Genomic DNA, 267,450 nt, shown 5'->3' with positions numbered 1-267,450 from the left:
GGCATAGCATTTATTCACCTAATGTGGGTTACGTTTTCTTTACAGTTCATGCATAGGGATACCTTTTCTTCTGTTGACCAAGGTCAAACATTACATCTTAAACTTCAATATTAAGCAGTAAACTAAAAACCTTGTTTTCCTTAATCATATTGGTCGCCGGTCGGAAGGCAGAGATCAATGCAGAATTGTATATAGAGTAGGGAAATTAACTTACCCTTCAAAATTTAGTAACCACTATTGCATTGCATCATAATGTATATATGTACAGTATTAGAAGCAACTACAAGATTGGGACAGGACGTATTCCATTCCTTTGCCTGTATGATTCTTACAACACTTAACAAAATTGACACATGGTGTCAAGTTTCCCATTGATTCTTTCCAATGTAAGAGACGCACATCTGCGGCTACATTGTCAAGGTTCCCACCAAAAGTGCGCACCTATGCAGCTAACATTGTCTGAGTTAAGCCTCCTTTTCGGATCAACACTCAACCCTGCTCCTCGTACTGCATTACTAGGTTAAGTCATTTGCGGAACACTAAAATTGGTCTGTTGAATCCAGTTTTGCTGCCCGAGACGCTGGAAGTGACATTCTCCACTGTTTTAAATCCAATCTGTAATCGTATGTTAAATGTCAGGTATACCAGGATCTCAACCAAATAGTTAGGGAAAATGCCCTAAAAATTATTGCCACTTCATCCTGAATTTGAACTATAAGAAGATTGTAACATACCTTGTCCAGAAGTAAGTCTTGAAAATATTCCGGATGGAACTTAAGATTTTTATAATTGGTTCTGGTTGTCTGCACAATGGGACAAAATATTCTTTAGGCCTAATTTTAGTAAAGCAACGAAATTTCAAGTCATATAGTACTTAATCGAAAAACTTTCTGACTTATTAACTGATTTAGTAGTGATTAAATAGCTGTGAACTCAGAGCTGCAAAGAAAAAGGTTACCTCAGAAACTTTGTAATTATTTTCATATGACTTCCAAGGTTGAGGTTCCAACACAAAAATTCCACCCTGCTCACAAGAAGAAGAATTCCTCAAACTTTTTGCCCAAGGCCATCTTGTAACAAGGGAATGCTATAAATGAAGATTACTTGAACTAAAATTCCATGGTTAGTTGATAGCAGACAAGAAAAGAAGAACGGGTGGAAATGAATGGTAGAGCAACAGTTATAACAATTACCGGATGAAGTAGCCTCCAAACCTTTGTAAATAATGTAATCAATCCATCATCACCCCAATTCAAATGAATCCATTTTGTTACACTCAAACTGTATTTCAGGAGAGAAATAAATATTACAAGCAAGCAACACAGTAAGGCTAAGTAAAATTGAACAAGCAAATGAGAGCTTGTAAATTGCATATGAAAAGGCAAGCACCATGACGCAATTTTTCTCCCAAAATATATTAATAGAAACCCACTACAACTTCAATCTATAAGATAGGGGAAAGCAAGTCACTTTCACTAGAGTTCAATTATTACAGGCAGACTTAAAAAAACCAGGGTAACAATAATGGCTTTTCCTAAATATTTGTACGGCCAGTGGGGATTCCACCAATTGTCTCACAATAGGTTCTTGTTCTTAGCGTCTTACTATTTGGTGGTTATGGATAGACATACTTGGTTACAGCTTCTTAGACTTAGGAAAAGGAAAAAAAATCTGAAATTTCAAAACTCAATGGTATTCCGATGACTTAGATAATTTGGAGCTGTTTGTCTCTGACAGCGATCTGATTAGCAATCTATAATTTATGTTGTTCTCGTTCCGTAATCTCGTTCAGTTACTGAAAAGTTCTAGTAAAAAAAATTTATGAGAAAGGTTATGGTCAAATTTAAGGAATATAATTCAACTTTTTATCTTATATAATAGTTGAAAGCCTGCACACATCATAGCAAGTTTCCACATGCTTTTCCTAATAGGACTGAAACAAACATATTATATTAGAATAACCAAGAACAAGGAGGAGCTTACCAAATAATGGTATCATAATGCTTCTTTGGTGGATCACGAGTATTAACAAAATCTTCTTTTTGGAAAGATACTATATCAAGTAGATTTTTCTCCTCAGCACAACAATTCATTGGGATCTCCTTCATCTCTTCCTTTAATGAACCTTTGATACTGCGCTCTGAACCATTTGCACCCTCCAACTTAGAAGCCTTTCCGGGCACCTTTCTAGCATCCTCCATTTTCAAAAATTTCCTGATGTGCCAGTATGCATCCTGAATTCGATCTGGAAGATAATGAAACCTACATTATCTATGACTACCAAAATAAAATAAAAACACAAAAAAGCAACCCATGATGCCTAAAACGGTCATCACATCAACATTCTACCTGTTTACAGATTGGAGAACTAAACTCAATACTACTAACAGAGTTCATATTAACCCAATTAGGCTGAACTTAAGTTGCCAAATTGACTACGATTTGGGCTAATTACATAAATATTAGTGTAAAAGCTGAGTCTGATCACACACACAGAGCGAAAGATGCCAAACTCTGCATCCCAACCCAATGAAGTTTTCATTCTTTTCAAATGGGCATCCGTTGTGGTCTTTATAAATTATAAGCTCAAACTATGCCATAATGCCAGATATCACATAAAAAGACACATCACCTGAACCATGTCTTTCAAGTTCAAGTTCAAGGTGTCAGGCACCCACATGACATGTTACTGCATGGTCCAACATAAATTAAGTACCTAGGGAATATTGCACTAGTAAGCTAAGAATAACTTGTAGAGATATGTAAAATGAATAGCATGCATATACATATATGTGGATGTTCATGCATGTATGTGTATGTGTTAGCATGCGATACTGTGCATGAGAGATAATATCATAATTCTACATCCTAAATCTCATGCCAACAAGAGCTTAGAAAACATTATACATTATATCAACAATTCGAACTATATTTAACAGATAGAAGAAAGCCTTATATTTCAACTTCTGTGTAATTTCACAAACATATATGAGATCATGATTAGAATCTTACTGGCATCGATGTCAACTCCAAGAATGCTCTGGCAGCAGAATTTTTTGGCTGTATATAAGTACATAAACATGTTAATACCACTGTGAGAACCACATACAAAAATAAAGTATCTCAACGACAAATACAAAAAGGCCTAACTAGACAAAACCAAGAAATTCACTACATGTACCCTGACTGGGACTATGGAATTATATAAGCATTGATTACTTTCATTTGTTTAGGAAAAGACGAGGAGACAAAAAGCATAATCAGAAGACTGGTAAAATAAAATTTCAAATATGATTTTAACTGAGAAGTAAGTACCAATTTGAATGGTCATAATTCCAGAATTGCAGCCAATGTCGAGACAATCCTTGCCTTGGAACCATTCCTTCTTGAAAACCTTCAATCTAGGATCTTCCTCCAGTTCTTGACCAATCTAAAATATCATATGAAGGCAATAAGATTTCACATTGTTGTAGAGAGAGAGAGAGAGAGAGAGAGAGAGAGAGAGAGAGAGAGAGAGAGCATTGAGACTGTTATAAAATTACAGACTGAAGAATGGCCGAAACTATAACTTATCAGTGACTTTTATAAATTGATTATCTCAAATACTTTGGGTCACAATGAATAATAAATCATGGGCAAGACTTAGCTCAAGATACCTTTCCAGAAAATGTCCAAATAATATGCATAAACTCAATCCAACGACCCAGAAGCTTAAAACATGCACTGCATTTAAAATCCGGAACACAGCCCCAGTAACTTCAAATTAAATGCCATGTTTCAATCAAACTTACAAAAGCACCTACTTGGGTGCCCGCAAATTCAATCAAACACTAACCCCACATATCTACTTAAAAGAAAAAGAAAACAAGAAGGTCGCATTTTTAGTTATTGACTAGCCAAAGCTTTCTGGAAAACCAAGTAGAGCAATAAGAATATTCAAAAAGGAAAAAAGTGGCAGGTAGGGGATTAATTACTCGATAGCCGTAGTAGTGTTTGTAGTTTCCATAAGGGCAAATCTCTTTGCGCTTCTTACTTTTGTTCTGTACATGTTGTTGTTCGCGTTCCTCTCCGCCCTTCTTCTCTTTCTGTTTGCTGCACATGGCGGAATCTTCTGGCATTTTTTAGAAGAAGCTCTGTAAAAGTTCAGAGCTTTGGTTTGGTGGAACGAGAAATAGGGAATGAACAGCTTAGCTGAGTTGCTTTTCTACGATGGTTTAGGGTTTTAATATGAACAGCTTTAAAATGTTTGGGTTTAATTGCTTTTTAAAATATATTAATATTTAAATTATATAGCCGTGCGGCTATACTCTTTCTTCGAATATTTTAAGAGTTTAGCCGCCCGGCTGTACCGTTAAAATATATTACTATTTTACAGTACAGCCATTCGGTAATACTATTTCGAATATTTTAAACGTATAGCCGCGCGGCTGTACTCTTCAAATATATTAATATTAAATAGGATAGCCGGCCGGCTATACTATTTAAGTATTTTAAGAGTATAGCCGAACGGCTGTACGTTTCAAATATATAGTATTTAAATAGTATAGCCGTATCTACGAAAATTTTAAAAGTATAGCCACTCGGCTATACGTTTAAAATATTCGTTGGTTACCATTTTAAGCAATTTTCCTTTTTTAATCAAATACTATTTCTAATGTTTAATTGACGAATATGAAATATATGGTAAAGTCCATATCAAACATCATCTTTCCCTTTTTTTTTTTTTACAAGCCGTCTTGGCTAAGTGGTCTAACTCAATTTCACAATATCATCTTCCCTTTATTTTGTATTATGATTTATATATTTTTAATTTTTTTTACTGAAAGGTTCTCTCACTCACTGATCTGAGAAATCTTCCAGCAAAACTAACATTGCAAATGGCTACACCAAGATGTTTTGAGAGGATATCTTCCCAAAGAAACAGATGAATGACCCAAACAATAATTAAATATATAAAGTCAAACTAATTAAGAACAAAGATTCAAAGCTAATCATCGTTCTATTGTTTTCCGTTTTCTTTTGATAATGACTGCAAAGCTAAACGTGTGATAAATATTAAATACTTGTTACAATGGTTATTCGAAGCTAATTATAATTTTATCTACAAAATGGGATGTAATACATTCTTTCAAGAGAACAGCTTCTTAGAATCGATCATCTTGGCCCGAAATTTCGCTTTCAATATCACAAGCTTGGGTATCGTAAGCACCTCTTATAACTCACTCCAATTCCTTGAGGAAATCAACATTGTCCACAAAAACCTGCAAAATGAAAAAAGATGTATGAGACCTTGTAAATCAAGAGGGAGGGGGGCAACAACCCAGCAACCAACTTTTGGCATGCCATAACTAAAGTTCGGTCCATTTAAACATCATGCAAGTAGCAAACAGGTTCTCCACATAAATCCCATAAGCCTTGCAGCATTTTTTAAAAGTTTACTTTATATGCACTTTAAGTACCTACACAGATAGATGTTTATGGAAGTGTTGAATGCATCTTGAGAGCCATATAAAAGGCCAATCAGGTAATTCAACGCAATTAGCATGAAGGCGTGAACCATACCGACTTCCAACCGTCAGGGTCCAAGCAAGCAGTGATCTTTGTGTTGATACCAGGTAATGGCCCAGGTTCCCGGGTAATCTTGCCCCCGCAGAGTTTAATTGCTTCAGCAGTTTTATAGACGTCATCTGTGCCTACAGCTATCTGTTGAGAAAAAAAGAAACAATTCTACAAAATTAGTCAAGAAAAAATGGTCGCACAAGAACAGAGATAATTTTTCATGTAGTATAGCAAAGAGATTAACACAAAATAGTATTTTCACAACATGCAAAACTGAAAGCAATCATGCATGCTAGCGTAGGCAAAACCTTTTACAACAGAGAGAGGGAACACAGTCAAAAGAAGAGGAAGGGGGAAATCCTGGTTTTACCTGAGCATAAGCATTTCCTTTGTCGTATTCGGTGACCCCATAATTGTATGTCAACTCCAGAACAGCATTTTTGTCTTCAGGGCCATAACCCAGGATTGCTATAGTATACTAAAAGTAGCAAGCACAAGATTATGTCATTGAGGTGTAGTGTACTAGAAGACAAAAGGTATAGGATTTTTGTGCTACTATTGTACACTAGAAGTAATGAGCACAAGGTTATGTCATTAAGGTAGACACTAAATAAGCTATTCCTACATTTAGGGACCATGGTGACATGATCAAAAGCTCAAATCTATAAAACTATATGTTAGAAAAGATTATATTCTCTCATCATGCCTCAATCTAGAATCTCATGTTAATATCTCATCATATTTAAATCTCTCTTTGGATGAAATAGGGGTCAAAACAATTAACCAGGCATTCCAATCTGGATCCTGGTTCCAACAATTCTTGTACAATACTTCAGTGTAGAGAAAATAAAAGGCAATATATTGATCTAGAGAAAAATTGCAAAATTACCTTGTACTCAGGATTATCTCTTTTGCGAAGAAGCTCCATGCCAAAAGCCTAGGTCATGAAAAGGAAACAAGGATTAAGAACTAAAAGTAAATGACTTCCAAAACATATTAGCAGTGCACGGGGTAAGAAAACAGCATATTGTGCCAAAACAACTCTCACCTTCTCGTAAAAAGTTATGGAACGATCAAGATCACCCACACGAAGCATAACTTGACATAAGGGCTCAGGGGTAGGCCCTCTTTCCAAAAGTTCAAACTTATAACCATCAGGATCTTCAACAAACGCGATTACTGTATTGCCACCTTTGACTGGACCAGGTTCTCGTGTTACCTTGCCACCCTTAGCTTTTACGAGTTCCACAGTCTTGGCAACCTAACCACAAGAACACATAAGTTAAATCATAGAAGGTGTCCATTAAGAACAGACAATCCAGAACAGTCTACAAAACTAGTAACCACATGATAAAACAAAATTGTCATAAAAGGAGTACTGCATGCTTAAAAACAAAATATAACAGAAAAACAGTGACTTACATCGTCAACAGCAATACCAAAATGACCAAATGCAGTTCCAATATCATACTTGTCAACTCCATAATCTGGAAGTTCCATTAAATCAAAAAGAACATCAGTAGTATGAATTTACTTTGCAGGACGAGTTCTTATGGAAGAAATTCACAGCAGGTCTTTAGTAAGTTCCAATGCTTTAGATTTTGGGAATATTTGATGAAAACTAGTTGGATGCCTTACTGTAAGTGAGTTCAATAACAAAGTGGGAATCCTCTGGCCCGTATCCGAGAAAAGCATTGGTGTATCTTTCCTCTGGTATGTCACGTTTCCGCAACAATTTCATTCCCAGGCACTCTGTGTAGAATCTGCATGCACAACAAATTTCTATGCTTGAATTCTACGTTTTGTCTCATTGTAATCATGCAAATACACCATAATATATCAGAACAACAGGATATTCCATTTGCAGTGAACAGACATACTTTATGGTTCTGTCCAAATCCCCAACGCGGTAAACAACATGGAGCAGCCTCCTCTTGTCCTGTTTGACCCACTCTAGGACATTTTCCGGGGTAGCCGTTGTGCCTGCTTGCGCGGCATTCCCAGCAGCAGCCACCCCTATTGTTTTACCATCTCCTCTCAACAGCTTAGAAGCTTTCAGACCGAAAGACTCTGACTGTGGCAAAGCTGGTAGACAACTCAACGTCAAAAAGCAAGTCTAAAATTACAAAACCATCTCATACAATAAATACAATCACATTGTCAATGCCGTAAACTGATGTAAATCACAAACATAATCCCCGTTCTAATTCAATTCAACTTATACATTGCTTCCACAAATTCAACAATGAATTCTTAACTATGTACGAAAATTTCAATCTATTACTGCGATACAAGTATCAATTGTGCATGATTACAACCAAATTAACAGCCTCAAAATCCCAATTCAGCATAAAATCGATGAATTCAGCTAAAAGCAAATAGATTTAGGGTTTAAGAGAAAAGGGTAGCAGCAAGGCAAAGGCTTTATTTACCACTAGCGAGGTGAAAGCAAGCGAGTCTCCGAGGAGTGAAGGAAGCGAGAGAAAGGCCCAAGCGAGAAGCCCCGGCGAACCTCAACGTAGATAGCGAGGGTCTGATTGAGGACGCCATGGGTATTATCCCCACCATCTCTATCTTCTCTCTCTGTCCTCTCTGTCTCTGTCTCTGAGGCTGTGAGTCACTGGCTCAACTGGCTCTGATATAAAATTTTCTTTTTTTCTTTTTCTGTTTTTTTGTTTTGGGAAGGGAATGAGAATGAGAACGAGAATAAAGGAAGGGAGGAAGGAAAGGGCTCGTGCCTGCCTTTGCCTGATGGAGTGAAGTGAGAGGAGAAGTATTTTTATTTTCTTCATTTTTATCTCTTTTTTTACAATTTACAATTTACAATTTTCTTATTCGATTGGATTTGGATTTGGATTTTAGGAGATCCAATCCAACGATGGTGGACGGACGAGGTTTTGCCGCTGTGGGCCCATGTCTTTTTTTGTTGGTTGAAGTGGGCCCGAGTCTGAGCTTCTGTTTGTTTGTTTTCAAATTGGGCCTTCTGGGTCGGACTCTGAGCTTCTGTTTGTTTTGAAGTTGGGCCACTACATAATAGCCCCATTGCTAAATTTATAGGGAAAACGCCACCGTTCTGGGAACTTGCAAGTGTGATTATATAAGAGGAGTTTGGTTTTTATACAAACTTTACAAGTCTAAAGTGAATAAAAAAATAATAATTTCAAAAGGCGATAGAAATTTATTAGATGAATAGGAAAAAATAATACAAATAATTTTATAACCCCTTTCTACAACTATAGTTTCCCCGAATCTAATCCAAAGATATCAAGGACAAAACTAGCTACTAACCATCATGACTCTCCAAAGAGATTAAGAACCCTCAGTAAACTCAAGTAAGGTTCAGTAATTACGAGAGAGCAAAAAAAAAACACAAAAAACTCATACAGTTTCTAAACTTTATTGACCAAACAAACCAATACTAAAAATCTAAAACAACGCCAACCAAAAAGAAGAACAAACGCCGTTAATCTTACTCTGAAATATGATATATATAGTGCCACTTAGTCACTCCATATCCCCAACACACCAATCAACAATAGATCTATCATGACCGACCAAACAATAACACCTCAAAGAGAATCCTAGCAAGATCCGCCAAAGGAATACCATATCATTATAGATTCGCAAAAAGTCTAAGAACATCGAGAATCCAGGGGAACACCCCCGTGTTTACAAGTCTAGAGTGAATTAAAAGTTGCATTTTGAGTATTTGACTCCACTAGCTTTTTAAGCTACAAATTCCATACGTGGCATGCACTCCTACGTTTAGATGTGTATGTCATGAAAATGGCCTGAGGACAAAAGCAATATGTAACGTGTACTCAGTCGCAAAAAATGAAACTTTGAAAGTAGGAAGATGCTTAATATAGGTCAATTTTTTCATCTTTTACTTGACGTGCAGGTCGATTTTGTTGAGTAATTGATGTATCTTTCGATTACAATTTAGATGCAATATTAGGGTGAGCTAATAACTAGAAGTTTGGTGTTTTGCAGTGGAGAAAAATTTCGCTGTAACATGAATAGTAATAGTTTGTTATTTTTGACTAATAATATTATGTCACGTGAAAGTATTATCACGCATATCATAACGTTATTAACTGAGAATAACAAAATAATACTATCATGTTTCACGAAAGTCTTTTTCTTAGCGGTGGCCATAAAGTTTAGGGTTGGGATTGTGGGGTGGGGGATGTCTAAAGCTGATTTGACTTGCGGATAACATCATATATAGTTACTCTATAAATGGAAATGGAGGACATTGAGTCATAAACCCAAAAAGCAGAAAAGAAAAGTCTCCATAAATTTTAATTACTCAATCTTACTGAATAAATAAAGAATTTGTTGATAAGAAGTTTATGGGGATAAATTCCTAACTCTTCTGTTAAACTTGCTTTATTTTATTCCACTTTATTCAACCTTATCATAGCATAAATTCTTAACTCTTTTACCAAGTTAAGATATGATTTTACGCCAAAAAAACAAATAGAGATTCTGCAACAATTTTTTAGAGGCAAAGAAATATTTTGATAATTGGATTTCTTTTTATTTTTTTTCAATGATTGGATTTCTCTCATTGAAATTATTATTATTATTATTATTATTAATATGACAATTACTAAAAGTTCTTTGTAAGTCTGCTGATTCATCCTTTTTGTACTTGTCCATTCTTTATATTTATTTCTAAAAGATTTATAAAAATAAACAAAATATCTTTCAAGGCCACAACTGCACATTACCCTTTTTATCTTGTGGGGTGTGGTGTTCCACCATTTCCCCCACACACAAGAGTTTGATCACAACTCTCAAAAGTTAGAACTCAAAAGCGGAGGCGGCGTTTGACATTTAACTTTTAAGGGGTTGTTTGGCACGACGGATTATTATGGACTGGACTAAATTCTGATATTGTCTCGGATTAGCTTGGATTGCCCTAAGTTGGATTAAGTACTGACATACAATTGGTGTTGCGTCGAACTAAGAAGCTGGATTGTAAAAATAATGAAGACCTATATTTGGTGCTGTATCAGACTAAAAAATAATTCTTATAATATTTAAATTTAATTGGGGGTTTTGACCTAAAAGATAAATAAATGCTACAAAGAAACCCAATTCAAAGATTTATAACAATATCTGGCCAAAAAAAGAAAAAGATTTAAAACAATAATAAAAAGAAAATAAATAAAATTCTGTATTTTTTATGAAGAATAAAATTATGATATTTATTTTTTGGCTTCTCAAGATTAATCTTAGTTGGTCAAAACATTGTTAAAGGAGCTAAGCTCACTCTATATATTTCTAGGTTTTTCAGGTACCAATCAAAACAATAATTAAAAATTATATATATATATATATATATATATATATATATATATATACAGAAATTCTCTTATGCTGACATCCGGACGTTATTATCGTGCGGACGCCGTGTATTTTGTACTACCTCTCTCTGTTTTCCTGCCTGTTTACAATAGGATCCGCACGATACTAACGTGCGGACATCCGGATAAGAGAATAACTATATATATATATATATATATATATATATATATATATATATATATATATGTATGTATGTATGTATATATGTATAATTTTTGTATATTTGACTTTTGACTTCAAACTGACAAGTATAATTTGACAAGGTAAAAATTGCTTGCGATAAGGAAATTATCACATCATGAATTATTAAACTTGTTTCAATATCAAAAAAATATCAAACATTTGTAAATTACTATAGTTTGATTTTCCAAATGCAATATCAAAATAATTATTGTAATATTTTAATGATTTTTAGCTATAGAAAAAATTAAATGTTGCAAAAAAAAAAAAAAAAACAAACCCCATTCAAAGATCTAAAACAATAATTAAAAGAAAACAAATAAAATTCGGATATTTATTTTAAAGTGAGGCGTCGGACTCACGTGTTCTATTTAGTGAGCGTACTATTTAGCGAACCACTTTTTAGGCTCATTGTATTAGATGAGCGAGTGAGGCTTTTTTTTTTTATACTATTGGACTATACAGTCTCATTTAAGTTAGTCTCGTCTCTTACCAAACAAGGGTTTCAAGTGCTATTTAACCCAGTTTAGTCCATTGAGGTGTACCAAACATGGCCTAAAATGTGTAATTTACAAGGTTACGGATAAAACATTGTAAGGGCTTTTTTTCTTCCAGCAGCAAGTAGGCTGGACTGATGAAGTTGTCCCCTTTGTTTGAGTTCGAAAATTAAGCCCCAAAATGCTTCGAAAGGGCAGCAAAGCCTTAGGAAGTATTTTGGTTATCTTCTCCAACAAAAACAACAGCAAGTTACAGATAATTTCTTCACACTCACAGATGAACTTTTGGGCTTGGCATGAGGGGCATGTGGCATGAGAGCAAAATTACCACGGGTTTAGCACTTTGGGAAAGAGAAAGTTCGTGGGTTCCTATGAAGGTTAGAGGTTCTAATGGAAGAGAGGAGAGGTTCTAAGGAGGAGAGTTTTTGGTGATTTTCGTAGCTTATGGTAGCTTGACAGTGACTCTGTCAGAGCTGTAGCAATCTGCCAAAGCAGGGGAGATGGGGGAAATGGGCTAGCAAAGCACGAACATTTGCTGGGTTTGCAAGAGAGAAAGCTTGCTCTTTGAAGGTTGTGGGTTGTGTTTGTTGGGTAGGAGAGGCCCCATTTTATAGCTGCGGGAAACTATCCTTTCCCAAGAAACCCTAGTGGTTTCTTTCCAATTTGGCCCCTTCCTTTCTCCTCTCCTCCCTTGACTTCCCTATCTCAGTGAAATTGGCTCTATCTATTTGCACGAAATTAGGGATTTTGGGAGCTCAAGGCCTCATTTTCCCGCAGCAGCTTCAGTGGGAGACTCCCACTTTCAGCTATTTTTCTTCTTCTTTCATTCCTTATTCCATGACTAGATCTGATGAGGGAAAGGAAGTGGATATACATGCTGGTCCAAAGGGTGCTTCTGGCAGCTCGCAGGCTAATACTCCTTGGTTCCTTGAATGTTTCTTGCTTGGAACTTGCTCCCAGCAGCCACTCACGTGTAGATTTCCAACGTTCCTTTGTGGTTTTGTCTCCAAACTGAGTGTTAGGGCTTGAGCTGGTTTTATCCTAATTATATTGGCTTTTGGGACAACCACATGATCTATCCAATGGATGTGATGGCTTTGTCAAAGGTTGGGCTTTTTGGTTAGTTTGTTCTAATTGGATCAATGGGCTTATTTTGGCTAGTTTATTCTAATTGGGTCAATGAGCTTATTTTGGTTGAGGCAATGGTCCATCTCCTTTCTTGTGCTTACCCATGTTTGGGCCTAAGAAAATGGGCTTGAGTCCCGAGGCCCCCAAGTGACCCGAGACTTCCATTTCTCGACCCATCGATGGGCCCCATGATAACTTGTTACCATCCATACCACAACCCACTCAAGCAAGCCCCGGGCATTTGAGTGGCTTGAGCCCACTTAAGCTTGTAGCGTGACATGTTGCTTATTTACTTGGCATGGCATGTGTGCAAGCGCGTATGACGAACTGTCGTGTGCCCTAATCGGGCTTCTCCTCGGTAAGGTATTGCATTGGGTCGAGAATTTATTTGGGCCGAACCGTGGATTTTTTTTGGGCCTCAACAAACATCAAAATGCACAAGGGGGCTTGTAGCTTCGTGGATAAGAGTATTGAGCTCTACACATGATGTTTTAGGTTCAATTTCCCCATCTTTTAATATATCTTGTATTAAAATAAAATAAAAAACATTTATATGGTTGAATATTAAAATGGATCATAAAATGATTAAAAAAACTTACACGTTGAAGTTAATGTAAATAACATAATTTGCAACTATACCCACAATGTGATAGAAAGTATAATGTGCCATATGATTTAGAATCATTATTAGCATGAAATCAAGTGGACAAGATGCATTATTGGTACAAAATTGTTGCCTTGGTTGATAATGAATGAATTCCCATTTAGCCAAAAACAAAAACAAAAAAACAAAAGAAGAAAGAAAGAAAAGAAAAAAAAGTTAATCAAGGTGCAAGGGCATGCCTCCTTTTGAAGTGAAGGACCACTAGGGAAAGTTTATTATGTGATTGTTGAGTGAACGTGGGTGGCTTTCTCATTCAATCAATCAAGTATTGAAGATCAGTCATGCACACACACTTTGGTAAAAGCATACTTGAATTGAATTATTGCATGGGAAAAGAAAATAAAGTGTGACAAGGGGATGCATTTTGCGAAGTCGTTTTCATGTACCACTTATATAATTATATGATTATTTTAGGTTTACCTTCAATTCATTCTCTTTTTAGTTTATATTTGTTTTTTTTTGGTAGAGAGTAGGGGTAAAGCCCAATATAAACACTAACTAATAACAATTTTGGATATAGAAACCCTACACAATTAATTGAAAATTAACTGGTTGACAACAACGTGGGACGTTTATATTTGTTTTTCCTTGATCTTTATGGTTTCATAAATACAAAGTGAAAAATTAACTATTATTATGCATATGGACACGAGTAAGTATTAAAAAAGGTGGTGATGATCCTTGGATTAAAGTGGTGAGTTAAAATATTAGTAAATTTTCAAAATTTAAGGAAAGGATTTAAAATTCTCAAAGAGTCAAAGCATTGGAGTTGACTTTTTCTCAAAGTACCTAAAATCTACCAAATGAAGGTTTTGCAAATTTAAAGGAATGCTGGAATTTCTATAGATGAAAAGAACTAATTCCCAAAAAATGAATTTAGATCCAAAATTGCCATATTTGATATTTTTCCTATAAAGGTAAAAGTAGAGTACGACCCGTCACAGACTTGCAGCGCGTGGCTTGAGCAATGTCCACAAAAGCTGAGAGAGTACACATGCACAGACCAACACTGACACGAAGGCCTAATCCCTAATCCACAAAACCACGTGACCCCACCACACTCTGTCCCCACGCGCCTCCCCGATCCCAAACTCATAACCCAAACCCAAAGCAAGGCACCTGCTCTCTCTCTCTCTCTCTGCCAAACCACACTCAGGTAGTTCTACATTTCTCATTTGAGCCATTTCTGTCGTCTCTGTTAAAAGGAAGAAACAACAAAACGAAACGCTTCTGGGCTTCATCTGCAACCCAAGTCTCTGTTTTTTACTTCCTTCAAATTAATTTTCACGATTCAGAAGTGTATTTGAATCCACTGGTACTCTACTGCTCCTTCACCAATCTTACCATTGTTATATTAGTTTAATTTTTATTGTGTTTTTGTTATTTTATTGCGGTTTTTTTCCTGCCCCTGTAACGGTTCTGAGCCACAGTAGATCAAAAACGTCACTTTCCAATTTGCTGTGCCATATCTAACAGTTTGAATATCATAAAAGCTTTAGAATTCTTGTGGGTCAGTTCCTTTCATTCTCTAAAACTGTAATTTTCTGAGCAGCTGTGGAAGATAAAGTTGTAGCCAAATCTCATTTGCTATCCTGTATTTTCCAAAAGAATAAACATCGACAGCTCTGTCTCAGAGCTTGAGAATTAAGCCAAGGAGTGTGTTTATTGGAATTGAAAGTCTTGGGTTCGGTTCTTCGAGTTCAAAGAAGCAGAGCAACCACAGTGATTGAGCTCGTTTCAACTTGAAGCTAATGAATCTTCAGGTAAATTTGGCATTTGGGTCGGTTTCAATTTATAATTTTGAGTGATGGGTTGCGTGTATTCGAGGGCTTGTATTGGAGAGATTTGCGCTCCAAGAGAAGCCAGAATCAAAGAGAGCCAAAATGTGAGGAACACTGAGATCCCAGTGTGCTCTCCCACCTCGTCCAATGGCGAAGTAGCTGAACTTCGAGACCAATTCAACCAATCAAGCTTAGCCGGGGATGCTGAGGTGGGCATCACAAGGCTCTCTAGGGTTTCATCCCAGTTTCTACCTCCAAATGGGTCAAGAACTGTCAACATTCCATCAGGGAACTTCGAATTACGGTACTCGTATTTATCTCAGCGAGGGTATTACCCTGATGCTCTTGATAAGGCAAACCAAGATAGCTTTTGCATCCACAGTCCATTTGGGACAAACCCAGATGACCATTTCTTTGGGGTCTTTGATGGTCATGGAGAATTCGGAGCTCAGTGTTCACAGTTTGTGAAAAGGAAGTTGTGTGAGAATTTGCTCAGGAATAGTAAGTTTCAAGTGGATGCTGTTGAGGCATGCCATGCTGCGTTTCTTGCAACCAATTCTCAGATGCACGCTGATAGTTTGGATGATAGTATGAGTGGAACAACTGCAATTACAGTTTTGGTACGAGGTAGGACAATATGCATTGCGAATTCGGGTGATTCAAGAGCTGTTATAGCAGAGAGGAGAGGGAATGATATTGTGGCCGTGGACCTTTCAATTGATCAAACCCCATTTAGAGTGGATGAGCTTGAACGGGTTAAGCTTTGTGGTGCAAGAGTTCTTACGTTGGATCAGATTGAAGGGCTGAAGAATCCAGACGTGCAGTGTTGGGGCACTGAAGAAAGTGATGATGGTGATCCACCCAGGCTGTGGGTGCCAAATGGAATGTATCCTGGGACGGCTTTTACAAGGAGTATTGGCGATTCGATTGCTGAGACAATTGGGGTTGTTGCCAACCCTGAAATTGTGGTTTTAGAGCTTACACAAAATCATCCTTTCTTTATTCTTGCTAGTGATGGAGTTTTTGAGTTCCTTTCTAGCCAAGCTGTGGTTGATATGGTAAGGTATCCTGCTCTCACTTTGTTGCAATTCAAGTGTAGAATTGTCAAGAGTTATTTATCTCTGCTTCATTGAATGTTTATAATTTCGTGTGATACCTTATTGGGCACAGTGAGTTTAGTTTAGTTTTTTGTTATCCTGATTTTCCACCTTTTATATTCTAGTTATCCTGATTCTGTTACTATATTTACAGGTTGCAAAATTTAAGGATCCCCGTGATGCTTGTGCTGCAATTGTAGCAGAATCTTATAAACTCTGGCTGCAGTATGAAACTCGTACAGATGATATTACAGTGATAGTTGTGCATGTAAATGGGCTGACTGATGTAAGAGGATTTATGTATTTAATGTTGAAAGCGCATTGGCTTCATGAAAATCTTATTTATTTCTCAAATGTAGTCGATTAATGACGACTTTTTCTTGTAGACTTCTGTTGGTCAATCAGTAATTCCTGCGGTTGCTTTACGACCACCTGTTCCTCAAGTTGTAGAGGTTACAGGATCAGAATCTCCTTCGACTATTGGCTGGAACTCTAGGAACCAGCGCACAAGACATGATTTATCAAGGGCACGTCTCCGTGTGATTGAGAGTTCTCTAGAAAATGGGCAAATTTGGGTTCCTCCACCTCCAGCCCACAGAAAGACTTGGGAGGAAGAAGTATACTTTATTTCGTAACTCTTTTGCTTTCTGTTTGTCATAATTTTGTATGAAACACAAGAAATTGTACAAATTTCTATAGGCATGAGTTCTTACGTTGAACCTTTGTTCGTGCTAAACAGGCACAAATTGAGCGGGCTTTGCACGACCATTTTCTCTTCAGAAAACTTACTGATTCTCAGTGTCATGTGTTATTGGATTGCATGGAAAGGGTTGAGGTCCAACCCGGGGATGTTGTTGTTAGACAGGTTACTTTTCGTCTTTATGTGTTATTGGATTGCATGCAAAAGATTGGATATATTTATTAAACTATCAATTCATGTGTGATTCAATGCTTTGACAACATCAGGATGGTGAATTTATACAAAATGAAGAGAAATAACAAATACAACCTTGTTAAGTGACCTGGGGGGCTCAAATAAATTTGATTTTTAAATTAATGATCAATAGGGTTGCAATATTGGTTTAATTATCTGAGGTTTCATTCACAATGCTGATCCATTGCAAAAACAGCACTTGTAAAAAATGGAGAAGTTAAAATGTTGCAATCTGCATGAATTTATTACCTGTAACAATTGTTGTATTTTGCAGGGTGGTGAAGGTGACTGCTTTTATGTTGTTGGCAGTGGAGAATTTGAGGTGTTGGCAACCCAGGTCTTAAATATATCCTTGTTCTGCTTGAATTAATTTGGAGATTAATTCATGAGGACCCACAGTTTTTGTGTTGACTGTTATACAATCATGGCAGGAAGAAAAGAATGGAGAGGTTCCGAGGGTTCTGCAGCACTATACAGCTGATAAACTGTCATCCTTTGGAGAGCTAGCACTAATGTGAGTTATTTATTTCCACCTTATTTTTTATCTGTTGGTGCAGATGATTCTACTATCATAGTTTCTGTGAGCTGACTATATAGCTTAACTCTTGGAATGCACAAATTGAACCTAAATTGAACTGTTTATACCTGTACATCTATGGATTGGAAATTTTCTTTTGATTTGTCATTGCTTCGAAAATGGGAAGCATAGTCCTGAAACATGTTAGATCCATTTTGTTTTGGCTTTTCTTGATCTGTTTGTGTCCTCTTGTAGGGCATAATAGATTGGTGATTTCTAATTCCTGTTTACTTGATTTTGGGATATATGATACTACAGGTATAACAAACCACTCCAGGCCTCTGTTCGTGCTGTGACCAGTGGAACTCTTTGGGCTTTGAAACGAGAAGACTTCCGCGGAATTTTAATGTCAGAGTTTTCTAACTTGTCATATTTGAAGTTGCTTCGGTCAGTGGATCTTCTATCAAGGCTGACAATCTTACAGCTGAGCCATATTGCTGATTCTCTTTCTGAGGTTTCCTTCTCAGAAGGGCAGACAATAGTCAGTGGGGTATGTTTACTTTTGTTAAGAATATCATTTACTCTGTATTCCTTTATCTTATGTGTACTTCATATTTATCTGCAGAATGAAGGCCTAGTTGGGTTGTACATCATACAGAAGGGAAAAGTGAGGATTACTTTTGATGCAAACTCAGTTAGTAGTCCTGTTGTCTCTAGTCTCAATTCTGAGAATAAAAAAGAGGATGATAATCCTCAGAGCAGTAAAGAGCTCTCAGTGGAGAAGACGGAGGGAAGCTACTTTGGTGAATGGGTACTTCTTGGCGAACATATTGATTTGTTTAGTGCAGTTGCTATGGGCGATGTCGTTTGTGCTGTTTTAACAAAGGAAAAGTTTGATTCAGTTGTTGGCCCTTTGACAAAGCTTTCTCAGGATGATCAGAAGTATGTTGCATTCTACGGAATCTCAGTTCATAATTTTTAATCAATCTACCATTTTGAAATCCACGGTTAACTTTGGAGCTCTTAATGACATGTCACGATTTTTAAAATTCTTTTTTTTTAATGACTGTTTCATATGTCTGATGCTGTTGGTTGTTGTCACTATTCAGGTCAAGTGATTATTCTTCTGAAGTTTCAAAGGAATCTGTCAAGAATATTGATATTTCTACTCTAACTAAAGTTGAGCTGTCTGATTTGGTATGGAGTACAGTGCCCTGCTTGTTGTTGTGTTCCCAAAGATAAATTCCTAATTGAGTTATCTTCTCATTTATTGATACTATATATTCTACTGTCTAGGAGTGGAGAACAAGTTTATATTGCACTGACTGCAGCGAGATTGGACTTGTACTTTTAAAAGATTCAGGTTGGTTTGTTGTTATTATAGTTTTTTAATGTAATTTTTAATATTTGGTTTTATTTAGGTAGTTTGGGCTTCTACTTGATGATTTCTGTTCATGTTAAAGTGGGCTTTCCTCTCTTTTCTGTTTCTCGGGAGGAGGGGGAAATGAAATGGTTGAAGTATCAATTGTTAGAGCAAAAAAACAAAAAAAGAAAAGAAGAAGTTGATCACATATATTGCATGGAGTGGGGCGGATATTAGATCCAATATCAGAAAATTTTGAGGAGAATTTATATATGCTGCATATTTTGAGAAGTTGATTACATATACTGAATGGAGTGGGGCGGATCTATATTACATAGCATGGAGTTGATTACACCTTATTAGATGCAATCTTTTGAGAAGAATTTATTTCTTTTTAGAACAGTATACATAACCTGATCGAAATGCTTCTTTCTTGTTCTGATTGCCTATCAGGAAATTTTCTTAGTTTGAAAAGGTTTTCAAAGCAGAAGGTCAGGAGGCTAGGAAAGGAAGCACAAGTGTTAAAAGAGAAGGATCTAATCAAGAGTATGAGCTCTTCAGCTTGTGTGCCACAGTTTCTGTGCACTTGTGTTGATCAGACACATGCAGGCTTACTGCTAAATACTTGCCTTGCTTGTCCATTGGCCTCAATACTTCGCACTCCCCTTGATGAACCATCTACCCAGTTTTGTGCAGCCTCTCTAGTTGCTGCTTTGGAAGATCTCCACAAGGTCCAATTTCTGGAAATAGCTTATTTTCTTTCCCCTTGTTTTTTCACTCCTGTTGTTCTGACTGTCTCTGTAACATGTTACTTTTTCTACATCTCTCATTTTTTTTTTCGTTTTGAAATTTGACTTTCAGAATGACGTTCTCTACAGAGGCTTGTCTCCTGATGTTCTATTGTTGGACCAAACAGGACATTTACAGGTTGGTGTTCAGTTTTTCGTTCTAAATAGTGTTCATAGGATCTCAACGGATCTTGGAAATAGAGGAAGGGGGAAAACGTTGATTAAATTATGACTAATTACTATTTTTTGCTGTATTGTAGCTAGTAGACTTCAGGTTTGGGAAGAAGTTATCTGGCCAAAGAACATATACAATTTGTGGAATGGCAGACTTTTTGGCTCCAGAGATAGTCCAGGGAAAAGGCCATGGTTTCCCAGCTGACTGGTAATACAGTAACTTCGGTGGTACATGCCTTGTATATCCTAAACCTAAATATTCTGTAGATAACTGGATATTTAGTTTTTGAGGAAAATGTGAGAAATTATTGTATAAAAAGTAAATCTATTCAGTATCTGATAGCATGGAGGCATTGAGAGCTTGGGAAATTAGGGAAATGCTCGATAGAAATATTCATAGAATTACAAAAATTTATATTAGACTTAAATGTTATTGGAAGAATATATGCTGCCAGACCTTAGTGTAATTGTGAGATTTATGAGAATATATGCTCAACAGAAATTATTGAAGGCTTAGGATTCAGACTCTAAGTTGTATATTTGTGGTTGTTTTCTTTCTTCTATTTTATGCTATTTTATTTTATTATTGTCTTCACAGTATTGTTTTGAGACCCTTTGCAGTCCTGAATTTGTTTGCAAATTTTCAGGTGGGCATTGGGAGTCTTGATATATTTCATGCTACGGGGTGAAATGCCATTTGGGTCATGGAGAGAAAGTGAGCTTGATACATTTGCAAAGATTGCAAAGGGACAGCTAAGTATCCCGCAAACTTTTAGTCCTGAAGTTGTTGATCTCATCACTAAGGTATTGCACGAATCGTTTAATCATTTCTCTGTCTCTCCCTTTCTGATAAGGAAATTTCATATGCGTACTTTTAATTTTAATAATATGTTCAGTTACTTGACGTTGATGAAGACACAAGACTGGGAGGCCAAGGTTATGATTCTGTCAAAAGGCATCCCTGGTTTGACGGTATTGATTGGAAAGGGATAAGAGACTGTAGTTTTCCCGTTCCTCATGAGATCACCTCTCGTATAACTCAACATTTGGAAAGTCACTCGGAGGACTGTTCTTCTGTTCCTCTAGCTTCTCCGTCTCGAAATGCAGAAGAACTTGACAATCCTGAATGGTTTGATGACTGGTAGTAGGATGAAAAATACAGGATTTTCCACCTTTGTAAACAATTTTGCAGGTGGACTTTCTTTGCTGCTGTGAGATTTGACTCACACCTTTGCTGAACAACAAGAACCCACTGAGGACATACAAAATCAATCGAGGAAAGAAATGCAGGAGTTACAAGCCTGAGACTGAGCCTGAAACTCACTTATGGTCCCGTTATATTTTACCCAATTATATATAGTAGCATTAGAAGAGTATATATATCTTGTGACAAGCTGCTGCTAATTAGCCTTTTGACTAGTTCAGTGGAGAGGTCGGCTCATAGATTTTTCTCTTCCTTTTTCTTTTGATTTTGGTGAATCTCCCTCCACTGTAAATACATATATGTGAAGATGAATAGGGGCTCCTTCCTTGATGATATTATACCTTTCCACTCTACTTCTGTAATAGCAGCTACAGAAATTTGATTGACTTAGCCAAGTGGCTACTCGAGTTTCTATCATCCGTTATTCTTATCGTTTACTATTCAAACTCTCTTGTACCATTTTCTTTTATGTTGTAAATACTTGAGCTCTGGTTTATGGAAATCCTTACTGATTGGTCTCCAGCAAAATTTATATCTTCCTCTCACATCTTCTCTAATGATTTGCTTGTTCAATTTGCTTTTGACATTGCTAGGGTCATATTCTTTGTCAATTATTGCATAGTTTCAGTGCAGGCCTATTCCTAATAATAAGTTAGTTTGGTCAACCAAATTATATTTGCCTACATTCATAGGAGGCCCAGCGAAGTGGTCCCAAGCCCTCAATGTGGAGCTAATGCTGCTTGCTTACCAAATCCAACTTTCAAACCCTTAGCTGTAATCTTTCTTTCCACTCTGTCCATGAACTTGCTTCAATGGTGCAAGTGCCACTTGGAGCTCCACATGGAACCAACATTTTGCAGTGAAGGAAATCTGCAATTTATTATTAAAAGGAGCTGCCAAATGTTGGTCTGCAACAATCATCAAGAAAATTTCCTCACTTCAAAATGGGTTAACTTTTATTATGTTTTTTTTATAATTAGTTTTAAAATTTTGCCAAATTTGCTTAATATTTATTATTATTATTTTAGTACAAGTAATAGTCTAAACTAGAAAGAAGAGAGATTTCGCGTACACACAACTATGATGCCGTTGGGCTAGACCCATTGGCTTATACTTTCCTTGATATGTTTTACAAATTATATAATGACATGGAGAAGAGAGAACCTACTCCACATAATAATTTAATCCAAGTACTATAACAACCATCATAATAAATCTTAAACTAATGAACGAATTAGACACGAACAACATTAGATCGAGTCAACTACCATTATTTTTTTAACAAAAATTGCAGAAAAATATATATAAAAATATTAATTATGGGGTATCTAGCCAACTTGTAACTTGTAAGGACAAAAAAAATATAAAAACAAAACAAATAATTAATTTACATAAACATGCAAAGTTAATTCATGGATGGTTTCCTTGAAGACAGATAAAGCAGGCTCAGCTCTTACGTCAATACCACAGCGGTGATAAATTATAATATTACAACTCTTACGCTAGCGGCTTAGATAGGTTTGGAAATTTTTTATGTCAAGATTCCGGTGATTGACTTATAAAAAAAAAAGATAACAGACCGATGAAAGTTTTATTTCGATGGTTTCAAAGAGCATGATCCTCCTATTTTTAAATTATTATGCATGACATATTCCTACAGGTAATTAGATAGCTATGTTTTAAAATATGGTAAATAATTTAGCTTTAAAATGTGGGAACTGTAAATTTATAAATCTGTCAAGTCAACTGCAGATAAATTTAATGCTAGTTAGGTATACATTGCCCATTTCCTAACATAACTTGAAGCTTTAGGAGTCTACTGGTTTTCCTATAATTTCTTCATGATTTCATCATGGATATAAAGATATTCCAAGAATTAATCGTTAAAAAATGAGGGAAAATTAGAATGAGTTATTTTCATGAAGCCAAATTGGCAATCACTTTCTGTGACCAAAGTTCCTTCCTTTCTTGGCAAAGAAGAAAGCAAACAGCAATGTATCATTACATTGATTCAAGAAGTTGGTATTTGAAATTTGATAAGAAAGATATTATCCTTAAGAATTCAAAATGCTCACTAAGGAATTCATAAATGAAACAGTGTTCAATTCAAAGTGTGTGTCTGTTCCTCTTGCACTTATAAACAAAAACCACCTAAAACTTATGAAACTTAAAGCTTCCATTGATCCATGTTACACATCTAAAGGCTGTTGAGGCCTTTTCTCTCTGTTGGCAAACCACTGGACTGTTCTTCTGGCAATTGGCAACCAAAGCCTCCTCCTCCTTTCCTCTTTCACATTGTTTTCAAGCAAAGAAGGCTCCCTGGTCCTGTTCTTAAAACCCAAATTCCCAAATCTTGAAAGAGCAGTGATTTCTGACATTGATCTTTTCTCACCTGGATTCATAGAACTTGAGGCATCAGCTGAAGTTGCTATGCTATCTGATGCAGAAGGTAAAATTGGGTTTGAAGCTGAACTGTTTTTGTTCATTGTAATCACTTTGTTCTCAAACAATCTTTTCATCCCCATCTCCTCCCTAATCTTCATAATCTCCTCATTTCCTGTTGTTTCCGCAGTTGAAAACTTCACATCAGTAAAATGTGCGGAAGAGAATCTGCTGCTTGACATTGTGTTAAGCATCTCTGAGTTCAGGAACATGAGGTCAGAGGAGCTCACATTGCTCCATCTGTTCTTAAACTCAAAGTCAGATACAACAATTTTGTGTTTGTGCTTGTGCAGGATTTTCTGACCCTCCTCTGTCTCATCACCAGCTTCTTCTTGGATTAACATTTCCTCTTCCTTATCAACAACCTTTCCGGATTTTCGAAAGCTGCCTCCTATGCTGAATCTTGAAGAACCACGATGCTCTTCCTCTCTCTGAACAAAGAGCTCTATGTTCGAGTCTTGTCGATGCTCTGATTGGTTATTCCACAAGAACCTCATGCTATTTGAGTAGGTAATGAATGTTAGGTCCTCAGAACTAACCTTGTGCCTGCACAGAGGACAGCTTGAGTGCTTTTCCAGCCAGTGATCAATGCAGCTAATGTGAAAAGCATGTTTGCATTTGGGCAGCAATCTGAGAACTTCAATATCTTCGAATTTTGACAGGCAGACTGAACATTCAAGACCTTCCTTTGACCCTTTAAGAGAGGAGAATCTGAAAAAAGGAAGTGCCTCAATCACTGTCTTGTCAATACCGGAAAATCGAGAGCTTGTGCTGATAAGTCTTGTTCCCGTGTGATTGTTTCCATAAACAGGAGCTTCTCTATGGCAGTGTTTAGCATAGACAAGGAGAGTAAAAGTTAGTGCAAACATGATAGAGAGAACACCAATAACCATATGAACACCTGGTTGATAACTAGATTGTTCCTCATTAGTATCTGTGCTGCTGCCTAAGGATTGTGCTTCAACATGGAAGACTACACAATTGAGAAGTAAAACAATCAAGCTTGAGTGAAACATTGGAAGATTGAAATCTTGGAACTGACCCAAAATTTTAATCATCCTAAGAAGCATTCTGTAAAGACAAAAAGAAATTATAATACATATATAGATATATGTTTGTGGGAGAACTTGAAGTTTAGGGGAAAAGGGTGAGGATGGGTTTGCTATGCATGGACTTTTTAATGTCTCTTCCTCAATAAATATAAATAATAAAAAAAATAGTTTTTTTGGTTTCTTCTGGGGTTGTTCTTGTGTGTTCCATCCCAATTTGATAAATCATTTTTATACTGCGGCGTGGTAAGGTAATTTATACTTAAGAAGTGATGAAGAGGTGAGAGAGGATTTATTGCATGTAGACAATACATGGCTTCTTATGGTAGGCGATAGGCGTTTCTTGCGTAATCATCCTACATTATAATAATATAAGCAGCAGCTGCCGTATGACATCAATCATGTTAAGATAAACCATATTAAACTAATGCTTTCATATATACCAAGTACACAAAGTGAAACCTGGTTAAAGAAATTGAAAATTTTGGTTATGAGGTTTTCACAGGTAATTTCTCCCCCTTATGTTTCAGTTTGATAATTGGATTGCTTTGTCTTTTCAGAATTTTAGTAATGACTTGCTGTCGCCTATGTTCCTTTCTTGGCAAAGAGGAAAGCAAACAACAACATACAATTAGATTGATTAAAGAAGTTGGTTTTTGGAATTTGATAAGAAAATTCTATTGACATGTATAGCTATTGGCCAAAGAATTCATAAAAAAAACAGTTTTCAAAGTGTGTGTGTGTGTCTGTTCCTCTTGAATTTTTAAGCAAACTGCCTAAAATCTATGAACTTTAATGCTTCCATGAAAAGAACATTCCACATTCTAGGGAAGCATTGATCCATATTATACATCTAAAGGCTGTTGAGTCCTTTTCTCTCTGTTGGCAAACCACTGGACTGTTCTTCGGGCAATCGGCAACCAAAGCCGCCTCATTCTTTCCTCCTTCACATTGTTTTCAAGCAGAGAAGGCTCCTTATTCCTGTACTTAAAACCCAAATTCCCAAATCTTGAAAGAGCAGTGATTTCTGACATTGATCTTTTCTCACCTTGATTCATAGTCCTTGAGGCATGAGCTGAAGTTGCTATGTAATCTGATGTGGAAGGAAAAGTTGGGCTTGAAGCTGAAGCATTTTTGTTCATTGTACTAACTTTATTCTCAAACAATCTTTTCATCTCCATCTCCTCCCTAATCTTCATAATCTCCTCATTTCCCGTTGCTGTTGCAGGCTCATGATTTAAATGTGCGGAAGAGAATCTATTGCTTGACATTGTGTTAAGCATCTCAGAATTTAGGAACATGAGGTCAGAGGAACTCACATTGCTCCATCTGTTCTTAAACTCAAGATCAGACACAACAATTTTGTGTTTGTGCTTGTGCAGGATTTTCTGATCCTCCCTTGACATATCAGGAACTTCTTCTTGGATTAGCAATTCCTCTTCTTTATCAACAGCCTTTTCAGTTTTCCGAAAGCTGCTTCCTATGCTGAACCTTGAAGAACTGCGGCAATCTTCCTCTCTCTGAACAAAGAGCTCTATGTTCGAGTCTTGTCGATGTTCTGATTGGCTATTCCACAAGACCCTCATGCTATCTGAGTAGGTAATGAACGTTAGGTCCTCAGAACCAATTCTGTGCCTGCACAGAGGACAGCTTGAGTGCTTTTCCAGCCAGTGATCAATGCAGCTAATGTGAAAAGCATGTTTGCATTTGGGCAGCAATCTGAGAACTTCAATATCTTCAAATTTGGATAGGCAGACTGCACATTCAAGACCTTCCTTTGACCCTCTAAGAGAGGAGAATCTGAAAAAAGGAAGTGCCTCAATCACTGTCTTGTCAATACCGGAAAATCTAGAGCTTGTGCTGATAACTCCTGTTCTTTGGTGATTGTTGCCACCAACATAAGCTCTTCCATGGCAGAACTTGGCATAGACAAGGAGAACAAAAGTTAACGCAAACATGATAGCGAGAATACCAATAACCACAGCAACACTTGGTTCAAAATTGGACTGTTCATCAGAAGGAAAATTTGGCCCTGAGGTTTGTGCTTCAACATGGAAGACCACACAGCCGAGAATCGAAATAATCAAGCTTGAATGAAACATTGGAAAGTTGAAAATTTGAAACTGGCCCAGAATTCTAATCATCTTTTGAAAGCATTCTGTAAAGGAAAAAAAGAACTGTATGTACATATATATACATATATGCAGATATGAGTTTGTAAAGAAGTCAGAAAATTTAGGGGAAAAGGGTAGGATTGGTTTGCTATACATGGACTTTTTAAAGTCTCTTCCTCAAAGGGTATATATCAATCTGGTTTGTGACTTGTCAGTTTTGTTGGATTCTTCTTGTATGTCCTGATTTGTTAAATCGTTTTCATATTGCAATATATTAAGGCTTAGACTTCAGAAGTGAAGACAACGTGGGGAGAGGAGGAATTGGATGTGGACAAATATTGCTTCTTATGGTAGGCTGTAGGCTTTTCTTGCGTAATCATCCCACATTGTAATATAAGCATCACCTACCACATTGCATCAATCATGTTAAGGTAAAACCTCAAAGAACATTATGAGCTTTTCGCAGGTAATCTGCCCCCGCTATGTTTCTGTTTCTGTTTGTATTGGATTTGCTTCGTCTTCTCAGAGTTTTAGTAATGAGACTACTTTTTTGTGATTTGAGTACATTTGGAGAGCTTAGCTTATCAAATATCAAGCTTTTTAATGGGAAATGAGAGTTGCTTAATTGTGATTTGACTAAATTAAGAGAGCTTATGAAAACCATCAAGGCTCTTAATGAGAGACAAATGAAAGTCAAAGCCGTATAAGCCGCATGCATTAGGTGCTGCTTAGCATTGCTCAGAAAGTCAAGGATTATAGGTTATGGTGATCTCACTGCTTAGGACATCAATTAGGCATGAAAATTAACTCAGCTAAACCACTTGTGTTTTCTACATGCAACCTTGAACTGGTTTGAATTTGATGACCAGTTCATTGAAAAAAAGAAAAGAAAAAGAAAATTCAGATTGGTTTTGCTCTCTGTTCAATAAAACTGAAACTAAATATTTTTTTTAAATAACATGTAGCATTCAGAATTTCAACTTGCTGCTTTCTTTATTTTTCAATGCTTTGCCGACCCTGTCAAAGACTCAAAGTAATCTTTTTAATTTAAGCATGTCCATAAAAACAGCATTTGCTAATGTCGTAGACCTAGAAGCAAGGGAAACGCCCTGTCATCCCTAGTAAATTTGTTGTAAGCAGGCACATCATTTTATTATTTATTATTATTATTTTTTCCAAAGAATACAATTTTCCAGATACTGATTTGGGAAACCAAGCTGTATGAAACAAAACACAAACACAACAAATCCGCCAGTGTTCCAAAGAAGGCACGTGGAGGATGGTGGGGCAGTAGGCAAGTCCAATAGTTATTGGACACAAGCAACGAATATTTGTTTAGTTTAGGATTGACTCTAAACCTATGAACTTTCCATCTGTTTAATCTAAAACCAGAAATTCAAATGATTTGCACAAGTTCTCCCCTATGAAGACACACTGCTACAAATTTTCCAATACATAGAGCTTAAAACTCAGAAATTCCATGATCTGTTGTAAAGATCGTCTTCAAGTTTAAAAGGAATTTATAAGTAAAGACACCTTGCTCAAGAACTACTAGGGTAGAACTGAAATATCTTGCCTTAAATATCACAAAGGAATAATGATGGAATATTATTACATACACCTGCAAATACTAGATTCCAGCAGATGAGGGAACTGTAGAAGAAGGCTATTACTACACAAGTACAGAGATAAGTTAAAGATACCTAAACATCGCCAGGTTTTCCTGACCACTTATCGATATTTATTAGTTTGGTTAAACATACTGCACACATGGTACAGAATCAGCTCTGTGCAGAGGCCGCAGGATTGCCATTTGGAAACGTCGCCATACCAGTGCCACTTTCGGGATTAGAAGGTTCTTCGCTTGCATGACGAACAAACTCTTCGGGGGACATGTGCAAACTATGGCAAGCACAAACTATCCTGATTTGGTTTGCCCCATATCTGTAAGTAACACCAGAAATTGTCCTGCCGTTCGGGCCTGGACCTTTGGTAGAAACCCATGGCAGATTTGGGCGGGAACCAGATCCCCCAAATTTTATGTCTGCAGCAATACCTGGTTTTATAGCTGAAAAATCAAGAGAGAAGTCCTCTGCCGTTGAGCGGTCAGGTGCTTCTTTTATCCTGAGGTTCGTGCTGCTTACTTTCATGTCTTCTTCTGCCTGAGAAGAGGAGCCCTCTTCAGTGACATTCTGTTTGCCATCGCCTCTGCCACGTTCTAAAATCCTCCCATCATATTGTGCTACGTCAGATGAATTATGTGAAATTACTTGCATCCCAGCTGCGTCAATACAAGAAGGGTGAGAAAGAAACAGAGGGGTCTTCTTCATCTACTGAAGCAATACTATGAGTTTCAGCACTAAAAAGATCAGTAGAATCAGAAACTTGTACAAGAACAATAGAAAGGCAATTTTTTTTTTTTAAATTATAAATTTTTTTATAAATCAAGTACCAAAGGTAAGGCAAAGCTTGAGAAGAATAAAATTAGAGGCGGTTCCCATGGTTTCTTAAGAAAAATACATGCATTGATGTAGATCTGTTTGCAGGAATCATAGACACGAGTCTCATCTCCAACCTTCCATTACCATGTCACTCGTTCACAAAGCCTTCAACACATTAAATAAAAACAAGTAATCCCAGTTCGAACCGTTTTCAGAGTTCAAGTCGTGGACCTTGCATTAGGCAGGGTACAAGGCAGTGACAGACAGTAAACTGGTCAAGATCAGCAATTCAACCATGAGCTGTTCATTTTCAGCATGCACAAAGGACACCTAGAATTTCCAATACATAAATATAGTTACCTGAGCTTGGTGGATTTCTGCCAGCATAGGAAGGATGGAATTGTTGAGTGTGAGGAACCAAACCCCAAGAATTATCCTTATCCAACATTGGGAGCTGGACTGGTGAATAGCCAAACAAAACTGGCAAGTTTCCAGGATTCACAGGTTGAGTCCCTGATCGCTCACTAGTCACAGTAGGCATAACCTGCATCATTCCATGCATCGGATGGCCCGATGTGCTGGTGGCACCAACAGAGCTAGACTCCTTCATAGGAAGAGAGTAAGGCATGTTCATCATGTTTACTGATTGCACTGAGAATGGACTACCATATGCCACGTTCCCAAGCTTATTTTCAGCTATATTAAACCTCTTCTGCCCATTTAGGTCCACAGCACTTGATTCAGCAAACCGGCGAACCTCCTTCTGAGCTTCGGAAGAGTCACCGGATCCAACAAATCGCTTAGATCCCTCATCATGTTGGGAAATCAGCACCGAGGATGAACCCTCCACTTCAGAATCTGCCACGTCTTCATTTTCAGCAGTTGAGCCATCCTCTGTTATGGAAATGTGTGATGTTCTCGTCTTGTCATGCATATCAGTGTAATGAGTTTCTCTCTCCTGCTTCTTTTGATGGTTCATCTCGTCGAACAAACTCTTACGTTTGTTTCCAGCCTCTGACCGTTTTTCCTCTTCTAATTCATCAGACTTGTTATTGTTGGCAACCCAGACCCCTCTCCCGTTCAAGTTGATTGATGCATCTGCATCAACACTGGCCTTGGAAAGGTCATTAAAGAAGTTTTCCTTAGGTTTCACTGAATCACTTCTTTGAGAGCTACTACTTGAGTCTTGTTTCTGAGCCCCACCATGAAGAAAGTCCTTAAAATCATCCACTAGTTTGCTGCCTCTATCACCTTCTTCTGCTTTAGTATTCGAGGGAGCACCACTTTTACCCTTGAATTTTGCAGATGATCCACCACAAGATAGACCCAAGCTAAGCTCAAGTCCATTTTCATCCTCCATTTGTTTCAGAAAGAAAATGAAGAATATCAGTTGAGGTCAAGAATAATCCCTTCCAGTTGTCTATTCTTTTCAGACTAAATCCCCAACACCATCGACACCAACACAAAGAGCGACCAGTCTGAAAAGTGATGCCTGCAAGAACAATGAATGTTAAATGCCTCACTTCCATGCATAACAAGGACACAGAGATGAGACAAAGTCATGGTAATCATGCATGGCTTGGCTATTAAAAAAATATCAATGTATAACTAAACATCTCTTGCTTAGGCATGAATGTAAGCACTGCTTACAATAATTACATTGGGGGCCATCATTTGGTTTAGTGGGGCTACAACACACACAATGGATTTTGCAAGTGTTTTAGTTTAGATCATTAGCCAGACAATTAGGTCCAAACTTCAAAGTAGTAAAGAAAAATCACTGATGTTACGCAAATACAAGAGCCTTAAAGAGGTTCCCCTAGTCAACATTTTCCACCCAACTCCTAAAATAGTGATTTCAGTCATATCTATAATCAGCCATTCATTTTAATCAGCTATAATCAATCTTGCACTTGCAGCGACAATTCTTATTAGTGGAGGCATACTATACAGAAGCAAGATATGCCTTAAACAAACACCAGCCCATTCTAGTGTATAAAAAGAACAATTCTGAGAGACTTTCATGATTAAATAGATCCGAGATCTTAGACTATCTAGTAATGAGTACAGTGGGAAAGAAAAACCCACAATTTCAAACCTCAAATTATTACTGATCTCAAAAGATAAAATCCATGCAACTGAACCTAACTATATATACAGTTCGGTTTTGAGCCAAAGATTTCCACTTGCTGGAAACAAAAAGAATAAAGAGCATAAGACCCAGACTTTTGTTAAGTCTAATATCCCTCCATTTGCTTAGCAACCAAACAAGGGCACCCACCCAGATCTGCTCCTCACCGGATTATCCCATTCTTTAACTAAATATATAATAAAAAATCGACAAAATTCAAAGCTATGAACTTTCAACAATAAAAAATGCAGAATTTAAACAACGTAGAGTCAGATAAGATGGAAAATTAACTGATTAATGAGATTCGATCTAATAAAATATCGATTTCCCAGATATTTCACAAGCATAAAAGGAAATCAATGAAATAAAACAGATTTAATCAGCCTAGCTGAAAATTTTCCATAAAACATACCAACATATAAGAAGGGACACATATTAGGTGAGACAAAGGGATACCTGAGTTCGAAGAGAAATGAGGAAACCCTAAATCCAGCTGCTTGGTCCAGAGAACAGTGAGGGGGAGAGAAAACAAGTGAAATTTGGTACAGAGAGTATGGTATAGTGGTAGAAAAATGATGGAGTTCAATCAAACCCACCTCTTTCTCTTTTTTATTTTTCCATTTTTCTATTTTCTGACCGCACGTGAATATCATGCGCTTTTTTTTTATAGCAAAATTTTAATTAAAGTTATGGATTGAAATTGTACAAGCAAGTTATCGAGTCAATTATTTATTTGCATTGGTAATTGTTACAAGAATTTCAATCTCCTCCTCAACAACATCTTATCTCTCTGAAAATGACATTAAGGGGTTAATTCAAAGCTTACAAATTATTCAAATAAAGCACGTCTACTAAGGGTGGAGCTAGCATTATATGATGGGGGTGGGCCAACTATAATGTACTCATTTCCATCTTATAACACGTGAATATAATGGAGTGTTAATAAATAAGGGGAGGCTAAGGCGACTCTTGACTTTGGAGTAGCTTCGTCATTGAAGCTAACATAGTTGTTGATGATCTGACGACTATTCATCATAACAAACGTAATATTTGTATATGGTTTACTAACTTTCTGTTGTTTTAAAGCTTATGAGTATTAGGATCCTTAGAGGATGTTCCTTACAATTTTATTTCTTAGTATACAACCCAAAAAGAAAAAAAGAATATCCGCAAAAGTGGCTGCATATGTCCTCAACTGCAAAAGGACTAATTGACAATTTGACCATAGTTTTCAAATAAGACAACAGATTGTGGGGTCAATTGGTGAATAAGGTTAAATAGCTAATCCCGTTTTTGTCCTACTGCATTACCAGTTACAGAACGAGTGTTAGAGAAGGGTGTATTATTGGATTCTCACTTTTTTTTGCCCTTTTTTCCCTCAGAGAAACACAACTTCATTTTCTAAGTTCTCACGTGTGGTTCCAAAAACAAAATAAATCACACGTGTTTGAACAGATTGCGCCAAAATGCTCGAGCAAAGCGCGCCCTTTTCTTCTTCCTCTTCTTCTCCCTCCCTCCCTCTCTGTCGATTGCCGTGTATTCGAGCTGGAGCATCCACATCCGACCCGAAAATCGTCTACAAGGACTAGATCCTCGCGCGGGTCGGATCCAGAGCCTGCTCCGATTTGTCTTAAATTCCAGTATGTGAATGTCTAGTTACTCTCAAGTTATCTTTCATTTTGACATTTGACATTTTATCCCTCTTTTTCTTCTAATATTATCAGCACATATCCATACAAAATTAGTCTAGAATACCTTAAAGGTGATCTCTTTACAGAATTTTCTGCAACCTTGAGCTGTTTGCAGCAATACCCTTATTGGGTAATGTTGGCTTTGATCTCTTACATGCTACAGTAAACTAATTATCTGCATACATGTTTCATGAGATTGGGTAATGTTGGCTTTGATCTCTTACATGCTACAGTAAACTATTCACTGGAATTTCTGCATATATGTTTCATGAGATTCTTTCTTAATTTGCCTTAGCACTGGAAAGCAATAGGGACAATTTAATGAATGAAAAGATTGAACTTTTTAAGCTAGCAAGAAGTTCTGATCATCAGTACACTAGTCTGCATTATGAAGCAGAAACTGGGGAAATAGGAACATTAATTGATGAAACCAAAAGCAATTTCCTGAACCATCATTCCTATTGCTTATCCAACCTAAACAAATGTCATTGATTTGGTACACCCTTTCATGCTGGCATGTTGCAATCCCATATCTAACTACGACTTCTGTTTATCCTTTCGTGATTACCTGGTTGGCAACCTTCTCCAAGTGATGACAAAGCAAAGGCTGTCAGGTCGGACCTTCCGGAACGCCCAGAATGTGAGAGAATGTTGGCCCCCTTCCAGGCCATGACGTTGATACAAACGTCTCCATTTTGGACCAAAAAGGAAATAGCGACAGCGGCGGCGTTTGAACTGCATAGGGTACTCTTCACCAGCAATGTCATACACTGTGACCTGGATGCCTTCTTCAGGAACTTCATTAGCCTTCAACAGTGGCAAGATGTGCCTTTTCACGTCTTCTTTGCTAATGGTCAGCGAACTTGAGCCCAATGCCACATCAGTGCCTGACAACTGCTTCTCAAAAGGCTCGCTGCACCTTCCGATCAAGTTTTGGAGGCTTCGGGGGACTGGAGGGGCATAGCCTCCGTAGAACGAACCTTGTTCCATTTGTTGTGGTTGTTCAGGCACGTGCAGAGCTGCAATGGCTTCTTGGGCTGCATGTTCTTGAAATTGAGTCCAGTGTTGGAGGCTTGTTGGGACTGGTGGGAGGCCAAATGAGACATAGCCTCTGTAGGACGAACTTTGTTCTAGTTGTTGTGATTGTGCAGCCATCCCTTGTGCTGCTGCAATGGCTTCTTGGTCATGTTGGGCTGCATGTTCTTGAAATTGACCAAACTCTTGGAGGCTTGGGAGAGAACCAGGTACATAGAGTGAAGTCTGTCCTGGTTGTTGTGATTGTGCGGCCATGCCTTGGAGGCTTGCGATTGATGAGGTACAAGAAGGGACATAGTTGTTGATTCCAGAGGAGGAGCCTTGTTCTAGTTGTTCACGTTCTTGAAACTGAATTACGTCTCGGGGGCTTTGGACTGGCAGGAGATGCGGAGAGACAGGGTTGAAGGAAACTTGTGCTACTTGCTGTGGTTGTTCTTCTGGAGCAATGACGTCAACTTTAGTTTCTTGCATTTGCTGATCAGGAACAGATTCTTCTTGCATTTCCTGATCAAGAAGAAATTCTTCTAGCATATGCAATGCTTCTTGCGCATTTTCTGCAGGTTCATTATTTCCTTCCAACTCGTCATTGGAGGATTCATAATCCAAAAGCATGTGCTTTATATAGGAAATAACTGCTGGAAATTCATCTGGGGGGCCTTCATTATGATCATCAGCCATGGCTGCTGGTGTTGTTTTCTTTCACAGTGGTTCTTCTGATCGCAAGAGAAAAGTGTTTTTTGGGAGATTAATTTGGTTGAAGAAAGATGGGAAATGGAAGGTACTCGCTCTTTCTCTTTCTGCACTGAATTTTATAGACGGTTAGAGATCAGATGTTTATGGATGGAACCCTTTTTCTTCTTTCTTTTTTTTTTCCTTGATAATGGAGCTCGAATTACTTATTAGTCTCTGGACTAAATCTGTTATAACTAACAACCAACTGTTAACACCCTAATATACTTTGACTGAAGGAAGCTATTACTGACTTGTAAATTTAACCATCTTGCTGGGTAAAATTATCAAGTAAATGTTATTGTGTTGCAAAATATTGCAGGACAATATTCATAGCTGATGATTTATTTGCATTGCTACTTAAGGACATTAAATTGATGAAACCAAAACCAATATCCAACATGGTTGTCGCAAGGTTAAATACTAAATGTCGTTTTTGTCCTGCTACAATGTAGCAGCTACATGAAAAGACGAGTTAGCAGGCAGGGGTATTATTGGCTTCTCAAGGTTTTTTTTTTTTTTTTTTCCCCTGACAGAAACACAACTTCATTTTTGTTTTAACAGTATGCGCCAAAATCATAAACTCTGCTGGAGCAAAGCGCGCCCTTTTTCTTCTTCCTCTTCTTCACCCTTCCACTCTGTCGATTGCCAAGGACTGTCTCCACCTCCAAAGAGCTGGAGCATCCACATCCAACCTGAAATCGTCTAAAAGTACTAGTTGCTCGAGCGGGTCGGATCCAGAGCCTGCTCCGATTTGTCTTAAATTCCAGTATGTCAATGTCTAGTTACTCTTAAGTTATCTTTAATTCTCTCTCTCTCTCTCTCTCTCTCTCTCTCTCTCTCTCAATAATATCACATATCCATACAAATTGCATAAAAAAGGTCTAGAATACCTAAAATTTGATCTCGTTATAGAATTTTCTGCAAAATTGAGCTGTTTGCAGTATTACCCTTATTGCAAAATTGATCTCTTTACATGCTACAGTAAACTTGTGAGGACACTTTTTATTTATTTATATGTTTCATGCGATTTTGGTTGATTTACAATATAGATAGCTAAAGAAAATAGTGTACCTGGTTTTCAGACCAGGGTTATAGACAGAGCGGTCTAATTAGAGCATTCAATATTTCAGCAAACAAAAATTTCTGCACTGTTAAAAAAGAGCTACCCTGCTACACTTAATTTGCCATGACAACTAGTACAAGTAAAACTAAGATTCTTTCTTTCTACATCCTTAACAAAAATTCACAGCTGCGTTAGTACTGGAAAACAATAGGGACAATTTAAAAAAATGAAAAGATTGAACCCCTTTAAGCTAGCAAGGACTGATCATCATCAGTACTCTGCATTATGAAGCAGAAACTGTGAAAATGCTATCAAATCCTACTAAAATGGGGGGATAATATGCCCAAAAATTCATAATACTCATACCAAAATGGACATTATGCCCAAAACATCAGAAATATGAAGAGGAACTCCTAAAGCAAACCTCCACTAACATTAATGGCAGTCCACAATCTCAATTCTGCCTTCTTTGTCTTCTTTTCTTGATGGTTTCGAACACAGGCAACCTTCGTGAATGGATTGCGAAGCAGAGGCCTCCATTGTTGACATGGCGGAAAACCCACAATGTCAGAAAATCCTGCGTCTCAACCAGTCCGAGATCATGACAGAAAGTTTTCCAGCCTTGACTAAGGACATAAAGATAGGTGCCCCAAGTCGTGAACTTCATTGGGTACTCGTTGCCATCCATGTCATAAGTTGTCACATCGATGCCTTCATTAGGGTTTTCACCTTTTCTCAATACTGGTTTGATGTGATTGTCAACGTATTCTTTGTTCAAGCAGAGCCTGGGAGTTTTACTCACATCACTGGGTGTTAGCTGTTTCTCAAAAGGCTTGCTGCAATCTTGGATTAAGTTTTCTAGGCTTGTGATGGGTGGCAAATCAGGAGGGGCATAGTGTCCATAGAACAAACCTCCTCCTTCTTCTTGTTCAAATTGCAGTTCTCTTCGTCCTTGTGCAGCACCATTAGTGGCTTCAGATTCTTGGATTCGTAGCGCCTTTTGCTTACTTCCGCTGGGTGAGTTTAACTCAATTCCAGAAAGAATTTTGCTCTTCATGTGCTCCAACTTTCTCGCTGTTTCGTAATCCAAAATTGTATGCTTTAAATATAGAAGATCATGAGCACCTTTGATACTGTCCGTCATCTCTTTGTCTTCATAACCGGGGTCTTCACGGTCTTGCGGTTGATCAGGCATGTCATGTGCTGCCATGACTGCAGGTTCTTGAAACCGAGTTGAGCGTTGGAGGCTTGCAACTGCAGGTTCTTGAAACACAGTTGAGCGTTGGAGGCTTGCAACTGCAGGTTCTTGTGCAACGATGGCTTCAACTTCAGTGCCTTGCAAGGTTGCTGCTGCCAATTCTTCTTGCGCATTTTCTGCAGGCTCATTATTTCCTTCCAACTCGTCATTGGAGGATTCAGAATTGGAAAAGGCTGCTGCAAATTCATTTGGGGGGTCATCATTATGATCATCAGCCATTATGCTTCTTCTGATCGCAAGAGAAAAGTGTTTCTTTGGGAGATTATATTAACTTGGTTGAAGAGAAATGGGAAATGGAAGGTACTTGCTCTCTCTCTCTCTCTCTCTCTCTTTCTCCACTGGGTTTTATAAACAGTTAAAGAGATCGATGTTTCTTTTATGGAAATCTTTTTCTTCTTTTTCTTTTTTGCTTGATAATGGAGCCCAAATTACATATTAGTCTCTGGACTAAATCTGTTATAACTAACAAACAAGTCTTAACAACCAACTGTTAACAACCTATATATTTTGACTGAAGGAGACTATTACTGACTTGTAAATTTAACCATCTTGCTGGGTTAAAATATATTAATTATAGTAAACATAAGTCAATTTGAGTTTTAGGCTCTTGGAACATACGAACAATAATGAAAACCAAAAGCAATATATCTTTTTAAAAAATATATATATATTATTTATTCCCATACCAATATTCACATCTTAAATTTGGCCATATATATATATTCATCTCAAAAGTCATTCCTATCACCAATCAAATGCTATCAAATCCTAATAACCCTAATGCCCGAAAATTCATAATACTCCTAGCAAAATGGACATTATGCCCCAAAAAAAAAAAAAAACAGAAATATGAAGACAAACTCCTAAATCAAACCTCCATTAATATTAATGGTAATTCTGCCTTACCGGTCTTTTTTTCTTGATGGTTTCGAACACCGGCAACCTTCTTGAATGGATTGCGAAGCAGAGGCCTCCATTGTCGACATGGCGAAAAACCCATAAGGTCACAAAATCCTGGTTCTCAACCAGTCCAAGATCATTACAGAAAGTTTTCCAGCCTCCAGTGAGAACATGAATCTTGGTGGCCCAAATCTTGAACACCATTGGATACTCGTTGCCAGCCATGTCATAAGTTGTCACATCGATGCCTTCATTAAGGTTTTCACCGTTTCTCAACAATGGCATGATGTTATTTTCGACATCTTCTTTGTTCATGGAGAGCCTGCATTGGTTATCTTTCACATCACTGCTTGTTAGCTGTTTCTCAAAAGGCTTACTGCAATCTTGGATTAAGTTTTGTAGGCTTGGGATTGGTGGCAAATCAGGAGGGGTATAGTTTCCATAGAACAAACCTCCTCTTTCTTCTTGTTGAAATTGCAGTTCTCTAGGTAAGCTTCGTCCTCGTGCAGCACCATTAGTGGATTCTCGGGCTTGCGGGGCTTCAGGTTCCTGGATTCGTAGTGCTTTTCGCTTACTTCTGCTGCGTGAGTTTAACTCAATTCCAGAAAGAATTTTGCTCTTCATGTGCTCCAAATTTCTCGCTGTTTCGGGATTCAAGATTGTACGCTTTAAATGTAGAAGAAGACAAGCACCCTCCTCGGTGCTGCTTGTCATCTTTCCGTCTCCATAACCGGGGTCTTCACGGTCTTCTCGACTAGCCATGTCTGCCCTATAGCTCTCTCCAAATATATCGTACTTTTTCTTAGGATTCTCGAGAGAAAAGAAAAAAGAAAAAGTTTTCAATTGCTGAAGGCTTCCGCTAGTTGTTAATGTTGGGGACAAGAGAAGGGGGAAAATATATAGAGGGTTGCGGAGCAAACAAACGATTAGGGTATTTGGTGTGTCTTCTTGATTGGCAAGTAATAATTGTGAGTAAGAATCCGAATCCATTTTGGCAAAGGTGTTAGAGTCTTACAAAACTTCTGTTACAGTTGATATGAGTGTCATGATGTAGGGTACAGGGGGGACTATTTTGATTCCAATAAGTAATTAAGTTAAGGATGGCTACATATTTTTAATCTCGGTTGTTGGATTGTATCCATTAGATGTGTTAGTAGATTTAATATGCAACATACATGCAATCCAACGGTCGAAATTAGAAATATGTAACCAATCCTTAACATAAAATATTAGAAAAATTAGTGCACATCGTTAACAAAAACTTATATTATTAACATTTATCAATCTGTTTTGATAGGTGATTTTAAGTTAAGGATGTTTGTACATATTTCTAATCTCGGCCGTTGAATTGTATCCATTAGATGTGTTAGTAGATTTAATATGCAACATACATGCAATCCAACGGCCGAAATTAGAAATATGTAACCAATCATTAACATAAAATATTAGAAAAATTAATATACATAGTTAACAAAAACTTATATTATTAACATTTTATGAAGATAAAGTTTCACTTTCATATTAGGCCTATGTCATATGAAACTTAATTGATTTTAAATCACAAGCTAATAATTATATGACTTTTTAAAAATGTTAAATCTCATTTTTTTTTTCGTTAGCATATGTGTACATAAGCGGAGATGTGTTTGCTTGATAATGGAGCCCAAATTACTTATTAGTCTTTGGACTTACAGATTAAGTATTATTAACAACCAACTGTTAACAACCTATATACTTTGACTGACGGAGACTATTACCGACTTGTAAATTTAACCATCTTGCTGGGGTAAAATATATTAATTACAGTAAACGTAAGTCAATTTGAGTTTTAGGCTCTTGGAACATACGAACAATAATGAAAACTAAAAGCAATATATCTTTTTTTAATATATATTATTTATTCCTATACCAATATTCACATCTTAAATTTGGCCATATATATATATATATATATATATATATTCTTCTCAAAAGTCATTCCTATCACCACTCAAATGCTATCAAATCCTAATAATCCTAATGCCCGAAAATTCATAGTACTCTGCAAAATGGACATTATTATGCCCAAAAACAAAAACAAAAAAAACAGAAATATAAAGACAAACTCCTAAAGCAAACCTCCATTAATATTAATGGTAATTCTGCCTTATCGGTCTTTTTTTCTTGATGGTTTCGAACACCGGCAACCTTCTTGAATGGATTGCGAAGCAGAGGCCTCCATTGTCGACATGGCGAAAAACCCACAGGGTGACAAAATCCTGGTTCTCAACCAGTCCAAGATCTTTACAGAAAGTTTTCCAGCCTCCAGTGAGGACATGAATCTTGGTGGCCCAAATCTTGAACACCATTGGGTACTCGTTGCCAGCCATGTCATAAGTTGTCACATCGATGCCTTCATTAAGGTTTTCACCGTTTCTCAACAATGGCATGATGTTATTTTCGACATCTTCTTTGTTCATGGAGAGCCTGCATTGGTCATCTTTCACATCACTGCGTCTTAGCTGTTTCTCAAAAGGCTTACTGCAATCTTGGATTAAGTTTTGTAGGCTTGGGATTGGTGGCAAATCAGGAGGGGTATAGTTTCCATAGAATAAACCTCCTCCTTCTTGTTGTTGAAATTGCAGTTCTCTAGGCAAGATTCGTCCTTTTGCAGCACCATTAGTGGATTCTCGGGCTCGCGGGGCTTCAGGTTTTTGGATTCGTAGTGCTTTTCGCTTACTTCTGCTGGGTGAGTTTAACTCAATTCCAGAAAGAATTTTTCTCTTCATGTGCTTCAAATCTCTGGCTGTTTCGGGATTCAAGACTGTATGCTTTAAAAATAGAAGAAGATAAGCACCCTCAGTCCCATTCGTCATCTCTCCGTCTCCACAACCGGGCTCTTCACCGTCTTCTAGACTAGTCATGCCTGGCCTGTTGCTCTCTCCCTCATTGGTCAACATCCTACTTTTTTCAGGATTTTCGAGAGAAAAGAAAAGAAAAGAAAAAAAAAAGAGGCTTTCTAGGCAGATTTGCGGAAGGCTCCCGCTAGTTGTTAAAGCTGGGGACAAGAGAAGGGGAAAAAGAAATAAAATAGGGTTGCGAAGGAACCAAACGATTAGAGTATTTGAGTTGTTTACTTGGCCTTCAAGTAATAAATGTGATCGTGACCAATGAGAAGGTGTTAGAGTCTTACGATAGTTTTGGCAGTTTTTGATCATGACCAATAAGAAGGCGGTGGAGTCTTACAAAAGTTCTGTTACAGTTGATATGAGAGTGAGGATGTGGGGTACAGGGGGGACTGTTTTGATCAAATCTCCCGTTTTGATATTGCATAGGATTCTAGTCCTTTTTAATCTCCAATGGTGGGCTGCTTGAAAATGCCCTAGGCCTCATTTCGTTGGTGGGTCCCTTAGTTATTTCAACAAAATTAAAGCCCAGAAAGGGTAACCAGGCCCAAAGAGGAATACAGCGGAAAGACTAGAATGAGGAGGTTGAGTGAGGATGCCCACCCAGTAGGCATCACACAATTAAAAAAGCCCAAATAACAAAGTATTTTGCTAGCCGGTGGGCGAAATACGACTGTTTAGATGCCGTTGTGGGCTCTGCATACATCAATAGTAAAAAATTACCTATATATGTTTGTCAACGACTGACCGTAGCATGACTCACCCAAAATTTCGCTAAAGGGACAACAGTCTTTGATGGTTATTTTTTGGGTTGTTATGAGAAGTTGCCAACTGCATAGATGGTTCACATAATTTGAGGTTAGAGGTGAAGCTTCGATCCCTTCCACCATTGTAAGAAAAAGCAGAAAACAAAAAGACCATTGGGAATTTGGGAATATTAGGAATTGCATGTTATTACAATTCACCATTTGGCAAATATTATTTTACCAAATTGGATAACGGCTTGCGCTTCTAGTTCGTGCCGGCGAAAAGTATACTCAGACTTTTGGTCCTTCATCTTCTTCTTCCTTATCCAAATAGTTGTAGGGTTGAAATTTAAAACGAATAGCTGTTACTCTTCCTTACAAGTTTCAAAAGGTTTTCAACAAAATATTGGATGGATAATCTCGAAATTCACTCTTCCCTGTCATGCGGATTCCCACAGAAACCACTCAGTTAAAGGAAAATCTTCATGTCTTCTTCTATAACAAATATTCTACCAGTTTACCATTTTAATCTTTTTTTATCTTTTTTCTTTTGTCCATTATAGTTTACTTCACAAATTATTTATTTATTAAATTGAATTAATATAATCAGTTAATCATAATAACTTGTAGCGTCAAGTGCTGGGGAGTTTAGGTCAACTGGACAAAATGCATGACGAGTCCATGACCTACTTGGGTTTTCGGTATGAGGAAACAGCCAGCCATTAGAGTTGAATTCAAGATACAATGTAATAATAAAAAAAATATTAAAGTTGAGTTATTTATGAATAATACAGCTAGTCCATGCTGGTCCTTTTCTTACTTTTTCTACTTGTTTTGTATTATGTGTAGAAATTTAAAAAAAAAAGAAAAAAAGATAACAGATACAGAACACTGATATTTTTTTTTTTCCATTTGATACAAATATATATATATATATATATATATATATATATATATATATAAATTTGAGCTGATTTTCAGTCTAATCTAATTGGGTTGGTTGGTTGACTCCAGCTCTCTGTAACTTCCTCTGTGTATATATACTTGTACCCTTTCCTCTCTCTCCCTCATAGTGCACCATCATTCCCTTCTGTAAGTCAGTAGTTTTAAGGTTATAACAGACCTATTGGAGAAGGGGAGAGAGAGAGAGAGAGAGAGAGAGAGGCAGAGGCACAAACAGAGAGGGTGAGAAAAACAGATTTTAGGAGAATGGCAGGAGGATTTGGAGGTGATGGGGTGCTATCAGAAAGGGCTCATCAATATGAGTATAGGATTACTGGGTATTTCATCTTTGCTTGCATTGTTGCAGCCCTTGGAGGCTCTCTCTTTGGCTATGATCTGGGTGTTTCAGGTCAGTCTTTTTTTTCCTCACTGGTTTATAATTTAAAAGCTGAAAATTAGATTCTTTTTTGTATCTGGGTGTCTGTGATTCATGGATATCAGCATATCCTGTGAAGCAGGCTTGTTAGACTGATGATTTTCTTGATAAAGTTGAAGCCTGCTTTATATTGAAGGACCAATACTATCATACTAATATCATGATCATTACCATGTTTTCACAGAAGTAATTTGAGAGGTTGGAGGAATATGAAAGGGTGTGAAATTTGAAACTTTGAAGTTTTTCAACTACAGAATGAAAACCCAATTGTTTAGTTTTTCATAGAAAAAAAAAATACAGGAAATGATGGTTGAAAGCTTTGTCTGTGTTCAGAAAAGCATATTATGATGCTTTAAGGAATTCTCAATCCTAAATTCTGCATTTCTTCAAAGTAATTAATGGGGCAGATTTTTTATTCCTGTACTGTTCATTTCCAAATACTTGTTAAATTCTTTCAATGCAATACCTTGGGTGCAACATACCATCAGTGATGTGCTGCCTCACCTAACAAAATAAACATACCTTTTCTGTGATTTCCTTATCCACAAAAATGGACAGAAGCCTTCATAGATAAAAAAGTTTCTATGATTTTAGATAAGACATTGAATGCATACCTGCCATCTGCAACAATCAGATTCCATAATGCTTAAGATTTTTGTTTTTCGTATGAAAAAGAATGTTACCCTTCAAGGTTTAAGGGAAGGAAAATGGGATTATATGCTACTGTAGGGAAGAGGCCTCTTTTGGCATATAATTCCACAATCAAGATAAAGAATGTTACTTTTGATGCTAAATTTCAGGTGGGGTGACTTCCATGGATGATTTCTTGAAGGAATTCTTCCCGAAAATTTACAGAAGGAAGCAACTGCACCTCAATGAGACAGATTACTGTAAATATGATAACCAAATTCTGACACTCTTTACATCGTCCCTGTACTTTGCGGGACTCATTTCTACATTTGGAGCTTCCCATGTTACCAGAAACAAAGGCAGGAAAGCCAGCATTCTTGTTGGAGCAGTCAGCTTCTTTATAGGAGCAGTCCTGAATGCTGCTGCAAAAAACATTGCAATGCTGATCATTGGTCGCATATTTCTTGGTGTTGGCATTGGATTTGGAAACCAAGTAAGCCTAATGCTCTCCACCGAAGAAAATTAACAGCATCTTTCTGATTTACTAACAACTTTCTTTGACTATAATCCAGGCAGTTCCCTTGTATCTCTCGGAAATGGCTCCTGCGAAAATTCGAGGAGCAGTTAACCAACTTTTTCAGCTGACAACCTGCTTAGGCATCCTCATAGCTAACTTGATAAACTATGGAACCGATAAAATCCATCCATGGGGTTGGAGATTGTCTCTTGGTTTAGCTACAGTCCCAGCAACTCTTATGTTTGTTGGGGGCCTTTTTCTTCCTGAGACCCCAAATAGTCTTGTAGAGCAAGGCAGATTGGAAGAAGCAAGAAAAGTACTGGAGAGAGTGAGAGGCACCACAAAAGTTGATGCTGAGTTTGCTGACCTGGTTGATGCCAGCAATACAGCTCGAACCATCAAACACCCGTTCAGGAATCTACTTGCACGAAAAAATCGTCCCCAATTGGTGATAGGAGCCTTGGGAATTCCTGCATTCCAACAGCTCACCGGCATGAACTCAATCCTCTTCTATGCACCCGTCATATTTCAGAGCTTGGGATTTGGCTCAGGGGCAGCTCTATATTCATCTGTCATTACTAGTGGAGCGCTTGTTCTCGCTGCATTCATTTCAATGGCTTTAGTTGATAAGTTTGGCAGAAGAGCTTTCTTCTTAGAAGCTGGAACTGAGATGATATGCTGCTTGGTAAATGCACATTTAAGCAGACTAAGAAACTCTCACTTTAGTTACCAGAATGCCTACAATATATTCTATTGCATATACTCACTACGATTTTGTTTTTTCAATCTATGCAGGTTGCTGTGGCCATAACTCTAGCCCTGAAGTTTGGACAAGGAGAAGTCCTCCCAAAAGGAATTGGGATCTTCCTTGTTATTGTCATTTTCATATTTGTTTTGGCTTATGGAAGGTCTTGGGGTCCTTTGGGGTGGTTAGTTCCAAGTGAGCTATTTCCCTTGGAAACAAGATCAGCTGGACAGAGTGTGGTGGTCTGTGTCAATCTCCTCTTCACAGCTCTGATAGCACAGTGCTTCCTCGCGTCGCTATGCCATCTTCAATATGGGATTTTTCTGCTGTTTGCAGGCTTGATAATGATTATGAGCAGCTTCATCTTCTTCCTCTTGCCAGAAACAAAGCAGGTGCCCATAGAAGAAATATATCTTCTCTTTCAGAAACACTGGTTTTGGAAAAGAGTAGTAGGAGATGGGGAGCAAGTTGGACCCAATGGGAAGCCAGGAGCACAAGTCTAAAATCTCTAGCTAACACAAAAAGAAAACATTGTTCAGATTTCTTATTCATAGTTTGTTTCCTGAATGCAGTACTATAAATAATTGAGAATTAGTTTCAACAATTTCAAAAGTTCAAAGAATTAATATCATTTAGGTCCTGGATAAGTCGCCAAATTTAGAACCAAAATGGCCTGGAAATGTCATATCTGCATGGCAGACAACCTCCATTTTCATATTAACTACACATCTCCCTGGATATATGTTTATCCTGTTTGTTCTTGTCATGGCAATAACATTCCAAACAAGCATCTGAGTTCCACTGAAAATTAGAAGACAGCATAAAAATTTCTGACTAGAAGTTTCTTTTTCTTTGTTTTTTTTTATTTTTTTTATTTTTTAATTTTTTTTGTCAGATAGAAACTTTATTAGATAAACTTTAAATTTTGCTGACAGCATCACCAGATACGTTTTGGTTTGTCACTAACAAACGATGTGGCATTTATCCAAAGAATACAGGATAACCTTGTTATAAATAATTGCATTTTCATCTGACTTTTTGTAGCACTAAATATTTTAGAAATCCAATTATTAAATATCGTAAAAGAAATTTTTTCAACTTTTTCCTTCAGTATGGAACCAACTTTCCGTTGAAAATCAAGTCCACCGACTTAGTTGAATACAATTATTATTTTGAATTATAAAAATATACAGTGGTCAGATGTTCATCGTCCTTATCTAAATGGATATGTTCAAATTTCCTCTTTCTCCCCTCTTATATAATTTATTTAATATTTTTCTGACCAAAAAAAATTTTAAGTTAATATTTCTTTCCTAATCGGTATCAGTGACCCGACATATATTTATTTGTATGGAAACTACATTAAATACAACCCACAATTAAATAATTATGGTCAATGATAACATAATAATGTACACAAAATTAGATCTATTGGCCCGGATAACCAAAGCATTGTCAGAATTGACAAAAATTGGGATGTCAAATGGAAGCCAAATTTGTACCACCAAAAACTGTGCATGGCATTCATAATCCCATCTCAGAAAGTTCATGCTAGTAGCTTAGCAAGTTCATCAACTCTCAAACTTCCCTGTGGTACAACATTATCTAGACTTTCCCCAAAATCCCTTGTTCTTTTAACTTTAGTATCCTTCTTCTGAATCTTCTCACTTCCTCTCTTCACAGGAACTGTTATCTCTTTCACTTCTGAAACACTGGTTTCTTGCTTCATAACCTTTACTCTCTTCTGAACTGCTACTTTCTTAGGTCGATGATGCTTGAACACAGGGCCAGGGGGAGCAGACTGCGCCAAGGCAACTGCCCTTTGAAAAATAATGTCGGCATCCAAGGCCGAATCATCTAAAATAAGTGCACTCCCACTCCCAACAGCTTCGTTCAAAAGTAACAGCACGTTCTCCATACAAGGTCCACTCGACCTTGCTGGCTCACTCAGATTTTCTGAGCCTACTGAAGCACATTGTGGGTTCTCATTACTTCTCGGACCCCCCATGACTGTAGTTGGTGATGCTTCATCAGCAGCACAGCCTGTATTATCCAATATGCGCTCAATTCCAGATGGATCCAATATAGCTTTTGATTCATCATCTTCAACATCTGAAATGGTTTCAGTTACATGGGTCCCTCCAACAGCTGAAACCCTATCAACTGAAGCACATGGCTCAACATATTGTGAAGGAGATAGATCCTCACTTCCCTCTGCACCCACAACTTCAGAACCAATAGAGGGTGTGCTTGTATTGAGTATTTCAAGACTTGCATCCTTGATTGAAACTGCAGAAGCGCATGATGTTGATTCTTCCTGGCCTTCCAAGGGAGGTGCAATAGAAGTTGAATCATCAACGTCAGATCCTTTGACTTCCTTGAGATTATTCTCTGGATTTGGAAGAGAGGACTTCCATTCCCGACCTCTCCACATAAGAATGTGCTCAAGTTCAAATGAAATTAGCACGCAAGGGACAAGATCCTGCATTCACATAGTTAAGAGAATTTCTTAGCATGCTTTGCTATGAAAATTATCATGACAAGAGAAATGTTCTCTTAAAGAAAGATACTAAATATAGCAGACCTTTAGTTTAGCACCTATTTTCCGGTAGTCACTCCCATTCATCCCTGTACAATTTATTCGCACTAATTCACACTCTTCAAAGGCCTCTCCGACATTTTTTGCCAACTCAGAGTATACTCCATTTTTCCCTGTTAAAAACAAACTCACCATTATGAGTTTACTTGAGGGCAAAATTGAAACATTCTTATTGCCATTCTAAAGATTACATTAGGCATAAGCATATGGTACCTAGCTTGCATATTGGTATCAGATTCTGTCCCTTCTTGCGCATTTCAGTTGCTTCTTCTAGTGTTAGACCCTCAGGAGCCCGTTGAACCAGTCTAGGATACACAGGAGTGATAGGTCTCCAAAGCATGAGAGGAAACTGCGGACGAGTTTTGTAGTTGTAGTTTCTGCCTCGGAAAAGGTATATCACCCCACCTTTTCTGTAAATGATTTTCCCTCCAGTTTTTTCCTGTCAAACAATATAATCCAATAATAATTAACTCAAATGACAAACAAACCAAATCTCAAACAACCTGACATTCATTGGTAATCTTATATTTGTAAAATAGCGAGTCATAGTTTGGCTGTTACTCAAACTACTTTGTTATCATGCCATATATACTTCAAAAAGCAATGCTAAGATGCATGCATGAAATCAAAAGTGACAAGCATATTCAGCAAGAAGAACCAACCTCTATTTGCTCGCACACGTTGTCCATGTCGACTGTACACACTCCTTTGCATTTTATCTTGCACACTCTCCGGCGCTTCCAGTGAGCATGTATGTTATCCAACATGTTGTGGGTGAAACCATCTCTACCTAAAAAGCCAAATGAATAGAATCATAAAATAAAAAAACTCATAAGCTTAGTTTGCAAAGTTGAAAACTTGAGGCTACAAATATCTTGCATTTTGAAGTTCTAAATCTAAAACTCACATCATCTACCACCCCAATTGAAATTAAAACTGCCTCCAATTTCACAATCTCACCAAGAATGAATCAAAATTCCAAATGAATTCACAATCTCACCAAGAATGAAACAAAATTCCAAATGAAAGAAAACAAATAAAGGCTATAAAGACAAATGAAGAAGATTATATACCCATATTCAACTGCCTCCTGGTTTTGATACACCCTTTAACCAACTCCTTAACCTCCTCAGGCGTCAGTGGGTCACCCAATATCTCCTCCCTAGACTTTACATACTTTGGACCCGACCCGGGTAAGTACGGACCAGGGGACTGCACCGGCTTAACCCCCTTCTTATGCGGTGGTGGCAGCTGGAACGAGTCGAATTCCTTCAATTTCTTCTTGCTCGGCGGCAAAGGGGCCCGACCCGTCCACGGCCGGGCCATCGTGGTGGGCCCGAATGGCGCATACGCCGGTTCTCGGAGCTTAAGGGGCTTCACCTTAGGAGTCTCAGTGTAGCTGTACTTGAATTCAAATGGGGCTCCGTCGATGACGTACGAAAGGCCATCATCGCCGACGGAAATGTTGGCTTTTCTGTCAACTGTTGGACCTTTATCTTTTGGGATTTTCGAGAGCTTTGTGGGTCTAATAATTCGGCGAAATGCGGGGTGCGATTCGTTAGGGTTAGGGTTTTTAGAGTATTTGGATTTTTTGCCCGGGATGGAAGGGCTCGAGGGAAACGAAGGTGTGCCTATGGATTTGAATGTTTCACTCGTGGTGGTGGTGTCAGTGGCAGAGTCGTAAATAGTGGCAATTCTGGTGGCGGAGTCGAAGCGGCGCTCGCGGCGGATATCGCCCTCGATTTCTTGCTGGGCCCTCCGCCGCTGGTTAAATTCCTCGGCGTTGGCGTTGTTCCACCGCGCGAACCGGACCTCTGTGGGCGGGCGGTTCGGGGTGGGGTTGTGGTTCGGGTTCAGGTTCAATAGTGGTGCGAAAATTGGGCAGGAAGTGGGCAAATTTAGCGCCATTTACTGGGAAAGTAGGATTTGGGATCCTCAAATTGAAAGCCAAAGCTTACAACATAAAGAAGAAAAGAGGCATTTTGCTGGGTTTAGATGCAAACCAGTTAAACGACGTCGCAGAGGCAGAGCAGTTGATAGTAGGGGTTTTCAAGTTTGAGTTTTGCAGAGGGAGGAGGGGAAGAGAGAGAGAGGTTTAAGGTTAGCTTGGCGCTAACTGCCAACGGCCTAGTGTCAAGTCCCTTCGAAGCGACGTCGTTAGCTAAACAAAAACAACGACATGCCGTCTTTACCTTCAGAAGACTCAGATGAGTTGGATCCTCACCCCCCGGACATTGTAGACGACATGACACATGTCGTAGGTCAATCTCTGCCTGCACACTGTGTTCTGCTCTTTGCTATGTTTTTTACTACTTATGTATGTAAAACGCATGAATGACGAAAGGATGGCTTCACCGTAATACTATGAAACAGAAAGGTCATTTTAGCAAGTACCTGCTTGCTGCTTCCGCTTCCAAAGTTGGAGTTTTCTAGGATTATAGTAAGTTGGCATTGGCAAAGTAGTCGTAGCAGTTTCAGCTGCAGAACCCATGAACCGACACTTGACCAAAGCCTGAAGAGATCTCTTCTGGGCTCGCACATTCAAGGTACTCCATAGAAAGATTGATTCTTTACCTCATTTGATCTTGTAAAGTCTTAAAATTATGGGTTTTTTTTTTTAAAATTTGAATATATTGGGTAGGTTCCTTATAAAATCACAATCTTTCCTGTTTTAGATTTGGCGAAATTTCCATTTACAAATTACAATGTAATTTCTTTCAGATATTGAAGTGTTGTTAAAAACAAGTGCTTGACTGTGCAATTTCTGTGATATGGATATTGCTGGCAACATTGAAATCCGGAGACTGCTGTTGATAATCGGTGGGGTGGTTGTTTTTGTAGTTGTATCTCAGTGTTTTGAGCTTCCTTCTGGTAAAAAGTTTTACTTTTCACCTGCCGATAAGGGTTCAACTTCAACATCCACAGTTTTTGCCAATGTTAGCAGCTCAAACAACTCAAAGCCTAGCAAGTCTAATGTTGGTGTTGTAGTGGGTCTAGTGGTTAATGATACTGATGTTTCAGATTTAGCACGAGATGATGACAGTAATTCACACAAGGAGCTCATGTTGGAGAAGAATTTAACCCTTGATGAGAATTTTCCGGAGGGGACGGATAGAAATGCAGATGATATTTCTGTTCAGGAAAAGACTCTCGATTTTAGAAATGCTTCCTTACAGAAGACTGATAAAACAGATGAAAGTTACAAGGCAGACAATGGACCTAAAACAAGCTCTGGTTTAACTGTGAGTGAAGGTAGAAATGAAGCTGGTATTGTGCCAGTTGTATCGCAAGGAATCTCTACAGAGAGTCCGGAAACCTTAAATGCAGATTCAAAGGGCAATGTGAAACAAACTACAGAAACCCAAATTGAGCATCAGAAGACTGAGCTAAGGCAACCTGTTCCAGTCACCTTGAATGACAATTCTACAATGACTAGTATTTCCATACTAAAGAAGTGGAATCCACGACCGACATCACTATCCCAGATGAATGCATTATTGCTTCGAATTCCTGTTTCTTCTCCTTCAATGGTACGAATTTAAATTTGAGGTTCCAATTTGGGCAACAAGGAATGAGTTAAAGTTTCTGGATGCTCACTTGTACTTTTATTTGCACTAGAGCCCATGGCGGTATTCTACACGTGATCGTGAACTTCAAACTGCAAAACTGGAGATTGAGAATGCTCCCATCATAAGGAACAATCCAGGACTTAGTGCTTCTGTTTTCCGAAATCTTTCCAAATTTATAAGGTAAGCCCGTTTTGTTTAGATACCTAATCTGTCCACTATGTATATGCATGTATAAAATGCTTTATTTTCATTTTCTTTTAGTGGTTGCTTGTACTGCTTCAGTTATGTCTATGTTTTTACTTTCAATTTGGGACTTATCAATATCTACAGATTCTCTTCGTGCTTTCAGAGATACATGAGCATCCTCTATTTAGATATGGAATTGTGAATATTGCTCTGATTCCATGTTGCCTTGTTTGTCTCTTCAAGGAGTTGAAAGTTTGAAATGTAGACTTCTTTGTGGAAACCCATCACAAATTTTATCTTGATATTTCATATGTATTCTATTGCAGGAGTTATGACTTGATGGATCACATGCTTAAAGTTTATATCTACAAGGAAGGTGAGAAGCCTGTATTCCATCAGCCTTTGATGAGAGGAATTTATGCCTCAGAAGGGTGGTTTATGAAACTAGTTGAGGGGAATAAAAAATTTGTTGTGAGGGACCCGAAAAAAGCCCATTTATTCTATTTACCCTTTGATTCGCATATGCTAAGGTTGACCCTTTCTGGACAAAATGTCAAAAATGGTAAGAAGGTCCTAGAGAAATACTTGAAGAGCTATGTTGGGTTAATTGCAAGAAAGTATTCTTTCTGGAACAGAACGGAAGGAGCAGATCATTTTCTTGTTGCTTGTCATGACTGGGTATGGTTCTCATGCATCAATCTACTTTTAATGTCATAGTTTCAGAGTCACCAATCTTTCTCTTCTCTTTCAAAGTTGATGAGTTCCTGTGGAGTAGAAGTCCTACTCAGCACCATGAGCATTATTTGTTGTTAGTCTAGAATAACTATTAATCCAGGAGCTGTGCTTCCTGAATTATGGATTACAACTAGATGGATGTTGGTGAAGTATGGTTTTTTCCTGTTAGTTTGGGTGATAATGATGCGGTTTTCTCCTATATGTTTCTACCTTTTGCCTTTTCAAGGGGAAAATGGACACTATCAGTCATATTGAACTGCATTATACCATCCTCTATCAAAGCCTTTATCTAATACAGCCTTGTCATATGGAATTTCAGGCCCCAAAACTCACAAGACAGTGCATGAAGAATTGCATCAGAAGTCTTTGCAATGCCAATGTTGGTAGAGACTTCAAAATTGGCAAGGACACCAGTCTACCTGTTACATATATACGTTCTGTTGAGAACCCTTTGCAGGATCTTGGAGGAAAACCTGCTTCAGAAAGATCTATTCTTGCCTTCTTCGCTGGGGGCATGCATGGATATCTCCGACCAATTCTACTACACTACTGGGAGAACAAAGAACCTGACATGAAAATCTTTGGCCCAATGCCACATGATATTGAAAGCAAAAGAATTTACAGGGAATACATGAAGAGCAGCAAGTATTGCATATGTGCCAGGGGTTACGAGGTTCACACACCCCGAGTAATTGAGGCCATATTCTATGAGTGTGTGCCAGTCATCATATCAGATAACTACATGCCTCCTTTCTTTGAGGTATTTAATTGGGAGGCATTTGCAGTTTTTGTACAAGAGAAGGATATCCCTAATTTGAGAGGCATTCTGCTTTCAATCCCAGAAGAGAAGTACCTTACGATGATGTCGAATGTAAGGATGGTGCAACAACATTTCTTTTGGCACAAGAAACCCGTGAAGTATGATTTATTTCATATGATACTTCATTCAGTTTGGTACAATAGAGTTCTTCAGATAAGAACCAGATGAAAATGCAAGATTTTCAGGTTCTCTGGTACTAAAAAAGAAGACTGGTGGCTGCAAACTAAAGGTTGCTGTAAACAAGCAGTAAAGAAAGAGAGATCTAGAAACCAGACTCTCTTCCGATGATTTCTTGCCCCTGAAATTGAGAATGAAGCTGACAGAGAGGTTTGTTCAAGTACAAGGAAATTCTAGCTTAGTGGGGATAGTGTATGTAAATGGCCAATTGTGTCAAAATATTCAACAGAAGAAGAAAAAAGTAACTACAGATTGTGTTTTTGCTTCTTATGAGCTTGAAGTAGTGTTCACATAATAGAAATTGTTCTACCTGTGGATTATATGTAGATTGATCTGACAATAAGAGATTATACAAATACAACCGGCTCATTAAAAAAAATTCATATTTATGGTAGGCCTTTGTCTTAAAGAAAAGTTTGTAACACTAAATATAGAGACCACCCAAAAAGGATAAATAAAAATGATGCTGATGGGGTCCGTACGAAATCATTTTGTCTACTTTTTACTTATTTAGTATTTCTACTTCTAGTGGAGCACCAGACCAGAGGATGCCAAAATATTAGTTAATGCTCAACACTGAACAGTGGCAGTCGTGTAAATTGAGTAACAACTAATAACCAAAGTGTACTTTCACTTTTATAGTGGTCCTTTTAAGCCAACAAAAGAAAAGATAATGAATACATTAAGTAAGCCAGATGGCATCAAGGCAGAGTGAGGACAAAAACCAATGAATGTCAGCAAAAAAAAAAATATTGAATGCTTGTCGGTCTCTGAGCAGTGTGACAGTAAAATTGATATTTTATTTCAGGAAAATTATTTTAAATCAATAATTGGATGAGATTGAAGAGTGAGATGCTCTTCCTTCTTTAAACGCACTGTCAAAGGACCAGACTTGGAAAAGCCGTCTTCTTTACTTCCCCAAAACAAAGAAAAGCCGTGTTCTTTGCAAAAGGTTTCTTATTTCCTTTTTTGGGTTATACTCATACATGCTGAACTGCTCAGTTTTGGGCTTTTCTGTTTGGCTTCAAAGGAAATTCAGCCTCAAGTTTTGTACTTTCCAGTACTCAGGTCAGTCGTGATCTTTCATTTCTCGGGAACCAAACAAGAATAGAGCATTTCTTGTTGCTAATGCCTCCAGAATGTTAGTGTTTCTCAGTCACTCTGGTAAGGCTTTGATTCATAAACTAGACTAGAATGCCTGCCAATGTAAATGACATTGCTAGGCGGGTCTAGGCGGTTCTAGGCGGGTCTAGGCGGGTCTAGGCGGCGCTAGGCGGGTCTTGGTGCCAGGGTGGGTCTGGTTCTTTAGGGTTTAGGGTCTGGGTGCCAGGGTGTGTCTGGTTCTTTTATTTTGTTCTTTAAGCCTACTGCCTAGCGATTTTTCGAACTTATGCACCGCAGGGCGGGTCTAGGCGGCGCTGGGAGGTCGGGTTCTTTTCTTTTTTTCTTTTAAAGGGTAATACCGTTCTGTGCTATTAGCTTCCTGCAATATCAAATCTTTGAAGACTTGAGTATGCTTTAAAAAAACTGAGGTCAGACAATTAATCCAGTTTTCATGAGAAAACATCCTGAGCCCATCTAAGTGAACTGAATGATTAATTGTAATATTTAATCTTTTTCACCTCCTTCCCTTTCTAATTACAAGTGTTTATCAGAAGTAGGACTTACTGTAACTGTTTTGCATTTCTCAAATCTCAATCTAGTCATCTTCATTGTTAGATTGGTGATGTTGCTTCATCTTGATGTAGGTTGACACTACCATTACACGGTTTACAATTTGCTTGGAGATTGGCAATTTCTTGTTGGAGAAGTTCTGTCGTGTACGTTAGATGTGCTCATCTTCGAATTTGCAGGTAGAAGAAGTATATTTCAATTATGCAACTGATGGACTCGTATTCGATAGAGTCTATGAATAGTTTCTTTTAGTTTTAGTTCAGATTGGATTCTGTTTTACTCAATGCAAATAATTCATTGCTTTTAATTACAAGTCATTGTTTCATTCTTTTAGGTTCTCATGGTTGAGCTTCATTTTTGCATTTGTCAGCCTGGCATCTCGAGTACAGAAAACATTGTTACATTATTGATGATGAGGCTTAATTAATGTGTGTATAACTATTAAGTTGAGCCAGCCAGCCAGCTTTCATTTTGTTTTTTGGTAATTAAATTAAGGATTTTGCTATCATGTTTATATGATGTGAGTGAGGTGATTTTGAATTGTTGTTTCAGTTTTTTCACTGTAACAAAGTTAGCCTTATTGGTGCTCTCTGCTCTCTAACTGTTCATGAACTTCACTATTTGTTTTGGTCTCTACCCCGATTACATGTTAACAATTCCAAATATTAATGCTTCAAATTCTTGTATTTGTTTTTCCAATGTGTGATTCTGGGTTGTCTATAGTGCCTATCTGATTGTAATTTGTATGTATAATTTTATCATTGCGGGAACTTCATGCAGGACTTGGCAAGTATTAGGGTCTGGTATGAAGTACTCATTTCAATTTCCTAAGATATGCCATGTAGAAACCCGGAGATGGCTTTTTCTTCTAGGGGTAGTGGCTGTTACTTACTTATCGTTTCAGTCATTGTTGCTTCCCTATGGAAATGCTCTTCGGTCTCTGTTGCCTCATAATGAGGTTCAAGAACAATTCAAAGGTAGTGGCGTCCTCTCTATTCATTCTTCTGCCAAGTCTGTGATGGTCCGCAATCCTCTTACGGTACATTCTTCTTCAGATTTTATTGATGTTTCAATGTTTGGTGGGGTGGAGAAAGCTGCTGGTAACTCTGGTCTTGGAGGAGAAATTGGACATGGTCATGGACCGATTGGGAAGGATGTACATAAGGAAATTGATTTACTATTAGAAGAAAAAGGGATAGATAATACTTTTGCAAATACCATGCATAGAAATGTTGATCACGATTTTCCGTCTGAGAATGTGGTAGACACAATTGAAAGTCTAGCATTGGTCAGCATTGAAAATCAAGAAAATGGTTCTGTTCAGGATAAGGCTAATGTGGCTAAGTATGGCTTCCCTTTGGAGCGGATTGTGTTACCAAACTATGAAACTTCTACTGAGAATACTTTGAAAGAAAATTCAAATCTGACAGCAAAAAAATCTGATGGTGTCAAGACTGGTTTTCCATCCTCTCCACTCATTTTACCTGCAGCAGCTTCGTTGGCAACTGTGATCAATGCTTCTGTTGGTTCTACTTCCTTCAAAAGTGATGTTGCGACTTCAAAAAATGGTTCTGTGGTGATGAAAAATCCTGGGAGGAAGAAGATGAAGAGTGAATTGCCACCAAAGTCAATAACATCAATATATGAGATGAATCATATACTATTGCGGCACCGTGCGTCCTCACGTTCATTGGTATAAATATTTCTGTTGCCAACCTAATCATCCCTTAATCAGTTTATGTAGGGGTTCCGAACTTCTTCTATTTTGTTGCAGAGACCACGATGGTCCTCTGTACGTGACCAGGATATCCTAGCTGTAAAGTCACAGATCGAGCATCCTCCTGTTGCAATAAATGATCGAGAACTTTATGCCCCTCTCTTTCGAAATGTTTCTATGTTTAGAAGGTAATTGGAATTAAAATAGGAGTTGATTTGATTTTAATCCAACATTGAAGCCTAATTTGCCATTATCAAGTGATGTTCTTTTTTCTTTTTTAACAAGAAAGTGATTCTTTTTAAAGTAATAGTTGTTCCATTATCAGGAGTTACGAACTTATGGAACGCACACTGAAAATCTATATCTACAAGGATGGAAACAAGCCCATCTTCCATCAACCAATACTCAAGGGGTTATATGCTTCAGAAGGATGGTTCATGAAACTGATGCAGGGATATAAGCGCTTTGTTGTGAAGGATCCACGAAAGGCGCATCTGTTTTATATGCCATTTAGTTCACGGATGCTAGAGTACACTCTATATGTACGTAACTCTCACAACCGTACAAACCTACGCCAATTTTTGAAGGAATATTCCGAAAAAATTGCAGCAAAGTATCCTTACTGGAACAGAACTGGTGGAGCAGATCATTTTCTTGTTGCTTGCCATGACTGGGTATGCTCTCCAAGCATCTTTCCTTGTCCTTGATTTTGCTTGGGTGACTAATGTCTTCTTTGTTATTTTGATAAGATACAAAGAGAGTAGAATTGGATTCCAAATGGTTTTGAGATTCATGACCTAAGCATTCACTTTCAAATGAATCTTATCATATCGGCCCATGTGAATACCAAATCTAGTGAGGAGGTTGTTTAAACCGACCAAAGGACCATTTTCAAAAGTGGAACACCATATGTTCTGTCCATAAATGTGTGCTAGTTTGAGCCCATAATGACTGCAATTTCCTACATGTGTGTGTGTGTGTCTTTCTGTTTGCATGTATTCTTAATATGAAAGGTTGGCTTTTATAGGCTCCATATGAAACAAGGCACCATATGGAACGTTGCATCAAAGCCCTCTGCAATGCTGATGTAACTGGCGGCTTTAAAATTGGAAGGGATGTGTCTCTTCCCGAAACATATGTTCGTTCTGCGAGAAATCCTCTTAGAGATCTTGGAGGCAAACCCCCTTCTCAGAGGCAGATTCTTGCCTTTTATGCTGGAAATGTGCATGGCTATTTACGTCCAATTCTGCTAGAGCACTGGAAGGACAAAGACCCTGATATGAAGATCTTTGGTCCAATGCCTCCTGGTGTTGCAAGCAAAATGAATTACATCCAACATATGAAGAGCAGCAAATACTGTATCTGCCCCAAGGGTTACGAGGTCAACAGCCCACGAGTGGTCGAAGCAATATTTTATGAGTGCGTCCCTGTGATCATATCCGATAATTTTGTTCCGCCATTTTTCGAGGTTTTGGATTGGGGTGCATTCTCTGTAATTCTTGCAGAGAAAGACATTCCAAACTTAAAAGAGATACTGCTTTCAATACCAGAAGAGAAGTATCTTCAGATGCAGCTAGGGGTCAGGAAGGTTCAAAAGCATTTTCTCTGGCATGCTAAGCCGCTTAAGTATGATCTCTTCCACATGACTCTTCACTCAATTTGGTACAACAGAGTTTTTCAGATAAAACTCCGGTAAGGTTGCTTAAGCATGGTCAAATGTTAAGAGCAGACAGCAGAGGTGGAAATGTAAATGCTACCCCTAAAATAGAAATGGGGCTACTTTTTCTCTCTGTGAAGTTGTAGAAATAGTTTCTGTTAGAAATTTTAGCCCATGAAATAACTGCAGGTAAAGCTTCTGTACTATTTTCAGTTTTCACCTTGTAAATGGTAATTACATATTTCCCTTTTGCCATTTTTTTGTAAATGATTTCATCTTGACCCCCAACGCTCATAACTGTTACCTGTTACTACCAGCCAGAAAAAACTCACAAACTCACACCTAAAAGCTATCTTTTTGTGAAATTGGCTAAAATAGCCCTCTTTCACAACTTCTATTTTAAATAGCTCCCTTTGCATTAAAGAGGCTCTATAGGGACAACAAAGAGAGAAGCGGAGCCACAAGGTGTGGTGCGATTGGCAAATTGCCACATCGAGTTGGCAAGCTACCTGTTGCGTCAATGGCCAGGGGTTCAAAACCTGTTGGAAGCACTTTGTGGCCAGGAGCAAGCTGAATCCCGAGCAGGAATTCATCCCATCCTTTGGGTGTGGGGACACCTGGTAGTATTTGCCACCCAAAAAAGAAGAGAAGCGGAGCCACCTCGTAGTATTTGCCACCCAAAAAAAAAAGAGAAGCGGAGCCACACGCATGTCCCCCCCCCCCCAAAAAAAATTCTCATGAACTCGAAGGTTTTATTAACTTAAAACTTGAAATCAGTATGTAATTTCATGTCTTTTTCAGCTTTTGGCCCCTCCAATATTTAGACTCTAGTTCCGCCACTTATAGGGACAACAAAGATACATCGTAAAGATCAAGGGCTATTATAGAATAAAATTTGTGAAAAACGGCTATTTTCTTTTGGCCAAGTGGTTGGTGTCTGACGAACTCACTGCTCGACTAACCTATATATATATATAAAATATTTGCACAAGGAGGATACTTTTTTAAAAAGCTCTTTATTATGAATGAATTATTTTACTTGAACAAATAAGCATTAACATAGAGTCTAGTAGGCAGCGTTCGTGTAATAAACCTGTCTTCTCTGGTAAGATCGGGAAAACTATAGATTACATGGGGTAGCTTAGCGATAATGGGATTTAACGTAAAAGTTTTTTTTTTTTCCTCTTGTTTTTTAGATAATAGATACCCACGGGCCACGAGCACGAAATTTATGAAGGGTTTCTAATTGTGCAAAAGATATTTATAGAGAAAAGAATTGTGTGGCTGATAGGTTAGCGGCCTCTTTTGGCTGATGATGTAGCTTTAGTTGTTTGTTTGTGGCGCTTCTTCATCTGCAAACAGTTCTCCTACCTATCCACTTCTGATCCAAGTGATTGTGTGAATCGATTTCGGTGATATACGAAACTGAGCTGACTAAGCGCGCCAAAAAATCCCTTTAAAAGAAGCTACAATGAACTTTCACACCTGTAATTCAAGGTTTGAAAATATATACATGTACAAAGAGGTTTCACACTTAAACCAAAAGTTCCCCCAAGGAAGCATTTGACATATTTAAAATGAGGTTTAATATCATTGTGTCCCACTATAAATTGTATTTCAATAATCCGAATCATCTAGTTTTAGATATTTTCTCAAAGATTATCTCTATAAAAAATCACTTAAATTTGAAATCACTCAATTAGATCATTGTTATTACAGTCTTTTCTTGAAACACCGTGTGTGAAAACCCCATTCTCAAATACTGCTTGTATAAATAAAAAGAAAAAAAGAAAAAAAGAAAAAGTGACGATGACTTGCTATCCTAATAAATTTCATGGTTGAAGGAAAGGTTTAAGTCTCGCCAAAGAAGGGAAAGGTTTAAGAAATTTCGCATCGTGTACATAATGAAATGATGAAGCGCTTCCTTGGGAACTTTTGGTTTCCATTTATATATATATATATCATTTCCTCTCTTATATCTACAACGTCCCTAAACCCTAAACCCTATATATCATTTTCATTTCCTCTCTTATATCTACATCCCATCTACAAACTACAGTACTGCCCTCAACTTTTGGCCTTGATTCCTTTGTTGTTCATTTCTTTATTCCGTGTCCTTAAACTCACTCAGTGTTTGAGTGAAGAAGATATCTCCTCATCAGTGCTGATGCTGAAACGCCAGAAGCGGAAATGGCGGTTGGCTCTGACAGCTATATACTGTACCAGGGCTCTTGCTTCACTGTATAAGGAAGTAGTACACGACAAAAATGCCCCATTACTGCGTTCCCGCTCTTACAAAGCCATTGACATGGAACCCAACAAAGAAGAAGACGAGAAGAAATTGCTTGCTATTGATCAGAAAATGCTTGCTAATACTATTGATATTGTGAAGGAAAACAACCCTGACCATTTCATGAGTCAACTTGGACGTTTTAAAGAATTGGCTGCAGCAAAAGGGTTTCTGAGTTTTGTCTTTGAAGCATTCAAGGATGCCGCAATATTGATATTTCTGTTAAGCGCACTACTCACTCTATTGTTTGGTATCAAATTGCATGGCTTGAAAGATGGGTGGTACGACGGTGGCGGTATCATTTTCGCTGTCCTTTTTGTTGTTATCGTCTCTGCTGTTTCCAACTTTAAGCTTTCCCCAAGGGCAAGCCTCCCTGGTTTCGATGAGAATCTGACAACTGTACAAACACGCCTGAACAAGCTGACTTCTTGTATTGGGAAGGTTGGTTTGGCAGTGGATCTACTTGTTCTAGCGGTTTATGTGATTCATTATTTCACAGGAAACAGCAGGGACAAGTACGGCGACGTGATGAATAATGTTGTGGCTATTGTAGCTGCGGTGATCACAACTGTTGTGGTAGCAGTTCCTGAAGGTTTGCCTCTGGCTTCTACTTTGACTACCCTAGCTAATTATTCAATGCATAAAACCATGATGAATGATAATGTTTTGGTGCGGAAACTATCTGCTTGTGAGACAATGGGGTTAGCCACCACAATCTGCACAGACAGACGAGGCACTCTTACTTTGAATGAGATGAAGGTTATTGAGTACTGGCTAGGTAATGAAGCAATCACACAAGAGACAAATCTCTCAGAGATAGCACCGACCATTCTCCAATTGCTCCAACAAGCTGTTGGTTTAAGCACAACGGGCAGTCCAACTGATCAGAAAGCAATTCTTTCTTGGGCCGTGTTTGATTTGGGTATGAACAATATGGATGAATTGAAACAAGGCTGCATGATAATCCAGGAAGAAACCTTGGATTCACATAAAAATAGGAGCGGTGTTTTGATGAGGAGAAACAGCGAAAAGGCTATTCAAACCCACTGGAATGGAGATGCTGAGACAATACTCTCCATGTGCTCAAATTATTATGATAAAACTGGGACAGCAAAAGCCATAAATGATGAAGAAAGAATGCATTTTGGGTCAATTGTTCAGAAGATGCTAGCTAAAGGCATGCGGTGCATTGCATTTGCCCACAAAAAACTTCAACAAGAGAATGGCCAGGAGGAGGATGTTCCTCATGAGAAGCTTGAAGAAGGTGGACTAACTTTGTTAGGTCTTGTGGGTTTAAAGCATTTATGCAGGCCAGGGGTCACAACAGAAGTAGATGCTTGCGGAGCTGCTGGAGTGGTCGTTAAGATGATAACCGGTGATGATGTGGACACAGCAAGAGCTATAGCTGCTGATTGTGGGATACTTGATGATCAGGATTTGGATCAGAATGGTGACGCCGTAGTAGAAGGGGAACAATTCAGAAGTTACTCAACCGAAGAGAGGATGGAAAAGGTTGATAAGATTCACGTAATTGCAAGATCGACACCATTTGACAAGCTTCTGATGGTGCAATGCCTCAAGGAAAAAGGTCACGTTGTTGTGGTCACAGGAGATGGCACCAATGATGATGCACTGGCCCTAAAGGAAGCAGATGTTGGGATTTCAATGGGGGTCCAACTTAGCAATGAAGTTGAGAAGGTGAGCTCAGATATTGTCATCTTAGATGGTACCTTCACCTCTGTGGTGGAAGTTATGAGATGGGGAAGGTGTGTGCATGCCAACATTCAAAAATTCCTTCAGTTCCAGCTCACAATCAGTGCCGCTGCGCTTGTTGTCAACTTTATTGCTGCTGTTTTTTCTGGTAAAGTTGTATTGACAGCATTCCAGTTGCTGTGGGTGAACCTGATCATAACGAATACATTGGGAGCTTTGGCTTTGGCCACAGAACAACCATCTAATCATCTTATGGAAAAGCAACCCGTGGCTCGAAAATCGCCACTCATAACCAGATTCATGTGGAGAAACCTCATTGCTCAGGCCTTGTATCAAGTCACCATCTTGCTTACTCTACAGTTTAAGGGAAGATCCATCTTTGGTGTGGATGAAAAGGTCAACAGCACCCTTATCTTCAATACTTTTGTTCTTTTCCAAGTCTTCAATCAGTTTAATGCAAGGGAAATGGAGAAGAAGAACATATTTAAGGGGTTACTCAAGAACAAGATGTTCTTAGGGACAATTGGTATTTCCATAATTCTTCAACTGGTGATGGTGGAATGTCTGAAGAGGTTTGCTACTACTGAGAGGCTTGATTGTGTGCAATGGAGTGCTTGCCTTGGCATTGCTGCTTTGTCATGGCTGATTGGTTGGATTGTTAAGTACATTCCAGTTCCTGCATAACTGGTTCAAAGCCAAGAGCTTCTTCATCTATATTATATATATATATAGAGTCAAATTCCACTTATGCAAATCCGGTTGATGAATTGGATTAAGTGATGATATAATTGGTTTAGAAATTAAGACAACTTTGATTTGTCTACTTTTTGTTTTCATATTGACCCTTATTAAATGTATTGGCTTTTATTTTATGTTGAGTTTTTTTTTTTTCTGTTTTCCATTTTAAGGAAGAATGTTAGTTGCTAGCATTCCTTACTGCCCAGCCCCAGACCCAAGGCCCCAAAAATTTATCCAGGTACCCAACCCCCTGCCATACCCCGAGATTATCATCTTGACCATCGTATATCAAGTGGGCTAGCACTTATATTCTTTTATTCATCGTGTCAACTAAATCCAAGACAATGTCATTTTCATCTCGATCAATCAAAGAGCTTTCCTACTTATATGAGCCAAATTCATGTCATCGTGCTCTTTGACTTGCCTGGGTGTGTTCCCATGAAAGATAGATGTTGCCCTCTCTTGAAATTAAGTATAAATGAAGCCAAGGTGGCGGGTTTCTTTTGTATTTTTGTATTTGTTATTTTTCTTTTATTAGTTGCATACTGGAATCAATATGTGACAACATTTCTTTGATTATGGTTGAAGATGGTTACTTATTAAAATTACATTTGTTTCACAATTAAATATATTCGTTTTGGTCATTTTATATTAGGGTAAATTAGTAATTCAATCAATAATTTTATAATAGGGTGTATTCAGTTAATTTTAGGATTCGTATCAACGTCTCTAATTGGTGAGCCCCATACCCTTCACTCTCTTACTGTTTTGTTTTCAACATACACCAGAATTGCACTACGTGTACTTCTTGCCTCCAATCCAATGTTACCCCCACACAGTCACTGCTTTCAAGGCTCATAATCTGTTTTCACAGTATGGTGTCACTGTCATTTAAAGAAAATTTAAGATTTAAGATTTCTCTCTCAAATGTTTTTCTACCCTCCTTTTTTTGCCAAAGAATTTCTTTAAGGTTTGATTCAAGAGGGTTCTTTTGTTTTTCCTTATAAAAACTTTGGTCATTAGCGATAATATAATTCATTTTTGCAGTTACGTCCTTGCCTCCCTGGCTGCTGTTAAAGATGAGAAAAAACTTGTATATCATAGGGATATCCCTATTTTGCTATCCCGAACTAATCACGTTTCATCACGGCGATAAGGATTTCACATGACAGAGCATGATTAGATGAGAGTAGCAAAACAATATTATCTTCATGATGCAAGTTCTTCTCGTTAAAGAGACTTATGATGGGGCCAAGGCAGAGATTGGAAATCTTTGAAAAAAAGGGCAACTTGATAAAGATCATCTATTGCACCATTTCATCCCACGCTCCAATCATGCTCCCTTTTCAGCTTCTAAAATCGGGAGACTTTTAAAAGCTCCTAAATCTGAGGAGAGAAAAAGGGCTCATAATGACTCGCTACAATTAAATGCTACTATATTTTATTAATATTTTAAACATTTATTTAATTATGTCTTTAATTTTATTAATTTTTATTCATTTTATTTAATGATAATCAACATCAACGGATGGCATGGCCAATCAATCTATAAACGAAGAGTTACTCAATCAGCCAACAAAAAAAGGGAACGATCTCGCAACTTCACAACGAAAGAAGACAATCTCCTTGTATCAGATTGGATGCGGTACAAGGAAATGAGCAAAAAAGTGGAACATATTGGAAGAGAATTTGGGAATACTTCCATGAATACAAAAGCTTTGTGAGTGATCGGACTGCCAATTCTTTAATGCACCGTTGGTCAACAATTCAACTTGCTGTGAATAAGTTTTGTGGATGGTATGCTCAAATTGAACAAAGACAGCAAAGTGGTCTCAATGAACAAGATAAGGTAACATTATATGTGAAATTATATATATATTGTTTCATTTTATAATTCAGTTACTTTTTTTTATTTTTTATTTTTATACTTTTGCAGATCTTACAAGCCAAAGAAATGTATGAGAAAATAGTTGGTCAATCATTCACATTTCTATATCATTTCCTGCTGTAAATCGGATTGTATTCATGCCTACATCATTTTCTACCCTAAGTAAACTTTCTGTATTTATATAAATAGGGACTTTGTGTAATTTGTTCAATACAAGGAAATATATTCTCTACAAGACTCTGAGTTTGGCAGCCCTGGCATGGACATGCACACAAGAAAAGGCATAAACCTTTCTGTTCTTTAACCTTTCTGTTCTTGCTCAGTCATCCCCTGAGACAATGCATAAACCTTCAAGTTCAGATGTAGATCCACAAAGCATTGGGAAAGTAGTCATTCCATTCGAAACTCGCTGATTCGGGCAGGTGAAGAAATTTCTATGCTATGTGATTCATCCCTAAATTTTGAGCTAGTTAATATACTTGTATGTTTCTATTCTTTCAATAAATTAATGTAATGGGAACTAACCCACTTTCGTTCCAGTTGATTATAACTTTCAAAAAGAACAAATTTCTTAAAATTTTAATACAGAAGAAAATCTATTGCATGTGAATGAAACTCTTTGAGTTGCTTGGCAATACACTACATTAACTTAAGGAGAAAAGACATTTGATGCAAAAAGCAGATTTCTTATTAACACTTGAGATTAACTAAAGAGTAGAGAAAATAAATGAGTAATCGTGTTTGTCAACAACTTTAGAAGAAAAAAGGGATAAAACAGTCTAGACACGAACCAACCAAAGCAACCAAAATCTTTAGCTGAATTCCTCATTGTCTGATCTCGACCTTTTGCCCGGTGGTGCTGCGTTGTCTTTAAAACTTACACTACAGTTCCATCACTTCTCCAATTATCCTAAATGAGGGGAAATTGCCTCACCTTCAAATAGTACTATAACGAATTAGATGGGTTAATTCGAGTATTCCAAAACTATAAATACCTAAATATGCAGCTTCCCCTCAATAAATAAATAAATTATGGTGAGACCAGGAGAAGGGATCACACATAAGACATACATTCAAGATCATGCACATGGAAATGTCACCTTCGGGGTTGATCTGAACCTGTTGCTCCAGAAGTGGTGCTGGGCCCAGCACCATTCTCAATCGGAGGGGAAGTGCACCATCTTCCTTCTGATTCTAATGGCTCAAGTACATGCACTCCACCATCTGTAAGTCCTAATGCAAACTGATTGGGTTCAGATGGATGTACCGCAACAACGAGAGGATACACCCGCTGTTAATAGTAAAGCCGATCGGCTATACTATTTTACAAATTAAATAATTAAAACCCCTGGAAAAAAAAAAAAAAGACCCCCAGTATAGCCGTGCGGCTATACTATTTATAAATAAAAAGGGGCCCGGCTACTGCCTAGTTGCCCACGTGAAAACAGGTACAGCCGCGCGGCTATACTAATTTTTTTAAAAAATTACCCCGGTATAGCCGCGCGGCTATACTATTTTGAAACATACGCAGGGTATGGCCGAGCGGCTATACTAGTTAAAAAAGGGACCCACCTAGCAAGTAGGTGCCCACGTGTCAAAACACTTAAAGCCACACGGCTATACTTTAAATGGAAAAAAAAAATTACCGTAGTAAAGCCGCGTGACTAAACTATTTTAGTAATACAAAGTCTTTAGTAATAACCCATATGTCATTCCAATACATTCACAATCGTCCTCGGTGAGTTTTCATTTCTTGAAATCTTTTCATAATCACTTCATTATCAATAATATCAAATGTATCTTTCTCAATACATATGATCAAGCTGTCATTCATCCGTATATCTCCCATTTGGTTGCCTGATTTAGCTTTTAGGTTAGTAATTCTTTAATTAAGTTATTAAAAAAATAAGTAAAGGAAAGTTGAGAAGGGTCATATTTTAATAATAAATTATATATAAAGGGTAAATAGTAATGAATGCAGGGTTATTTATGGAATTTCAGAATGGTCAGCTGACCCTTGTGGGCCTTCATTGACTCCGCCTCTGGATGTGCAACAACAACGAGAGGATACACCCGCTGTTAAGAGTAGAGCCTCGCGGCTATACTATTTAGAGAAAAAAACCCGGTATAGCCGAGCGGCTATACTATTTATAAATAAAAAAGGCCCCGTCCAGCGGCTAGGCGCCCGCGTGTGAAAACCAGTACAGCCGCGCGGCTATACCAATTTTTAGAAAAAATACCCCGGTATAGCCGCGCGGCTTTACTATTTTGAAACGTACGCGGTGCGACTAAACTATTTTTTTAAAATAAAAAAATTACCCGGGTTTAGCCGCACGGCTATACTATTTGCAATTATCAAGTGATGCTCTTTTTAAATAAAATTATTTTAACAAGAAAGTGATTCTTTATCAGGAGTTATGAACTTATGGAACGCACACTGAAAATCTATATCGACAAGGATGGAAACAAGCCCATCTTCCATCAACCAATACTCAAGGGGTTATATGCTTCAGAGGGATGGTTCATGAAACTGATGCAGGGATATAAGCGCTTTGTTGTGAAGGATCCACGAAAGGCGCATCTGTTTTATATGCCATTTAGTTCGCGGATATAGAGTACACTCTATATGTACGTAACTCTCACAACCGCACAAACCTACGCCCATTTTTGAAGGAATATTCTGAAAAAATTGCAGCAAAGTATCCTTACTAGAGCAGAACTGGTGCAGCAGATCTTTTTCTTGTTGCTTGCCATGACTGGGTATGCTCTCCATGCATCTTTCGTTTGTATATGTCTTCTTTGTTCTTAATATGAAAGGTTGGCTTTTATAGGCTCCAAATGAAACAAGGCACCATATGGAACGTTGCATCAAAGCCCTCTGCAATGATGATGTAACTGGCGGCTTTAAAATAGGAAGGGATGTGTCTCTTCCGGAAACATATGTTCGTTCTGCGAGAAATCCTCTTAGAGATCTTGGAGGCAAACCCCCTTCTCAGAGGGAGATTCTTGCCTTTTATGCTGGAAATGTGCATGGCTATTTACGTCCAATTCTGCTAGAGCACTGGAAGGACAAAGACCATGATATGAAGATCTTTGGTCCAATGCCTCCTGGTGTTGCAATCAAAATGAACTACAGATGAAGATGTGCTTCCTCCGGTTAAAATAATTTTGGCCAACACATTCAGACACACGGGTAAGTACTGACAATATTTTTTTTTTCTTTCAAGTACAGGGTGAAGAGTTTGGAAGGTTACTTTTCATGGAGTACAGGGTGAAGATGAAGATGGCAGGAACTAACAGCTAGATCTATGCACTCCGCTAGCCCAGCCTGATTTATTCCTGCAAAACAGGTCCAAGTTAGCGCTTTTGCTTTGTAAGAAATCATAGAGTTCCCAAAGGAATGAGCAAAAATCATTACTAAATCCCATACAATGTTCACACAAGTTCTAGAATTTCTAAATACCTCCTATTATGCCACACAGTATCATATTCTACAAAAACAGCTAATCTGCATGAATCAAGCAACAACTTGCAGAAGTAATAACAAAGAATCATACTGTAATGTTATATTCAATAACAAAGAATCATACTTCGTATTTGTTTCAAGAATCAAACTAAAACCCCAAAAGTGTGTACTTTGAAACCAGAATATAAGACAAACCCAAATCAGCTCAGGCACAAGGAACCTTTCATTTGTAGAAGTAGAAAACAAACACAACCAGTTTATGGTCAACACTGAACAGTGGCAGTCGTGTAAATTGAGTAACAACTAATAACCAAAGTGTACTTCCACTTTTATAGTGGTCATTTTAATAAGCCAACAAAAAAAACTAAAAAATAATAATAAGAGAATGAAACAGTAAGTAAGCCAGATGGCTTTGCAGAGTGAAGACAAAGTGATAACAAAAAACAAAGAACGTCAGCGAAAAAATATATATTTTGAATGCTTGTCCCGATTAATAATGGCGGTCTCTGAGCAGTGTTACAGTAAAAGTGATATTTTATTTAAGGGAAAAATATTTTAATCAATAATTGGATGAGACTGAAGAGTGATGAAACACCCTTCCTTCTTTAAACAGACTTTCAAAGGAACCAAACCCAACTTGGAAAGCCGTGTTTTAACTTCCCAAAAACAAAGAAAAGCCGTGTTCTTTGCCAAAGGCTTTTTTGGATCATATTCATACATACTGTTTTTCGCAAAAAGCTTGAACTGCTCAGTTTTGGGTTTTTCTGTTTGTCTTCAAAGGAAATTCAGCCTCAAGTTTTGTACTTTCCAGTACTCAGGTCAGTCGTGATCTTTTATTTCTCAGTCACTAATGCCTCCAGAACCAAACAAGAATACCATTTCTTGTTGCTAACGCCTCCAGAATGTTAGTGTTTCTCAGTCACTCTGGTAAGGCTTTGATTCATAAACTAGACTAGAATGCCTGCCAATGTAACTGAAATTGCTAGGCGGGTCTAGGCGGCGCTAGGCGGGTCTAGGCGGTTCTAGGCAGCGCTAGGCGGGTCTAGGCGGGTCTAGGCGGCGCTAGGCGGGTCTTGGTGCCAGGGTGGGTCTGGTTCTTTAGGGTTTAGGGTCTGGGTGCCAGGGTGGGTCTGGTTCTTTTCTTTTGTTCTTTAAGCCTACTGCCTAGCGATTTTTCAAACTTATGCACTGCAGGGCGGGTCGGGTTCTTTTCTTTTTTTCTTTTAAAGGGTAATACCGTTCTGTGCTATTAGCTTCCTGCAATATCAAATCTTTGAAGACTTGAGTATGCTTTAAAAAACTGAGGTAAAGCAATTAATCTAGTTTTCATGAGAAAACATCATGAGCCAATCTAAGTGAACTGAATGATTAATTGTAATATTTAATCTTTTTCACCTCCTTCCCTTTCTAATTACAAGTGTTTATCAGAAGTAGGACTTACTGTAACTGTTTTGCATTTCTCAAATCTCAATCTAGTCATCTTCATAGTTAGATTGGTGATCTTGATGTAGGTTGACACTACCATTACACGGTTTACAATTTGCTTGGAGATTGGCAATTTCTTGTTGGAGAAGTTCTGTCGTGTACGTTAGATGTGCTCATCTTCGAATTTGCAGTTAGAAGAAGTATATTTCAATTATGCAAACTGATGGACTCGTATTCCATAGAGTCTATGAATAGTTTCTTTTAGTTTTAGTTCAGATTGGATTCTGTTTTACTCAATGCAAATAATTCTTGCTTTTAATTACAAGTCATTGTTTCATTCTTTTAGGTTCTCATGGTTGAGCTTCATTTTTGCATTTTTCAACCTGGCATCTCGAATACAGAAAACATTGCAAGGTTCATCTGACGATATTGGATGGTTGCCGCCCGCTCCTGGCGTGCCTGGTGTGGAGGATGGTACAGCAAGATTCTTGGAATTGCTTGCAGGAATAAGGTACCAAGCTAATATAATAGCTCCACTGCACTAGATGGTTGGACCTGTTAAGGAACTGTGTTCAATTTTGTTATCATATCTGTTTAATCTATTCTTGTATATTCCTATTGCTTGTATGTCATGCTATATACTTCAGGAATGGGGAGCACACATTGGCTAGCTCATTGATCCGTTTCTATGAAGTTGAACTATAAATAAACTGTCTGAATACTACATTGATCCGTTTTGGCCTGGCTACTTGTGATAAGTTACTTCTGTTAGTTACTAGTACGTTGCTTATAGCCTTAAAGGCACAGTGAAATGCACAGATATAGACTTGCACGTTCATACCTGGGAATCAGAGCCTGACGATACAAGCACGTTAAGAACATGAGAAAAGGCAAGGCCTGTTATGCTTTTTTGATGACCTTTTAGCTTGGTTTTAACCTGTGAGAGGAGCAGCCAGATTGTAAGCAATCCCATATTCCAGATATCATCACAAACTGACAAATTTAAGTTCAGTGAACAGAGACCTCATCAACCCGAACATTGTTACTGGTTTTTTGAGTACTGATGTGGTGAACTGATTTTTTGAGTACTGATGTGGTTCAATGGTTTTTTGAGGACTCTGTATTTTAATGAATTTGCAGGACTTCTATATTTCAATTGATCCATGCGTTTGGTCTTTCTATGGAGTTCTCCATTGTTGGTCTTTCTCTTGAGCTTGGATTGTTTCAATTTCTTCATAAGTTTACTTTTTTGATTGGTTATACACTACAGGGGCGCCAAAATGGAAGGACCATGAGGAAATGGAGGGAAAGAGTTCTAACAGTTGGGTTTGGTCGAAAGTTGAGTGGAATGATGAGATTATTATTTCAAAAAGCAGGCTGGGCATGTGAATTTAACTTCAGTTTTAACAGAAACTAACAGAAGGACCATTTTGATGAGTGGATGACAACTTAAAGGACTATTAGTGTCACCAAAAAACCTAAAGGACCATTCGTGATAATTTTGTAAACCTGAAGGACCATTTGTGATTAAAAAAAAAAGTCTTTCTAAATACCTCCTATTATGCCACACAGTATCATATTCTACAAAAACAGCTAGTCTACATGAATCAAGCAACAACTTGCAGAAGTAATAACCCCTAGCCAACATGAACCACAAAAGGATACTGTAATGTTTCATTCAATAACAAAGAATCATACGTCGTATTTGTTTCAAGAATCAGACTAAAACCCCAAAAGTGTGTATTTTGAAACCAGAATATAAGACGAACCCAAATCAGCAGGATGGAAGATCATCTCCGGCACAAGGAACCTTTCATTTGTCAAGTCAAATTCCTGCCCAAAAACAACAAACACCACTCAGAAGTAGAAAACAAACACAACCAGTTAATGGTCAACACTGAACAGTGGCAGTCGTGTAAATTGAATAACAACTAATAACCAAAGTGTACTTCCACTTTTATAGTGGTCATTTTAATAAGCCAACAAAAAAAAATAATAATAAGTAAGCCAGATGGCTTTGCAGAGTGAAGACAAAGTGGTAGCAAAAACCAATGAACGTCAGCGAAAAAAATATATATATTGAATGCTTGTCCCGATCGATAATGGCGGTCTCTGAGCAGTGTGACAGTAAAATTGATATTTTATTTAAGGAAAAATATTTTAATCAATAATTGGATGAGACTGAAGAGTGATGAAACGCTCTTCCTTCTTTAAACAGACTTTCAAAGGAACCAAACCCAACTTGGAAAGCCGTGTTTATACTTCCCAAAAACAAAGAAAAGCCGTGTTCTTTGCAAAAGGTTTCTTATTTCCTTTTTTGGGTCATACTCATACATACTGTTCTTTGCAAAAAGCTTGAACTGCTCAGTTTTGGGTTTTTCTGTTTGGCTTCAAAGGAAATTCAGCCTCAAGTTTTGTACTTTCCAGTACTCAGGTCAGTCGTGATCTTTCATTTCTCGAGAACCAAACAAGAATAGCATTTCTTGTTGCTAATGCCTCCAGAATGTTACTGTTTCTCAGTCACTCTGGTAAGGCATTGATTCATAAACTAGACTAGAATGCCTGCCAATTTAACTGAAATTGCTAGGCGGCGCTAGGCGGTTCTAGGCGGTTCTAGGCGGTTCTAGGCGGCGCTAGGAGGTTCTAGGCGGTTCTAGGCGGCGCTAGGCGGGTCTAGGCGGTGCTAGGTGGGTCTGGGTGCCAGGGTGGGTCTGGTTCTTTTCTTTTGTTCTTTAAGCCTACTGCCTAGCGATTTTTCAAACTTGGATGGAAGAAATATTGGTGGGTAGATTGAAAAATCTGATTCTTTTTTTTTTACTCTAATTTTCTATAGGTGTGTGCAAAGTAGATGGTGGAGTAAGCATTTTGAAGGATGGTACAGAAGCACCACTGTCTTTTTAGATTGTCTTATGCATGGCACGTCAAAAGTTTCATAGACAATGCATATTCAGTATCTTATCTTAAATTAATCAACCAGTACGCTAGATATGTCGAATAAGAGAAATGTTCAGAGGAAACAACCTACCTTAAATGTCATCATATTGAAAGTGCAAAGCATCCTTGGACAGCGTGGTTACATCCTTGGTGGAAAGTGCTATGGAAACTCAGAATCCCTCCCAAGATTCAAATTTTCTTCTGGTTGGTTTTCCAGGAAAAAAATTTGTCGAATGAACAGCGTACTCACAGGCATTTAACTGCAAATCCGGATTGTAACATCTGTGAGTGGCCTATTGAATCAACCATGCATATCCTGCGGGACTGCCCTAGAGCAAGAAGAGTGTGGAATTTATTTATTGTTAATATTCTTGACTCCTCCTTCTACCAAGCTGAGTTACACCCTTGGCTTTTAAACAACCTGTGCTCTAAGGTACAATCCTCTCAGATCCCTTGGAAAATTTTATTTGTGTTCATCTGCTGGCACATATGGAAATGGAGGAATGAGTTTATCTTTAAAAATGAAGCACCGCTACCTTATAATATGCGAGAAATAATTTTGTCTGATGCTAAGGAATGGATTAAAGCTACTGCTGCCATCCAGAATAATATTGATAGGGTGCATGTCATGCTGGCTTGGATTCCCCCTGTTTTGGGGGTGGTTAAACTAAATGTGGACGGATCCCGCAAAGAAAGTACTGGAGCTATTGGTGCTGGAGGAGTTCTCAGAGACCACCTAGGACAATGGCTTGGTGGGTTTGCTGTCAATTTGGGGAAAGGAAAAATTCTTGAAGCTGAGTTATGGGGCTTGTTTTTTGGCCTAAAGCTTGCTATGGAAAAACATGTTGATGATGTTGTTATTGAAATGGACTCAGCTATTGCTGTGAAACTCATACAGAATGCTGAGGTGGATAATTTTCATCCTACTGCTGGCCTGGTTAGTAATTGCAAGAGGATCATGAACCAGTTTAGAAGGGTTGACATTCAACATATTTATAGAGAGAGGAATTCTGTTGCAGATGGTTTAGCTACTTGGAGTCACAACCTTGACATGGGGTATTGGTACCTTGATGATAGCCCTGTTTGGATTGGCAACCTGTTGATTGATGATTCGCTGGGGGTTGCTAAGACCCGTTTGATAAATGTTGTGTAATCTGTGTGTTTTTTCCTTTGGGGTTCTTTAACCCCCTTTTCTCATCAAAAAAAAAAAAGTGCAAAGCATCAAACAGCGTCTTCAGGGTTTTGCATCGCTTATATCATTGGTCATCAATATTCAACTTAATTGCAGGTTGCCACAATTGTGGTACAGTACTAGCTGTGGCCTACAAGAAACAAACATTTTAGTAAATGGCAAGCTTAAGGATGCATAAAAAGTTACAAAATGCAACCATCTCTGTTAGGAATTCTAATACCTTAGTCGTGTTTCGTTCATTTCTTGCCATTTCCAGAGCTTGTGTACAGCATTAGATGATAATGCCAATACAAGGTTTTTCCACAACATTGCTCTTTATCCATCTACAAGGTGTAGCATGCATGATGCACAAAGAAAAGAAAACAAACAAAACATAAAATATAAACCTAAAAATTTACAGATAAATAATCTTGACTCATGTATCTCAATTTAACACTGGATATCTCAGTGTTAGAATGCCCAAGCACGTTATATAAGTATGCATATAAAGTATAAGACCATAAATAAGGTTTGCATAGCCCATCTTAGTGAATAATTAGTATTTAAATATTTAAATATATTTTATTTTTATTCAATAATATGTGAGTATTTTGTGAATAATACATGAATTTTGTGTGTATTGTTGAAAATTTTGTAAAAAAAACAAGTGTATTAAATATGAAAAATACATACGTATGTGTAAAATACTAGTATTATACATGAAAATTCTAAATTCTTTATACAGGTAATAATTCTAGAAAAGTAAAAACTCGAAATGGGACAATAGAGACACGGGTAATGGCGTAATAGTAATGGATAATGCTCTAAACTACTCGTATTGATAAACAAAAATCGGGGAAAAATAATTATGAAATAACAGATATCTATGTCAATAGTATAGCCGCGCGGCTATACTATTTATAAAAAAGAATAAAAAAAAGGACCCCAGTAACGCCGGCATACTATTTTACGAAGCCTTTTTTTTTTTAAGCCTTTAAGTAGCATGATATGTATTTCTCTTATTTAATTACTTTGATTAGTAATTATGTTTTAGTTATTATTTACTTAGTGAATATTAAAGGAAAAAAAGAAAAAGAAAAATTGAATTACTATTTATTAAGTAATATAATTCATGAAGTTAATTAAAATATTTAATACTAATTATTCACTAAATAAATAATAATTAAAATATAATTACTAATTTAACTAATTAAATCAGTCAAATATATTATTTAATTACTAAAAATAAAATTTTAAAAAATTAATTAACCTTAACATCCTAAGTTTATATTTATTTATTTTTAAAAAGACCTCTCCCGACGAAATTTCGTCGGCAGAAGTCATTAGACCTTTGCCGACGAAATTTCGTCGGCACAGGTGTTTTGTCGGGAGAAACCTAATCCGACAAGTATTTGCCGGCATAGACCTATGCCGACGAAAATTCGTCGGGAGAAGTGTTTATGTTATTTTTTTAAATTTTTTTAAAATATAAAATTAGTTTCTTTACTTCTTTTTTTTGCCAACTTCTTTAATTTAATTAATATATTATCCTTTTTAATTTAAATTCTTCTATGCAAAAACAAAAACAAAAATTTATTTATTTTCGTTTGGGTGTCTTAATTAAACTTCAATAGAGCCCAAGAGCGGCTATAGTCTTTTGTATGCATATATATATACATATATATATGTACGTACGTATTTTTCAATAATACATTCATATTCTATACACATATATTGTTTTTTAAATCGTATTGTACGTGTACATACGTATTTCTAATGCTTAATACACATATGTTTTACAAAAATTTCAGTAATTCACACAAAGTTCACGTATTATACAAATAATTCTCACATATTATTGAATACGAATAATATATGTTATAAAAATTATACCAAAATATTATATAATGGCTTATTAATATCTACTTTGGATATGTTGGAACTAGCAAATTAATATCTATAAAGTACAAACTCATGAAACTTGGAGGGTTCTCTTTTCTTTTTTTAATTTATATATTAAATAGTATAGATAGACCTTTTAGAATAGTATAGCCGTGCGTCTATACTACGATTTTTTTTTGTCCAAAAATTGTATAGTGACACGTGGCGTCTAAGGTCCTTTTAAAAAAAATTAGTACAGCCGGGCGGCTATACTCTGTGTTTTTAATTTTTAAAAAAAGAGTAGAACTGTCTTGACACGTGGCGCCTAATGATTGGGGCCCTCTTCTTTTTTATATATAAAATAGTACAGCCGCACGGCTATACTCAGTTTGTTTAATGTTTTTTAATAACGTATAGCCGCACGGCCATACTATTTTACGAAGCCTTTTTCTTTTCCTTTTTTTATTAAATTGTACGAAGCCTTTAAGTAGCATGATATGTATTTCTCTTATTTAATTACTTTGATTAGTAATTATGTTTTAGTTATTATTTACTTAGTGAATATTAAAGGAAAAAAAGAAAAAGAAAAATTGAATTACTATTTATTAAGTAATATAATTCATGAAGTTAATTAAAATATTTAATACTAATTATTCACTAAATAAATAATAATTAAAATATAATTACTAATTTAACTAATTAAATCAGTCAAATATATTATTTAATTACTAAAAATAAAATTTTAAAAAATTAATTAACCTTAACATCCTAAGTTTTTATTTATTTATTTTTAAAAAGACCTCTCCCGACGAAATTTCGTCGGCACAAGTCATTTGACCTCTGCCGACAAAATTCCGTCGGCAGAGGTGTTTTGTCGGGAGAAACCTAATCCGACAAGTATTTGCCGGCATAGACCTATGCCGACGAAAATTCGTCGGGAGAAGTGTTTATGTTATTTTTTTAAATTTTTTTAAAATATAAAATTAGTTTCTTTACTTCTTTTTTTTGGCCAACTTCTTTAATTTAATTAATATCTTATCCTTTTTAATTTAAATTCTTCTATGTAAAAACAAAAACAAAAATTAATTTATTTTCGTTTGGGTGTCTTAATTAAACTTCCCTAGAGCCCAAGAGCGGCTATAGTCTTTTGTATGCATATATATATATATATATTTACATATATATATATATGTACGTACGTATTTTTCAATAATACATTCATATTCTATACACGTATATTGTTTTTTAAGTCGTATTGTACGTGTACATACGTATTTCTAATGCTTAATACACATATATTTTACAAAAATTTCAGTAATTCACACAAAGTTCACGTATTATACAAATAATTCTCACATATTATTGAATACGAATAATATATGTTATAAAAATTATACTAAAATATTATATAATGGCTTATTAATATCTACTTTGGATATGTTGGAACTAGCAAATTAATATCTATAAAGTACAAACTCATGAAACTTGGAGGTTCTCTTTTCTTTTTTTAATTTATATATTAAATAGTATAGATAGACCTTTTAGAATAGTATAGCCGTGCGTCTATACTACGATTTTTTTTTGTCCAAAAATTGTATAGTGACACGTGGCGTCTAAGGTCCTTTTAAAAAAAAATTAGTACAGCCGAGCGGCTATACTCTGTGTTTTTAATTTTTTAAAAAAGAGTAGAACTGTCTTGACACGTGGGGCCTAATGATTGGGCCCTCTTCTTTTTTATATATAAAATAGTACAGCCGCACGGGTATACTCAGTTTGTTTAATGTTTTTTAATAACGTATAGCCGCACGGCCATACTATTTTACGAAGCCTTTTTTATTTTATTTTTTATATTAAATTTTACGAAGCCTTTAAGTAGCATGATATGTATTTCTCTGATTTAATTACATTGATTAGTAATTATGTTTTAGTTATTATTTACTTAGTGAATATTAAAGGAAAAAAAGAAAAAGAAAATTTGAATTACTATTTATTAAGTAATATAATTCATGAAGTTAATTAAAATATTTAATACTAATTATTCACTAAATAAATAATAATTAAAATATAATTACTAATTTAACTAATTAAATCAGTCAAATATATTATTTAATTACTAAAAATAAAATTTTAAAAAATTAATTAACCTTAACATCCTAAGTTTATATTTATTTATTTTTAAAAAGACCTCTCCCGACGACATTTCGTCGGCAGAAGTCATTAGACCTGTCCCGACGAAACTTCGTCGGCAGAGGTGTTTTGTCGGGAGAAACCTAATCCGACAAGAATTTGCCGGCATAGACCTATGCCGACGAAAATTCGTCGGGAGAAGTGTTTATGTTATTTTTTAAAAAAAATTTAAAATATAAAATTAGTTTCTTTACTTCATTTTTTTGGCCAACTTCTTTAATTTAATTAATATCTTATCCTTTTTAATTTAAATTCTTCTATGCAAAAACTAAAACAAAAATTAATTTATTTTCGTTTGGGTGTCTTAATTAAACTTCCCTAGAGCCCAAGACCGGCTATAGTCTTTTGTATGCATATATATATATACATATATATATATATATATATATATATATATATATATATGTACGTACGTATTTTTCAATAATACATTCATATTATATACGCGTATATTGTTTTTTAAGTCGTATTGTACATGTACATACGTATTTCTAATGCTTAATACACATATGTTTTACAAAAATTTCAGTAATTCACACAAAGTTCACGTATTATACAAATAATTCTCACATATTATTGAATACGAATAATATATGTTATAAAAATTATACTAAAATATTATATAATGGCTTATTAATATCTACTTTGGATATGTTGGAACTAGCAAATTAATATCTATAAAGTACAAACTCATGAAACTTGGAGGGTTCTCTTTTCTTTTTTTAATTTATATATTAAATAGTATAGATAGACCTTTTAGAATAGTATAGCCGTGCGTCTATACTACGATTTTTTTTTGTCCAAAAATTGTATAGTGAGTATTAAATATGAAAAATACATACGTATGTGTAAAATACTAGTATTATACATGAAAATTCTAAATTCTTTATACAGGTAATAATTCTAGAAAAGTAAAAACTCGAAATGGGACAATAGAGACACGGGTAATGGCGTAATAGTAATGGATAATGCTCTAAACTACTCGTATTGATAAACAAAAATCGGGGAAAAATAATTATGAAATAACAGATATCTATGTCAATAGTATAGCCGCGCGGCTATACTATTTATAAAAAAGAATAAAAAAAAAAGGACCCCAGTAACGCCGGGCGGCTATACGCTTTTTATATTTAAAAAAATTAATCGGAGTTTAGCCGCACGGCTATACTATTTATTGAAAAAAAAAGGTCCCAGTCTAGTGCTTAGTGTGTGTTTAAGTGTATAGCCGAGCGGCTATACTATATAAATATAATTTTACAAAGGTATAGCCGCTCGTCTGTACCCCTTAAATAGAATTGCTTGCATGAATAAGGTGCTAAGCTAATATAAGTTACTCTTGTTGAGTAATTATATTCACTTGATAGTCATCAGGAATTATTATTTTTTTCTTTCAAGTAAAATGCAGAGTTTGGAAGGTCACTTTTCATGGAGTACAGGGTGAAGATGAAGATGGCAGGAACTGACAGCTAGAACTATGCACTCCACTAGCCCAGCCTGATTCTTTCCTGCGAAACAGGTCCAAGTTAGCGCTTTTGCTTTGTAAGAAATCAGAAGTAGAAAACAAACACAACCAGTTAATGGTCAACACTGAACAGTGGCAGTCGTGTAAATTGAGTAACAACTAATAACCAAAGTGTACTTCCACTTTTATAGTGGTCATTTTAATAAGCCAACAAAAAAAACTAAAAAATAATAATAAGAGAATGAAACAGTAAGTAAGCCTGCCAGATGGCTTTGCAGAGTGAAGACAAAGTGACAGCAAAAACCAATGAACGTCAGCGAAAAAAAAAAAAATATTGAATGCCTGTCCCAATCGATAATGGCGGTCTCTGAGCAGTGTGACGAAAAATTGATATTTTATTTAAGGAAAAATATTTTAATCAATAATTGGATGAGACTGAAAAGTGATGAAGCGCTCTTCCTTCTTTAAACAGACTTTCAAGGGAACCAAACCCAACTTGGAAAGCCGTGTTTTTACTTCCCAAAAACAAAGAAAAGCCGTGTTCTTTGCAAATGGTTTCTTATTTCCTTTTTTGGGTCATACTCATACATACTGTTGTTCGCAAAAAGCTTGAACTGCTCAGTTTTGAGTTTTTCTGTTTGGCTTCAAAGGAAATTCAGCCTCAAGTTTTGTATTTTCCAGTACTCAGGTCAGTCGTGATCTTTTATTTCTCGGGAACCAAACAAGAATAGCATTTCTTGTTGCTAATGCCTCCAGAATGTTAGTGTTTCTCAGTCACTCTGGTAAGGCTTTGATTCATAAACTAGACTAGAATGCCTGCCAATGTAACTGAAATTGCTAGGCGGCGCTAGGCGGGTCTAGGCGGGGCTAGGAGGTTCTAGGCGGGTCTAGGCGGGTCTAGGCGGCGCTAGGCGGGTCTAGGCGGTGCTAGGCGGGTCTGGGTGCCAGGGTGGGTCTGGTTCTTTAGGGTTTAGGGTCTGGGTGCCAGGGTGGGTCTGGTTCTTTTCTTTTGTTCTTTAAGCCTACTGCCTAGCGATTTTTCAAACTTATGCACTGCAGGGCGGGTCGGGTTCTTTTCTTTTTTTCTTTTTTTCAAACTTATGCACTGCAAGGTTCATCTGACGATATTGGATGGTTGCCGCGTGCTCCTGGCATGCCTGGTGTGGAGGATGGTACAGCAAGATTCTTGGAATTGCTTGCAAGAATAAGGTACCGAGCTAACATAATAGCTCCACTGCACTAGATGGTTGGACCTGTTAAGGAACTGTGTTCAATTTTGTTATCATATCTGTTTAGTCTATTCTTGTATATTCCTATTGCTTGTATGTCATGCTATATACTTCAGGAATGGTGAGCACACATTGCCTAGCTCATTTGTCTATTTGCTTATTCCGGGTGAAGAAAATTTATTTTTCTCTTTGGACTTTGTTCTTCTCGCATGTTCAATCGATATTTAGCGTTGTGGCACCTATAGTTATGGGAACTTTGATTTTCCAGGCCTCTATAGCAATCACGGCCCCGTATACTTTGTTGGAACAAAGAAATTCTTTTCGAAGATGGGTCTAGCTTGCCATATTGCAAAAATTCAGAGTGACGTAATGAGTCATTACTCTGCGATCATTGCTGACTGAGTTTTGTGAAATTTGTCTTCCCTTTTCATATGTTTTCTTGTATGAAGGCATCTGTTGAGCACAATGCACGGGAACTCAAGCAATACATTGAGGAGCTTTACTGGGGATCCGGTAAGCGTGTGATGCTGCTGGGGCAAAGCAAGGAAAGGTGAGAAGCCTGTATTCCAACAAAGTATAAGCTTAATATCTCGACAAAGCTTATGCATGATACATTCATGGCTTTTTTCTTTCCTTCTTTATTTTAGCTCGCGCATGTTGTTCCATTACACAAGGATTGAGTTACCTAACAATACCAAAAAGGAGGAATATTTTATGTCATATTAACCTTTTTCTCGTGAACTTAAGCATAAGAAAAATACTTTTCTCATGAAACTAAAATATTGGATGAAAAACCTTCCCAACTATCTGTTTCAATTAGTTTTCCCAACATAAATGTTACTGCATCTGTCTCATTAGAATGCAATGGATTTTCACAACACCCAATGCTACTTCACCTTTTACATTCTATTAAAAATATTAGTTTTTCAGTCAAAAACCAAACAATAGTAATATTGTAAGCCTTGTATTGGAGGATTTTCTAATTTTGGTTGTTTGGAATCCTATGAAAAAAGGATTCAGTACTGTGCAACAAAGGTATTACTTCGCGTTTGAGGGCAACATGCTCAATGAGGAGTGGTCAATCAATGACCACGGCCTATGGAACGGGAGTACAATTTTTCTCATAGACGAGGACACATATTTTCCACAAGAAGAAGAATAAAGAAAACTAAAAAGACCCAAATGTTGTGAGATGACTAAATGGTCAGTAAATACTGTGGAGGGATAGAGAAGTATACATGTAAAAGCTATCACCAAGCCAAAATTAAAAGGTACTGTTGCACCTGAAACATGACCAAACTGGCCACTTTCTGGAGTTAAACCAAATGACTTGGTTTTGTTCATACACAGCTGAGAGTAGACTTGGATCTCCAGCAACCGAATGAGATTTTTCCAAGCCAGCCTCATGAGTTCATTCCCAACACGCCGCGTGTTTCTTCCGAGCTATCCACTTGATTGAGTTATAATTGAGACGTCGACGTCTCTACTTTGTGGGCCCCATACCCTTCACTCTCTGACTGTTTTGTTTTCAGCACACACCAGAAATGCACCACGTCTACTTCTTGCCTCCAATGTTACCCCCACACAGTCACTGCTTTCAAGGCTCATAATCTGGTTTTCACAGTATGGTGTCATTCAAAGAAAATTTAAGATTTAAGATTTCTCTCTCAAATGTTTTTCTACCCTTCTCTTTTCGCCAAAGAATTTCTTTATGGTTTCATTCAAGAGGGTTGTTTTGTTTTTCCTAATATAAACTTTGGTCATTAGCCGTATATTTCATTTTTGCAGTTACGTCCTCGCTTCCTTAGCTGCTGTTAATCTGGTTTCGACACACGTGAGGGTGATTAGATGAGGATAGCAAAATTAGTGCTATCTGGTGACATGCAATTTCCTTTAAAGAGACCTATGGTGGGGTGGGGCCAGATCAGAGATTGAAAATCTTTGAAAAAAGGCAACTGGATAACGATCATCTATTGCACCATTTCATCCCATGACTCTCTTTATCATTCGGTTGGTTCCATTCCCAACATGCACTTTTGTGTGTTCTTCTCATTCATTAAGTTCACTTGTTTATGCTTTCAAGTATGAAATTTAAACATCCTTGGAAATGGGGTCTGCAGATTTTTGTTCCTTCTCTTCTTTCCTTTACAAATTAAATTGGCTTTGCTTCTGCTGAGCCACAAGCTGTTTCTGGGTTCTGCAGATTGTCCTTCTTTGACTGTAAGTTGCTATCTGATATCTTTATTACATTTTGTTTTGATGATGAGTTACGTAAGTTCAGTGTGTTGAAAGAATTAATGGGGTTGATTTGTTGTGTTTTTCTCATCATATGATTGATTTACTCATCTGGGTTCTTATTGTTATGTACTGATTGTGTCAAAGTTTCGTCCTTTTAAGTTGTCTTGCAGTATCACCTTAATAGTTTTGTTGCATAATTCAGGATTCGAAGAATTAATGGGTGATGTCTATATTGAAAATGAAATATCTGAAATGCCTCTCGCAGTGAGTACTTTTCAACTTTACGATTGTGCATTATTGCAAATTATCTTTACTTTTTCTGTATGTTTGTTGTATCTCTTCTCTATTGTAACTTTCTTATTCTTGATCAAGATTAGCTAAGAAATTATAATTAGCTTATTGAATTTTTTTATTTCTTTTTTATGTTATCCCACATAAGGAATAAGGTTATGGGGGTTTGAAGTTTCAATTTGGCATCTTTAGTTTTGTCAGTTTGATTCAGACCTTGTGCTTGAAGATCTAATATAGGTCCTTGTATCAGGCCTATAATGACACTGTGTGGAACACAAGTCTTCTTTTTGATAGTCTGGGATTCTACTCATCGATGAATGACATTTTCACCCGTCTATGGACACTGGCTAGTTATATAAGTCGTCGATTTATTCAATTTATAGGTGAGTTCTTTCTACTATTCTTACATGTATGCACACTCATGCATCTTCTTATAATGTTATGGATGGATTTGGAAATGATGTTTTTGCAGAGGATCTTGCGGTCAGAGATGCTGATAGATACTCAGATGATTTGCTGGTCATTTCTGCTGGACAGCATTTAAGATCATTGAGACACGGCATTTGTAAATCATTTTTTGAAGGTTGTTCATCATCTTCAAAACCTTGTAACCCTGAAACCTGTGAAAGAAGAGCCTCAGAGCCTACGGAAGATACAAGATCTGAAATTGTAGAAACCAATTTCAATTATACGGATTTCCCCTTCATTTTTAAAGGGTAATACGTTTTGTGCTATTATCTTTCTGCAATATCAATCTTTGAAGACTTGAGTACGCATTAAAAAACTGAGGTCAGGCAATTAATCTAGTTTTCATGAGAAAACATCATGAGCCCATCTACTTTTAAGTGAACTGAATGATTAATTGTAATATTTAATCTTTTTCACCTCCTTCCCTTTCTAATTACAAGTGTTTATCAGAAAGTATGACTTACTGTAACTGTTTTGCATTTCTCAAATCTCAATCTAGTCATCTTCATTGTTAGATTGGCGATGTTTCTTCATCTTGATGTAGGTTGATGCTACCATTACACGGTTTACAATTTTCTTGGAGATTGGCAATTTCTTGTTGGAGAAGTTCTGTCAAGTACGTTAGATGTGCTCATCTTCAAATTTGTAGGTAAAAGAAGTATATTTCAATTATGCAAACTGATGGACTCGTATTCCATAAAGTCTACGAATTTGTTTCATTCTTTTAGGTTCTCATAGTTGAGCTTCATTTTTGCATTTGTCAGCCTGGCATCTCGAGTACAGAAAACATTGCAAGGTTCAGCGGACGATATTGGATGGTTGCTGCGCACTCCTGGCATGCCTGGTGTGGAGGATGGTACAGCAAGATTCTTGGAATTGCTTGCAGGAATAAGGTACCAAGCTAATATAATAGCTCCACTGCACTAGATGGTTGGACCTTTTAAGGAACTGTGCTCAATTTCGTTATCATATCTGTTTAGTCTATTCTTGTTTATTCCTATTGCTTGTATGTCATGCTATATACTTCAGGAATGGGGAGCACACATTGCCTAGCTCATTTGTCTATCTGCTTATTCCGGGTAAAGAAAATTTATTTTTCCCTTTGGACTTTGTTCTTCTCCCCTGTTCAATCCATATTTAGCGTTGTGGCACCTATAGTTATGGGAACTTTGATTTTCCAGGCCTCTTTAGCAATCACGGCCCCTTATACTTTGTTGGAACAAAGAAATTCTTTTCGAAGATGGGTCTAGCTTGCCATATTGCAAAAATTCACAGTGAGGTAATGAGTCATTACTCTGTGATCATTGCTGACTAAGTTTTGTGAAATTTGTCTTCCCCTTTCATATGTTTTCTTGGATGAAGGCATCTGTTGAGCACAATGCATCAAAACTCAAGCAATACATCGAGGAGCTTTACTGGGGATCCCGTAAGCGTGTGATGCTGCTGGGGCACAGCAAGGGCGGCGTTGATGCTGCAGCTGCATTGTCAATCTACTGGTGTGATTTGAAAGAAAAAGTTGCTGGTTTAGCACTGATACAGAGCCCCTATGGTGGCACTCCCTTGGCTTCTGATATTCTTCGCAAAGGCCAGATTGCAGACAAAGAAACCCGCAGGATCATGGAACTTTTAATATGCAAGCTAATTAAGGTAATAGCACCAATGCCTGAGCTTGTTGAAAGTCCTTTGTGTATGTACTAAACAAGTGGAGAATTATAATTCGTGTTTGGAAACATCTCAATTCATATTTGCATTGTAGGGTGACATTCGGGCACTGGAGGATCTTACATATGAGAAGCGAAAGGAGTTCATCATGAAGCACAAGCTGCCATATGAGCAAATTCCTCTGGTTTCCTTCCACTCTGAGGCAAGCATAGCCCTTGATGTGCTTGCCACAATGACACATATAGCACATGCCGAACTTCCCTGGCTTCCCCTACCAAATTTTGGAACTCAAGAAGAGTCAGATGAAATCGTTCAAGAGGGACGCCAGCTGCCTGTAGTGATTCCTTTATCTGCTGCAATGGCTGTGACTGCACTTCATCTACAACTCAGGTACGGGGAGAAGAGTGACGGATTGGTGATGTGCCGTGACGCTCAAGTTCCAGGTTCGGTTGTGGTCGCACCAGACAGGAAGCTTGACCATGCCTGGATGGTTTATTCCACAAGGAAAAAGAATCCTAGTGATGCTGATGCCTCAGAAATGTGTGAGGCCATTTTAACTCTGCTTGTAGAGCTTGGAAAGTTAAAAGTAAGAAGGAAAAAGCTAGGAAATTAATCCATCCAGCATACAATTTGTTTTCTTCCCATTTGTTTAATTTTGTTTGTTAAACAAAATATTCAAAAGCAATCAATTGCAGCATCTCATTCGAATGGAAGAATGAATTCATAAGGCCCAAAACAATCTGGCAGGTCCAATTAACAAAAAAAATTATGCAGAGTCCATGAACATGAACAAGCAACCTGCTAAGTCCAAGACAATAAATTCTTGTAGACTCAAGGGTCCCAACCACATGGTGTACCCGGAGCATATACAAGTAGCAACCAACTAGCCAACTACCCATAAATTCACAATAAAATTTGAACTCTAATTTCTCTCTCATATTATACGAAGAAAAAATAAAGAAGCAAAGAACCATACCCAAACAACTTGTCTGAAATTTTTTCTGCATTTTTTACGAACAATGCATGCATGAAGGTGCAACATTAAAAGTCCATGATATGTTGTCATGCCATAAGGTAGAAAAAACCTCGTTAGTTGTATATCTTTGCCCTGAGAAAATAAAAATGCAGAGCAGTGCCAAATGCCAATTCTGAAACTAAGAGAATCCAATAACTTTTTTTTAAGCATGGGTGACACATGGATTGCATGTGAATGAGATAGAAGAAGAATACAGCAACAGCATTTATATTTTTGAAGGTCAAATTCAAGAAATTATCTGTTGGCTCCACATAAATTTAATGGCTCAAATGTTGGGTCCTGCTCTGCACATTGCACAACTACTTCTCAAACGTGCACTTCAATCCACATCCATTTTTCTGGGCTCTTCAAATGGCTTGCTACTCAATCACTTCAGAGAAATGTTTGTTATTTTCCCCTCTTGCTTTTTGCATCTAGTTTACGTCGCGTTTATTTCACTCATACGTCATAGATTTATGTATGTGTGAGTAAAATATACGTAGCACAAACTAAAAAAGAAAGATAATAGAGAAAGAACAAGAAAGAAGGTAGCTAGCATTCCTCCTTGTTCTCTCGTAGCTGTAATTTCCGTTTTCTGGCAATACATGAATGGAGTTAATAGAGACTAGAGTAGATAAAAACTTCTTTCTCTTTTGTATTAAGTGATGGATAACTCTCTGGCATGCAGGTAGGCTGCTTCCAAGGAAACGGCAGCTATTAAAAACATCACACTTTCCAGCAAACTTAAGCCATTGAGCCATTAATGAGGGTATTAATTTTTGAGATATTTAGTCATATACCCATTCTTAGCACTAAAATTATAAATAAACTCTACACCATTTAATTTCTATAAAAAAAACCCAAAAAATGATAGTTCGTCCTATTGAGTGTTTTGAGTTTTTTTATGAGGTTTTGGGGTTGGGTTTGTTTTAAGAAATCAATGGCAGTTTTGTAATTTAAAAGAAGTTAAAAGTCTTTTTGTTATATTGTAAATGAACTGTGGGTGTGTTTCTAAAGTTCATTTAATATAGATTTTTTTTTATAATTTGAGCTCCTATATTTGGTATAATAATGAATCTCTCTTAATTTTTTTCCCTTGAGGCCTAAAAACCCAGAGCAAAATTTTCACTTTCTGCGCTAGAAAATTGACAGCCAAAACACATTTCAGAACCCAACAAAGAGCTGAATACAAAAGTGGCCCTAAACAGGGTCAAAGAGATATTCTTCATCAAAAGGGCCAAATGCTTGGTAAAAATCAATATCAAAGTGCAAGAAAAGCAATTATATTGTCCCCTACTTGTACGGACTGCTGAAACATTATAACATATAAATAGCATAATTCTCCATTGTTTTTGGCTAAGAAAAATAGAGCTGGCTGGCTGGCTGGCCAGATGATTTTATTAGAAGAAAACTTAGGACATGGGCTTAATTTTTCTCACCCACTTTCCCACAATGTTTTGGTTTTTGATACATTCCATGATCTAAACGTTTTGAGCAATGAAATTTCCTTGGAAACCAAATTAATTCTGTACCCCCTTAAGCTTTTACAGCAGAAAACATTTTGATTGGTGGACACTTTGCAGTGGATGGGACACGGTATGTATTGCATTACATTATTTAAGGCTTTTGAACCATGCATCAAAAGCAGATGATTAAAATGTGTGGCCATGGAAGCTAGGTGCAAACCCTAGGGGACCCAATTGATAAGCACATTCCAATTGCAAAAAGGGGAAGAAAACAAATTAAAACATTTTTTCCACACCCTGCTTTCAAGTTTGGACAGCTCAATTCAATTTTTTCTTCAACATTTTTTACTGTTTGAACTTGTGCATTGGAACTTCTTGGATCTCATGATATTGTTCATCGAAATCAATAATTGATTTGGGTCCCTTGAAGATTAAAATCGTGATTTGATTCTCATCATATTGTATAATTATGGGGTACAATTCCTTTGGAGCTATGTGGAAATGAAGAACATTGTAAAAGGGGCCTTACCTAAGGGCTCTTTAAAGAAGCCTTGGAAAGTCTATGTCTGTACTTTTTTCAGAGGAATGTAGACACATGAAAGCAAATTCATGAAGCAAGCATATGAATAGATAAATTTTAATTACACCAACATCCTCCGAAAGTTTATCGTTCGATTACAATAGAAGGGAACCGAACCTTTAACCTAGTCTACGAGTTTGATTTACAATGAAACAAATAAAACAAAAATCTATGCTAAAAAGGAGCTAAATGGATCAAAAGTTTGTTGCAGTAGGGTTGTTGCCTGAAGTTGTTTTGCAGAATTCACACCAGCTACACAGATAGCTCATGAGACCATATTGTGCTTCATAGGACTGGTCCATTGTTGCTGATAGCACAAAATGAAATTCACCATCGCTGGACTGGACCAGATTTTTTTGGTTGTAATTTCAGGCCAAATAATTGGACAATCACAAGCTTAATGCAGATAAAATAAAAGGCAGTTTTTGTCCTTATTACATTGGATTCATTTCTTCTTTTTACAATTAATAATAATAATTGCATGTCATTAAATTAATAATTTTATGCTCTCAGCAAGTCCTTTCTTGGATGAAAAAAGAATATAAAAAGTGGAAAATCTGCATTTTTATGGGGAAAACTACTTTAATTACTAGATTATATTATGTTAGGGAAACTGATGGAATCTAAATCAGCTCTTTCATTGCTGGGACCAAAAGTAATAAAAGCCCATGATCTCAATTATGAGTCCTGGCCACCCACCCTAATTTTAAGTAACCCCTTTGGTCTGGGATTGACACCTCAAGATGAAAACAAAATATTAAAAAAAACATTGCAAAGCGAAGTTAAAAAGGACACAGATGATCTGGCTATAAAAACACAATGAGACCGTACAACCCTCTGTAGAGTGTACTATAAAATGTATTTTCCTTTTCTTTTTTCTTTTTTGTTTGTCGTTTTACAAAAATTAAAAATAAAATATTCTATGATTCGGTATATAAATAAGGGAGTTGATTTTTTCACTACGCGTTTGTCCACTTATACTCCCTCCCTTTGTTGGAAATTACATGTTATAGTAAAAAAAATAGAGTATAAATGGGAAAATCGGCACTCATAAATAAACGTGAAGTAGCAGGATTGGGAAGCAACTAAGAACATAGTAAGAACTAGGAGTACTTAAGGGGCTTGCAGTGGAGCAGTCTAGCTGTTAAGATTGGTTTTGGCAATGTATGTGGGGTGTGGGGTAAATGCTGGGTTTTAATGAATCAAAGAAAAAGAAAAACATTTTGTATTTTGAAGTCTCTGGGCATTTGGTTGGTTGAAGAAGAAGAAGAAGAAGAAGAAGAAGAATAAGAAGAGTGGAGAGTGGTATTAATATTATTGCTTTGGTGGTGGGTGTAGTGAGCAGGAGGGGGTGAAAATTGGAAGGGGAAGATTTATTGACATAGTGAAGATGGGGTGGTACAGAAGAGAGACCTAACCAATCCTACTATGGAAATCCTAATTGTCCCCAGCCGGTTGTGCTGTGCTGTGCCGTGTGCCAGCTGTGTTTTGTGACCCTTAAGCCCTTAGAATATAACAGCCGTACGTACCATTTCCAATTTGTCACTCCCATTGCTTTCTGTTTCTACTGCACACCGTGTATTTTCTGCATAATAATACTGCACATGGTTTGGTTTACTTCCAATTTTATTCAATTCTTATGCCCTTTGTTAACAAGCTTGATTATTTAATTTAGATGTTAGGGTACGAGTATCAGTTTAACCAATCCTATATTAAAAACCTATAATTTAAGCATTTTACTAATTCGATTCGAACCCAAATGGCTTCTTGAACAAGCAATTATGTCAATAAATGAAATCAAAATTAAAGAAAATTGAGTATAAGTGAAATTTTTCGATCGAGATTCGAGACGAGAAGCTTATTATAAAATAGATGGTCATGGAGATTTAATGACAACGATGGGTTAAAAGGGGAAAGGCATACCAACCCTAGTGTTGTGGGGTTTTTTATTTTTTGATCTAGTGTTGTGAGGTTTTCACTTAAACAAAGAACCCCCACGTTTTCCCTCTCGCTCCTTTGATGATCTCTCTCTGTCTCTCTCTCCTCTCCTCCCTCTACTAAAACCCCTCTCCTCGCTTGGTCTTCTTTCTCAACTCAATTCATTTCCCATTCTTCTCATTTTCCCACTCTCACACGAAACAAACACGCACACTCTCCAACTCTCTTTTTATTCTCTGATTCTCTCCTTCTCCAACAAACAGACTCAGCCATATGCTACTCTGCTCTCACACTGTCTCATACTCACAAAAGCCTGCTCCTTTTTCAAGCTTCAAACGCATTCTCTTCTATTTTCAGTAACAGAGAGAAAGCAAAGCTAGAATCTTTTTCCTTTGGGTTGTTTTTAGGCTCCAAAACAACACCAAGGCCCCCTCCTCCAAACTCAACAACAATGCCTGACCCGACTAACTCGGAGACCGAGTCAAGCTTCAACCCACCCTCTTCGCCTTCCCCATCCTCATCTGGGTTTTCCCAGTCCTTGCCAAACTCGGCCCAAAACCCATTACCCGGAAGCTCCGACTCACCCGACCCGGATCAGAAACGGGCCAAGCGAGCTCGAGAAACCAGCAGCAAGCACCCGGTTTACAGAGGGGTCCGAATGCGGACCTGGGGCAAATGGGTATCCGAAATCCGCGAGCCCAGGAAGAAGAATCGGATCTGGCTCGGCACCTTCTCGACCCCGGAGATGGCCGCACGTGCCCACGACGTGGCGGCTTTGTGCATCAAAGGCAACTCGGCGATCCTCAACTTCCCCGGACTCGCCGGGTCGCTGCCCCGACCCGAATCGAACTCGCCCCGGGACATCCAAACCGCGGCTGCCAAAGCCGCTTCCATGGAGATCACGCTAAACGCACCTCCCCCACCGTCACAGTCATCATCACCGGCATTGTCACAGTCTTCGCCGTCGTCATTATCATCATCATCATCGTCATCCTCATTGGTGGGTCCCACAACAAGTAGTACAACAAGCGGGGACGTGGGAACGCCAGAGGAGCTGAGTGAGATAGTGGAGCTGCCGAGTCTGGGGACGAGTTACGAGTCGGCCGAGTCAGGGAACGAGTTCGTGTTTGTGGACTCGGTGGAGGGGTGGTTGTACCCTCCACCGTGGTGGCACAGCAGTTATTTTGAGGAGGAGTATGGGTATAATAGTATTATCAATAATATTAGGGATGATCAAACGTTAATGCCTGAGCCACCAGCAGCTGCAGAGTGTTTTGTTGATGCCTTATTGTGGCAACATTAATATCAACTCAACTGTTGCCTCTTCTTGGCTCTCTCTCTTTCTCTCTCTTCTTCATCCTGTGTGCTTTTTTTTTCTTTTTTCTAAGGGCTATATACTTTTTCTTGATCTTTTTAGTACTAGGCCATTGGTGGTTGCAGTGAGTAGTATTGGGGTAGTATTTTCTCCACTCCATTACCAAATTGTCAATGGTCCACGGTCCACCAGAGTCTACAATTCTACACACAAGCTCTCTCTCTCTGTCACTTTCTGTTCCAAATATTTCAACTTTTTTGAAGAATAAATTGCTTTGGAGTTTAGATTATGACTACTTCCCCTTTGATTGAAATCGAAGAGAAGGGGTGTTCAGTTTCCTAGATTTCCAAGACATTCTTGTAACTAGTAATTTCCTAAACCATTGAATTTATTGTAAGTGTTAATTCATGGCAAAGAGGCATTATATATTGCAGTGACATGTTTAGTTTAGTAGTAAGATCTAGTTAGGGGACTTATTGCAGTGACAATTGCGTTTCAGGCACTATGCTATAACTGGTTCCCAAAGATGCCTCTGAATCACTGACATCTATTATTTAGAGATGGGTAATTTATTATCTATTTAGACCAAAACACTAGGGTTTCCCAGGGTTGTTAGGATTTTCTTTGTCCTTTTTTCAACTTCCTTAATTGAGACTGAAAATGGTTGTTTCTTGGTGTTCATCTTAATTACCCTTGTAAGAACAAAGTTCTAACTATAGTAAACTATATTGTCCAAGTAAGTTTGTATGCTCCAGTTCTGTCGACACGGACAAAAAGAAGATTAAAAAAATCATTTAATTATGAGATTTTCCTTATTACGTTGCATACTTCTAATTATTTCATATAAGCGATATAAGCGATATAAGCGATATTGAAAGAGGGGAAACCTACTTAATATTATATATGTTGATTTAACAAAAGTTGCACATGCAGCAAAAAGAAGAGAAAATCCTAATATATCGCCTAATAGTTCCCTGCTGTCCAGCCAGATATGTGACATGAGCTCTTTGATTCCATTGCATTTGCATATACAGTATATAAAGTACAATCCTTTACATCAACACAACAAATAAGCCAATCTGAACAAGCTTATTCCATAATTACTTGACAAATAATCTATAGGGTTTGGAAGCTGTCAATTGCCATGTTCATGAATTCCCCAGTACATAAGCATCCCTAGTAGCTGAAAATCAAAGCTCACGTACTATTTTAAAAAGGGCTTTTGCTCTTGCTAACCTTTTTGTTCGCATCCTCATGGCTTTAAGCTCCAAAACTGACAAAGGAGAAGAGGATTTTGGTGAACAAAGGGAAACTTTCCATTGAATTATCAGACAGAAAATCCTAAACCCACTTGCAATCTGTTTTTCACTGCAGCTTGCTAGCTGCGTGGCTCCTCCATCTATACACAATATAATAATATATGATTAAAAATAATTGAAGTCAAACATCTCTGACCCCATTGCGAAATTTGCTTAGCTGGAAGATGTGAGAGCAAAGCAAATTAAGGACCCACTTCTTTGATTACCATCTTTGTCTTCTAACTATTATTTTTTACTTTTTATTTTTTTTAATATTGTTTTGCAAGTACTTATAATATTATTTTATGTGGCTGGAAAGTGGGAGTCCTTTTATTTAAATCTGGCTAGCTTGCAATAAGATCGAGTCCAAGAAATTCAACATCAATGGACCAATTATCTCTAACCTGACAAAAATAAGTACAATTTTCACTGTATAATCCCATAGTGATGATGGGAAAATTTACATGGACCTCCCTCCCCAAATTATTATCATCCCAATAGAATCAAACTTCTAACCTAACTTAATTCGAATGTCGTAAAACATATCTCATTATTCATCTCAATTATTATACCGAGAAGTTTAATTAAACTTACCATCAAGCTAGCTAGGGACAGAAAACGTACGTACTTTGGCATATATAGAAGGACGGAAATACACTATGGCTAGAGTGGGCTCTAGCCTAAAGCAAAGTTTGGGAAAAAAGAAATTTAATATTAATTTTTAGGCATTACACCTCATTTTTCAAAAATTAACCTAATTCATCCAAGTAAAAAATTAGCATGTCATACAAACAGATCTCCAGTTAGCTTCAAGTTTTCTCCTATAATAAAATAAATGGAATTTTATTTAGATCTTTACCCATATAAAAATTTATGGTTCCGTCCTTGCATATATGTGACAACCATATGATTTATTAGGATTGCAATGCAAATAGTGGTTGCAGTGTGCTTCAACAAAATGAAGCATCCATCTGCATTAGAATTACAAATTGATTAGGGTATTGATCTGTCCAACGTGCACTTAAATTCGAAAGTTGACCTCTGATTATCTAAGGAATTGGTTGGGTATCCCAAAACCCAGCTTAAGCATTTGGTGTGCTCGTTCATACCTGCAATTTCCCATGTTACACACATTTTTTATAATCTCCCAAAGAATGTTGCAGAGTTGGAGAGGGTGATAATGTTCACATTAACAATCAGTAAATAGATAGATTAATGTAGCTTCCAATTAGGGACTTCATCACTAACTTCGATGTAATTAATGAAGTGAATAGAATATACTGTTTCCTTTAAACACATACTTAATTTGCTTTATAAGTCAAATCATTCAACTAATCATTCTTGATTATTATTTATTAATTAATTATAAGATCATCGTACACAGATTTGTGTGCATCGTGATTCACATTAAACCAGGGTTAGCACTTAGCAATACCAAAGATGGGTAATTAATTAATAAGATCCCGTGGTACATGCTTCCATGAAACCTTCGTATGCGCTCAAAATTTGACCATGCATGTGTCCCTTGATTTATTATTCAACATGCAGTCACTACACAATAATTAACTTTGTTGTAAATACAAATTAATATTGACCCTCTAACTGATCAAATATAGTTGTTTTTAAGTACATATTATATTTGCAAATGCCGATCGTCACACTCTTACACTCAAGTTCGAGTTCTCATTTCTATAAATTAGGTTAAGATAAAGTAATGTAAACTATCGATTGTGTACTTGTACAAGTAGTGATCAAAATTAATAAGGAGGTAGACGTATCTGTGGCCCATATACATCACGAACCCATGACAAGTCCTGCATATACTAATTACTAAAAACACAATTGATGGACATTCACTCATCCAGATATTTCCACATATAAATATAAATATTATATAAATTCGAATTTGTTTATATTATTAGGCTTTCATTGATTTACATTGTGTATAGCTGTTTGTGATGAATCTAATGCATGTACCTGTTCGACGGTGGTTGGGATGATTTGATGGTACATATATTCTGGGCGCCATATCTTTCGAAAAGGCACCCCGCATTCTGTCCTACATAATATTACATATATATATATATTTCAAATATATTTGAATGCTTTCTTTTTCTTTTTCAATCCCATGCCCTTTCGTCAAGTCTTGTTTGTATTGCCAATTTGCAATTCACCAATCGGATTTTGGGGCCTATCATATCATGTCGGAGTCGGACAACAATGTTCCAGAGAGATAACTCTCCCACCCAGTTTTAATGGAATATTGGCATCGCTGCCTGTTTTTTCTAACTAAATTTTGAGTAGTGTTTTCGCCCATGAAGGTCCATAATTCATGTGATCGCATACCGACTTGATCGACTGGGATCAATATTGATCGCAATCATAAAATGGTTTATGGCACGTGAATAATTTAAATTGTATTATTCTTTATTTGAATATTTTTTAAATGATTTATGGTACGTGATTAGTCAATTGAAATCAATATTAATCGCAATCATAAAGGAGGAATTACAACCAAAGGGGACAACACGCCTAACCCCGACTCAACAAATCACATAATAGAGCATCCTAAATAAAATCATGGGGCACCACAAACCAAATAAAGCTTTCTACATTATGTAGACTGAATCGAGCACGTCAATTTGCAACTAAATTATTAAGTAGTTCATAGGTCCTGATCCTTGAGTACAATTAAATTAATTAGCTCTATTGGTCCCCAATTTTTTGGGGACCCCAGGGTTTATGTCACATTAACTTCACGGTCGCTTGTCAATTTTATCCATGCATGTCTTTTTCTTTTTTATGTCCTAATCAATCCAAGTTTTTTCAAAATCCAAAAATGGTAAAGAAATAAACAAAGAATACAAAAGCTGAAAAGGCCAAATATTGGAGTAAAGCACCACAAACACAACGTTTGGGACAGATTCTCTAGGAAGTACTTCTGCGCATAAGCGCTTTTATTATAAAAATCTTGAATTTTTATAAAAATTTAGGAAGCACTTGGGAGTGTTTCTTGAAGAAGCACATAGTAGGTGTTTATTCCAAAAGCGCTTTTATGACCCATAAAGCACTTCTAAATTTTTCTGTCAAACGCTGTCAGAAAACACTATTAAACATTTCCAAAAGCACTCCCAAACAAACCCTTGGACTAAAACCAACACACAACCTAGTATAATAATATTCCCCATTACAAAATTAAAACAAGATACAATACAAAACCAAGTACCATGTCTTTGGAAAAGCTACTTTTTAATAATTAGCTTATTTTAATTCTCTTATGAAAAGATTTTAGAAGTTCCATTATCTGACACGTGTCATCCCGCAATTAAGTCTTATGGTTGATGTGCAACTCTCCACTAAGCTTCAGATAAAGCTAAAGCTATTAATTAGAGCGATGGATGCTGGCTACTTGTCTGAGGCTGGAAAAAAACTTGCCTGCACCGGGGATAGGATCCCCCTCCAATCGTAGCCCGCCACGTGTCCAATTTTGTCAGAAAATGGACAAGTGGCGGGCTGCGATTGGAGGGGGATAGGACTGTAGCCCTATCCCCGGTGCAGGTAAGTCTCTCTCCTGAGGCTGACGGATCGCAACATGTAGCATAATTGTGTTTGTGCTCAAGTCAAGTTATAAGGTGACATTCTTTGATCGTGTTATGCTGAGATTGACTCACATCTAGCTAGAACCTAGAGGAAGAAAGCTTTATCTGTTGTCAATCGATTGTATTTAGCATGATATTAGAACAAAATACCTACGTAGAATGCCCGATATTTTTATGGGAGATTAACGATTATACCCAATATATGAGCCGAAATTATTAAAAAAAAAACCCTAAATAAAATGAACTTTAGAAACACACCCAAAGCTCATTTACAACATAACAAAAATGCTTTTAACTTAAATTACAAAACTATCATTGATTTCTTAAGACAAACCCAACCCCAAAATCTCATAAAAAAAGACCCAAAACACTCAATAGGGCATCAAAGTAATTTAATAATTAAAATTAAATTCAATAGAGTAAGTTATCATTTTTTGGGTTTGTTTATAGAAATTAAATGGTGTAGTGTTTATTTATAGTTTTAGTGATAAGAATGAGTATATAATTAAATATCTCTACTTTTATATGCTCTCACGACATCCAATACAAGATGCATGTTAACTTAGTTGTATATAAAGATCTAATTTTGATGCACTTAAGCCTTATTTGTAGTAAAACGAAATCAGGTATTTGCTCTAATGATTCAATATTTGTGTCCAGTAGACTTTTGCCGACGATGTGTTACGCTGCATGCCATCATTTAGAACAACCTTTTCAAGATTATAATATATTATTAGTTACATTGTCAAAATTAGTATGGTATGATATGAGTGATCACGACAATGAGAAGAAACAAAAAGAAAGCATGAGGAATATAATTGAGTGGCATCTTACAATAATAATCCAAAATCAGATATAATTACCTCTGCTTAGTTGTCTAATTTCCATAGATCCTTGCTTGTCACTTAGCTGTCTTTCCAGTCGAATTAAACCAGCAAATGAAGGAAAATGCAACACGCGTGCATGAGATCAATCAAGAAGATATAAAGGTTAGAATTTGATCCTTGTTTCTCTTCTCTTTCTAGTTTCTAATCAACGGAACAAAATACAAAAAGCTCATCAGATCATCAGATGATGATGAAGATCTGATAATGGGCTTGTTAATTTGATGATTACGTCCTATATTTTGATACTAAACTAATTAACTATGTCTATTTGGCCCCATGATCGATGCTGCACTTGGGCACTTCTTCCTTCTCAATGTGTTGTCGTTTCGAACCTTTGGCCCACCTCAATATGGACTGAAACATCTAAATCCTGTTTCCAAGTTAGCTTGATCATTAGCTTCTAATAAGTTTTTACTGTAAAATTAACCCCAAAATGGTAACTACAATAGGATGATAACAGCTGTCTTTGTGGGTTCATTTGACTTTCACATCCATCTTTCTATTTGTCAAAGTTAATCTACAAACAAACAGTGGACTTGAAACGTGAGCATTCAACTAAAAACTAGCCAAAATCTTTTAAACTTTTGATTTTGATCTCTTACATGAAGTATTCTCAACATGACGTGAGGATGGAGGATGGAGGAGGAGAAACACTGCCCTGTAGCACTCTTGAGTGATCAAGTATGATCAACAGTGCTACGCAAAGAAGAGAATGATATATACACCCCGTGACATGTAAATATTTCTCAGGAGGAGGAGAGGGTGCATTTAGAAATTTGGTTTTGAATGGGAATTTAGAAGTAGTGCAGCATCTTTACCAGTGTCAACCATGGGCTGTGTTTGTGCAAGCAAATGATGACAATTGACATCAATGCAAGGCCCGTATACGACATGTCAACATATACATACATAAAAGTCAGATAATCATATCGACAAAGAAGTACAACCGACCCAACTAATCATCATTACCGAGCATTACAACTGAGAAACCCAAGACATGTAAACTACACTTAAGAAATTTTAAGCAAACAGATATGGTGGTCTTGGCTTCTTAATTAGAATCAGTATTCAGTATCTATGCGAGATTACATGTACATGGCTTGAAACTTATTAGTAGCTGCATCAAATTTTAAATGGATCGCATGGGAGAATTTTCGTGTGTACCCGTAACATCACAGGGTATATTTCATTGACCACGTATTAGTATATATGTGTTTGACACCTAAAAAAAATGTACATGTGGAAGAGGTATTATAAGTAGACTTTAGACGCATTCTTTCTTTGTGTTATGCACCGTCGGCATTGGAGCCATGTTGGGTGGACGGTGGTGGTGGTGGTCCTGTGGTGGGCATGACACTGCCATGCCAATCCGTTGATGGTGGTGCAAATTAATACATGCAGATAAAGTAGTCACAAACTGACCAGTTAACAACGACTGTCGGCATTCCCAAGTCCCTGAACGAGTGAACGTGCATATCTCAGTTTGTCATTTGGACCAGTCAAAGCTCCATCCCTGCCTTAACATTTCACAAGACTTTTCAGTTCTGATTTCCCACCTCGCCTCATGGCCGCCTGAGCCTGAAAGCGAGACTGTCTTGACTCTTGGGCAATAAGAGTGAAGTACTGTTCTGTCTGTTGCGTATTGCACTGTCACGTGGTTTTTGTTATTATATGAGTAGACGATACGATACTATACGGTTGATATTTCATAAAACTTCTTTTATTTTCCAATATAAATGATATTGGAGGAGGCGAGAATTGTACATAAAATCTTAGATACAGGGAGAAAATCAAACTTAATATCTTGAGCGTGAGGATAAATACTTTTAACCACTTATTATCATCGCGTTAGCAATTTCCTTCCGCTGGTGGCCCGGGCGGCTCCTATGCAAGAGTTAATGGGAGGAAAATGGTCCATGGATGCACTAACGGGTCCCACTTCATCCTTTAGTTTGTTTGAATTATTTTTTTTTACAGCTTTGTCGTTAAAGATAGTAGCTGTCAGAAAATAATTACCGAAAGTATGGCTTCTTTGAGCTGAGCTGAGCGAGGAGGGCCAGACCAAAGGCAGTGACAAATTGACAAGGAAACATGAATAGGAGCAGCTTTTCGGATTCGTATGGATTTTTGGCCTTTTGGCCTTTTGGGATGCACCAAATCCAATCTTTTTCTCTGTCTTTTTTTTATTGGATATTCATTTTATTAGTCCCTGAACTTAGACTCGATTTGCATTTGAGTACCTCGATTTTCAAAATGGTTTCCGTGGTCCTTTAACTTCACTTTCGTTAGGACAAATGATCCAGCCGTAAATTTTGTTAACTTTTTTTGTTAAATGCAGGGGCAAAATGATATTTATATATTAAAACAAAAAAATTGATAGAAGTAACGGTGGGTCTAGTTGTCCAAACGAAACTGAAGTTAAAGAACCACATGAACCATTTTAGAAATTGAGGTACTCAAAAGCAAATCGGGTCTAAATTTGGGACTGATAAAATGATTTATTGAGTGGGGTATTGGGCCTACAAATGGTATTATTACTTATGGGCTTTGGTGGATGAATATGTGTGCCCATTTTTAGCCACATATGCTATACACCTACGTAACACGTTTTACTTGAGGGCATAATTACTTGCTGAAAATCTTATCATTTTTTGTATTATTTGATTCCTCGTCACAAAACTTGATAATATTGTTAGTAGAAATCGAAAAAAATGTGGGACCAATGTAGGAATGTGAGAGAGCATTCGCTACTAAATCATGAGTTATCGATCCGACGTCTATGTCACATCATGCATTCGTGGGCGGAACTACATACAAGGCTACGCTGAGCTGTAGCCCAAGCAGCTTTTTGAAGAAATTATTAAAAACCTATTGTAGCTCGTGTAAGGATTTTGAAGAAGAATAAAATTAAACCTATATAACCCATCAACTTGCGGTTTTACTTGTGGTTAGGGACCTTGTTTTGTGTTTTTTTTTGGCGGTTTTCCTACTATTTATATGAAGATATCATTTATATAATTTAATATATACTTTTATTCCTAAAAAATATATAGGAAATTATAAATTAAAAAAATAGCATTAGATTTTAAACTAAAACACTTAGCTAGTCAACCCGTCAAAAAATTCCAAATTCCACCTTTGAGTGCATCGGAGAATTTCTTATGTCTGTAATTGGAACAATAATAATGAGGACGAAGACCATGACGAAGGTACATAATAGTAGAAAGTGAGACATAATAATGAAAGATGCAAAGCACCGCCCTTTGTCTACTTTTTGCTGTCCTTACTGAATAACTAGGCAATGATGAGAAAACACGTACTGATGAAGGAAAGGAAAAGAAAGATCTCTGCTTTTATTTATTTATAAAATGTATAAATATGATACGTATATTGGTTGAATAGAAAGGCAATATGTTATGTCTGGTGGAGGAATAAAAAATGTGGGAAATGTTTCTATATTAATTATCATCAATTGATGGTACAAAACAAAGGGCCAGGTCTACAAAAAAAATAGATCACACCAAATCTATCTTTGTTTCCTAATGGAAAAATGATGCTGACAGCGTAACAAAAATGTTCCATTGGTCAGGCTACTTGGTTGGTGGTGGCAGTAGCCATCTTGGATACCAAAGTTCAATTTGAGACTTACAGCTCTGTGCCAAAAGGAAGAGAGAAACAAAAATCAAAGTTTTTGGTGACAAAATGAGTGATCATTTTTCTTTCTTTCGCGCGATCATAACATATCATATGATTATTGTCTTTTGACGTACGTAAATTATATAATGATAATGATATGCATCAACAATTGATAATCGTCCAACTGAAAAACGAAGAGAGCGGAGCAAACTTCTAAATTGTGGAACTTTTTCACTGAAAAGTGAAAAGGGAGGGGAGGGGGCAGGCAGATTGCTTCCTCTTTTCTTCTGGGCCGGGCTCTAAAGGTGGTGATGGGTTGACCCACCTACCATGGCGATAAATGGACCCAATAGCTTTTGTTTTTTATTTGTTCTAAATTATTGTAATTAGTTTTTTGGTCAAGATTTCTAAATTATTGTCTAGGAAGGATAAAAAGACCAAAGCAAAGCTACGTACAAGATTCTGCCGACTACACATACATACAGATTTCATGAACCAATAGGAGTCTGCCGACCTACATACAGATTCCGATGAAAACTACGTGGCAGGAGCCGTCAGATCAATGCCGTCACATCTTGCTGACCTTTATTGGGTGTATAACCGGTCGCGTTCAAAGTTTGACATTAGCTATAACCACACGTGGCACTAAAAAGTGGGGCGGTGTTGTGCCCTTATGGTGAGGAGCAGCGTAGGGACCTCAGGATTTGCGGCGTCGACAGTCGACAGTCGCACGTTCGACGCAATTCAACGCTCAACCCCACGTGTGGTCTAAACTCTTAATTCCCCCACCAACTGTTTGATAAAATGCGCCTAAATCAAACAATAATCACATCAACAATATTTCCCAAATCTGGTCTCTACGAATATCAGATCATGAAGCATCCATGTGATTTTAAGAAATTCTCGACCGAAATTGAAGGCAAAGACAAAATGAATTTTATTTTAAACTTAAAGCAATCGAGCTCACATGCAAATGGGGCTTGGCATTCTTCGTTTCCATGTCCCATAAAAAAAGACCCCTTTGAAAAATGTCTGATAGTCTCTCATCATGATTGCCCTATCTTCATTAATCTAAAATACAAAAGTTAAAGAAACTTCTGTCTAAATTTTTTTTAAAGTATTTCTTAGTCTCACTCCCTCGTTGGGCCAAAGCAAAATAAATGTCTTGGCTGTAGGTTCGGTTTGGATGACTCTCCCTTTTGTGCTGTTTAAATTGGGCTCAACGGCACTTAGAATTAGATCAACTGGATCTTGGCCCTATTTAGTTAGGCTTCAGTGCAGAGCCTACCAGGAAAGAAACATCCATCCCTGCCAGTTATGGACATATGATCCACATTGAGTTCTTTACTTTCCTTCTGCCAGAGCCTTTTTATTACCAGCAGTTCTTGCAGGAGCAATGCCCATCAATAAAATGATGAAATCTTTTTGAATCTCTTAAGATGATGAGCCGTCCAGTAGCTTGAGACACAAGCTTTATAAACTCATGGCAATCACCACAAACACGAATGTTCTTTATAATTCTTATTGGTATCCTTCCATGAGGTTTTTTGGTTAAACCAAATGCAAGAGCAAGTTTCTCACTGTGATAACAGATGGGCTCAAATTTCTCCTCCTCCCCAACATCATGAAGAACCAGTTTTGTGTCAGGAGTAAACCCAGTTTCCTGCAGTTTCCTAATCAGTGTGTTCAGCTCTTCATATATTTCTTTTGCTTCGGGATGAGTTCGATCTTCTGATGCAAATTTGTGAACCTCGTTATCAATCTCAATCCAACTGTAAGCAGCAAACTTCTTAACATTCCTGTCCTTCATGAGAGACCTCATGTATGCCACATCTTTCCATCTTCCACAAGTAGCATACATGTTGGAAAGCATGATGTAAGGTCCAGCACTGAGTGGCTCCAATTCAAAGAGATGTCTAGCTGCCATCTCCCCGTGTTCGATATCGCCTTTCATTGCGCAAACAGATAGAAGAGTGGACCAAATCAAGCTATTTGGTTCATGGGGCATACTTTTGATAAGATCTACTGCTAAGTTTATGTAACCTGAATGACCAAGGAGACAGACCATACAGGCATAATGATCCATAGTGGGTTCCACACCACTTCGTTCATTAATTGAATCAAAATACTTCTGTCCTCGTTCAATCAAATTAGCATGGACACAAGCTGATAAAACACCTATGAAAGTAACATTATTTGGAACTATGTTTTCTTGTAACATGTTCTCATAGAGGGCCAAGGCCTCTAGATCTTTCCCATTTTGTGCATAACCTGTAATCATCGCGTTCCAAGAAACCACATTCCGAAATGGCATTAGTGTGAAAACCACCCAAGCATCTGCAGTAACTCCACATTTGCAATACATATCAACAAGAGCGCTAGACACGAGCAATTGATCAGCAACTCCCATATGAATTGCTTTTCCATGAACAACCTGGCCATAATGCAAAGATGATAATTTGGCGCACGAACTAACTACGCTCGAGATGGTAAAACTATCAGGTCTGACATTTTCCAACAGCATCTCACCAAACAATATCAGAGCATCCTCTTCTCTGCCATTCTGTGCATAACCAACTATCATTGTTGTCCAACAAATCTTATCCTTCTCCCTAATCTCATCAAATACCTTCCTTGCTTCGACTATATTGCCGCTCTGAAAGTAAGCATGGAGAATATTTGACACCGTAACCTGGTCAGGCTTCAACCCTGACGATTGCATTTCATGAAACAAATCAATGCATTTCTCAGGTTGCCCATTTTTCAAGTAGCCGGAAATTATCAAGTTCCAAGACACCGCATTCTTGCCAACCAACCAGTCAAACAACCAACGAGCCCGATCAATGTCACCACATTTGGCATACATATCAATCAACGCATTCCAAAGAAAAACATTCCCTTCCAAATTACCTACAACTACTCTGCCATGAATTTGCTTCCCAAGCCTAAAACCCAGCAACCTGGTGCACGCTTTTAACACGCTCACAAATGTATGCTCTGACGGCTCAAACCCTTCCTCTTGCATTTTAACAAAAACCTCAAACGCCTTGCCCCAACACCCATTTGCCGTCGCACCAGCAATCACGGTATTATAGGAGACCAAATCTCGAGAAGGCATCTGATCGAAGATTGCCCCCAACTCCTCAACAGACCCAGATTTTGCATAAGCAGAAAGCATGGCGTTCCATGAGTAAATGTCTTTCTTGGGCATTTTGTCAAACAGGTCTCGAGCGTCACCAAGGTTCCCGGATTTTGCATAGAGCTGGAGGATCCTATTATGGAGGAAAGTCTTGGTGGGCTTGAACAAGTGAAGGTCCATGTGAGATTGCAGTCTCTTTGCTTGAGAAACATCGTCGGCTCGTACGCATTCGAGCACGAGCCGCGTGTAGGTCTCAGCGGTGGCGCAGCCGCGAGAGTACAACAAGTCTACGGCGTCGCGAAGCTGATGCCTAGCTTTCATATTTCCCGTTTGAATTTGAATTACAGTTTTCCGTTATATGGGCCTCGGCCTTGCCCACGTCTCAAACTACGCGCGGCAAATATCCGAAAAGGAAAAAAGTAGAGGGCCCACACACGTGAAAGTGAAGCTCCTTTAGGCTCATGCCTTTGGGCCCATTGTCCAACGCCCAAACAAGAAATGGGCTCGTCTGGTGAACACAAGAAAACCCAGAACTTGATCAAGTCTTGTCATATGATAACCTTGCACCGGCTCTGAATCGTCGTCTAGGGTGCTGAATGGCGTTCAGTTTTCGTTGATCGCATGCAAAAAGCCATGCTGAATAGTGTTCAGTTTTCGTTTTCATTTTGTACCTTTATAACAATCTGCATCTGTGTTTTTCATCTCATTCTTTGTTAGTGTATATTGGTTACTCGTTTGTTGTATTTGGCACAATATGGAATTCGGTACATTATGGTGTGCTTCTGAGGATCATTTCTATGCCCATTGCGATTTATGACATTAGTCTGCGTTGGATGACTCGATGTTTGATTTCACCACTCTGGTTTTCTTGTGTAGTTGGAGTGTTTCAGATTGCTCTGGAGTCACCATCGTGCATTCTTGCTCTATTGCTGTTTTCTGAGGTGGAAACCTGCTTGAAGCAAAGTATTTCATATCTTTACGGTATCTTCATAAACGTAAAACATGAAGAAAAAAATAATATTTTGAGCCTAAAATTTGACAATGTATATAAATATGGACCATATGAGAAATGGTTTTCTTTTCCAAACAAGCGGAGAAACTTAAAATTCAGTTTCTGATTGAACAAAACGCTGCCAAAATAATAGAAGGGGATGATTTAATTTTTTGTCAACTTTTAGCGGCGGTTTTCCGGATTGTTTATATAAATAAGTATTTTCGGCGGTTAGCGACGAAATAAAACGTCGCTAAAGACAGTTAACCAAATTGAGACCCTAAAGTCGTCACTAAAGGACTGAAAATCGTCATTTAAACAAATAAGCTACTTTTCTGCTGAATTAGTAAGTGTTTCTCCTCCTGTATTTGGATATTGATTTAATTTCCTTCCCTCCAATACTACAGGCAATCTATTAAACCAAGTAGGAAATAATTTATTTATCTTTTGTTCAATATTAATTTATATCTACAATCAGGACGGAGCATTGTTACCCTTGATATCTTGTATAATAATATGATTGATTTTATGTTCATATACTTAAGACTTGACTATTTCTTAATTCCTCAGCTATGCTAAGTTCTAGAGACTTGAGCTTAGTCTTGAAGCCATTGTCTTGTGGAGGAGGAAATTCAGCTGGGCTCCGACGCGTAATCAACGCCGTGAGTGTTCATCCACATGACCACTTATTTATTGGTTGACAAGTGATGGCAATGTCTTAACAAATGCAATCACACAAACAAATACTAACACATTGATATGAAAAAGAAGGCCGTTCTTTTATTGACGTGCAAGTGTTCCAAGTGGAAAAAATGCTCCCATTGCCAATACGATAAAGCCAGGCAAATGCCGGTGCAGGCGGCAGGCCTGCCTCAGAGTCAGAGTCATAGAGATGGCATTCACTTTCAGAGTTGGACTTGTCACTTGTGGGAACAATATTTAAGATAGCATATAAGTTTTATTTTTTTCTAAGTAAATATTTCCTCTATATTTTCTAGCCTTTTTTTACTCCACTTTTGGAGTTTTGGTAGATTTGAAGCAGTGCTTGTGAGATCAGCAGAGCAATTCAATTGACCCGTGACCTCCCAACCAACAAGCAAATTGGTGTCAATCCATGAGGTTGAAGAGTTAAATAGAAAAGGCGTTGGTAGGTTATATTCCATTTTCTTTGCTTCATAAGTGAGATATCATATGGGAATTAGGTGGGTTGGAATTGGATCGAAAGGGACATTAAAAGCATTCACCTTTGATGGCTGAACTAACCTAACTATAGAGCAGCATGCATCATCATCAAAGCAGACCAGACATTCATTTCTGCACTTTTGTTTTTGTTTTTATAATTTTTTTCTTTCTTGGTTGCCTCCATTTTGGTCAGGGATAGGACAATTACCAGACTTATTTTAAGCTTTGCAAGGACAAAAAACCTAATAAACTAAAACAACCTGGAAGTTTGGAAGTGGTAACAGGTTAGGGAAACAACATGGTACCACCCAGTGGCATGTCCCCAATCTTGGATTTCTGTGGGCTCAACTTTAAACATAAACTATCAAGAAAAAAACGGTCGTCCAAAGTGATTGTTATTTCTTTCCCTTTTTTTTTTTTGGGCTAGTTTGGCTGGCTTGGATAAAGAAGCAAATTTGGAGAAATATAAAAAGCAAAATAAAGTTCAAGTAAGAGGCTTGTAGTTGTACAAAATCGATTAAATTAATGAAGGCATTGGAAGCCAAGCAAGGTAGCAAACAGATAAGAAGAAGGCTGAAATGGATGGTGAAAAAGAGACCCATCATCATGTTCATGATTCATTCATCTTATATTGTTTATACACACCAGAAAGAAAGAAAAGGTCTTTTTCATCCATCTCTGATTCTCTGAAAAAAAAAAAAAAAAATGAGAACGCAAGAAAAACAAGTAAATTCCAATTCCTATGCGCGCCCCGACTCTTTGACTCAGTGTGCCTTCTCCTGCTTAAAAGAAGTTAGAAAATCCCATACACGTCTGGCATACGTATATTAAGACCAAATCTAACTCCCTCCCTTTAATTGTTAATGTTTTTGTTTTCAAAGACCTCAACTTTTTTCTCTCCTCCAAAAGAAGTAGAGACCACACCAATCACCCACCCAACCCTCCTTCTTCCCCATTCATAATCCAATTCAAAATCAAACCCATCAAAACTCTCTGTCTAATCACACGCAGACGCATAGCTTTTCTTGTTTGATTTCTTCTATTTGTACCATAAAGCAAAAGAGCACATCACTATCTGCAAAAACTCTCTCTCTCTCTGTGTATGTGTGCGTGAAATTCAGTACCTTTTTCGATGTCACACTACACCATCATGGCTTCCTTCAAAGTCAAGCAAGAATAACAGAAAACAAAGGCCCTTCAGAGCAGGACCATCACTAACCCACAAAGCCTTTTCCTTCCCCCAACACGCGCAAACCCAAAATGGCTCAGATTCTCAGAGACAGAGTATTTGGAAATTCAAAGAGACACAGCCAACGCCATAATCCAATCCAAACCACCATGCCCGTATACCCAGTAGAAGACCTCCCCAACCCATTTGGTGAACTGGGTCCGAACCTCTCCGACAAGGAGCTTCGAGAAACCGTCTACGAGATCTTAGTCGGAGCCTGCCGGAGCTCTGGAGCAAAACCCCTTACTTACATCCCGCAGTCCGAGAAGACCGACAGGTCCGACCGGACTACTCTGTCTTCGTTGCCATCATCCCTTCAGAGGTCGACGTCATCGGCGGCCAGCCGGGTCAAGAAGGCTCTGGGTTTGAAGCAAACGGCGTCGTCTAGGAGGAGACTCGGTGATGGTGATTCAGCGAGTCAGGGGAAGATTAAGCGGTCTGGGACGGTTTGGGAGCTTATGAGGGTTCAGATGAGGGTTTCGGAGCAGACTGATACCAGGGTCAGGAGAGCCCTTTTAAGGGTTGCTGCTGGTCAGGTTTGTGAATTGTGATGTGAAACACTCTGTTTTTTTAATTGTCCTGCTGGTTTGTATTTTATGGATGCTGCTCGTGCTTGGTTTCTCAGAAAATAATAGAATAGGAAGGAAATTGAAGTTCTGAATGATAGAGAAGTCTGCTTTTGAGGGGTAGTAGAAATTAAAGAGGAAATGAATTGTAAATGTTTATTGATTAATATTCTGGTGTGTTAGTGGTGAAGGAATCAAATTTTGGTTTTATTTCTTTGATCACTTCTTAATCATTGTGAATTTTGGCATTTCTAGACGTGTTTATTTCTTAGTTAGTTATGCCTGGATTATATTTACTGTTTCTCAAAGTCTCAAATTTTGTTAGCCTGAATAGAGGACAAGGATATGAGTTGAATGCGTGGTTTTTGGCTGTTTGTATTTTCTAAATCAAGCTTAGTGAATTGTTGGTCTTTGTTTCTTTGTATTAGCTTGGAAAGCGTATAGAGTGCATGGTTTTGCCTCTCGAGCTACTACAGCAGTTCAAGTCTTCAGATTTTCCCAGTCATCAAGAATATGAAGCCTGGCAGAGGAGAAATTTGAAGGTTCTTGAAGCAGGGCTTCTTTTATATCCTTCTTTGCCTTTAGATAAGAAAGACACTGCTCCTCAACAGCTCCAGAAGATTATTCGTGGGGCCTTAGAGAAACCCATAGAAACTGGAAAGCACAACGAGTCAATGCAAGTTCTCCGCAGTGTTGTTATGTCTCTTGCTTGCAGATCATTTGATGGTTCTGTTTCTGACACATGCCACTGGGCGGATGGATTTCCATTGAACCTTAGGCTCTACCAAATGCTCCTAGAATCATGTTTTGACCCGAATGAAGAAACATCTGTTATTGAAGAGCTTGATGAGGTTTTAGACCTCATAAAGAAGACCTGGCCAGTCCTCGGAATAAACCAAATTCTGCATAATCTTTGTTTCTCGTGGGTTTTATTTCATCGTTACGTTACAACTGGCCAAGTGGATAATGACCTGCTGTTTGCATCCAGTAACCTGTTAGAGGAAGTTGAACAAGATGCCAATGGCACAAAAGATCCATCGTATTTGAAGATCTTAAGTTCAACATTGAGTTCAATTTTGGGTTGGGCTGAGAAAAGGCTTCTTGCCTACCGTGATATTTTCCACAGTGGCAATATTGAATCAATGCAAAACATTCTCTCTCTGGGGTTATTGTCAGCAAAAATATTGATAGAAGATATTTCTCATGAGTACCGTAGGAAGAGGAAAGGAGTTAATGCGGCTCATGACAGGGTTGATGCTTACATAAGATCATCAATGCGCTCTGCTTTTGCACAGGCAAGTTCCCATATTATTTTTGTGCTTTGATTAATGAAGAGGCCGTAAATAATGTGTTTTGTGCTAGGAAATATTCTGTTTATGTCTGTTGCTTATAGAGGATTTTTTGGAAAATCAGGGTGGTGAACTTTACCTATATAAATTTTAATAATTTTTGTTCCCAGTTCGTACTTATATATTACCAACCTGGCTTTCTGTTTTGGCTATAAAATATACTGATCAAGATTTTGAATGTTGTATTAAGGCAGAAACTGGAAAAGGTAGGTTCCAGCAAGCATTTGTCGAAGAGCCAAAACAATCTTATTCCTGGCCTTTCTGCCCTTGCACAAGATGTTAGCGAACTGGCTTTTAGTGAGAAGGGGATATTTGGTCCAGTATTGAAGAGATGGCACCCTTTTGCAACAGGCGTTGCTGTGGCCACACTGCATTCTTGTTATGGAAATGAGCTGAAACAATTTGTGACGGGTATCAGTGAGTTGACTCCAGATACCATACAAGTGCTGAGAGCTGCTGACAAATTGGAGAAGGATCTTGTGCAGATTGCCGTTGAAGATTCAGTGGATAGTGAGGATGGTGGGAAATCCATCATAAGGGAGATGCCTCCTTATGAGGCTGAAGCCGTAATTGCCAATCTTGTAAAGGCTTGGATAAGGACAAGAGTGGACAGGCTGAAGGAATGGGTTGACAGAAATCTGCAACAAGAGGTACATATTTTCCGTTTCAACAAACAAAGGGTTAACGATCAAGAGATACAAGTGTCTGTGCTTGCATTTTTTCTAATGCTGAGGTCACTAGACTTAAGTGGACAAAGTCATAGTTTTGACCAATGCCATTTAGTTCTTATAAAAGAAAATATGAAAATTCAAATCCACTGTTCTAACGTGAAACTTATTCCTTTACTAGTTTCATGATCTGACCTTGTTAACTTTCTTTCTACAGGTATGGAATCCAAGGGCAAACAAAGAGCGATTTGCTCCTTCTGCCATTGAAGTTTTACGCATTATAGATGAAACATTGGAAGCATTCTTTATGTTGCCAATACCTATACATCCTGTCTTGGTTCCAGAACTGATGACTGGCCTTGACAGATGTCTTCAACACTATATCTCAAAGGCCAAGTCTGGCTGTGGTATGTACATTTCATAGCTAGCACTGGTGCGATGAATTTTTTTAAGTTTTCAATCTCCAAAATGACCACCAATTCTCCTTTGTTATCTGTGCAGGGACCAGAAGTACTTTCATTCCCACTTTACCTGCTTTGACCAGATGTTCAGCTGGATCAAAATTTCATGGTGTATTCAAGAAGAAGGAAAGGTCACATATAAGTCAGAGAAGGAAATCTCAGGTTGGAACTACAAATGGGGACAGCTCCTTTGGAATTCCGCAACTTTGTGTTCGCATTAATACTTTGCAGCTTATTCGAATGGAGTTGGGAGTTTTTGAGAAAAGGATAATGGCCCATCTGGGGAACTCTGAATCCACTCAAGGGGACAATATTGCAAATGGAACAGGCAAAATGTTTGAGCTTTCATCATCTGCTTCTGTAGAAGGGATCCAACAACTTTGTGAAGCAACAGCATACAGGGTCATTTTCCATGACCTAAGTCGTGTTCTTTGGGATGGCTTGTATGTTGTGGATGTTTCGTCTTCTAGAATTGAGCCATTTCTTCAGGAACTTGAGCAATATTTGGAGATTATTTCATCAACAGTGCACGACAGAGTTAGAACGCGTGTAATAACTGATGTGATGAAAGCTTCTTTCGATGGGTTCTTGTTGGTTTTGCTAGCTGGAGGCCCTTCTCGCACATTCACACAAAAAGATTCTGACATAATAGAGGAGGATTTTAAGTTTCTGACCGATTTATTCTGGTCGAATGGGGATGGATTGCCCGCTGATTTGATAGATAAGTTATCAACCACTATTAAAGGCATCCTTCCTCTGTACCGTAGTGATACCGATAGCCTTATTGAACAGTTCAAACGTGTGACTCTGGATGGCTCTCCTGCTAAATCCCGGATGCCAATGCCTCCAACTTCAGGTCAGTGGAGCTCCAATGAACCAAACACACTTCTGCGTGTCTTGTGTTGTCGAAATGACGAGACCGCAGCAAAGTTTCTTAGGAAGACTTATAACTTGCCTAAGAAGCTGTAACAACCTTTGGTTTGTGAAAGATTCATTTACGAAGGTTGGACGGCATCATCCATCACAAAGCTCTGATATCATGTTTTTGACTAAACAGCTGTTCAATTTGGGGGTAGAACATTGACATGTATAGTATATTTATTGGTCCGCATTCTTGTTGTTCAGAGCTTTCACCAGTCTCTGAGTAAGGAACTTCAAGGGAGCAGAGGATTAATAAGGCTTTATAGTGCTCAGGGGTTGAGCAATTATTTATTTATTTATTACTATTCTTTCTCGGATTTATCGAATGTGTTGAGGTGGGTCGGCTTCTCCGTTTATTTAATCGTACTACATTGGTGGCACCGGCACAGCATAACGGACAAACTGCAAGGTGCAAAGAAAACCTTGACGATATCTTTGCATAGTGTAGCCGGTAGTTGTGAGTGAGTGATACGGGTTGCTTTTTGGAGAAATCTTAGCTTATTTTGTTGTATTTTGGATGTGTACAGCGAGGGGTTCTTTTCTTCTTTTCTGCGTGTACTTTAATATTTGATATTTGGAACAAATTTTTATATTCTTATTGCCACAAAGACAGGTAAGGTGTTTTTTCAAGCTTAAATACTTGAGAGAATTTATCCCTGTATGTCGAACCTAATATAAAAGGGACAATTCTGGTTTTGAGTAATTTGATTTTTATTGAAGAACTAGGTTTTTCTTAGGTGACAAGGTATATACGCATATATACAAGTAATCTTCTTCACCAAATTGAATCGTGAAACCTAAATAATCCTTTAAATTATTTGGAGCAAAAGCGAAGTTACAACTCTAGCTGCTCTATGTTGGAGGTTCTCACATAATAATATAACACTCTAGCTGCTCTAGGTTGGAGGTTCTCACATAATAATATAACACCATTCAATCATGGCGCCAGGGTCAGTCGTTCAAATATTGCAGAGCATTCTTTCACCTAAACAGTGTTATAAAGATTATGCTGCAAATGAGTATACAAGACAGAGATCATATCAGAAGCGACTACAAAATCTTTGACTGATCGTCATTTGCATTTCGTAAGAAATGATCAACTAAAACTATGCGTGCTCGCTCAATCCACTCCCCAGAGGCCCTTGCATTCCTTCGTATATTATATCAAATTACAGATAATTGACCACACATCTCTCCCTACTTCCAACACTTAATAAATCACTTTCAGTGCCAAGGATTCTTTCGTGTGCTACTTCTTTTTGTGCTGCTACTCGTTGAGCTTGATTTCTGCCAAGACAAAAACCCCGTTACCGCAACAGTATTTCCTCAGTCTACAGAATATTGAGGAAGAGTGAAAATCATACATACCGATTTTGACTTCTTTGTCTTTCCACGGATCCTGTTCCTTGGTGGTTTTAGTTTGTATATCCGAACCATCCAATGGTGGGTTGTGAATACCTAAATTACAGAAATATATTGTGAAAGGTATAATAATATGTTCCATAGCTTCCACATATCTGAAACTAAAAGTTTGGATCATCTGACCTCTTCAAAATGGGTAAGTTTGAAATATTTATTTCCAATTTCTGTTCGCCTCACCCTATCAAAGCCTTTACCATCGGTGTCCACAAACCTGCAGGTAAAAGAAGACAAGATACACAATTTTATTCACAGCCAGAACTGAAAAAAAAAAAGAATAAAAAAATAGAAGAAAAACTTTGAAAATAAGCAAAAAACTTTACGCAAATGCAGACCTGTAATAAGAGAGTTTGTACATGAGAGAATTGAGCATGGTGGGGGTGGCCTGCGAGTCAATCCGATACTGACCATCCCTCTTTAGACAGGAAAACAAGGTAAAACATGGTTAATGACACAACATTAACACTAATATACAAGAAAACTTTCACATCCAGTAAGTTAGCCCAAAAACAGGAAATGAAAAAAATGAAAGAAATCAGGGAAGGAAATAACTAACCAAGTAATCGGGTTCCTTGATATGAGGGAATACACCCCCTCCGATACGGACCATCCACAGGAACTTATTAATATCATCACTGGGGTAGCCAACAAGACCTGATAAGTGAGATTATTAATCAGAATAAGGCTTTACTTTCTTTCGTAAGAAGATCTGAGCATGCCAAAGGGAGCCTACCTCCAAAAACAACAAGAACATATTTTACGTCCAACGATTTAAAAATTTCCCAAGCCGCCTTTTCCGGAGAAGACATGGCAGTACCGACAGTTGCAATATGTGTGTTGTTCCATGTATTATTGTCAACAATGACAGTGCGGTTAGCCATGGCAGTAGTTTGGTACCCATAATCCCACCAAGATGCAACCTGCAAGTAGTTTATAGCATAAAGGAGTATTTGTTAATATCTTCATTTGGCAAAGGACATGGTTTTAGTCTGTCAAAAATTAAATTGAGTTGATATAATATAAGGAAAAACAAAAGGTGAAGAACTCACTTTATCATCCACCTCAGTGTTGTGGCTTAACCATGCATAAGCCTCTCTAAAATCATCAAAAACATGGAGACCATCATTTGAATAAGATGTTAGAACAATAGATGGGGCTGAATAAGCTTCAGCTGCTGCCCAGACACAATGAACCTACAAAACAATGATAACTCAACTTCAGTGGCCATCTTTATCAAGCAAAATGCCATTAGAGGAAATGCAAGGACAAAGTCTCTTCTGAATACGGCCATGATAACTTCTTTTTGATATTGACTGCATGGCTTCCTGTTTTAAATAAGTTTTCACTAAGAGGAGACACATATCTATTTTCCACAGGTCCTCTATTAACTAGATTATCCATCCATTCACATTGTTAAAGTTGATTAGAAGTATATACTTGCCCTTCAAATTGATTAAGGTTCAAAGGATGTATAAGTTCAAGCACCTTAACATACACGTGCATACAGAACTCATGTGTATCAGAATCAGAACCGAGATGCGGAGGAAAACAAAGAAAATAGGAAAGAAGAAAATTTATATACCACATAGAAGGCTCCAAGCAACACAAGTAGAAAAATAGCAAGAACAGATCCCTCAAATGGTAAAACCAGAAGTCTCTTTTCAATTTGAGATTTAATGGAAGGCTTTTCAACTGGTTCCTTTTCCTTCTTCCTGTTCTTTCTTGAGGGTCTCTCCTTTAATGTGTCTCCACTTTTATCTGTCTTTGGCACTTCAGTCTGTGGTACAGTGCTCTCAGAACTGGTATCCCCAGCCTTAACGGTCAAAAAGACAAAATTAATCCCTCAATAATCTATAAAAAGGGTGAACAGATGTAAAACAATGGAAAGAAATACGCTTACATCAACTTCAGAAAATCCTGGTAAACCAGGTAACTGAAACTTGATTGATCGTGTGAAAACATCAAAAGCTTCAGATAGAGCAATCCCAGACATGATGCAGGCTGCTGGAGCAAGTACTAGCATAAGCCGCACCTGTGATATTAGTGAAAAACAATATTAACATGGATTAACATAAAAGCTGGAAGAAAGGCGAATTAAACTTAGCTATGCCAATAATAGTTTTTACCATGACTCCAGAGAAATATACTGAAGTTACAATGTAAAGGATCACAAACGAGCTTGCATCTGATAAGGGTGAAAAGCACGCCTACCAACAGATACAAACAATAAAAACAGTGGTTAGGAACATGGAAAAATAGGAAATAAAAACAAAATACAGTAACTCAGGAAATAAAAAACAAACCATGGTTGAAGGAATCTTACAATAATGCCAGCCGGAACCAAGAATGCCAACACATTAATGTCCATGAAGTAAGAGGGCCAAGTAGGAGGTTGATGCTCACTAACACTAGCAATAATTGGTATGTACTTGCTTGCATAAGTTCTGAAATGAAAAAATATATATATAAACATATAGAAGTTCATTTATTTCTCAGCTAGGCAAAACAAATATTTCAAGTAATTCAAGAGAAGTTAAAGAATGCAAACAAGTCAAATGGTTTCCAACATCTCAGAGTTGGGAAGCGGCTGGTGTTGGGGAAGCAGAATGGGGGTGCCATTCTAAACGAGTAATACTATAGACAACCAAAAAAAAAATCCAAATTTTAGATCCTAAGTGATGTGATGATTTATTTATTCATATTTGGTCCCATTTATATTTTCATGTGAAACCCAATAATTTAGTGAATAAGATATTCCCAATACATTTTTCTAAATTACTTTGGTATCCAAAATTCGGGATCTATTTTGGTGCTTGTAGTATTGTGCAATGCGCAGTCTAAAAGAATTAGACTGTCACATTAGGTCCTCTAGATAACATAATTGGACCAAAGCCAGAAATTTGGACAATTTAGGCACCAGGTGCTCCAAATTCAGTTGTACCCATAATGGAAATGTCTGTTTTTGGTCATGTTAGTTCAATCAGAAAACCAAAGGTTGTCAAACAAAGAAGAAACATAAGAACTGAATTATGTACTTACGGATCAAGTAGACTAAGGCTTCGCCCACTCCATCCCTTTGTTGGGCTTGAAGCCACTAAAGCTACAAGTACTGCTATCACAGCAATACATACTATCCTGAAAAATAAGTAACATGGGAAGCATAGAGATCAATTGTGTGTTCAATGTGAGAGACCCTTAATACATTTAGAAAACAGAAGTGAAACATACAGGCCAACGGATAGAACAAGCGTAACAGCCACTTTGAACATTTTTGGAGAGAGAATCCCTTTGATATAGTACACAAAAGCGACCACGTGTATAATAATAAAAACCTGCAACAAAAAAACATGTTGTCAGGCATATAAAAGTAACACGAGACAATTAAGTTGATGAGAAAATAAAGTTGGGAAATGCTCACCAAGAAGGATGCAAAATGTTCTGATGTCATGACAGCATTAAATCCAACTACCGGCACCAAAGCAGCTAACAATGTTCCCAACACAACCTGCATTAGAAAAGTTAAGATTTTAACACGAACCAAGAAATGCCATTGAAGAAGTGCAAGAATGTCAATATGCATTCTTTAATTTGTTTTCAATCACGGATAGCTTCATAAGTAATGCAGATACTTACAAGAGGAGCATATGCAATGTATAGACGAGGAGAGTAGCGACCCGTTACAATGCAGAGAAGCACATGCATTGGAATAAGGTTAATAATAAATGTGTAGCCTCCCCAAGAGCAAACCTGAAAGGATGAAACAAAATGAAAGTGGAAATAAGAATATATAAGGTTACAAGGGCACAAGCAACATTAGTACATATACTTACCATGTAAAAGTATGCTATGGCGTTAAGAGTTGCATAAAAGAGGGATCCTGTATTCAGTGTCTGCATATAACGCATAATGTAGTCAGAAAATATTGACGCACATTATAGAGAACTCCTGTATTATATGCCAATGGTATAACCATGGGCAAAAGAAAATATTCAGAAGGTGATACAACAGTCAACAGAATCAGATCATTCTTTGAAAACAACCATGTTCTGAGATGTTAATGAAACACCCAAAAGAACGAAATAAAGTTGTCTTTTCCCAAATCTAACCTTTATATAAAGATAGAAAGTGAAGATCAAAGCAAAAATAGCCACGGCTTCATTGTCATAGCTTCCAGCCACTGACCGAGAAATATATGATGGGACCTACAAACAAAAACACAAAAAGGGCACAGATAAACCTTTGTGCTTACCACTTCCATATGTTGTAGAGTTAAAAGTACCCGCTCTGTAACTTACCATGGCTATAAGAGCTGCAGCTGTTAGTCCAGCACCAGCACCCTTAACTTCCTGAAGAAAGAGGCAACTGAACATATCAACAAATTGGAGGCCAATAACTAAAATCTAGAAAATAATTAAGGCTGAACACAAACCCGAGTCAGAAGGTAAGTTGCCCATGATGTGAAAGCAGAGAATATAGGCGCAGTAAATACACAAATAGTTTCCACAGAAAGAGGAATGTTTAATGAATTCAACAACCTGATATAAGAGAGCAATATCAAAATCAACAACATCAAACTTGGTAGTTAAAAATCAAAAGGAAAGAATATTCTAACATTTCAATTATAAACTGCAATACTCACCACCATAGGGTTCCTGCTGTCAAGGTCAATCCAGGGTAAACAGTTCCACCAATCACACGACCAAGAGGATACCTTATAATGTCAGTTTAAGAAATATTAGCTTTATATTGCTGAATTATGTAACCCACCGAAAAAAAAAATCAAAACAAGAACCCTGCCATGAGGTTTGATAAGCCACAAAAAGTAGAAATTACCAGGTTCGATCATCAAACCAGTTCCAAAAATCGTATATTCCATTCTTTGTCAGAAACTGAAACCAACAAACAAGGATGTCATCTTGTATATAGCTTCCCATCATTGTAATATAATAAGATGAATCGATGCATACTCTGATCATAAATTTCAAATTTCCAAATACATTTAACCCAACAGCAATGGCATGGGATTGAGTTACAATTATACTATCTAAGTGCAAGACAAGTGAAAACCAATCTCAAATGAGACAAAGAAACCAAACCTGAGTGACTCTGTAATTGAAATAAGGATCAAACTCGTGAATTACACTCTCGTATTTTATGACCTGTAGATCAATTCACAAAGCAACATTAAAGTGAGTACTAACACACAGTTCCATTCCTTTTGATTGCTGAGAAATGAAATTATGAATGATAATTCAATGTTATGAAAATTAGAACTCAACAATTTACAGAATAATCTAAAGTCAAACTTATTACAAAAACACCATTTGGTTCAGTAGAGTTATAAGTTATAACAGAAAATATGGAAGTCTAAATTTGAATAAAATGTATCTATATGCACAAGAGTATAAATATACATATAACTGGATTAGTTATGCATTTTCCTGAATTATCGAGGCTGCCAAGCGACCAACACTGGGTTTTAATATTAAAAAACGATTGGATCTAGAAAATTGAAGAAATTATATTGATCGTAGAGCTCACAGAGAAGAGACGGATCGAAAATGCGAGAACACCGATCAGGATGAGGATGAAGAAGGAGAGGACATTTCCAAAAGCATGCCTCAAGGATGTGCCATTGGAGGTCTCCGAGGCCGCCATTGACGGCCAAATCGAGCTCCGAGCTTTCGAAAGAGAGAGAAAGATAGAGGAGACTGAGGTCTGATGAAGGGTTTTGTGGGCAGTGACTACGAAGTGGGAGAGAAGACTTTGTAACACTACACAGGGAGAGAAAGAGAGTGAGACAAGTTGATTTTCGGGAACTACGAAACTACCCCTAAAATGTCCACGGAATCACGGAAATGGCCTTCTACATTTATACGTGGCCTTTGGTATTGTTGCAAGGAGCAAACCTCGTGATTGGTTTCGCGCTACGCAAACTGTCACGTGGCGTGATATGATACGAGGAGGCAGGGCTTAACGGTGAGTCAATCAACTGTCAAATGGGATGGGCTGAAAACGAGTCTTCCTTTATAAAAAAAAAAAAAAAAAAGTAAAATAAAATCTGATGGGCTGGACAAATTAATTATCACAAAACCTTACCACAAAGCAAAAATAAATGGGCATTTCTAAATACACCTTCAAATTTGCTATAGACACCTAGTTGTGCATGACACCCTATACTTTGTTTTTAATTATTATGAAATTTTCTTGCTACAACTATTTTGAAAAGAATGCAAACTTAACCTTTAAGTTTCATGTTCTATTTTTTAGAAAGTAGAAAAATGAAAAAATTGGAAAAGGAAGTGAAGGTAGGCAAGCAAGCCACCATGGTGGTCGGAGACCTCATCGGCCTCTATATTTACTTCCATTTCTTCCTTCCGCATGCATGAAACCATAATAAGCGATAGAGACCGTCTCTATCGCTCCCTATTTTCTCTAAGTTTTAAATTTGAGCTTAAATTTCTCAAAAAATTTATAAGTAGTTTGTTTTTTTAAGATTGTAAAAGTCACTTTCTAAAAGGATATCTTGTAAGTAAAAAAAAGGTTACGTTGCGAGCAAATTCACTTTTGGGTTGGCTTGCCCTGGGCCTTGAGACCATTCTCTGGGCTCAATTAACAGATGGCCCATAGTGTTTTTGCCCTTTTTGGATTGGAAATGACAGATGCCCCATAGAATTTGGCGGTTACTCTCTGTTTTGAATATGGATTCCTTGTCCCAATATAATAAGGAAAACTCCATCCTTCAATATAAACGTAAGACAAGCCAAAGCTATGTGCCCATTTTCCGCTTCGATCGCTTTGCTTAATTTTTCTTCAATATTCGAAAGTTTTGCTTTATTTGTTCTTTTGCACTCTGTTCAATTTGAATAGTTTGGGGTTGAAAGAGCTCATCAATCATGATTCATGACGGCTTTGAAAGGGCTTCTTCCGCCTCCGGCAGCAACCACAACGGTTTCTTACGACCACTCGAATGATCCGTGGTTCAAGCAGCGCTTCGGTTCTGCTGAGGCACAAAGATCTGCTGCTGTCGTCAAGCCAAAGCCTGTACCTCCTTACTTGAAGCGTCAAGGCTTTGTTCCTAGGAAGGTGGAGGAGTTTGGGGATGGGGGTGCTTTCCCTGAGATTCATATAGCTCAGTACCCTCTTGGCATGGGCAGGGACAAGTTGTCGAAACCCGGTACGAACATACTTCCGGTTACAGTTAATACCAGGGGGAATGTCAGGTATGATGCCATTGCTAAGCAGAACGAGAACTCGAAAAAACTTGTCTACTCACAGCACAAGGATCTTGTGCCGAAAATTTTGAAGAATGAGGATGAGGAGATGGATGATGCGAATGAGAAAGAGGAGGAGTTGCAGAAGGAGATTGAAGAAACAACAGCAGAAACAAAAGCTGCGCTTGAGACGATTGTGAATGTGAGATTGAGCACTGCACAGCCGAAAAATATAGCCAAGAAGTCGACTGGCTCGAAAATTATCAAGTACATGCCATCGCAGAAGGCAGCGGCGTTTAATTCTGGTGCCAAGGCGAGGATTATCAGGATGGCAGAGATGCCTGTGGACCCACTTGAGCCTCCTAAGTTCAAGCATAAGCGTGTTCCGAGGCCTTCTGGGTCCCCGCCTGTGCCGGTCATGCATTCCCCGCCAAGGCCGGTGACTGTGAAAGACCTGAAGGATTGGAAGATTCCACCTTGTATTTCAAATTGGAAGAATCAGAAAGGGTATACGATCCCATTGGACAAACGTCTTGCAACTGAGGTGAAAGTCCTTCAAGAACTTGGTGGTCTGTTTCTTGATAATTGGGCAAAGCTTAATGAGGCTTTGTATGTAGCAGAGCAGAAGGCTAGAGAGGGAATTGCTATGAGAAAAAAAGTTCAGGAGGAAATGTTGACGAAGGAGAAGGAAAAGAAAGAGCAGGACTTGAGGATATTAGCTCAGAGGGCTCGTTCCGAGAGAATGGGTGGTGCAGCTCCTCCTGCTGTAGTTTCAATGCCTTCTAACAGAACAGCAATGGACAATGATGGGAGAGGGGATTATGAGCGTCCAACAAACAAAAAAGAGACTGATTATCCGAAGGAGACAAGAGAGGAAAGAGAAGGAAGGTTGAAGCGGGAGAAGATCCGTGAGGAGCGACGCCGAGAAAGGGAAAGGGAGAGAAGGTTGGAGCCCAAAGATGCACCAATGGGGAAGAAAAGTAAAATTACAAGAGATCGAGATCGGGATATCAGTGAGAAAGTTGCCCTCGGCATGGCTTCTGCTGGGGCAAGCAGAGGGGGAGAGGTTATGTATGACCAGAGGCTGTTCAACCAGGAGAAAGGAATGGAATCTGGGCTTGCCACTGATGACCAGTACAACGTTTATGACAAGGGCTTGTCCACTGCTCCACCTACACTCTCAACCTTGTACATGCCTAAGAAGGATGTTGATGATGAAATGTACGGAGGTGCTGATGAGCAGTTGGATAAGATTAAGAAAACTGATCGCTTCAAACCTGACAAAGGATTTGGAGGAGCTGCTGAGAGGGCAGGTCCAAGAGGGTGACCGGTCGAGTTTGAGAAAGATGCTGCTGAAGAAGCCGATCCATTTGGTCTGGACCGGTTCTTGACAAAGGTGAAACGGAGCACAAAAGCCACGGAAGAGGTTGGAACAGGAGGAGCAATGAGAGCAAGTGCAGGGTCTTCCATGCGAGATGGCTACCAAGGGGGGCTCCAGCAGAACCCATATTGGATTTGAACGGGGTCGCTAAGCGGTTCCGATCAGCTAAGCTCTTGATCCTCTTTTCTTTATTTATTTTTGAGTTTTGACTGACTAATCGTGAATGATTCATACTTCTTTTTGTTAGATGTTAAACTTTCAGAATTGCATCTGTTTAATTTTTATTTATTATCCCTGCTTCTTACCTTTTTTTTCCTTATTGCAGTTTCTCACCCATACAAAGCCCAACCATTCATCGAAAATCTGACAAAATTTATACTTACACACTGGCTGGGAATGATGTTCCCGTGCAAAGGAAGCTGTCGTAAGGCAGTAAAGCTATTGACGCATCTACTCAGCATTCAAAACTGATACAATCAACATGTCATATATGAAGGATTAAAAAGTTCAACATTACCTGCCACATAAAAATGGCAAGAAAGAGGAAAAGGAAAACCGGGTGATCTAAATAACAGGGAACTTCATAATACAACACAGAAAATTCGTTTTAAAATCATCAAGTGAGTTCTTGAGCCATCCATGATTTTGCAATTTATCACTATTTCGTAGCACCTGCCCCTTTGAGATAGGGCCCCTAATTAGTATCCTGAATGAATTGGTATCCCAAACCACAGGTTTGCCTGCAAACAACTTCCATGAATTAGAACTCGAACATTACAAAAAATAAGTCATTTTGAGGAGACACTCACTACTATAATCACTGGGAATAAAACAAAATAGTTGAGAAAAAATACCTACATTGCAGTTATGGATTTCCAGTGCTCACATGAAAATTATGGTGACAGAGCTGAAGCCAATGGAAACCTTTAAGCAAATATATGACAATCAATTTGCTGTATATTTGGGAAGATTTGTCTCAAGGCAGCAGCATAGTTTGGAGATTTCGCCTGGAATAGGATATGCAAGAATCAATATATAGAAAATCTTAAAAGCATATGAAATACATCTGCCAACATACTTAAGAAAAAATTATCAACACAAAACAAAAAGGAAGATGCATAACTAATCAATCATATATTTATATGTAAAAGAGTATTTGCCAATCTTCTTTGCCACCTAAAAATCTGCTTTCAATATTCTTTGACCATATACCAGTTCATAGAAACAGAGTACCATCGTCCTGCCTTCATTGTACTAATGGACATGAAACCCTAGAAGATACAATCATGTATATGTCAGATAATTCATGCTTACGGAATCTCATAGCCACTATTTTTCCTTTTCTTTACCAGACATTGGACCTTCAACAAACAATCAGAATATTGCTACTACATTTCACCACTATACTTATGTGAGCAAAGCATTAGAGTTGCATGAACTCTAACATACCACCTTGCACATTTCTGAACACACTAATTTTAACTTCCTTAAACTGCAGCTAAGCATGCTGAAAGAATAAAATACCAGAACTTTAAATATTTTAGGTCCTTCAGGTTGCAGATAACCATACACATGGATTATTCTCGAGATAGATGGTAGTGAGCTTCTCTCTTGAACCAGCAACAACTTCAGCAATGCCTTCAACTGAGTCTATGCTGTTGTCATTAAGCCATAGGTCTTCTAACCTATACACGAGAATCCCATTATAAGGTAGAATCAAATATGAAAGACAAAACAACATCAAACGAACAGTGACTACGAGGTAAAACACATACATTGTTAGGTTTTCAATGCCATTCACTGACGTTAGCTTATTGTTTGATACATCCAAGATATGTAGGTTGACTAAGGTTGAGAGGCCTTCCATTTTTGAAATACCATTATGGCTCAAGTACAATTCCTCTAGAGCAACACACCCCTGGAAAAGAGGCGGGGAGTCAGTTTCAATATTTATACAACCAATCCATTAGAGAGTTTGTCTCAAATAAACAACAGTGGACCGGCCACCCAGTACCTCGAATCCAGTCATAGAAGTTAAGCGATTGCTTTGTAAGCTAATCTTCTTGATGCATTTCAGCCCACACAAATTCACTACCTTAATTCGATTCCGCCCAAGCCACAGCTCTTGTAAATGTGTCATGTTCTGCAAATTCTCCATCACCTGATTTGGCATTTCACCGTACAATCATAACAAGGTGGATGCCAATTGCTACACTATCAATACAGCCATGTACATAATTTCAAATGCTCCTTCAAACTTTGGTGTTAAGAAAACTAACCCGTAATCTGTTGGAACCAAGCTCAAGAATTAGAAGCTCATGGAGGTGGTCAATCTCTTCAATCTTGGCAACTTCATTTTTAGAAACATAGAGCTCCTTGAGCTTGCTGGAGACCTTGGACAATCCATGTAACGACGTAATCTCGTTGAAAGAAACATCGAAAACCAAAAGCTTGATGAATATGGTAACATCGGGTATTTTCGTTAGCTTATTATCCCTCAGCACCAACTCCTGCAGGCCATATCAACTGTTAATTTTCCCGGGAACCAAACAAACCGCCAAGAAAACCACCTTTTAATTTCATTAAAAAAGAAAACAAAGGAAGTACCTCGAGACCGGACAGAGCGTCCCAACGAGAGATCGGCTCAACGGCGGCATCTTCAATGAGGTTTTGGCGGAGAGAGAGCTTCTTAAGGTTCGAGAGGGTTGCAATCCGAGTGTCCAAGCTGGTGAGGCGGTTCGCCGTCACGTCTAACTCGGTTAGACTCCGTGGTAACTCGATCGAGTCCAGATCGTGGAGTTGGAAGCTGGTGAGATCGAGGACCGTCGAGGAAGGATCGTCCTCCATTGTCGGATCATCGAAGCCTTCCGAATTCGGAGCCGGTGGCGGTGCTCCGGTCTGGTCGTCCATGGAAGCGAAAGGTGTTCACGAGCTAGCGTTTTGCGTTTGTTTTTGTTTTTGGCTTTTGTTTCCTACCCATTTTCTTTTTCTTCTAAGACCGGGTTAAGGTATCACCCCAGCTTTTGGGCCGCTCATATGGGCCGGACCAATTGAACATATTTAACCTTTTGTTTTCTCTTTTTGGGGCCGTACGGCATCTTCTTTTATTAACGGGAAGATTTAAAATTAGAACCTTATTCGATTTAAAAATAAAAATATCACTAAATAAAGAGTTTTTGACAAATATAAGATATTTATAATATATTTTCACAATAGATTCATAGGGCTAGCCACAAATATAAATCGTTATGGCCATCTATATGAGTCGAACATGAGACATCCTCTAATTAAGTAGAGACAAATACCACTAGACTAAAGGCTAGTTAATCATTAAACAAAGAGTTAGTTGTTCAAATTTATATTTTTATCATGTAGAGTATAGTTAGGGAATCATAAATTATGAAATAGAAATTTGTTTAATCTACCCGAATTCAAGATCATGATGCTAGAGACGATGAAAATAGAAAAATCACCAAAATAAGAAGTTTACAAAGTGAATCTCACCAAAATGAAGATCGAAAAAAGTGGATTGTAATTTAATATAAGTTAACTACTTAAAATCCAAATTGGTGATTCAATTACGATCAAACAAATAGAATAACACAGTATCCGATTAATCTTATTCATGAAATAAAATAATTTTTGTTTTGCTTTGTTTGGTCTTCTTGCTCTTAACCGTTGCAGCCTTATCGTATTTTTCTTTATTTTTGTCAATGGAGTTAATGCGTCATATAAAAATCCAATTTTGTTTTGTGGTACGTAATTTTAAACCAAAAATAAAAAATCAAAATAAATGTCACCTGACGCGTGATTTGAAATGGGAGATCACACGTGCCGCCCTGATTTTGAAACCCAAAACTAAACCAAAACCCCTCTTCATCTCTCTTTCTCTCTCCCTCTCACCAAATCAAAGCAGCCATGGAAGCCATACTCAGAGACTGTGTTCAACACAGTCTTCGCGATTTCATGTACCGAAACGCCATTTTCCTCTGCGAAAGACTCTGTGCCGAGTACCCATCCGAGGTACCTTTCTCCACCTTCTCTTTACTCTTTTTCTTTTATTGCCTGTTTGTTTGGTTACCGAGAAATCCCAGGAAAGGAAAAACGAAGATGGAAAATTCGAAATGAAATTTTCTCTTCTGCTAGTGCTTCACGGCGACCCTGGGGAACATTACCGCTTTTATCATCATGATCGATGCTTCGTGTTACTTAACCAACGACTTCGTTAAGATTTTACTTATACCTGAGTAATTCAGTGTTCTGTATTTGAAATCTAGGGTTTTAAGGGTTTAGAATCTCCCAAACATTTATATTTACCCAGGGTTCACATTATTCTTTTTCTGGAATAAAATGTTTTTCTTTGAGGATAAGTAATTATGTAGTTGAATTAGTTGCCTTTGCTTTGCTATTAGCTTTAAATTATTGGAGCTCTGGACTGCGAATTGTTTTTGGTAATATTCTTTTTGCAATGAAGCATGAAGCTGTGGGTATTTTGAAAATGGGGTTTCTTAATGTGGTTTACTTTCCACTGTGCCACTTTTTTGATAGAATTAATCAGATTGGTTATGCCACTTTCGAAAGTTGACGGGAAATGTACCCGTTCTAAAATTTAGAACTGTCTATTGGAAGAAGTTGTGTTGGTGGTGTTTTTATTTTCTGGTTGAATGGGTAGAGCTGTTTTTTCAGTTTGTTAATTGTTTATGGACTGATTGACAAGTTGTTCCATTGCAGACAAATTTACAATTGTTAGCTGGCTGTTACTTGCAAAGCAATCAAGCTTATGCTGCTTATCATATTTTAAAGGGTAGGCAATGTCATAGTTCATATACTGTTTGAGTATATTTTTATTTTTGTAGGTTCTTTCTTTCTTTTTAATTAAGGTTTTTAGTTAGCGTTTCTCATCACATGGACCTCTCCTCTTCTTTCTGTTGATTTTTATGAAGGAACACAAGTGGCTCAATCCCGCTACTTGTTTGCAATATCATGCTTTCAGATGGATCTTCTTAGTGAAGCAGAAGCAGCATTATGTACTGTTAATGAGCCTAGTGCAGAGGTATCAGAATCAAATTGTTTGGAGCATTATGTCTAAATTAAAATTTACATTATTACTTGTTGAAGTCTGACTTCATATAACACAATGTTCTTCAGGGTTTCATTGTTTTCTACAGGAATTGAAATGAACCTCATATACCCTTTAGACATTATCATGTGATCGAAACAGCAGATGACTTGCTCTTAATTATTTTTGCAGGTTCCAAATGGTGCAGCTGGTCATTACCTTCTGGGGCTTATTTACAGGTTTGTCTTCTTTCTTCTGGAGCTTCTGCGGATGTAGCCAAAGGCATATCTACTTTATAAGTTTCTTGAAAGAGACTTTCTTGTGATGATGGCTAAAATTACTTTCTAAAGGACCACTTTATTGGGTTCCATCTCAGTAAGATGTCAGGCAAAAGAGCATTCCAGTACGGGATGTATTTTGACAGAATCCTATGATTTTATGAAGCTGTACTCAATTGTGAGAGGTGAACAGTAGTGGTAGTGTTGTTGTACCTCCTAGAAATATCTTTTGGGGTATGATAGGCGTGCATGTAGTTCGTCCTAGTAATGTCAGGTAAACTTTAGGTGGTGCTTGTGAAATTCTTCAGATTCGTGTCCTCTTCTAAGTTGTTCCTCCGTCTCTCTGGTTGCATGTCTCTTGGGATAGAATAGAGGACTTTGCTGTGTTGTATTAACTTAGGTTTGTTACCATTCTAAGGAATTTGTAGCTTATCATCCTGCAACTACTTCATTATCTCTGTTTTTTGCATCTTATAGTTATTTCGTGCCTGGATTGTATGATTATGTCAATTTTCTGTTCTTGTATAACATTATATGTACGTGATGCATGCCTCTCATGATATTATTGTTTATAATTGGTTTTATTCTAGGTATACTGATAGGAGGAAAAGTGCCATCCATCACTTCAAACAGGCTTTGACTATAGATCCTTCTATGTGGGCTGCATATGAAGAACTGTGCGTGCTAGGTCTGGACAATGTTACACACATGACTTCATATTCTTTTTATTCCAGCACTTTTGCGTTAATCATTATGCCTCTTTGTCTAACAACTGATCATTTTGCTAAGATATCAATCTGGATGCATGTAACCATGTACCCTGAAATGGGAAAATTCTAGCTGGATATTTATCCTAAAGTCAAGCCTTCTCTTGATTTGCAAGTTGGAGAATAAGTCAGGGCTTCTCTTTCAATACATATTTAAGTTAAGGCTTTGTATTTCCATTGTTCCAGGTTCCGCTGAAGAAGCAGCTGTAGTTTTTGGTGAAGCTGCTTCTCTTTCCATACAAAAGCAGTATCTACATCATGGATTAGCTTCTCAAAGTTTACTTACCTTAAATGAGGACTGTAATTTAGTTTCTGCTAGGAACTTTAGCTCGGAAGATGTTAGTCAGAGACAATTCAAGCACATGCAAGGAAATAACATAAGAGATGTGTCTGGAAATTCTCATGTTATTTTGGGAGGAGCTTCTGGCCATCCTATGAATGGCAGTTCTAGCCTGTCTTTCTATAACACTCCTTCACCAATGCCCATGCAGGTATATATAAGTTATCTCCTCCACTTTTGTTCTAGTAGTCCTGCATTTATTGCTGCATCTCTTTCCTTTCTTCCGCTGCCCAATATTCCTCATGGTTTTGAATAATATGATATCTGTTTTGGTTTGCAATTATGGGTGAAGACCTCTTCAATTAGGTTTTGTTTTGAAAGAAAACGTTTGGTAATTTACACTTAAGTTTGTGTCATTATTCCAAAGTAGGCCATCTGACGTAGGATAGGTGCAAATATTGCCTACAAATGGATATGCGATGGGCTTTAGGATTTATAAAGTTGTGGCTTAAGGACTTAGGGTTGTAAGAGAAGAATTATGGTATGTAAATCAAAGTATGGTTCGAATATTGGATTAAATGGAAGGAGGAGAGGCTGGCTATGAGGAACATTGGCTACTGAAATTCTGCACAGCAGGTAATTTTATGACTGTGAGCGCTTGGGAGGTTATTGAGGACTTTAGGGCATCAGACAGAACTTGGGGTTCAGAAAAGGGGAAATATTGTGAAGGGATGGATGGAGAGAGTAGTTGCCTTTCTTTCAAAATTTCATTATCAATGTACCAACACGGGGTTAGTTGGAACGGTCAGGCCCATGGTTTGCTTTCATGTGGTCTGAGGTTCGAAACCCCAAAGGTACCTATCTAGCTATTTGCTAGTTTTTCCTGCCTCTCAAAAATTGTAGGGTTCGGTGGGGTGGCTCCAGTTTCAAAGCTTTGTCTGTGAATTGGATTAAGTGGATTCTGGGTAGCAACAAAAAATTCATTATCAATGTGTGATCCCTATGTTACAACTCATAGACAAATTGTTCTCTTCCTCTATGGTGAAGGTTCCCCATTAAGATAGCTACCTAAGAAGCACATTGCTAACCAAGACTCCTGAAAAACTCATTTGACTCCTTAATGTAAAAAAAATGTAGACCTTTGAAAATCCGATTCCGCTGGCTACTGTTATGTATAAAACACCTGTGTCTCTAAAATTAAGGTCTCAAACTTAAAAAATTCAATGCGAGAGTGTTTAGGGCATAATCACTCAGTTATATAAGACTTAGTTGTACCCGAAATAAAACATTGAAACTGGTATTTGTCAAAATCAAAATATACACACAAAATCAGCTAAATCCTTTTCTTTTTGTGTCACCTCTGCTCTTACTGCCCCTGTTTGCAGTTGTCAGGTGTTGCTCCACCAGCTTTGTGTAGAATGGTACAGCCAAATGGCCCAAATATGAGCACAGGTACTGATAGCTCTCCGAGGTCAACTGTAAACTCTACCATTCAAGCCCCTAGAAGAAAGTTTGTTGATGAAGGAAAACTGCGGAAGGTACAGGGCCACTTATCCATAATTTAAATAAACTTGCTTTCAATTGATATAATTCTTCATGCCACTGCTTTCATACTTTTCCTTGTTGCTAACATAAATTAATTATCTGAGTGTATGTAAGGTAGTTCATTGTTGTGTAAATTGCATGTGCCTTTACACTTTTTTCTTCAGATTTGTGGACCATGCTTATGAACTGAACTGAACATGGAATTTGTCGTGAAACTGCTGATTTCTGCGGCCTGTTGGTTTTCTTGGAGGGAAATTTATGCATAGGGAGTCTTTATTTCTTTTAACACACATGTTATCATGATATTCAATTTAATGTCTTTGACTCAATCTGACTTCTTCAAAGCTTGCATAGGGGCTGTTGTGTAAGTTTGTCCTTTGGGACCATTTTTCTATTTATCGTTGCTTGTTAGCACTTACTCAGTAGTTCCAAACTTTTATGCCTTCATTGTTTTAGAGGTTTAGTGTGGGCTTACACTGAGGTTATTTATTTCTTGTTGCTGTTGCCTTTGGTTCATTGATTTGGTTGCATTATTGTAGTTTTATATCTCCATCGTGGATATAGCAATTGGAATTTCTGCACTTGAGTAACTCTGTATATTATTTGGTGGAATTTTCATTTGTTTTCCTGGACATATTGAGGTCAATGAATTGTTGAGATGATTTGTCTTCCCCTTTCAGATTTCAAGCAGGTTGTCTTTTGATTCTGGCAACCGACGGAGCAATAGACTTGCTGCCGAAGCGGGGGCTAACACTAATCCAAGTGCCTCAATGACAGCCGGAAATGGAACTATCAATTCATCTAAATATCTTGGAAGTTCCAAGCTGAGCTCTGTGGCACGTTCCTTGGCAAATCGTAAGGGACAGCCATGGGCCAATGAAAATATTGATGAAGGTGATGCATCTTCTCTTTTCTATTAATAGAGAACCAACAAATTTGCATGATAGTGATTTAAGTGTGTTCAGTTGCTTTGCTCATCTAAGTTCAGTAATGTTTCCTCTACTAGGAATACGTTATTTTCCGCTCTATGATACTGTTGATTCCTCGATGTTTGCTCTGTCCAATAGCTTTTCAGCTGATACTTGTGAAATTTAAATTTGGGTTCTATTTAGGGATGCGCAATGAGACATTCGATGATTCCCGTTCAAATACTGCAGCAGTAGCTTCTGGTTTTACTCCCTCTAGTGATAACAGATATCTTGAACAAGAAGGAGCAACCTTGTCGGGTAGTGGGGGTATTATGAATGTTTCAAGAGTTGTCACTGGTGCTTCAGAAATATTGAGCCTTTTAAGAACCCTTGGGGAGGGCTATAGACTTTCCTGCTTGTACAGATGTCAGGTACTACTTGGTTATTGAGTGTGATATTCTTTTCCTCAATTGAGGTTGTATTTAATTATCTAATATTGACTGTGTTGCACAGGATGCACTGGATGTCTATCTCAAACTTCCATACAAGCATTACAACACAGGCTGGGTACTTTCCCAGGTAGTTGTCTAAAACTTCTTGGCTTGATTTCTATATCGTCTCCTGCTCTGATGACCTTGTATGCAGCACTGGATAATACTTATACCGAGTACAGATTCCATTCAACCATTTCTGTTGCTAGTCTTCCACAATTTAGGGATATTGCAGGAGATACATTCGTTTGGTGGAGGTCTATATAAGTTAGTTAGCTAGTTTGGAACACTACTAGAAAATAATATGTTCACATTAGACCTGATAAAGAAAGGTTGTTTTCACTTCATTCTTACAAATCTTTCTATTTTTTGGATATCTCATTGTCATCAGTTCAGAACCTAATTAATTTCTCATCGCATGTTCATCTCATCTTTGATAGTTTGGTCTTTTATGCTAATTTACAAATAAAAACCCTCCAGAAATAAGAACGGTGATGAATTTATCTGGACTTAATTCATTCTCTTGTTTGTTCCGCTTCATTTATTCTTCCATGATTTGTAGATACCTAAACCTTTGTTCTCAATATTTCCATGCAGACCAACTCACATTCCTTGCAACTGCTCCCTTAACGGTTTTTCCCTAGACATTTTAATACCTGCATATAATTGACTATTTTGGCATTCCTCAACTGCAGGTTGGAAAAGCTTATTGTGAACTGCTAGAATATGCAGAAGCTGATCGGGCCTTCAGTCTTGCCCGTCAAGCATCACCTTACAGTTTAGAAGGAATGGATATATATTCCACAGTTCTCTATGTGAGTCCCCATAATGATGTATCTCAAAATTGAAAATAGTTTTTTCTTATCTCCAGAGGATACTATCATTATACATAACATGGCCTGTGGGGTTACTCCTGCTAATTCTGCTGAGATGTATTATCTATCCTCAAATAAAACAATATTCGCACTATGGTTAGAAAGAGGTCGTGTTTAAGACGATTTATCGTATATATTACATGGTCGGTTTACTCCGGCCAGTCATTCTGAATGAAGCTTGTGCTTCATTCATTGTTACACTCTGTAGTTTTTTCTCTGTACCTACAGATGGCCTTGTTTTTGTTCTGCAAACCCTGATTTTCTTTTCTCTAGAAATAGGTTTCTTAATCTTTATCCATGTGTTTGTTAGTTTTCTAGGTGCTTAATGTTTAATTGCTTCCCTGAAAATTATTCTTACTCTTTGCAGCATGTGAAGGAAGACATGAAGTTAAGTTACCTGGCTCAGGAACTGATAGCAACCGACCGCTTAGCTCCTCAATCTTGGTAGCTATATCACAGTTTAATACATGGCATTCTAATCTCAGTTGTCGTTTCAACATGTCGATCATTGTTCCTTGCATCTTTCTTATTGAATGGGATTGCAGGGTTGCGATGGGAAATTGTTATAGCTTGCAGAAAGACCATGAAACTGCTCTCAAGAATTTCCAGCGAGCTGTTCAACTTAATTCAAGATTCACATATGCACATACCCTTTGTGGTCACGAGTATGAGACAGCCGTTTTCTTCCTTTAATCACTTAATCCGTAAAATTGAAATTCTCCTGGATGTGGCTTCTGATTTTGATGGCTGATATTGTCTTCAATTATCCTTATCTGCAGATATGTAGCTCTAGAGGATTTTGAGAATGGAATAAAGAGCTATCAGAGTGCACTTCGTGTTGATGCAAGGCATTATAACTCCTGGTATGGGCTTGGAATGGTATATCATCGCCAAGAGAAGTTTGAGTTCGCCGAGCATCACTTCCGGACGGCTTTCCAAATAAATCCTCGTTCTTCTATTATTATGACTTACCTTGGCCAAGCATTGCATGCTTTAAAGGTCACATTCCCTATATCCATTTTAACATTATCACTTCAGGAAGTTTGTTTATTTACTAACCTTTTTTTAAGGGAGTTTCACTAAAACACCCAAAATGGGGGTTGAAATTATAAAAAAACCCTACACCCAAAACACTTTATAAACACACCCAAAACCCATCATTACCCATCATTACACACACTCAAAACCCATTTATAAACACACTCAAAAAATATACAATTGTTGATTTTGGGGTTGATTTTGGGTGTGTTTCTATGTTTAAATAGTGTGTGGGTTTTTTTATAAATACATGTCTAGGATTGGGTTTATTTATAATAATCTATTTTTTTAATTACAATTATCTGGAATGTGTTTAAATCATATGACAGAGAAGTGAAGAAGCGTTAGTGATAATGGACAAGGCTATTATAGCAGATAAGAAGAATCCGCTTCCCATGTATCAGAAGGCTAACATACTAATGAGTTTAGAAAGATTTGATGAAGCTTTAGCAGTTTTAGAGGAGGTTAAAGAATATTCTCCTCGTGAAAGCAGCGTGTATGCGTTGATGGGTAAGATCTATAAGCGACGTAACATGCATGAGAAAGCAATGCTTCATTTTGGTTTTGCCTTGGATTTGAAGCCGTCAGCAACCGATGTTGCTACTATTAAGGTAATTTGGGCATACTTCTTATTCTTTCAGTTGTATCTTGCTCCTAGGGAGCAAAAGAATTTTGTTCTGCTCATCCCTTATCATCTCTTTATGTTCCAACAGGCTGCTATTGAGAAGTTACATGTACCAGATGAAGATGACGACGTGTAGATCTACAAATGAGAAGTTACTTGTTTTTGAATTTCAGCGGCTGAGAAGATTTGGCCCCGAGTAGTGGTCTGCTTGTGCTTTCGAAGGTGTATGAATAGCCTAGTTCGTGAGACTCTGCTGTTTGTTCGGGCACCACATCCAGTCTGCATATTGTAGAAACTGACCTCAGTTTTGTAGGAATTCACATACAGAGGGCATGAAGTGACACAAGTGCTAATAGCGGCCATACTTGTACGGGTAGTTGTATCATGATGTTGAGAAAAAACTTATTGTATGATTAACTTGAACTATAATGTTTATAATTGTAATTTGCTTGGCTCTGACACAAATTGTAAAAATTCATAATTAATTTGCACTATTACATCCATTAATACGAGTCTCCACTTTCTTCATCAGTCAATCATGCAAAGAGGGATAAATATTTTATGTTACAGCATAATCATCAGCTGAAAGTTAGATGTGTTGAAAGGAGCTATTTTATCTTTTGCGCCTCCCAAAATCCAAGAGTTCCAAATAGAAGGAAGATTTGAATTATTTTCCGACCTTTAGCAACGGTTAAATCTATCCGCTGTAAAAGGGTTCTATAGCTGCAGTTAGCGACGGTTTTCTGCGCGGCTAAAGAAATTTAACGTAAAAAAAAGTACATGAACCGCAGCTAAAGGTTAAAAACCGGAACTAAAAAGCATAACTGTAACATATTCGCTGTGCTTTTTCTTTCTGTTTTCTTATAGATGTTTGTTTCACTTCCCTTAATACCACCGGCAATTTGGTAAGTCACATAGAAGCTGCAATAAACTTATTCTTATTGCACTAATGTAACACTTCAATCATTGAGAAGGAATAGAATTCATGGGAGCTCACAAACTTTCTTCAACTCTTGTCCCATTTTACCACAAACCCACCAATTCATTAACCTTATCTTTGGTAAGACTTCCAATTCTCTGTTTTCCCAATTCAATTGGATATTATGGCACATAAATAATGAGAATTTAAAAAGATATAAAAATAAATTTTGATTATGACATATTAGGGAATTATAAACAACACAAGCCACCATGGAAGCCTAATCACACGTTTTCTTCTATTCAAACCTATCAAATGGAAATTACACATATAGGAAAAAAAAACAATTTTGTCAAGTAGTTGAAAGCATTTTGTTTTTTTTAGTACAAGCAATAGTCTAAACTACAGCGAAGGGGGATTTCTCACACACAACTATGATGTCGTGGGAATTCGAACTTGAGATCTTTGGTATGCAACTCAATGCCTTTTTCCACTAGGCTAGAGCCGTTAGCAGGATTTCGTATTTTTAGTTATTGAAATAAATTCAATTGAATTTTTCTTAAATATATAAAATAAATTGAAACTCACACATGTAGTACCACCAATGCAATGTGTTCAGATTTTTGACAAACCACTAGTTCTAATGTTTGAGCTACAAGAGCTAGAACTCCCACATTTTGCAATAAACTTGAGTTCATGGTTTTTTGTTTTTTTGTTTTTGTTTTCAAATGGTTTCCATTACTTGATAAGACAATAAATCCTTAGGTCCCGTTTGGTTCACATAAAATATTTGATGGGAAATAATTTTTCATATCTTTTCTCAAATGACGGGAAATGGAAGATTCCTTTATCATGTTTGATAATGCAGGTAATCAGGAAATACCACTTTATTTCTTTTCTCATGTTTGGTTTGTATAGGACTGAAAAACAAAGTTTGTTTAATTTTCCAATTATATCCATTATGAAATCAAATATAGACAAATGCATTTAATGCTATATTGTAATTCTAAATTATTAATGAGGACAAAATGGTCATGACAAATGTGTATTTAATGCCTATTTTTCCAAAGTTTCCCATGAGAAGGGAAAATAAAACCCGAGGGAGGTGGAGGGTTACATTCCCCCCCTATTTTCCCATGTGCCAATCAACTATTTTTCAAGTTTTGACTTGCCAAATATGGGATTGATTTCCCATCTCCGAACCTCCTTTCCCATTAAGCAATTGTGATGGGGAAGATTATTATACTAGACTGTATAGTCTAATCTTCCCTGTGTTTGTGGTGCTTTATTTGTTCCTAGCCTTTTTGGCTTTTGTTTTCTCAGTTTGTCTGCTTCCCATTATTGGTGTTTAAATGAATTTGGATTGTTTGCAACCCCCAAAAAGAGGGGGCCTTAGGGTTGAAAAACCCTAACGAGCGGGATTTGGGCGTCAACTTACATAACTTTAAAATGTTACATCCCAAAGCAAGCAGACCTGAGGGTACAGAGCACAGAGCTTGGATGACCAGTTCTTTCCTGGAAGTTGTTCATTCTGCAATTGAGTCCCCCAATTCATAATCACAGGCAAGTTCATATTTCAAAACCAATTTCTCTGTATTCAATTTTCATTTAGAAATCACTGCTAAAAGCTCACCAACCAAAACCCTGAAAAATATGATAACCCAGATGAAGAAAAGGCTAATGTCACTCTCATTCTCTCTGAGAAGCTCGGTCCAGCTTCACAGGCCTCCTCTTTACCACTCAATCTCTCTCTTGTTTTACTCTTCCTCCAATCCCAAAAGGTCAAACTCAAAATCAAAGCCCAAAGTAGCAGTAGCTGAATATCTAATCAACCAGCACCAGTTTTCCCCAGAAGCCGCTTTAAAAGCCTCATCAGCCATTGCTTTTCTTCAAAGTACTGCAGAATCGGATTCGGTGCTTTCATTTCTCAAGGAAAGCGGTTTCTCCAAAACCCATCTGGAGGAAGTGGTTAAAAGGGTCCCGAGGATTCTTCGTGCCAATCTTGACACGGCCATCAAACCCAAAATCAAGATTTTGCAAGACTCTGGCTTTTCAGACTCCGACATCGCCGATCTTATATCCTCAGACCCCTGGATTTTAAGGCGGAGTGCCGATAAAGGGCTTGGCCCTGCTATTTTAGTGTTGAAGAACATTCTGGGTTCTAATGCAGGTGTGCTTAAGGTTTTAAAGTTATCTGCTTGGTATCTCAAATATGACTTGGAGAAGACATTGATGCCCAATATTGAGGTTTTAAAGAGTTTGGGTATAAGTTCGTCGCAGATTGTCAAATACATTTTTCTTTTTCCGAGATTCTTTCTGCATAAGCAGGAGAGCATTATGGGTTTTGTTAAAAGGGTTGATGAAATGGGTTTTGATAGGAAGTCCAGGATGTTCCTATATGCTATTCGGATCATGAGTTCGATGACTTTGGAGACCTGGGAACTGAAGGTGAAGCTCTTCCAGAGTTTGGGGTTTTCGGAAAATGATATCTTGGTGGTGTTTAGGAGGGCTCCCCAGGTGTTTGCTACATCTGAGAAGAAGATTAAGGAGGCAATAGAGATGCTGCTTAGCTCTGGCAAGGTTGATATCTCATTTCTAGTTAGTCACCCAGAATTGCTTATTTGTAGCGTTGAGCACAGGCTGAAACCACGACTACAAGTTATAGAGAACCTGGAAAAGAGAAATCTACTGGGGAAAATACCTAACTTGAGCACAATCTGCAAGTATACTGAACCGAAGTTTGCTGAAAAATTTGTAATTCCTTATGCAAATGAACTTGACCAATGAAGAGCCATGCTAATGCGATTTGAATATTTTTAGCTGGCACTGGCATTTGATGAATGCTTGTAACTTGCAGGAAGAGTTTACATTTTCCTGGGAAGAGCATGGAAGGAAAGGATATAGAAAGGCCATGATTGTTTTTGAGGTATTTTCTTTTGTGCACTCGTGTTTCCTTCTATTAATCTTTGTAAGAAAGTTGTAACAGGGCCCGACTGCTTCTCTAGGAAGCGCATCTGCTTAGTGTTCTTGTGGCTCCACTTACTAATTTCTCTAAACTTTGAATGCCTTAAAAAAAGAGTGACAGTTAGCTTATTAGCTCTTCGCTAGCCTTGCCCCTTGCCTTCACATTTCAATTGTTTTTCATTTGCCTTTCTGGTTAGCAAGAACTCCAAGTCTCCAAGACCACAAAACAAATTGCTCACAAGAAAGAAAGCTAACAATGTGTGTTTTTCCTTTGCAAGGAGGGTTTATATAAAGCTGTGTATCTGCATATAGATTTGTACCAAGATTTTTGTGACAATTTGAAAAGTGAGTTTTAATGTACATATATCCTTTTTTCCTGCAAGAGAGTCGACAACAAAACTATCGCCCGTTCTCATGTTGTAGGCAAAGAACATGTCAACAACTTGCAAAACAATTCGTAATTAGATTGTACAATTTCATTGACCAAAAGAAATGCTACTACTTCTTCTGCGTGTGAAAATACTTGTTAAGTTAATTAAAAAAATGACCCTTTATTATTATTATTATGAATCTGCAACTGAACTCCCTCCCTGTGTAGTTTCTGAAATGCTATCGATCCTTGAGGTGCCTGTGTAAACACCAATTCCAGAACTTGTTTCCACCATAGGTTTAAAGGCCATTTTTTACTCTTCTATTGAGATTTTGCTTTTAGCTTCAAAATCGGCACCATTTGTTCCTTCTTTGGATGCAACTTCTTCATTTACAGTGTTTTCGTTCGTTTTAGTTTGATTGTTTGAACTTGAACTCATTTCCTGATGTACAACCATTGCATGATCACCGCTTGATCCAGTCACTATGGACTCTATACTTGGGAAATTGTGGTCGACCCGACTGAGATCATTGCCATCTACAGAAACACCATTCTCATAATCAAAACCATGGACTCAATCTACCACTTAATCTGGACATGAAGAGTGTCAGTCTTCCTACTATGTTCTACTGAAATGTCCTTGTTAGTTAGTACGAACTCCTCGACTCTATGTGGCTCTTTTTCTTGGTCCTTTTCATTTTCGATTCTTGAATTAGTAATTATCTAATAAAAGGACTACAAGTGTAAAATAAAATATAAATGACTAGTTTGGTTCAATTTAGGCCAGTTTACAATACATTAAGGCCATGTTTGGTGTGTATTGGATTGGATTGAAAAAGTCACTAAATCTAAGGTATATTAAAGAAGGATATGAAGGTAGGGGTGAATAACTTTCCATGTTGGGGGGATTAGAAGGGATTAGTTATAAGGTTTTGTTATCCTACCATTTTGTGGGGATTAAACAGGATAAATTTTCTTCATGAATAATCCATCTTCTACCTTCAACTTAGTAAAAAAAAAAAATTTCATTTCTTCCTTGAACATGATTTAAACAAACATGGCCCAAAATAGCAACTGAACCAATAGGTTTTTTTTTATGGTCAAAATCAAACCAACCCGTTTACTATAATTCTGATCCGCCGATTTGATGAGTTTGGCATGATTGATGCTCTCCCCATAGCCCAATTTTGGTTGTTCATTTAAAAATGTTTCAAAATTTTACTTTATGGTTTGCTTTGCTAAACTTTAAATATATATATATATATATATATAAGCAATAGTTTAAATTATCAGAATAAGGGAGTTTCTTACACACACTATTAATATACCATTGAGATCATTGTTATGCAAGTCAATACTATTTTCCACTTAAGTAAACCCAGTTGCCTTGTTTTTCTACTTTGGGTCCTCAAGAAATAACAACATCACCAAACACATCGTAATTATTCATTTTTATTTTTATTTTTTGTCATCTGAAATTTCATTCAATGAAAAGGATTAGCAACAAAGCCCAACAGAGCCAAAGTCCGAAGAGCCACACCCCAAACTCGTCTCCTGAGGCACAGGCCCAATCGACGACTTGGTCGGGAGAGACAGAAAGGGAGAGGAGTGTCATCGACGATTCGACGGCGAAATCAAAATCCCTCTGCGACTGCTTTTCCGAAATTACATGGCATATCAAAAATCAAAGCTTTCATTATCTTTTTCCTTTGGTAAGCCTTCCAATTCTCTATTTTCCCACTTTAATTATTTCGATTATAGGAATCTTATCACCTAGAAACAGCGAGAATTTTTAAAAAGTAAAAAGAAAATTTTGATTCTGACATATTAGGATCATTGGAAGACATCAAGCAGTTACACTTATAAAAGATTAAAACTTCAATCTTCTAGCTCAATGCAACTATTGACTTTTAAAGATGGGTTTAACTACACATGTTTGGAATTTGAAGCAACTTAAAACCCAATTTTTATTTTTCAAATTTTCAGTAATAAAGAAACTAACTCAGCCAGCGTTAGAAATCAAAGGAAATATTCTGTTTAATTATGAAAAAATATTGGTGGGAAATAGAAGAACTCAAGGATTTTGATATTTAGTGAATGTATAATTGTATATGACAATGTGTATAAAAAATTTGTTTGGTTATTCGGTTGTAATGTTTTGATTAGTAGAATTTTCAAATATCTGTGGAAGTGGGAAGTTGGTAATTGACTTTTTAATCTGTCAATGTAGTTTGGAAGGAGTTTCCGTGGGGAGCTACTGCTGGGGCATGTGGGGAAGGAATGATGCATCTGGTTGGCACTGTAAAGACACGTATTTAGAGCAAGTTATTCTTTGTGCAAGTCAGGTATAGAGTAAAGATGTTGTAGATGTAACATTCATGACTAATGGGTAATAAAGCTCAATTTTTTTGGTATGCAATCATATGGATGGCATTTAACTTCATATAAATTGTATGTAAGAAAGTAAAATTTCAGGCATTGGATATGGCATTTTATTTTCTTGCTAAAGGCATAGCTTACCTATGAAGCCTGGTATCCAAATGTATGGTGTTCCTTCCTCCTCCTTCCCTCTTCTCCCTATTTTCATTATGATGGAGATCAGGCAATTAAGAGTCTTGACCACTGAATTCTTAGTTTGATCTTATTGTAAATTGCGTTTGAGATTGAGGATGCTAACAGTATTTAGATGGACATCTTGTTTATCGTCCTTGTAACACTATTTTCATTAATAAGAGCTCTGTTTCTTATAAGAAAAGAGAAGTTAACTTAGTTTGAGTTTTCACCATGAGTACAGTAGTTCAGACATACTTTCTTTTATGATTGGCAAATGATAGGCAGTTAGGATTTTGGCCTCTAAATGATTTAGTTGTCATTATTCCGTTGCTTTTAACTTAATTAGCTCTGGTTCTTATTTCTGGTATGCAGGTTATTATGAAGGCTTGAAACTTTGCAGCAGTTTGGGAAGTAAAAATCCACAGGCAATCCCAATTTCCATATTGATAGTTCTGTTGAGGGACTCATACTAGGAGGATTGTCTAGTGGTATGTACCTTGCTTAAACTTTGTCCTACTTGGTGCTGGTTTAAGTCTTGTATAATTGCATTCAGCATTTTCTGTAGGGTAATTTATACTTGCTTTGAATTGGTCAGGCATTAGTGCGAATATCTTACCAGTGCCTTCGATGTGATCAAAACAAGATTGCAAGTACAGGGATCAACCTTGAGGTATCAGTTCCATATGTGGTTTTTAATTTTTATTATTATTACTTTCATATAACTTTTAGTTGTTAGTGTAGGAAAAAAAAAATTATTGCATGCATCATGTTGTGTTGTTAGAGTACTTAATGTTATCCAAGCAAGGCTTGGCATTCGTATTTTTTCAGCTGTTGTGTATGTGAATGCTGACCTCCTTGGTCCACAAACACAAACACCATTTATCCTTTGTGATTATTGAGGGGATTTTACAATGCTATAGTTGTTTTACCAATGCACCTTTTCCCACCATTTTGGTTGAATCTCATAGCCAGATAACAGAATATTTTAAATCTTGGGTACATGATTGATGGGCTATAGTCAGAAGATATGTACTTTGGTAAAGTTTGCGTTGATTGTTATTTCAAACTGAGCTTTCCTTTCGACCTAATATATTTGATATAGGCCTCACATTTACTCATGGGATGAAAGTTAGATGTGATAGAAGAACGATTTTACAGTTTCCATCTAATGTTTGTTGTGAACTTTAGGTACAATGGCTGTTATATGCAAAGTAGCATAAGGATGGCTGACGATGCACAGGAGGTTGCTCAGAGGTAGCGTTCCCAGGATTGAGGATAATCCAGTTTCAGCTCTGACTTTTGTTGGTGTGGAATTTCTAAGAGAGACCATCTCAAAGAAGGATTGAGCAATGATAACAGGCAAGAAGTTGCTGGCATGTCGGTAGATGAAAAAGGAGTCATCTGTACTGTGGATGGCATGAGAAACTTGCACTGAATTTCTTTTCAATCTCATACAGGCATTTTCATGTATCCAATTAATAAACGTTTAGTAATGTTATCATGTGATATGTTTATATACGTAAAAGATATTGAAGAGGAGGTTTTTAGTTTTATCTTTTCATTTGCGCCTCCCAGTTTCCCGTACAGGCGAAGACTAGAATTATTTTCTAACTTTTTGCGGCGGTTATCAAGAACGCTGCGAAAGGAGTCTTTAGAAACGCTTAGCGACGACTTTTACCGCGACTAAAGATGTTTAAAACGCAAGGGGCATATAAACCGTCAAAAAAAGTACAGAAACCACTGCTAGAGGACGAAAACCGCTGCTAAAAAGCCTAACTGTCACATATTCGCTGAAAAATACTGCTGGAGTGTTTTTTCCTTCTGTTTTCATACAGACATTTGGTTTACTTCCTCCAAATTACAACCGGCAATTTGGTAAGTCACATAGAAGCTGCAATAAACTTGATATTACCAACACTATTGAGAAGCACTGGGACTGATGGGAGCTAACACACTTTCTTCCACTCTTATCCCATATTAATACAAACCCACTTCTTCATTAACCTTTGTCTTCGGTAAGTCTTCCAATTCTCTGTTTTCCCACTTCGATTGAATATAATGGCTTAGAAATTGTGAAAATTTAAAAAGAAAATTTTGATTCAGACATAATAGGAAATTATAATTTATAAACAACACAAGCCACACCCACATGTTTTCTTCTATTCTATTTCCTATCCAAAGATATCAAAAGGAAATAAATTTTATTGCACGATTTTACATAGTTGATGGATCAACATACATACATATATCTTTAAATTTTGCACTACATACGAAAACTTAAATAAATAAATAAAAAAGAAGAAGAAGAAAACAGACACAGCAAAACACACATAACACCTTTTCTGCAACAATATTAATGCTGACCCAAGAGAAATAAAGTCAAACCAACAAAGGACACCAAGACAAGTTATCACTCTATGGTTCCAGTGGCCCAACTTGGAGTTGGAGAGAGGCTTCCATTCTGCTAGCCATGACTTGCAAGCCTGTGCCAATAAACATGTCCAGATCCTCCATTTTCCACCCCTCCACTGGTTCAACTTCATACTTCCACACAATGCTGCAGCCACCTTCCTTTGGAACCACTTGCACAGTTGAAATGTATGAGTTGAACCCAACATTCCCATCTATAATAGAATAGCTAAATATCAGTTGTGCTGGGTCTATAGAAAGCAGCTTCTGCTTGGTCCAATTCACCTTCTCTTGGTCTTGGTCTTGCTCTCTTTTATGTTCAACTGGAGTCTTGAACCCAGCGCAGTAGCGCACACAACCGGGTTGCCCTGATATGCCTTCAACACCAAGGCAAGTTGTTAGAGTTGGGAACCACTTGTGCAGGCCAAAGAAGTCCTCCAAAAGAGGCCACACTTGTTCTGCTTCTGGGCCATTTAGCTCTGCGCTAGCCTTGCCTTCCCATTTCAATTGTTTCTCATTCGCCATTCTGGTTTGCAAGAACTCTGAAGTCTCCAAGCCACAACACACAAGAAAGAAAGCTAACAATGAATGTTTTTGTTTTTTCCTTTCTCCTTTTGCAAGGATGTCCTAACATCTAACATGTGGTAGAAGTTGAAGATCATGGAAGGGGACCAAAACATCATTTTCAATTTGTATATATCAGTCCTGCAGTAGTACTATAATAGTTTACACCATGACACACAAAACCCATTGCTAGTGGTTGCCAGCTCCTACAATGACAATGAGATATCTCTTGTAAGTTGGAACCTTGTAACAAGGAGCCCCCTGTTTCCCATTGAGACCTTGTAAGAAACCTTTCAAAAAAAAAAACCAAGACTTACAGGACAATTTCAAAAGTAAGTTCAATAATTCATGGGACCAGATTGTACAAAACTACGGCCCATTCTCATTTTGTAGGTCAACAACTTGCAAAAACAATTCGGAATTAGATTGTACAATGTCATTCAGCAAGGAATGTTACTGCCTCAAGTCACTTTCTTTTTTTTTTTCTTTTTACTTCTTCGGCGTGTGGAAAAAAACTTGTAATGTTAATGACCCTTTGTTTTACTATTAAGAATCTGAAACTGAACTGCTTCCCTGTGTAGTCTCTGAAACGCTATCGATCCTTGAGGTGTTTGAATGAACACCAATTCCAGAACTTGTTTCCACCTTTGGTTTAATGTCGATTTTTGAGTCTTCTACTGAGCTTTTGCTTTTGGCTTCAAAATCAGAGCCATTTGCTCCTTCTTTAGCTGCAACTTCTTCATTTACAGTGTTTTCTTTCGTTTCACTTTGATTGTTTGAACTTGAATTCATTTCCTGATGTAGAACCATTGCATGATCATCACTTGATCCAGTCACTACGGATTCTATGAGATCATTGCCATCTACAGGAACACCATTCTCATCATTAAATCCATGGACTCCATCTACCACTGAATCTGGGCCCTGAAGAGTGTCACTCTTCCCTTGACTATGTTGTACTGAAATGTCCTTGTTAGTACTAAACTCCTTCAATCTCTGTGGCTCTTTCTCTCGGTCCTTTTCATTTTCTTGCTTATCATGATTAACTTGTGAATTTTGCTCCTTTTCCTCTCCAACTTCATCATGACTAATATTCTTCACATCTTTCTCACCGTCGTGATCCGAGATAATTTCCTGTGTATCTCCATGTCTCTCTTGGGAATTTTCTTCTTGCAAAGAGTTCTTGTTGAGCCCCACTGGGTCATCATTTCCTTTGTCTTCAACATCAGAATTATCATCTGTAATGTTCAATACTTTGTACTGCATTTCTGTTTCCCTTTCAATTTCATTCCCTTCATGCCTCCCAAGCTTTCCATGAGCATGATCATCTACTTTGTTAGATTCTGCTTCATTATTCTCTTCAGCAGTTTCACCTAACGTATCATCTCCAACACCTCCATCTTCTTTCTTTGTACTTCCTTCCACAAGATTTACATCTTCTGATCCAGATATACCGCCATCTTTTGACCACCCTGCATTCCCTTTGCGCCCCAAAATATCAGAACCGTGTTCTTCACTAACCTTGTTCTCTGCACTTCCACTATAGGCCTTGTCATGTGAGTACTTCATCTGGTATAGCAACCAGAAGCAAACAGCCAAAAGCAATGCAATCTGAAAGACTGGCTTTACCTTCAACCCTTTGGGTCTCTGGTTGCGGCAAGTAGACTGGGAATTCATCAAATTCTGTACAACTGCTTCAAAAGATAAGCTGCTTCATCAATTGAAAGACCTCACCTCAGGAACCAAAAACAAAATTGTAAAACTGACCTTGACATGTGCATAAATTGATTTCCACTGTTTATAATGCAGAGACATAAAGGAACTATATGAAATAAAAACGACAGAACTCAAAATTAAAATCAGCAATAAGGTTTTGTTACCAACATCAGAAATAGAAAAAAAAAACCCTAAACCACTATCGGCAATAGGGGTTTGCAACCAGAGAACTTTTATCCTTCCCCCCCTTTTCAAAATCAAACTTGTTCTAACAATTTTCCTTTGGCTTCATATTAGAACTAAATCAGCAGAAACCCTCTGTTTGGTTCCTGAGAAAATAGAGCAAAAGGGAATGAAAAATTGGATCATCTGAGTCAACAAAGTCCAAATTCATAACTTACAAAAGATCCAATATTTCAGGGTATTAAGAAAATTTGTGCTTACAAATTCAAAACTTTGATTTCTTTCTTTCCCACTATTTCAACAGCAATAGATTACACTCATACTCCTATGTATCACTTTTCAGCAGAGCTTCAATACAAATATAAATTATTCAGAAATTTAGCAAGAAAGCAAAGAAATTCACAAGAAAATATTTAATTTTTCTTTTTAAAAGAGAAAAATTTACCTTCTTATCAGTAATGGAAAGTCCAATGAACCCTAAACCAGGATCAATCTCCGCCTGCGGTTGAAAATTTTCTTCTTCTTTCGCAAAGTTTTGGTTCTTTTGGGCATGGAAGGAAGGATCGAGAAAAATATGAACTAGCGGTTATTTTTGGGGCGTGAACCCCAAAGTATCCCTACTGACCGGCAGATCAGACGCTTTCAGAGATGGGCTTTTCGCAAATAAATCGAAGTAGTGAGGATATTTTGGGATTGGTGGGAAAAATGAGGCAGCTTTCGTGATTGTTGTGCTCTGGTTGCCGCCTTCGTAAACAACGACTTGCCACTTTCGTCAGTTGGTTACGGGAATAGAAGACGGGCGTTTCTGACCAATGCATCCCCGCCACGTGTACAGTCACAAAATTTAGATTTTCGACATTCTCCAATACTAGGAATTCCAAAATTTGGACCTTAATTATTAGTTGTAGCATAACCCGAAATAGTCATATATCGGTTGCGGTTGGAACCCAAATTTCCAATTCATGTGATCTATGCATATCAAATCATGGGAAAGTACATTTTCTTCATCTTAATTTGATGATCGAGTTAGGAAAAGTTAGAGAAATTAGTGAGAGATCTTAGGTGGTTGAACTTTCAAATTTTGAGAAATTAAATAATCATATTAGAAATAGATGCTAAAGTCTTGAATTTCTACATTGGTTTCACTAAAATCGAAATTTCCCATCCAACTTACATCCTTGTATAAATAAAGATAGAGTTAACTAAACGCCTACTAATTAATTTCTTCTATAGCTATTGTTTATGCCATATCTGACCGGCCAATTATTTCGCGATACGTGGAACATAGGACCTACAAAGGAACTTACAGAGCCCAGTCAAAACAACGAGGTGTGAGCCTTTGACAACTCAACCCAAAAACAAACCATCGACAGGGTGAGCCTTCGACAACCCAACTTGCCGATCCGTCTAAAGAAAGCGCTTGCTAAACCAGGCTGGACAAAGGACGCATGGCATCCTCTCAGGTAAACCCTAAATGTCCCACATCGAAATATCACTAGAAGTTCATACCTCCCAAGATATTTATATTAGGGCACAAGTCCCCAAAACAAGGTAACTGTTACATTCAACTACTTAACCTTTACTTTGTCCAAATTGCTATCTACTTCGTCATCAAGCTAACTTAAGCATCGGAGAGCCTTCGGCAGATACCACACCGGTGCCCCAAGGTCTTGCAGATCGTCCTCATCTGCCGAAAAGTCCAAAAGAACGAAGGTGACGCAACATCTTTAAATTGGACCCAAAAATAATCATCCATTTTTAGGCATCAATAACTATATTGATCAAAACTTCATATGTTAGATAAAACAATCGCTTGAAGTCATCAGTTACATATAAATGAACCTTGCTTGGGATTCATGATATGCATGCAGTCATCACATTCTATTCCTAAGAAAATACATTACATGTACTCCAAGATACATATTCTTTTCCTAAAAAATGATCTATTTGTAGAGTGGTTGCATGAAATATAAGATCGATTGGTGGATCGATATGGATCAACACTAGCTAGCTTCCTAATCATATGTACTTGAAGATAAGGTTTGGGTCTGTAAATAAATGCCGAGATGGACGTTTGAGGCCGCAAAAACAGCACCAAGCAAACTTTAGGCCACATGGTAGCTGTTAAAGGTCAATACATGCAACAGAGCCCACCATGAAATCAATTGAACATCAAGCATCTCATGCATAGAGGACTGGAACTGGTCGACGATGGCAAAGTCCCAAAAGCTAGATGAGTTCTAATTAAAAGCCAGCTAGGTAGCCAGCTGACCTTTATGAATGATTAAGCAAACAGAGTTTGCCCACAGACGACTTTTAAAACAAGGACATTTCCATGAAAATTACATCCATCGATCCCTGTTTAACCTGTCTTTTGCCGGACCACACCAATAATGTAGGACACTCAAATATATATATATATATATATGCGTAATTAATTAATTAATTAATTGTGAAGGAAAATGATCAAAGTAGGTGTGGTGTGGATGGATGTGGAAGCAAAGAAATGAGTGGCACTTTGTAGGGCTTATGTTTGTATGCCCTAGCTACTACACTATTAATGCATCTTCTAGCTATAGCTAGATATTATAGAATGATCGACTTTCTGACCAACTTGTCAAGCTCTTAATCAATTTTAATGTCGTCATTAGTCTCTTTCTTCGTCTTCCCAAGTTTGGAAACTGCTAATATCTCATCACTGAATTATTAGTGTATGTCTCTGCCGTGTTGATCACTCTCTATATAATTGTTGGCCTAATAATACATATATATACGTAAGTTCTTGACTTTGATCATATATATTATCTTTAATTAATTGCATGTAAACATCATAAGACAAGTTGGTTTTTGATTGTTCAGTTAACCCAGTCAATGGGAAAATATACTTCGAGGAAGAGTATTTGTCCACCAATTGAATTTATATCGTAGACGCGATGTATCAGACACTTATAAAATGATACAAATTCAAATCAATCCCTCGCATAGGATGTAGCACACAGCACGAAATTAGGGACCCTCGAAACCTAAAAGCACTTCAATCTTCAAACCAATCCTAATTCGTAAAGTCCCCACATAAAGTGCTTCATTTGAATAAAACACACACTTTGTTCTGCACTTCTTCCACTCGAAGTAAAGACAGAAAGTGAGTTGCCTAAATGATTTATTGAAAGAAAAAGGAAAAACATGCACTGCCCTACTGATGTTGACTGCTTTGTTTGGTTGTCTTTCCTATATTAATTTTAGTATAAATTAATTAGAAAAACAGAAAGGATACCACCAAATGAAGGTGCTTAATTAAATTAATTATCTTAAGCTAAAAAATCAAATTGATTAATACTTTGTCTGACGGTCCCATCGGTTGTCTAACCTGGGCTTAATTTTTTTTTCCCTGTAGTTAGTATGTAGGTTTAGGGTTTAGCTCAATCCAAAATTAACAATTCATCCTTAAAGTAAATTTAACCCGCTTCATTTTGAAATCATGAGGTTGTCAGCTTTCAAACTCTTTTGTTAACCCTTTTGTTTTTCTTTCCGGGAAAGGTGCAATGAATGAGAAGCAAATAAAAAACATATGTCTTCAATTACTCTATCATGCGAACACTTCTGTATATATGAAAACAAATTTAATCAGAGAAAGGGGAAAAAAAAAAACAGAGGCGCAGCTAGTTTTGCCTGATATTTGTTGACAGCTTATGCAAGCTTACATCCATTACAATTTAAACTTAAATTCTAGGCTGGAAAATAGAAATTTCAAACATGCCCCATGAATATGATATATTTACCCCCACCGCAATCACCCACCCAAAATAAATTAAATAAATAAATAACAAAATATTGCATGCATGATCAATATATAATATAAGAAGCCTTCAAATTAGACAACCATGAGTACTAGGATTCCTTCGTGGCCACTGCTCATTGGTGGGATTTAAAGTCTTGAAAAGCCCTGGAGGAGGTTTCGTTCGTGACCCAACCCCAAAGTAATTTCACTGAAGACCATAAAAAGAAGATTTTTTTTCATTTTCCTTTTCCAAAGTTACATGCAGCCTTTTTTTGGTTAAGTGCAAAGTTGTATGTAGCTGAGTGCGTGGGATTAAGAACGGTGGCTCGTTCATCACCACAAAAATTGATTATGGCTTAATAGTTCTAGAAGCTACTGGTGATCATCCAATGTCGGCTCCGTCCAATCATTTTCACTCGGCTAACAAACATGCCCAATTTGCACCACTAATTAGACAGCGTTGATAACTAAATCACTAACCCTAACATGTTCCACATTTTTAGTTTCCATTAAATTATCACTATTTGATATGAGCAAATGATAAAGACAATACCAACGTGTGCACGTGAATAATTATCGGCTTTTAATTGTATGCATTAACAGTTAAAAATCATTTACCATACATATGCAAAAGTAAAACTATCAATCCTTATATGCACATTTCTCAAAACGAATCTCGCACACATCAACAACAACGACTCAAAATCCACCGCCCTACATGCTACACATTCTATTATATATCATATTTAACATAATAATTATATGCCAGGACATGCACGCAAATCAATATTGTGTGGCACAAGTGAATTTCCAAGCAGGTTAGGTGGAAGTCGATCGTGAAAGGAAAAGCATTTGTTTGGGGTTGAAAAGAAGGAAAAGCTAGCTAGCTAGCAAGATGGGTACCAAATTATGCTTTTCTTCATCAAGTAGACAAGTAGACAATGTTTTCTTAGCATTTTCATCATGAAAACATGAAAACATGTATATTGTAATAGGCTAGACAATTCAGGTGGCGAAAAAGGATCCAATTTATTGCCCCAATAATATCCTTCGAGGAGAAGAAAAAATAATAATAGAATATATCGCAGGGTTTCTTGCTTTCTTCAACGGAAACTATCAATACTGTTTCTTGGGTACACATAAAGGTATATGCCGTGTACGGTGAAAGATTCATTTGGGAAAGAAATAGATGGCCACGTGTTCAGAGTATATAGATGGCCACGTGTTCAGAGTAGGTGCTCTTATTCAATCCTGTCAACCTTGTCAGGCTGGCTGGGTCCACCCCCGATCTCTCTCATGGGAGCTGTACTGTAGCAACCCAAATTTTCCACGCCATTGTCTAATGCCTGCTGCTTCGAAAAACACCATTTTTACCCGGCCAAAAACAAAAAATATTCAACTAATTATGTCTATTATTCACGGTGAAAGTGATGTCAAATTCAAATGCTCATCATTATATCGATTGATTATTTATCATAACTAAGTACATATTGCCTATGAAGGTTAGCTGGTGCTGAAAGTAAGCCACGTTATCTGAATTTATTCGGAGCATTTTTGCTCACTATTTTAATTCAAGGTGTATCATTATCATCTTTTTTAACACTTAACACGTGTTCATGAATATAATCATAATTACATAAATACAAAGCAAATAGTTAACTATACTTATGCCAACGAACATGTGTCAAATATTGAGAAAGGTGATGATGGTATACATTTAGTTATAATTTTGAGCAAAAATATTTTCGAATTAAATGGCAACTATAGAGTCAAAGTGACCTTTTGTGCATTTTAATTATGACGCTCAATTAATTTAAATCCATGTGTGCCGTACGACATTAACTAACTTGGAACCAATTTGATTGAACGTAAGAAGAATGGAAATTTGATGCTAATAAAAACACATTTAAAATCGACTAATGATCGAGCTAAGCTTTGGGTGAGTCTCAAATCTACTCCACTAATTCCTGCAATCATTACCTCTTGCCTATATTGTAACCCAAAACTGGTTAGTTTTCCTAATTTATTTTTTAATTTTTTGCGTTTTATTTCGTTTGATGTCAGGAGAACATCAAAATATGTATGATCCTTCTAAGAACATGATGGATCCAAATGCCCTAATTGTGTTTTTAGCGCTTAATTATATGTATATCATACTAGCTAATATGAATTTTGATTTCTAATTAGGGACTCGAATTTTGATTTAATACAAGCACCAAAAACACAAATAGATGGAGGATTCGCATTTCGAAAAAGGCTAAGATATGAGTACCTTATTGCAAAAGGCTTGTGGTTGACACTTGGGACCTTCCCAAAATATCTTTAATCATTGAATGTGGGAGCATACTTAAGTAATTTGGTTCCACCCTAGGGGCCTTCTAGTAATCTGTCGAAGCCAAACAATCATATAAACCACTAAAACAAAACCAATAAAAACACAAATTATTGCAAATTGTCACCAAATTCCTATCACTTAGGAATGCCTATGTCCTCACTCATCCACACGCGTGAAACAAACACTCTCCACTTTATTTTGCCTTTTGTTCATTTTCTTCTCTTGAGACTGCAACAACACGCACCATAAAAGAGATTGGAACACATCTCCTCCACCATATAATTATCATCTTAATCTTTAATTATTAAATAATAATTTCCAACCCCTTTAAATACCTCCCCTCCCTCACCCTTACAAGCTCGAACCAACAAAAAAAACCCTTCTAAATTTCTAATCATCTCTCTCTCTCTCTCTCTCTCTCAAAGACAAAACTCTCTCTCTTTCTCTCGAAGACAAAACTCTCTCTCTTTCTCTCGAAGACAAAACTCTCTCTCTCTCTCTCTCTCTCTCTCTCTCTCTCTCTCTCTCTCTCTCTCTCAAAGACAAAAACTCTCTCTTTCTCTCTCACTCAATTCTACAAATGGAAGTGGAACCAAGCCCACCAATGGTGGCCAAAAAATTGTGGAACTTAGTACGCATAGTGTTCTTCATGGTGAGAAAAGGGTTATCAAAGAGCAAGCTACTTGTTGACCTCCATTTAATGCTCAAACGCGGCAAGCTTGCAGGCAAGGCCATAGCCCACAACCTCATGCTCCACCACTCCTCCGGCTTCAGCTGCCGCTCCAACGACGCCGTGTCCTTCATAACACCCCGAGAATACGAGTTCAGCTGCAGCAACAGCCCCGCCATTCACAACCCTTTTCATTTCAACAAGCGCAACAAACACCACCACCACTATTTTACCAAGACCACCAGAGCCTACCAATACGACGACGTTACCACAATGACTGCGGTTCAGAAGGTGCTGGAGATGCTAAACAATGAGATGGTGGCGGAGGCGTCCCCGTTGTTGCCGGGGTTTGGGAAGAGCCCCATGGTGAGGCAGCTGAGGATAACGGACTCTCCGTTTCCGCTAAAGGAGGAAGGGGATAGCCAGGTGGACAAGGAAGCTGAGGAGTTTATTAAAAGGTTTTATAAAGATCTCAAGTTGCAGAAAAGATCGGCTGTTCTTGAATCTCCATCATACCATGCCATGCGTGGTCGATGAGATTTTCAGCGGACCAAAAATTATTAATTTCAACTTCAGCACTGCATGGTTAATTTGTGCTTTTGCCACCGTATCAGCTTTGTGATTTGCACATAAAAGTATCCTCACACGCAAGGAATTTTTGTATGTGCCGGTTATATATGTATGTAACGTTGCTCAACTTATGTATATGAATCTCGTTTGTACCATATAACATACATATTGTGCAAAATTGTTTACAGATGACCGGCACATACGACACACGTTGAGTGTTAATAAAGTTTTTTAGTTTTCTAATGATATGGGAATTGGGTACTAGCTAGATTGCTTAATGTGAGGATGTCTTAGCTGCTTTAGACTTGTAGGTTTTAGATGAAACCGAGGCTCTTTGGAGCAATAATTTTGATTCTTCTCCACTTGATGTGTTTTTACCCTTTTTTGTTGTCTTAATGTGTTTGTTGGTAATAAAAAGGAGAAAAAGAAAAAGGGTGTTGTTGTGTGAATCTCTCTCTTCTTTTTATAAAGCTATAGAGAGCCCTTTGTACCTACTGCGACTAATTGCCTGGCAAAGGAGCTCTAAAGAGAGAGCGTTATGTTTGTCTTGGCCTCGCGTGTGAGTTTTTAATGTATTGCCTTTCCAGGTTGGTGAGTAGGAGCTTTGGATTTATTAGGGTTTAGGGTTTGTCTGTCCAGTCGTCGTTTGTGATGGCGATACTAGTGGTTCTGGTCCAGTTTGGTTACGTTGTTAGAGGGTCACTACCAATGCAATGAACTGGACATTAAAGATCGCCGCAAATTTTCATTTGCAAGGTAATTTATATATATATACGGTGGCCATGGCCAGCTAGCACAAATTTTAGGTCACGTATATATATACTAACCCTCATATTTGGGTTGGAGTATATAGTTATAACTTTTATAATATCCGTCTAATTTTAAAGTATTTCTTTAAAGATTAGTACCGTTTATTATTTTAGCTTATTTAAGGAATTTCTTAATAGAATTGAACTATATATAATATGCTGGTTTGCGTAGACTGAAATCCTCCGGCCTTTTGTTGTTTTGGTTTTTAGGTTAATGAAAGATGCAAGAGAGTTAGCTTAGGTACAGTGGTTAATCAAATCATGGGTTTAAATTCGATAAGAAATATCAAAATTGACAGCAACTTTGTCTTTAGCCTTGATGTGCATGCTCGTGCTCGGTCTGATAGATCTTCACAAGATGGGGGGGCAGGTTACAATTAAGACAAAGGGGCAATCACTTCACTAGACAAGCTAATCACAGTTGATTGTATATATTGAACTGTTTTGTTTTATTTATCAAATTGATTACGTTAAACTTCAACAATAATCATTCCTTCATATTATTATTGTCCTTCTTTGCCTTTTTAATTTCAACTATATTTATTAATACGTAATATGGTGGGAGCTGATAAAGGGTCCATCCCACTTTTTCTTTTGTGCATATTTGACTTTTCGAAAAGTAAAAAAAATAATATTTAGAGGTGCCCAACATCGCATTACCAAAGACTTTTACTTGATATCAGAATACTACATTGCCCCAAAACATCCTAAAATATAAAATAAACCCTAATATATAAGTTGGTTAGAGCGGGATGTGCTCCCACTCTGCACCTGAGTTTGAATCCCCCTCCATGTATATATATTCTATGAATAATTCTGCGCAATATATCATGGCTTTGTACATGATGTCCGATCTATCTTTATTAAAATTTGAATTGTTGATATGTCATCGATAATATATTAATATTATTGCTGCAAACAAAACATACCTACATAATATCCATACATTTTCACCAACTTCAATATTGATGCACATACATACATGCATATATATAATATGAAAATGCATCTTCAAGTTTCTCCAAACTAAAACCAGCTACTTACTTAACAATTGTCGGCGTTATAGATATTGAGGAGTAAAAGAAGAAAAAAAAATGGTAAAAAAGAAACGAAGAGAATGACTCTAATTATAAAGAGTAGGTGAGAGATTGTGATGTATGGTTGCATGATTGAAGAAAAGTCTCTCTCATGCACTAAAGAGCCTCCTCTCTCAGTCTCTCTCTCTCTCTCTCTCTCTCTCTCGCTCATCCTTCCATGCTTATCTTGCAAATGAATGCAACTGTATATGTATAGATCATCATTAAATTAATATTCATGGCTATTAACCTTTCTTCTTTTTTTAAATTATTTTATTATATTAATTTTGGAGTTTAATTTCTGAAAATTTGAAGAGCCAATGCCAGTCTTTGTAGGCATGCACCATGCATGATTACTTGACATGGACTGTTTGACTTGGACACACAAATTAATTGTTAACCACTTTCTCTTTCAATTTCCAAAATTTGATTCAACCATTAATTAATTGTACGTGATAAAATCTTGAGATTCTTATAAAGTTAATTCCCCAAAATAATTATACAAAGTTTGAGTGCCACATTTTGTGGTTTCTGAATATCCCTATCAAAATCCAGCCTCCACGCAACTTGATTTTCAGTTAATAGAAAATTAGAAATATGGTCAATTAAACCCGAAATTTTATTAATCTCTTTATTTGATAACAATACTTTGAGTATGTCGCACATAATCCCGTAGAATTCTATAGTGGGGGTGTTACTAAGGCCCCTAAATTAGGCTATATCTCTTAATCGTTGGATGAAATTGGTTAGTTTGATCCACTGTTTATGAAATATGACTTCATCGATAAGGCCCTCACTGTAGAATGGCTCATATAATCCCATCATAACTTTACAATTTAGAGAAAGACCCTTCAAGCCCAATCTTTAAATGGAAAAATGATAACACACTAAGAACCGATTGAAAAATGATGAGTGCCTAGCTAAAGAAGTAATGGAGAGGCCGATTAAATTTGGGCCTGAGTTTCGAGGTCTACAAGATTTGAAGGCCCGTAGTGCTTTCGTTGGATGGGCTCATAACTTGGGCCAAGCCCATTTATCAACCCACCAAGTACCTACACATTAGCCACGTGGAAAAGAAGCGCCCAAATACGGATACGGTGGTCGCGATCTCACCTGAACAACTTCGTCTCTCTGTCTCTTTTCTTTCTTCAGTTTTACTCGTTAGCGCAAAACCTTCTCAACTAACTGCGTCACGAGTCACGAGTCACGACTGCCTTCTTCACCCCTTGCGAGTTGAGGGGACGCATTTCACGAAGTTTGATAATCTCTTCTCATTTCTTACATGGAAGCTCCATTAGTCGGTCTCTAAGCCACGGTTGTTGCTAGATCCGAATTCGGTTTGTTCCAATGTCTTCCTGGCTCAAAGCTGCTGAAGGTTTGGATCTTCTGTTCTTTCTCTTAATTTGCTGGTTTTTTTAATATTTAATTTGGTTTTCATTTAGATTTGGAATGTGTTTAGGGTTTGATCTTATGCTGATTGAAATTATTCGAGGTGTTTAGTGGATGATATAATGCGGGACGACGTTTGGGGTTGATAAGCATAAAGTAGCAATAATGGGGTTAGGTTTATTTTTGCATGTCTGATAATTGCGATGCCGTTGGCATTGGGTATTTGTTTCTTGAATAGCATTTTGGAGTTAATTGTTGAATATCGAATTCAGTTTGGACACATTTGCATGTCTGATAAACCCAAAAACTGGGAGTTGCCACATTTCATGAATTGTGTGAAATGACATGAAAGTGAGCTAGAGAAATTTGGTCAGCTTAGTCTAGGTCCCTGGTTCAGTTCAAGACTAGTTTCTTGAGTTTTCATCAAAAAAGAAAAGAGTGCCTGCACCATCCATATGTACAATACGATCATTTATTCTCTATATCATCCTTGTACAAGGCCCACGTCAAAATCCTTATAATAATGTGTCTTTTCTTCTGCCCTTGATGTTTAAAAGTTTGTCAACTTTTCTCTGGCCTCAGATCTGTTTGAAGTTGTCGATCGGAGGGCAAAGCTGGTTGTCAGTGAGTTAGACGATCAGTTGGCTACCCAGTCACCAGGTATTATCTTTGAATTGTCTTGGAATCTTTTATATACATTTTGTTTCTTTTTGGTTTGGAGTTCCATTGCACATATGGGTTACGTATTAGCTTTCCATTCCATAAACTGCCCCATCTCTAGCCTAAGTCCTTTTGAGTTGGGATAACACCAAGTGACTTTACCCACTTATCTAGTTGGTCCCTTCTCTTTTTCTTTTCTTCTTCCTTCCTAAAATGTACTGTTAAGACGCACTTTAGAGCCTTGATAATGAATCCTAGAATATTCATCTTTCATCCTTCAATTTATCAACTTACTGTCCGTCAGATAACTTGAAGACCACCATGTCTGTTTCTAATTTTTATTTTTGTCTTCCTCTTGTGAAGCTTCCAATGGGCAAGGATCTCAAGCCAAGAGGAAAAAGTCAAAGACCAAGGTATTGCCAGATTAACTGTGAAAATACGGAGTACTGTTTCACAAATGCACATACATAGATATTTATCAACTTCTTTGTCTCACACATTGGTTGTTTGCAGGCTCAAAAGAGACAGTCCATGAATGAATCTCCTAATACAAGTGATTCTGCACGCGAACAGATAAGTATATTGACATTGACATCACAAGTAGATGCGACACCTGAAATAGACAGTGATGCTCATTTAAATGACAATGATGGGACACCATCAGTAAATCCTTCAAGTCAACCTATCAATGAGAAGCAACAGAATCTTGAGAAAGATTCCACAGTAAGCATTCCTTTAACAGAGACAACAGCAATTGAAGTTGGTCAAATTAATGCTCATGAAGTAGAAGCGTCAACCACTAGTACTGATAAGGAAGCTGTTACTTCAACTTCAAATGGTGAGCTTGTCAATGAGATTCCCTCAGATGGTCATGAAGAACATCCTTTTCCATTATCTGCCAAAGAAGTTGAGGTTGTGGATGAAAACCATCAAGTTGAATCAGTTGATGCTGGCCAAGATAACAAATCTAGAGACGCAGATGTACATCCAGAAACTGACCAAAATAGAACAGAGTCTACAACTACCACTGCCATCAGTAACAGAGAAACTCAATCTAAAGTTGCTGATGGTAATGAGGAACCAGTAATTGAGCAAAGTAAGCAAGTTGAGCATAAAGCTGGTAGCACTCCTGTGAAAGTACAGGAACAGGATCAAAGTAAGCAAGTTGAGCATAAAGCTGGTAGTACTCCCGCGAAAGTACAGGAACAGGATCAAAGTAAGCAAGTTGAGCATAAAGCTGGTAGCACTCCTGTGAAAGTACAGGAACAGGATCAAATCGAGGAGGTAAGTTATTTACTATGAGGTGAATATCTCGCGTACTTCATTTATTTTGGCTGTGAATCTTGTTACCTTTCCATTTAGGCTATTATTGAGTAGTTTTTTTAGTTGGTGTGCAGGCCCAAGGATTGCTTAAAACTGCTGTTTCCACTGGTCAGTCTAAAGAGGCAAGGTTAGCAAGGGTAAGCCCTATTAATTTCTGTTTTTCTTCATTGTTTGTTTGATATTACAGTCATAAGTCGTTGAAGTAGGAATGCCACTTTTCTTTCAGTTAGTCTCTCAGAAAAGGTCACCTTAAATCAGATGAACCTGTTTCACACATACTCTAACAAGCTTTTTCCTCCTTTAGAAGTTTTGTACTGGTTAGAAGTTTTCGGTTTGAATGCTTTGTTAATCCTTTGGTTATCATTGATAGGTTTGTGCTGGACTTTCGTCCCGACTTCAAGAATACAAATCTGAAAATGCACAGCTAGAGGAACTTCTTGTGTCAGAGGTGAGACAAATTCCTGCTATATTTCAAGGATTAAGTGAAACCGTAGAGGCATATGATATATTTATTGCTTTGGTCTTACCTGTTGACTGCTATTTTGATAGAGAGAGCTGAATAAGTCATATGAAGCTCGCATAAAACAGCTCCAGAAAGATTTGTCAGCATCTAAAAGTGATGTGACAAGAATAGAGTCAAATATGGTTGAGGCCTTGGCTGCAAAAAATTCAGAAATTGAGGCACTTGTCAGTTCCATGGATGCACTGAAAAAACAGGCTGCTTTGTCTGAAGGGAATCTGGCTTCGCTGCAGGTTTCATTACACCCACCACATTTAATTATGGATGTATAATATTCCTTTCCTCATACCCTCTCTCTCTCTCTCTGCCACTGTCAGTGGTACACAGTGAGAAGAGGCTTTAGTAATACTAAGGGCTCATTTGCTTACCATGTTCAACTTTTTCAGTATTCTATTCTTCTACTTATTTGGCCTACCCTTTCTAGAAACTGGTGCAACTTTGGATTCTCTTGACTTATATTCTCGACTGATTGAGGCTTTGATAATAGTTAGAGTTTATTTTGAATTGATTAATTAATTTTATATATCAGGCGAATATGGAGTCTATCATGAGAAATAGGGAACTATCCGAGACAAGGATGATGCAGGTGAGATTGTATGATCCTTCCTTGTTTGTATTCGGACCCTTAGCATATACTTGCATATACTGCTTTTATTATTAGATTCTGAAATTAGTGAGAAAATATTCTTCAGGCTTTACGAGAGGAGTTGTCTACTGTAGAACGGAGAGCAGAAGAAGAGCGTGCCGCACATAATGCTACCAAAATGGTTTGTATCTACAACAAACTAATAATAATAATTTTCTGTCTCCCTGGTTGTTTTCTTGCACTGTGATGATCACTTTCTTGTAAAACAGGCTGCAATGGAAAGGGAAGTAGAATTGGAACACAGAGCCCTTGAGGCATCCACAGCCCTTGCTAGGATCCAGGTAAAGTAAGCCCTTTTCAAGTTTGTGACTCTTTGTATTAATGAGAATACTTTTACCCCATTGTTTTTTAATGAGATTATTATTTTTTATTCTCCATGTCTCTGTAGACATGTATGTTTACTACCCTTCTTAGTTTGCTTTTACATGAATCCTATAGCAATGCAATTGCATGTAAGGTTTTTATATCTAATGAATGTGTTACCTTTTGATTCTTTACAAATTTTTGTTCTTCATTGAGATTTTTATCAATGGCATTATACTTTGTGTAAGTATCTATGAATTTAAGAGTTCGGCCTACAATTCATTGTTCTGTCTAGGAAGATGTTGCATTTTCTTGTGTTTCTGTTTTTTTTTCCAAGAGCAATATAAATCTGTGAGTTTGATCATAATTTACTGATTGTTGTTAATGCTTCCCTATTCAGAGAATAGCAGATGAGAGGACAGCAAAGGCATCGGAGCTTGAGCAGAAGATGGCATTGCTTGAGGTAGAACAAACATTCTAAATTATTTTGTATTGATGTTTCTGTTCATTGGTGGAGCTTCTTGGATAATAGTACTTTATGCCATCAGGTTGAATGTGCCAATTTAAACCAAGAGCTGCAAGATATGGAAGCTCGTGCTCGGCGTGGGCAAAAGAAGTCACCAGAAGAGGCAAATCAAGTGATTCAGGTATTCCTTCTGTTGATTTTACATCTGAACCCGTTCTCATATTTTCGATTCAATAGTTCAGTTGGAGAATTTATTTTTCTTGATCCATGAAAATTACTACATTTTATTTATACTTTGAACTTCAAGTGAGATTTTTCCCACTTGGTAATAAGTACTGTCTCATTGTCACATATGTCATGTGTTAGAAGTACGAATCCAAATTTTCCTTTGGCCTGTGTATGAACTCTCTTTCTCATGCCAGGATTTTTATAGGCGTGATATTATTTTTTGTATCTTTAGTCTGATATTTAGCACATTGCCAAGCTTCTAACTCCAGTAATTTAAATTGTTTTGTTTGCCCACAATCTAAATAGCATAGAAGGACAACTTGTAATTGTTTATGTGCATTATTCATTCTGATATATTATGGAGTGCTTTAGTATGGGCACAATCAGTTGAGGATGATTAAATACCACTGTATTATTGTACTCACTTACAGTAATGGATACTAAGATGCAGGCATGGCAGGAAGAAGTGGAACGTGCACGCCAAGGTCAGAGGGACGCAGAGGGGAAACTTTCTTCTTTGGAGGTAAGTGTCCTTTGTTTTTTGCCTAACAGTTTTGTTATGATCAATTTTTTGATCTTTGTGTTTTGAATTTATTGGCCTCATTCTACAACTTGTTTTTAAAACACTTATTGATATGCTTGATTTCAGGCCGAAATGCAAAAAATGAGAGTTGAAATGGCTGCCATGAAGAGGGATGCAGAGCATTACTCGCGTCAGGTGATATCTGCTCTCTCTCTCTCTCTCTCTCTCTCTCTCTCTCTCAAAAATATATAATGAGTTCTACTAGGTATGAATTATCCTTAAGCACTATGTTATTTACTGGTTATATTTGCCGTTTTGTAGGAACACATGGAGCTAGAGAAGCGCTACCGTGAACTAACTGATCTATTGGTAATCTCACTAAAAAAAATACTTATTTACATGGTCAGTTACATATCGGTACTATATGAAGAGATGTCTTATTCCATCTATTATTCAGTACTACAAGCAAACACAATTAGAAACCATGGCTAGTGAAAAAGCTGCAGCTGAGTTTCACTTGGAGAAGGAATTGAAGCGTCTCCAGGAAGCACAGGTCTGTCCCTAGGTGTTTTATGCTGCTTGGTTGATAGGCTTTATATAGATTCTAGAGTCCAGTTACTTTTGTTTTTATTTTTAAAAATCGCATTTTTTCCCTTCTGCATCTAAATTCACTTTATATTAAACAGGTAGAGGCAGAAAGGAGTAGAGTTCCCCGTCGAGCATCGGCATCCTGGGAAGAAGATGCTGAAATGAAGGCACTTGAGTATGTTGACTCTCTAAGTAATGCGTTTTCTTTCTTTGTACTTTGCCATCATCTATCCCCTGCATCTTTGCTTCAATGCACTTGCATACATGTTAGTTTATAAATGTATGTTATGGCTTCATAGTTATTTTAGTTTTTTGAAGCTTAATAAAAGAATAAAATCTGCAGGCCTCTTCCCTTGCATCACCGTCATATGGTTGGGGCAAGCATACAGGTACATCTTTTCTTATCTATCATTATTCTTGATATCCTTTTCATACTCTTAAGTTTCACCTTGTCTCACGCAGTTGCAGAAGGCAGCAAAACTATTAGATTCAGGAGCTGTCAGGGCCACAAGATTTCTCTGGCGTTATCCAACAGCTCGACTTATCTTGCTATTCTACCTGGTAAAACAGTTAAACATGTATTTAAAGAGTCTTAACTATGCAGACATACTATATGGAGTGAATCAAATCACAAAATAACCAGAATAATTCATGTGCAGGTATTTGTACATCTCTTCTTGATGTATTTGCTGCATCGCCTTCAGGTATGCATACTACTTCATTGCAATTTGTATAAGAAGCTATGATACCAATTACATATCATATTAGTAACGAACGTGTTTATAGCCTCGTACTTTGATGAAGTATACATAGCTAGCTCTTCTAAATCTGTACTTTATATGCAGGCACAAGCGGACAATTTTTCCGCAAGAGAAGTTGCAGAGTCTATGGGACTTGCTAACACTAACTTACCATGATTGGGTAGAAGCAACTCGTGCCACACCCCCAAAAAAACATCTCAAGTTCAACAAGCATAGAATGCGCCAAGAGTGATGCGTCTAATATCTAATTATAAGAAGTAAACGGAAGCAAGTGAACCTTGATTGTCGGGTGAAGATATATATAGGATGGTTTTATCTCCATTCTTTGTCGAGGATGCGCATGCAAAATGTTGATGTCCAAATAATGTTTGTGAGGAAGGGACTGCTTGCTTGCTTGCTTTGTACATCCAAACCAAACTTGCTTTCTGCTTTGCAGATGTGAAATTTTCTTACAAATACATACATTATATATATAGCAACTGCTGATTCTTTCATTATATTCTTAGTTTGTATTTGTTCAGGAATTACTTGGTGACTTGAACTTGTGAATGTGAAATACACGTGTATGTATATTCATCATTATTATATTATCAGAGGATCAAAAGCAGAGGTCGATCGTAATTGGCAAAAAGTCATTTTTGGTCCTGTGTTTTCAATTTGGTCACTATTGCCTTTGTGGTTATCAATTCCAAGCAATTCAAGACATTGCCTAATTTCTGTCAAATTCTTCTAACTACCATTACTTATTGAGGGGAATTATTAAAAAATTCATTTCTTTTGAAAATAAACAATATTAATATAATTTTAAAAAAGCACAATTTCAAAATTAAAATAAAACCTCTCCCCTTTTCCTCCCAACCCCAACCAGCCACCACCTCCATGTATCCCCTAAAAAGGTTTACACATTCCTGGTCAGAAAAGCCATGATTCTGTTTGATCGACCTACCTCTTTAAAGAGAGATAACACAGGAGAATCTTGAGCTGCACAGCTGCATGGAAGTAGCGGGTTTCTTTTCTATTTTTTTTGGTTCTGGATGGCGGGTTTCTTTCTTTCCCGTACATAAGATGTAAGTTTTGCTCTGAAACAATCAATGGATTAGTATAAAAGCTAAAGCTAAAACCTCATAGGAAAGTAGAAGTTGAAAGGAAGATAGACTTGGCGACGAAGTAAAAGTTGAAAGGAAGATATACTTACTTGGTGATGAAGTATTTGCAAACTTCTCAAGTCATATTCCCTCCTTATATTCCCTCTTGATTTGACCTAATTTATTAAATTAAAATTTGGTAACCCAGATGGTGGTGCTGGGATGTGGCGCGAGGATGTGTGGGGAAAATACTGTAAATGTGGAAAACAGGCAATAATAAGGACGTCTTGGACAGATTTCAATCTTGGAAGGAGGTTCTTGAGAATGTGAAGGTAAAGAGTCCTACATTAGAAAGTTAAGAAACCTAGCAAGGGCTTATAAGGAGTTGGGTTACCTCCCCCATTGCCAATTGATTTTGGGGTGGAACCTCAACTTCCTTTATGGTATCAGAGCCAGATTAGCCCACGTGTGAAACCCCAACGGCCACATGTGTTCCACGTCACCCAATATGTGTTGTCTACATGTTAGGCTTGAAAATTCACCACACATACGGGGGCGTGTGAGAATGTGAAGGTAAAGAATCCCACATTGGAAAATTGAGAAACCTAGCAAGGGCTTAGGCCATCTCCAGCCATGGGCTATATCCCAAATTTGGCCCTAAAATAATACAAAAATCATCTCCAGTCGTGGGCTAAACAAAAGTTTGGCCAAATTTGGAGGGCCACATTTGGCCCTATAGCCCTCCAACCAAGCCACATATAGCCCAGTTTTGGGCTAGGCCAAATTTCTAATGGGACTCACACAAGTGCTTTTCAAGAACCCAATTAAATAATGCTGGACCATTTTGAATGTCTAATTCGTATTGTATGAGAAACAATGTATAAAAAATTGTTGGTAAATGATTGTTGGGTCAGACCTACCCAGTGGCGGATCCAGGAATTTTCCTTGCAGGGATCAACATCTAAGAGGTAAAAAAATTCTATACAAAATAGAACTAAAATAAAATAAAATGAAAATATTATAATGATTAATTAATAGAAAAAACCACATTACAATTATCCACATTAAAAAAAATAAGAACAACAACAACAACAATAATCAACCACACCATTCACTTCTAAAGTAAAGAAATCAAAGCTACATTTTTCCACAGGAGGAGACTTTAGTTTGGCCCTCTCGATATCCTCTCTTGGGTTTTCACGGATCGCTTCTTGGGGCTCATCACTTGAGCCTCCAAAGATCACACACTTTTCTCTTGAACTCCTCTCGTGATCTCGCTTGCGTTTCTCTGGGTTCTCCAAGGGCTCTAGCTGCTTTTGCATTTTTTAGAATAAAAATCTACTATCTTTGATAGCTTTTCATTCTCTTCCTACAATATTTGAAGCTGGCGTCGGTTCTCCTATGTTGTATTTGCCCTATACCTTTTCAATTTTTTGATGTCACGCTGATAATTATCAACCAAATTCCACTCTGTCACCAACTGAGCTCTCAGTACTTGCACATCATGAGATTTCGCAATGAGGCGATGCCCCACACTTGCGATAGATGCCGCTGATAATCATCAACCAAATAATCCAAAAAAGCTTGTCGCTAATTTTCCAACCAAAAAACAAGAACCCAAAAAACATACAAACTAGCGCTACACGAATTGGGCTATAATTATTTTGACAGAAGGTAACTGGCCCTACACGAATGGGGCTATAATTATTTGGACCTACCTATTTAATTATGCTATTTTTTTAAAATTTATTTGACCTTCTCTTTCCTTCTTTTGTTGATACTCATGTATGTCTGTTTCCTTTTTCTTTTTTTTTTATACCAGTTTACCCTCATGACCTCCAGCCAGAAGCAGCAGCTGCTGCTTACCACCACCATCACCAAATGAGACACTCTTCTTCTTCTTTCTTCTCATCCCTCCTCCCATCTCTCAGCCTCAAAAGCCCAGCACTTATAGCCCCCCCCCCCTCCCCCCCCAGCTGCACACAGGTTGCCCCTTTGGGGCATTTCGTCGAACACTTTGCGAGGGTCAAGTTTGGCTGCTCTAATAGAGGATTTCAGAGGTTGCAGGGGTCAATTGACCACCCTTGCTCCTCTGTGGATCCGCCCCTGGACCTACCCCACTTGCTTTTTTTTATATAAAAAAATAAATAATAAATGTGGTCAGACCCTCACCATTTTGAATCACTTCGTACTGTGTGAGAAACAAATTATAAAAAAATGTTGGTAAATGACTGTCAGACCTACCCCACTCCTTTTTTCTTTTTCTTTTTTATAAAAATAATAAATGTGGTCAGACCCTCAAATCTTTCAAGTGTTGTTTGAAAAAAAATTATAAATTTTTTTTATTGATGACCGTTGGAGCTGAAACATTGAACCCATCCTTTTTTTTTTTTTTTTTTTCAAATGTCTTCATGTTTTTAGATGTTTGGTGTTGTTTAAAAAAATTATAAAATTTTTTGGGTCATGACCGTTGGAGGTCAGATCCTTGAAACCATTCCAATTTTTTATTATTATTTTATTTTATATAATTGCCTTTGTTGGCTTTATTTTTATTAATTTTTAAATTTTAAAAACCTAAAATGTGTCTATAAATACCTCTCCCACTCATTTCATTCCACATTTCTTACAAATTCTATCACATTCTCTACTTATTCACAACTTTCCACTCTTTCTTGTTGTCAAATATTTTCTACACTAATTTCCTACAAATTTATTTTCTTCCATCATTTGGCGTCTATGCTCCTCCCATTCAGAATCCAAGTTGGAACTTGAACCCCAGTTGGAATCCATTGCAGAATTGGTTGAAAAAGTGTAGAAGAATATAGGAATTACAAAGGAATGAGATGATGTTGTGAGATATTGAATCGAAAACACTCCATTTATTGACATTTGAAGATGAAGATAAGAGGTGCCACGTTGACAAAAATCTAATATGAAATCTGGATAGTTGTTCCCGGATCGACACGTGTCACTCGAAAATCATAGTCCAAAAAATTATAGAATATTGTCTCTAAATAGTAGTTTAATTAAATTAAACAATATATAGTGTGGAATGTATGAGTATTGTACCATAGTTTTTCTCAAAATAATAAAATATGAAGGATCCTAAAATATAGCCCTGCATGGCTGGAGATGGAAATATTTAGCCCTGCACTATTCTTTAAAAAAATTAATATTTTGGAGGGCTAAATTTTTAGCCCTGGACTACATTTAGCCCTATGGCTGGAGATAGCCTTATAAGGCCATCTCCAGCCATGGGCTATTTCCCAAATATAGCCCTAAAATAATGCAAAACCCATCTCCAGCCATGGGCTAAATAAAATTTTGGCCAAATTTGGAGGGCCACATTTGGCCCTTTAGCCCTCCAACTAGGCCACATATAGCCCACCTTTAGTTTAGGCCAAATTTTTGTGGGCCCATGCATTTGCTTTTTAAAAGCCAATAGTAAAGTAAGTTGATGTGATAGCTGGATATATATAATAAAATATGAAGGATCCTAAAATATAGCCCTATATGGCTGGAGATGGAAAAATTTAGCCCTGCACTATTCTTTAAAAAATTAATATTTTGGAGGGCTAAATTTTTAGGCCTGGACTACATTTAGCCCTATGACTGGAGATGGCCTAAGAAGATGTATAGTTTGTACATCCAAATCAAACTTGCTTTGTACATCCAAACCAAACTTGCTTTCTACTTTGCAGATGTGAAGCCCTTGAAACGAAGTGGGACCCGCAAGGAAAAAGGCTGCAGCCCACCTTTTTAGCTTTCTCACTTGCCTTGCAATTGTACTAAGCCTGCTTGCCAATTTTTTTGTTTTGACAACAGCATGCTGAGTCAGCATGCTAAGCCAAATTTTCAAAAGCCGTGTAAACGGCCATATTCTTGTACCAGTTTTTCAAAGCCAACGACTATAAACAGCCATATTTCCATGCATTGATTGACCATGCATGCACTTCCTGGACATTATGTCCAACGGCTATAATAAACGGCCATATTGTATTTATTATTTTTATTTTTATAAATACATTTGCAACTCAACTCTTCCTATAAAATATCCATCATATCTCTCATAATTTTTACACACCACAACATCTTTATCACTCTTGATCAATTTGTCAATTTTTTTCCATTGTTTTATTTAAATTCCGTTGTACTTTGTTTTATTATTTAAATTCCATTGTACTTTTTTTATAAATTTTTTAAAATGTTCTAGTTTGTTTAACTTAATAAAATGATTGAATTCAAGAACATTGCAATTTAATTATTGAATTCTAAACACACAACACTAAATTAAAAAAGACAACAATTATAGTTATGTTCCATATTGCCCCCACCAAATTAATGTTGTGCATCTTGTTTTAATTTAACCATGTTGTATCGTATCTATGAAATAAAATGTTGATTTCCAAATCTTGTCCAAATTTTGATTTTTTTTGGTTGAAATGTTCACAAAAAAAAAAAAAAAAAAAAAAACTAACATAACATGAACAAACATTAAAGTAAAATAATTAACCAAAAAAAAAAAATACTATGTAAATCAAATTACATCATAAAAAAAATATAGAGCCAGCCATGAATATAGAGCCTCCCATTGTGGGAGAGATTCCTTTAGAGCCCCAAGGATTCCATCAGAGCTCTAAATGAAGCTCTATAAACCCTTTTTAGAGCCCCAACCATTGGGGATGCCCTTAGGCCATCCTTAGGCCATCCTCAATGGATCCTTAAATGGGGCTCAACCTCCTCAGGGCTCTATAATATAGAGCTCACGTGCAAAAAGACATCCCCAATGGAAGAGATTTGGCGCCCTATATCGTAAAGCCTCATCGGAGCTGTCTCTAAATCTATGAACTCTAATAGAGCCCCTAGAGCCCAAGCGGATCCCACATTTTGAAAAGCTGCAACATACACCAAATTTTTTTACACTTTCCTAGTCAGAAAAGCCATGATTCCACAGGAGAATCTTGAGCTGCACAGCTGCATGGAAGTGGCGGGTTTCTTTTCTTCTTTTTTTTTTGGTTACGGATGGCGGGTTTCTTTCTTTCCCATACATATGATGTAACTTTTGGTCTGAAACAATCAATGGATTAGTATAAAAGCTAAAGCTAAAAGCTCATAGGAAATTAAAGTTGAAAGGAAGATATACTTGGTGATGAAGTATTTGCAAACTTCTCAAGTCATGAACGGTACTAAGATTGGTGCAGAAACCAAATTTTGATTTTGGTGGCCATAGTTTGATCAAAGTTCCACTTTATTCTCTACAACTTTAATAGTCGCCATTTGAACCTGATAATTTATAAATTGTTGTAATCTAAAGATAATAACCTAATTTTTATCTGTATAAAAAAAAAAACTAATTTTTGTTATTGTTTTAATAAAATTAGCTCGCGAGTGGCACGTATTAGGTGTTTTACGCCTCTAAAAAAGTTCAAATAATTGAAGAAACTACAAAGACCAAAAATTGAGCTTCTTCTAACATACAAAAACCAAAATTTTAATCTAGCACAGAAGGAAAAAGAAAATTTTGCCAAAATTATAAGGCAAAACTAGAGTGAAGTCCACTGTGAGTGAGAGTCGTGAGAGGCATTTCCCCCGTTATAAAAAAGGAAGAGCAACTGCTGATTCTTTCATTATATTCTCAGTTTGTATTTGTTCAGGAATTACTTGGTGACTTGTGAATGTGTATATTCATCATTTTTATATTATCAGAGGTTCAAAAGCAGAGATCGATTGTAATTTGTATCTATCTACCAAAATATGTTCTCTCAATTCCCAAAAGTAAACACATGTGACAATTTTATATTTTTTCCAAGATCATCACTTGGGCCTTGGGGGAAGGAAGACATGCGGTGAATAAGAAACAATGCGTTAAAAATCATCACTATTTTGTAACTGTAAATCTTTCCTTAGTCAGAAAAGCCATGACTCCATTTCCCATCTTTAAAGAGAGAGAATCTTTCTCTTTGAAGGGTGATTGGACAAGTGAAAGTAACACAGGAAAGGAGAATCTTGAGTTCGTGACTCAATAGTGTCTAATATTTCAACAATCAATGGATTAGTGGACACAAAAGTTAACGCTAAAAGCTAATAGGAAACAGAAAGTTGAACGGAAGATAGACATAGACTTGGTGATGGTGGGTGACGAAGTGTTTGCAAACTTCTCAAGGAAGTCAGGAATGGCTTGCTTCGCACAACTGAATAGCAACTGTGCCTTGTTGGCGGCAAAAAATTAAAAAAGGCGCTAAATTTTGATTTTGGTTTCTATAGTTTGGCCAAAGTTCCACTTTATTCTTGACTACAGCTTTAATTGTCACCGTCCGTTTGAACCCGATAATTTATAAATTGTTGTAAGTTGAAGATTATAACTTAATTTTTCGTCATATTGTTTTAAAAGAATTAGCACACCAGTTACATGAATTAGGTGTTTTACGCCTCTAAAAAGTTCCACTTGTCTTCAAATAATTGAAACCACGAAGTCCAAAAATGGAGCTTCGTCTAACAAGTAAAAAACAAAATACTTTTATAGCCAAAAAAGAAACTTTGCCAAAATTGTAAGGAAAAACAAGAGACTGTGTGAAGTCCACTGACTGTGAGTCAGAGTCGGTGAGATGAGAGGCATTTCCTTGAGTGAGTGACAGTAATAATGAAGAACTTGAAAAGTATTATATTCAATATTTGTTATTGAATTAATTCCTTTACAAAGATACATTCCCGTGGGATATATATACAAAGCAAAAGTATAAAGTTGCACTGATGCACTAGGAATAGAATACTTAAAACTGTCAGTGGATGTTTCCACGCCTGATATTTGCTACTTTACTTGACTATTATATGTTAACTAGTGGTATTCACTGAGGGCAAGGAATCATTGTGTCTTCTGTCTTCTATCATCCTTACGTCTTCTGTTTTCTGTCTTCCATCATCCTTACGTCTTCTATCAAATAAGAGACTTATTATTAACTAGACTTGAGTGGCATGTCAATCCAAGCACAGCGTGTAAGTAGCTCCACTCCATCAAAAATGTGGTCCGATTTTTATCCCGAAATAGGAACCTTCTGTCAGGGAAAATCTCGTATCCCCATAAAAGCTTGAAACTTGAGACTTGCCATTTAGTAGAAAGTTTTCAGACCAAAAAAAAAAAAACCCATTTAGTCGAAAGTTTATGATTGTGGGCTGGCTCATGGTACTGTAAAAAAATGCATCATCAAAGCAATTTGAACGTGAAACGTAGTTACCCACAGATGGAGGATGCCGCCAATCATTTCTCTTCATCTATCAACCACTTTCACAGCAGCATGATCGAGCCCCAGACGGCCATGGCCGACGTTTGTCTACAGCCACAACCACAACAGCAACCGCACATTGCTCTGCCTCCGTTGGTGGAGGATTTGCTGAACCAAATTTGTAACGACAGAAAGCAACCCCAGCCAGAGCAAAACGTCAGACTGATGCTGAGTTTTCTGAGCGAGGAGAAGGCCCTCCAACTCCTCCGTGAAATCGCCAAAGCGAAAACTATCAAAACCCTCAGTGGCTTAATCATTTGGAGGATCCGTAATAAGCCACAATATAAATGTCCCTCTCCTTCTCCCTCTCCTTCAAAGTCCGCCCCTGCTTCTCCCATTACGCCTCCTGTTCATAAAGGTCAGATTTTTTTACTTCACTTTCTTTCATTTTCATGGGCTCTTCTGTTTTCATTTTGATTCATGTTTTAAACCCATGTCTGTCTCTATGTGAGTTACAGAGCAACCTGGAGACCATGGAGGGCTGAGGCCACCTTATTCCTATTCCTCTGCCTCACCTTCAAAAGTTCTCCATGTTTATCCGTATCAAGGCCCATCATCTGCTCCTCCTTCAACTATTACTCGTGTTCGACGACTTTTTGAGGACCCTCTGCCTCTACCTCAACCTTTTCCTCAAGGTTTTTTTATATTTTATACTTTCCCAATGAAATGCTTTTCATTCGTTGTGATTAACTATCTAGTGTGTGTTGGTACAGGTAAGACTTTCACTACTTCCTCAGTAGACCAACCTGGAGACAATGGGCAGGCACAATTAGAAGCTCTGGGCGAACTTGAGTTCAGGAGACAATTCCTAATATTGAATTACGCTGGAGGGTATGAGAAAGTTTGTTCCTTTTTTGCTTTCCTCTCTCCTTCTGTGGCTTATTTGCTTCTACTTCTGCAGTTCCTCTTAGATTACATTGTTTGTTTACCTGCTTTTGGATGTCTATTTATTTATTTATTTTTTTCAGAAATAAGTTAGAAAAAGTTCTAGAGCCGGAGACTATTAGGAGTTGGAAAGATTTGCCGATGCAACTGTTTGAGACCAGAGTTTGGGAAGCTTTGGGTCGGAACTATATCAGCATGGAAGACCGACACCGGGTGATGATCATTCTCAATTCTTGTTTATCTATAAATTAGTGGTTTACCATAATCTTTGCTAATTGGTTTTGACTCTTGTCCTGCTCTACTCGTTATTTAAGTTCCTGAAAAGAAAATTGGAATTGTATCCGTGTTCGCTAACACTAACAATTCAAGAATTTCAAAATATTTGGGCAGTTTGCTACCGAATATCCTTACACTGATGATTTGAGCTTAGCAATCCTCCATGAATGAATCATGGCAATCCCCCTCAAGTACACATAAATGGATGAATAAGTAAATTAGTATATGATGCCATTTCCTGTCAGATTAAAGAGTAGGAATGAGTTTGCATGGCCAGTTATCTTCATCTAAAATTCCCTTCTTACTGAGAAGAAATTTAATAATTTTCCAACTATTCTGGTAAAAACCATTTTGCTCGTTTTTATTTTTATTTTTAAGTTTTGTGAAGTAGTACTGGACTTCACGTAGTTAACTTAAAGGTTCCAAAATTAATTATTAACTTGTTACACAGTTTGGAAGGTCTTGAGATTTCAAGGAAGGGTAATCTGCCCCAACACTGATAGCTTACCTTTAAAAAAAAAAAAATTAAAATAACTCATTGATGGTGTCACTGGCATTATCCAACCTTGTATCCTTTACTAACTACATATGCTCAATGACCCTTTCATGTTGGCGATGTGCTGCAGACTTTTGATTGGGATTCCGGAAAAACATACGTCTATCATTGTGAAGTCTCTGTGGATGGGAGCTACAAATTCAAGGTTTGTACATCTACCAGTATACGTGTAATCACACACAATCATGTGCTAGCCTATGCATAATTGCCTGCTCACAAGGAGAAATAGTTAATTTACTGACAGAATCTGTAGTGTAGGTAATCATGAAATTAGGTATCACTGTATCAGTAAAACCTGATATCGCCTTATCAGTCATGCCTGTGGGTCTCTATGGAAGGAATCAGGTCTTCTGATCAGGTCTTGCGGAAGGTTTCAAGTTTGAATCTTACCCCATTGAAAAGTAATTAGAAACTTTGTACCTTTTAGGTTTGATTTCATGAGTGCCATGTAATAGTAATTCATTTTTGCAAAACATGTGTTGTAGTGGCAAACTGGAACTTTCTTCTTATAACAGGTTGAAGTTCCAGTACTTCTATTCCATTTTATTTTTCAAGGCTAAAACCCTCACAGACAAACTGTAATCAGCTGTCTGCAGTTCCTTTCTGGAAAATGGATTTTTCCTTTTATTGCTTGTTTGAATTTTACAGCTCAGCAACATGCGGAACCTAATATGTATACTATCAATATAAGCAATTTCCACTGGTTTTTTGGTAATATCATAATGTTTCTGTTGCCAATGTTGACCGGTCATTTTGCAGACGTTGTATAAGTGATATATTGTTATTTCCTTCAGGGACCCTGTCTAAACAACACAAAAAGAACTCTCCTGCAGAAAGTTTTGGGAGATGACAATGTTTTAATGGTGAAATTTTCGGATGTGGGGACTCAGAAAGTTCCAACTGGCTTTAAAGATAATAATTATGCTAACTATAGCAAGGTCGCAAGAGAAGGGATTCTTGTAGGTTTGCGTCGATATCGGTTCTTCGGTATGTCTTTCATGCCTTAATATGGTGAATTTTGAATGTCCACTTTTAAAAATGTTTTACTTCACTAACCACTTTTGGCCTTGTTTCTCTCTTCTACATGTCTTGATTGGCTCATAAGTATAATTATCTCCTATGAAATAGAATATTTATACAATGCATGCTTGAGTGAAAAAAGAACAATTTGTTAAATCATTATAGGTTATCTTTTCCGTGTTACAATGGTCACACAGAGACACATGCATGCATGAAACCATCCGAACTACTGGAACAAGGCTAAGGTGTTTGGGGGTCTTTTTCACTTCATTTTTTCTTCTGTGCATCAACACATATGCAGATACATTTCTTTATACTCTGTCACTGACGATGTTAGAAAAATCTGTCTTCTGAGGCTCACTTGCTCTTAAATGCTCTGGCATTCTTAAAGCTGGATAGTTAATATGATTTTTTTGTCAGCTTCACATGCTAGAAATAGGATTTAGAATTACTACATGGTTTAGACTTGGGATTCGATATTCAGAAACTGATTTTATGTTATTTAAACCGTTCTCCCAGGTGAAGTTTTAACCTGTATTTGGATACTTGAACATGTGTTCTTTTTATTGAGTTGTTGAGAACTCTAGCTGAGTTGATCATTAACATGGTTTTGAATCAGTGTTCAAAGATGGTGGCAATAAAGAAAAGAAGAAAAACCCAACTTCATCACCTGTGAAGTGTTACTTTATTCGTGTGGGATCTAGTGCCGCGATTGACATGAGTGGAGATTATAAGTTCTCTAACAAAAAAATTCACGAAATAAGATGCATTTTTATGCACGCACATACTGTGTCTAGTGTGTCCAACTACATGGCTAGGTATGTAATTCTTTTTTACTCAAAAATTTCTTTTCTGGTGCTGTATAGAAGTAATTTTCCATAAAGATTAATTCTAAACTACCATCTTACTCGGGAATTCAGGTTTTCACTCATTTTGTCGAAGACAGAGAGCTTAGTAGTAGATTGGTCACTTGTACAGGTTCAGGACATTGATGATGAGTATTGTCTAGTATGATCCTCAATCTTTTTAATGGAATCTTGCGTGTCCTTTTCTTTGTTTCATTTTCTCCGTTTAAAAATGCAGTTTACTCGTCTTCTTTTGTTTTCTGTAAACTGCAGGATGAATCTGGCAATCGTATCTATAGAGATGGAAAGCCTCTTATACATACAGATGGAACTGGATTCATATCTGAGGATCTGGCTTTACTCTGTCCGAAGGATTTACTTAAGGGAGATTATATTAGTAAGGAATACATCGAGGTTTGTGATTCTAATGTTTTAGGTCATCTTAAAATTATAGCGATAATATTGGCATTTGACTTACCAAGATAGAGATTTTGAAATACATGTTTGCAAAATATATAGTATCAAGTTACCAGTTAATCTTTGAAGTTAGAAGGTTTTTATTCTACTATATTGCCACATTTCAGTATAGAGTACAGACGCAGGCACCTTAAAAGTATGAACATGGGTACAAAGAAAGAAGAATCATAGATTTCCTTTTCAAAAAGGAAAAAAGAAAAAAAGAAAGAAATAATACTTCTATGGATATTTCTTCTGTGACCCAATAACTTAAAGTGCTGATAAAACTTACATATGTATAACATAATTTCAGCTTTTCATAAGGTAGTCTGTTACGCAGCTAAAAAACTTTGTATGTATAATGTGCAAGAGTCTTGCTCTGCCTGTATCACTCTTCGCCTTCTGCAATTGTAATTTCTCTATGTTGTTTCCTAGGACTTACTGCATTTTATTTTTCCTTCCCTCTATCTCAAGGGTCGAGTCTATCTGAATGTGTGGCTTACAACTCCATGTTGTCTTCTTAGTTTCTGCATTTCCTAATCCAAAATGCAAATATCGTCTACTCTTCTCTGTGCATGGCTTATCTTGCTTGCAATATATTCTGATTTCCCTTTGCTTTTGTTTTCCTCCTGTCTCCCCTCCTCTCCTGTAGCCTCTGCTTTTGCAGTTTCGACTTTTTCACAGAGGCCGTGCTGTGAAGGGAACCTTTCTGGTCAATAAAATGGTATGGTTTCTGTCATTTTCTTGTACAACTAGTTCTGACTAATAGTATTTTCTTGATTTTGTAATATTGTACACCATTTTCAATATTAAATGTCAAACATTGTAGCTGCCACCAAAAACAATCCAGATTCGACCATCAATGCTTAAGGTTGAGACAGATCCAAAGATTTCAGATGATCAAACAGTGAATTCATTGGAGATAGTTAAAGTAAGGTATATCCATTATTCAGAACTTATCTTTGCATAATTTGTATTGCTTATGTCCCCTGCAGTTGATTTGGAATGAGTTGTCCTGCGTCAACTATGGTTACTATTCACATATATTAGCAAATCACTAGATACCTTTTAAATACAGTATGCCAGGTGCTGGGCTGTTTCTATTATTTTATTATTGAAGGTGTAATTTTTAACTGAAAGTTTTCATCTTCCAGCAAATCACATAGGACTACATATTTTTCGAGGCATTTAATTGCACTTCTATGTTATGGAGGGGTGCCGAAAGAGTACTTCATGGAGTTACTTAAGAAAGATCTGGAAGATATTCATGGTGTTTTCTGCAGTAGGCGTGCAGCATTCAAAGGTGTGAAGCTGACAGTGTTAGAACTAATCGTAGCTTTTTCTTTCCTTTTGAATAATTTGTGGTTAAATTGGCAGCTTGTTAATTGAAGGCTGGAAATCTGAATACTTTATTCTTCCCCCTACTTACAAAGAAGGAAGCAAATAGAGTCAACTCCTATGACTCAGCCTGTAATTATGATAAATACTAATTAGCCTATAATCTGTACAGATAATGCACATGCCAATTTCTTGCAATTTCCTGTTTCATTTATGTTCCAGTTCCACTTATTTCTCTCACTATTTCTAGTTTATTGATGGCTTTCCTTCCATCATTTTCTGTATTTTCAGTTGCCTATAACCATGGTGAAATGGATGATGATTTTAGTTCGGTAAAAATGATCCTTTCTGGTATTCCTCTCGAAGAATCATATTTGCAATATCGTCTGTCAATTCTAAAGAAAGCGGAAAAGAACAGTCTTAGACGAGGAAAAATTTGTAGTGCTCAGAGTTATATGTTGATGGGGACAACCGATCCGACAGGGATTCTGGAAAAAGATGAAGTTGCTGTTATCCTGTATGTATGATTTCTGGATTTTTTTTGCTCTCCTGTTATATAAAATCCATTCAAGAATTTGATGATATGATTACTATCTGTTATCCTGTAGCTAGATTAAAAATATGTCTTTTTATTGCATAGCACAATAACGTCCTCATTTCTCTGATACATGCCCCATTAGCTATAAATACAGTTGCTTGAATTAAAAGTTGTGTATATATGGTTGTCTCTCTGCGAGACATGGTACTGAGATTAAAGGTGTAAAGTTATAACTTGTATTGGAAGTATCTGTAATCGCAATATTTGCAGTTTGGTTAAAAAGTTTATCCAACATACAACTAACACAGAAATTCTTTGATCTATGCCATATGATCGTATTATAGTGGTACTAATGTATATTAAGTTCTAAGGAATTATGAACTATCTACGTTAAAAAAAATTATACACTAATGGTTCCGTGTAGAACTGTTTATAGTATATGGTAGAATATGGTATTGTATGATTTGTATTTGCTTAGTGTGTCTTTATACTAAAGGTGTTACTATACATCTTTGCTTTCTTTATTATCCTTTGTTAGTTCTTCATCTACGCATAGGTTTTTTTTGTTTGTTTGGATAAAGTTCATCTATGTGTAGTGTCAATAAATATAGTTTACTTATAGCCTGAGGCCTCTTTTCGGCGCAATGATATATGCAGTGAGAGCGGACAAATGTCAGGAGAGGTATTAGTGTATCGGCATCCAGGTTTGCACTTTGGCGACATTCATGTTTTGAAGGCGAGGTACGTGAAGGAGTTAGAATATGTTGTCGGAAATGCCAAATATGCTATATTCTTCTCTCGCAAAGGTCCACGTTCTGTAGCTGATGAAATGGGTGGTGGCGATTTTGACGGTGATCTCTATTGGGTCTCAAGAAACCTTCAGGTTGGCATTTACCTTTATTGTGGTTACTGTATCATTATTCTGAAAATTTAACGTGCACATCCCCTCTAGAAATACTTAACCAATTTATACATGGAATTGGAAATGCTTTTGTTTATCACACCTCTTAACTATCAGTTTTTTTTCCTTAATATATATCCATATTATATACCATCCTTTTCATGAAAAGAAAAAAAATTGGGATTTGAAAAGTTTCTGGCATGGCATTAATTCAAGTGGCTTGTTTGCACTTAAATTGTTTCCATTCTGGTGTGAGATCATGTTGGAACGATGTCAATGACATAATTTATCAGTTAGGTCTCTGTCTCTCCAAAAGCTGAGTTCGTGTTTTGTAGTCTCTTCACCTATTGAACTGGTTCATGAAGAAAACCTTGGACCCGTAATACTTTCAGCATGCGAGGTTTTAGAATACCAAAATAGGCCAAAGTTCTTATGAGATCATATTTCATAATTAATTGGTGTTATATCTAGTTTCCTTTTTGTATTTAGCACTTATTATTGGAATTACTTCAGCTTTTGGAACATTTCAAACCGAGTGAACCTTGGATCGAAGCTTCATCATCAACTCCAAAAGTTGCGAGTACCAGACCCAGTGAGCTTTTGCCTGATCATATAGAGGATGCGCTCATTAAGCTATTCTTGAAAACTAGGTTTGAACCCAGGTATATGCATGTTACTTTCAAATTCTGGCGTTAATTAGGTTCCTCATGTGTTGTAGTTACTGTTTGCTCAATCTTTTATACATCAAGTTGAATGGTTTCCATTCTTCTTGAAATGTATTCGTGTGCTATTTTATTACATTTGTTCGACAGATTTAACACTTCATCCACTGTGAGTCTTACGTTTGTGGTGCACAAACAATTTCATCTGTTACAGTTTTGCAATGGCTGAGGCATCTGATAGCTGGTTGGCTATGATGGATCGGTTTTTAATCCTAGGAGATAGTAGTAATAGTGAGAAAGCTCGTGTGAAGGCAAACATGCTGCGGTTGGTTGATTTATACTACGAAGCTCTAGATGCACCTAAAAAAGGTGGAAAGGTTAGTTCTGTTTTTGGTTCCTTCAGCTATGAAATTGGATGTATCAATAGGATACTACGATGCTCTAGATGCACCCTCTGATTCTTTTCCATGGAGTGAAGAATATTATCATCCTCTTGCTGTTTTTCGATGATGGACTGGAATGATAAATTTGTACCTAGTTTTTTACAGTCTGCATGATCCTTGATTTTCGAAGTACATCCTTTCAAAATTCAAGTGATTTGGATTTAACTTCTGCGTTACAGGTCGAAGTTCCAGAAGAATTGAAGGTGAAACAGTTCCCTCATTACATGGAAAAGCTGAACTCATACAAATCAACTTCCATTCTGGGATCAATTTATGACACAGTGAATGACTATCAAGCAGAAGAGGCTTCTATCGAAGGTGTGATCAAAGTGTTTTAATATTAGCTGGTTATATTAAAGCTCCTATCCATAAAAACAAGAGTTTTTGACTTGCTTTTGTTCCTCAATACCTCTATTCAGAAGTCAAGAAGCTTCCCATTTTCGATGTTGAAGTCCCTGAGAAGTGTTTGAAGAAATGGAGGGAACACCACCAGCATTACGGGAGAGAAATGAGCTCTGCCTTGCAAGACGATGATCGAGACAGCAAGAATAGCGCTGCCGATAAGGTCTACAGAAAGTATAAAGAGGTGAGACTTCAGGCTGAAGTTTCTGGGTTATGAACAAAAACATTTTCATGTGCCTGTTTGTTCTGCTCACTGCTTTTCCCCATTTGTAGATTCTGTATGGTGGTGCTGAGGACCTTGAGAAGAGTACACGGCCGTTGGACGAAATATTCGACGACGCACTCGCAATATATCATGTGATGTATGACCATGCTATAAGTCAAGGATCTGTTAGTAAATGCTGCTTTGCATGGAAAGTTGCAGGTTCAGCTCTCTGCAAGTATTACATGAATAAACAAGGGGACCGAACTATTCAAGTCTCATTCTCTGTTTTGAAGGACATAGTGTAATTATTGTCAAGAAATGTTGTATGTATTATATTCTAACATTAACGTGTGTTTGTATGCATATATAAATATATAAAAATCATTTTCCAAACATATAAGTGTCACATTTTTAATTGCATTACTCAGTAAAAGGACCAATTGGCAATTTTCCAATACAAATAAATACTAGACACACAGACACATCTCTCTGAGCTCTCAAGCTTCACGTGTATAATACAAGCTAACGCTTGTTCACGTTACTTGGAGGTTAATGTTTGACTGACAGGGACCTCAGGATGTGTTTGTTCACAGGACGTGTAGGCACAACAATCACTACCATTCACCACATGTCAATGCTTCAATCCATACGTGTCTTAACCTGCACAAACCTTAGCCTCCTCGTCTGATTTCAGGGAGCACAGGAAAAAACTGGTCATATATGAAAAATGACTTTAACTTCCAGACTAATGTGATCTAAAATTTCAATCTTTTTTAAGTACAAGCTGTTGTCTAAATTATTGGCCTAACATGCCAAATCGAAATTGCAATGTTAAATAAACAAAACTTTGTCCGTTACAAATATTTATTTTAGAATCAAGGCATAATTACAGATAGCACTGGCATTGAGAGGCAGCTGTGCATGTGAGGGCCCCACCCTTGGACACATCTGTTCAATAATCTTCATTATCCAAATCAAAAGGAAAATGCTACCACATTCGTACCACCTCTCTAATAGAGATGGGCCCCATTGTATTGGTAAGCTCCACCTCTATTAGAGAGATGGTATGAACGTGGTATGAAAAATGTGGTAAGCCTAGCATTACGCAAATCAAAAACCCAATCTCTCACTGTCTGCAACTATTGTTTCTCCTTCTATCTTCTCTCTCTTCCACCAACTCTACCGCCGAACATAGACAAAAAACCATGTCTCTATCTCTCTCCTCCATCCTATTCCTACCCAACCACTGTTCTTGATATTTGCGTAATGATCTCCTTCAAAAGAACCCACTCACCCAAATCAATCATATCATTCATCTCCACCACCTCCACATGCATATTAAACAAGAAAGTTTCACTCATCCTCCTTCTCTACTTTTTTCTTCTCTCTCTTTCTCTCTCTAAATAATTCAACAAAGAGAAAAAGATGATTACTTAAATTGAAAATGACCCTACCTTTAATTTCCATTTCCTATTAGACTTTTTAATGGAAAAAAAGCCATAAGTCTTGCCTTTGGTGTACATGTAACACGGGTTCTTGTTTGTTTGCTTTGTTATTAAAACAGAGTTGCAGCACAAAAACAGATCACTGCATCTTCTGCTTCTTCTCTCACTACTGGCTTTGAGCTCCAGCGATCACTCTGTTTTCTGTGTTGTAATTGTAAGAGAAAGAGGGTTGCTGATCCTCAGCTGTTAATTGGGTCACTTAGAAGAATGGAGAGCACCTTCAAGGAGTTGGGGGATAAGGCTTCTGTGCTTGACTTTGACCCCAAATGCGCCGTTGTTGGTGGCGGCGTTGAGGACATCTACGGTGAGGACACTGCCACGGAGGACCAGCTTGTCACCCCTTGGACTTACTCCGTCGCCAGGTCACTACTTTTCACCTGATTGTTTTATAATTCTTGCTTGCAACCCAAGTTGTATTTTTTCTCTTTTTTCACCAAACAAAATCTCTGTTTTTTTCTTTCTCTGTTCTACTTTTTGGATGACTTATTTAAACCTGAAAAAACTTTGATACTTTTAAATTTTTTTTAGTAAAATTACAAAAAAATTTGGTGGAATTTGAATCTCTTGATGCAGTGGATATTCTTTGCTAAGAGATCCCCAGTACAATAAGGGGCTTGCATTTACGGAGAAAGAGAGGGACGCCCATTACTTGCGTGGTCTTCTGCCTCCAGCAACTTCCTCTCAACAACTTCAGGTTTCCATTAATTTAATTTAGTCCTTCTGCTTTGCTTAGTGTTCATGGCATGGTTAATTTAAGCTTTTAGGGTGTTGTGGTGATAGTCTAAAATGGCATAGCTCAGTTGTTTCATTCATCAAGAACATCAGTCGTTGACTTTTTGGGGTAAATGTTGACTTCTTATTTATTTTTTATGTTTTCCCCCCAAAATTTGTTAATCAGGAGAAGAAGTTGATGAACTCTATCCGACAATATCAAGTCCCGCTGCAGAAATATATGGCTCTGACAGAGCTCCAGGTAGTTTTTTCTGTTTACCGGTATCGGTTTAGCTTAAGATTCATGGACACTATTTCAAGTGTGTTATTTATCCCTGCAATGTGTTAAATGACAATGGGGACTTGTCTTACTATTTTTCCAAGTTACTTGTCTTTGAAACAAGGATGTAGAGAGAATCATTCAGTTTCCTTTGGTTAACAGGAGAGGAATGAGAGGCTGTTCTACAAACTTCTCATTGATAATGTGGAGGAATTGCTCCCAATTGTCTACACTCCAACTGTTGGTGAGGCTTGCCAGAAATTCGGAAGCATCTTCAGGCGCCCTCAGGGTCTTTACATAAGCCTGAAAGAGAAGTATGACTATTTCTTTACAACGTGAATTTTCAGTTTTCTCAATATAAAGTTCTGATGACATGAAAAATCCTTCCAACTTTTATAGGGGCAAAGTTCTTGAGGTATTGAAGAACTGGCCTGAAAGGACTGTTCAAGTTATTGTTGTGACTGATGGTGAGCGTATTTTGGGACTTGGCGACCTAGGTTGTCAGGTAACAAGTTTGAATCACTTTCTTTAAATTATGAATATCTTTTGGTAAAATTAAAATAACCCTCAAGTGGTTAAGCAACTTGCCCTCACATGGCATTGTTGGACATGTTTCAGGGGATGGGAATTCCGGTAGGGAAGTTGGCTCTGTACACGGCACTTGGAGGAGTTCGTCCCTCAGGGGTAAGGATTTTCTATTTACTTGTTACTAATCATTGTTAACTTTCTTCAAAACCATGAGGTTTGCCTTTATTTGTAAATTTTAATATCAAGGTGTTGCATTGGAAATTAAGGAAGGATTGAAATTTAAATTCATGTTTGATATCACAGTATGTAAATTTCATTTAATTAAGAATTCTTTGGACTTTCTTCTGCAGTGTTTGCCTATAACCATTGATGTTGGGACAAATAATAAGCAGTTGCTGGAGGATGAGTTCTACATTGGACTTCGACAAAAGAGGACAACTGGGAAGGTTTGTAGCTTCTACCGTACCCTAGTTTGTCTCTAGTTTAGTTTAGTTATGTAATTAAGAACTATAAATTTTAACTTAATGATGAGAGATTGTTGACACTACCTGCAGGAGTATGCTGATCTTTTAGATGAGTTCATGAGTGCTGTCAAGCAGAATTATGGGGAAAAAGTTATCATACAGGTTGCTTCTTAAAAAACATCCTATATATTTGTAGGATTTCCAGAGTATAAAATTTTCATGTAGTTCTGAGATTGTCTTGTCCCTTTGAATTGAAATGTGCAGTTTGAAGATTTTGCAAACCACAATGCTTTCCAGCTGCTTGAAAAATATAGGAGGACTCATCTTGTCTTCAATGATGACATACAGGTACACAGTAGATCACTTTTGAGCTTGCACTTTAGCCTTTACGGCTTGTACACTTTGTTTAGTTTCCCCCTGACCTATTGTTTCCTTGTTTCAGGGAACAGCTTCTGTAGTTCTTGCAGGAGTTGTGGCAACACTGAGGTTGGTTGGTGGTAGCCTGTCCGAGCACAAGTTTTTGTTCCTTGGTGCTGGGGAAGTAAGAATTTTTTCATGGATTTCTGTCTTCACTACATCATATTGCTGGCTTATCATGTCCTTAACTAAGGAGAACTAAGAATAATCTAACTCTAATATATAATTCTCATCCTGCTGTTGCTCATGATTGTAGGCTGGGACGGGTATTGCAGAGCTAATAGCTCTTGAGATCTCAAAAAAGGTATTAACTTTTTCCAATCATCTATCGCTGGTTAATGTAATTGTCAAACTGAGATGTAAAGGACTTCTAGTCATGATTTATCAATGATCTTCCTTCATTTATTTAGTTTTTTGTTTTATTTTTGTCTCTTGTAGACCAAAACTCCTGTGGAAGAGACCCGTAAGAAGATCTGGCTTGTTGATTCAAAGGTGGGGTAGCATGCTCGATAAAGATTCTGACTTTCACTTCTAATTTTCTTACTTTCTCTCAAACTTCATTAAGCACATGAATTATTTTTGCAGGGATTAATTGTTAGCTCTCGCAAAGATTCTCTTCAACAGTTTAAGAAGCCTTGGGCTCACGAACATGAACCCATTGATAATCTCCTTGATGCTGTCAAGGTAAGAACCAAACGATTCAAGTTTATTTTTTGAGTTTTGATGCAGAATTATTTGATTATACTTGTTTTTTATTCTCCCTTCATACTTGATCAGGCAATTAAACCAACAGTTCTTATTGGATCATCTGGTGTTGGAAGAACGTTTACAAAGGAAGTGATTGAGGCAGTATCCTCCTTCAATGAGGTACTCCTCACCTTTCTCTTACATCCATCCCCTGCCTATCTTATTGTTCATGTTGGATAACATTTTGAACATCTGTTTTATTGACATTGAGAAATGAATGATGCAGAAACCTCTCATTTTGGCTCTTTCCAACCCGACGTCTCAGTCTGAATGTACTGCTGAAGAAGCTTATACTTGGAGTAAGGTATAACATTTTTTTTCCGTCTGATCTGTCATTACTTGGTTATGCAAGTGAAGCTAACTTTTCTTCCATGTTTCTTGTCCTGCTTTCATTCACTAGGGACGCGCAATTTTTGCCAGCGGAAGTCCATTTGATCCTGTTGAATACAATGGCAAAGTTTATGTTCCTGGCCAGGTCATACAAATATAATCTCACAGTATTAAGACCAAGTTTAAAACCATGAGTTTAGTATCAATGACTGAGATTTTTTGCTTTCCTTTTCAATGCAGTCCAACAATGCTTACATTTTCCCTGGATTTGGTCTCGGTTTGGTTATCTCTGGAGCAATCCGTGTGCACGATGATATGCTTCTGGCAGCCTGTAAGTAGACTGCACATTCAGAATGGTTTGATTTTGAAAAAGCATAGAATTTAGAACTTGAATGGCATTATGTTGTCAAAATAGGCCAAACACAAATCTTGTAATCAACTGTAATATAGAGGTTTAGTTGGCAAGACATTGACTTCTGCATTTACTCTTTCTTCAACTTTTTGGTTCGTCTCCTAAAAACAGCGGAATCGTTGGCGGGGGAAGTTTCAGAGGAGTTTTTTGAGAAAGGGCTGATTTATCCACCATTTTCCAACATCAGAAAGATTTCTGCCCATATAGCTGCTAACGTAGCTGCTAAGGCATATGAACTTGGTGAGCCTTTTTTATATATTTATTTTCTTTGGTATATTCTGAGTTCTGACCCAAAAATAATGTCACTTCTTCCATCCTTTTGTAATTCGTTTTCATCGTATGCTTTGTAGGCCTGGCTACACGTCTCCCTCGTCCTGAGAATCTTGTGAAGTATGCTGAGAGTTGCATGTACAGCCCTGTGTATCGAAACTACCGTTGAACAGTGTGTTGCTCCACATTTTAGAAGCTTAATATCAAACTTATTTTTAAATGGGTGTTTTCTGAAGATGCATGGTGTTTTTAGTACTGTTGTGTTATGTCACTTGGTGACGATGGTGCTTAAAATGAGTTAAGGAGATGCTTGTAAGCCCTCTGTTTCTAAATTCAAATAAATATGCTAATTGTATTTTCCCCATCTCCACCTCCCACCATGTGATCAGTTCATGTAATTGAAATCCATTTACAGCTTGTATTGTTTCTTGCAATTTTATTGCTTCCGTTGGTCAAATGCTTAGATTCCTCAACAAAATTTTGCAAATGACACTATATGGTGCCTCTTTCACAGCTACATATATCATGTAAACCTATTCGATTGGAGAACAACTCCTACGCCCAACTCCTCGCATTTGGTGATCTTGTTCATGCGTTTCAAAGTCGTCATTTAGTCTACAGTCGTGTCTCAAATGCATGATGATGGTAGCCAGCCACCGTTCTTTTTATGAATTGATTTTGACCGTTGGATCTTACCCCAGGCCTCAAAGCAAATGTGATAATACAGGTAGCACAAACATAAAAAGAAAATGTGACGGTTGGGTCGTTTTGCTAACTTTTGTCATCTTTTTCGACAATTATTGAAATGGAGAGGGAAAAAGAAAGTACATTCCTCCCCCACCATTGTTATGCCACTAACATGGCTACAGGGAGTGGATTTGATTCAATTATTGTTATGGTAAATGTAGTTTATATAAATAAATAAAATTTATTGATCCTTGATTGACTTCCTACAGCCCTTTCTTGACCATGAAGTCAACTATGCGGATGCAGTACATTAATTTAGAGGCAGGGATATGTTTTTCATTGTAACACATTATCAAACACAACAATGGTAGAACCATATGAATCTTATGCTATCTTAGAAGGGGATTCATCTTCAATTGCAGGAGCGGTGGCAAACTTATTTTGTATGTTCATCGTAGACATTCAGATCAGCGTGAGTATCGTAATATCGCTGGCTCAGGTAAGTCCGACACAAGATTGGAGGAAACCTGGCATAGTAGGCAAATGCAGAAAAAGCATGAACAGAAAGAACATCATTTCAAGTGCTTATCCACTCTACTGGCCACATGCTTTATAGGTGATGCATTTCCTATAAAGTCAGATGGTGTAATGAACCCATCAGTGTTCATTCTTTCATCTGAGGTCCCTTGCTACTCCATAAGGCCAATGAGCCTCGAATATAGATCAACATAATTCAGAGATTACCATATAACAATTATCTTAAAATTATCAACCGTTTTTAATCAGAGATGAAAGATTGCCATGTTATATTTTTAAATGTTTTCAGTTGCTAAAATAACTATATAATTGTGCTAGCATAATATTTGTGGTCAGAACTTACTTAGGAGGGTTTTTTTCGGATTTGCAGGTAGGCAAGCACTCAACAAGACAATCGTGACTAGGTTCTATAAAGTATGCGATCTGCCCAAGAAAAGAAGAAAATGAGCTAAGTCCATTAAAAAGAAAAGAATGTGCTGTAACTGGTAAGATAAAAGAATGAGCTATATATGAAAGTGGACATAATGGATGCCATGTAAAAACCCCCCACCCCCCAAAAAAATCAAGGATTTGAGCCCATGTACAAGTAAGACACATATATAATAAGTGAAATCGAAGGTATACCATTTGAATCAGATGAGAGACAAAACAGAATCTTATGCATAATCAAAACGCCTAGTATACCATGAAACAGAAAAGGAAAAGAGAAGGGGTCATACAGAGTATCTGTCTTGACCATTCCCTACAACTCTATGCAACGTGGACCTGAGCACAAAACCAAAGCAGGAGCATCTGTCACACAATAGTTGAATACAAAAATTCCAAAAGGAGAATGCACATATTTAAAGAGCAAAATGAATTGTGCAGCTCCAGAAATTGCTAGCATTCATCTTCTATGAGCATATATGCAGTTTGGAGTTTGGAGTTTGGACTAGGGTTACGACTAAGAGAGATGTGCAGTACTTGAAAATGCCGTTGCTCCAGCGTTCTAGCATGTCGCCAAGATTCACTATAAATGCTCTGAAAGAATAAACAGAAAATAAAAAAATTGTCACTATTATGAATTAAAAAGGTGTTTTTGCATTATATTTGTTAATACAGTGGCATATGTTATTTTCCTCTTCTATATCGTGAAAGCTTCAAAACATGTTACCAGCGATGAAGCTAAATTATGCAAAGTGTTAAAACAGTACTTAACGGACCATATATGCTGCAAACAAGGATATAACTGTAGCACATATGATTCAGCCAGACTCAGCCACTCAAATGCTATCAATCTCCATGAGTGGGTAGAAAGTCTCACCCTTTAATTGGTGGTACATATTCCCATATTTGAGGTTTAGCATCCTTATCCTTGCATATCTGCAAAGAAATATGGATGGAATAACAAATTAGTAATGCAACAATTATAGCTGCCTTCTTAATAATGGTAATATAGCTGAAATTCACAGCAGCCTTCTTACTTGGAGACCTACGACATCATCTGTTGCTAAGAAGGTTAAAAAACCAAAGTCAGAATGGGCTCCAGCTCCAAAAATTCCATTTGATGGATCAGAAATTTGACCTATATAAAAAATGAACCCCATATCATTAGTTAAACTAATTGTAGGATTCATATTAAGGTTTGAAAAAATTTGATTGAACTTTGACCATCATAGTGTAGTAACCGCAATGTCGCAATAGCCTCGCCAATCATTTCTGGTTTATCAAAGAAATGGATGTCTAGATCAAGAGCAAGGGCTACAAGCCTAGCAACTGCTTTAGCCACCTCCCTGAAATGATGTACATGAAAATAATTCAATTCAGCGAATATCAATCATTCATTCTAGAAAGACTAATCTAAAGGAAAGATGGAAAAGGATCGTAAAAAGTTTTGAAAAGCCTTGAGTTGAGATGGCAGTTGGGCTGGCCTTAGTGTCCTAAACAACCTTCTCACTAACATAAAGGATATTCTCATAGCAATTGGACACTACGAAATTCTGCTGAACAGCATTGCAAAGTTGGCTGCAGACATGATAAAAGAACTGACTCCGATTGGAAGGCCGAAAGAGAAAAAAGTAGTAATTTCTAATGGGGGAGGAACATTGATCACATGCTTGTGGACACCTGTGCACGGGTACTCTCATCTTATTAAACATATGTATGTAGTTACCTATTACAAGAGTGCAACTTACAAGCATTGTCTATGATATTCCTCCATGGAGTCTCTCCACCCCGGCAACATATCTACAAGGACAACAAAAAGTATAAGAAGATCAGTAACGTAATTCCACTTGTACATCCTCAAAGACCCATGACACAAAAAGAGCACAAAATTAAGTCAATCAGCAAACTGGTATGAGTGACAACCAACTGGTGCCAGAAATCCGCCATTCAATTCTACTTGTTGTAGTTGGTTACCTGGAGCAGGCCAAACATTAGGCCCATAAAATGGCTTTTTTTCCGGTTCTGGGTCATCTTCAGGCAGCTCAACTCCTATATAATACCCCTCCTTGTAATCTCCTACTCAATGAACAAGAACCAATCTTTACAAAACAAGAACAAAGACCCAGAATTCCAATGAAGCAAAAAACAACCAGAAAGTGCGTTTCTGAGTGATATAAACAAACCGTGTACTTGGTTTTCATGGTCCAGATGCTCATCAAGAAAAGGGGTATATCCCCTGTAATTCTTGTTCCTCAAAAGCTTCATTTTTTCACTCAAGGGTAAGCTGAAAAGCCCCCTGCTCTGTGCAAACACCTCGTCCATGAACTTCTCGCTTACCCCATGATTTACCACGTAGAAAAAACCGCAATCCAAACTGGCCTAAACCCAGAATTTGATTCATTTATATAAGTCATCAGTAGTTTTCTTCACTTGCCAGATATTTTTAATGAAAACAATATAGAAAGGTTGGAAAGTTGAAGTGGAACGAACCTGTTTCAGTAAGGAGACAGATTGGTGTATATCGGAGCTTGAGAGATCGATACAATTGAGAGCGGAGGCTCTTACAGCTTTAACAGCACCGTTTGCGATTTGATTTTCCATTTCCGGAGAAACTGACCCGCCAATAATTAAGTATGGAGGCTTTGACTGTGCACTATACTCTCCTCTCTCTGTTTTCTTGTAATTTCTATTTGGTTGCTTTGTCTGCAGCTAAAAGTGGAGTTGTTTGTACGTGGCGGGATGGTCCTCCTTCTGGTTTGACTGGATGCAAAACCACCATTTTTAGATCAATTATCATCCTCGATAAATAAATAAAAAGTTTCTTTTCATTTTTTGTTATGTTTTCACACTAGTGATCCAGCAGCAAGCAATTTCGAACCAAAAAAAGAAAAGAAAGATCCAGCAGCAAGCAATTGGGTCGGTCGGCCCATTTTCCCCTTCTGTGATTTAGCAGTGACCCAGTGGTATTCATTTTGGGCCGAAGGTATGTGAGGCCTGGACTGAGTCTGATTGTGCACACCCCTAATTATATGTGTCTAAATATTTTTTATTTTTACAACCAATAAGCTATTTAAAGTTTAAACTAATCTAAACTATAAGAAGAAGGATTCGAACTTAGGTGCAGAGTGAAAAATACATCAATTATAGTCAATTTTGTTAAATTTGCTTATTGATGAGATGATATTCGTCGACATTAACTAAAGGATGATGATGGTGATGGTGATGGCGATGGTGATGATGGTGATGGGTGGTGCTCAGATCAAATCATTTTGTCTTTATCTTTTGAACTCTGTCAAACAAGTTTACGTTCTACAATGACATAAAGACAATAGAGATGATCAAATCCACGATGCTTGATTTGAATTATCTTCCACAAAGATAATCAAAAAATCTACGAAACCCAGAAAAACAAAACTAATCCTTTGATTTTATCTGTCAATTTATATAATAATGGTGGTGGGAAAACTAATTTATTGAAGTTGACTTTCTAGACCTTGTATATATGTATATAATAATAATCTATACCTTGAACAAGCTCCTGATTCCACAGTACTACCGACTTGCTGATCGGTTCATGCCTATATATATATATTACTTAATGGAATAAACTTCGGTGCTCCTTCTTGTTCATCCGAATTGTGATTATTATTGCCAAACAAAGTGTAGAGATTTGTGTAAAGATTTTCTGGTTTAGAATTCTTTCTTATGTATTTCATTACTTACAATCAACACATATATATACAAGTTCCTAAGCCCACCAAGTTAGGCAACCAACCTAGTTAGGCAACCAACCTAGTCAAGCCCCCCAAATATTGTAGGTGCCAAACATAGTAGGTGCCAAACATTAATTGACTACATAATTAACACATGTTAATTGACTACATCATTAACACTCCCCCTCAAGTTGGTGCAAAGATGTCACGCATGCCCAACTTGTCAATAGATTCATTGAAAACTCTACTTGACACTGCCTTTGTCAGAATATCAGCCAGTTGATTTTCTGAGTTTACGAACGGAAACTTAATCATCTTTTTTTCCAGTTTTTCTTTGATGAAGTGTCGATCGACTTCCACATGTTTAGTACGGTCGTGTTGTACTGGATTATGTGCTATCTCGATGGCAGCTTTATTGTCACAATATAGGTTTGTGGCATTCACTTGTTTAATGCCAAGATTCTTTAGTAATCTCCGCAACCAAAGCAATTCACATACTCCTTGAGCCATTCCTCTAAACTCAGCTTCAGCACTGGATCTAGCTACAACTCTTTGTTTCTTACTCCTCCAAGTAACTAAGTTGCCACCCACAAATGTAAAATATCCAGAAGTTGAACGTCTATCCGTGATACACCCTGCCCAATCAGCATCAGTGTATCCTTCAAGATCCATGTGTGTATGTTTGGAGAACATCAATCCTTTTCCAGGGGCAGTCTTCAAGTATCGCATTATCCGTATTACTCCATTCATGTGAGCTTCACTTGGTTGATGCATGAATTGGCTTACCATACTCACAGCATAAGCTATGTCAGGGCGTGTGTGGGATAGATAAATCAATCGCCCAACTAACCTTTGATACCTTTCTTTATCAGTAGGAGCTTGATTTGGATACATTCCCAATTTGTGATTCTGTTCAATAGGTGTGTCAGCTGGCTTGCAATCTAGCATTCCTGTTTCTGTCAACAAATCTAACACATACTTTCTTTGGGATAGAAATATGCCATGTTTAGATCTAGCAACCTCAATGCCAAGAAAATATTGTAACTCACCCAGTTCCTTCATCTCAAATTCACTTCCAAGGAGCTTCTGTAGATTATGCATCTCTTCATTGTCATTACCGGTAACCACCATATCATCTACATAGATGATCAGGGCCGTAAGCTTTCCACCACGATGCTTTAAGAATAATGTGTGATCTGAGCTACTCGGAGTGTACCCAAATCGCTTCATGGAATCAGTAAATCTCCCAAACCAGGCTCGGGGTGATTGCTTTAGCCCATACAGAGATTTTCTTAGCTTGCATACGGTATTAGGACCGGATGTCATAGGAATCCCTGGTGGTGGATCCATATATACTTCTTCTTGTAAGTCCCCATGAAGAAATGCATTCTTTACATCATATTGCAGTAGTGGCCAGTCAAGATTTGCAGCCAAGGATATGAGAACACGTACAGTATTGATTTTGGCAACTGGTGCAAACGTCTCCTGGTAGTCAATTCCATATGTTTGTGTATATCCCTTGGCCACTAATCGAGCTTTGTATCGGTCTATGGATCCATCAGCTTTGTATTTAACAGTGTATATCCACCGACATCCAACTGGTTTCTTCCCATGTGGTAAAGGAACCATTTCCCATGTAGAATTCTTTTTCAAAGCTTCCATTTCAATTGCCATTGCTTCAATCCATCTAGAATCTGTCACAGCATCCTGCCACTTACTTGGAACACATACAGTAGATAATTGATTGACAAATGATGCATATGACTTTGACAATCTATGAGTGGACACATGGTTATTGATGGGGTATTTAGATTTAGCATTAAGGTCAGGGCAATATTGAGGTTTAGGTTTTCCCCTAGTGGATCTAGGTGGAAGTATATATGGTGCAACATTAGGTGGCTCAGTGATTACCTCAAGTACTTCTTCATCACTAGACGAATGATGCTGTGGCAGGGCAAGAGGGGTTGTATTTTGTAGTTGATCATCTGGGGCATCTGGATCACCTTCTGGTTCCATAGTCTCAAGGTCTTCACTGAGGTCAGAACTGAGAAGATCAAGATCTTCAGGATTTTCAACTCTGTGAAAACGCGACTGGTCGCTGGATTCTTCGTGACTGGTCGCCTCAGGCACTTCTCCATTTTTTTCAGTATATTTTTCGATCGTCTCTTCAAATGATGAGTCCTTCTCTTCACTCCCCCTCTCCCCCTGAAGAGAAGGGGTCTTGGAAACCACAAAGTAGGCCAAATCTTCATGAAAAGTGGCATCCATAGTGACAAAGAGCTTTTGAGTAGGAGGATGGTAACACTTGTATCCTTTTTGATTCAAGCCATATCCAACAAACACACATCGGAGGGCACACGGATCCAGCTTACTCCGTTGATGAGAAGGAACATGAGCATAAACAACACAACCGAACACACGAGGAGGCAACTTAAGGATGGTAGGAAGAGAGATGTGATGAGCCAAGGTATCTAGTGGAGTTCGGAAATCCAGAACACTACTAGGCACTCGATTAATCACATAGACTGCAGAGAGAAGAGCATGACCCCATAAGTGGTGAGGAACTGATTTATCAAGCATGTAGGCACGGGCAACTTCAAGTAATTGGCGATTCTTCCGTTCGGCGACACCATTTTGTTGTGGAGTGAAGGGTGTGGAGGTTTGATGGATGATGCCTTGGTCCTTGAAGAATTGAGCCAAGGCACCATTTACATACTCCCCACCATTGTCGGACCGGAACACTTTGATGGATGCTTGGAACTGAGTGGTGATCATAGCATGGAATTCCCGGATTGTGGTAGTAACATCACTTTTATGGGCGAGCAAGTACACCCATGTCATGCGGGTGCAGTCATCTATAAATGTAACAAACCATCTTTTGCCATTAGAAGAGATTTTAGCAGGACCCCAAACATCAGAGTGAACCAACTCAAAAGGAAATTCTGTTTTATTATCACTTGTGGGAAATACGGCACGATGGCTTTTGGCCAATACACACGTTTCACACTGAAATTTTTGATCAACTAGACCTCGAAATAAAGATGGAAACAACCGGCGAAGATAAGCAAAAGATGGATGTCCTAAGCGACGATGCCAGAGCCAAATCTGTTGGTGAGCATGTGAGTTTGGAACATGAGTATGAGCGGCACGTGGTGGTGGCGGTGGTGAGACTGTCAAAGAATACAACCCCCCTCTCCGTTTACCATGCCCAATCGTCTCGTGAGTCAAAAGATCCTGAAATGTACAATGAGAAGGATAAAAGGTGGCATAACAATTATGTGAATCAAGTAATTTTCCAACTGATAATAAATTGCAATTAATAGACGGAACTAAGAGTGTATGGGGTAAAACTAGAGAAGGGGAAAGTGATATGGTCCCTTCTCCAGCAACATTAGAAGGGACCCCATTGGCACTAGTAATGTAAGGATGGCGGGACTGAGTAGACAGTTTAGAAAAAAGGTTAGAGTCAAAAGTCATATGATCAGTGGCACCAGTATCAATTATCCATGTAGTGGGATGCGTACCTGAGTTGGGGTTGGAGTTAGAGAGCAAGGCAGGAGACGGGGATGCATCGGTAGTCATGACACAAGCAGCTTTGGGTGTCATATTGCGGGTCTTGTGTGTATCCCACCACTCAGGATAACCATGAAGTTTAAAGCATTTTTCAACAAGGTGATCACCACCACAATGGGTACATTTTCGAGTTCCTTTTGCATCATCAGGTTTAAGGCCACGAGGGGGCAGCCCAGAGGATGCACGGTGGGGTGCCCGATAGGGCTTGACTGACATGGCACTGCTACTTCCAAGCATGGAGGATTGGCGACTATCTTCCTCCATCACAAGTGCATAAGCTTCAAGGACAGGTGGTATTGGGTTCATAGCAAGGATCCGGCTACGGACTGAATCATATTGAGGATCGAGTCCTCCCAAGAAATCGTACACTCGATCGGCATCGAGTGCTTGTTGGTGAAGCGCCACACCATCAGGATTGGTGTGCTTACAAGGACGAAGGACGTCGATTTCCTGCCAAATTAGATGCAATTTTTCATAGAAAACACTCACAGGCTCACCATTCTGAGAGGTGGTGACTGACTGACGGCGGAGCTGGTACAACTTAGAGCTATTCTGAGTAACAGTATAGGTTTTCTGAGCTGCTTCCCACACCTTACAAGCTGTTGGGCAGTGATCAAATAAGGCACGAACATTCTTGGTCATGGAGTTGAGGAGCCATGACTGCACCAAACAATTGTCTTCATCCCAAGTGTCATAGCTGGGGTCATCAATGGCAGGGGCAGATTTTTTACCATTAATGAAACCAGCCATACGCCGACTTGTTATGGCCAAACGAACACTACGAGACCATGCAGAGTAGTTGGACCCATCCAACTTATCTGGAGTGATTTGAGAAGGGTAGTCGTGAGAGGAGCGGACTGGTGGAGTAGAGGAGTTAGCCTTGGAGGAGTCGGAGGCGTCACCCATGAGATAAGTCGGGATAAGTATATGCAGCGGAAGGATAAAACAACCAAGGGAACTCAACACAAGTTTTGTGTTGGAACAATATAGGAGCAAAGAAGTAAAGGCAAGATTAAGTAGAGGCAAGGTAAGGCAAGAATAAGGTAAGAACAAGGTAGAACAAGGTAAGAACAAGGTAGAACAAGGCAAGAACAAGGTAAGAACAAGGTTATGCAGAGGCAACCAAAATCGATTGCTCTGATACCATGCCAAACAAAGTGTAGAGATTTGTGTAAAGATTTTCTGGTTTAGAATTCTTTCTTATGTATTTCATTACTTACAATCAACACATATATATACAAGTTCCTAAGCCCACCAAGTTAGGCAACCAACCTAGTTAGGCAACCAACCTAGTCAAGCCCCCCAAATATTGTAGGTGCCAAACATAGTAGGTGCCAAACATTAATTGACTACATAATTAACACATGTTAATTGACTACATCATTAACAATTTTTATATAAGAGATAGTTTAAATTATAAAGAGAAGGGGGTTTCCATACAAATACTATCAATGTGCCATAGGAGTTCGAACTTGAGATCACTGATCTACAAGTCAAAGCCCTTTTCCACTGGAGTAAACCTTCTTAGCTCATCCGAATTGTGATTAGTGAGTTTATCTTATGTAAATATGTTACAATTGAAACCATAACCGTTGATTTCCTAAATCATAATGTTTAGATTATCTCTACCAAAAATTAATAATTGGAGATGGTCTTTAATTGGTGATGTAGAAAATGAATAGTTTCGTTTTATGATCACGTGTACAACGGGAATTTGATAATCATATTTCGGGTGGATAACCGAAATTATCATTGTTTTGTTTAATAAATAAATAAATGTTACTTGTAATAAGAACAAGTTATATAAGGAAAGATATCAAAGATTACATATTACTACAATCAATATGAAGTAAAGATTATGAAGTACAATTAAATGGTTCGTTATAATTTTTTTTATTTTATTGTAATGTGATAAAATTTTATTAGATCAATAGAAATAAAGAGTACAAAGTACATAGACTGTAAATGGTGTAAACCCAATAATAATATGGCAGACATGGGTAAAACTTCCCCATAACATGAGCCAGTCGAAAAGTTGGATAAAATCACTCCCGAAAATAACATTTCTATAACCCCTTTCAACGGCCATAATTTTCCCGAATCTAGTCTAATGACATTAAGGACAAACTAGCTGTTAGCTAATCAGCTCCTAGAGAGGCTAAGAACACCCAACAAACTCAACTAAATTTCTGAAAACATGAGAAGAAAAAAACACAGAAAAGTTAGAGTTTTCTAGACTTGAACAAACTAAACCAAAAGCCTTTTTCATTTCAACATTACAAACCAGACCTAGAAATTACATACAAACAAGAAACTAGTGCAAAATTGATCAGTTGAGGTGGATGGTGGAGCGGCAGAGAGGGCAAGAGTTGCAGACGAAGAGCCAGGAGGGAAGACACGTGGCATGGTATACATGGCCACATGGCACTAGTTTACCCTTGTGATTCTGATTCTGATCATCCTCCTCATCACCTCATCATCATCAGAACCTGATTGCAAGCCTTCCATGCAAACCGCACAAACATCATCAACTGCAGCAGCAGCAGCAGGAGTTGGCATATTTTCTAGGATCATGAACGAGTTTGAGTTTGGATTTGGTGCTGCAATATTAATGTTGATATTATTATTCAAGAGGGTGGAATTGGAATTGTCTTCCCAAGTTAAAGCTTCATCCAGGTCAAACTGTAGGCTCATGGAATAATTTAATGATACGGTCATAGGTTCAGCGGCCATGGAAAATATATTGCAGGAGGAGAGGTTGGCTTTGGGTTTATAGCAAGCTATATCTCTGGATATATATATTTATAGAAAGACAAATAAGCCTGAAAAAAATTAATGAAAGGGTGTAAGTTGCTACACAAAATTAATTAAAGGGTGCAAGTTGCTACACTTACTTGATTGCATGACTCACAGAGAAATTAATTGGGTATTAGAAGAATTGGCAAGATAATTGGGGTGCTTGCTGCTAAATCCTACTAGGTCAACTAACCAATAAGCTATGCAATTTGACTTGTGACATTATTATTATTATTATGCTGTTGTTGTCACCATAATTTTGCAAGTATACATTACTTATTAATTTTGGATGGGAGAGAGGCGGGGCCACAGCCAATCTCACTCAAAATAATGCATGTTGGGGACCTGATGACTTTGTCTATGTAATATTAAATGCAGAGGGTCATCAGAGACAGCCTAAAATGGAGGTGAAATATCTATGAAAAATATGAAGGCATGAGACCCGCTTCTTCCACACTCACACACAAAAAAACAGAAAGAAAGCATGACAAAATATAGACAGCCTAAAATTGAGGTGAAATATTTGTGAAAAATATGAAAGGCATGATAGAGGGATGACAAAAATATTCGTCGGGTCTCCGGTCCTAATGAGAGGAAATTTTGGGAGAAAATTGGGGGCAGGTACGGGAATCCCCAAATCTTAAAAATTCTCAATTGTATATAGGCTGAAAATGGAGAATTCGGCCCGATAAGAAATATACATATAATATAATCAATAAATATATAATATAATTTTTATCTAGTTTTGTCAAATTCAATTTAGATGATTGTGAGTAGTTTAGTGGAAATTTTGTAGGTTAATTAAATGTGATTGATAGTTTAAGGTGAAATTAGTGTTATAATGTAGGATAAGTACTATTTTTTTTAAGCAAAAAAATTTCGAGATTTGGGGGAAAGCCTCTTGACGGGAATGGGGACAGAGATTCTCCGAAAATACTTATAGGAGATGGAAAGCAGAAATGGGGATGGTATTACCATACCCGACCCCAAATCAGCCCATTCCCAGACCCACTTCTTCCACCCAGAAAAAGAAAGAAAGCATGACAAAATGTATAGCATAGCACATGCAGCATGGCTCTTAAAAAATAGGAAATGATAAATAAATATGCTGAGAGAAATTTGTGTGTGCTCAAAGACAAAGGTGACTTTTTTTTTTTGGATGAGGGACAAAGTTGACCTAGTAATTCCCAACCCAAACACACTTATATTATTGCCAAGTTCAATTGATTTTATCAGGTCTGCAAACTATATCTTCATCCTCATCCTATGCGGTTTGTTCTTTCTGATTGGATATATAGAAAATGGAACATAATAAATTATATAAAGAACAGAACATCTGCAAGGGTAGAGAACAGAGCATCTGCAATCTTGATCATATAATATATAGATTACTGTTACAAGAAGAAAAAATGGTAGAGAACGATGAAATGATGAAATGATGAAATAATTTAATTAGAGAGGATTGGGGAACGGCAGAGAGGGCAAGAGTTAGAATTGGAAAGCCACTTTGCTATGCATGTTTCGTGGTAAACATGCCCACAAGGGACTTGCTTACCAACACCAATGGCAATACCACTCTTTTTTTCTTCTTCTTCTTCTTCTTCTTCATCATCTGAACATTGATCATGATCAAAACCTTGAGCACAAACTGAGCAAATTGCAGCTTCAAGTTCAACTGCAGCCACCGTTGGCATGTTGGCTACCAAAGTGTTAACTGTCCCCGTTGCATTACTATTTATATTCCCACCGCCACAGGCGCCTCCTATATGTTCTTCAGGCAGAGTCAGTGCTTCGTCCAAATCAAACCACATATCCATTAATGAATAGCTCGTTGCTGGGTTGGAGATAGTACCCATGACAGCTAGAGAGAGAGACAGAGAGACAGAGAGACAGAGAGATGGGTTCTGTTTTGTGTGTGTGATGGAGAGGACTGTGGAGGAGAGAGCTACCTTCAAAAATATATATATATCAATATTGTTCTTGAGCTAGCTGTCTGATTATGTACAAAAGTTAAAGCCCTATATCAATATATATATATATATATGGACATGGATGTATGGCTGGAAGGAAGACAACAACATGGAACTAGTCAAATCTACGCAATGGGAAAACAGTCGCTTTCCTCGCAACATAGGTTATCTTTTTATTTCGAATTTGTACCAGGCAAGGGCCGCCCCGGCCAACATCATGACTTACTTCACGCATTCTTATTATTATTATGGTCAAGTCAATACATTGTTACATATTAATGCTCTAAAATTTATCGACGTTCTAAGTTAGTCAAATTGGCCAAGATAATGCGTTAAGCTCATTTCATCCAAATTCGATTCAAGATAATGTGAACACAAAAGAAAGAAAAACCATTTAGTTCAAGCAACCCTTTTTCCCTTGCTATATATTTAGCATTGCACCACGTGCTATAAAGTATAAATCATTTGGGCGACATGCTATGGTTGGGGGAGCCAGAGTTTAACAACTTTTTAGACACAAAGTATACTTCTTCGATCGTAATGGCTTAAAAGCACTCCTTAATCCTAATTAAAATTAAAAGAAATAATATAATAACATAGCTAAAGAAAGAGGGATGGGTGCTCTCCAAGTGGGGGAGACTGTGGAAGCCAGCGCAGCGACGCCGGCGGGGAACTTTTTAATTAAGCACGAGTCAAATGCTGTCAAGGGATCCTTGCCCCAAAAAAAGAAGAAGCTGTCATTGGATGGGAAGGACCAAAGCCTCAAAAAAACATGTTGATTTCGGGCCTGCTTGGCGCACCCATGATTCCGTTTATAAGTTTATTTTCCCAATTTTTTTTGTGGGTGGGTTCCTCAACCTCCTAAATTTGTATTGAGGCCCACAACATGTTTATATTTCGCTTAAAGTCGTAATTTGGGCCGAAGCCTAGGACGAGGCTTGATCAATGATTCAGTGTTGAGAGAGGACGGAGCTACAATCTTTCAAACATTCTACATTCCAAGTTTTTTAATAATAAAAACATATGGACTTGCTCGTTAAGATATGATTTGTAGATGATTACAAGTATTCGGAAATCTTGAGGTGCACGTCCTCCCGACAAGAGAGTCGGCAATTGGGGCACTAGCTTTTCTCGTTACTCCATAAATATATTTCGCACTGGATATATTCACTAAATCCCTTCCGTTTTCTCCATAAAGTGAAGATTAGGCTACTAAATTAAATGGTTATTAACTATTAATTATAAAATTAAGAAATGTGATTAATCGGTTATTATAACATAATAGTGATTAATATATACAGAGAAAGGTGGCCTCATCATGTATCCATCATTTTGTACATAAAAATTAGGGGAGAAGGGGGGGAGTGAGGGAAAGCTTATAGAAAAAGTTAGGCACATATAAAACTGAAGTTTGGTGTGACAGCATTGTTATATAATTGATTATTCTTTCTAAACTACTTACGAAAGACAACGACTCCCTTTTTCTTTTCCTTTTATTTTTTTCGTCCTCTCCCTCTCAACTTTGTGGTCATTCTTGCTGCGTCGATTAATTGTCGGTACAAATCTCATATAAAAATTGGTGGTAGATTTGATTAAATACTTGAACACGCAAAGGCCCAAAAACGTGGCACTACGTAATTGTAAGTAAAATAGCAAAAGCTTTACCAAATAAACTTTTCTTTACCAATTAACAATCTTAATCAGTAAGTTTCCTTGCTTTTGCCTTCCTCAACCCCAAACGGGAGTAGAAAAGTATTTCATCTCCAGCTGAGATCCCAATTAGATTCATATAACTATTTACAGAAAAAATTTCATTTTATAAAAGCGATATTATAGAAGGGAGATTCATATAACTATTTGCATAATTTTTTTATTCTATACAAGCGATATTGAGAAAAGAAGGAAGCTCGAACCTAGAACATGCTATGTATGATTGCATGTAAAAGAACGCATACCGGACCGGGCCATCGTGGGCAACGTGTTGATATACAACTAGTCACTCGGCCTGAGTGCCGTTCGATCTGATCATATCTGGTCCCCTCGAATTGACATGATCCGATACAACGGGTCCCATCCACCACCTCCCCTCGTTCGCTGTGGGGATTCTTAACGGGCTCCATTCTCTTTTCTCTACAGTATAGAGGATAATGACGCGAACCGTGGGATGCCGTCATCTATAATTCATGAGATAAAACGCAACCCACGTGGCACTTCAGCAGGTTTTTTTTCTTGTTTTTACTGTTACGAAATTTCCCACCGCCCTATTCCATTATTTACTGGCTAGCACTTTTTCCGTAAAAAATGTCAAATTACCCTAATGGGCTGGCCCCACTTCTTGCCAACGTGCCACCTATTAGCTATTATAGAGATGGTGTACCCATTAGCTGGGGTCCATCTCATGCGTACATTAGATTCCTCAAGGATATAGCAGAAATAATCCACTACATCGCGCTCACAATACGGAAAACGCGGAAGCGCCGAATGTCACATGTGCCCGGTCATCAAACCGGTTGCTGACTTCTCACGGTTCTCGGATGGACCAGACAATCTGCAGCACAGGAGACTACAGATGAGGCGTTGATTGCGGGTGCAGAGACGAAGCCGCAACATGCTGCCGTAGAGAACCACAGCTCTCCAGCGTGGCAGGGCCATCTGTAAACAAGACACGTAGCGGTGCAGCGAAAAGCAAATGAGTACGACTGCAATCAATGCCTCTTTTTTCTTTCTCTTCATTCACTACGGATGCGTGTGTCATCGAACTTATATCTCCTCACACGTGTCGCCTTCCTAGCTGTCCCTTCCTCTTATTTTATCCCATTCTTCCCTTTCTCTCCTCTCTCTCCCTCTCTTTCTCTCTCTCTCTCTGGGCAGCATGGAATCCACAGAGGACGAGCAACTCGAGCGAGTCAACTCACTCCCCGACCTTGAACTGGCATCCACGAGCTCGAGCCTGTCCTCGATACTCACAGCAGAAGACTCTAGAAGCACCACGAGCTCCGGAGAGGTCTCGAGAACGACGACGAGCAGCTCCGGCGAGATTCCGGCGTTGCTGGTGCCGGTTCTTGTGGACCGGACGCTCCTGACCGTAGAAGAGCTGAGAGTGGCGGTGGCGAGGTCCAAGTGTGTCGGGAGGAACAACAAGGGAGTGACTTGGGGCTTCACTTCGGTGATTGGGAGAAGGAGAGAGATGGAGGACGCCGTCGCAGTGATTCCGGGCTTCATGTCTCGCACGTGCGATCACGTGGGCGGTTGTACGGCCCCCGGTTCCAGAACCTCTTCCGAGATCTCCCCCGTTCATTTCTTCGGCGTCTACGACGGCCATGGCGGCAATCAGGTGCACCCTCCATTGCTCTATTTTTGAATTTCTTTTTTTTGTTTTTCTAGAAAAAAAAACAATTGAGTGGAACAATTTGGTTGGACGCGCGTGACCCGTCCGTTTCAAAAATCTGATAAATTTATTTGTTTATTTATAATTTTAATCTCAGACCAAAAAAATAATTTATAATTTATAATCTAAATTGAAGAAGAAAATAAAATAATATTTGCGTAAACAGTACTGTAGCAGCATGAATATTTATTTTGGAGCCATCATTGTTTCTGAGGAAAGCCGACACGCGTCCGGCACGGAGTGGTCCACATTACTGGAGTTTATGGGGAGTTTCGTTTTCAGCATAGACACGTGGCTTTAGAATCCGTGCAAATTTTCGGGCTCAGTGAGCTGGGCGCGCCTATTCTTGTTTGGCATCGGGTGCATGGGGATTGGGGGGATAATGCTACCGTCACCGGCAGGCTCTGTCCTGTCGTCACAGGCGCATCATGTATCAACAGCATGACCTACTGGGCCCTCCATGAATTGATGAAATTAAATCTGGGGCTGTGTTGTTATTGTTCACCAAGCATTTTGGCACAGAGTACTGGTCTAGTATTTGAGTTTTTCTTATTGAGTAATTGGTGAACTATATATAAATATATTATTGGTTGGTTTTTGTATTTATGGAAAAATTAATTGAATAATAATTTTGGTAGCTGGTGGGGGCGCTGAGTGTGTTATTGCCTGAAGAAAACGAATCAGCAAGATCATAGAGGTTCCATTTTTCTTGGAAAGAAAAATCTAGGCGGGACCATTCTTTTTTGTGTGTTTAGTGTGAGCTTTATTATAAGCGGACGGTGGTTTATTGGGTCCCTTTATTTTATTTTATTTTTAGAATCTCATTGTTTGGGTGCTTTCTCAAGATGTCTCACCGGATATGGACGGACAAATCCTTAGTGTTTTGACATTTATTTCTGTAACAGATTTTCTACTGGAAATAATTTGTTAATTAAGACTTTATTTGAATTAATGGAGGATTTTACTTCAATATGGTCACTTCACTTCTGGTTTTTTTTCTTTTTCTGATTGGAGGAAAGACTTCGTGCACTTGTTTAGGCAATGGCTGAGTTGTTTCCTTGTGTTGTACATGGTGATGCTTAATGTTTTGTTTGTTGGTTTATTATCAAACTAACAATTGGAACTGCATATTCAGATATGTTTTATTTAATCAATAACAATTTTGACATGGCATATCAGATGGTTTAACAAATATTGTATTATCAACTAATCATCATATTTTACAGGAAGACAATAGGATTAACATATAACCAAATATCAGACATCTGCATATCTGACTCTGTTCTTTTGGTTGATTTAGACTTGTATGTCCAAACTTACTGCAAGTTAAGTGTTTTACTTTGTGGATATTGGAACTACTGCTACCCGTACGTTGTTAGTGAGACGAGAACTAATCTATCCATATTTGACACCATACATAGGTGGCTAAATTTTGTGCTGAGCGGATGCATGAAGTGATAGCACAAGAGTGGGATCGGGAGACGGTTGATGGCTATGAATGGCAGAGAAAGTGGGAAACAGCATTCTCAATTGGTTTTGAGAGGGCTGACAATGAGCTCCTTGAGGAGGCTATTGCGCCAGAGATGGTTGGTTCAACTGCAGTTGTTGCCATTCTATCTGGTTGCCAGATTATCACATCTAATTGTGGTGACTCGAGGGCGGTTCTTTGCCGAGGGACAGAAACAATCCCCTTAACTGTTGATCAGAAGGTCACATCATTAACTCTTCTATTCGTTAAACTTCTCATACATTTGAACTCTTCTGCTTCATTGCTTCTGGTAATTGTTCATAATGCATTCAATTTTTAGAGCTAAACTTGTGTTTCCAAAAGTTGCACGGTCTGTTAAGTAAGAAAAAAGAATCCTTCTTACTGGGGAGAATTAAGATCATTCAATATTTTTTTTTTTCGTCTGCGAAACATGGAGAGCAGGTTGTAAAGATTAGAGGAAGTACTTGACCAGTTATTGACAGCTAGCTATTGAATATTCATAAGTTAGGCTCTTTATTTATATTGTTGACACTGTTTTTCTTAACAAGACTAAGGACCCGCTGTTTCTTGTTGCTGCTTTTACAGCCTGATAGAGAAGATGAACTCGTGAGGATTGAAGGAGGGGGAGGGAAAGTCATAAACTGGAATGGTGCTAGGGTGTTTGGAGTTCTTGCCATGTCCAGAGCTATAGGTTTTCATCTCTATTTCTCTGCTTAATTTGCAATCTTCTGTTTTGCAGTTGTCAAAAGTTTTATCTTCCCAGACCAAGGCAACTATATGAATGTGCCATGTCCAGAGATAGAAGACTCAATTAGACATTTAAACTAGTACCATAATCTCACTTTGATAAGTTGCCGTATTTCATTTATGCTTAATGCAAGGTACTTTGAATGGTTGTGGTTACGTTTCAGGTGATCGGTATCTAAGGCCGTGGATAATTCCAGTCCCTGAGATTACATTCATGACAAGGACCGATGAGGACGAGTGTTTGATTTTGGCAAGTGATGGACTTTGGGATGTCATGACTAATGAAGAAGTGGGAGAGGTGGCTCGGCATCTTCTAAGAAGGCGGCGAAGGTCAATCTCCAGTTTGACTGATGACATTCCTCCGGCACAAGCTGTTGCTGATCATCTCACTGAAATAGCATATGGAAGAAACAGTTCCGATAACATATCCATCATTGTTGTTGATCTCAAAGCAAAAAGAAAACGCCAGCAAAGGCAATGAAATGGATTGGGTTCTCTTTGTTCCTATAAATCCAATTCTATCTCAGCCTCTCAAGTTCAGAGGTGAGAGGACAGGAAAGATCTAGTGATTCTCGGCTAGTAGCCCCCATCTTCAGCCTTCAGCTACCTTTATCTGACCTGTACAGAGCTGACTCGATCAATCTCTTCAAACTGTAACAACTGGAAAAAAAAAAACCAGTTTGTTCCAACAAAACACTAGATCAATCCTCAATTTTAATTGGTTTGGTCGAGAAAAGAGTAAAAGATCACGAAGAAAACTGCAAGTTGTTCGATAATATATTTGCTTGAGGATGAAGAAAAGAAAAGAAAGCATGATGGCAAGAAAGATTTCCTTTTTAGCCATTTGCTCTCATTCTTTTTCTTTCGACACACCTGTCTTCTTTCGGATTTAAAAAATGTAGAATTCTGGGGGGGAAATTCTCGAACTCAGCATTTTGAAACACAAAAGCTTCATCATTTGCATGCATTTTATTATTTATTTTCCGTTCAATGCGTTAAATAGAAAGTGTAGGCTTATTATGATTATTTGCAACGGTGAAGAAGGGGATGTGTTGGTATGTGAAATCAAGTCATGGATATTTGTCTTCTTGTCAAGTTCATTCTGATGGACATAATTTAATATTGCATTGTACATGAATGTTTCTTTCTATTCTTGTTTACATGTCTTGAAACCAAAATGCCATGAGTTCCGCAGAGAGCACCAAAATAAGAAAATAATAATACAACTATCATCGACTTAAATTGAAACACAAACCTAATTTTTTTCATAGGTTTTAGATTATCTTTTTTTCCCCATCTATTAAATGCATATAAGACCACATTGGAAAATGTTTGTAACAAAATCTACTCAAAAGTTGTCAAAATGAACCAAATTAGTGTTTTTGTTGCTTCGTTTTGGGTGGATTGGATTGGATTGAATTGTGAACGCCCATAGAAACAAGTTGTATAATCTTTGCTTAAGTAATGTAAAAAATAGTTTCAAATGGTTGACTTGAGTATGCAATCCAGATCCTCAACAATGGTTGTGTTTACTGAATTTACTCCAGAATCCTTATCTATTGCAAATAAACAAACAAAATCTCTATGCATTTATTTTACAATCTAAGGACTAGTTATGAGGATATATAGTAATAAGATGCTAAGAACAATTGCCTGAACGGGCGAGTTGACGCGCATGAGTGATTAGTCACACACATTAACAGTTGACAGCCATCCACGCGCTGGCCTCGAGTGCTCTAAGCAAAGCAAGCTCAAGAAACAAGTTTTGAACCAAGGCACTAGTTTCAGCCTTGTCATAATTGGCTACACTGCACATCATATCTTACATACAACTATGGCAAATATTGTTCCACCAGTCTTACATGCCAACACAATCAGCCATTTCTCCTATTTAGATTCTGTAATCTGCACTTTTTCAGAATGAGTAAATGCATGCCTATAAAACGTGTTGCATCCTGATTTCTTTTCTCAATATATATATTTCATCTTCTTGGCTTACCATTGTGGTACTCTCAATCCAATCTTTGAATATCTGAGCAACAATGGGGAGCAATCCGTTGCGCCAACAAGTTGCAAGCATGAGGCAATCTTTGTTTGATGAGGTTTTATTTTTTATTCTTCTCTTCTTTAATTAGAATTAGCATGGCATGTTGGTCCTAGTTTTCATTTTGTTTTCAATAATCCTGCACATTGGTCATGTTTTCCTACATGGGCTTTCAGAATTTTTAGAGACTGCCATGATTTGAGTGTGACAAATTGAAAATGACTTCTTCATGAGATAAGAGCTGAAATTAAAGTTGCAGTTGCAGTTGCAGAGATATATTGTGTTGTACATGATGAAGATGAATATATATGTTGCAGGAAATTCTGGACAAACAGTTTATGCAGATGGAGCAATTGGAAGATGTTGACAATCCCAACTTTGCAGAGGAGGTTATGACCTTGTACTTTAGGGACTCTACCAAACTGATAGCTACTGTGGAGCAAGCACTGTGAGTACTAATACAACTTAGTTTGACATTAATTTCTTTAATGATACACAATGCATGCACTTTAACATTAAAACATCTATCAATCCGATCTGTTTCGTTTCTGTTTCCAAAGGGAGAAACCCCCCTATGATGTCAACAAGCTAGACAAGTCCCTCCATCAGCTCAAAGGTAGCAGCGCCAGGTAGGTGCTTGTTAGACTGGCTTAAGTTTTTTTTGTTTTGTTCTAAAGATACATTATTTGGGTGCTTAGTAATTATCATCATTGCTCATTTTGTTAGTTTCTACATTATTCTCATGATCAATTCACAGCGTTGGTGCTAACAAGGTTTGGATCGAGACGAACCAGATGAGGGAAAGTCTCAAGGCAGGGGACCTCGAAAGGTGATGATGATTTTTTAGTTTTCTTCTTTTAATAGCCGCTTAATTAGACCTGGTATTGTAAGCTAATTAGTGACTATAAACTTGTCCGTGATCCCTGAATGCATGTGAGCAGGACCAAGGCTCAGCTCCAGCAGATTAAGTTAGCCCATGAGACTCTGAGAGGGAAAGTAGAGCCTTACTTTCATCTGCTGCGACAAGTTGGACCTCCAGAGATTGCTCAGCGCCCCAAGTGAAGGAAAGGGTGAACCAAATTCAACCATGAAGTCTTCTATCTAAAGTGTTTAGTTTAATGTTGGAATAAAAACAAAGGTTGTCTGTGACTGTTTTGTCCAGAAATCTTTGCATGCTGTTGTTGCAGACAGAATAAAAAATGAGCTTCCTAGGCTCTCTTATGTTAAATGAAATTCTAGTTTGTGCAGAGACACAAATAAAATAGAAGAAATCTGCAGGAAAATACAATTAGCATATATATAGTTTTTATTATTATTTGTTCTTGACTTTCAACACCAGCATTACTTTGGGACCAACCCAATATTACATTTAGGCCTTTGCAACAAGTTCCTGTCTAAGAGTCAAAAACCCCTCATTGAAAGAACTCTAAATCCTCAGGCACAAAGCCACAAAACTAACCAACCCAAAAGATGCTGCTGCTAGCTAATTTTACAGTTTACAGCACATACACCATTTTACTTTTACAGTAGAGATTTATTTACATGCACCTAAGTTTGACAGGTGGCAAGGTTAAAGAAGGCACCACGCTTGTGCTTGAGCTGATGATATGTGCCTTTCTCCACCACCTTCCCATCTGCAACAAATGCTATCATTTCAAGGTTTTTGATGGTGTTAAGCCTATGTGCTATCACAACTGTTGTCCTTCCCACCATAATACGGTCCAAAGCTTCTTGCACAAGGTGCTCAGATTGCACATCAAGTGCACTTGTTGCCTCATCTAGCAATAGTATTGTTGGGTTTCTAAGTATTGCTCTTGCAATTGCTATTCTTTGCTTTTGCCCTCCTGATAACTGCACCCCTCTTTCACCACACTCTGTGTTATAACCGTCCTTCAATGACCTAAATAGAAGAACACAATGTTTAAAAAAACATAATTATGATAATCAAATGGCTAAACGATTTTTCGGTTTGATAATAGACTTACGAGATAAATTCGTGGGCATTGGCTGCTCTGGCGGCCTTTACAACTTCATCCTCTGGGGCATCAAGCTTCCCAAACATGATGTTGTCCCGAATGGTACCGGAGTATATCACGGGCTCTTGGCTAACAAGGGCTGTGTGCCTCCTATACCATTGAACGTCTAGTTCCCTTATGTCCACACCATCCACCTTCACTGACCCCATCTCTGCATCATAAAATCTTTGTATCAATCCAACCACAGTTGACTTGCCGCACCCACTTTTCCCAACAAGTCCAATGCTTGTGCCTGGCTTCACCTCCAAGCTAAATTGGCGCAACACCAATGTCTCTGGCCTACTTGGGTATGCAAAATCAACCTTCTTCAGTTCTATGCTCCCAGTTACTTTCTCTAACTTGATCCCATTCCCACTAGATCCATCTTCATCCCCCACCTAAAAAAGATAAAATTATCCCAAGTAAACTTCTGCTTTCAAAAAGAAAAAGAAAAAGAAAAAGAACAGATATGATTAGGATACTAATTTGTTACTTACATTACGAGAGCCTGGAATTAGTGAGTGGCGGTCGAGAATCTCAAACACAGATGCAACTGCTGTTGAACCCTTGGCTAAATCAGAAGTCATACTCCCAGCTTCAGCTATAACCTTACCAGTGCTCACCAATATGAAAAATGTTTTGAACACATCCCCAGCTGATATTTGCCCCTTTTCTACTAGTGTACCACCATACCAGAAGTCCAGTGCCCATGACATAAATGTTAGGCACTGAGCTGACCCCATCCCAAGCCCAGCTAGCCATGCCTTCTTCCTTGCCTCTTTCCTCGGCGCCTCCTGAGCCTCATCAAATAATTCAAGTACTTTTCCCACACTTCCAAATGAAGTCACAATTCTATGATTATACACTGCTTCAACTGCAATTTGAGTGCTATGGTTTTGTGCTTTGACAAAGTTGGCTGATAGGCTAGACAGCAAAACTTTCTTTGTGTAGAAGCATATGATTGCAAGTGGTTGGACTGCGATCATAACGAGTGCTAGCTTCCAAGCCACAACTAGCCCCATGATCATGGCAATTGTGACAGCTGAAGTGGTTTGGACTAATAAGGACACCCTGTCTGCCACAAGGGACTTAACCATGGAAGCCTCATTGCTCAATCTTGAACACAATGCCCCACTTGAATTCTGCTCCTCATCAAACCAAGCTGTTTCAAAGGTCAAGATCTTCTGAAGCATTTGTAACCGGATTCTTTTCGTGAGCTGCTCACCCATGTAAGCAAAGTTGTAGTGTTGCAAGAGATTCAAGGTGATGGAGATTACAGAAAGTGCACAGAAAATCAAGGAATATGTACGAATTCGAGCACGCATTTCCTCGTGGCTTTGCACAAAGAAGGCTGATATCATGCCGCCTATGGTTAAGGCATAGACAGGTTGGACTGACCCGAATGCTATGGCAGAGAGGCTTCCAATTAGGCCTTGCTTCCATTCAGGGGAATTCAAAGACAGAAGGCGGTAGAAGGAAGTTGGGGGGTGTGACAAAGGCTGTGAGGTCTCAAGGGGAAGCGGTGATTTTGCAAACGTTGATGCAGGGCTTGATCTTGCTGTGCTTAGCCTGCCAGCACTGCTTCTTGTGACCGAAGACACCGAAATTTGTTCTTGGTCAACATTGTCACAGCTGAATTGTCTCTGTAGCTTTGCTAGTTTTGCATAGTGACCGTTTTGGCTGTTGATGAGTTGGTTGTGTGACCCTATTTCGATGATGCAACCGCCACTGACCACCGCGATTAGGTCTGCATTTCGAACCGTGGAAAGCTTGTGGGCAACAACCTGTTCATGTTAAAAAGCTGTGAGATGATGAAGCTAAGCAATGCACTAATAAAGGTATATATCAATCAACATTTTCTTTTTACCAAGGTGGTTCTTCCCATGGAGGCTTGATCAAGAGCATTTTGGACCAGAGTCTCAGATTCAGAGTCAAGAGCGCTTGTTGCTTCATCAAGTAGTAGAATTACAGGGTTCTTGATAATTGCTCTGGCAATAGCTATCCGCTGCTTTTGTCCACCAGATAAAAGTGCTCCTCTCTCTCCAATCTGTCACATATATGTATGTATATGTCAATTAAAATGACACTAAATCTGATCATGATCAGGATCAAATGTTCAAAATTAAAAACCCTTTCAATAAGTGCATATATATTCACCTTGGTCTCGTACCCTTGTGGAAGTTGCCTTATGAAATTATGAGCATTGGCGGCCATAGCTGCAGCTGTGACTTCATCCATATTGGCATCAAGCTTACCAAACATAATGTTCTCCTTAATTGACGTCCCAAACAAGGCATGTTCTTGACTAACAAGTCCCATTTTCGATCTAATCCATTTCAACTGAAGTGTCCTTATATCAACACCATCGATCTGAACAACCCCATCATCCGCATCATAAAAACGTTGCACCAATGCAATTGCTGTGGACTTGCCACTTCCACTCGCACCAACAAGGGCAATGGTCTTCCCTGCTTCAACCTTCAGATTGAAATCTCTGAGGACCATGGAATCTGGACGAGAAGGGTATGTGAACTTGACACCAATGAATTCTAGTTCGCCTCTAATGTTGTCTAAGACAAGTCCTTGCGTGTCTTCACCGTCGATCAAGGGCCTACGGTCTATCCGGTCGAATATTCGTGTAGCAGCAACCGCAGCTTCTGTGAAGTACCTCAAATCCGGAAGTGCCATTCCCAGGGATCTGTTGTATAATTTACATTAACAATATGAGGCCGAAAGTATATATGTTCATGTAAATATTGGATAGTTTATGCATGGAGCACGGCATATGATGCATAAAAATTGTTCATGATAACATTTTTCTAAACATGAAATCTTATGCTTATTAAAATTTCATCACTGCATCTTATAATTACCAACAAATTAAATGGTGTCAATTTATACATTTGGTATTGCAATATCTTCTTTCTTTTTCTCTAGTTTTGTTCTTTACATACTTTCCTCATTAGAAATAACTAAGATCATCGATTCAATCACTTCTAACATCAACAACATAGATAGCTATGCTAAATTAAAATCCAAGAGTAAATTAACTTGTGAAAGTTGAGAAAATCCACATATATATTGAAGGCTATATATCATTGTACTACTTCATCATTTATATAAATTAGGGAAGTTTAAAAAATAGAAAAATAAAACCATAAAAAAACATGATTGTAACTTTGAATTAGGAGATTGGGATTGATCGACTCTAGAATTTCACATACTTCATTTCTGAAGCGATATATTCCTGATTGACACGAGTAATGGAGTTATCGAAATTTTCACACATTTTGATCGAAAAAAATAAAAATTTTCACACATTAAACTGAATCTACTAAAAAATAAAGATGAGTACTTGTCAATCAAATCATTTGAACTTCTCTTAAAGTCCAATATTATCAGTCATCACCATCAAAAATCAGAAATTATTAACATGCATGTGCTTAATTGAGATAAACACAAATTAATTAAGAAGAAAAAGAAAAAGCATAATAATGCATGAGATGGGTGAAGCACATACAGTCCACTCAATACGAAAGAGATCCCAGCTGCATAAATCCTCCCACCGCTTTCACCTTTATACATCACCAAATGGCTTCCATACCATGCCAGAAATCCCCATATCGCAAAAGACAGCCCTGTGCTTCCCACTGCCAGACCTTTTGCTATGCCTTGCTTCATCCCCAGCCTACTTGTTCTCTCCAATATTGCTGAATATCTTTCCACAATTCTCCTCTCGGCAGTGAATGCATAAACAGTTTTTATGGAGCTTAGAGCTTGTTCTACTATGCTGTTTGCTTTCCCATACTCTTTGTATGATTTTTTCGACAAGTACATGAGGTATTTCCCATATATCATTCCTGGTATGATTAGGAGAAGTAGTGTTGGAAATGCTACCAAGGCCAGTCTCCATGACAAGTATGTGGAGAAGGCAAGCCCCGAGACGAACACCGACGAGTGCATAACAAATGTTGGCACCTGATCACCAAAAATGAAAAACAAATCAAACCATAAAATGTAAGAATCAGGAAATGTTATTCACGATCTTAGTTTGTTATTTTGCACTCATAAATTCTGAATGACATTTTGGGGCTAGAATAATTACCAATTAGTAATTGCATAAATTTTGGTTTCAATTAGTAATTTGAGTAATTTACCTTTTCACTTAGAACTTCTTGTATGAGAGAAGTATCTTTTGATATGGTATTGATGACCTCCGAAGTAGTGGCTTCTTGGGAATCGAAAAACCCAACTTCTTGTCTCAAAACTGCTTCCAAGTACTTGTAACGAATCTTCAGCAACTGCCTCTCACTGGTTTTGCTCCAACAATAACCTTCTGCAGCCATTATTAATCATTAATTACTTTAATTAGTTTGGCTCTCATCAGCTTTTAGAGGGTTTTTCAGATGCGTTTAATTCTTGTAACAAGCTAGGCCCCATGACTAGGGCTTTTTAGGGTTCCACAGAAAGAAAGTTCTCCTTTTCTTTTTCTTTTTTTTTTCTTCTTTTTTTCTTTATATATTATACCATGAAGTTACCAACTTTTGTTATCAGATCGATGCCATTAGGAAGATAATGGACTGGGTTTAATTTCATATAATTGCGCCTCGCATCGATCCGGCCCGTTGTCCTTGGAAAGCAAAGCAAATGAGGAAAAAGGAGAGAAGTTAGAAATTACCCAAAAAAGCCACCAGCATTACTGCTAATCCCAAGTAGACAAAGTCTAAGCTGCACTGTTAACCAAACAAAACACACAATTAACAGATGGAAAATGTGAGACATAATTAGAAAATGAGTTAGTTGTTGAAGACAAAGAAAAACCAACAGCAGCAGCGCTGAGACTGAGAGAGACAATAATAATAATCCAACTGACCTTTTCAACCTCGTGCATCCAATTGATCCCATGATTATTGTTCTGTTGGCTCTGACCATATCCCAAGTTATTCATAAGACGGCTAACAAACACCAGCAAGCAATTTGTCGACATCCCATCTCCTACTGCTCCAACTGTCCCCAAAACCATCAGCACCACATCCACCCAGTCAGCATATCTGAAAATCTTCACCACAGAATTTCTTCCTTTACTTCCATGGCTGCTGCGTTCATCTGATCCTTTCTCCTTCACTGCCAATATCTCATTCTTCTCAGGAGATCCCATTTTGCTCATTCTCAAAAATCAAAAGTATATTGCATATGTGTTTGTGTTTGTGTGTTTGGAGGAAAAGAAAGTAAAAAGTGGATGCACAAAAGGGTACAAGCTCAAGCACCTTGGCGTGTTTGCTCAAAGAAATGATATACACTTAGCTTTATATACATATAGAAAATAAAGTGAGCAGCAAGCAATGAAGCAAGCAAGTGATTTCTGTGAAGCAGCCCTATTAATTATATCATATGCTTTAATTATGTAATGATTTGTTTAATTAGAATTAAGATACTGATGGTGGCTGTTACTTTCAACACAGCATGAGAGACCAAACGCGAGGGCAGGCAGCAACCCATTTTTGGACCAGTATATACTGTTCAACAAAGTTGACTATGACCACTGACCCATTGGCCAATCAGACCTAGCTTTTGTCTTTGTTCCCTCCCCCCATCCATCTTTTTCATTTCCTTTAGGTTTGTTTAGTTTACTTTGAACTCATGTCGTTTATTGTCTGCTTTTTATTTGTCATTGTTTAATATAATGTTGTTCTTGGAGACATTGGGGCTCTCTCTCTCTCTGCTTCGGCTCTCATTTGCGCAAGCAAGCCTTGCTAAAATGGTAATATTAATAGACCCTATTAATATTTGTATCTTGCAAAGACAAATATAATACTACTTTGGTTTGGTCCTAGAGTTCTATATATACAGCTGAAAATTACTTTACAGCCCTCACTCAAAAATAAAATGCCCGTAAAAAGTTACTTTTCTTAGCTTTCGGGTTTAAGTGGAGTGAACACGAATGAGTGATTAGCAACGTATTAACTTACTAACAGTTCATCGGTTGAGCGCACTATTATATATAGAAAAATGCAACAACAAAAAAGTTTCTGTTTGGTTAAATTATTGTAAAGAAAGCACCTTTAATTGATTGCCAGAATATTAATGATATGGTAAGATAAAATGGTGGGAACTTTATTTCGCTTCAGAATAGCATATTCCTCTTTGTTTGTTAATTATAAACTAATTTGGGGAGCTGCATGTCGATTTCGTATATCCTGTCATCCCACCACCATGTCCTTAGCTGTATTTGTTAAATTGTTATGGTTTCCTAGTCTAGTCTCTTCTCTCTCACAACATATACATTTCCTTGCAATTTCTTTTTCTTTCAAATGCTCAACATGAATCAATGATCAGTCACAATATCTACATATATGGTATGATGACCTGCAATTTCTCTTTGTTCAATTTCTCTTAATTTAGCAATAGAGATTGACTTTAATTGTATGATGACCTGTAGATGATTTGGCTTCCACACTCATGACATAAAACAGATGGATATGTAACCTTGGGGTATTTGTATGTATCTAAGCTAACTAGATCGTCCGATATATAATCATATATACATGAAATGATCTCTAGGAGATATCTTTTAGATCTTCCCCTGCCGTCCATGCTCCATCATTCTTGTCCTTATACCATTTGTGGTATAAGTGATTGGACATATAGGGGTTTACACAAATATTCATTGGATTTCTAAGAGTTTCGAATCTCTACACTAAGTTATACCCCACCGGAATGACTGATATACTCTTGTTATTATTTGAAGTATTGATCATCATCTTGATTAGAATACTCTCTCTATATATAAAAATTTATGATAAAGACTATCTAAGGGAAATGAGAGAACATCTTCTATAACATTCGAAAGGAAAACGTCATGAGACCAGAACCTATTTGGTCAATTTATTATTAAACAGTTACCCAACTGATCAAACTTCAGTGCTAGGTTTTTTCTTAGTTTTTCTCATCCTTGCTCTGATCCAATTACATTCTTCTTAAAACCATGAATTGTCCCTCATTTCCATGCACGATCATATGGGATACCATTTGTTTATTTTTTAAGGTATGAGATCTCTCCCACTCTTATAACATGTATCTTGTGCAATATCTGGAATCTGGACTCTGTGTCTGTGGTATATATATATATATTTTCCTTTGCACAGTAATTTTGATATGATTCTTCGGAGTGGAAGATAAAGAAGCATCTTATAAGCTTTGCAGGTTCTCAGATTGGCATGTGGATTCCATTTGAAAAATCATCCCTGATTTGCTCCAAAAAAAAGAGTTAAAGAATAAATCATCCCTGATTCCTGTTGTTTCTGTGGGAACACAACACGTTAGCTTTATCACAGTAGTAATAAGCTCACTAAAATTCCTTTGAAAAAAGGGAGACAGTGAGGTATATTGTTTTCTTTATAAGATTATCGTACGTGTTTAACGTGCCAATATTATTACTATTATAATATGACATTCTATATTAATTCCACTTCGTTAAAAACTATTAAAAAAACAAGTTTAACAGACTTAAAGCAAAAGCCTAAATGTTATTATATTGTCTAGGTTTGTCATGTTTAAAGTGGGTGAAAACCCTAAACTTTTTTTTTTTTTTTGGTAAATACCACGAGGTGTCCCCACCCTCAAATGGTGGAATTAATTCCGGCTCGGGATTTGGTTTGCCTCTGACCACAAAGTGCTTTAAACGAGTTTCTGCATAATTTTAACATAATTTTTGGGTTTAGGGTTCGGATCCTCTGCTCTAATTTTCTCTGCCATGATCTGCTTTATTTTTATTCTCTATACGCCACCTCATTAAAATTTAATCTAAGGGATTTAAAAGTTGACACATCATCTTAAAATAAAAATCCAATTTACTCCTAATTAAAAAAGAAAAAAAAACCCTAACACCCAACTAACGGGATTAACGTCCAAAAGCTGTTTTTTTTCTTCTTTCTTCTTCATCTTCACTTCTGTCCTCTTCTCTTTTTCCCTCCTTGCTACACATTCTGTCCCCTTCTCCTTTTTGCTTCACCTTCTTGCTCCACCATCACAAAGCAATAAGCATCACTACGAAAATCCATTGAAAAAAAACCATCTTTGACCAACCATACGCCATAACAAAACCCAACATAAATTATGAATCTCTCTATTTCGTTCTTCATAGCAAGGAATGAGAAAAACCCCAGAAAATGAAAACCTATGAATTAATAAAAGGCTTACCTTTCTAATATTGGTTAGGTACCCATAATTTAATTCCTCCACCAAAAGCGACAATCTTTATACAAGAAGGAGAAAAAAAGGAGAAGAGGACAGAACATGAAGAAGAAGAAGAAAAAAAAAGTGAGGAACGTGAAGAAGAAGAAAGAAAAAAAAAAAAAGAAGCTTTTGGACGCTAACTATCCCGTTAGTTGGGTGTTAGGGTTTTTTTTTCTTTTTTAATTAGGAGTAAATTGGATTTTTATTTTAAGATGATGTGTCAACTTTTAAATCCCTTAGATTAAATTTTAATGAGGTGGTGTATGGAGAATAAAAGTAAAGCAGATCATGGCAGAGAAAATTAGAGCAGAGGATCCGTTTCCTTAGGGTTTTCTGCATAATTTTAACATATGCTTGCTTGCTTTACGATATCATATTGAACCTTTTTTTTTTGGGTAAATACCACGAGGTGTCCCCACGCCTGAAGGGTGGGATTAATCCCTGCTCGGGATTCGGCTTACTCTTGATTACAAAGTGCTTCCAACGGGTTTCGAGCCCCTATCATTGAGGCACTAGGTAGCTCGTCATTATTTAAAAAAGTAATTAGGAGATATCTCATGTGCAGGTACTGTGCCCTAATCAACTACTTATATGCACATGTAATAATGCTTTCCAAAATCTTCAACTTATTGGGTTTTTCTTGTTGGAGAGTGAGAAGTCATCGAAATCAACCTCTAGATCAATTCAAGATGTCCCGTATTCGGCACATAATTGCTTTGTATTTTTGTTTGTTCATCAATAATATACTATCGCTTATTTTCAACCCAAAAATCAAAAGTCAACCTCCCATCACATCTTCACCCAATTATAATTTCAATCAAATATCTCACAATGCGGTTTTCTCGGCGCAAACTAAGGTTGTAATTAAAAGGCAGAATAGCTTATAACAATTAATTAACAAAGGAGGTGCTAATTAATTAATTAATTTCACTAGTGGAGAGACAATGTAGATTGTGGAGGCATCGATCATTTTGTTGGCCCACCTTCACCTAGAACTTGAAGAGAGTTAAATCCTTCATAAACTATAGTTTAAATGTAATGATGGTCATTAATCATCATCATTTAAAAAAAAAAAAAAAAAAAAGGAACCCATGCATATATGAAAAGCACATCTTTCAGTAGATATGAGTCAAAACAGTCAATCCAACAATCAGAATATGCATGTGTATATTAATGTTTATTGATGGTAAGAAAGAAGCATATGAATCACGTGCCATAATGGAATGTAATATTTATTTTGTAATTAATCCCATGATAAAAAGTTTTAGGTAATTTTAATAATACTATGATATAATGACTAACAAATTATAAGAATGTCTTGCGATTCCGAGTTTTTATGTGTATAAATATATTTTGGTGGGTTCGTTCAAAAGGTGATCGTAAACATTGAACTAGATCGTAAACAAATATTAAACTAGAATCAAATCAAATATTCCACGTGACTTTTCTTGCCAAAGGTGGTAGAAAACCAGCTTCTGCTTTTGCTTATGCTTTTCTCGGTGTCTTTGGTTTAACAACAATTGATATTTGTACTTTGTCTTTGTGGAGTCAGATCAGAGAGGCGGCCAAGCTGAGGAAGCCAAGTATACTTTGTCTTTGGACCTGGTGGAGTTAGTGTGATCAATAACGCGTTTAGACCATTGCACTGAAGAAACAGACTGAGTTTCCTTATAAGATCTCGGATACTTTTTATGAATTTCGTCTGCTAGAATCTGCTTGATTTTTTATGCCAAGTTTCCACATTAACCCACGTTTTTGTACCTAAAATTTGAGAAACATATTTTGTACCTAAAAGTGAGAAACATGCATGTATGTATTCTTATTCAGATTAGATCAAATATGAATGTCCTAATCAAACCATCGACATCATTAACTAGTAATTATGACAAGAATATTTAACAATACTCCAAAAAGGTTTGGTCCTACCTTCTTTAATCTCAGTCCGCAAGTTTCTATAGAGCAAAGGAAAAGTTGAAGAAAAACAAGTGTTAGCTTAGCTTAGCTTGTGGGCCTTTGACAGCTCCATGGACTTGAAACACGTACACGATCGGGAAGATGACGACAGAGAAATAAAAAGGAAGATGCGAAGATGACGATTGCCAATCGAGAAAGCAGACAGGCTCCATTATTTTCAATTTCAAAAATCAAAGTGAGGCCTTTCCATCACTATCGAGGAGACTTGTAAAATGAAATTGGCTCTCCTTTTTCTTCTATCTTCTCTTTTGGCACGAGCAAGCAATATCTAAAGATAATATTATAATTATTGCTTAATTAAAGTTTATAAAGTGGAGGTGTGTGTGATTAACGGGCCAATGTGATCGTTCAGGGAGCACCGCTATATATATTTGTGGTGCAGGTAGGTTTCTAGGGGGCCCATTGCTGGATTTTCTCTTTATAATTATATCCAGCATCTCTCTGCTTTCTAATTAATTATGGCCAAGGAACAGAAAAAATTCAATCAAATGCTAACACACACAGACTGACTGTCAGTTGGATATAGCTCAGTTGATTGAATTCTTCATCTCCACTCGAAATCATAGAGGTTCGAAACCCTCAGACACCCAATGAATTTACACTGACCAAAGGCTTTTACATTGGTCCCATTGGTACCAGCTCCAAATTCTTGACCATAAGAATATTAATTGTTTTTATGCTCTTTACCTCTAATCCCAGATTTGTGATCCCCCCCCCCCCCTTTTTGCATTCAACAATTGAAATGATCATCACTCATATCAATTAAGTGCATATGGCACATTTCTTATTGATCACATTTTGTTCATAAACAGCTATAACGTCAAAGCCTCTCAATGAAATCTTAGTTTCAACTTTAATTAAAGACTTGCAACAAACATGTTCTGCCATGAACTTAGTCAGCTTATGAAGAATGCACAAGAGTGCAAAAGAATGGGATATGAATGAATGCGACTCTTCCTACTTGGAGCCTCAATTCTCTAATTTCTCTAAGTTCCCTTTCTTTGTCATTTATTTTATACAACTCCATGCCGATTCAACTTGCAAAATTTCAGCATCGAGCTTTCATAATTTATTCGAGCAACTGATCTTGCGAGTGAAGCCTCTTCTCCGAACCAGCTCTTCCACCACTAAGAAAACCGAAAACTTGCTTCAGATTCCCTCTTGACGGCCTTGCATTTACTACATATTTACAGATAGTTACGAGTCTCCTCCGCATGTCCAATTTAGTAATGCATGTCTCACTAAAGAAACTTCCACCATCGAAGGTTCCTGATGAAATTGTTGGAAGTTCAGAAAACAATTCAAGACCAGAAAATATTACAGCCTTTCCTTGAACAAGAATAGACGCTAGCAAGCGGGATAAACATTAATCAATATTGAATAACCAAAGACTACATAAGATTTAGCACATAAATGGTTCCCACACCACAAACAGATTGAACCAATAATAAAACTCTTCAAATTCAAATCTAATTGGAAGAAATTTCTTGCAAGATGAAGAAAGCATACCTCCATCATCAAATAAAGATGTCAAGATTGCCAGACAGACACATACACTGATATCTTCCCCTGAAAACAGAGAATATGGGAAGATAATAGCAGACACAAATAGCAATCCAAAGAATAAAAAATTAGCACAACATGGAAGCCATGTAATGCAAATGGAAGTCATGATAGTATTCCAAGGGCGTTTATCCTTCATTTAGCACATCTAAGTACTCTCAAAATGGAATTTCACTAGGCAGGCAAGAGCTGTGAAGTCCTTACCATTATTGCAACAAATTAGAAGGGTCTTCCCTTTGCTTAGATTTAACTTTGCAAAGTTCACCGCAGATGGGAGATTATTCAATAAGGAAAAGCGATCAAACTTTGATGTCTGCACAAAAAATTAAAAGTTAGGGGCCCGTTTGATAACTATTTCAATTTTAGTTTGTAGTTTTCATTTTTTGTGCTAGAGTATAAAGGAAAAAGAAGGAGAACAGAAGTGAGAATGAGAGAGAAGATGGGATTGAGAGGGAAGATGAGAGGGGAAGATGGGAGGGAGGAGTAACAAAAGTGAAAACAAAAACAAAAACTAAAAACTGAAATCTATTTAAAATTGTTTTCACTTTCAAGTTTTTGTTTTCACTTTTGCTACTCCTCCCTTCCATCCTGCCCTCTCATCCTCTCTCCCATTCTCACTCTCATTTTCCTCTATACTCTAGCATAAAATATGAAAACTGAAAACTAAAAATGAAATAGTTATCAAAGGGGCCCTAGGGGAATACATGCACAATGAACACGAAAGTACGAATGTTGTCCTGTCATTCTTTTAAACTCACCACCATAGGAAGACGTAGATATACTTTATCGTTCCGAAGAGAGGCAGAGATGGACTCTTGATCACAATTTAGTATACAATCAACTTTAGATGCTGCAGCTGCACCAAATACGGTAAACCAAGGTCAGCCAAATAAAAAGAACAAAAAGAAAAGTGAATGAATTGATGATTAGCTAATGCTACTGACAAAAGCCAGATATCAATGAGAAACAAAAGGGAGAATCAGATTACATAAGAACAAATGCCAAAGGCAGAGAATTGTTCTCTTGCCAGACTATAGATCTGAACCACACATTCAGATAAGAATTATGCGGATCAATAGTCGAGATTAAAAGTTTGACAAAGTAAGCATCTTATGTTGCCAGAGCAAGAGAACCTTACTCTAACAAGTAATGTCTGTATAAGATGACCATAAAATTCATATGCTCATAAGAGTTTGCTTGTATGAAGTGATGTGGTTGGATTTCGGATGCTAACAAAATATAGGAGCTCTTAATTGAGCGTACCAGTTTGAGATTTGCCAACAGCAAGACTTGTTGAACCCAGCCAACATATAGTACAATCTTCATCAGAAGAATTGAGATCAATATTTATGGTTGAAATATCTAAAGGCAACATTGAGTCATCGTGAAAACAATGAACTGAGTTTTCTACCAACTTGGAGGCCTTGACAGTGACCTGAGGAGCAATTTGTCCCCTTCGAGCGCGATACACTCGATCCTTTTCGACTATATCAGCTACCATCTGATTACACAAAACAGGTCCTGCATTTATAATTTCATAGGCATGGTTCCAGAAGAGGGTAGGTGTTAAACCCCTAGCCCAGCTTTCTTCATCATCACCGGCTCCCGCTATGTAATTCCAGCTAAATTCTGAACTAGTCCTGTGTTGTTGTACAACACCATTAGAGGCAGAGGCAGAAACAAGAATGATTGGTGTGAAATCCCATGAATCGTGGTCCGGAACTTCGTTCAACCAAATGACAGTCTTTTGTGATATCCATAGAGGGCGTAGCGGCTTTTTCAATAAAGAAGCAAGAGAGGCAATGTCAGCTCCACTGGCTTCCAACTGTCGGGTCCATTCGTCTATGCGATCCTCAATCGAAGCTTTCTCTGTTTCAGAAACCCAAAGAGGAAGATGCAAGGAACAATCCCAATCAACACTGGTCTGTCTTGTATCTTCACAATGTTGTCCATCAGAAGTACTTGCCTCCTGATTATAAGCAAGGAAAGTTAAAGAAAAAGTCATGATTTTGACAACCATATGTATACAACTTGGGCAATAATGATACGTCAGAATATATAAGTTATTTATCAGAATTGCTCAAAGAAACCGAGAAAACTGACCCAATTCATCACACTTCAATCCAATTAGTATAAGATTGAAATTTTGTGAAAACATATCAAACTCTGGCTTCACAGAGCAACCAGAGTTGCAAACAACACTACAGTTGGATTCTTTCTTTCTGTTTTCTTCTGTTTTTTGGTTTTCAACTCACCCCATCATTGAACAGAGCAGATTGACGCATTTTATTCAAATGGTTAGAAATAGATCGGTTCAAAACGCAGGTCCAAATGGGTATCGTCTTCGACATGCTATCTGGAAACCTCTTCCCTCTCCGAGTTGCATCCACAATAAAGCACCCTCCTTTCTGTCCTACCCAATTCAACAACAAAAAACCCAAAATCAAAACAAACAGACAAACAAAAAAAACCAGAGAGAAGAGAAAGTTAAGCAAACATTTAAACATGATAGTCGTATGTTGTACCTGCAAGTTGAGCGACGTGGAGGTTGAGGCGAGAGGTGTTGAAGGACCAGTTATTGTTGTGGCCGTCAGTGGATTTGAAGTAGCAAGTAGAGTGGAACTTGGAAGAGTACCAGAGGCCACATCGAAGATTAGCGAGGAGAGGGAGGTCGGGCCAAAGCTGCAAGATTTCGCCGACGAAGATGGAGTCGTCGTAGATTGATTTAAGGGCGTTGTAGAGGGTGTTTTCCCTCCGCTTTATCGTCCTCGCCGCCCTGTATATGCTCAGCTGCTTCGTGTCGTCGTCTTCCATTGAACTCTGAAACTTCGACTCTTTCTTTTCACTCAAAAAATTGAAATAATTAAAAACAATGAAAGAAACTTGGGAGTGTTCTGTTGGAAACTGGGTTTTTTTATTTTTGTCGAAACAGCGGTGGTTGCGAGTTACAGAGTTACAAGTTGCGGCTCCCGAAAGTGGAAAGTGGAAATTCAATAGGTTGTTTTACTTTTACTTTTCTCAATCTAAATACGGTGTCGTGTCGTACGTTAGTCATAGGAGGATGTACATAATGCCAGTTTGCACGTGTGCGGTCGTTTATGTTTTTTTACCATGACTAGTAATCAAGTACAATTGTGTCTCTGACTAAAAGAACAGTAAAAAGGTTCTCAAATTGGATAAAGAATCACTGAATGTTAAAAATAAAATAAATACCTATTTTCTTTTATGTTTTTTTTTACCATGATTAGTAAAGGACAGTTATTGAATTTCAGCCCACCCCAAGCTGCAAGGCTAGTTCCCTCCCAACCCATTATATTGTTTGTCAACTTTGCATAAGTTAATTTAGCTCACACCTCAATAATTCACAACCCAACACATTCAACAATAACAACAACAACAAAAAAAAGGAAGAAGAAATCATTTGTGTGTGTGAGAAAACGGCATTGACTTGCAGAGCAGAGGTCTTGAGTTCGAACCCCCTGACTATCGCTTGTACTAAAAAAAGGAAGAAGAAAGTTTTAACTTGATCAGAAATTCACACACCCCAATAGAGTTTACATTCATGAAGAATCTTGGCCTCTACACAACGGTTGTGAAGACTCAAGATTAGGACCAACAATCTATAGAGGAATTTTCTTTTACACATTTTTTACCACAACCTCCAGTGAATGACGAGTGATAAATCTCAGATTGGCTTTTAAGAATTTCTGCTTTTGCTTTTGGTTGTATTCTTCAATACTCCTGTAGAGACAGATGATGCTGGATTGATGGCCTTTCTTATTTTGAAGATGTTCCAAGCAGTGTTTGTACAATGCCCTGCTGTTGCAAACACATGCTCAGTTGCCTCCCCTGCACTTTCCCCAAACCTAATACCAAAATCCAAGTCAAATATACCAAACTTCAACAATAATCTTCAAGACCCTTCAATTGTATATATATCTATCTTTGCCATGAATTATTACCTGTTGCTGACCATTCTAGTAGCAGCACCAGAGGTAGCAGAAAGAGCTTGCTTCTCTGCAACTTCAGCTGCATCCAAAATCTTATCTGCAGTTTTGCAGGATGGACCATTTTAGTATGTAAATATTGTTGTGACTTTGACAATGTAAAGAATGTAATATGAGTTTGATCAACTTACTGACGGCATCAAGGGAAGCCAAGAGGACCTGTCCTGGAACCATGGCAAAGAATGCCTTCCCTGCCTGGGATTTAACCACAGGTCTCATCACTGATCCGGTCGCAATGCCAACCCCATCAAGCATAGTTTTGCTGAGCTTTGATGTCATCTTTGACAACTTTCTCACACTGAATTAGCAACAAAAAAAGTATATTAACTTGAGGAAAAACCCTTTTATGATCACATATTGTGTTTAATTGGAGGGCTACCGTTTCAAGCTCTTGTTGATTTCACTCTTCTTTTTGGCACCAGAATTACTTCCTTGTTCCTTGACATAACTTTTCTGCTCAACAGGACGAGCCAATGTCACTTCCCCTCCTTTTTGAAGCTGTTTTCATCTCCCATGATCATTCAAATAATTGTTAAACGTTTCCAAGAAATCAACCCAGAGGGTGTTCATTTGATTATACTTTACTCCACCTTACCATATAACTACTTGACTAATTGTAGAAACATGAACTGAAAACAGACCTGATTGATTGATGATACATTTCAGAAACAAATTTTAAAAAAAATTCTTGAAACAATCTTTGTTTTGTTGTTATGTTATGATTAGTACTAATATATGCTGTAGGGTTTTAATGGCAAAAACTGACCTGATTGGTGTAACCATTGCTACACATGAAGATCCCCTTGACAATCTGGCCAGTCCCTCCAGCAATTGCTTTTGCCAACACATTATTGTAGTCATCCATTCTTGGAGCATACTCCTTCCAATCAACACCTTTGTTAGTTTTGGTGGATGTGCTCAAGCCACTAAAGCAAGAGTGCTCTTTCAAAAACGAATCCAGAAAGCCCAAATTGCTTTCATACTGCTCTGGAAAAGTGACACCATAGCTCAGAGGATCACCACCATGCATGGGCAAAGAGAAGAGATAGTGCAAAGCATCAAGCTTTACAACAGGCTCATCTTTTGTCAGGGGCCACTGAAGTTCATCACCAACTTTGATTATGGTGGCCAGAGAAATATTCTCGTCCAAGATGTTCTCAAGGATGAACTCACCGTTTGCAAGTTCTATACTTTCTCCTTCATCCATGAGGTGAACTCTACATCCTGGGATTTGCAGGAGGACTTGTTGTTGGAGATTTTGGGGTTCTTGGTATCGCTGAGCAGCATTTTGATGTTGATTTTGAATTTGATAGGGTGGTGGTTCTATGGGAGATGAGGTTTTGGATGTGGAACTGCGAGAACTGAAGCAACCCATGTTTTGCTGTGGTCACTTTCTTTCTTTGCTGGGAAGGAAACTGTTTTTGTGTTTGTTTTTCAAGGAAAAAAAGTTGTATTGGAATTGATTCCCTTTTCGCAACTTTATTCTATTGCGTGAAGTACTTTGTGCTAAGATAATGTGGCTTTCGGTGGAGGAAAATTTATTAGAGCGGGACAACTGTCTTAACAATAATTTGATTGAAGAAAGATAGTCGGCAAAGGACAGACAAACCTTGCAGACAAGTTTCAAGTTTGAAGTGTGAACCCGATCGTGGGTTCAGACAAGTTTCAGCCTCATCCGTCCTAGAACCCCATGGTACAGTGCTGGGTTGTTATGCTAATGGGTTTATACACTGGGCCTTAATGCAATCTTTTCTCTCCTTTTTTTCGACAAAGCGATATTCAAACTACTCTAATGTACGGGAGAGGAATTGAATTTGGATATAAGAAGTCGAACACACTACCTTGGTCAATTGGCCTAACATGCACATGCCTTAATAATGTAATCTAATTAGTATGGTCCATACCTATGTCCGAATGTTGCAGAACTACAATTGGGCCACCTGCTCCAGGGCCATTAGGCCCATTGTGTACTACTATCATCTACGGGCCACACTATCTCAGCACGAAGGAGAGAGTCCGAGTTATAGACATTCTCCCTCTAAAGATATCTGAGGGCGCGTCCGCCTTTCAAGCTCTCAGTCCACCATCGCCGGAAAATCCACTCCTTAAATCTGCAGGTCTCTCTCTTCATCTTCATCCTTCTATTTACTAATTGCTCGTCGGATTAAAAAAGATAGAAACTTTAAAACAGCTGAAAATTCTAAACACATTTTCATGACCCAAACACTCGGTTGTTTTTCTGAGATCACTTGATGCACTTCTTAGAAAGTTAGTCAACTGCTGGGTTACAAAAATGAAAACCCAAACAATGCCTGCCTTATCCTTGTATGTATATGTACTTGTTTTCTAGCATTCATTGGATTCGATCGTGCAAGGAGCCTGAGTTTGTGTGAAGTTTTACCACATTTCTGATCTGTTCATTTGTTGGTTTTAGAATTCTGATTCAGCAGTCTGAGGAGCTCAGCTTGAGATATGATGATAGCTGCGGTCGCACTGGTTGTGGTTATTCTTCTGGTAGCTTTCATCTTGATCCCACGAGGCCCAAAATATGGTATTTCCTTTTTTTGTCTTTCTTGAAAAGTAAAAATAAAAAGGTCTTATTAGACTAAAAGCTTGAACCTTGATAAATATATCTTCTTCAAGTTTGAGTTGTAAAAAAAAAAAAAAAAATCTTTCTGAATGCAGGGCATACAAAAAAAGTTGATTCAAACGTTACATATGATAAGGTAATTGTATATCTTAATTACACCCAAAGAAAATATTTGTGTTATCTTCATTGTCAGACATGCTTATTGACTTTGCTGCTTCTTTTTTCTTTTCATATGACCTGTTTTCTTTAGCCAGCCAGAATTTACACTAAAGCTGAAGTCTCTTTGCATAATAAGAGAACAGATTGTTGGGTAATTATCAAAGACAAGGTAACATAACGATTTTTCATTTGCTTGGGTCTCTTGTGCTTCTTGTGTATTAACACTTGCATGTTCCTTGTGTAAACAAAAAAAAAAAATTAGGTATATGATGTTACCTCATATGTAGAGGAGCACCCAGGTGGTGATGCCATCTTAGATCATGCTGGGGATGACTCAACTGAAGGATTTTTCGGGTAAGTATTGCTTGTTTTCGTTGTCATTAGATGTTTGGATATAATAATAAGCATGTTTTCTCCATCCATTCCAAAAAAATTACGGTGAAGTCTCACCAACTGATCTTTTCAATTTTTTCACTGGCTGGGTTAATGTATGTGACTGAAAAATATTCTGTGAAGCCTTTGTCCCCCATCTACTTGGGTTTAAGACAAAAGGTTTTAACTTAGTGTCTCGTCAACCCTCCTGTGAGGCCTTGAACTGGCTGCAAGGAAAATAAAATGCAGACAAGATACTGGCAATTGATGTAATGGTTTTCCTCTTAGAATGGCACTACAAACGTGGAAAATGAACTCCTACTTTGACATCTCTCATGCTCTGGCTAATATGTTGTATTCTTACTTTGTGCAAAATTATGTTGTTTATTGGCATCTCCAATGGTGTGATAATAATTACTTGATCTGTAACTTACATAAATAGTTCTGAAACAGGGGAGCTGGAAATTCTTGTTCTCATGAACTCTGTCAAAAACTAAAATTTGCTTGTTCATCCTTTTATCTTCCTAATCATTTACTTATGTTTACATTAGCACATATTTTTGCATTTGCAAAGTTATGGCAGGGATGTTGCTGACATTTTCATGTTGTCTTTACTTTTCATATGGTAGGCCGCAGCATGCTACCCGAGTGTTTGACATGATTAACGACTTTTATATCGGTGATCTGAAGCTGTGACCATTTAGAGTGTAATTTTATATGATCAGTGAGATAATGTACTTTGAGATCTATTCTTCTATTTGAATTTTGTCTTAATTGCAGTATTGTTTCTGTATACACACATTTTCCAGTTGGTTTCAGTATTGCATTTATCACCTGTTAATGGATTTGGTTCATAATAGTCCTAACAGTGAGAAGCTTTTCCATTAAACTGCTGACTAAATTGAATGGGCACCGTGCAGACATACGTTTTAGTTATTAATCTAGTTAATTTTTACAGTTTACATGCCAACTGAATAGAATCACTGACCAAGATGGGATTAACGTATAAGCATAAGAGCATATGAAATCAAAGCTCTACTATCATTTGAATCTCAGCTGTATAAGAATTTAAGTTACATAACTAAAAAAGAAAAAGAGAGTGCAAATTACAAATCAATCAACCGGGACGGGGTGGGGGTTGAGGCTGAAGAATCAAATGGATTGAATGGGGTTTTAAAAAATGAAACTAAAATTTCTAGAGCACTTAAATAAATCAATAATTGAATGGCCAACCAATCTAACCCCAACAAATTTTTCTTCTAGCATTCTCCGTTGCCCATCCGATCTTGAAAGCTGGGCAAACTGATCAAAAGATATGTTTCTTCAAACGCATTACTTTACTACTAGCTATCATATTTCTTGGGCTGACGCCATTGTGCCAAACTTCTGGCCAAAGAGCTGAGGAATGATAATTTTGGAGGAGCTCCTTTCTTTCCTAAATGCTTTCCTCCCAAATCAGTATATACTGGACCCATATCCTTGCTTCGTTCAATCTTGAGTGGAAATATATCAAAAATCATTCAGAAAATACATTGTCTTATAGTTTTTTGCTTTATATATAGGAAAAAGCTAAAGTTCTTAAAGTTAAGAAAGGTCTTAGCCAGCATACCTTGAATATCTTCCCATCCTTTAAGTGATATCGAATACCAGACCAATTTATTGACTGGGTGAAATGTGAACGGAAGGCAGAGATGGGGTATAAAAAATTATCTACTAGAATTGCAATAAATACCTGCCCAATCCAAAACCAGTGCATGCATATTAGAGTACTGGAGTTAAATGGTGATGCAATACAATAATAGACGGCATTCAAGACATACGAACATCCATAATGAAATTCAGAGTCCTTCCACTGTATAGAGAGAGATACTTACAAGTCCCCAGTTGTAAGAAGCAAGTGAGAGTTTAGGTGCCTCTGGTGATAACATGTTGCATAGATGAACTTCTATCCTGGTCAGGTTCCACATTGAAAGAAGTTCGATCAATGTGCATGCAGCCAGGCAGCTTACCAGTTTCAATCCTGGGAAAGGGTGGATGAATGGTTAAAACTCCAAATATTGCATAAATAAGACTCAAAATTAATGGTGCACATGTCCACCTTGAACTTCTAATTCCAGATAGATAGATAGATAGATAGATATATAGATGGATGGATAATAGATGGGGAATCAAACTTTATCTTGCATACTGATTTTCTGCATAATTATGGTTTAAATCAATGCCACTAACCTACCTAATAAGGAAAACTAGAGTGCTCACCACCAAAAGTAAAGGTTGTTTCCTCGATTGAATACCCCTTAATATACATTCTCAGGGCTGCGGTGATATGAACAACGGCCATTAAGTATGGTGTTACAAATCCCCATGAGAGATAGCAGTGGGTGGTAAACAATGCACGGTTCATTATCCAGTTAACTGTGGTTGTATATGATTCTAATACAAATGTCTGCTTCCTCAAGTAATTCCAATACCTACATTACAAGTCCAAAGATGTAAGTATGAAATATGACATTTTTGGAATTGAACAAGTGTGCATTACGAACCTTGAAAAACTAAGATCACTTGCAAGTGGATGAGGAAACACTGCGACTGGGGGTGACGTGATCAGCCTCTTATGAGCTCCTGGAAAAGGTCAATAACATCAGCAATAATAAATAGCCACTTTAGACCATACTGAACCAAATCATGGAGAAAGCCTTGGATGAAGGTAATGACAGTATCATAAACCTAAGGTTTCAACTTAAAGAATAACCAAATCCCAGGAGAACATGGTACAATGTAATCTGACAAGATCAGTGGCATAGAAAACATCAATGAGTATATTACCGGCTATAGCTGCAAGAGTCATATCATCCGAGTAACCACCATTTTTAAGTCCTGTGACCACGCCATAGCGATCAAGTCTAAAATCATCTGCATGCATCTGCAAACAATTTAAAGCAGTTAAAAAAGCATGTTGATTTATGGTGCACACAGGACTTTAAGAAGGTAACTGCTACTTACCATCATGCACCCTCCCCACAGAAAGAATGTCCTTCCACCAGTAGCAAAGCCCATTGAGCAAGGCTGCAGACAAAACAAATTCCAGATAACTAGGAGTCAGACTACAATGAAGATATATAGTATAGGAAGCTTAAGATAAAATACAAGAAATAACTACTAAATGTCACTTTTATCTAACCCTACTGCATACACACAGATGCCATCACATGTACAGAAGATCAATTGCATAAGCATTAGTAAACAAAGTTCCCACACAATCACTTGGCCTCTAAAATTTCAAGAGAAAACATGAACTAAGACTACAAGAGAAGTAAAAACATTGGTTCTAAGGTTGAAAGCATTGGTTCATTTGTTGGTCATAAATTATATACACGTGTACCAACATTAAATTACAGATACGTGTATATGACAAATTCTGGGGGACAAGTAGGTACCATATGATATTCATAAATGCAGTAACTCCCTAAGCTTCCCGATGGCAAATCAAGAGGGTATCCAGTTTGGATAAATATCTGCACGTCATTTCAAACAGAATTAACAGCATAACAGAACCCACAGTTTACAAAACACAGAAGTATAAGATAGGCTGAATATAGTGTCAGCAAACAAAAATCATACGTCAGAATTTTTCTCCATCTCAGCTGTTAGGGCTCCAATTGACCCAGGGTGAAGCCTGACATCATCATCCAAAAATAATACATACTTGCTGTCTTTGTGCATTTTCTCCACTCCAACCTGCGAAAGGACATTACGATCTAGTAACTGACATGATTAGTCACTAGAGAATCACATGCTTCAAAGTTCAAACCATGTATGCAGGAAGTTTAAACAAGAATAGGCAATAAGTCTCAATCTCAGATTTCGAGATCTGATTGTAAGTGCAGCTTTCCTTTGCCTTCTACATGAATCCCCAAAGGAATTATTAAACAATCAGTCTGACGCATTATATAGTCTAGACATATAACCCTACACTATTAACACTGAGTAACAAATTTATATTCCTGTATTCCATAAAGAAAAGCATCTCAGCATAGAGAACAATTATAGACACAGGATTGTATGATAAAATAAAATGCAAATTGCGTAAAACCTTGCTATTGCACTAGCATAGTAGGAAAGCTGGCATTACCAGATACATACCAATTGGTTGTGAATTTTCTGACTACAGGTTGTTGAAAGGCCAGCTACAACAACCTTAGCATCAACCTCATCCTGTAAGGGAACCATGGTAAACAAGTAAGCAGTTAAAATAGATCACATAGGCACATATGTAAGCACAAGGATATTTGTAACAATGTTATGTTTCAACAAACAGCACTTTCAAAAAATATCCAGAAGGGATAAAGTTTTGCTTCCAAGCATATGCTATATGATTTTGTCCTGGATATACTTTTTTTTTTCTTCTGAACATTAAGCTAATTTACATTTAAAAAACTGCGAGTTATTATACCTTAAGCTCAGATAGTAACATAGATACCGCACGGTATGCAGGGTCGTCGGTACTTTCCACAATAAAAAGAAATTCTAAGGGACCACCATAGAGAGAAGTGATCTGTTTTCATTAACAAAACGAAACCATGAACAGTCAAAACCATATTGAAGGGAAAACCCTGAATACAAATTTAACATATCAAAAATCAGCTAGCACAAGGATTTCTGCTAGCCACCATCTTTAACTAGAATCTTTTACACTTCACATGATAGCCTAACCATTCAGAAAGTGTCCAACACATTGTAACTGGCTTCAAATCCTTTTTTGTTCCTAAGCAAGAATATATACTCACAAACCAGCCCACACTCTAAAGCAAAGAAGACTCTAGCATCCCTATCGGAAGATTGATCTATGTGTGCAAAACTATAAATCTATAAACAAAAATACTAATGGATACCATGCCTAGTAAACTTAGCTTTAAAAGTAAAAAAATTATTGATGAAGAGCACTATCTATTTACAGGAGCAGAGAAATGCATTATTCTGACCTGGCTTGTCCAATTGTGTAAATTGTGTTCTCCAAATCCCTTTAAAGGCATAACAACTGATACGCTAGGCAGTTTGAGCTGATTTGAGTGCTCAAGTTCAGTGATATCATGGCAAAGGAAAGCAAAGCTATTTCCACGTTGCATACTATCTTTCATCCTTTTAATCTCTCTATTCCTGATAAGGGAAACAGAACGAAAACGAAAAACGTTGATCATCAAGCACAGATTGGCAGTTTAACATTGAATGAGCATAGAGGTCATGCCAGTGGTTGATACTACACTGAAGTCAACTATTCATTCAAATACCTGACATAAGCTGCACAAGCCCATCCGAAAGCAAGTATCAAACAGATTAGACATCCCTACAGCACCAATAAAGAAATTAGATATGTGTAAGTATAACCCACCAAAAGGAAGTATAGCTAACTATTTTAGTCTAAATATTGTAATGATATTTAACTTCCAAATTTCGGAGCCCAAAAGAGTCTAATTGGAACTTCCTAAAGGGAAAGTCATATTTCAATTAGAAAATAAAATACATAATCACCTAAGCTATTGAGAAATCTAGCAGTAACATAGTCGACTCTAAACACAAAAATCATTAAAATCAGTTTATTTTTTAGTTTTTGACTCATTTTGTGGATTTCTCACTTCTCCATCACCCAGAAATCAAATACTTGACCCAATTATGCAACTAATACTGATTTCACAGAGCAATCGAAAATTACTCCAAATTCATAAAACTGGAAGCTTAATCGTCTGTAATAATAATTAAATAAAAAATAAAAAATGCCGCCATAAACTAAAATAAACGAAATTCAAAAAATCGAATCTGAGGATTGGGGGCAATTTCAGGACCCGAATTTCAATTGTGCCAGGCAATTTAGCCCACTCGCGACACCAAATAGAAATAAAACACAAAGAAATAAACTTTCCGCCGAAATTTCTCGGCAACCAAAAGGACGGGGATCTGAACGGACGAAAAAATCACCAAAGAAAAAAGAAAAGAATAAGAGAAGAGGAAACAAACCTGGATCTGGGCGAAAACTGCTACCGGACTGCAAAAGGCTCTGCTGAGAGAGAAGAGGAACGAATCGACAGGATCCAATGCAGACATTATGCTCCTGCAATTGTCTATATATCTATAATTTATTTATTTAATTATTTATGACTCTCTGTAATTTATGCAAGTCTCTCTCTTTCTCTCAGAGTTGCGTGCGTTTTGCTCGGTAGAGTTAGAGGAAGGAGACACAGATGGCGAGGAGAGAAGCCGCAGACATTCTCTCAGATCGCCATGGCCGATGAAGTCGAACAGCGTCGATAAACGCAACGGAGAGAGAGAGAGAGAGAGAGAGAGAGAAGGAAAGGGGGTTAGAGTGAGAGAGAGCGCGTAATTTTATATTTCGAAGACAGGGAAGGAGGCTAATTGGCTCTCTGTCTCTGGAGGCTGGCTGGCTGGGCCTCATTGACCACACAACACACAGACACAGCAAAATCCCCTGTGGTCTTTTGCTGGCTTATTCCTTTTTTAAGGTTGCGAAAAGACTCAAATGTCCGTAGAGAGACCGTTACAATAATGCACATGTTGGTTATTTATAGGTATTAACAAAAACATAAAACCATTTCAATTTCAATTTCAATTTCCCTGTCAGAAATTGAGAAAAAAAGGGCGCGTGAGGTGTCGTCGTGTCAACAAGGGAAGATGCTTCCTTTATGATCCGAATCTCCAATGCGCTGTCATTTTAATGAACACTGTTTTGCGTCGCGTATCCTTATTACAATTCACTCTCATTTTGTTTGCTAATTCCACGCCTCAATCAATGTTTTCTTACTTCCCTTTTGGTTGCGGAGGAAATTCAGAAATAAAAAGAAGGAAATTTCGTAATTGATTTTGTTTCTTATATATGGTTCTCAATCTACATAATTCGTACATAAGACATCATCAAGTAGAGGTATCTACCACTAAAAGACGGCTAGTTAATAGTAATTAATATAGTTTGGTTGCCGAAAAAAATTAACTTCATTACGTCGCCCGTTAATGCAGTAGATAGAAAACCTAGTTATGACACTTCAGTTATCAAATTTATGACATCAGGTGTAACGGTAATGTTCTTTAATCACTTCAACTATAAGTTTTTTCTCCAACAAGAGGAGATTTCAAATTTGTTTCTTTTAGTTTCGAACTAGTGGATCCCCCCACAAGTAAAAGAAATTAGTAAGTGCCGTGACTCAAAAGAAAATACCTGGCCATGACAAGATGCGTAAGATGCTACAAGAATTTCGACCAGAAAAAAAATATGCTACAAGAATATTCCATTTGTATTTGAATAAATGCATATCTGACTAGGAAGAAGAATTATATTATTTATAAATTATATAGCAACTTAATTATTGATTAGACCAGAGTTCATTTTTATGGGGCCACAAAACAAACGGCATATGATTGTTGGGTGTGTTTACAAACACCATCATCTTGTGGTCACATGGTGAAGGCGGGTTACAACTTACAAGTACAACTTGATCACAGAAAAGTTATGTTTCTCGTGCATCTTCATCATGGATGAGTGGTTGACTTTGGGAAATTCAGCTTCAATTCAAATCATCTGCTTTCACTTCTTCTATTTGACATTGCCACTTAATATTGAGAGGAATTCGAATACAGAATTTCAAGTGCATGAGTAATAGCTCTTAACCACTTAAGCTATAAGTCCTTTGCATATCGAGATTAATTATTAAGAGAGTGGAAATTGTGGAGCCAGTTGTATAAAAACTGACTGTCAATGGGCTGGTTACCTTAATATGCTAAGGAAAGGCAGCTGGGAGAGGGACCATATAAATAAGCATGGTGTTGCTAGCTTTGGAGCCGATTGACCATGTTGATGGATGTATAATTAACGTGGGAAGGAACAATTTTTATTTTTTATTTTCTGAGATAATGAATGGCGTGGAAAGTGCAGTTCCTTTATCACACGCATCATATAACAATGAAGCCTCAGAAAATGACTTTGAAAAAGGAAGAATTCAAATTGGCTTTGCCAATGCCAAGGATGGGCAAACATCAAAGAAAAATGAAATGCACGAAGAATCAAAGAAAAATGGGCACCCTTTCAAACCACATAACGTATGCTCCAAACCAACTATATATAGGTGATTCCGCCCCTTTGCATTCAAGTTGGTTAGGGCAATGAGCATGCTATCGCTTGTATTAAAAGAACACATTTTTTTTATATGTAGGGCCTACACTTAGCTATCAATACTGCAATCAGCAATGCAAAGCAAACCATACTTCCATATAATCATGCATTAACATGAGAATACCAAGCTCACAAATACGAGGAAAATGGACGTGTTTTTTTTTATAATGGTAAGTTGCAGGAAAGATGACAGCAGCAGTTTCATAACACAGCATCGACGATGATTAGTTGCTGTTGCTAAGTTTTTTACTTCCAAATACTAGTAATAGCATCCACATATATCAGTAGTATGAACTGTGATGAGAACAATTTAATGAAAATCAAAATTGTAAACCTACTCCCTGTTTTAGATAAAGCTCTAAAAAGTGCTAATATAGCTTACAATGTTTATGATGAAAGAGCATTATCCTATTTTAATAGGCTACTTTAAATGAAGAACTCTGGGGCAACAAAATCAGTTAAGTGTCTATAGAATCTCACTCAAGTTCGCCAGTCTGCTGATTAACCACATGACCATCTTTCTCGTTATTGTTTCCCGTTAAGTGATGAAGAAGCACACCAGCTGCAACGCTGACATTTAAGCTCTCCACAGCCAAAAATGATTGGAACTCTTCAGCTGAGCACCCATGACTCACTTCCCCAGTTTCAATATCATCAGCTCCACCAGCACTTACATCCACAGGAATATTTCCAGGGATTCTAATCAAATCAGTGCAAGATTTTTCCACCAAAGGCCTCAACCCGGTGCCCTCACTGCCCAGAACAAGAATTGTTGGCACACTAGGCACAACCTCGTTCAACGGTATAGCTCTGGAAGAAACAGAACCTCCAAGAACTCGCCAACCATTTTCAGCCGAGGATGTTAGGAACTGCATCATATTCTTGCAGTATCTCAACTCCATTAGCTCAAGTGAGCCTGCACTTGCTTTGCTCACAACACCACTAAGCGGGGCTGAATTCTTGGCACATAACACCACCCCTGAAGCTCCAAAGAAGTAAGAAGACCTGATGATTGCCCCCAAATTCTGAGGATCTGTAACCTCATCCAAAGCAACCCAAAGAGAACACTTATCTTCCTCAACTGAAACAGGGTCCAATTCCTTAATTTTTACCATCTCCAATGGAGAAGCATCTAGCACCAGACCCTGATGAGGTCGATTATCAGTAGCCATATTAAGATCATGCTTGGACACATCCTTTACGCTTAATCCAAGCTTATCAGCCATTATTAAAATTCTCTCAAATCCCTTCTTGTCCTTCTTCTTCCTATTATTTTTGCTCAAATCCAATCCTTCTTGAATATACAATGCATAAAATTCTCTTCTTCCAGCCGACAAAGCGGCCAAAACTGGACCAACGCCATAAACACCTTGGCCAATCATCCTAGGCACAGACGATTCTGTAGCCTCTTTCCATGTCTTCTTACCCCAATCTTCCTGCCTATTCCACCTTCGAAACTCAGGTCTCTCACGTCCAGATTTAACATCTTCCATTCCCCTGAACTTGTTTTGAATACGATCCCACCTTGGATCATCAACAGCCTCCATTTCTTCTTCTTTTTCATCTCCTTCTGTCTCTGCTTCCTCCAATCTTTTCTCCCTCCCGCGGTAATCACTTTGCCGATCATGTGCCATACTTACCATTCCAGTTCTACTTTCTTTTCTCCCCCGTTCTGATGGGCCACTTCTCCTAACATAAGTTTCCGCTGACACCTCCCAAGAAGAACGACCAGCTTTCGTCTTTGGTTCTTCCTCTAACCTCTTTGCTGATTTGTCCCAAGAGGACTTACTACTGTCTCCATCCAAGCTCCTTGCTGATTCTCCCCAAGAAGCATTATCATTAACTTCCTCTAACCTCTTAGCAGATTCCTCCCAAGAAGAAATAGATGTCTTAGCAGTAGTTGCTTTCTCCAATCCTTTTGCTCCCTTGGCTTTGTCTGCCGGCAACCACGGGAGTCTTTTACCAGCTCTTGCCACACTACTCCCTCCATTAACTTTCTGACCAGACCAACTCGAAAAAGCTCTGCCTCTTATCAAAAGCCAATTCTGTGTGGCATTTCTAAGCCTGAATCCGCTAGAGACGCTTCTGGGTTTTGCAAGAACGGCACTTTCTAGCATCTTAAAACGGGAATCGGTTGAAAAATGAACCAAACGGGACATCCCATACATTTTCTGACCAGACCCACATGAAGGTTTAGTGAGCCTCCCCCAACTAAGGTTTAGTGGGGGTTTTGGAAGAGAACCAATTTGTAAAGATTGGGGCTTTGAGGTGGGTCTTGAACAAATTCTTAAAGCCAAGGGAAATGCTTGGCCCTTTGTTAAACTAGTGGACATTATTGCATTCACTTAACTTCAAAATCAGAAAACCGAATTCGAAAGCATAAAACAGGATATAGAGAAAGAACCAAACTTAAATTAGAAGCAATATCTGAAGAAAGTATAGGGCTTTTGATTCTCTGTGTACCTTATCCACAGTCCATGCCTCATAGTATCGCTGAGCTGCTCCACTCCGAAGCTTACTGAGGAAGATGAATGAGCATTAGACCGACTGCGATGGCGGGGAGGTTAAAACGACAACCTTGGAAGATAAGATACTCTATTGTTTTAACGACGTCGTTGCCCTAGGACATCCGAGTTGAACCAACCCGTGTGCCGACCCGACTGACTTTGGTTTGAGCTAAGTGACTGAAATACCCTTTCCATGCTCTCACCTTTTTTTTTTTTTAATTTGATGACTGCTTCCCACCTTTTTTGATTGAATACTGCTTGCTTCCTTCACCGGAAGAAGACCATACAAATCATAGTTTGGTTTGACACATGTGAAAAAATAAGTTATTAAAAACACAAAAAGATAAATTTCTACACGCATATCATATTATCATTTGATAAAAATTTAGGAGCTCTTATTTACAGGAGAAGCAGGAGAAGGAGGGAAGTATTTTCCTTTATGATTTATTGTTTTTCACTTTTTTGTTTGATTATTTTTGGAGGTTTATTTACAGTATTTATCATGTTTATTAGAGACATCGGAAACAAGAAGTGAAATATAATATACTTGTTATAAATGTAGGTAAATATTGTTGATTGAGTAGATGAACGATCGTCTATAAATTGGAGTATAAAGGAAACAATATTATCAATTGCAGTGTCATAAAAGTAAATACAATCTCTCTCATATTATGTGATAATCTTATACATTTATAAATACAACAGAAACATATCTCCAGCAATTCAAAGAAAACTTGATTTCATATCTAAGCATATATGATTCGACTATGCCATAGAGACATTCTCCATCTGTACTTTCAAGCGTCAACTGGAGAAGATATCACCCAACAACCATAGCAAATCAGAAGTAGACAACTTTTTATTTCTTTCTTTAAGAACTTGTGGTCCAGGTTTGAAAACAATTTGCATTAGATGACAATATAGAAAGAACCTAGGATTAGATTAAGAAAAACTAATCCAGATACTCAATAACAACAACGTCAACGTGGTAGCAAAGAATATATATTTTAACTAAGTACCCTCAACCCCCGGGGCCTTTTGCCCAGACTCTCTGCGGTGGTGTAGAAATAAGAAAATGAAACTACACCCGAAGGACAAACATACACCTCTAAAAGAAACAAACCCTAAATCAGAAAATAAAAACAATATTTTGCATTGAATTTACTTGACTTGACCGATGAATTCAAAAACTGTTTGGGAGTTGGATTAAAGGCAATATATCTAAAATCTTACAGCAATAAATTTTACAGACAAAACCTCTTCAAAACCCAACAAAATCCATAAAGGAAATCATCCCTATTTCTTGTAGTTGGTGGATGGTGCAGAATGGTTGTTGGTTGTCTTGAATGGTCTTCGTCCTAAATTTAAAGCCAAGAAAAGGGAACACCACAAACAATTAATGCAGCAACACAAATTCTATGAAATTAATAAGACAAATGCTAGCAATAACTATAATTACTGATTAAACCAACCATAAAAAAAAGTATCAGATGATGATGGATGACGATGACCTAGGCAAAATGATGGCCTTGAGAGGGTTCTTCATAACAACAGTAAAAGCGAATGTCTCAGTCGGGTCGGGTGGGGCATCCGGAACCGGCAACCATTTGAAAGCCTGCACCATCCGAGCAAGCAGCAAGTTTACATGCAAAGTGCCCAAAGTCCACGCTGGGCATATCCGCCTGCCCGCCCCAAACGGTACCATCTTCACTCCTTTGGTCCCGGTGACGTCCACGTCAACCCCGTCGCCCTCCAAGAACCTCTCGGGTCGGAACTTACCCGGATCCTTCCACAGATCCGGATCCTCAGTGACCCATGCAGTGTAAAACTCCACACTTGCATCCGCCGGGACGGTGTACCCTCCGAGCTCCGTCTCCTTCACCGCCGCGTGCGACAGGACGAAGTGGCTCGGCGGGTGTCTCCGAAACGTTTCCTTAACCACCGCAGAAAGATAGCTCATTTTTTCAACGTCACTTTCAGTCACCTCCTCCTTCCCTACACAGTCAACAATCTCATTGTAAAGCTTTTGTTGGATTCCTTGGTTCATCACCAAATGGAGCAAAGCCCACTCCAGCGTCGTGGCGCTCGTATCCGTCCCGGCATTGATGACCTCCGAGCAAAGCGTGACAAGCTCTTCCTCTCCCAACCGTTGAGCTCTTCCAGGCACCACCAGCTCAAACAAGGAGTCAATATACGCAGCGCCCTTGGGGCTCATCATATTACCATCACTACTTTGATTAGCTTGAACAAATGTTTTTCTGTTTCTTATGAGTGGAACCAAACACGCCATTTGCCGCCTCCTCAGCTCCTTAGCTTCTCTCACCTGCCGGCCGAACAACGGAGTGAGGACTGGCAGGAAGTCCGGGAGCTTCGGTGTGGTCATCATCATAACTTCCTTTAAAACGGTCTCAATCGTTTTGATTTTCTCCTCGGAGATTTTAGCCCCGAAGCACAAGCATATGAGGATGCTGCAGATAGTGAGCCTGCAGTTGCTGATGACGTGGACAACGCCGCCGTTGCTGTCGGCAGCCGCCTCGGATTTGAGCCTGTCCATATGGGAGTGGATGGCCCAGTTTCGGATCCAACTGCACTGCCTAATCCTGGCCGGGCTGATCAACTCGGTGACGAAGTTTCGGCGCAAGGTGCGCCAGACAGGGCCGTACTCAGCGGAGTTGATGGCGCACTTGCCGACGCTGAAGATGAGGCGGATGGGGGAGTCAGCGGGGCGGCTTGCGAACTCGGGACCTCTCTGGACGAGGCCTTCGTGGATGAGATCAGAGCTGGTGACGATGATGAGAGTGCGTTGCCCCATTTGCATGCTGAAGATGGGACCATATTTTGCACGTAAATCACGGACTACATAGATGAAGGGCCGACGCTGGAGGATGACTTGGATCAGGTTTCCCACCACTGGCCACCCTGGCGGCCCTGGGGGCAGGTTCCTCCGTCCTCCCCCGGTGACCGACCAGTAGCGCCACCAGAGCCGGAGAAACACGAGCCCCAAACACAGGAACAAGAGGTCCATTATCATCTCCATAGATCACTACGTAGCTTAGCTGCTTAGCTATATATGCAATATATTTAACAAATAAAAAACAACAACATAATCAGCTCGACCAATAAATGTAATGACTTTAGACGACGTACATATCATCAAGTCTCATGCAACATGTGACACCCTTCACTTCTCACCCAAAACAACTCTATATATATATAGATCTAGAGAGCAACTTCTCAGTAGCCAAAAACATATAAAAACAAAAAACTCAAAGAAATAAATGAAATATAAACCTCCTGAAACGAAGAAAAGCGCTAAATGGAGCAACTGAGGAAAATAAATGAAGAGAAGAAGAATATCACAAGTTTGTAACACACAGCAAGAAAAAGCAAAAGCTGTAAAACACAGCGTCCTAAAATCAAAGAAAAGCTTATGACGCTTAAAGCAAAAACTACGAGAGAGAGAGATATATGAGCTTGAAGTTGCAGTCTAGATACCTTTGGCGCAGCGCAGGAGCTCAATTTTGGAGCACGTACACACTCTCTCTCCTGTTAAAAGCAGGTTTATTTTCTCCCTTCTTTGTGAATCAAGACCATAGAAGACTAGTTAGCAGTCCATCTCATAATATCTAGGATTTGTATGGTTTGTTGGAGATCATAAATGGAGTTTCACCTACTCATTTTACGCCACCTGCTGCTGGCATCAGCTGGTCAATCTCCTCCTCGTGTTCTTCTGCGATTGCGTCCTCCCTTTTCTGACAGCAATGAATTCCATTGGTTGGGCTGGTGAAAGTGTCATTACTTAGGGCATCCCCAAATGGGGCTCTAAAATGGTGGATAAAGTCTTATTTAGAGCTCATATGAAATATTCCGTACTCTAAAGGTATTTTTTTTCATAATGAAGGCTCTATACTTGGATCCTATATTTAAATATTTATGATGTATTTTGATTTATGCTTGTTTTTAAACTTATATTATGTTCATGTATTTTATGCGATGTTAGTTGTTGTTTTTTTTTTTTCATTTATTATCATTTTAACAACAAAATAATCAAATTTATATGAGATTCCGGAACAACAAATACATATCATTAAGACTTTAATTTGTTTGGTAATTGCATAAATTAGAGATCATTATTATTTTATTATACTCTGGCTTGTGAACTAGTTCCTATATCAGGAGATAAATGTCAGTTTCAGTCAAACAATATGGGTAGAATATTTTCAGATATATTTCATTCTCCGAAATGAGGTATTTATAATACAAGGTTACAAACCCTAGTAGGGTTCAATTAGGAAATAAGTGGAATCCTAATTACATAATATCTATACAAAAGGAAAAAATAAATAAAACTCTAATAGAATAGGATATACTCGCCAACACTCCCCCTCAAGTTGGAGCAAAGACGTCACACATGTCCAACTTGTCAAGCGGGTTGCGAAAGATACTTGTAGAAACAGCTTTCGTAAGAACATCGGCTAACTGATACTCTGAGCGGATGAACGGAAAGGAAACAATCTCCGCATCCAACTTTTCTTTAATGAAATTTCGATCAACCTCCACATGCTTTGTACGATCATGTTGTACCGGGTTATGAGCAATTGCAATCGCAGCCGTATTGTCACAATATAAATCCATGGGTTTCTTAGGCCCAAAACCAAGGTCTCTCAATAATCTCCTCAACCATAGTAACTCAGATACACCATGAGCCATTCCCCGATACTCGGCCTCAGCACTAGATCGAGACACCACCTTTTGTTTCTTACTCCTCCACGTAACAAGATTGGCACCAACAAATATAAAATACCCAGATGTCGAGCGCCTATCTGTAACTGAACCTGCCCAATCAGCATTTGTGTACCCTTCCACATCTGTATGACCTTACTTGGACAAGATCCGTTCTATAGTAATTGTACCTCTGTATCCTTGATTTCTAAGGAGACAGGAATCCCAACCTGGCTCTGATACCAAGTCAAACAATATGGGCAGAATATTTTCTGATATATTTCATTCTCCGAAAGGAGGTATTTATAATACAAGGTTACAAACCCTAGTAGGGTTTAATTAGGAAATAAGTGGAATCCTAATTACATAATATTTATACAAAAGGAAAAAATAAATAAAACCCTAATAGAATAGGATATACTCGCCAACAATTTCATGCTCACATTACATTAATGTGAAATCGGTTAGTTCGAAAGATTCACTCTTCATATCAATTCCAATGCTAATGCTCTGGTTTTGGGATAGGTGGTGATGTCTTGTTTATCTTCTTTTTATTTTCTTCGCCAAATTTAGGAAGGAAATGGCTTTTCTCACACACTACTAATGTGTCGTTTATCAGTTTGGAAAAAATTTCAATAATTTTTCATATTTGATATAAAAATCGAAGATGGGTTGCATAACTGCAGATCCATGGGCCCATTTGGTTGTTGGGTTTGTGTCAAAACCCAAACTTTGGCGGGTCATGCCTCTTGGCCAATTGGAGAACCCGCCACCTTGCTCTCTAACATCAACCGTTGATTTTCTATGAACAAAAATGAGAACCGCAAAGTCACCGTCCGCTTAGACAAAATGAGATAATGCGATGACAATCAAAATAGTCAAACACATTTCACTTCCACTCCTTCGCCCACTCTCTCACTTTACCGGTCTCTCCCGCCTCTGCCTCCGCCGTTCGATGGCCACCGCCACGTCATCCGACTCCACCGTGACCCCATCAAACACCCGGGTCGGGTGGATCGGCACCGGCGTTATGGGCCGGTCCATGTGCACCCACCTCCTCAAAGCCGGCTACTCCCTCACTGTCTTCAACCGCACCCTCTCCAAGGCCCAGCCCCTCGTCGACCTCGGAGCCCACCTGGCCCACTCCCCCAACGCTGTCGCCTCCCAATCCGACGTCGTCTTCTCCATCGTCGGCTACCCCTCCGACGTCCGCTCCGTCCTCCTGGACCCCACCACCGGGGCCCTCTCGGGCCTCCGACCCGCTGGCATCCTCGTGGACATGACCACATCCGAACCCTCCCTCGCCATCGAGATTTCCTCGGCCGCCGCCGCCAAATCCTGCTTCTCAGTCGACGCTCCCGTCACTGGCGGTGACGTCGGGGCCAAAAGCGGAACTCTGGCGATCCTCGCCGGCGGGGATGAAAACGTCGTCCTCAAGCTGACACCTTTATTTGCTCTCATGGGTAAAGTTAATTACATGGGTGGCAGTGGAAAAGGGCAGTTCGCGAAACTATCGAACCAGATAGTCATAGCTTCAACCATGGTGGGTCTGGTGGAAGGCATGGTCTTTGCTCACAAGGCTGGTCTCGATGTGGGTCTGTTCTTAAATGCGATCAAAGTGGGTGCGGCTGGTTCAAAGTCGCTGGATTTGTATGGAGGTAGGATTTTGAAGAGGGATTTCGAGCCGGGATTCTATGTGAACCACTTTGTGAAGGACTTAGGCATTTGCTTGAAGGAATGCCAGAACATGGGTTTGGCTTTGCCTGGATTGGCTCTGGCTCAGCAGCTTTACTTGTCGTTGAAGGCTCATGGGGAAGGCAATTTGGGTACCCAGGCGCTTATTGTGGCTCTGGAGCGCCTTAATAATGTTTCACTTGAATCTGCCCCTGCAAAATAAAGACTCTCTGCGAGCATTGTTGTATCAATTCTATGGAGGCAAAGGCAATCAATGTGAGTTGGTGTGGGGTTGAATCTTCACCAATTCTTATGTTGTGTCAAATTTGTGGGTTTTACTGACAGAGAAAGTTTAAGAAAAATAAAAGCTTTTAGATGTTAGTATGTTTGGTTCATAAAGTATCAACTCCAGCAATGTGAAAGTAGCCCAGCTATTGATTTCTGAAGGCAAAATGTTGCATTCCCATTTTTATCTTCTAAACTGACTTTTAGATGTTCTCATTATGTTCTAATTGACTTCTTCCCTCCTCCATTTCTCTGTTAGGCACTAATGGATTCCGTTGCTTCAACTATCAGCTAGTCTGATCAGTGAAAACAGAGTCAAAGGCCAAATATGTAGATATTAAGCATTTAGCTGAATTACTATAGACTATACAGGACCTAGATTTGACATGGATCATACATGTTGAGAAATGGATAATTAAGAAACTAAACTGTGTTGGCTGAGTTTGTCACTTTCTGTATGATTCATTTTCTTCTCTTGGTTACGGGGTTGGTTGTTTTTGTTGGTTTTAGAATTGCTCTCTTTTGTGGAAGAAATTTGTTTTTTTTTCTCTCTTTTTGGGTATGGTGGGTTTTTCATCATTCTTCTTTTCAATACTCATTTTGGATTATGGCTGTGTTTATTTGCTAAACTGAGTAAAATCTAATTGAAAATTGTTGTTCATCAATGGTGAAATGCAAGGATTGGAATGAAGGGATTAACCTTCAAAATGAAACTATTTGTTTGGTTTGTTTTTGCAGAACTTTTTTACAACGCGCAAGTAGAATTTGAAATTGGTAAAGAAGAGTGCTCTTCTAGTGGGATTCTAGGTGATTAACATGTCCTCAAAGCAAGTCATAAATAGAAAAACGTTGTACAGTCCTGCTTTTGCCCTAGCAGTAGCCATGTCGAATTCGAATGGTTTAGTCGCATGGCATGTCACACGGGACTTTGGCATGTCCTAAAAAACGAATGAGTGATGGCCTTAACTTAATTAGCACAAGAGTATAGTTTTCTTCAGACTTAGACTGAGAATTATACTGAAAGATAATTAATACGTACATTCAGTTATTTCAAAAGCCAAAAAATACCAATTATGTATGAAAAAAAGAGAGAGAAAAACAGAGACCAGAAAAGATGACAATTGCAATTGCTATAACTGATGGTAATCAAAACAAGAAAATACTGAAGTAAACAAATTCTCCCCCCTAGGTGTTACTTGTTATCCAGGCTTTCAACCATAGCCGTTCTCGTATGTGTTTAGTAAAACAAAGTAGTGTTTGATAAGTTGAATATATTTGCGTAGAATGACTATAATCGACTACATAGGTGGAAGGTTGAAGATGGAACTTGGGTATGATTAATAGATATGGATGTAGTTACATATCCTTGGAATTAAGATTGACGGGAAAGCTTAGCTACTGGGGTCTGTTGAAGAATACCAATTATGTATGAAAATTACAAAAGGAAGAATCAGAAAATATGGAAATTGCAATTGCTTTAATTGATAGTAATAAATTCAGAACAATGAAATTACAAAGGAAACAGATTCTCCCTCCCTGGGTGTTACATGTTATCGAAGCTTTTAATCATAGCAGCTCGTATGTTTTGGATGAAGGATCGATATGCCCTAACTTCACCCTTTCAGGGTATACTTCTTCCCTGTGAATGCTTGCAACTTTGGCTCTTCTGACTTGTGAGGGGGCTCTTGCCTGCTGCTGTTGTTTGGGGCAACTTTTGGGGTTGCATTCGTGGGCCGGTTGACATTTGAACCAAACACAAGCTTTCCAGAAAGTTGAACTGAAGCAGAAGCTGATGACTTAGAACCCTTTTTGTTGGTTCTATTTTCACTCTCCAGTTGGCGCTGCTTGAGTTCAGGAGGAGAAGGAACTGCATGTGCAACGGATTGTGTCAAGACCGGTTCTCCATCCAATCGTCTGGCTGAACCAGTAAAGGGACTGAACTTCGCTATCTTTTCAGGTGTCTCTTGTTCGTCTTCATCAGCTTCTTGTGGTCTCTTTATTGGCAGAGTGGATGGTGCTGGCTTCTTTTCAGGCTCCACATAATCAAGAGGAGGGGCAAAATCAACCTCGCAGTCGGTATCAACTATACAGATTGCAGAGGAGGGCTTTGTTTCAATTATGTTGATGTAATACTTCTTACTGTTATAAGGAAGCATGATTGTGTCACCGATGGTTAAACAAGAGTAGCTCCTCAACGCAGTCTCCAGAGCGGCTTTAGGGTTTGAGATATCAAGAAAGTCCTTGGTGTGAGGTTGCAGTTTGACATATGTTCCCTTCCGAAGGCTTTGGCTTTTGACATGAACAAGGTTACCCTCTTGTAAAAGCAGGTTGTGCATCATCCAAGATGGTAAAAATACAAAGCCCTCATCAGCAACAAATTCCAAGACCCCGCAATGAGTAACTCGTCCAGATTCAGAATTGGGATTGTTGAGCTGAAACAGCATAGGGTAGGCCACCTGTGGACCCCAAACAAGGCGATGGAGAGCCGACGGCGGCATTATAATTTTATCACCGTTTTCCGCATGTGGCTTGCCAATTGAGGAGACAGAGTAACAACGATAAAACTGCTCAAAGTCCATCTACACCAAGTTTGCTTGCACTGTCAAAAAAGAAGAAGAAGATTAGTGATATTGATGGATCGTCTTTGATTGAGGTAACTCTAATGGGTTTCTTTTATTGTTATGCCAAGTGTGAGAACAAGTGGACTTATATTTATAAACAATTCAGACCAAAATCCTATCCTTTCAGAATAAGGAAATCCTAATCTCACTGGGACAAAACAGAAATTGAAAATAAAATACATAGAACGAAACTAAAAACGAATCCTAATCTCATTAAACTCGCATGTAACCATAGCCGTTCATAATCCTTTACTTTTTAGCCAAGCATTGGATTATAGCCGTTCATAATCCTCGAAGATTTTGCCCAATCTGATAAGTAGCTATCTCAACGGTGTGATACTAATTGATGCATAAGGAAATCCTTTTTGTTTCGGTGTGAAAACAAGTGCCCTTTTCTATATTTTATAATTTATAGAGATTTCTAGTCTTTTTTGTTTCGGTCTGACCAAATATAGTTCTTTAAGCATAAGGAAATCCAATTTGTGTTAAGGGATTCTGTATTTTTATTTTAACTCAATAAAAACAAAGTAAGAGTCAACGGGGTCTAATCCAGTTAAAAAAGGCATTCATTTGCTAACTAGTTGTCTTAGGTTCAAACTCTTATGACACCTTGGTACGTAGTATGTGTGTGTGTGTGTGAGAAACCTCCTCCCCCTTGTAGCTAGGGCTAGTCAATGGGCCAGGCCAACTTGGTCCAAAATATATTGGGCTTGGGCCAAGCCGGGCTGGGCTTTAATTAAGAGAGAAAATAATGAATCAGGCCGAACTAGGCTTAGACTATCGCTTATATTTAAAAACAAAAACAAAAACAAAGTAGGAACTGAGGGGCCTAAGCAATCAAATCAATCAGGCCCAAACTAATTTGGTGGGCTTCCTCTAGGTGAGTGGTGGTGAGTGGTGACTTTTTTGAGTCAACAAACTTCATACAATATGAAAATAATTTTTCTGAATTCTTTTGGGGTAAAGTTTGCACCTGCACGTGCGAACGTATTAATATCTAAAGAAATTTGTGATTTTATTAAGTTATCAGCAAGGTCCTTGACGCTTGGTTTTCACTCAAAAGCTCACAAGTGATACACGTGAAGTTTGAGTAGAAGAAGAGGGGCAAACAAAAAACTTGCATTTCTTTTTTCCAGCATCTTGGTCCAAGTTGGTTGTTGGCCCTGCACTGCATCTGGATGCATGCTGCTTTTCACTATCAGCTTCTCGAAATAATGCAGTCCATATATTTGACAGACTACAAATCTATTTCCACCAAAACCCATTGATTTGATGTCGTCACTCAACTTTTCTCCAAAGTTCAAAGCCCACATGAATTGAAATTTTGTGCGTCTTCTGGAACTGGAAGAAACAAACGTGAGTGTGTTAGGACAGCAACCCACCCACCTCCTAGGTCCTTGCTTGTTTTCCAATTAATGCCATTTCGTCAAACCTCTGCAACTTTTCTTGTGGAATGTTATTTTTCATTTTTCTCCACTAGCTAAGCACTGATAAGCACTGATGAGCACAATCCTCCACTAATTGACCCAGCATTGACGGCACCTTTTTCCAGGTCAACCATTGACCCAGCAAATGATTTTGAAGTCTCCATCAGAGTGTTTTTCGACATCCTTAAAGGAAATGAACATCCTCTAATTAACTTGTCCTCAAAACCAGTGTTCAAACCGCGGGAACAGACCAACTTCTGAACCTCCATCACAAAATGACTAAACTCACCCAAACATCTTCTCTCCACACCCATCTCTGCTCCCTTCTCTTCCTCCCCCTCCTCCTCATCAACCATGCCAACTCTCAGTCATTGCAAGACCAAGAACAAGCTGTCCTGCTAAAACTGAAGTCATACTTGCAATCTCCACCGTTCCTCAGCCATTGGATTCCATCAACATCAAACACTTCCCACTGTTCCTGGCCTGAGATCACCTGCACAAACAACTCCGTCACCGGATTGTCTCTGGTCAACAAGAACATCACCCTACCAGTTCCACCTTTCATTTGTGATCTCAAGAATCTCACACTCATTGATCTTAACCTCAACTATCTCCCTGGAGAGTTCCCAAAAGCTCTCTACAACTGTTCAAATCTACAGTACTTGAACCTCTCTCAAAACTCATTTGTTGGCAAGATTCCTGATGATATCGACAGCTTGCCTCGGCTTCAATACCTTGAGCTTGCCGGTAACTACTTTTCTGGTGACATACCCGCGGCTATTGGGCGGTTACAAGAGCTCAGGAACCTGCAGCTGCATATGAACAGCTTTAATGGTTCCGTGCCACCAGAAATAGGTAACTTGTCCAATCTTAAACACCTAAATCTCTCTTACAATACAAATCTTGTGCCATGGAATCTGCCTTCCAATTTCACCAAGTTGAAAAACTTGAAGAATTTATATATACGCCAGTCGAATTTGACTGGAGAACTCCCCGGAACACTTGGAGAAATGGCAGCACTGGAAGAATTGGATTTGGCATACAACAGTTTAAATGGGACAATCCCAAGTGGTTTGTTTCTGTTGAAGAATTTGAGTATAATCTATCTCTTCACGAACAGCCTGTCTGGCGATGTACCTCAAGTGGTTGAAGCATTGAACTTGAGTATTATTGATATTTCTGAAAACGATTTAACAGGGCCAATACCAGAAGATTATGGAAACCTCACCAAGTTAACAGAGTTAGCTTTGTTTTTAAATGGTTTTTCTGGTGCGGTTCCAGCAAGCATTGGCCGTCTACCAAATCTCAAACAGTTCAGAGTGTTCATCAATAATTTGTCTGGAACATTGCCTCCAGACTTTGGAAGGTATTCAGAGCTTGAAGGGTTTGAGGTTTCGGGGAATAGGCTCACTGGCAAACTGCCAGACCATTTGTGCAATTGGGGTAAGCTGTCAACACTTGTAGCTTATGAGAACAATCTCACTGGGGAGTTACCAAGCTCTCTTGGAAATTGCACTAGTTTAACAGAAGTGAAGGTTTATGATAATGGATTGTCTGGGAACATTCCTAGTGGCATGTGGACAGCACCAAACTTGGGTCAGGTGCTGATGAGCAACAACTCTCTTACCGGTGAGCTTCCTGAGAAAATATCTCGGAATCTTACACGGCTGGAGATCAGAGATAACAGACTTTCAGGTAACATTCCAACCGGGGTGTCATCCTGGAACTTGAAGGTTTTTGACGCCGGTAATAACCTTTTTAACGGTACTATCCCTCAGGAACTTACTGCTCTTCCTAGCTTAATCACTCTTTCTCTTGATCAGAATCAGCTTACTGGCTTCCTTCCATCAGAGATTATATCATGGAAATCACTCAACACTCTTAATTTCAGTCGAAATCAACTCTCTGGACCAATTCCAGCGGGACTTGGTCTTCTACCAGTCCTTACTGCACTGGACCTTTCAGAAAATCAACTTTCTGACCAAATTCCAGCTCAACTTGGGCATCTGAAGCTCATCAACTTCAATCTCTCTTCCAATCACCTATCTGGGAAGATTCCAATTGAATTTGAAAATCCTGCTTATGACGGAAGCTTCTTGGACAATCAAGGTCTCTGTGCAACTAGCCCCTCGGCAAAACTCAGCATATGTAATTCTCAACCTCGAAAGTCCAGCAAAATTTCCTCTACATATCTTGCGCTGATCTTAACTTTCGGCATACTTTTGTCCTTGTTGGCTTTGTCCTTAACATTCTTCATGGTCAGAGCTTATTGGAAGAGAAACAGATCGGATTATGATTGGAAGCTCACCGCATTTCAGAGGTTGAATTTCACAGTGTCAAAAATTATCTCAGGATTGACAGAAAGTAATATGATTGGAAGTGGCGGATCAGGAAAAGTTTATCGTGTTCCTGTCAATCGTACAGGAGATGTTGTTGCCGTGAAAAAGATTTGGAAAGATAAGAAGTTAGAAGAGAAGCTTGAAAAAGAATTTCGTGCAGAAGTCAAGATATTGAGTTCCATTCTACATGCCAACATAGTGAAGCTGATGTGCTGTATATCCAAGGACAATTCAAAACTACTTGTCTATGAGTACTTGGAGAATCGAAGCCTGGATCGATGGCTGCACAAGAGAAACAGGCCATCCAATCTCTCTAGGTCAGTCCACCATGTTGTGCTGGACTGGCCTAAGAGGTTGCATATTGCAGTGGGGGCTGCTCGGGGCCTCCGCTATATGCATCATGACTGTGTGCCACCCATTGTGCATCGAGACGTGAAATCCAGTAACATCTTGTTAGACTCTGATTTTAATGCAAAAATAGCAGATTTTGGTCTAGCCAAGATGTTGGTCAAGCAAGGAGAACTTGCTACAATGTCGGCTGTTGCTGGCTCCTTTGGCTACATTGCTCCAGGTAAACCTTACACCCTACAAATGTTAAAGTTCGTTCCTAAAGAAATATGTGTTAATTTTCCTCTGTTTCTATTAGCAGTCTCACAGGTTTTATTTTATTTTATTTTCACTTGAATGCAGAATGTGCTCATACAATACGAGTGAATGAGAAGATTGATGTATATAGTTTTGGGGTCGTCCTTCTGGAGTTGACCACCGGAAGGGAAGCTAATGATGGCGACGAACACACTGCTCTTGCCGAATGGGCATGGCGCCATGTTCAAGAAGACAATCCTCTTGCCGATGCTTTGGACAAGGACATCAAAGAACCTTGGTACTTGGATGAAATGTGCTCCGTTTTCAGACTCGGCATCTATTGCACCGAGAAACTTCCTTCTGCTAGGCCTTCCATGAAGGAGGTTCTGCAAATCTTGCTCCGATGCGGCCATCCAAGAGTTCACAGAGAAAAGACTGATTACGTTGGTGCTCCTCTGCTCAAGAATTTGAAGCGCGAGCAGATACTGGAAGACGGTGATGGTAGTTTGGCAACAAATGTTTGAAAGGCTTGGTTGAGTTCAACAAGAGGAATTAGAAGTAAATTTTGTTTAGTTTTTCACTTATGCCCATAGGTTATAAAAACAAAGCTTTAATTGATGATGGAATTTAGATCAAGGAAATAATGAAGGAAACATATTCTCTCCAACTGTTACTTGTAACTGAAATTTTGTGCATCTTCTTCTACGACAAAGAAAAGTTAAGTGTCAGGAGAACAACCCACCTACGCTATGCCCCTTGTTTTCCATTCAAAGGCATTTTGTCACAATCTGCAACTCTTCCTTCTGGTTGAATTTTGTTTTCATTTTTTTCCTTTCCTGTCTATATCAGTGAAAAACCAGACGTACCTGCCACTACTCTTGCCATTCATAATTTTCGAGTGAACATCCGGGACCAAAACTCTAAACTTTTGTTGGGTCAAAGTCTCCATTAAACAAAGGCGTTCTTTGTTCACACTTCACATTTTTCCATTGGCCTCCTTCCGGAAAGCTTCAATTGAAGTTTTTCCTTCTTGCCTTTCACGCACGTCGCATTTGGCTTTAGCCTGGCTTGTTTGATTACCTTACCTCATCTTCTGCAGACTTTTCTGGTGCAGTGTGGTCCATTATCAATGACCATGCCTTCAGTCCAACGATGGAGACTCAGAGAGGACCCCATGACAAACCAAGGACTGACAGAGAGGAGCTTTGCCGCCATATATTCATTTGCCACCGTTATAGCAAGAAGATTATCTTTTACTATATTAATCTTAGCCTTTCCAAACTGATCCCAAGCCTTACGTAAAATGTCTTTTAACAGCACCGCGGTTCGGGGGCCTGTCTGCCATGGGAACGCCAATAAGAGCACTCAATTATATGAGATTTCAGCCCTAAACATTTGTTGGGTCAAAGTCTCCCATAAAAAGAAGAAAATTGCTTTCTAATAAGTCTTTATTCAACACTTATGTAGGGCAAGATAGCGCTCTTTGTTCACACTTCACATCCTACCATTATTGGCCTCATTCCTGGAAGTTTGTTTTTGTTTTTTTGTTTTTTGTTTTTGTTGTGGTCTGAGAGAAGGGGAAAACAGGAAAACGAAAAGGGAACAACACGAGGAAAGATGGAGGAAGAAAAGGAAAGGTAGCAGAGATGGAAGGTGGAAAAGAAATAGAAAAAGGTGTTAGAATGGAAAATAACAAACGAAGAAAAGTCTAAAAAAAGTAACATAAAGAGCATAAAAAGACAAGTGAAGGAACACAGAGGAACAGGATAAGGGAGGGGGGACAGGACTGGGCAAAATCGTAAGGAAGGAGAAATAACGGTGTTATGGCCGGACGGAAGAGGTGAGGGAAGAAGGAAGAAGACAAATACCACTTAACAGGGTATGGGGTTCTCATCTAAACAGAGAGAGAGAGAGAGAGAGAGAGAGAGAGAGAGAGAGCACTCAATTATATGAGATTTCAGCCCTAAACATTTGTTGGGTAAAAGTCTCCCATAAGTCCTTATAAGTCTTTATTTAACACTTATGTAGGGCAAGATAGCACTCTTTGTTCACACTTCACATCCTAATATTATTGGCCTCATTCCAGGAAACTTCAAGTCTTGCATGCTTGCCTTTCACGTCCGTCATGTTTGGCATTACCCTGACTTTGTTTTATTACCTTTACCCTATCTTCTGCAGATATTTGCGGTGCGGAGTGGTCCTAAATTATTACAAATTTCAATCGAAAATGGACAAGACAATTGATTTTATACTATAAATTTCTTGCACTAGTTTAAAGCTTTGGCAAGAAAGGAGGATCCTAGCTGCCAATTATAATAACTTGCAAAGCACATGCATGTGGTTTTGGTTCCTCATTCTTATCAATTTTAGTGCAATATTATACAAAATGACATACATATAATGTCAACTGGTTGTGCTCCCGATCTTTATCTCAGATCCTGGCTTTAAAAAAAATAAAGCCAACACCAAATTGGAAATAAAAGGTACATGAAACTTCTTTCTTGAGACCCACCCAGCCTCACCTGAGACCCATTCAGATCCTCTCTCTCTCTCTCTACAAATTCAAAAATTGAAAAAGAAAAAAAAAATCGAACACTTTGCATCTTGGGGTGGGTGGGGTTGCAGGAGATTGGGGTGGGTTGCAGGTTGGGTTGGGATCTGGGTTTTGAGAGGGTGGGATAAGGAGGAGGGGGAATGGGTTGCAGGAGAGAAGGAGACCTGAGAGAGAGCGAAAGAGAGACAGACAGAGAGGGATTTGAATTTCTATTTTTTATTTTTAAATTTATTTATTTATTTATTTATTTAATTATTTATTTGCACTTTTTTCTTCTTCTTTTTTCAATTTTTAAAATATAAAATATTTTAATTGAAATGGATGGTTTTAGCTAAGGCTGGGCAATTAAACCGCCAACCCGAAAAACCGAGCGAACCAAACCGATTGAGTTGATTTAGTCCGGTTATTTATTTATTAATTATTTAATATCGGCTTCAAACTGGACCGGACTGACGGGTTTACTAGAACCAAACCATTACTGTTGGCAAGCCAAATATTACAAAAATATTTTGCAACAAAGGGATTCGAACCCCACACCTCCATGTAAGAATCCTTCTTACTTTCCACTGGAGCAAACAACTTTCTTGTGTATTCTTTCAATAAGTATGATATATAATTAGTTACTCAAAATAATAAATATTAAAAAAAAAATGTGAGAGCATGCAAGTGGACATGATGCATGCACTGCATCTGCCGAAACCAATGTAGTTTTTCTTTCTTTTGTATTTTTTTATTCTTTTTATTCTCCCCATATCTCACTTTTCCCAACCCCTTCATTTTTTATTTGTTTCCCATCTTCTTCTTACTCTTTCCGTCACATCCCTGTCCATCCCTCTATCTCTCCCTCTCTCTTTTTTATTTCTATTTCCTTCTTCTTTTCCTCTCTCTTTCCTTTCTTCCTCCTCATTCCTCTGTCAGTCTCTGCAATTTTTTCCTCCTCCCATATCTCTCTCTTTTTTTCTATTTTTTTTCATGCTCTCTCTTCTTTCTAGTTTTCCATCGCTCTCTCTCCTCTTCCTCCTTCTCCTTCTTCTTCTTCCTTTCTCCCCTGTCTCAATCTCTCCCTCTATCTAATTTTTTCCTAGCTTTATTCTTGCTCTCTTCGGCCTAAACCCGAAATCGAACCGAACCAAATCAAACCACAAACTCCGGTTAACTGGAATGGTCGGTTTTTTTGGTTATAGTTCGGTGTATGGTTTCTAAAATTGCTAACCCGAAGCCTTCGATTCGGTGTTTGGGTTGAGCCCAAAACCGAACCAACCTAGACCGAGCCCAGGCCTAGTTTTAGCCTTCAAATTAACGGCCAAATTGACGGAAGGACTCAATTGAAACGGATGAGAGAGTTGGATGACCTAATTACCTCATAAAAAAGTTCGGGGACCCAATTGCAACTCGAGGTAAAATTCAGGACCTCTACAGTTAAAAACTAGGCGTGGGCACGGTCCGGTTTGGTCCGATTTGACCCTCAAACCACGGCCGAACCAATTACATTTTCACGGTCCGGTGTGGTTCGGTTTCACCTAAAATCAAAATGAAAATCAAACCAAACCAAACCATTCATAACCGGTTTGGTGCGGTTTGGTTCGGCCGATTTAGGCATAAAACAACATGTCTTACAGTAACATGCAAATCTTGCCAAAGTAGAACAAAGTTAACATGCAAATCTTGCCAAAGTAGAACAAAGTTAACATGAAAGTTAACCAAATTTCTAGTAAATCAAAGTAACATGAAAGTTAACCAAATTTCCAATAAAACAAAGTTCAACATACAATCCCACATTTGCATACAAATAGAAATAAGCTTCAATGGTTGCCGTATCGTTTTTTCTGTAAGAAATTTATCAGAGCCATGTGAGTGTTATGGCTCATTTTCTTAGACTTTAATGCTGCACTACATAGAGAATGTGAGCAACTACAAAGAGAGGAAAAGCTCTGGAAACCGGCATTGATTCACCATAGTTCTTGGAGCCACTGGCTGTTGTCAGGTCAATATGTGTTTGATTGCCAAAGTAAGTCTTCTTACAAGTGCTACATTGAAAATTAGACCCGGAAGCAGAGTTGCTGTAAATCCAAACAACAAAGCACACCACTCCCCAAATTAACAAAATCCCCAAATTAACAAAAAAAGAAAAGAGGGAAATAGCAAAAAGCAAGTCAAAATAAAACAATGCAACCCCAAGTAATTCAAAATAGAATTGGAATCACTTACACAGATAAGTTCGGATCACCGGAACTTGAAAATTGGTCGAAGCATATAGGACAAGCTAATGGCAGCAGCATAAATCTTTTCCTCAAACCTTACAGCAATTTTCTTGAGCTCCTGTAATCCCTCTTGACCAGAGAAAGGGAGATGCCTCTTCAATGTCTCCATTCTTTACATGCAACACAATCAATAAAATTTATTAACCACCATCAAAGCATGGCATGGAGGTACAGTTCTTAACAACAAAAGTAAATTCATGATAAATAATGTAATCCACTAAACTATTTCTTAAGAAGAATAAAAACACTTACGTCTTGTTGACAATTCTTTGCCTTGAATCTGGCCGCAATCGACTCCTCCAATTGTCTGTGTCCATTGCGGGCTCTCCATCTCCAGAAGGGCTCATTGAGGGCTCTCATCATCATCATCTCGGTAAATATCTCGTCTGCGTCAATGGAGGGTTCTCCATCTTCATAGGGGCTCTCACCATCATCATCATCATCAGCGTCCACCTTGTCTGTGTCCATTGAGGATTTGTATCCTATTGTTTATGATTAAAGCAAACAAATTTTAAATGTAATGTCAAATATAAACAGTACCCCATCTAAAATTAAATTAATCCAAACACGTTTGACTCATATTTTTTCCGGCTGTTTTCAGGCAACCAAACAGACAAAATACAATTGGGTTTTCCATTTTCTATTCAGCGAATTGATTGGAGGAATTCATTGAATAAACAAGCAAGAAAAGAAGCTAACACAACGTACCATTGGCTCGACTTCAATGAAGGCGGTGGAACGACGATTGACGGCTAGGGGCGGGAGAGGTAGAGGTGGAGCAGAGAGAGAGATATGATGAGGAGTGTAGAGCAGAGAGAGACAGAGAGAGAGTGATGATGAGAGGGAGTTGCGGCTAGGGTTGAAACGAAGGAAGAAGAGAGAGAGGCTCAAGCAAGGGAGAGAGAATGGAGTCCGTGAGTATTAGTTTTGGAGTCCAATCAGGTGTGCTAGGGTACATGGTACACTTTCAACTAACCACTCAAGCCTTGCCACATGTAAACTAAATTAAACAAATAATAAATTGATTTATAATCGGTCCGGTTTGGTTTAGGATAGTTTTCAAAACTCCCAAACCGCAGCCGAACCAAACCAAACCGGTTTGGATCGGTTTTTCAAACTGTTGACTTTTTCTTTAGTCAAAACCAAACCAAACCAAACCAATATAATCGGTTCGGCCGGTGTAACCGGATCGGCCGGATTGATGCCCACCCCTATTAAAAACCCTTTCATTAAATCCTGCAAATGATTTTGAAGTCCCTAATTTCCAACTTGGTTTTGTTGGGTTTTCGACGTCCCATAAAAGGAAATGAACTTATTCTTGTGAACTTGTCCTCAAACCAAGACTGTTCAAACCGCGGGAACACACCAACTTCTGAACCCCCATCACCAAATGACTAAACCAACCCCAACATCTTCTCTCCACACTCATCTCTGCATCCTGCTCTTCCTCCCCCTCCTCCTCATCAGCCATGCCAACTCTCAGTCATTGCAAGACCAAGAACAAGCTGTTCTGCTAAAACTAAAGTCATACTTGCAATCTCCACCGTTCCTCAGCCATTGGATTCCATCAACATCAAACACTTCCCACTGTTCCTGGCGGCCTCAGATCACCTGCACAAACAACTCCGTCACCGGATTGTCTCTGGTCAACACGAACATCACCCTACCAGTTCCACCTTTTATTTGTGATCTCAAGAACGTCACACTCATTGATCTCAGCTACAACTACTTTCCTGAAGAGTTCCCAAAAGCTCTCTACAACTGTTCAAAGCTACAGTACTTAGACCTCTCTCAAAACTACTTTGTTGGCAAGATTCCTGACGATATCGACAGCCTGCCTCGGCTTCAATACCTCAGCCTTGCCAATAACTACTTTTCTGGTGACATACCGGCGGCTATTGGGCGGTTACAAGAGCTCAGGAACCTGCAGCTGCTTTCGAACCACTTTACTGGTCCCGTGCCACCAGAAATAGGTAACTTGTCCAATCTTATAGACCTAAGTCTCTCTTACAATACAGATCTTGTGCCGTGGAACATGCCTTCAAATTTCACCCAGTTGAAAATTTTGAAGACTTTATGGATACGAGAATCAAATTTGATCGGACAGCTCCCGGGAACACTCGGGGAAATGGCAGCACTGGAAGAATTGGATTTGGCAAAGAACAGTTTGAATGGGACAATCCCACGTGGCTTGTTTCTGTTGAAGAATTTGAGTATAATCTATCTCTTCAGGAACAGCCTGTCCGGGGATTTACCTCAAATGGTTGAAGCATTGAACTTGCAAGTTATTGATCTTTCTGACAACCATTTAACAGGGCCAATACCAAAAGATTATGGAAAGCTTACCAAGTTAACAGGGTTAGCTTTGTTTTATAATGGTTTTTCTGGTGAGATTCCAGCAAGCATTAGCCATCTACCAAATCTCATAGATTTCAAAGTGTACGACAATAACTTGACAGGAACATTGCCTCCGGACTTTGGGAGGTATTCAGAGCTTGGAGGGTTCGAGGTTTCGGGGAATAGGCTCACTGGTAAACTGCCAGACCATTTGTGTTATTTGGGTAAGCTGGAAGGACTTGTAGCTCATGAGAACAATCTCACTGGGGAGTTACCAAGCTCTCTTGGAAATTGCACTAGTTTGGTGATAGTCAAGGTTAATGATAATGGGTTGTCTGGGGTGTCTTCCTGGACGAATTTGAAGGTTTTTGACGCCGGTAATAACCTTTTTAACGGTACTATCCCTCAGGAACTTACTGCTCTTCCTGGCTTAATCACTCTTTCTCTTGATCAGAATCAGCTTACTGGCTTCCTTCCATCAGAGATTATGTCATGGAAATCACTCAACACTCTTAATTTCAGTCGAAATCAACTCTCTGGACCAATTCCAGAGAAACTTGGTCTTCTACCAGTCCTTACTGAACTGGATCTTTCAGAAAACCAACTTTCTGGCCAAATTCCAGCTCTGCTTGGGCGTCTGAAGCTCAACCATTTCAATCTCTCTTCCAATCACCTATCTGGGAAGATCCCAATTAAATTTGAGAATCCTGTTTATGTCAAAAGCTTCTTGGACAATCGAGATCTCTGTGCAACTAGCCCATTAGCAAAACTCAAGATATGCAAGTCCAGCAAAATTTTGATCTTAACTTTCAGCATACTTTTGTCCTTTTTGGCTTTGTCCTTATCATTCTTCATGGTCAGAGCTTATTGGAAGAGAAACAGATCGGATTCTAATTGGCAGCTCACCGCATTTCAGAGGTTGAATTTCACAGTGTCAAAAATTATCTCTGGGGTTACAGAAAATAATCTGGTTGGAAGTGGAGGATCAGGAAAGGTTTATCGTGTTCCTGTGAATCGTACAGGTGACGTGGTTGCCGTGAAAAAGATTTGGAAAGATAAGAAGTTAGAAGAGAAGCTTGAAAAAGAATTTCTTACAGAAGTCAAGATATTGAGTTCCATTCGACATGCCAACATAGTGAAGCTGATGTGCTGTATATCCAAGGACAATTCAAAACTTCTTGTCTATGAGTACTCAGAGAATCGAAGCCTGGATCAATGGCTTCACAAGAGAAACAGGCCATCCAATCTCACGAGTTCAGTCCACCATGTTGTGTTGGACTGGCCTAAGAGGTTGCAGATTGCAGTGGGAGCTGCTCGGGGCCTCTGCTACATGCATCACGACTGTGTGCCACCCGTTGTGCATCGAGACATGAAATCGAGTAACATTTTGTTAGACTCTGATTTTAATGCAAAAATAGCTGATTTTGGTCTTGCCAAGATCTTGGTCAAGCAAGGAGAACTTGGTACAGTGTCAGCTGTTGCTGGCTCCTTCGGCTACATTGCTCCAGGTAAACACTACACCCCACAAATGTTGGAGTTAGCTCCTAAAGAAAGGTGTGTTATTTTTCCTCTGTTTCCGTTAGCAATCTCAGTCAACCGGGTTTTCTAACCTGAATGCAGAATATGCTCACACAACACGCGTGAACGAGAAGATTGATGTATATAGTTTTGGGGTCATCCTTCTGGAGTTGACCACCGGAAGGGAAGCTAATGACGGCGACGAACACACTTCTCTTGCTGAATGGGCGTGGCGCCACTTTCAAGAAGACAACCCTCTTGTCAATGCTCTGGACCAGGACATCAAAGAACCTTGTTACTTGGATGAAATGTGCTCCGTTTTCAAACTTGGCATCTATTGCACCGAGAGACTTCCTTCTGCTAGGCCTTCCATGAAGGAGGTTCTGCATATCTTGCTCCGATGCTCAACAAAAGTCACCCCACCATTGAGAAGATTTGGAGATGCAAGCAACTTAATTCCCTGAGAGTGCAACCAACAAAAGTAAACTACTCACAGTTTACATTTATGGCGCATAATGTATGTATCGAAGATAATTATTACGTACATTGAGTTGTTATTTTAATAGCACCAATCATGTATGAAAATTACAAAAGGAAGAATCAGAGAACAAGGAGTAGAAAAGATAACAATTCCAATTGCTTCAAAATTTAATTGATGGTATTCAGAACAAGGAAATAATAAAGGAAACAGATTCTCCCACTCTGGGTGTTACCTTGTTATCCAAGTTTTCACCCATAGCCGTTCCTAACCTTTACATATTAGCTAAGCGTTTAATTCATATGTTTTAGATAAAGGATCGATATGCCCTAACTTCACCCTTTCAGGGTATACTTCTTCCCTGTGAATGCTTGCAACTTTGGCTCTTCTGACCAAAATCCTATCCTTTCAGAATAAGGAAATCCTAATCTCACTGGGACAAACCTGAAATTGAAAATAAAATACATGGAATGAAACTAAAAACGAAGAGTAATGCTAGGGAGACCATCTTTTTGTACCACAATTGTATACCATCTGATGTGGAAGATGATGTGGCATGCCAAATCATTTAATACAATTACATATATTTTAAATTTTCATTCTCTCCTAATTAATGCACTGATCCCATAAAGTCTAAAAATGAGATGGAATCGCAACTAAAAAGATAACCCACAACAACTTCCCGGAAAATTCCCCGCCATGTTTTTCTTGTTTGGATGGGTTAATAATTTTGAAAACCCATCATGATCCCTTCTTTTAAAGACTTCAACAAGGAAAGGTAGTTGGGTTTTGATTCTAAATATTATATTTATTTCAGATTTACAAGAACACTATAGTTAGATTTTCTGAGGGAGTCCATGAAGATATAAAGTTTTTATCGGATTAGTTGCTTTTTCCACCACATTTTAGCAACTAGTTTTCTTTTTTGGCTGCGAAATTGACCACTAGTTGCAGGCCGTAAGAGACAAAGAACCAAAAATGGCAGCCAACATGAGGAAAGGGGTTGATACTGTGTTTAACACCCATGAAAAATCCGGCAATCATAAAATTGTTGTGGAGAAGACAGTGTAGGGAGAAGGAAGAAGAGAGAGTGAAGATAGAAAGACTCCTATCGGTAATTGTGCTGTAATTAGGGGAGAATAAAATAGATTTAGCTATATTTAATGACTTTTGTGCTTTAATTTGGGGAGAATAAAAATTTAAAATATATTGTAACTATATTAAATGATTGGCATGCCACATTATCTTCCACATCATATGGTATATAATTGTGGTACAAAAGAAATGGTCTCTCTAGCATTACCCAAAAAGGAATCCTAATCTCATTAAACTCGCACGTAACCGTAGCCGTTCATAATCCTTTACTTGTTAGCCAAGCATTGGATTATAGCCGCTCATTATCCTCGAGGATTTTGCCCAATTTGATAAGTAGCTACTCAACGGTGTGATACTAATTGATGCGGGGTGTGAAAACAAGTGCCCTTTTCTATATTTTATAATTTATAGAGATTTCCAATTCTTTTTGTTTCGGTCTGACCAAACATAGTCCTTTAAGCATAAGGAAATCCAATTTATATTAGGGGATTCTCTATTTTTATTTTAACTCAACAATAATAAAACAAAGTAGGAGCCAACGAGGTCTAGTCCAGTTGAAAAGGGCATTGACTTACTTACAAGTGGTCACAAGTTCAAACTATCATGACACTTTGGTAGTGTGTATGTGTGAGAAACTCCCTTCTCTTTGTAGCTAGGGCTCATCAATGGACTGGGCCAACTCAATCCAAAATTTACTAGGCTTGGGTCAGATTGGGCCGAACTTTAATGAAGAAAGAGAAAATAACGGACCGAATTGAACTGGGCTTAGACTATCACTTATATATATTTTTTTAAAGTAGGAAACTGAGGGGCCTAAGCAATCAAATCAATCAGTCAAGGCCCAAACTAATTTAGTGGGCTTCCTGTAGGTGAGTGGTGAGTGGTGAGTGGTGACTGAGTCAACAAACTTCATACAATATGAAAATAATTTTTCTGATTTCTTTTGGGGTAAATAACAAACTTTATATTGGTGCTGCTCTGTGAAACATGTTTTCCGTGAACAAAATTGTGCTGCGAATGCCCTGGCTGTGAAGACTTATGATTTTGGTCTTGGCCTCCTTGTATTTTCGGAGGCTCCGGCTTTTCTTAGTGCTATGTTAGCTGCAGATGTTCAAGGTATTGCTAGACTTAGTTTCTTTTTGGTTTTGGGCTTTAGTCCCTGTCTGTACCAAAAAAACAAAAAAAACAAACTTTATACACTTTGAACCTGCACGTGCGAACATGATAATATCTAATTAATTAATATCTAAAGAACTTTGTGATTTTATTGAGATTTCAGCAAGGTCCTTCACGGTTGGTTTTTGACTCAAAAGGTCACAAGTGACACACATAAAGTTTTGAGTAGAAGAGAGGCCAAGATTGGTCAACAAAAAACTTGCGTTTCTTTTTTCCAGCATCTTGGTTGTTGGCCCTGCACTGCATCTGGATGCATACTGCTTTTCACTATCAGCTTCTAGAAGTAATGCAGCCCATATATTTGACAGACTACAAATCTATTTCCACCCAAACCCAGCCCACATGAATTGAAATTTTGTGCATCTTCTGGAACTGAAACAAACAAACGTGAGTGTGTTAGGACAACAACCCACCCACCTAGGTCCTTGCTTGTTTTCTAATTAATGCCATTTCGTCACACCTCTGCAACTTTTCTTGTGGAATTTTATTTTTCATTTTTCTCCCTCTCCTGTCTGTATCAGTGGAAAACCAGACGTGTTGCCGTTATTCTTCTTACACTTCATTGTGTTTCGATTGAAAATAATAATAATATGGGATCAAAGTCTCCCATTAAAAATTAAAAAGCAATAAATTAAGTCTTCATTCAACAATGGCGTTCTCTGTTCACACGTGACATTCCAGGAAGGAACTTTCAATGCCTTCTTGCCTTTCACGTACGTCACGTTTGGCTTTCAGCCTGCCTTGTTTTATTCGAAAACTTGCCTTATCTTCTGCAGACATTTGTGGCTTTAACAATATAATTTCTTCCAGTTTAAAACTTTGGCAAGGAAGGAAGGAGAGGATCTTAGCTGCCATAACCATAACATATATAGAATGTCAACTGGTATCAAGTAGCTCTTGGTCTAGTGCTACTTCTCTTCCCCGCATTGGATGAGGTACCAAGTTCGAAACCCCCGAACCCCATTTGATCAAAACAAAACAAAAAGTCAACTGGTTGGGCTCCTGATATAACTTGTTTCTTGTAAACAAACCTTTAAATATAATAAGTAAACAGCTAAGCTAACTGATAAGCACAATCCTCCACTAATTGGTGGTAGACTAAATGTTCTCGTTGACCATCATTTTCCAGGTCCTCCACTCAAATTGCCAAAAGCTTGCATTTCTTCGTGGTCCTGCAAATGGTTTTGAAGTTCCCTCTTTCCCACTTGGTGGTTTTCTTTCCTCCTAAAAGGAAATCAACTTCCTCTAACTTACTTGTCTTGTCCGCAAAACCTGAGCTCATGCCGCGGGAACAAACCAACTTCTGAACCTCCATCACCAAATGACTAAACCAACCCCAACATCTTCTCTCCACACCCATCTCTGCTTCCTTCTCTTCCTCCCCCTCCTCCTCATCAGCCATGCCAACTCTCAGTCATTGCAAGACCAGGAACAAGCTGTTCTGCTAAAACTAAAGTCATACTTGCAATCTCCACCGTTCCTCAGCCATTGGATTCCATCAACATCAAACACTTCCCACTGTTCCTGGCGGCCTCAGATCACCTGCACAAACAACTCCGTCACCGGATTGTCTCTGGTCAACAAAAACATCACCCTACCAGTTCCACCTTTCATTTGTGATCTCAAGAACCTCACACTCATTGATTTTAACCTCAACTCTCTCCCTGGAGAGTTCCCAAAAGCTCTCTACAACTGCTCAAAGCTACAGTACTTGAACCTCTCTCAAAACTCATTTGTTGGCAAGATTCCTGATGATATCGACAGCTTGCCTCGGCTTCAATACCTTGAGCTTGCCGGTAACTACTTTTCTGGTGACATACCCGCGGCTATTGGGCGGTTACAAGAGCTCAGGAACCTGCAGCTGCATATGAACAGCTTTAATGGTTCCGTGCCACCAGAAATAGGTAACTTGTCCAATCTTAAAGACCTAAATCTCTCTTACAATACAAATCTTGTGCCATGGAATCTGCCTTCCAATTTCACCAAGTTGAAAAACTTGAAGAATTTATATATACGCCAATCGAAATTGACTGGAGAACTCCCCGGAACACTTGGAGAAATGGCAGCACTGGAACAATTGGATTTGGCAGACAACAGTTTAAATGGGACAATCCCAAGTGGTTTGTTTCTGTTGAAGAATTTGAGTATAATCTATCTCTTCGACAACAGCCTGTCTGGGGATGTACCTCAAGTGGTTGAAGCATTGAACTTGAGAATTATTGATATTTCTAACAACAGTTTAACAGGGCCAATACCAGAAGATTATGGAAACCTTACCAAGTTAACAGAGTTAGCTTTGTTTTTTAATGGTTTTTCTGGTGCGGTTCCAGCAAGCATTGGCCGTCTACCAAATCTCAAACAGTTCAGTGTGTTCATCAATAATTTGTCTGGAACATTGCCTCCAGACTTTGGAAGGTATTCAGAGCTTGAAAGGTTCGAGGTTTCGGAGAATAGGCTCACTGGCAAACTGCCAGACCATTTGTGCTATTGCGGAAAGCTGTCAACACTTGTAGCTTATGAGAACAATCTCACTGGGGAGCTACCAAGCTCTCTTGGAAATTGCACTAGTTTAACAGAAGTGAAGGTTTATGATAATGGATTGTCTGGGAACATTCCTAGTGGCATGTGGACAGCACCAAACCTGATTCAGGTGCTGATGAGCAACAATTCTCTTACCGGTGAGCTTCCTGAGAAAATGTCTCAGAATCTTACACGGCTGGAAATAAGAGATAACAGATTTTCAGGTAACATTCCAACCGGAGTGTCATCCTGGAACTTGAAGGTTTTTGACGCCGGTAATAACCTTTTTAATGGTACTATCCCTCAGGAACTTACTGCTCTTCCTAGCTTAATGATTCTTTCTCTTGAGCAGAATCAGCTTACTGGATTCCTTCCATCAGAGATTATATCATGGGAATCACTCAACACTCTTAATTTCAGTCGAAATCAATTCTCTGGACCAATTCCAGCGGGACTTGGTCTTCTACCAGTCCTTACTGCACTGGACCTTTCAGAAAACCAACTTTCTGGCCAAATTCCAGCTCAACTTGGGCATCTGAAGCTCAGCAACTTCAATCTCTCTTCCAATCACCTATCTGGGAAGATCCCAATTGAATTTGAAAATCCTGCTTATGACGGAAGCTTCTTGGACAATCAAGGTCTCTGTGCAACTAGCCCCTCAGCAAAACTCAGCATATGTAATTCTCAACCTCGAAAGTCCAGCAAAATTTCCTCTACATATCTTGCATTGATCTTAACTTTCGGCATACTTTTGTCCTTCTTGGCTTTGTCCTTATCATTCTTCATGGTCAGAGCTTATTGGAATAGAAACAGATCGGATTCTGATTGGAAGCTCACCGCATTTCAGAGGTTGAATTTCACAGTGTCAAAAATTCTCTCAGGATTGACAGAAAGTAATATGATTGGAAGTGGCGGATCAGGAAAAGTTTATTGTGTTCCTGTCAATCGTACAGGCGATGTTGTTGCCGTGAAAAAGATTTGGAAAGATAAGAAGTTAGAAGAGAAGCTTGAAAAAGAATTTCTTGCAGAAGTCAAGATATTGAGTTCCATTCGACATGCCAACATAGTGAAGCTGATGTGCTGTATATCCAAGGACAATTCAAAACTACTTGTCTATGAGTACTCGGAGAATCGAAGCCTGGATCGATGGCTGCACAAGAGAGACAGGCCATCCAATCTCTCAAGGTCAGTCCACCATGTTGTGCTGGACTGGCCTAAGAGGTTGCATATTGCAGTGGGGGCTGCTCGGGGCCTCTGCTATATGCATCATGACTGTGTGCCACCCGTTGTGCATCGAGACGTGAAATCCAGTAACATCTTGTTAGACTCTGATTTTAATGCAAAAATAGCAGATTTTGGTCTAGCCAAGATGTTGGTCAAGCAAGGAGAACTTGCTACAATGTCGGCTGTTGCTGGCTCCTTTGGCTACATTGCACCAGGTAAACCTTACACCCTACAAATGTTAAAAGTTCGTTCCTAAAGAAATATGTGTTATTTTTCCTCTGTTTCTATTAGCAATCTCACAGGTTTTGTTTTATTTTATTTTATTTTCACTTGAATGCAGAATGTGCTCATACAATACGAGTGAATGAGAAGATTGATGTATATAGTTTTGGGGTCGTCCTTCTGGAGTTGACCACCGGAAGGGAAGCTAATGATGGTGACGAACACACTGCTCTTGCCGAATGGGCATGGCGCCATGTTCAAGAAGACAACCCTCTTGCCGATGCTTTGGACAAGGACATCAAAGAAACTTGGTACTTGGATGAAATGTGCTCCGTTTTCAGACTTGGCATCTATTGCACCGAGAAACTTCCTTCTGCTAGGCCTTCCATGAAGGAGGTTCTGCAAATCTTGCTCCGATGCGGCCATCCAGGAGTTCACAGAGAAAAGACTGATTATGTTGGTGCTCCTCTGCTCAAGAATTCGAAGCGCGAGCAGATACTGGAAGATGGTGATGGTAGTTTGGCAACAAATGTTTGATAGGCTTGGTTGAGTTCTACAAGAGGAATTAGAAGTAAAATTTGTTTAGTTTTTCAATTATACCCATAGGTTAGAAAAACAATGCTTTAATTGATGATGGAAATTTGATCAAGGAAATAATGAAGGAAACATATTCTCTCCAACTGTTACTTGTTACCCAAGCTTTCAACCATAGCTGTTCATAATCCTTTACTTGTAACTACTCAAGGTAATGACCATCTTGTTCTGCTAGGACTGGCCCCTCTTAGCAGAAAAACTTGCGGGGATAATACTGTTTTGCTATCCCATGCCGATCACAAACTGCCACGTGAAAAAGTTATCTCACATGGCATGTCGTGATTGGCCAAGGATAGCAAAACAGTGCTATCCCCATTTCACACAAGTGTTTCTCCCCTCTTAGACCCAAAACAAAACAAGGAAAGAATATTGTTTCCTTTTTTTTAGATGAAGGGTGTGCCTTGTATACTTTTTCCCTTTGAATACTCCAAACCTATACTAATTTTTATACAAATGATAGTCTAAATTACTTATAAATTATTTTAATATATGAAAATGAGGATTTAAACTTGAGCGTAAGGAGAGAATGACGCACTACTCTGGCATACCTAGAACTATACTATTATACAAAAGGAAGCTCAAGGCCTCTTTCTAACAATTAGTTTTTGGTTTTGTGCCAGTGGGCTTCTTTTAGGCGATTCACATCACGTCCTCAA

The 267,450-nt window shown here is 38.0% G+C and overlaps 38 protein-coding genes, 3 long non-coding RNA genes and 5 pseudogenes across 63 annotated transcripts; 24 read left to right on the top strand and 22 right to left on the bottom strand.

The window, feature by feature from the left end:
- Window positions 1–223: 223 nt before the first annotated feature.
- On the bottom strand, window positions 224–4,221 carry LOC110751046 (S-adenosyl-L-methionine-dependent methyltransferases superfamily protein). The gene is made up of 8 exons (XM_021951463.2): window positions 3,975–4,221; window positions 3,316–3,430; window positions 3,013–3,060; window positions 1,984–2,245; window positions 1,194–1,281; window positions 959–1,024; window positions 735–803; window positions 224–615 (listed from the first exon to the last, which is right to left on the bottom strand). The coding sequence occupies exons 1-8, from the start codon at window positions 4,116–4,118 to the stop codon at window positions 526–528; spliced, it is 882 nt and encodes a 293-aa protein (XP_021807155.1). The 5' UTR covers window positions 4,119–4,221; the 3' UTR covers window positions 224–525.
- A 708-nt stretch (window positions 4,222–4,929) lies between these two features.
- LOC110751094 (putative lactoylglutathione lyase, chloroplastic) lies at window positions 4,930–8,315 on the bottom strand. Its single transcript, XM_021951521.2, has 9 exons — window positions 7,992–8,315; window positions 7,440–7,644; window positions 7,198–7,322; window positions 6,982–7,046; window positions 6,608–6,820; window positions 6,449–6,496; window positions 5,930–6,037; window positions 5,563–5,703; window positions 4,930–5,261 (listed from the first exon to the last, which is right to left on the bottom strand). The coding sequence occupies exons 1-9, from the start codon at window positions 8,125–8,127 to the stop codon at window positions 5,220–5,222; spliced, it is 1,083 nt and encodes a 360-aa protein (XP_021807213.1). The 5' UTR covers window positions 8,128–8,315; the 3' UTR covers window positions 4,930–5,219.
- Window positions 8,316–14,467: 6,152 nt separating this feature from the next.
- On the top strand, window positions 14,468–21,764 carry LOC110751016 (protein phosphatase 2C and cyclic nucleotide-binding/kinase domain-containing protein). The gene is made up of 16 exons (XM_021951434.2): window positions 14,468–14,719; window positions 14,957–16,243; window positions 16,437–16,568; window positions 16,669–16,899; window positions 17,022–17,147; window positions 17,491–17,553; window positions 17,648–17,730; window positions 18,052–18,283; window positions 18,359–18,675; window positions 18,843–18,930; window positions 19,030–19,096; window positions 19,550–19,827; window positions 19,958–20,023; window positions 20,145–20,266; window positions 20,706–20,862; window positions 20,955–21,764. Exons 2-16 carry the CDS (start codon window positions 15,212–15,214, stop codon window positions 21,201–21,203), a joined length of 3,243 nt encoding a protein of 1,080 aa, XP_021807126.1. The 5' UTR covers window positions 14,468–14,719; window positions 14,957–15,211; the 3' UTR covers window positions 21,204–21,764.
- A 1,514-nt stretch (window positions 21,765–23,278) lies between these two features.
- On the bottom strand, window positions 23,279–24,936 carry LOC110751119 (E3 ubiquitin-protein ligase ATL42 pseudogene; annotated as a pseudogene).
- Window positions 24,937–25,472: 536 nt separating this feature from the next.
- On the bottom strand, window positions 25,473–27,088 carry LOC110751111 (E3 ubiquitin-protein ligase ATL42-like). The gene has a single exon (XM_021951542.2). It carries the CDS (start codon window positions 27,021–27,023, stop codon window positions 25,599–25,601), a length of 1,425 nt encoding a protein of 474 aa, XP_021807234.2. The 5' UTR covers window positions 27,024–27,088; the 3' UTR covers window positions 25,473–25,598.
- A 1,336-nt stretch (window positions 27,089–28,424) lies between these two features.
- On the bottom strand, window positions 28,425–32,052 carry NINJA (Putative interactor of JAZ). Its single transcript, XM_021951494.2, has 3 exons — window positions 31,896–32,052; window positions 29,669–30,800; window positions 28,425–29,148 (listed from the first exon to the last, which is right to left on the bottom strand). The coding sequence occupies exons 2-3, from the start codon at window positions 30,666–30,668 to the stop codon at window positions 28,649–28,651; spliced, it is 1,500 nt and encodes a 499-aa protein (XP_021807186.2). The 5' UTR covers window positions 30,669–30,800; window positions 31,896–32,052; the 3' UTR covers window positions 28,425–28,648.
- A 6,051-nt stretch (window positions 32,053–38,103) lies between these two features.
- On the bottom strand, window positions 38,104–38,940 carry LOC148293400 (uncharacterized). The gene has a single exon (XM_088244704.1). It carries the CDS (start codon window positions 38,878–38,880, stop codon window positions 38,104–38,106), a length of 777 nt encoding a protein of 258 aa, XP_088100830.1. The 5' UTR covers window positions 38,881–38,940.
- A 1,208-nt stretch (window positions 38,941–40,148) lies between these two features.
- On the bottom strand, window positions 40,149–41,357 carry LOC148293399 (uncharacterized). The gene has a single exon (XM_088255883.1). The coding sequence runs from the start codon at window positions 41,313–41,315 to the stop codon at window positions 40,248–40,250; it is 1,068 nt and encodes a 355-aa protein (XP_088112009.1). The 5' UTR covers window positions 41,316–41,357; the 3' UTR covers window positions 40,149–40,247.
- A 1,376-nt stretch (window positions 41,358–42,733) lies between these two features.
- Window positions 42,734–45,659, top strand: STP14 (sugar transporter 14). Its single transcript, XM_021951557.2, has 4 exons — window positions 42,734–43,100; window positions 43,928–44,250; window positions 44,330–44,959; window positions 45,070–45,659. Exons 1-4 carry the CDS (start codon window positions 42,959–42,961, stop codon window positions 45,520–45,522), a joined length of 1,548 nt encoding a protein of 515 aa, XP_021807249.1. The 5' UTR covers window positions 42,734–42,958; the 3' UTR covers window positions 45,523–45,659.
- Window positions 45,660–46,381: 722 nt separating this feature from the next.
- Window positions 46,382–49,682, bottom strand: CAF1 (RNA-binding CRS1 / YhbY (CRM) domain-containing protein). The gene is made up of 5 exons (XM_021951468.2): window positions 48,692–49,682; window positions 48,281–48,408; window positions 47,832–48,057; window positions 47,604–47,731; window positions 46,382–47,501 (listed from the first exon to the last, which is right to left on the bottom strand). Exons 1-5 carry the CDS (start codon window positions 49,524–49,526, stop codon window positions 46,566–46,568), a joined length of 2,253 nt encoding a protein of 750 aa, XP_021807160.1. The 5' UTR covers window positions 49,527–49,682; the 3' UTR covers window positions 46,382–46,565.
- Window positions 49,683–49,874: 192 nt separating this feature from the next.
- LOC110751052 (putative glycosyltransferase At3g07620) lies at window positions 49,875–53,414 on the top strand. 2 transcript variants are annotated; one of them, XM_021951470.2, is made up of 5 exons: window positions 49,875–50,164; window positions 50,460–51,148; window positions 51,237–51,367; window positions 51,700–52,051; window positions 52,428–53,414. In XM_021951470.2, the coding sequence occupies exons 2-5, from the start codon at window positions 50,681–50,683 to the stop codon at window positions 53,094–53,096; spliced, it is 1,620 nt and encodes a 539-aa protein (XP_021807162.1). In that variant the 5' UTR covers window positions 49,875–50,164; window positions 50,460–50,680; the 3' UTR covers window positions 53,097–53,414. The 2 variants fall into 2 exon arrangements, with proteins under 2 accessions (XP_021807162.1, XP_021807161.1); XM_021951469.2 differs by having other exon boundaries at window positions 50,340–51,148.
- Window positions 53,415–53,934: 520 nt separating this feature from the next.
- LOC110750993 (putative glycosyltransferase At3g07620) lies at window positions 53,935–58,420 on the top strand. 4 transcript variants are annotated; one of them, XM_021951405.2, is made up of 7 exons: window positions 53,948–54,173; window positions 54,854–54,958; window positions 55,560–55,756; window positions 55,835–56,472; window positions 56,554–56,684; window positions 56,822–57,170; window positions 57,524–58,420. In XM_021951405.2, the coding sequence occupies exons 3-7, from the start codon at window positions 55,585–55,587 to the stop codon at window positions 58,190–58,192; spliced, it is 1,959 nt and encodes a 652-aa protein (XP_021807097.1). In that variant the 5' UTR covers window positions 53,948–54,173; window positions 54,854–54,958; window positions 55,560–55,584; the 3' UTR covers window positions 58,193–58,420. The 4 variants fall into 4 exon arrangements, with proteins under 4 accessions (XP_088100838.1, XP_021807097.1, XP_021807096.1 ...); XM_088244712.1 differs by having other exon boundaries at window positions 53,935–54,057; window positions 55,560–56,472; XM_021951404.2 differs by having other exon boundaries at window positions 55,560–56,472.
- A 1,900-nt stretch (window positions 58,421–60,320) lies between these two features.
- LOC110751136 (calcium-transporting ATPase 12, plasma membrane-type pseudogene) lies at window positions 60,321–62,948 on the top strand (annotated as a pseudogene).
- A 5,939-nt stretch (window positions 62,949–68,887) lies between these two features.
- LOC110750995 (uncharacterized) lies at window positions 68,888–71,214 on the top strand. Of its 2 annotated transcripts, XR_015825800.1 has the most exons (4): window positions 68,888–69,066; window positions 69,760–69,873; window positions 70,020–70,184; window positions 70,944–71,214. It is a non-coding gene; the product is annotated as an uncharacterized LOC110750995 (long non-coding RNA). The 2 variants fall into 2 exon arrangements; XR_015825799.1 differs by having other exon boundaries at window positions 70,020–71,214.
- A 9,665-nt stretch (window positions 71,215–80,879) lies between these two features.
- LOC110750994 (uncharacterized) lies at window positions 80,880–85,837 on the top strand. 4 transcript variants are annotated; one of them, XM_088244418.1, is made up of 11 exons: window positions 80,880–81,087; window positions 82,326–82,547; window positions 82,658–82,757; window positions 83,317–83,449; window positions 83,539–83,782; window positions 84,079–84,183; window positions 84,299–84,427; window positions 84,564–84,613; window positions 84,716–84,813; window positions 84,897–85,181; window positions 85,291–85,837. In XM_088244418.1, exons 2-11 carry the CDS (start codon window positions 82,528–82,530, stop codon window positions 85,807–85,809), a joined length of 1,683 nt encoding a protein of 560 aa, XP_088100544.1. In that variant the 5' UTR covers window positions 80,880–81,087; window positions 82,326–82,527; the 3' UTR covers window positions 85,810–85,837. The 4 variants fall into 4 exon arrangements, with proteins under 4 accessions (XP_088100544.1, XP_088100545.1, XP_021807103.2 ...); XM_088244419.1 differs by lacking the exon at window positions 80,880–81,087 and adding an exon at window positions 82,012–82,160; XM_021951411.2 differs by lacking the exon at window positions 80,880–81,087 and adding an exon at window positions 82,978–83,039 and having other exon boundaries at window positions 82,102–82,547.
- Window positions 85,838–90,229: 4,392 nt separating this feature from the next.
- LOC110751089 (dehydration-responsive element-binding protein 3) lies at window positions 90,230–91,925 on the top strand. Its single transcript, XM_021951513.2, has one exon. It carries the CDS (start codon window positions 90,647–90,649, stop codon window positions 91,496–91,498), a length of 852 nt encoding a protein of 283 aa, XP_021807205.1. The 5' UTR covers window positions 90,230–90,646; the 3' UTR covers window positions 91,499–91,925.
- A 9,929-nt stretch (window positions 91,926–101,854) lies between these two features.
- LOC110751003 (pentatricopeptide repeat-containing protein At5g04780, mitochondrial pseudogene) lies at window positions 101,855–104,465 on the bottom strand (annotated as a pseudogene).
- A 2,491-nt stretch (window positions 104,466–106,956) lies between these two features.
- On the top strand, window positions 106,957–112,043 carry LOC110751011 (Gls protein (DUF810)). Its single transcript, XM_021951427.2, has 5 exons — window positions 106,957–108,006; window positions 108,465–109,331; window positions 109,580–110,035; window positions 110,271–110,460; window positions 110,555–112,043. Exons 1-5 carry the CDS (start codon window positions 107,503–107,505, stop codon window positions 111,481–111,483), a joined length of 2,946 nt encoding a protein of 981 aa, XP_021807119.2. The 5' UTR covers window positions 106,957–107,502; the 3' UTR covers window positions 111,484–112,043.
- Window positions 112,044–112,351: 308 nt separating this feature from the next.
- Window positions 112,352–118,624, bottom strand: STT3A (staurosporin and temperature sensitive 3-like A). The gene is made up of 23 exons (XM_021951428.2): window positions 118,396–118,624; window positions 117,951–118,013; window positions 117,688–117,743; window positions 117,494–117,565; window positions 117,284–117,389; window positions 117,150–117,200; window positions 116,961–117,056; window positions 116,685–116,744; window positions 116,488–116,601; window positions 116,273–116,359; window positions 116,083–116,186; window positions 115,894–115,989; window positions 115,178–115,298; window positions 114,981–115,061; window positions 114,755–114,886; window positions 114,437–114,667; window positions 113,904–114,047; window positions 113,588–113,774; window positions 113,411–113,508; window positions 113,190–113,269; window positions 112,981–113,068; window positions 112,804–112,893; window positions 112,352–112,722 (listed from the first exon to the last, which is right to left on the bottom strand). The coding sequence occupies exons 1-23, from the start codon at window positions 118,510–118,512 to the stop codon at window positions 112,660–112,662; spliced, it is 2,337 nt and encodes a 778-aa protein (XP_021807120.2). The 5' UTR covers window positions 118,513–118,624; the 3' UTR covers window positions 112,352–112,659.
- Window positions 118,625–119,757: 1,133 nt separating this feature from the next.
- On the top strand, window positions 119,758–121,600 carry LOC110751013 (SNW/SKI-interacting protein A pseudogene; annotated as a pseudogene).
- Window positions 121,601–121,903: 303 nt separating this feature from the next.
- On the bottom strand, window positions 121,904–124,434 carry LOC110751014 (Leucine-rich repeat (LRR) family protein). Of its 3 annotated transcripts, none has more exons than XM_021951430.2 (7): window positions 124,057–124,434; window positions 123,729–123,959; window positions 123,464–123,610; window positions 123,225–123,367; window positions 123,020–123,134; window positions 122,304–122,456; window positions 121,904–122,189 (listed from the first exon to the last, which is right to left on the bottom strand). In XM_021951430.2, exons 1-6 carry the CDS (start codon window positions 124,357–124,359, stop codon window positions 122,376–122,378), a joined length of 1,020 nt encoding a protein of 339 aa, XP_021807122.2. In that variant the 5' UTR covers window positions 124,360–124,434; the 3' UTR covers window positions 121,904–122,189; window positions 122,304–122,375. The 3 variants fall into 3 exon arrangements, with proteins under 3 accessions (XP_021807122.2, XP_021807123.2, XP_088112002.1); XM_021951431.2 differs by having other exon boundaries at window positions 122,308–122,456; XM_088255876.1 differs by lacking the exon at window positions 121,904–122,189 and having other exon boundaries at window positions 122,314–122,456; window positions 122,974–123,134.
- Window positions 124,435–125,283: 849 nt separating this feature from the next.
- Window positions 125,284–133,843, top strand: HBT (CDC27 family protein). The gene is made up of 16 exons (XM_021951432.2): window positions 125,284–125,472; window positions 126,181–126,253; window positions 126,393–126,502; window positions 126,701–126,747; window positions 127,377–127,474; window positions 127,740–128,044; window positions 129,219–129,371; window positions 130,059–130,272; window positions 130,491–130,717; window positions 130,800–130,865; window positions 131,473–131,592; window positions 132,020–132,096; window positions 132,198–132,317; window positions 132,432–132,651; window positions 133,020–133,301; window positions 133,404–133,843. The coding sequence occupies exons 1-16, from the start codon at window positions 125,368–125,370 to the stop codon at window positions 133,449–133,451; spliced, it is 2,265 nt and encodes a 754-aa protein (XP_021807124.2). The 5' UTR covers window positions 125,284–125,367; the 3' UTR covers window positions 133,452–133,843.
- Window positions 133,844–135,472: 1,629 nt separating this feature from the next.
- On the top strand, window positions 135,473–137,330 carry LOC110751143 (uncharacterized). Of its 2 annotated transcripts, XM_021951576.2 has the most exons (2): window positions 135,473–135,797; window positions 135,900–137,330. In XM_021951576.2, exon 2 carries the CDS (start codon window positions 135,900–135,902, stop codon window positions 137,019–137,021), a length of 1,122 nt encoding a protein of 373 aa, XP_021807268.1. In that variant the 5' UTR covers window positions 135,473–135,797; the 3' UTR covers window positions 137,022–137,330. The 2 variants fall into 2 exon arrangements, with proteins under 2 accessions (XP_021807268.1, XP_088100085.1); XM_088243959.1 differs by having other exon boundaries at window positions 135,476–137,330.
- Window positions 137,331–139,018: 1,688 nt separating this feature from the next.
- LOC110751105 (uncharacterized) lies at window positions 139,019–141,674 on the top strand. The gene is made up of 5 exons (XR_002525825.2): window positions 139,019–139,280; window positions 139,799–139,913; window positions 140,494–140,609; window positions 140,717–140,791; window positions 141,310–141,674. It is a non-coding gene; the product is annotated as an uncharacterized LOC110751105 (long non-coding RNA).
- A 629-nt stretch (window positions 141,675–142,303) lies between these two features.
- Window positions 142,304–143,194, bottom strand: LOC110751060 (lachrymatory-factor synthase). The gene has a single exon (XM_021951479.2). It carries the CDS (start codon window positions 143,053–143,055, stop codon window positions 142,537–142,539), a length of 519 nt encoding a protein of 172 aa, XP_021807171.2. The 5' UTR covers window positions 143,056–143,194; the 3' UTR covers window positions 142,304–142,536.
- A 224-nt stretch (window positions 143,195–143,418) lies between these two features.
- LOC110751059 (uncharacterized) lies at window positions 143,419–145,887 on the bottom strand. Of its 7 annotated transcripts, XM_088243962.1 has the most exons (4): window positions 145,439–145,887; window positions 145,255–145,341; window positions 144,862–145,139; window positions 143,419–144,785 (listed from the first exon to the last, which is right to left on the bottom strand). In XM_088243962.1, the coding sequence occupies exon 4, from the start codon at window positions 144,769–144,771 to the stop codon at window positions 143,641–143,643; it is 1,131 nt and encodes a 376-aa protein (XP_088100088.1). In that variant the 5' UTR covers window positions 144,772–144,785; window positions 144,862–145,139; window positions 145,255–145,341; window positions 145,439–145,887; the 3' UTR covers window positions 143,419–143,640. The 7 variants fall into 7 exon arrangements, with proteins under 7 accessions (XP_088100088.1, XP_021807169.1, XP_088100091.1 ...); XM_021951477.2 differs by lacking the exon at window positions 144,862–145,139 and having other exon boundaries at window positions 143,419–144,802; XM_088243965.1 differs by lacking the exon at window positions 144,862–145,139.
- A 5,574-nt stretch (window positions 145,888–151,461) lies between these two features.
- Window positions 151,462–152,592, top strand: LOC110750958 (uncharacterized). The gene has a single exon (XM_021951350.2). It carries the CDS (start codon window positions 151,687–151,689, stop codon window positions 152,311–152,313), a length of 627 nt encoding a protein of 208 aa, XP_021807042.1. The 5' UTR covers window positions 151,462–151,686; the 3' UTR covers window positions 152,314–152,592.
- Window positions 152,593–155,350: 2,758 nt separating this feature from the next.
- LOC110751091 (golgin Putative 1) lies at window positions 155,351–162,223 on the top strand. Of its 5 annotated transcripts, none has more exons than XR_002525823.2 (21): window positions 155,351–155,606; window positions 156,203–156,280; window positions 156,644–156,693; window positions 156,794–157,564; window positions 157,678–157,740; window positions 157,974–158,051; window positions 158,153–158,356; window positions 158,653–158,709; window positions 158,816–158,890; window positions 158,979–159,050; window positions 159,473–159,535; window positions 159,621–159,719; window positions 160,212–160,289; window positions 160,416–160,484; window positions 160,611–160,658; window positions 160,747–160,842; window positions 160,976–161,069; window positions 161,221–161,266; window positions 161,346–161,438; window positions 161,537–161,581; window positions 161,723–162,223. XR_002525823.2 is itself a non-coding variant. In XM_021951517.2 (21 exons), the coding sequence occupies exons 1-21, from the start codon at window positions 155,579–155,581 to the stop codon at window positions 161,792–161,794; spliced, it is 2,262 nt and encodes a 753-aa protein (XP_021807209.2). In that variant the 5' UTR covers window positions 155,352–155,578; the 3' UTR covers window positions 161,795–162,223. The 5 variants fall into 5 exon arrangements, 3 of the variants coding, with proteins under 3 accessions (XP_021807209.2, XP_021807210.2, XP_021807208.2); XR_002525822.2 differs by having other exon boundaries at window positions 161,340–161,438; XM_021951517.2 differs by having other exon boundaries at window positions 155,352–155,606; window positions 160,218–160,289; window positions 160,976–161,052; window positions 161,340–161,438.
- Window positions 162,224–169,570: 7,347 nt separating this feature from the next.
- Window positions 169,571–178,911, top strand: LOC110751032 (RNA-dependent RNA polymerase family protein). Its single transcript, XM_088244128.1, has 19 exons — window positions 169,571–170,361; window positions 170,462–170,638; window positions 170,717–170,834; window positions 170,972–171,101; window positions 171,791–171,865; window positions 172,515–172,707; window positions 173,360–173,558; window positions 173,661–173,748; window positions 173,859–173,999; window positions 174,694–174,765; window positions 174,871–174,977; window positions 175,196–175,344; window positions 175,671–175,896; window positions 176,575–176,800; window positions 177,332–177,480; window positions 177,695–177,857; window positions 178,103–178,241; window positions 178,343–178,509; window positions 178,599–178,911. The coding sequence occupies exons 1-19, from the start codon at window positions 169,917–169,919 to the stop codon at window positions 178,833–178,835; spliced, it is 3,201 nt and encodes a 1,066-aa protein (XP_088100254.1). The 5' UTR covers window positions 169,571–169,916; the 3' UTR covers window positions 178,836–178,911.
- An 818-nt stretch (window positions 178,912–179,729) lies between these two features.
- Window positions 179,730–184,651, top strand: NADP-ME1 (NADP-malic enzyme 1). The gene is made up of 19 exons (XM_021951587.2): window positions 179,730–180,397; window positions 180,609–180,729; window positions 180,934–181,008; window positions 181,189–181,340; window positions 181,426–181,531; window positions 181,645–181,710; window positions 181,905–182,000; window positions 182,109–182,180; window positions 182,283–182,366; window positions 182,461–182,559; window positions 182,692–182,739; window positions 182,874–182,927; window positions 183,021–183,119; window positions 183,213–183,302; window positions 183,409–183,486; window positions 183,583–183,657; window positions 183,753–183,843; window positions 184,036–184,164; window positions 184,275–184,651. Exons 1-19 carry the CDS (start codon window positions 180,243–180,245, stop codon window positions 184,361–184,363), a joined length of 1,779 nt encoding a protein of 592 aa, XP_021807279.1. The 5' UTR covers window positions 179,730–180,242; the 3' UTR covers window positions 184,364–184,651.
- A 420-nt stretch (window positions 184,652–185,071) lies between these two features.
- On the bottom strand, window positions 185,072–188,622 carry LOC110751135 (2-oxoglutarate (2OG) and Fe(II)-dependent oxygenase superfamily protein). Its single transcript, XM_021951565.2, has 11 exons — window positions 188,335–188,622; window positions 188,028–188,223; window positions 187,819–187,920; window positions 187,593–187,644; window positions 187,069–187,190; window positions 186,882–186,982; window positions 186,722–186,780; window positions 186,382–186,438; window positions 186,138–186,183; window positions 185,762–185,841; window positions 185,072–185,408 (listed from the first exon to the last, which is right to left on the bottom strand). The coding sequence occupies exons 1-11, from the start codon at window positions 188,443–188,445 to the stop codon at window positions 185,318–185,320; spliced, it is 1,017 nt and encodes a 338-aa protein (XP_021807257.1). The 5' UTR covers window positions 188,446–188,622; the 3' UTR covers window positions 185,072–185,317.
- A 12,095-nt stretch (window positions 188,623–200,717) lies between these two features.
- Window positions 200,718–204,668, top strand: LOC110751018 (protein phosphatase 2C 56-like). Its single transcript, XM_021951435.2, has 4 exons — window positions 200,718–201,230; window positions 202,706–202,993; window positions 203,359–203,464; window positions 203,685–204,668. The coding sequence occupies exons 1-4, from the start codon at window positions 200,769–200,771 to the stop codon at window positions 203,999–204,001; spliced, it is 1,173 nt and encodes a 390-aa protein (XP_021807127.1). The 5' UTR covers window positions 200,718–200,768; the 3' UTR covers window positions 204,002–204,668.
- Window positions 204,669–205,450: 782 nt separating this feature from the next.
- Window positions 205,451–206,824, top strand: LOC110750983 (histidine-containing phosphotransfer protein 4-like). Its single transcript, XM_021951388.2, has 5 exons — window positions 205,451–205,622; window positions 205,882–206,012; window positions 206,125–206,193; window positions 206,322–206,393; window positions 206,506–206,824. The coding sequence occupies exons 1-5, from the start codon at window positions 205,563–205,565 to the stop codon at window positions 206,624–206,626; spliced, it is 453 nt and encodes a 150-aa protein (XP_021807080.1). The 5' UTR covers window positions 205,451–205,562; the 3' UTR covers window positions 206,627–206,824.
- Window positions 206,825–206,847: 23 nt separating this feature from the next.
- Window positions 206,848–212,876, bottom strand: LOC110750997 (putative ABC transporter B family member 8). The gene is made up of 9 exons (XM_021951412.2): window positions 212,453–212,876; window positions 212,258–212,312; window positions 211,737–211,915; window positions 211,100–211,557; window positions 209,737–210,277; window positions 209,447–209,626; window positions 208,077–209,363; window positions 207,550–207,977; window positions 206,848–207,464 (listed from the first exon to the last, which is right to left on the bottom strand). The coding sequence occupies exons 1-9, from the start codon at window positions 212,744–212,746 to the stop codon at window positions 207,113–207,115; spliced, it is 3,774 nt and encodes a 1,257-aa protein (XP_021807104.1). The 5' UTR covers window positions 212,747–212,876; the 3' UTR covers window positions 206,848–207,112.
- A 5,668-nt stretch (window positions 212,877–218,544) lies between these two features.
- Window positions 218,545–222,593, bottom strand: LOC110751158 (initiator tRNA phosphoribosyl transferase family protein). Its single transcript, XM_021951596.2, has 7 exons — window positions 221,877–222,593; window positions 221,607–221,764; window positions 220,615–221,320; window positions 220,110–220,207; window positions 219,556–219,664; window positions 219,298–219,357; window positions 218,545–219,057 (listed from the first exon to the last, which is right to left on the bottom strand). Exons 1-7 carry the CDS (start codon window positions 222,163–222,165, stop codon window positions 218,858–218,860), a joined length of 1,620 nt encoding a protein of 539 aa, XP_021807288.1. The 5' UTR covers window positions 222,166–222,593; the 3' UTR covers window positions 218,545–218,857.
- A 248-nt stretch (window positions 222,594–222,841) lies between these two features.
- Window positions 222,842–224,867, bottom strand: LOC110751113 (senescence/dehydration-associated protein At4g35985, chloroplastic). Its single transcript, XM_021951543.2, has 5 exons — window positions 224,125–224,867; window positions 223,738–223,856; window positions 223,490–223,656; window positions 223,314–223,398; window positions 222,842–223,217 (listed from the first exon to the last, which is right to left on the bottom strand). The coding sequence occupies exons 1-5, from the start codon at window positions 224,731–224,733 to the stop codon at window positions 223,049–223,051; spliced, it is 1,149 nt and encodes a 382-aa protein (XP_021807235.1). The 5' UTR covers window positions 224,734–224,867; the 3' UTR covers window positions 222,842–223,048.
- A 450-nt stretch (window positions 224,868–225,317) lies between these two features.
- Window positions 225,318–227,320, top strand: CB5LP (cytochrome B5-like protein). The gene is made up of 6 exons (XM_021951418.2): window positions 225,318–225,475; window positions 225,793–225,909; window positions 226,044–226,084; window positions 226,199–226,276; window positions 226,370–226,461; window positions 227,109–227,320. The coding sequence occupies exons 2-6, from the start codon at window positions 225,831–225,833 to the stop codon at window positions 227,173–227,175; spliced, it is 357 nt and encodes a 118-aa protein (XP_021807110.1). The 5' UTR covers window positions 225,318–225,475; window positions 225,793–225,830; the 3' UTR covers window positions 227,176–227,320.
- A 165-nt stretch (window positions 227,321–227,485) lies between these two features.
- On the bottom strand, window positions 227,486–233,029 carry LOC110751070 (Nucleotide-diphospho-sugar transferases superfamily protein). Its single transcript, XM_021951489.2, has 14 exons — window positions 232,492–233,029; window positions 231,768–231,823; window positions 231,462–231,636; window positions 230,933–231,034; window positions 230,623–230,694; window positions 230,101–230,217; window positions 229,917–229,994; window positions 229,483–229,545; window positions 229,306–229,402; window positions 229,023–229,101; window positions 228,739–228,950; window positions 228,354–228,499; window positions 228,089–228,211; window positions 227,486–227,972 (listed from the first exon to the last, which is right to left on the bottom strand). Exons 1-14 carry the CDS (start codon window positions 232,576–232,578, stop codon window positions 227,823–227,825), a joined length of 1,557 nt encoding a protein of 518 aa, XP_021807181.1. The 5' UTR covers window positions 232,579–233,029; the 3' UTR covers window positions 227,486–227,822.
- Window positions 233,030–234,964: 1,935 nt separating this feature from the next.
- On the bottom strand, window positions 234,965–237,238 carry LOC110751096 (tRNA/rRNA methyltransferase (SpoU) family protein). Its single transcript, XM_021951523.2, has one exon. The coding sequence runs from the start codon at window positions 236,986–236,988 to the stop codon at window positions 235,132–235,134; it is 1,857 nt and encodes a 618-aa protein (XP_021807215.1). The 5' UTR covers window positions 236,989–237,238; the 3' UTR covers window positions 234,965–235,131.
- A 1,055-nt stretch (window positions 237,239–238,293) lies between these two features.
- Window positions 238,294–240,769, bottom strand: LOC110750962 (cytochrome P450 77A3-like). Of its 2 annotated transcripts, XM_021951356.2 has the most exons (3): window positions 240,658–240,769; window positions 238,635–240,226; window positions 238,294–238,520 (listed from the first exon to the last, which is right to left on the bottom strand). In XM_021951356.2, the coding sequence occupies exon 2, from the start codon at window positions 240,197–240,199 to the stop codon at window positions 238,649–238,651; it is 1,551 nt and encodes a 516-aa protein (XP_021807048.1). In that variant the 5' UTR covers window positions 240,200–240,226; window positions 240,658–240,769; the 3' UTR covers window positions 238,294–238,520; window positions 238,635–238,648. The 2 variants fall into 2 exon arrangements, with proteins under 2 accessions (XP_021807048.1, XP_021807047.1); XM_021951355.2 differs by having other exon boundaries at window positions 238,294–240,226.
- A 1,931-nt stretch (window positions 240,770–242,700) lies between these two features.
- On the top strand, window positions 242,701–244,039 carry LOC110751049 (6-phosphogluconate dehydrogenase family protein). The gene has a single exon (XM_021951467.2). It carries the CDS (start codon window positions 242,747–242,749, stop codon window positions 243,779–243,781), a length of 1,035 nt encoding a protein of 344 aa, XP_021807159.2. The 5' UTR covers window positions 242,701–242,746; the 3' UTR covers window positions 243,782–244,039.
- Window positions 244,040–245,389: 1,350 nt separating this feature from the next.
- On the bottom strand, window positions 245,390–246,450 carry LOC110751050 (ubiquitin fusion degradation protein 1 B pseudogene; annotated as a pseudogene).
- A 1,592-nt stretch (window positions 246,451–248,042) lies between these two features.
- LOC110751033 (uncharacterized) lies at window positions 248,043–251,387 on the top strand. Its single transcript, XM_088244456.1, has 2 exons — window positions 248,043–250,801; window positions 250,921–251,387. The coding sequence occupies exons 1-2, from the start codon at window positions 248,167–248,169 to the stop codon at window positions 251,337–251,339; spliced, it is 3,054 nt and encodes a 1,017-aa protein (XP_088100582.1). The 5' UTR covers window positions 248,043–248,166; the 3' UTR covers window positions 251,340–251,387.
- Window positions 251,388–255,091: 3,704 nt separating this feature from the next.
- Window positions 255,092–256,529, bottom strand: LOC148293398 (uncharacterized). The gene is made up of 4 exons (XR_015825829.1): window positions 256,339–256,529; window positions 255,883–256,112; window positions 255,578–255,740; window positions 255,092–255,429 (listed from the first exon to the last, which is right to left on the bottom strand). It is a non-coding gene; the product is annotated as an uncharacterized LOC148293398 (long non-coding RNA).
- Window positions 256,530–256,850: 321 nt separating this feature from the next.
- Window positions 256,851–260,166, top strand: LOC110751034 (uncharacterized). The gene is made up of 2 exons (XM_021951453.2): window positions 256,851–259,475; window positions 259,588–260,166. Exons 1-2 carry the CDS (start codon window positions 257,021–257,023, stop codon window positions 259,947–259,949), a joined length of 2,817 nt encoding a protein of 938 aa, XP_021807145.1. The 5' UTR covers window positions 256,851–257,020; the 3' UTR covers window positions 259,950–260,166.
- Window positions 260,167–263,303: 3,137 nt separating this feature from the next.
- On the top strand, window positions 263,304–266,886 carry LOC110751071 (uncharacterized). Its single transcript, XM_021951490.2, has 2 exons — window positions 263,304–266,193; window positions 266,319–266,886. The coding sequence occupies exons 1-2, from the start codon at window positions 263,556–263,558 to the stop codon at window positions 266,735–266,737; spliced, it is 3,057 nt and encodes a 1,018-aa protein (XP_021807182.2). The 5' UTR covers window positions 263,304–263,555; the 3' UTR covers window positions 266,738–266,886.
- Window positions 266,887–267,450: the final 564 nt, after the last annotated feature.

Source organism: Prunus avium, chromosome 7, assembly GCF_965620075.1.
Source record: "Prunus avium chromosome 7, drPruAviu1.hap1.1, whole genome shotgun sequence".
NCBI lineage: Eukaryota > Viridiplantae > Streptophyta > Magnoliopsida > Rosales > Rosaceae > Prunus > Prunus avium.
This window is presented reverse-complemented; position numbering and strand designations above follow the sequence as displayed.

Excerpts from the sequence above, each read along its gene's own strand:
- LOC110751046 (XM_021951463.2), bottom strand. The coding sequence starts at position 4,118 with ATGCCAGAAGATTCCGCCATGTGCAGCAAACAGAAAGAGAAGAAGGGC. Across the intron at positions 3,061-3,315 it reads AATTATGACCATTCAAATTG|CCAAAAAATTCTGCTGCCAG; the intron begins GTACTTACTTCT and ends ACTTATATACAG. Across the intron at positions 804-958 it reads ATAATTACAAAGTTTCTGAG|ACAACCAGAACCAATTATAA; the intron begins GTAACCTTTTTC and ends CCCATTGTGCAG.
- LOC110751094 (XM_021951521.2), bottom strand. The coding sequence starts at position 8,127 with ATGGTGGGGATAATACCCATGGCGTCCTCAATCAGACCCTCGCTATCT. Across the intron at positions 7,047-7,197 it reads TGTTATTGAACTCACTTACA|ATTATGGAGTTGACAAGTAT; the intron begins GTAAGGCATCCA and ends TGGAACTTCCAG. Across the intron at positions 5,262-5,562 it reads ACCCTGACGGTTGGAAGTCG|GTTTTTGTGGACAATGTTGA; the intron begins GTATGGTTCACG and ends TTCATTTTGCAG.
- LOC110751016 (XM_021951434.2), top strand. The coding sequence starts at position 15,212 with ATGGGTTGCGTGTATTCGAGGGCTTGTATTGGAGAGATTTGCGCTCCA. Across the intron at positions 18,676-18,842 it reads CTTTCTCAGGATGATCAGAA|GTCAAGTGATTATTCTTCTG; the intron begins GTATGTTGCATT and ends GTCACTATTCAG. Across the intron at positions 20,267-20,705 it reads CATGGTTTCCCAGCTGACTG|GTGGGCATTGGGAGTCTTGA; the intron begins GTAATACAGTAA and ends GCAAATTTTCAG.
- LOC110751111 (XM_021951542.2), bottom strand. The coding sequence starts at position 27,023 with ATGTATAGCAAACCAATCCTACCCTTTTCCCCTAAATTTTCTGACTTC.
- NINJA (XM_021951494.2), bottom strand. The coding sequence starts at position 30,668 with ATGGAGGATGAAAATGGACTTGAGCTTAGCTTGGGTCTATCTTGTGGT. Across the intron at positions 29,149-29,668 it reads CAGAAATCCACCAAGCTCAG|CTGGGATGCAAGTAATTTCA; the intron begins GTAACTATATTT and ends GTATTGACGCAG.
- LOC148293400 (XM_088244704.1), bottom strand. The coding sequence starts at position 38,880 with ATGGCTAGTCGAGAAGACCGTGAAGACCCCGGTTATGGAGACGGAAAG.
- LOC148293399 (XM_088255883.1), bottom strand. The coding sequence starts at position 41,315 with ATGATCAAAAACTGCCAAAACTATCGTAAGACTCTAACACCTTCTCAT.
- STP14 (XM_021951557.2), top strand. The coding sequence starts at position 42,959 with ATGGCAGGAGGATTTGGAGGTGATGGGGTGCTATCAGAAAGGGCTCAT. Across the intron at positions 43,101-43,927 it reads CTATGATCTGGGTGTTTCAG|GTGGGGTGACTTCCATGGAT; the intron begins GTCAGTCTTTTT and ends GCTAAATTTCAG. Across the intron at positions 44,960-45,069 it reads CTGAGATGATATGCTGCTTG|GTTGCTGTGGCCATAACTCT; the intron begins GTAAATGCACAT and ends CAATCTATGCAG.
- CAF1 (XM_021951468.2), bottom strand. The coding sequence starts at position 49,526 with ATGGCGCTAAATTTGCCCACTTCCTGCCCAATTTTCGCACCACTATTG. Across the intron at positions 47,732-47,831 it reads GATACCAATATGCAAGCTAG|GGAAAAATGGAGTATACTCT; the intron begins GTACCATATGCT and ends TGTTTTTAACAG. Across the intron at positions 47,502-47,603 it reads AAATAGGTGCTAAACTAAAG|GATCTTGTCCCTTGCGTGCT; the intron begins GTCTGCTATATT and ends ATGTGAATGCAG.
- LOC110751052 (XM_021951469.2), top strand. The coding sequence starts at position 50,390 with ATGGATATTGCTGGCAACATTGAAATCCGGAGACTGCTGTTGATAATC. Across the intron at positions 51,149-51,236 it reads CTGTTTCTTCTCCTTCAATG|AGCCCATGGCGGTATTCTAC; the intron begins GTACGAATTTAA and ends TATTTGCACTAG. Across the intron at positions 52,052-52,427 it reads TTGTTGCTTGTCATGACTGG|GCCCCAAAACTCACAAGACA; the intron begins GTATGGTTCTCA and ends ATGGAATTTCAG.
- LOC110750993 (XM_088244712.1), top strand. The coding sequence starts at position 55,585 with ATGAAGTACTCATTTCAATTTCCTAAGATATGCCATGTAGAAACCCGG. Across the intron at positions 56,473-56,553 it reads GTGCGTCCTCACGTTCATTG|AGACCACGATGGTCCTCTGT; the intron begins GTATAAATATTT and ends ATTTTGTTGCAG. Across the intron at positions 57,171-57,523 it reads TTGTTGCTTGCCATGACTGG|GCTCCATATGAAACAAGGCA; the intron begins GTATGCTCTCCA and ends TGGCTTTTATAG.
- LOC110750994 (XM_088244418.1), top strand. The coding sequence starts at position 82,528 with ATGACTCTCTTTATCATTCG. Across the intron at positions 83,783-84,078 it reads TTCCCCTTCATTTTTAAAGG|GTTGATGCTACCATTACACG; the intron begins GTAATACGTTTT and ends ATCTTGATGTAG. Across the intron at positions 85,182-85,290 it reads TAATATGCAAGCTAATTAAG|GGTGACATTCGGGCACTGGA; the intron begins GTAATAGCACCA and ends TTTGCATTGTAG.
- LOC110751089 (XM_021951513.2), top strand. The coding sequence starts at position 90,647 with ATGCCTGACCCGACTAACTCGGAGACCGAGTCAAGCTTCAACCCACCC.
- LOC110751011 (XM_021951427.2), top strand. The coding sequence starts at position 107,503 with ATGGCTCAGATTCTCAGAGACAGAGTATTTGGAAATTCAAAGAGACAC. Across the intron at positions 109,332-109,579 it reads TGCGCTCTGCTTTTGCACAG|AAACTGGAAAAGGTAGGTTC; the intron begins GCAAGTTCCCAT and ends GTATTAAGGCAG. Across the intron at positions 110,461-110,554 it reads AAAGGCCAAGTCTGGCTGTG|GGACCAGAAGTACTTTCATT; the intron begins GTATGTACATTT and ends TTATCTGTGCAG.
- STT3A (XM_021951428.2), bottom strand. The coding sequence starts at position 118,512 with ATGGCGGCCTCGGAGACCTCCAATGGCACATCCTTGAGGCATGCTTTT. Across the intron at positions 117,201-117,283 it reads CAACTTACCTTCTGACTCGG|GAAGTTAAGGGTGCTGGTGC; the intron begins GTTTGTGTTCAG and ends CTCTTTCTTCAG. Across the intron at positions 114,668-114,754 it reads CAGGATTTTCTGAAGTTGAT|GCTGGGGATACCAGTTCTGA; the intron begins GTAAGCGTATTT and ends TTGACCGTTAAG.
- LOC110751014 (XM_021951430.2), bottom strand. The coding sequence starts at position 124,359 with ATGGACGACCAGACCGGAGCACCGCCACCGGCTCCGAATTCGGAAGGC. Across the intron at positions 123,960-124,056 it reads ACGCTCTGTCCGGTCTCGAG|GAGTTGGTGCTGAGGGATAA; the intron begins GTACTTCCTTTG and ends TATGGCCTGCAG. Across the intron at positions 123,135-123,224 it reads GGCATTGAAAACCTAACAAT|GTTAGAAGACCTATGGCTTA; the intron begins GTATGTGTTTTA and ends TCTCGTGTATAG.
- HBT (XM_021951432.2), top strand. The coding sequence starts at position 125,368 with ATGGAAGCCATACTCAGAGACTGTGTTCAACACAGTCTTCGCGATTTC. Across the intron at positions 131,593-132,019 it reads TATATTCCACAGTTCTCTAT|CATGTGAAGGAAGACATGAA; the intron begins GTGAGTCCCCAT and ends TACTCTTTGCAG. Across the intron at positions 132,097-132,197 it reads CGCTTAGCTCCTCAATCTTG|GGTTGCGATGGGAAATTGTT; the intron begins GTAGCTATATCA and ends ATGGGATTGCAG.
- LOC110751143 (XM_088243959.1), top strand. The coding sequence starts at position 135,888 with ATGATAACCCAGATGAAGAAAAGGCTAATGTCACTCTCATTCTCTCTG.
- LOC110751060 (XM_021951479.2), bottom strand. The coding sequence starts at position 143,055 with ATGGCGAATGAGAAACAATTGAAATGGGAAGGCAAGGCTAGCGCAGAG.
- LOC110751059 (XM_088243962.1), bottom strand. The coding sequence starts at position 144,771 with ATGAATTCCCAGTCTACTTGCCGCAACCAGAGACCCAAAGGGTTGAAG.
- LOC110750958 (XM_021951350.2), top strand. The coding sequence starts at position 151,687 with ATGGAAGTGGAACCAAGCCCACCAATGGTGGCCAAAAAATTGTGGAAC.
- LOC110751091 (XM_021951516.2), top strand. The coding sequence starts at position 155,579 with ATGTCTTCCTGGCTCAAAGCTGCTGAAG. Across the intron at positions 156,281-156,643 it reads GTTGGCTACCCAGTCACCAG|CTTCCAATGGGCAAGGATCT; the intron begins GTATTATCTTTG and ends CCTCTTGTGAAG. Across the intron at positions 161,439-161,536 it reads TTATCTTGCTATTCTACCTG|GTATTTGTACATCTCTTCTT; the intron begins GTAAAACAGTTA and ends ATTCATGTGCAG.
- LOC110751032 (XM_088244128.1), top strand. The coding sequence starts at position 169,917 with ATGCATCATCAAAGCAATTTGAACGTGAAACGTAGTTACCCACAGATG. Across the intron at positions 170,835-170,971 it reads ATATTGAATTACGCTGGAGG|AAATAAGTTAGAAAAAGTTC; the intron begins GTATGAGAAAGT and ends TATTTTTTTCAG. Across the intron at positions 177,858-178,102 it reads CACCTAAAAAAGGTGGAAAG|GTCGAAGTTCCAGAAGAATT; the intron begins GTTAGTTCTGTT and ends TCTGCGTTACAG.
- NADP-ME1 (XM_021951587.2), top strand. The coding sequence starts at position 180,243 with ATGGAGAGCACCTTCAAGGAGTTGGGGGATAAGGCTTCTGTGCTTGAC. Across the intron at positions 180,730-180,933 it reads CTTCCTCTCAACAACTTCAG|GAGAAGAAGTTGATGAACTC; the intron begins GTTTCCATTAAT and ends TTTGTTAATCAG. Across the intron at positions 182,181-182,282 it reads GGGAAAAAGTTATCATACAG|TTTGAAGATTTTGCAAACCA; the intron begins GTTGCTTCTTAA and ends TGAAATGTGCAG.
- LOC110751135 (XM_021951565.2), bottom strand. The coding sequence starts at position 188,445 with ATGGAAAATCAAATCGCAAACGGTGCTGTTAAAGCTGTAAGAGCCTCC. Across the intron at positions 187,921-188,027 it reads CCATGAAAACCAAGTACACG|GAGATTACAAGGAGGGGTAT; the intron begins GTTTGTTTATAT and ends TTCATTGAGTAG. Across the intron at positions 186,439-186,721 it reads TATGTACCACCAATTAAAGG|AGCATTTATAGTGAATCTTG; the intron begins GTGAGACTTTCT and ends TTATTCTTTCAG.
- LOC110751018 (XM_021951435.2), top strand. The coding sequence starts at position 200,769 with ATGGAATCCACAGAGGACGAGCAACTCGAGCGAGTCAACTCACTCCCC. Across the intron at positions 201,231-202,705 it reads ACGGCCATGGCGGCAATCAG|GTGGCTAAATTTTGTGCTGA; the intron begins GTGCACCCTCCA and ends CACCATACATAG. Across the intron at positions 202,994-203,358 it reads CCTTAACTGTTGATCAGAAG|CCTGATAGAGAAGATGAACT; the intron begins GTCACATCATTA and ends CTGCTTTTACAG.
- LOC110750983 (XM_021951388.2), top strand. The coding sequence starts at position 205,563 with ATGGGGAGCAATCCGTTGCGCCAACAAGTTGCAAGCATGAGGCAATCT. Across the intron at positions 206,013-206,124 it reads GCTACTGTGGAGCAAGCACT|GGAGAAACCCCCCTATGATG; the intron begins GTGAGTACTAAT and ends CTGTTTCCAAAG. Across the intron at positions 206,394-206,505 it reads AAGGCAGGGGACCTCGAAAG|GACCAAGGCTCAGCTCCAGC; the intron begins GTGATGATGATT and ends GCATGTGAGCAG.
- LOC110750997 (XM_021951412.2), bottom strand. The coding sequence starts at position 212,746 with ATGAGCAAAATGGGATCTCCTGAGAAGAATGAGATATTGGCAGTGAAG. Across the intron at positions 207,978-208,076 it reads TAATTCCAGGCTCTCGTAAT|GTGGGGGATGAAGATGGATC; the intron begins GTAAGTAACAAA and ends TATCTTTTTTAG. Across the intron at positions 207,465-207,549 it reads AATGCCCACGAATTTATCTC|GTCATTGAAGGACGGTTATA; the intron begins GTAAGTCTATTA and ends TCTTCTATTTAG.
- LOC110751158 (XM_021951596.2), bottom strand. The coding sequence starts at position 222,165 with ATGGAAGACGACGACACGAAGCAGCTGAGCATATACAGGGCGGCGAGG. Across the intron at positions 219,665-220,109 it reads ATCTACGTCTTCCTATGGTG|ACATCAAAGTTTGATCGCTT; the intron begins GTGAGTTTAAAA and ends TTTTTTGTGCAG. Across the intron at positions 219,358-219,555 it reads TCTAATTTGTTGCAATAATG|GGGAAGATATCAGTGTATGT; the intron begins GTAAGGACTTCA and ends CTCTGTTTTCAG.
- LOC110751113 (XM_021951543.2), bottom strand. The coding sequence starts at position 224,733 with ATGGGTTGCTTCAGTTCTCGCAGTTCCACATCCAAAACCTCATCTCCC. Across the intron at positions 223,857-224,124 it reads GCAATGGTTACACCAATCAG|CTTCAAAAAGGAGGGGAAGT; the intron begins GTCAGTTTTTGC and ends AGATGAAAACAG. Across the intron at positions 223,218-223,313 it reads ACTAGAATGGTCAGCAACAG|GTTTGGGGAAAGTGCAGGGG; the intron begins GTAATAATTCAT and ends TTTTGGTATTAG.
- CB5LP (XM_021951418.2), top strand. The coding sequence starts at position 225,831 with ATGATGATAGCTGCGGTCGCACTGGTTGTGGTTATTCTTCTGGTAGCT. Across the intron at positions 225,910-226,043 it reads CCCACGAGGCCCAAAATATG|GGCATACAAAAAAAGTTGAT; the intron begins GTATTTCCTTTT and ends TTCTGAATGCAG. Across the intron at positions 226,085-226,198 it reads CAAACGTTACATATGATAAG|CCAGCCAGAATTTACACTAA; the intron begins GTAATTGTATAT and ends TGTTTTCTTTAG.
- LOC110751070 (XM_021951489.2), bottom strand. The coding sequence starts at position 232,578 with ATGTCTGCATTGGATCCTGTCGATTCGTTCCTCTTCTCTCTCAGCAGA. Across the intron at positions 230,695-230,932 it reads TGTTACTATCTGAGCTTAAG|GATGAGGTTGATGCTAAGGT; the intron begins GTATAATAACTC and ends GTTCCCTTACAG. Across the intron at positions 229,995-230,100 it reads AGATGGAGAAAAATTCTGAC|ATATTTATCCAAACTGGATA; the intron begins GTATGATTTTTG and ends AATGACGTGCAG.
- LOC110751096 (XM_021951523.2), bottom strand. The coding sequence starts at position 236,988 with ATGTCCACTAGTTTAACAAAGGGCCAAGCATTTCCCTTGGCTTTAAGA.
- LOC110750962 (XM_021951355.2), bottom strand. The coding sequence starts at position 240,199 with ATGGAGATGATAATGGACCTCTTGTTCCTGTGTTTGGGGCTCGTGTTT.
- LOC110751049 (XM_021951467.2), top strand. The coding sequence starts at position 242,747 with ATGACAATCAAAATAGTCAAACACATTTCACTTCCACTCCTTCGCCCA.
- LOC110751033 (XM_088244456.1), top strand. The coding sequence starts at position 248,167 with ATGACTAAACTCACCCAAACATCTTCTCTCCACACCCATCTCTGCTCC. Across the intron at positions 250,802-250,920 it reads CTTTGGCTACATTGCTCCAG|AATGTGCTCATACAATACGA; the intron begins GTAAACCTTACA and ends ACTTGAATGCAG.
- LOC110751034 (XM_021951453.2), top strand. The coding sequence starts at position 257,021 with ATGACTAAACCAACCCCAACATCTTCTCTCCACACTCATCTCTGCATC. Across the intron at positions 259,476-259,587 it reads CTTCGGCTACATTGCTCCAG|AATATGCTCACACAACACGC; the intron begins GTAAACACTACA and ends ACCTGAATGCAG.
- LOC110751071 (XM_021951490.2), top strand. The coding sequence starts at position 263,556 with ATGACTAAACCAACCCCAACATCTTCTCTCCACACCCATCTCTGCTTC. Across the intron at positions 266,194-266,318 it reads CTTTGGCTACATTGCACCAG|AATGTGCTCATACAATACGA; the intron begins GTAAACCTTACA and ends ACTTGAATGCAG.